Source organism: Pseudorca crassidens, chromosome 11, assembly GCF_039906515.1.
Source record: "Pseudorca crassidens isolate mPseCra1 chromosome 11, mPseCra1.hap1, whole genome shotgun sequence".
NCBI lineage: Eukaryota > Metazoa > Chordata > Mammalia > Artiodactyla > Delphinidae > Pseudorca > Pseudorca crassidens.
In genome coordinates this window covers 96456189-96738842 of record NC_090306.1, presented here as the reverse complement: position 1 = coordinate 96738842, position 282654 = coordinate 96456189, and the positions used below count along the sequence as shown (strand labels likewise).

The 282654-nt window shown below is 45.8% G+C and overlaps 9 protein-coding genes, 1 long non-coding RNA gene and 2 other non-coding genes across 27 annotated transcripts; 5 read left to right on the top strand and 7 right to left on the bottom strand.

The window, feature by feature from the left end:
- Positions 1 to 1881: 1881 nt before the first annotated feature.
- Positions 1882 to 28511, bottom strand: GTPBP1 (GTP binding protein 1). 3 transcript variants are annotated; one of them, XM_067698108.1, is made up of 13 exons: positions 28306 to 28511; positions 25813 to 26160; positions 22468 to 22579; positions 16154 to 16334; positions 15216 to 15564; positions 11529 to 11652; positions 10554 to 10668; positions 7570 to 7714; positions 7272 to 7454; positions 6413 to 6548; positions 5596 to 5774; positions 4126 to 4326; positions 1882 to 3219 (listed from the first exon to the last, which is right to left on the bottom strand). In XM_067698108.1, exons 3-13 carry the CDS (start codon positions 22526 to 22528, stop codon positions 3127 to 3129), a joined length of 1767 nt encoding a protein of 588 aa, XP_067554209.1. In that variant the 5' UTR covers positions 22529 to 22579; positions 25813 to 26160; positions 28306 to 28511; the 3' UTR covers positions 1882 to 3126. The 3 variants fall into 3 exon arrangements, with proteins under 3 accessions (XP_067554209.1, XP_067554207.1, XP_067554208.1); XM_067698106.1 differs by lacking the exons at positions 25813 to 26160; positions 28306 to 28511 and adding an exon at positions 25230 to 25772; XM_067698107.1 differs by lacking the exons at positions 4126 to 4326; positions 25813 to 26160; positions 28306 to 28511 and adding an exon at positions 25230 to 25774.
- A 136-nt stretch (positions 28512 to 28647) lies between these two features.
- On the top strand, positions 28648 to 41045 carry JOSD1 (Josephin domain containing 1). 3 transcript variants are annotated; one of them, XM_067698110.1, is made up of 5 exons: positions 28648 to 28920; positions 29324 to 30143; positions 37854 to 37982; positions 38111 to 38305; positions 38955 to 41045. In XM_067698110.1, exons 2-5 carry the CDS (start codon positions 29959 to 29961, stop codon positions 39052 to 39054), a joined length of 609 nt encoding a protein of 202 aa, XP_067554211.1. In that variant the 5' UTR covers positions 28648 to 28920; positions 29324 to 29958; the 3' UTR covers positions 39055 to 41045. The 3 variants fall into 3 exon arrangements, with proteins under 3 accessions (XP_067554211.1, XP_067554210.1, XP_067554212.1); XM_067698109.1 differs by having other exon boundaries at positions 28648 to 28993; XM_067698111.1 differs by lacking the exon at positions 28648 to 28920 and adding an exon at positions 36956 to 37139 and having other exon boundaries at positions 30020 to 30143.
- Positions 41046 to 42399: 1354 nt separating this feature from the next.
- Positions 42400 to 44481, bottom strand: TOMM22 (translocase of outer mitochondrial membrane 22). The gene is made up of 4 exons (XM_067698117.1): positions 44319 to 44481; positions 43948 to 44066; positions 43362 to 43479; positions 42400 to 43125 (listed from the first exon to the last, which is right to left on the bottom strand). Exons 1-4 carry the CDS (start codon positions 44442 to 44444, stop codon positions 43051 to 43053), a joined length of 438 nt encoding a protein of 145 aa, XP_067554218.1. The 5' UTR covers positions 44445 to 44481; the 3' UTR covers positions 42400 to 43050.
- Positions 44482 to 50695: 6214 nt separating this feature from the next.
- On the bottom strand, positions 50696 to 65764 carry CBY1 (chibby 1, beta catenin antagonist). Of its 4 annotated transcripts, XM_067698113.1 has the most exons (6): positions 65625 to 65731; positions 62245 to 62363; positions 53871 to 53986; positions 52834 to 52939; positions 52630 to 52748; positions 50696 to 51358 (listed from the first exon to the last, which is right to left on the bottom strand). In XM_067698113.1, the coding sequence occupies exons 2-6, from the start codon at positions 62276 to 62278 to the stop codon at positions 51278 to 51280; spliced, it is 456 nt and encodes a 151-aa protein (XP_067554214.1). In that variant the 5' UTR covers positions 62279 to 62363; positions 65625 to 65731; the 3' UTR covers positions 50696 to 51277. The 4 variants fall into 4 exon arrangements, with proteins under 4 accessions (XP_067554214.1, XP_067554215.1, XP_067554216.1 ...); XM_067698114.1 differs by lacking the exon at positions 62245 to 62363 and having other exon boundaries at positions 65625 to 65764; XM_067698115.1 differs by lacking the exon at positions 65625 to 65731 and having other exon boundaries at positions 62206 to 62310.
- Positions 65765 to 88570: 22806 nt separating this feature from the next.
- FAM227A (family with sequence similarity 227 member A) lies at positions 88571 to 149519 on the top strand. The gene is given in 14 exon segments (XM_067698718.1): positions 88571 to 88643; positions 90084 to 90230; positions 94256 to 94357; positions 94854 to 94958; positions 96996 to 97119; positions 101774 to 101893; positions 106629 to 106708; positions 114754 to 114871; positions 120909 to 121003; positions 131162 to 131319; positions 133054 to 133206; positions 139279 to 139408; positions 139411 to 139481; positions 149370 to 149519. Coding segments are annotated over 13 exon segments (1524 nt in total). The 5' UTR covers positions 88571 to 88643; positions 90084 to 90101; the 3' UTR covers positions 149509 to 149519.
- A 1410-nt stretch (positions 149520 to 150929) lies between these two features.
- Positions 150930 to 159699, bottom strand: LOC137202476 (uncharacterized). 2 transcript variants are annotated; one of them, XR_010932633.1, is made up of 4 exons: positions 159644 to 159699; positions 156730 to 156764; positions 154998 to 155079; positions 150930 to 152473 (listed from the first exon to the last, which is right to left on the bottom strand). It is a non-coding gene; the product is annotated as an uncharacterized lncRNA (long non-coding RNA). The 2 variants fall into 2 exon arrangements; XR_010932632.1 differs by having other exon boundaries at positions 159632 to 159681.
- Positions 159700 to 159786: 87 nt separating this feature from the next.
- Positions 159787 to 199447, top strand: DMC1 (DNA meiotic recombinase 1). 4 transcript variants are annotated; one of them, XM_067698097.1, is made up of 14 exons: positions 159787 to 159951; positions 161384 to 161467; positions 162151 to 162195; positions 163109 to 163255; positions 166345 to 166427; positions 172066 to 172118; positions 173671 to 173712; positions 174811 to 174883; positions 178499 to 178590; positions 179007 to 179080; positions 179215 to 179329; positions 180140 to 180200; positions 191952 to 192068; positions 199225 to 199447. In XM_067698097.1, exons 2-14 carry the CDS (start codon positions 161417 to 161419, stop codon positions 199292 to 199294), a joined length of 1023 nt encoding a protein of 340 aa, XP_067554198.1. In that variant the 5' UTR covers positions 159787 to 159951; positions 161384 to 161416; the 3' UTR covers positions 199295 to 199447. The 4 variants fall into 4 exon arrangements, with proteins under 4 accessions (XP_067554198.1, XP_067554201.1, XP_067554200.1 ...); XM_067698100.1 differs by lacking the exon at positions 180140 to 180200; XM_067698098.1 differs by lacking the exons at positions 159787 to 159951; positions 161384 to 161467 and adding an exon at positions 161608 to 161930.
- LOC137203043 (small nucleolar RNA SNORD58) lies at positions 165971 to 166036 on the bottom strand. Its single transcript, XR_010932874.1, has one exon. It is a non-coding gene; the product is annotated as a small nucleolar RNA SNORD58 (small nucleolar RNA).
- On the bottom strand, positions 190392 to 190543 carry LOC137203071 (small nucleolar RNA SNORA79). The gene has a single exon (XR_010932898.1). It is a non-coding gene; the product is annotated as a small nucleolar RNA SNORA79 (small nucleolar RNA).
- Positions 199448 to 213854: 14407 nt separating the features above from the next.
- DDX17 (DEAD-box helicase 17) lies at positions 213855 to 233328 on the top strand. Of its 3 annotated transcripts, none has more exons than XM_067698091.1 (13): positions 213855 to 214248; positions 218401 to 218551; positions 219272 to 219371; positions 220200 to 220333; positions 220639 to 220704; positions 222112 to 222253; positions 222627 to 222787; positions 222879 to 223051; positions 223395 to 223505; positions 223638 to 223699; positions 225134 to 225193; positions 229186 to 229428; positions 230265 to 233328. In XM_067698091.1, exons 1-13 carry the CDS (start codon positions 214199 to 214201, stop codon positions 230768 to 230770), a joined length of 1959 nt encoding a protein of 652 aa, XP_067554192.1. In that variant the 5' UTR covers positions 213855 to 214198; the 3' UTR covers positions 230771 to 233328. The 3 variants fall into 3 exon arrangements, with proteins under 3 accessions (XP_067554192.1, XP_067554193.1, XP_067554194.1); XM_067698092.1 differs by having other exon boundaries at positions 213856 to 214248; positions 229186 to 229422; XM_067698093.1 differs by lacking the exon at positions 213855 to 214248 and adding an exon at positions 214564 to 214814.
- Positions 233329 to 233372: 44 nt separating this feature from the next.
- Positions 233373 to 245205, bottom strand: KDELR3 (KDEL endoplasmic reticulum protein retention receptor 3). Of its 2 annotated transcripts, none has more exons than XM_067698095.1 (5): positions 245049 to 245205; positions 239963 to 240063; positions 236067 to 236225; positions 234963 to 235215; positions 233373 to 234101 (listed from the first exon to the last, which is right to left on the bottom strand). In XM_067698095.1, the coding sequence occupies exons 1-5, from the start codon at positions 245188 to 245190 to the stop codon at positions 234061 to 234063; spliced, it is 696 nt and encodes a 231-aa protein (XP_067554196.1). In that variant the 5' UTR covers positions 245191 to 245205; the 3' UTR covers positions 233373 to 234060. The 2 variants fall into 2 exon arrangements, with proteins under 2 accessions (XP_067554196.1, XP_067554197.1); XM_067698096.1 differs by lacking the exon at positions 245049 to 245205 and adding an exon at positions 244254 to 244489.
- A 9830-nt stretch (positions 245206 to 255035) lies between these two features.
- On the top strand, positions 255036 to 279892 carry KCNJ4 (potassium inwardly rectifying channel subfamily J member 4). Of its 2 annotated transcripts, XM_067698090.1 has the most exons (3): positions 255036 to 255912; positions 272507 to 272701; positions 277755 to 279892. In XM_067698090.1, exon 3 carries the CDS (start codon positions 277794 to 277796, stop codon positions 279129 to 279131), a length of 1338 nt encoding a protein of 445 aa, XP_067554191.1. In that variant the 5' UTR covers positions 255036 to 255912; positions 272507 to 272701; positions 277755 to 277793; the 3' UTR covers positions 279132 to 279892. The 2 variants fall into 2 exon arrangements, with proteins under 2 accessions (XP_067554191.1, XP_067554190.1); XM_067698089.1 differs by lacking the exon at positions 272507 to 272701 and having other exon boundaries at positions 255037 to 255912.
- The last annotated feature ends 2762 nt before the right edge of the window (positions 279893 to 282654 follow it).

Below are 282654 nucleotides of genomic sequence, written 5' to 3'. Positions count from 1 at the left end.
GGGATAAACTGCTGCAGGAGGTGGTGCTGGGTGGAAGGCAAAGCCAGGCCCAAGGCTTCGGGCCAGTTGCTCAAGCCCTCAGCGCGCTCTGCATGAGGAAAAACCTAGTACTATGGCTCGCCCCTCAGCAACTGCTCGCTTCATCACCTCCCATTTCATTCACACTCGCACTGCATTTAGCACCATTTTTCAACAAAGGTCGTGACATCCCTGAGCCGCATTAGTAAACGCATCCCTGGAACCTACCGCACACCGTCAGGGCTCAGGGCCTCTGTTCGTGCCCTCTGGGGCCTGTCTGCACACGTCCAAATCTTAAGAGGCCCTCATGGCACAACCCTCACGCCGTCTTTTCTATGGTCCGTCCCGTGACCCCAATCAAACCTGCGCTTCCCCTGCACCATGGCACACTTCCTGTGGCTTATTCTGTGCTGGGGAGGCCGATAAGCCAGAACAGTGGGCCTGGCTGAATTAAAGATGCCACACGTGTTAGCTGCGTTACAAAAGGGTCAGGATTTGCCATTTGAGGTGACTGGATTAACAACTTTATTCTTCATCAACAACAAAAGGGCTGGTGTTTTGTTCCAAATAGATAGTTGGTAGGGCTGAGACCCATATGGGACCTTTGTAGTCCCAGCTAACGACAATAAAACGCTGCAGTCAGCTCCCTGGCTGGCAGGTGTGGGCCTGGCGACCACAGAGATCAGCAGGACCTGAGTGTTGGAAGGCAGAGGCCAGGGTGGAGGCCACAGCTGCAGAATGTAAAGGAAGTGGTTATGCTCACAGCGGCAGGAGAGTTCCAACAAAACGTGGTTCTGCCTGTTCCAAGGTCCCCCATGGCCAAGTCCTGTGGAAACACAAATTCCACAGCACCCACCGTGGGGACAGAGAGCACAGGGTGCTGCTCAAGGCTGGAACTCCTATTACAAAGGCACCTCTGGGCAACGGCCCCTGTAAGCAGAACCAGAGTCAAAATTCAAGAGGGGAACAGCCAGCAGACAATGGAACTAGGACAGGCTGAAGGACACCGCTGGAGTGGGTGACTGGAATGACTGGGGGCTGGGGGCACTGTTCCCCTGAGCTCCAGTGTCCTCAACCAGAAAAACGTAACTACCGCCACCTCCCTCATAGCCGCGAACATCAAAGAACATGAAGCGAGGGGCGTGCCTGGCACAGCCCCAGCTGAACAGCAGAGACGCGTCCACGCCACATTTCTCCTTTCGAGCCTGCTGCCCAGCTTGCGGCCTCTGCCATGGACGTGGGAGCCGGCGTGGGTGGTAAGCAGTGTGATGACCATTATTCACCGGGTACCGCCCACGTGCTGGGCACATCAGGGCCTCACACACATTCTCTCGCTGAATCCTCGCAACAACCTGACGCAGGCATTTACCTCTTGCTGTGGATGAGGAAACTGAGGTTCAGAGGGTGGCAACTTGTCCTGTGTCACAGCTGGCGGAGGAGTCTGGGTTTTGGAGCCATGCCTGCCTGACAGGAGAAGCTGGGCCCCTCCCGGCCCGGCCCGCAGCCGGGGGCTCTAGGGCAGGCAGAGCAACGGAGTTCCCCGTGGCCGCACCTCCACCTGGAGGGGCTGGGCAGGGAACAGGACACCGTCAACTTGGAACAAACTTTTATTTTGTGTGCTGGTTTGGTCGGTCCGTGGCCACAGGTCAGTGGTAACTAGAAACAGTCAGGAGGAGAGGAGAGGGGAGCAGCAGTCCGGAAGCAGGAGTGGCGGCGAAGGGTTGGGGATGGAAGGGAGGCGAGGCTGAGGAAGGACCCAGCCAGTTGGGTGTCCCAGGCTAGAGAAAGAACGTATCTCTGCCCATCAGTCCACCCTAAAGAGAGGGCTTCAGTCCACAGCTCCGAGCAGGCTGGTTTGGGGCCCATGCTACCATCTCTGGCCTGGGCAACACCACCCCCACCCCTGGCAACGATTCTTCCAAAGGGCTTAATGCTCTGAGCTGGGTCTGGAAGAATCTTTTTTACTGCCTCCTACCTGCTCTCCCTGTACCCCAGTTGGAGCTTCCAAATCTGGGGCTCAGGCCCTTCACTGCTGGGCTCCTGTAGCAGCCATGCTGGGGCAATGTGGCAGGGAAGGAGGGGTTCCAGTCCTGGCCTGGCTCAGAGGAACACCTGGCACCCCCGCCAACAGGAGGTGCTGTTGACTGTGACCCTGAGCAGGCAGATCCCAGGCCCAATCATCAGTGCCCTGAGGCCCAACAAGAATCAGAGTCAAAGTCCAAGCAGGAGGCGGCCCCAGGGCGAGGTGAGAGCCCCAGCTCGGCAGACTCAGCAGAAGAGGAGTCACCCCAGCCAGCCAGGCAAACAAAGGATTGTCTCCAAGGGGAAAGAAGAGCCACAGCTGTCTTCAGGTCAGTGGCAAGGTCAGAGGGGCAAGGAGGGTCCTACAACTCAGTCACTAACACCCTCCACACGTCTACAGTTACAGCCTAAGAGCTTTTGGCATTACCTGTTTGGGGCTTTAAGGGAAACGAGGGAGAAAGAGAAAAGGGGGACCACCGCTCTCCACGCTGCTGAGATCCCCAAGTCGCAGAAGGACGGCCCCCTGCTCTGGCAGCAGCCTGGAGGCGGCTCCGTGGCGGGGCTCCAGGCGCACTGGAGAGTGAGCACAGGGAAGGAGGGCGCGCTTCGGCTCCTGACAGCCCTGAAAGGTTCTCACAGAGACACACGAACGTACGGACAGACAGGCAGCCAGCTAGCTCCTGGAGGCTGGTGGCCAGCCACGGAGGAGAAAGGGGAAAGACTGCCAGGCCCTGACCGGCCGTACTCCTGCACCTCACACGCCCACACACACGCACACGCACACTAGATAGATAGATAGATAGATAATAAAAAGAATAAAAACTAAGGGCCCAGATGTACAAAAAAGGTGTGAGTGAGGAAGAAGGTGGGGAAAAGAGTTGGAGATGGTCAGTCCTCCAGAAGTCTGGCCACCTTCCTCAGCTTATAAATTACAACCCCCTGGAAAACGGGGGTGGGGGGAATGACGAGGCTCCGGGTGCGGCCTGGGGGAGGGCGAGCGGTGGTCAGAGTTGCTCTGGCCCATCTGGTGGAGTGGTGGCCAGAGAACGAGGATCCCTTGGGTGGTGGAGGTGGGCTGGGGGAGATTCAGCAGCCGCTGGCGGGAGTCAGGCAGGCCCCCTGGGACTTCACCTTGTGACGCTGGCCCCCCCGTCGCCGGCCCCCGCTGCCGGGCTTGGGCTGAAAGAGAGAAGAAGGAGCTTGAGAAGCAGTGGCCCATCGGGAGCAGGGCAGGACAGGACAGCAGAGGGGCAGCGGGGAGCGGGGGCAGGAGGTGAGCGAGCAGCCATCTGCTACGCCCTCCACCAGATGGAGCCGGCGCCCACCCTGCCTTCCTCGCAGCTGGTGGGTCACAGGTGATCACGGTGAGAGGAGCCGTTCAGAGAAGCACAGAGTGAGCAGGAACTAACGTGTGCCACTGCTGACAGGTGGGAAGAAAAAAGAAATGAAGGAGTCAGAGGAAAGACTCGACGGGGAGGGAGAGTAGAAAGGACAGGTCCAGGCAGAAGCTTCCTTCTTCAAAGAGGAGTCGGACGAAGAGACGCTGGAAAGGGGCGATGTGAGGGCCACCAGGAGAGGACTCCAGGGGACAACGCTGGCAGGAGGTGCCGAGTGAGAGCCACACTGACAGGGCCCAAGACCACCTACCCCTAAGGAAGTGTCACGTCAGGGAAGGGGCCAGGAGGACCCTCTAAGGCAGCGTCTTTCAGACGTTTGGGCTGCAGTACGCACATACATCACTTGCACTCTCACACACACAATGCTCACTCTTACTATGACAGGGAAACGCTGACATTTTTCTATTCTCTTTCATTAAAACTAAATGCTGGTCAGGACCCGTTAAGTTCATTTCATGTACGCCACATCTCAGTTTGAAAAACACTGCCTTGAGAGACAAAAAGCTCACACTTAGATAGCACTTAGGGACCTGGAGTTGTGGCAAACACCCATCTAGGAACTCAAAGACGTGGCAGACTGGTGAAGGCTGCCGGCGCTCTCCTATGGGTCACCTCCACGGCCATGCCCCCGCCCCCACCCTGCCCGAGGCCGTCAGGGGCCCAGGACCAGCCTGGGAAGCACACTCACCTGTGGCTGGAGACTGCCGGATGCAGCTGGCTGCGCAGCCGCTACAGAGCAAGCTTCATCTCCAGTTGGGGGTGCCCCTACTGCTGGCCCTCCAGAGGGACCTCCCTCTTCTCGTTTGGGCAGGGGACCCTTTTTCGTCGATTGCATTTTAATCTGCTGGGGCTTGGAGTTCATTGGGGAATTGTTGGTGGTCTGGAGGAGCTGCAGGAGCCAAGGGGGTGGGGGATGAGACAGAGCTGCAGGCAGTGACCTGGGCTCAGCTGCCCCCGCCCCGCCCCTCAGGTCTCAGGGACCTCTCACTCCGTGGCCTGGCTGGGCCTGGGCGAGGTGGGTGGCAGGAGGGCGATGACAGGGCAGTGGGGTGGAGAGATGTCCTCTCCACTCAGCGTGCCAGGGCCGATGTCTCACCTGCCTCAGCCCAGCCCAGAAGGGTTCCAGCCTGTTCCCTGCCCCAGCTGCTCTTCCCACAGACAATCTGTGAACCTCAGCCATCTCCTACTCAGCCCAGCTCCCAGGCTGGGGTCCAGCCTGCCCAGAGCATCAACTCTATCTCTTGCTGCCCCTGTAACAAGAGCCTGGGGTAAGTTTTAATTTTGGGCCTGCCAGAGAGATCAAGTGAGTGTCTCAGGAGCTGGAAATATTTGGAGTGTGGCCATCAAAAATCTTAAGAGCTACCACCCAGGAAGGACTGACTCAGAGCCTTCCCTTATGGCTCAAGTTCAACCTCACACAAAGCAGCGAATAGGCCCAGCCGCATCCCCAAGGGCATCACAGCACGTGCGGGCAGCTTCTGCCAAACCCTCAGCCAGCCCGAAGCAAGGGGGCCTCCGAGGATGACCCTCCCCACTCAACACACTCTGCAGTCTTAGTGACGTGGATGGGCCTAAGGAAGGCCATTCTGGAGGAAAAGCAAGGCTGAGGTTGATTCCAAGATCTCAGACAGGATATATGGAGCAGGGGTCAAACCACTCTATCAAGTGCCACTACTCAAGGCCATGGATGAAGTCTGCAGAGGGCATAAGGTGCGCTCCAGGACACAAAGAGCTCAAGCCCATGCCCCACTGCTATCCAGCACTCACTCCAACTGGACCCACTGCTCTAAGGGCACGGCCCCAGCCAGACCATCGGAGCATGTGCCCAGCATCTCAGAGGCCAACACTGGCTAGGCCCAGACATTCTCCCACCACGGACTGCCATACCTCAACTCCACCTTCTCTCCTCCATGGTCACTACCAAAGCTCAGAAAGACAGGAGGTCTAGGGAAACCTCTGAGGAGAGCAGAGAAGATGGCACTGAGGCTATACCTCGGCGCTGTTCCAGTTCTCCCAAGGTAGGGACTGGTGCCTCTGCCCCCGGCAGTCAGTAAGATTTCACAGGCTTCTTGAGCAGAGCGTTCTGTGCTCACAGTCTAGAACTGGAGCAGCCCCTGGCACTTCTTGTAGGCAGGCAAGGTGGTCTGCCCGGCCGTACCTTAGTGATGGTGCCTACAGCCTTGGTGCGGCCTTCCCGGAACACCAGCCGCTGGTCTATGTGCAGGTACTCGGGGGTCTTGATGAAGCGGAAATGCACAGTGGCCTTGTCCCCGGTGCGCAGACAGTCCTTGTCCATGCTCAGGATGGTGGCTGTCTGCCTGATGCTCCCACAGTGCACTGCCAAGGGAGCCAGGAAGTCAGGAGAGGCCTGAGCCACTCAGGGGCCTCAGGGCAGGGGAGGCAGTGGGTGAAAGCATGAAACAAGCTCGAGCTGTGGCAGGCTGAAGACCTCAGAGGGCAGAGTGAGGCTAAGCGACTGGAGGCCCGTTCTTGGACTGATCCTGCCTCACATCCTCCCACTTCTCCCTCCAGTTAGACCTCGCCTGTCCCCGGACCCACTTGTCCCTAGCTCCTGAACACAGGGCACTCTGTCTGCATGCGGGCCTTCTCCGGACTGGGGGCTTCTCGATGGCAGGGCCCTTGCCCATCTTGTCTTTGTCCCCAGCACCTTGGCAACCCCGCCTGGCACACTGCAGCACTTGGTAGATGTCTGCTGAAGGACTGAGTGTGAGGTCCTTGAGGGTAGGTCTGGGTTTCCAGAGCCCAGCACCGAGCTGGTGCTTGGTTAGTGTTTGCAAGAATGAATAAACCACAAGCCACAGCTCGTGGGTGGAACAGACGGGATGGTATCACTGAACAGGGCCGCGACCTGACTTTTGGCTGCAGCTGAAACTTTGGGGTTTGGGTTGCTGGAGCACACTGTAGGGGGAGCTAGAGCAGGGGACTTCAGGCTGGCAGTGCCTTTAGACACCTACCCATGGCCTGGTACCGCGGGCTGATTGTGGTGGGGTGGTGAAGGACAAGGATCTCGGCCTCGAACTCCCAGGATGCTTGGGGATTCAAGCGTGGAGAAACCATCACCATGCCCTTCCGGATGGACGAGCGCTTGATCTGAATGAGAGAGAATCCCAGACCTCAGGGACAATAATGTCTTCTGGCTTCACCCCCTGGTCACAGAGGACCAGGACTCCTTCTGGGAACTGCTACCACCCCAACTTGGCCGTGACCTCTCACTGCACTGGGCCACAGGCCTGCTTCAGTGCTACATGGGAAGCCTCAACACTGCTATTGGGGGGTCAGGAAAGACTTCACACAGAAAGTGGCATTTTAGCCAGGACTTGCGAGACGGGTCAGAATTAAGTGGGTGGCGAGAGGGCAAAGGCAGGCAAGCACTCAGGTAGGAGAAACAGGGCGAGCGTGATCTGGCTGTTGGGAAGCCCACAGAAAACCCGGCTTTGCTGGTTAACTGGGCTGGTGCAAATGACCCAGGAGCTAGCACTGACCCCAATCCCCAGGAGACTGAAAGCTGAATGGCAAGAGGATCTGGCATGGACTCAACAGCCCCGCGTAGAAGGACCCCAGCAAGAAGGAAGCACAGGAAGGCTCCCAGCTGCCCTCACCGAGCTCAGGAGGCCGGCAGGCCTAGGTTTAAGTCCCGGTGTTCTCCCCGGATGCTGGGCAAGTCACTCAGGCTCTCCTGAGCCTCAGTTTCCTCATCTGTAAAAGTGAGGTCAGTAATCCCTGCCTTGCAGAGCGGCTGTGAGGACTGGAGATGACCCGGAGCCTAGCATAACACGGAGCCCGAGGGGAGTTCTTGGTTTTATCAACACTCACCTTCTTCAGCGCGAAGGAGGCCGTCTGGCCCCCCCGCACCTCCTTGACAGGCATGCGCTTGCGATGGATCGATTTGACAGCAATGGACAGGAAGTTACCCAAAGGATCTGGGCCCAGCAGCAGCGTGTCATTCAGCTTGATCAGGCCCCTCAGTGTTGTCCCTGACACCACTGTTCCCACACCCTGCAGACAAGACCCCGGTCCAGTAAGTCCACTGGCACTACAGACTCGCCCCGGCACCCCTGCAGGAAGCGCCACTCAGCCTCCCGCCCTATTCAGTCCACCAGAACCCACTCACCGGGACAGAGTAGGTGTCGTCAATCTGAAACTCAGCAGGCTCTTCCTCCCGGTAACTGGTGCGAGGGGAGAGCAGGTTGAGGAACATCTTCAGCAGATCTAGGTTCTCGCCTGTAACGTTGGAGATTTGGAATATCGGGCACATCCTAAGGTGGGGAGTGTGTGGAGAGAGAGGAAGAAGGCGCTCAGGTGGCGAACTCCTGCCTGACAGGGGATGAGCAGCACGAGGGCTCCTGGAACGGCTGCTGCTGCGAAGGGTCCCACCACCCCTTCACTGGCCTCCCAGGCCCTCTGCCCAGCCCACCTACTTCTGTCCAGACCTGCTCTGAGGCCTCCTCCTCCTATGTAGTTTTGTCTCTGAAACCTGTCCCCTCCTCTCTGTCTCGGTACCACTACCCTATTTCGAGCGATCATGACTGCCTCTTCTTCCTAAAGCACATACATCCTTAAAACCTTAACCAACTCTCCACTGCAGAAAAGACAGCCGGAATCCCTCCTCCCAACATCTCTGCCAGTTTATTTCTCTCAAATTCCTATATTCCAGCCAGACCAGAGAACACTCCCTCCCTTCTCCTAAGACCTTGGTACTTTTCTGTTCCCATGTACTTGTTCACTCTGAATTGTTCACCCCCTGCCTGAATTCCTTCCCTCTTATCCAACTACCAAATCCTCTCATCCTTCAGAGCCCATTTCCAGCACCGCCTCTTCTAGGGAATCCTTCCCAGATGGGCACTCTTCATTCCCTCTGAGTTTTCAAAGAACTTTTTTTTTTTTTGTAAATTTTATTGAAGTATAGTTGATTTACAACATTGTGTTAACTTCTGCTATACAGCAAAGTGACTCAGTTATACACATATATATATTTTTTCATATTCTTTTCCATTATGGTTTGTCACAGGATATATATATTTTTTAATTTATTTATTTTTGGCTGCATTGGGTCTTCGTTGCTGTGCGTGGCCTTTCTCTAGTTGCGGAGAGCAGGGGCTACTCTTCGTTGCGGTGCGTGGGCTTCTCATTGCGGTGGCTTCTCGTTGCGGAGCATGCTCTAGAGCAAGGCTCAGGAGTTGTGGCACATGGGCTCAGGAGTTGTGGCTCACGAGCTCTAGAGTGCAGGCTCAGTAGTTGTGGCACACGGGCTTAGTTGCTCCGCGGCAATGTGGGATCTTCCTGGAGCAGGGCTCGAACCCGTGTTCCCTGCATTGGCAGGTGGATTCTTTTTTTTTTTTAATAAATTTATTTATTTATTTTTGGCTGTGTTGGGTCTTCGTTTCTGTGCGAGGGCTTTCTCCAGTTGTGGCGAGCGGGGGCCACTCTTCATCGCGGTGCACGGGCCTCTCACTGTTGTGGCCTCTCCCGTTGCGGAGCACAGGCTCCGGATGCGCAGGCCCAGCGGCCACAGCTCACGGGCCCAGCCGCTCCGCGGCATGTGGGATCCTCCTGGACCGGGGCACGAACCCATGCCCCCGGCATCGGCAGGCAGACTCTCAACCACTGCACCACCAGGGAAGCCCCCTACTTTTAGTTTTTTGAGGAACTGTTTTCCATAGTGGCTGCACCAATTTACATTCCCACAAACAGTGTAAGAGGGTTCCTTTTTCTCCACACCCTCTTTAGCATTTATTCGTAGACTTTTTAATGATGGCCATTCTGACTGGTGTGAGGTGGTACCTCATTGTACTTTTGATTTGCATTTCTCTAATAACTAACGATGTTGAGCAACACTGCATGTGCCTATTGGCTATCTGTATGTCTTGGGAGAACTTTTTGTGTCTCTGTTACACGTGACTACATCTGATTTTCTGTCTGTTATCTGAATGGCCTCTATATCTCCTATTCACGATTAGTCAAACTCCTCAAGATCAGGAATTATATATTTCCCACAGCTCCTGGAGTAGGGACAGCACAGAATAGGCACTCAACAAAATGAATGAATTGAAATGGGGTCGACTGAAACGTACCCCCTCTGCTGGCCAACTGCTGGTACTGAAGACAGCGTCAGGGCAGAGACACAGGCCAAAATGTCAGGCTGCTCCAGGTCCTGTACTTAAGCAGCCCCAAGACTCTGGGAGAAGGAGCAGTGTTCACAAAATTTACTATTATCAAGAGATTATCTCTGACCAAGGAGCCGACCACCTTGAGGACAAGGACTATGCCCAAGTCAGCTCTGACTCCTCAATGCCTAGATGAAAAGCCCAGCACAGAACAAACACCCAATAAATATTTATGGAATCAGGGAATTTCCTGGCAGTCCAGTGGTTAGGACTCGGCGCTTTCACTGCTGAGGGCCCAGGTTCGATCCCCGGTCAGGGAACTAGCATCCTACAAGCCGCGCGACGTGGCCAAAAAAAAAAAATTTTACAGAATCAAAGGACATGCTAATGAGTAAATGCCAAAACTGATCTGTGATTAGAGAGCTTTTGAGAAACAACCGTGTAAAAAAATTAATAATAACCATCCTAAAAATGGCTGTGTATCTATCACACAGCAGCCAGGCACGGTGCCAAGTGCTTTACATACACCATTTCCAACACTTACAAGAGCCCCATGAAGAAGGTAGTATTATTCCCATTTCACAGATAAGGACACCGAAATATCAGCTGGGATTCCAACCTCAGTGAGACCAGCACCTCAGAATCTGGGTCACCTGATACAGCCCCCGAGCAACACTGCTGAGAGCACAATCTTCTATTTCAACCAATCTCTGTGCCTGTGCAGAAGTGAATGCTCCCAGGACTTCCCTGGTGGTCCAGTGGCTAAGACTTCATGCACCCAATGCAGGGGGCCCGGGTTCGATCCCTGGTCAGGGAACTAGATCCCACATGCTGCAACTGAGAGTTCGCATGCCACCACTAAAAGATCCCGCATGCCACAATGAAGATCCCACGTGCCGCAACTAAGACCCGGCGCAGCCAAACAAATAAATAAATATTTAAAAATACATAAATAAATAAAAGGAAGAAGTGAATGCTCCCTACCCATTACCTCTCAGAGCTGAAGTTGGAGGCTGTAACAATCACATCATCCTTGCTCTGCACCAACACAGGGATCTTGCGGCAGCCGGGCGACTTCAGCAGGCGCTGTAACAGCTTCAAGGTTTCTTAAAGGGTAAAATGGAACGAAATTAGGGGAACATAGCCTTCTCTTTGGCCAGGCTTCTAGGGCAAGACAGGTCCACTCATTACTGATGCAAGCAGGAGACAAACAGATGGACAGTGTTAAATGCCATAATGCCTGGAGAAGCAAAAGGAGGATCAAAACTTTGGGTGGGTAAGTGCTTGCTAGAGTAGAAGGAGAGTACAGATGGGGACTGTCTGCTAAGGTTATAAGTCTGAAACCTGTCAGGTTTCTCCAGAGTCTCTAGAAGACCTGCATCCTATAAGCAAGTGATTTGGGGTCCACCAGAAGGACAATGTTGTTCCTAGAATGCCCTGCTTCCTGGAAAAAAAGTTCATCTGACAAAAGGATCTCTAGGACATTGAGACACCTGTAGAAGTCCTCATGAGGCCCTCCAAAAGGGTATGTCTTCACTTCTCTTCCACCATCTTTAGCAATGGGGGAGAAATGCATGAAAGCCTAGTCTTGCAACACTGTTTTGAAACCTTTGGTGGTAAAAGGTAATCAGACTCTCTGCCCAAATGCCTCCATGTATGTCCAGCTTAGACGGTAAAACCCAACCCCTTCTGCCTGGAACCATCTGAAAAGAGATGCCAGATTAGGGATTTCAAGGACCTTGAATTTGTAACCAGAAGGAACAATGAGCAGGAGATAACTCTAAGCTCTGCTCAGACCAAGAGGCAAACAGGGAGAAAGCAAAAGATTCTGGGTTGATGGACGTTCAGGCCAAGGTCTAAGCACAATACAAGGAAACAGAAAATTCCGGGTAGCAGATCACCAAGGAGCCACAGTGTGTGACTGCCCCAAACAGAGAGACTGCTACTGGCTGTTGGCTTCACTTACCTTGCAGGATGTTGGCAGGACACATGTCAATCTTGGTGACCACCACAAAGACAGGCACATTGAGTGCCAATGCCAAGCCCAGGTGCTCCTTTGTCATCCCCACAATGCCAGCATTGCTGCCCACCTGCACCAACACAGAAAGAACTGTCAGGACAAGGGAGACAGAGATTGCTGCTGGGTGGGCACAGGGGCTCAAAGAAGGCTGAGGTAAGAGAGAACTCCCATCTCTGAGGCCACCATCAGAACAGGACACAGGGGGCACAAGTCTTAGGCCAGAAATAAAATGGCTGTAGATGAAAGCTGGGCTGGGCACATATTGCTTTAACCTCCAATTTAACAGTGTGGGCTATCAAAATCTGAGGAGACTTCGAAACAACAAAAAAGACAAACTCAGTCTGGGAAAACAAAGTCATCAAAGTGGATTCAGTTTAACATCCCTGGCCCCCAGTTACCCCATCTATAAAATGGGGGATAATAATATTCACTTTAGAGGGTCACTTAGGTTTAAATGACCAAACATATGTCAAAGGTCCAGCACACAACTAGCACGAATTAGGTATTCAAGCAATGGCAGGGACTTCCCTGGTGGCGCAGTGGTTGGGAATCTGTCTGACAATGCAAGGGACAAGGGTTCGAGCCCTGGTCCAGAAAGATCCCACATGCCGCAGAGCGGCTAGGCCCCGGTGCCACAACTACTGAGCCTGTGCTCTGGAGCCCGCGAGCCACAACTACTGAGGCCTGTGCACCTAGAGCTCGTGCTCCGCAACCAGAGGCCACCGCAATGAGAAGCCCATGCACCGTGACAAAGAGTACTGCCCATGTGCAGCAGTAAAGACACAGTGCAGCCAAATAAATAAATATAAATAAATTTATTTTTTATAAAAAGCAATGGCAGCTGTTACTACTGTTACCATTCCTTCCTGTAACAATAAATGTTTTAAAATATCATCATAAAGGCTGGTTAAATAAATTAGAGACATGCACAAGTGTGCGATACAAAAGAAAGAGGAAACTCTTAACTGATGTGGGATAATCTCTAAGATATGTTTTAATGGGAAAAAGCAAGGTGGTATACAGCATGCTATCACAAAGAGTGGTGATTGGATCACCGTTTGAAAAAAGCAGCTAGAAGACATTTGGGGGAACATCTGAGATAACATAAATACTTTTAGACTAGATATTGTATGATATTAGGGAACTCTTGTTCGTCTTCTTGGTTGCAATAACAGTAGGAAGCTGTGTGCTAAAGTATTTTAGGAGCTGTGTGCTGAAGTATTTGGGGTGAAGAGTCACAATGTCTATAATATAATCTACTTTCAAATGATTCAGCCAAAAAACCAACCAACCACAAAAACAAACAAAAAGAAAACAAAAACCATACATACACACAGAAAAACTCCACATATGCATCTATCACATGTACAGATAAATATGGCAAAATATTAATGATTGTTGACTCCCAGTGGTGGGTTTATGGTATTCGTTGTACTATTCTTTCAACTTTTCTGAATGTCTGATATTGGAGGGAGAGAATATACACATATATGCTGGGTGATTACAAAATATCTCTAGAGGATACATAAGAAACTGGAAGTACTGGTTGCCTGTGGAGGAAACAACACAGGCGGAAGAGAGGCTTTAAGTCCTTTGGTACCTTTTAATTTTTGTACCATATGAATGTATTACTTACTAAAACAAAATAAAATTAAAATTAAAATCACCAAGACATATTTATACAGGGCTTTATACATTCCAGAGGGACTTCCCTGGTGGTCCAGTGCTGAAGTCCCCTTCCAAGGCAGGGAACGCAGGTTCGATCCCTCGTTGAGAAACTAAGATCCCACATGCCGCGAGGCAACTAAGCCCGCGTGCCACAACTACTGAGCCCGTGCGCCTCAACTAGAGAGCCCACGTGCTGCAAACTACAGAGCCCATGCACTCTGGAACCCACGCACCACAACTAGAGAGAGAAAACACGCACACTACAACTAGAGAGAAGCCTGCATGCTGCAACGAAGCACAAGCGCGCAGCAGCAAAAGATCCCGCGTGCTGCAACTAAGACCCACCACAGCCAAAAATAATAAATAAATAAAATAAATATACATTCCAGCGTCTTCAAGCGATGCTCTCATTTGATCATTACGATTCCCAGGTGAGCTACCACCTCACCAGCACAGATGTCCCACGCATGTTCCCTTTTCCTACACCGGGGCACCTCCACCATTTCCCTCCTAATTCTTCCCATTCCCTCCAACCACCTTTCCTAACCAACGCAGACCTGCTTTTGTTCTTCCCAAGCAGGATAACAGAATGCTCTCTCTCTCTGTTGTCTCTATATTTTCAAGGTTTTTTTGTTTTTGTTTTTCTGGAAATTGATTGCCATGGAACAATAATGAAATATTTCATTGTTTTCCACAGAAATTTTTAGTATTTAGCTCATGGCCTAAAAGTCAAATACGCAACATTTCATCTGGGGTGAGGATATGCCCGTTAATGGGCCTTGATCACTGGGGCTCAGTTAGAAGAACGCTCATGTTAAACTGATTTCTACACGCTTCTTAATCCCAACCCAACAACTGCCCCAAATACACCCTATGGCTCTTCCTTCGAAACCCTCTTGTAGAGCGGCTTTCCTCAGCCAGTCAAGGTCGGTAAGGGCCCCTTGCAACGTTCAAAGATATGGGAGATAAAACCACAATGAGATTGCAAGAACCTCGGGCAGAGAGCTGACAAGAGTGTTCACACATGTGCTCTGCCTCTCTTTAATCTCCGGTCTGGGGAGAATTTGCCTGGAAACCTCTGTTTGTGGGGCAACTTGATCAAGTTTGCTCTGCACAGATGTTGGCATTTACTACACTTATTAATACAGACAGCTGGAGGAACTGGGAAATGGGGAAGGGTTTTGAGAAGGATTTTTGCCAAAGGAAAACTCGCTCGCTCGCACTCTCTGTGAAAGCTGGGAAGTTGTGACCAAGGCCGTGGGCCTCACAGACTCCTACTCTCTGGCCAGGAAGATCAAAGGGGCCCAAATGCGAGCTTCGAAACATGATCCAGCCCAGAAGCCTCTGCTCCCTTCCCCTTTCAGTTCACCTACATGATGAGCTGCTTAAAAATCTATTTCCCACGAGCCTGTAAGCTCTATGGGAGCTCGGGACACCCTGTTCACTGCTCTGTCTTCAGGCCTGGCACAGTGATAGGCATGCAGAAGCTTCTCAGCAAATAGCTGTGGGACTGGTTGACACTGGTTCCAGGCTTCAGAAGAGGCCACCTCTCAGGCCCCTCAATGGCTATCTGCACTCTCGTCCATTTCCCTCCCAGGCCGCCCCCTCTCTGAGGGTGCTGCCTGGTGTCATCTCAAAGTAGCCCAAGCCCAGGAGGAAACACTTCTGAAGGTAATAAGAAATGCCCCAGGAGAAACCCTCCCTTACCCCTCTCCGAAAAATAAGAGAGGTCTGCAAATGGCACCTTGGTTTCTGCTTAGAGGACCTCCTCCTGGCCCAAGCTAGGAGAAAGATCACGGTATGCTCCTTGAGAAGGCTGGGCACCCCTGTAAAACTTGTCGTTCTTACCCAATTTCAAAGCCCTGAACCAAAAGGCCCTGTCTCAGAACAATGTCAAACACCTGCATATCACCACAGCCCCGGAGCCCAGCTGCAGCCCCCGCTCCTCGGCAGCACCCCACTTACCATGAGCATGCAGAAGTCAGGTAAATGGCCGGTCATGCCGAAGACCGTGGTCTTCAGGTACTTCTCATGGCCGGCCAAGTCGATGAACGTAATCACCTTAGTGGATTTCTCACAGATCCGTGTCCACTCCAGGCTGCCACCATGGCTGTCTGGCTTGTTTACCACATTGCCTTCACTGTCAAAGCCCAGAATGTCGTTGCCCACACTGCTGGTGCGACCAGATTCAATCTCGTGTTTGTGGCGGAAGAGTTTCTGGCGGGCGAAGCCTCGGCCATTGTCCAGCTCCCCGTGGGTCAGGACCCCCAGAAGCGTGCTTTTGCCGGCATCCACGTTGCCCACCACCGCTACCCTGTGTGAACACAAGCCCATACGTTTGTGTGAGAGTTGGTGAGTGAGTGAGGTGGACCTCCGCAACCGGATCCATAAGGACGGGCTCGCCCCTGAGCCTCTCCAGCTCTCTGCCCCTTCTATTCATGGATGAGCACGTTAGGAATGCTCTTGGAGCTGTACCCAGGGAGTAGAAAGTTACTCAGGAGGAACTGAGCTCCCACCACAATGGCTTTCTCCGCTAACTCCCACCAGCTTTCCCAAAGCTGCCGGACAGAAGCCCTAAAGCCGAGAGAGGCACAAAATGCTCCCCCGCTACCCTGGTTTCAAGCCTCCCGGCCTGACGGGAGGGCAGACGCAGCCCACAGGGTGGCCACAGAGCGTATGGCTGGCCTCTCCCCCACTCTCTCCAAATGGAAATATTTAGGGATGAGGAAGTGCAGAGACAGAGAGTGCAGCTATCCGTGTCTCTGGACACTCCTTCCATGCCTCAGGAAGCAAAAGGGTGTAGCCGACACACCAGGTGTCAAAGGCTCAATCACGTCTGTGTGAAGCCCTAGACCCCAGGGTCATGCTTCAGGGGACCTGGAACTGTTCTGAAGCCTCCTCACCTGACTTCCAGGAAGTCATTGTCTCCTACTCGTTTCCGGACCAGGTAATCGCGCACACGGCCCCCAGCTTCTTGACGTTCCCGGAGGAGGATGACATCAGCCTCTATTTGTTCTGCCATGCTCTTCACTGTGGCATAGGAGGCCTCCATGTCAGCTTCACTCAGCCCGTACTCAGTCCCATCTGGTGACAAGGGCCCAGACGTCAGCCTGCCATCAAGTCTGCCAGTCAGCCACCCCTCACAAGGTCCCACCCTGGGCACTGACGAACATGGCTCTCTCTACCAGATACTTCAAAAATTTGCGCACAAGTTAATAAATAATAGCCTTCTCCATTAAGCAGGGCATTCATTAATTCATTCAACAGTAATCACAGAGACTCTCCTAGGTTTTATGCCAAGTCTCAGGCCGGGTACTGGGAATACAGGTGCCCTTAGCGAGCTCACAGCCCAGCGGGAGAGACAGGAAATTAATTAATTGCAATACAGCTTGAGTGCTTTACTACAGAGCTGTACAAAGAGAATGTAAAGCACGAGCAACTAGCATTGCCTGGGGAAGCTGAGGACAGCTTTGCAGGGCGCTGACTCCAAGCTGCGTCTCCAAACATGAAAAATGGGCCTGCGGAGAAAGGAGGAAAGACATCCTAGGCAGCAGAGCAAAGCATGGAGCACGGCAGATCATGGCACGTTCAGGGACCAGTAAGCAGCTCGGCGCGTCGGGGAGCAGGGTGTCAAGTGGCGGGAGACCACATGAGAGGCAGAAACAGTTAGGCAGACGAACATCACACAGCAGCAAAACACATATGTACCAGGGTGGGAAGCCTTGGGGTTACACAGGGGAGTAACAAGATCAGATCGCTATGGGACAGAAAGATCTCTTGAGCAGCAGTGTAAAGTGAGCGCTGGCAAGCGAGAGACCAGAAATGGGGAGCCCAGTTAGGAAGTAATTCTAATAATCCAGGCAAGAGATAATGACAGGAGACAAAGGAAAATGGAGAGAGAATTTAAGAATGAGTTTAGGGACAGATTTTTAACAGAGGTGGCTCAGGTAAAATGTCCAGCAAGTAGCTGGAAAAAATGAGTCTGAGCTTAGGATGAGGAAGGACGGACCAATCAACCGCTAATGTATTGAATGCCTACTGTATGACAGTCCCGGTCAGGTACTGTCCACATGGTACCATATCTCATTGCCACAGTAGAATGGCAGCTCCTCCAGCTGTGTCCTGGGAGCACTCCTCTCCTTCCCTGGGAGCACTCCTCTCCTTCCCTGGGCTCATGTGCCCACAACCTCTTTTCTTTTCTGCCTCCAAAGACCTTGCAGCACCTTCTCTGACCCCTTTCCACTTCTCCCCCTACAAACAAGCTCAAGGCTTTCCTAAACTAAAGGAGACCCAACCCCTCTTCCCTTGCCCCAGCTTATCTACTGAGCTACCATCTCCTCCAAGCATCTCCAGAGTAATGGACACTTGTTGACTTTATTTCCTCACCACCTTCTCACTGATCTGATGACTATGGAAAAAACTGGTTTTCAAGACATCAGTGGCGTTCTGCCCGCTCATCCAATGCCCTTTCCTTGACCCCTTCACAGTCAACACTGCTGGCAACTGTCCCTTTGTTTACTGAGGCACTTCATTCCCACCCTGCTTGCCTATAACCCAAACTCTTCTGATTCACCTCCTGGCTCTCTGTGTCTTACTTCTGTCTCCTCTGCTGGCTATTCCTGCTGCTGTCCCCAAATGCCAGTCTTTTTCAGTAGTCAGTCAGTGGCCTTCTTCTCTATCCTTGAAACATTCCCCTTGGCCTTCTCATTCTATGGGTCCAACTGTCATTTTGAAAACTATGAAAACATTCATATCTAGTCATTCTTCCCAGAGCTCCATCCACACCCTTTTTAAACAACAGCACAAAAACTAACACCATTAATAAAGCATTTTAGTCCTCCCTGCAACCCCATTAGTTAGGCATTACTGTTCCCATTTAATAGTGGGGAAACAGAACCTAGAGGTCTCTGTGCTGGGAGGGAGCAGAGGGGCCGTGTGAGCCTGGGTCTTCTGATTCCAAACCTAGAGGCTTTTCCTCTGGCAAGGGCTCCTCTTAGTGCCAGACCAGTTCCTCCTCTTGCCTTACCTATTTCTAATGACACCACTATCGTTCCAGTCACCCCAGCTTAACACTCATCACTCCAGTCCTGCCCCTTTCCTTGTCCCCGCTCTCCTCTTTTTGCCAATCCAATGCCACCAGCCTGATTTAGGCCATTATTCTACCTGAATCGCCACAAGAGATCCTTAACTGGTCTTAGCAAATCCAGTCTCTGTTTCCACCAACCCATCCTGCATAGACATACAAGCTCAAGGTCCTAAAGAATGCACAGCTCTGACGTTGTCACTTCCGAGTCAAAGCCTTGGAAGGGCTCCCCAGGCCCAGCAGCGCTCAGTTCCAATTCCTTAGAGGCTTCCATCCCCCTCCCCCGCCCTCCCCTTCTAAGCTTTGTTCCAGTGCAGGTGGCCGAGTCACCACCCCTCCATGTCTCTGCACTTTTCTAGCTCTATACCTTTGCTCATGTATTTCCTGCCCTAGAAAGCCAATCAGCGTATCTCCACTTGTCAAAATCCTACCCATTCTGCTCCCTTATGAAGTTTACCATATGGAACAGAGTTTTGGATGCGTGTCTTCCCCTGCTATACACAAGCATCTCGAGGACAAGGGCCATATCTCAAACATTCCTGGACGCTCCATGGGGGTGCCTTTCCTATACCAACTCGTCAAACGTCTGTAAAATGCAAAACAAATGAACAAAGAGGATGCAGTTGAGCCAAGGAGTTTTTCTTTTTCTTTCTTTGGCTGCGCCGCATGGCACGCAGGATCTTAGTTCCCCAACCAGGGATCGAATGCATGCCCCCTGCAGCGGAAGCGCGGAGTCTTAACCACTGGGCCGCCAGGGAAGTCCTGCAAGGAGTCTCTAAATGCATGGCCAGCTGCGCTCGGAAATACTCTTGGGTTAGGGAAGGTCTCGGAAGCATCCCTAAGAGAAGGCCAGCTAGCCCTGCCACTCTTGCCAGACCCCCAAATTCTACCCAACCTTTCCTGCTTCTGGTACAATGAGAAGCTTTCAGATCCTACCCCACACCAGCAGGCAATCACCAGTGTCACCTCATCCATCCAGGGCTCCCAGAAATGCACCCAGTCACATTACCCTTCTCCAGCACGCTCTATACTCCTCACTCTGTAGGAGTGGAAACAAAGGCCGAGGAGAAAAGCCGCAGAGGTGCAATTACTAAAGGCCACATATTCAGCCATGCAGGAACCTAATCAGATCTCAGTCCTGCCACTGACTTACCTTTCTTATATGTACTCTCCTGCTCAACATAATGCAAAGGCTCCCCCAAATTTTAGGATAAAAGTCTAAACGCTTTGGTATGGCATTCAAAAACCCTCAGATCTGGGCCCTGACTACTGGGAGACTGGGTCCAGTCTCCCCTCCTGACACTCCCAACCTCACATTCTACATTTCCTACTCTACTGAATCACTCCTGGTCCACCAAATACTCCACACTCATCAATGCCTCCATGCCTCTGTGCTTGTGGCTTTCTCTGCTCACTCACTACTGCCTCCACTCACCTAGAAAACTCCTACTCATGCTTTAGAATTCACTGAAGGGGCACCTCCTCCTTTGGAAAGACTTTTAAGTCTTTTCTAATCCTCCCACAAAGATGTAACACTCCTCCCATGCTCCCTGAACTTTTAATGCAGTACCTGGGTCTTAGAAAGTCACGATTTAATACGTGAAGAATGAACAAGGCTCTTTTTGAAAGAAATCTCATGGTAAATCATCTATAACCTGGAACCCTTAAAAAATTACTACTGCAACTATTAATACTAGCTAACATTTATATAGTGATTACTACATGCCAAGTGTTAATCTTCACCATGCCACCATGGACTAGATTCTACTATTATCCCCATTTTAAGACAAGGAAAAGAATCAGTAGGCAAACTTAGACCCACCAGGTTCCAGACCCTGAACTAACTGCTAGGTCACATTGCCTCCTTTTAAAATATCAACCGTAACTTAAGAATGTATACTTAGGGACTTCCCTGGTGGTCCAGTGGTTAAGACTCTGTGCTTCCAACGCAAGGGGTGTGGGTTCAATCTCTGGCCGGGGAACTAAGATCCCACATGCTGCACGGCGTGGCCAAAAAAAATAATAATAATAAGAGAAAAAAAGGATGTATACTTAAAGAGCACATTCCTCCACCCTGCTTCGAATTTTTTTAAAGTCTAATTTATCCCTACAAAACTTGCCTCAGGTTGTGGGGGCAGTGGTGGTACCATCTGCCCGATTTTATAGATGAAGGAAGCGTCAAACAGAGGGCAAGCACCAAGCACACACAGAAAGTCAGGGATGAAGCTGACCCAGGGGGCCTCGCATCTCTTTTAGTCTTCTGCTTGATCTTCAACTTGTTTAATTACAATCTCTTTCTGCCCCTAAAGAATTCCAGCAGGAAGGAGTCACTATGAATCTAATAGCATCCAATTGGTAGATGCAAAGATAATGCTTGGGTATGTAAAATACGTGTTAATGAATGTTTGCCATCTTGTTATGCTGTGCCACGGGAGGGTTAATTAACTGTGAGCCACCGAGGTATGGTAAAGTTCAGTAAGAGTCCACATTAAAGAATAAGCAAAGAGTGGGGGCTTTAAGAATCTGGGTCTTCAAAGAACAGTCCCAACACTTGTCAGAACTGATCTAGATGTGGTTTCTTCAATTCTATAAGCTGGAAGTGACCTTTGAGTGGTTCATCCTATTACAGGAGGCCAGGTGTGCACCTGACCCCAAAGCTTTCAAAAGCCTACCAATGATCCCCCTAGTCACCAAATGGAATGGCTTTTTCTGAACCTGACTCTCCCTGCTGTCTCTGTAACACTTGACAATGCTGGCCAACTCCCTCTCTTTCTTTCTTTTCTTTCTTTCTTTTTTTGCGGTAAGCGGGCCTCTCACTGTTGTGGCCTCTCCCGTTGCGGAGCACAGGCTCCGGACACGCAGACTCAGCGGCCATGGCTCACGGGCCGTGTGGGATCTTCCCGGACCGGGGCACGAACCGGGTAGGCAGGCAGACTCTCAACCACTGCGCCACCAGGGAAGCCCCTCCCTCTCTTTCTTGACAGAACCTCTTGGTTTGCCTATCTCTCTGACCATGCCTTCTTTAAGGTGGTAACACCTAAAACTGGGGAGGTGGCAGTAAGTACAGAAAGGAAAGGATAGATATGAGAAACATTTCAAAGGAAGGCAGAGCAATATTTGGAGATCAAACCCTTCTTCCTTGTGTCATTATTGCAGCATTTCCAAATACTGTTTTCTACTGAGGTTAACTATGTATATGCCATCTCTCCTTCTTGGGACAGAGACCAGATTTTAAGTATCTAAAAGTGCTTTGCAACAGTATCAAGACCTTCTAAGATACTTAATAGATATCTGTCAAATAGTTCAAGACAGATTTTGAGATTTCCTCCATCTTAGACTCAAACTACAAAAGAACTATTACCTGCCTTTACAAAAGCTACATTCAGCAAAGAGAACTAGTCCCTTAATGATGCATCGAGGCCTACTTAGGCTTCTTGTAAAGATGACAGAGATAAGATCTGGTACAGGCTAAATTCATAATTATTAAACAAGTCCAGCTGCCATTTCAGCAAAGATAATGTCTTAATGAAGATGAGAGTAAGCAGGCTTTGTATTGAGGATATAAACTAGGAATGACCAGGGGGAAAAAAGCCCAGGATATAATCTGGGATTCTGTCATGGGGGCTGCCTTCCTCTAAAGCAATGGGTCCCATTACAATGGAATAAGGGGCTGGGAGGACAATAACAAGTCCCTTCCAGAATAGCAACAAGCCTACATGTCTGATGGGATCTCATAGGGAGAAAAGAGGACCTCTGTTATCACAGCTATCCCCACCGAATGGTCAGTATGGTCCAGGGCAAGGCAGCCTTGCTGAAGAGAGGAATTCTGGATGTCCTTTCCTTGCTGACATCAAGAAGTATCACAGGGGTTCTCTGCTAAGCAGGCAATAAGTAGCAATGGGATCTGCAAATCGGGCTTGGAGGGGAAGACTTAGAGCTGCCTAGGGAAGGCTTAATTCTAGACCTAACTGTGACTTACTCTTACTCTATCACCGCGGACAAGAAGTTTCCTTGCTTTGTGCTTCATCTCCTCTTATGCAAATGTAGAGTACTGGAGGTAGAAAAGCAGCATCTGTAAAACCGCTTGGAAAGTGAATTTTTAAAAAAGTAAAGTGAAAGGAAAACTAGGCTCACCTGATCCCTGCCCAATGACATATATGGTCTCTCCGCATCCCTCGTCCATCCTCTCCCACATTTGCCGAAGGAGGCTGTCATACTGCTCTGATGTAGGGCTCACTAGAACCAGCTAGAAGAGAAACCAACAGCCTTAGGACCACACTTACTAGAAGAACACCACAGCCAAAGCAGATCAAGAGCCTGACCAAAGACCCTGACTGAACCCCACAGCACCCTGATCTAAAAGAGCTGGGCAGCCCTCTCATGCCCTCTCTGCCTCTCCTTAAATAGCCTTTGAGCCCAAGGGCTTATGAGAGTTGAGTTATATGAAGTACTGAAATGAGTATGTCTGAACCACAACCCACAGAAAAGAGGGTGTGAGCAGCCTGCCTCCTGCTGCTTAATGGGAGGGGCAGGATCCACAATGACTGAGAATCTGGCATTGTAGGTAGAAATTAAGCGAGTAGCGCTTTACACCTACATGCCAAAGTCTTCTACCTGCAGCTTGCAACTCACAGAGATCTCCATCCAAGGCCAATGGTTCCCATAATAACATAAGAAGTCTGTTCCAACTTGCCTTGGCTATCTCGATTATTTAGGAATCGGCAGTAAAAACTGCTGCAAGACTCATCTTTATCAACAAAACACATTACCCCTAAGATGGGTATTAGCACCGTCATTTTGCGAATTTCTGCGAATAACATTAAAATATCAACCACTTATCTGAGGAGGCCATTTACCAACAGGCATGTCAGATCCCATTCTCTAACCACTCACGTGTGACCTTGGACAAAGAACTTAACCTCTGAGTCTCAGTTTTTTAATCTACAAACTGGAGATACTACTACCTACATCCTAAGGCCACTGTAAAGACCAAATAAGATAACATGTAAAGCATCCAGTCCACAGCTCAGTAAGTGGTAATTACAATTTTCTTCACCCAATCATCCTAGAAAAAAAATCTTCCTGGATGAAACTAGCCACCACAGTTCACTAACTGCTTCTCCTTTTGGAAGCTCTCAGAGCCTTATGTCCATCCCCACATTTAATTGTAGCAAGTATATAAACTTATAGCTTCTAATCTTTTCCTCAGGAATCAATCTGTTCAACCCCTCTATTCTCTCCCTTCACATCAGTTTTTCTTTTCAATATCATCAGTATTAATCTACATATAGCTTCTCAACTTTAAAATACTGAGAAGGACTTCCCCAGCTACATGATGAAGCAACACTTCCCTATCCTGGAACACTAAATAAGTTGGTCAGGAAATAGAGGTACTACTCTCTGCAACTCTGCCCTGCAACTTCCCACTGTTTTCAGGCTTCTTCAGCACCTTGGCCATGAATTGACATCTAGCTCATCTGCTTGAGTCAAATGTATCTCTTACAATTTCCTGAGTTGACTCATCAGAGCTTATACTTTGAACCTGGGTGCTCGGACTTGTGCATCGTGTCCCATTACCTCACACATTTCCCTTGACCATCCTCTCTGAACTTGGCCAGCCTCGTTATGGCATTAGAGGCACCAGACAGGACCACTGTGACAAGGTGCAGTACCGGCTTCTAAGTGCTCAGCAGAGACTAGAGGGAGAGATCAATCAGCTGCAAGGTAAAGTTCTCTCCTGTTTGGACCAAGTTTCATGCAATTTTGCCACCACAGACTAGAAAGTCACAAATGTTTTCAAAAGTCGTTAAACTTCTCTACTGTAGGTATTCAACAACAGGTAGGAGGTGGTATCGGTGTTCTATCTTGCATCAGCTGCTATTTAATCTGCACAGGGAATTATCAGTTTATTCAGTTCACTTCAAACATTTACTGAGTAGTATGTAACCGGCAGTATAGTAGGTTTCTTACATACAGTTCTCGTTTTTACAATGCATCTGTACTAAAAAGGTGATGGAGCTGGAGAACTGAGAGGTTAAGAAACTTTCCCAAGGTCACAGAGCCTTTTTAACTGGCAGGGCAGGAAAGGGAACCCAGCCCTGTCTGACCCCAAAGTTGGCATTCTTTCCTTTAGCAATGTTAGGCACCTTCGAAACACCAGTCCCAAATTATACTTAATTTTTTATTCCTCCCACCCCCAACGCCAAGCAGAAGATGAGCCCTTAAATCCTGCCCACCTTCTCAAGAGCTCAGAAGACACGATTTAAATCGTCCTTCATTATTCCAGTCAAACAACATAAGGTCCCACCCCCAGAATGGCGAAATGATGGGTCACTGCCCATCTTTCACTTTTGTTTTGGGTGGGTTTGTAAAGTAGACATTCTTCAGACGTCCTTCTCCCGGACTGAGCGACTACTTAATGTTTCCTCTCCCAACACCAGGAAGAGCCGCAGCTGACTCCCTGCTCCCCTCTCGGACTACATGATCCTCCCGCGCGCCCTGCCCAAGCCACCTCCGACCCTGGGCTGCCGTGGACAGTCCAGGGGGAGAGCCACCCTCGATCTCAGGGGAGGCGGCACCGCGTGGGGACGACCACTACGCGAGTAGCTGCCGGCGTCCGGCGCCCGCGTTCCACGTGGCGGAGGCGAGGGGTTGTGATCCCGGCGGGAGCCGGACGGCGGGAGGCCGGGTGGGCGCCGCCGGGGAAGGACAGCGGTGCGGCGGGCCGCCGGAGCCGCCCCTCACCGGGGAGCCCGCCGCGCGTCCCGCACTTACAGGTGGGTGGGCTCGGCCCCTCCTGCCCCCGCCGTCGCCCCGGAGACTGCGCGGCCCCACAGCCCGGTACCCCTCGGCGCCCGGACGGTCCCCTCAACGCCGGCGCCGGCGCCCGGGCCTACCTTGCTGGTGAGGTCCAGCTCCGGTTCGCCGTTGAGCGCCTCGCCGTCCTCGCTGCAGTCCGAGTCGAAGCCGCCGTGGAGCCGGGCGGCAGCCGCCGCGGCCCTGGCCGCCCCCGGAGAGCTGGGCTCGGGGGCGAACATAGAGGCAGGGACCGGCGAGTCCATCGGGAAGCGACTCCGCTCCGCCGCCATCTTTAATAACTTAGGCTAATTCGTAGCCGGCCTCTCCTCCCTCCCCAGCTCATTTGCCTAATCTATGCGCAGCCCCGCCCCAAACCTTATCAGAATAATTTATGCGAAATTTCTCCAGCCGCGTAGAGGATGACACGTATCTCTAGCTAAGAAACTAACGACCAGGCCTCTCAGCCACCAATCGCTGCAGCTCTTTCAAATACATAATGAATAATTAATGAGAGCCAAAGCCCAACAACAAATGTCTGAGACGTCACGCGCCTTGATCGTAACTTGGGAGGGACAGCACCATGTCCACGCTACCTGCCAGGAGCCTTCCCGCCAATGGGAGCAGAGCAGAGCACGACTGACACAGCAGCCATACAATGAGAGAAATACACACAACGCTTACCTTCACCGCCCATCACTCTCCTTGTTTTCAGAGGCAGTGCTCAGCTTCCAAATCCTGCTGCTAGGCAGTCGGGGGCGGAGAGCCTTCCGATGATAGACAGGTGAAAGGCCCAATCCAGTCTTCGGACAAGTCCCGCGCCTCGGGCCACCGCCCACGGAGATAGTAAACTGCGCAAGGCGCCTCCCACTCAACTCAGTGACTCCGGGCAGTCACTGAAGACTGATCTTCGACCTGGTGGCAGTCTCCAGGCAATTTTAACACTAGGATCGATGTCTGGAATACTACGGCAGCCAGAGCGCGGCAATTAACTGAACGCTGACCTTAGGGAGAATTCTCCATTCATTGCCTCTGCGGGGAGAGCAGTTACACGACCAAAATGAGGCAACTAGCTCAATAGAAGCCAAAAGTACCTCAACACATTTGTGAACTGTAAGGCCGAGATCTAGAGTCTGTTAAGGTAGTTTCCTATGGATGATTCTTCCTGTGTCATCAGCTGTGTAAAACCCAACCCAAAACACTATCAGCTGAAGTTTTACTGTCTTGAATTCCTCTTCCAAAAGACTGAAGAGCTTGATGAAATTAGGGATTAGTCAAACTCTAATAATGCTGGCCATGGCCACTCGTCCCAGGCAGCAAGCAAGAAAGAGCAGCCATTTCAGAAGATAACATACCCAGATTTAGGGGTTTGGAACACAAGATTTTGTGAGCAAGAGGCAGGGTTCCAAAGAGCCTTCAGTTTCAGGGATCTACTTGAGAGTTAAGAGGCAACTTCTTGTTCCTGTTTGCAACTACGATCAAATCTTTTTTTTTTTTTTTTAATATTTGGCTGCACAAGGTCTTAGTTGCATGGCACACGGGATCTTAGTTGCTGCATGCGGGATCTAGTTCCCCGACCAGGGATTGAACCCAGGCCCCCTGCATTGGGAGCCTGGAGTCTTAACCACGGGGCCACCAGGGAAGTCCCCAATCAAATTTTATCTGTACAAACACAGGTGAGAATCTGGGATGAGAAGCCACCCAACTCCAAAGGTCTTGATAATAGTTCTTCAATTTTTTTTTTTCTGGTGAAATGGCTCACCGCTATCCTACATATGCCTCTATGAGGTAGATAAAAATATTAAAATCTCAATTTGGCAGAAGAGCCAAATATTGTGGCATTATACTCCAGAATAATAGTGATATTTAGAATCTTACCAACTGGCTCTTCTAGAAAAAGTTCAAGTTCAGAATGTGCTGACACCTGATGGTAAGCTAAAAAACATGCCCTTCTCATTACAGGGCTTTATCCAGAAAAAAAAATATTCTCAGGGAAGGTGCTTTTTGAATTGACTAGAGAAATCTGAAATCACATTTTAGAGAGGGAATTCCTTACCATCTTTACATCCTCTTTCGGAAGACAGGTTAGAACCTAGGTTCAAATCCTAGGTCCACTATTTACTAGCTATGTGACCTCAAGCAAGTTAATTAACCTCTCTGTGCTTCAGCTGTCATCTAAAAAAAAAAAAGTACCTACCTAACAGGTTAGCAGTAAATGAGTTAATATAAGTAAAGCACTTAGAAGAACAATGTTTGCAAGCCTCAATTACGAATCATGCACAAATATAACTGTAATTCTTAGATGGCTTACAGATAATAAAAATTTAAGATGATTCAAAAGTTGTCTGGACGAGGGCAGAGGACTCCCAACCACATGGTAGGCACACAAGCAAGTATGTTAAGTGATAATTCTGTGTTTAGTGTAATGGTGTTGTTAAAAAGAAACAAGCCCCAAATGGAGTCACTTGTGTTGAGCCCCACCAAGATTTAACACCTAACCTAACTGCAGTTTCAACCTCTATCAGGAGTAGAATCTTAAACCAATCACTCTGGAATTTCCTGAACAACACTAGTGAGGTAATCTGCCTGATAAGACCCCTTGCTTCCTATAAGGGAATGTGACCTTCCCTAATACAATCCACTCTTTCTTCTGCCTATTGAAAACTTTCCATTTTGCACAACTCCTAGGAGTGCCTTTCTATTTACTAGGCGGGATGCTGCCCGATTCATGAGTTGTTTAGTAGGCCAAGTAGATTTTCAGATTTACTCAGTTGATGTTTGTGTTTTAAGTGTTGAGCTGTGTTGAAGCAGGATTAAAGAAATGACTGAATTAAGTGTGATCTTTTCTTTTATTGTTTTTCCAACTTTCTGAACAAAAATCCAAAAGGATAGCAACACTAAAGTGGATGATGAATATTTGCTGAAGCCTTCCACATGTCTTTGGGTAAAAAAAAAGGGAAAACAATCCACGTGGGACTGAGTTCATCTTCCTGACACACACAATGCACTTACGCCTTAAGAAAACTCAGAGGAAAGCTCTACGGCCGCCACTGTGAGACCAGACGGGAACCCGAAGGCAAAAGGGCAGTGGTCTGTGAGTAGCAAGCCGAAATACGACACCAAGGAACTGAAATAGGATTATTCCACTTGAAACGTGACTCCCGGCGAGGCACTTACCCTCAGAGTTCCCGGAAAGTGAGGGCGGTCGGGCCCACTAAACAAGAGAATTTGCGCCCGACCGCGTCAGTAAGGTGCTTTGAAATCACCTGGAGAACGGCATGCTAGACAAAGATAAAACGGCCAGCGCAAGTGAAACTAGTCCCGGTTCGCGAAAGCACTCGGCCCAAAAAGCCTGATCAGAAAGACAGGAGGGCTGGGGAGAGTCGCGAAGTGTAGCCCCAGGCTGGGTCGCCGCCCCGGAACTGAGCCGACGCCCGTGGGACGAGAGGGGCGGGACAGGCATCGGGGCGGGACTCCCACCGGCCGCCCGGCCTGCCCAGCCCCGGAGGGAGAGAACAGAGGATCCGGGCACCAGCCGAGGAGCCGGGCACTATCTCTACCTGCGGCGAGTCGCCGCTACAGCCGCCGCCGGGGTACGCACCCCACACCGCCAGGAGACCCAACGCAGCGTGCACCCGCGCAACAGACGCACGGCGGCCGCGACCCCACAGCCGGCGCCGCTGACGTCAGGCCGACGTCAGAGCGGACGCCGTGGCGGGGCGGGAGCTGGGACGGCGAAGGAGGGCGTTTTCGGAGCACGCGCTGGGCTGGGGCCGCTGACGTCGGGCTCAGGTGCGCGCGCTCGCTCGCCCGCCCGAGCGCGGCCCAGGTGGCGGCTCGCAGCTCCAGGTGGCGGCCTGCAGCGGTGAGGGGGCGACCGGCGGCGCGTCCGCACGCTGTCCAGGCGGCGCGGGAGACCGGGCGGGGTCGGGGTTAGGGGAGCGGCGGGAGGGCGCCTCGGCTTGCACTCACGTGACGGGCGGGGAGGTTGGGGTGGGGGCGGCGAGCTGGGTGGGCCTGGGCCCCCGAGGGCGAGACGAATTGTCCGGCCCCACCCCTCGCGGGCCTGCCCGTCGCAGTGCAGGACCTTCCTTGGGGCTGGGGCCGGACCCGCCGCGCAGCTTCCCTGGGCAGCCTGGTCCTCTGCCGCGGCCCACCCGACCGCCGGAGCTGACAGGAGTTGTCTTCCCCGTAGGGCCGCGGCGAGAGGGTGAGAGTCCGCGCTTTCCGAGGGAGCTGCGCCGGCCTCGGCCCCGCGGGGTCCCACCGCACCCGAGAGGATGGAGAGCCTCCCCCGACGCCCCAGCAGGGCCCGCGATCCCACGCTGGCCGGCCCTCGCTAGCTGCTCGAAATTTGCGTTTTATCCACCACCTAGGCCTTGTCTCCTGAGTCAGTGGCGTTGTGGTTTCAAAGAAATGGAAGAAAAGGAGCGATGTGACCGACTCCGTTCGGTCCTCCTGCCTTGAGGCCTGGTTGGCATTTGCAGAAAGGAAAATACAGCAAGAAAATCGTGTGTTTTTGGAAGGGTTAGAAGAGGAGAGTGGAAGAAGGAAAACAAGGTCTTAGATTTTATATGATTTTTTAAAACTTCTGCACTTCGACAGTGGTGGCAAAATACACTAAATCCAAAAGTTATCTTTGTTTTGAGAAGAGGGGGATTATTGTTCCTTTTGATTACAACCTCTTCTCCCCGCGACAAAGCATAAATCATGGACACCAGAAAATAAGGTAGACCTCAGGAATCCTGCAAAGACTGAGAAGCTTACATTCCTCCTCAGGAGGAAAGAGTGGGGTGTTTTTAGCCCTCTCTGGAACCTAAAACGAAAAACATGAGTTGCGTGCCATGGAAAGGAGACAAGGCCAAATCCGAATCATTGGAGCTGCCCCAGGCTGCACCCCTACAAATCTACCATGAGAAGCAGCGCAGGGAGCTTTGTGCTCTGCACGCCCTCAATAACGTCTTCCAGGACAGCAATGCCTTCACCCGGGACACGCTGCAAGAGATTTTCCAGAGGTAGGGGACTCCTTCTTGGTGCCTCTATCCTTCTGTGCTCTTTTTGAATTTCTGCGCGTGGGGCAGCGTCTCTGCTGCATAAACCTTCAAACCAACAGGGATTGTTAGCTAAATGCTGTTAGCAGGTATAAGGGACACAGGAATGGGAAAGTGAATAATCAGGACCATTTACTGAGCACTTAACAGTGGGCTGGGCACAGTGCTAAGAGCCTCAGTGGTGTTACCTCAAGTGATCCCTTCTACAATCCATTGGAATCTGTGTTGTCATTTCCATTTTATGGATAAAGACAGGGCTCAGAGAAGTTCAGTAATTTGCCCAAGGTAACATAACAAGAGATGAAGCCAGGCTTGAATCCAGGTTTGTTGTTGCTGTGCTGTTGACCACTATGCTGTTAATGCCTCTCAAGTCCTGCCCCCAAGGAGTTTAGAGTCTAGAAGGGGGACAAGATACGTACACACTCAGTCACCTGTCATCAGGGTTGGAATGTAGTGGGTTCCATAAGAAGGGTATATACACAGCGCTCAGCTTTTCTACGAGGCCGTGTGCTGGGGTTGGTGCTTTTCGTATGGTGTTTTGTGTAGCTCTCCTAACAGTAGGTTTACTGTCTCTATTTTACTGATAAACAGAAAGAAAGGTCAGGTAGTTTGTCCAAATAGCTTCTAAGTAGCAAAGCTGTGATTTGAAGCTGACCCTAGGCCCCCTCCCCTTTCTACTTCACTCTAGAGGGCCTTTCTTATCCACTTTCCAAACACTACCGGACAGGTTGATAGAAGTTCAGCTTTCTTCTGTCAGCTTTGATGTTCTAAAATTCTTCTCTCAAAGGGTATGAGAAATGGTTCTGCAGTGGCTGGTTCAGCACGTGTGCTGTCCATAGCAACTCTGACGGTGCGCCTGTCTCACTACGCCAGCTTATAAAGAGTTATCCCGCTCAATTCTCAGTGCAGAGAAAGCCCAAGAATTCTTCAAGCAATGTGTATTGGCAGTTCCAGAAGACCCTTCTCTGACTCCATTCAGAAATGAAATGATTGCCCCAGAGGGCCTGAATTACAGCTGGGAACAACCTATTTGGGGTGATTTATGAAGCATAGGTATGGACCACTTACCCTGAAAGAACCGTAGGCCCTCTCTTAAAAGAATGTTAATCCCAGTGTGCTGACAAAATTGTAATGAGAGTAATTATTTTCCAGTGTCAGTAATAACCATAGTAATGCCTTAGCAGGGCAGATGTGTCCTTTGCATCATGGCCATCATCTGGCAAGTAGAATTAACTCTTTTCAGGAAACAGGGCCCTGGGAGGTGAGATAACTTGTCTCAGATTGCTAGGTCGTGTAGCTGAAAGCAGAAAGGAGGCCAGTCCCTTAGACTGCTTCCTTTTGGCAGCCATTAATATATCTTCTTCTCCTAATTGGATATTTTCAGATTATTTCCTAATCGAAGTCTAGGGAGAAGAAAAAGACTGACAGTGAGTCCTTGAACTTGCTTGGTACTTGGTACTCTGTGACAGCCCTGCAACAACCTTATCAGTAGTGATCCTCGGAAACTAGGTTTCCATTTAAGCAATTTGCCCAGTTTCACTCACTAGTCAATGTCAATTCCAAGATTCAGTGTGTCCATTCAGAAGTTTTCCACTTCTCTAAATTTGGCCTGGATCTGACATCATGATGATCACTAACACAGATGAACACTCACTCTGTGCAAAGCACTGTTCTGAGTGCTTTCCTTGTGTTAACTCACTCCTGACACCAATCTTAAGGGTAGATCCTGGGACTTCCTTGGCGGTCCAGTGGTTAAGACTCCGCACTTCCACTGCAGGGGGCACTGGTTGGATCCCTGGTCAGGGAGATAACATCCCACATGCTGTGCGGCCAAAAAAAAGGTAGATCCTGTTATTTTTCATCTTTCCAGATGAGGGAACAGAGTTCACAGAGCTATTAGTTGTAGGATTTGGTCCCAAGCTTTGTGAATGGAGGGCCTGCTTTCCTATCTGCTCTGCTACTTCCTGAGTATTGGGAAGGTGTCTCAGAGCAATTACATCATCAGTAGCTGTTCACCCTGCTAGGAAGTTGGGCCTGGGTTTGAAGATGTGGACTATAAGCTGTTTGTGGATAATAGCAGGACTTTTTCAGCTATGTTTTCCCTGAATGAAAGAACGCTAAATATTTGCTAAACACTCACATGGAACCAAAGTTCTATTCCTGGCTTTTGAAGCTTTAGCAAGTTGTACTACATTCCCCCAGGTACCTATCAGCACAAGATCCACCTCAGAGTAACAGCAGACCAGTACATATGAGAATATCTGTACCCTACCACTCCAGAGGTGGAATTCTGTATGGAGTATTTAATATGGGAAGATTCGGTGTGGATAAATAGAAACAAAGAAGTGTGAAAGGGATGAGAGGAAAAAACAAAGGGAGGAGAGGTGAGGGAGAGGAGATAGAATTTTTTAAACAAGAAACATTTACTAGCTGCCTTCAGTATGCCAGGCACCACTACACACTGTAAAGAAAACAAGCTGAACAAGACTCAGCTGCAGAGAAGTACGTCTTAGAACTATCCATTGACCCGGCCTTGAGAAAAGACTTAAGTGAATTTAGAACCATGGAATTCAGAGCAGTCTAAAGGGAAAAAGATAATCCATTTGGATTTTAACAGAAAAGAAGAGTAATGTTGGCAGTAATGTTAACTAGGTAATTTTAAATTCCCAGATCTTAAGTTCTATGCTTTTTTGAAGATGTGGCTGATGAATGGTAGAAATGGGACACAATTTTTGATTAATGCCATTTGTTGAGAGGAAGTTCATTCTAGCAGTTGAATTTTAGCCAGACAGAATACAAAAGCAGGGTGGAGTTTCAATGCAGTTGTGGGTATGAGATGACTCATGGCTGGAATAGAAATGAATAGGAATTTAGACAGGACTAAGCTAATGACTCGGCAGCAACACAGGAACAGGGAAGAGAGGAGTCAGGTGTGAGAGGCTCAATCCAGGATTTGAAGATAGTGGTCACAAAGAGATCATTGGTTTGAAAAGGATGAACAACTGCAATTGGAGAAAAGGTCAGACTATAAGAGATTATAGATACTGGTGAACATCCTCTACCACAGAGAAGCCCTCCTGCCTCCCCATTAAAAAGTCCCTGAGCACACATTTAAAGGAAGGCGTCACATTTAAAGGTATGGCGGTTGTAAATGGAGAAAAGGTGTTGTTGAGTGTTAATCTCTAGAGATTTAAATTTTCTCATCCAAGGGCTGGACAGACTCCTCCTTGTCATCATCATCGCCAGCACCTACAGAGTACTTTTGTGTACCTGGCGCTGTGATCTGTGCTTTATGTATTTAAGCTGTGCTTTATGTATTTAATAATTTAAAAACACATTAGGAAGTTCTGAGCCATATTTTCTAAGGTCACACCTCAGAACTTATAAAAAGGAAAAAATTAAGGGAAAAAAGGAATCTTGATGACATGTTTCCACATTTCCTTTTCATTCAAACCTGAAGCATCACCTTAGCCAGACACAGTGGTAACTATAAGAGAGGACCAGAGACTTAACTGAGGGCACAGACATCAGTGGAGAGACCTGGACTAGAATCCATCTTCTCAGTTGTAGATCACTTCAAATCTTATGGCTCTAACCTCTGCTTATGGTGACAAAAATGAGAGGCTAGCGTATAGTCCAGAATTTCCGTGGAAATAATTAAGACAGTCCTGAATAGGCGTTTGCCGAGGAGTCTCAAGAAAACATTCCATTGGGACAGAGTAGAATTCCCATGGAATTCAGTGGGATGAGTGTGTTGAAATATCCAGGAGACCGTTCATTGTAGCTTTAGGTTTAGAGGTGGAATCCTAGCTCTGCCACTCACTAGCTGTATATGACTGTACAAGTCACCATAACCTCTTTGTACCTCAGCTTCCTTACTTACACTATGGGGTTAATTTCTATCTCAAGATTGTTGGGGGCTTCCCTGGTGGCGCAGTGGTTGAGAGTCCGCCTGCCGATGTAGGGGACGCGGGTTCGTGCCCCGGTCCGGGAAGATCCCACATGCCGCGGAGCGGCTGGGCCCGTGAGCCGTGGCCGCTGAGCCTGCGCGTCCGGAGCCTGGGCTCCACAACGGGAGAGGCCACAACAGTGAGAGGCCCGCGTACCGCAAAAAAAAAAAAAAAAAAAAGATTGTTGGAAGGATTAAGGGATAAATCTCATAAAAATAGCTAACACAGTGGGCACTTGATTATTGTCAAAGTAAAAACAAGCACTGGTATAATGGGCACACTGGATGGATCCCACTTATTCAAATGGCCACTCTTCTAGGAGTGAGTTGGAAACCATTCTTAGCATTTCCTATATTGATTGGTTTGACAGACACATGGTTATGCAGTTGCCAATGCCCATCTATGAGAGATACAGAGGAGATGAGTCATCCCCTTTGCTTTGGGAATTTACTATTTTGTTGGACATGTATAAAATAAGTGAATTCTTCAGTGATCCTATAAGATAGGAATCATTCCCATTTTTACAGAGAAGCTAACAGGCATGGAGACTAAATCTCAGAATTGATATTGATTCTGCTTGGATATGAACTCAGATGTGTGTGGTCCTCCTGATCTCCCTCCTTTTTCTGCTGCACTGGAGCCAGGAAGGATTCCGTGGAAGAGGTAGGATGTTAGGTTGAGCTTGAAGAAGCTTTAGGATTTAGCTTGAAACAGGAACTAGGATAAAAGAAGAGAGGCCACATGGTCATGGTGCCTGAAGTACACTAAGCCCAATGAAGGGGAAACAGCAGGTCAAGTGGGGCTGGGAGGGTTGGAGTTGGCCAACCAGGCAACTGGCTCCTCTGACAGTTCTTATGTAAGTGAGTGAAATGATACCTTGGTGAAGGTGGCAGGAACATAAAGGCTGAATAGGTGGAAGGAGCACTTGGAAGCAAGGAGGTCAATTTAGGAACCTGTGTCAAAAAATCCAGGTGTGGGACTTCTCTGGTGGTCCAGTGGTTAAGATGCTTCCAATACAGGGGACGAGGGCTCGATGCCTGGTCGGGGAACTAAGATCCCACATGTTGCATGGTGCAGCCAAAAGATTAAAAAAATTTTTTTTAAATCCAGGTATGAGGTGAGGAGCCTCCAGTTAGGGGAGAGATAGTAGGAATAGACAGGCAAGGATTTGAATCTGAGATTGATGTAGGACAAGGAGAAGAGACACTTGGAACACTAGTCCTAGAAGGTGCACCTCAAAAAAAATGTGTGGTCAAACCTGTTTGGGAGCTGAAACCTTTTGTACACCCTCTCCCCGAGACTCAAGGTAAATATTAGCATATTAGGGGCTTCAAGAAAACCTGTAGGAAACCTGTTTACTTGATTCATTCAGCTATTGTATTAAATGCCTCTGTGATCCTCAGAGGAGCGCATTGCGGGGAAACGCAGCACTAAGGTTTGAGCTTGGTAGGGAGTTAGATGGTGAAAGAGGTGGAAGACTCAGCAGTTTCTTTGCTGGAACCTTCATGCGTCTCCTGGCTGGAGACTTCTCTGAAGGTATTGAGAAGCTACTGAAAAGTTGGTGAAGGGAGAGTAACTTGATATATCTTGAGATAGACTTTCATAGGCTTTCTCATTTAATCCAAGTGCCCAAGAACCCACTGAGAGCCTTTGTCCTGTTAAGCTACATTTTAGGCCCAGGCCAAGGGACTCAGCTGGCCTTTCCTCTTATCAGCCCACCGCCACCAGCCACTCTGATTCATGAGTCCTTGCCGTAAGACAGCAAGCAGAACTTTGGATTCAAACAAACCCGAGTTTGAATCCTAGTTCTGTCATCTATAAGGGAAGTGATCACAGGCTAGTCATTTTAAATCACCAAACTTCAGTTTCTAAACCCATAAAATGGTAATAATTCATAGCTTCTTACGGGTTTATTGTGAGGATTAAATGAGATACATATATGAAAGCATCTATCATCAGGCATGGCAGAGAAGTTTTCACTAAACGGTATTTATTGTCACAGGTAAAACAAAGTTTGGTTGCAGAGTGGAGTTTAGTGTCCTCAGATCCCCTTCTTTGCTAACTCTGGAGGCTAGCATATAAGCCCTTATTATTTTAAGGGTCCGCTAATATTTACAGGGCAAGAGAGAGGGAAAACAAAATAAACATGGAAAACATTTCAACAAACGTCCCTCGAGCACCTGTCACGTGCCAGGTATTCTTTGAGGTCTGGTGATGGGTAGAGAAGGCCCCTGCTGTCTTTCTAGTGTGGAAAAACACGCAAGTCAGAAAACACGTCCAGTAGTAACACGAGCTATAATTAAATTAAAGCAGGTGGATGTAAGAGGAAATGACTGGGAGAAATGTAGGGTTGGGTGGTCAGAAAAGGCCTCTAGGGCAATAACACTTGAGACCCAAAAAATGAGGAGCAGAGCAAGTGGAGATCTAGGGGAAGAGGATTCCAGACAGCGGGAACAGTGAGTGCAAAGGCCCTCCAGTGAGAAAGAGCTTTGTGTGTTCAGATTGCAGAGAGAAGGTGTTTGTGCTAAGAGGTAGGGATGAGGTCGGCAGAATCCCAAGGGCCTTGCAGGCCAGAGGAAGTAGCTTAGATCGTATTTAAGTGCTTTGGGAGCTATGGAGGGTTTAAGTAGTGGCAGGAGTATGTTTTATGTTGGAGAAATATCAGCATGGTTGCTGTATATAGAGTATAAGACTTCTTAAGTTTTTAGAGTTGGCCTAAAGATCTGATTCTCTCCTGGAGATGGCATTTAGCGACCTCCTAGACATCCGCTCTCCACTTTTATTCCTGAGGGACTCACGCCATTTCCCTTCCTCCCCTTCACACAGAGGTGCAAGGCATGCTGCCCCTTCCTTCAAGATGGCCTTTCCTCAGGTCCTGGCCTGCGCCGCCTATGAAAGCAAATTAATGGGATTGGGAATGCCTTCAGAACTGACCTTGTCATGAGATGGAGGAGTGGCTAAAGAGGCCTGGGCAAAGGTGGCTTAAAGCCAGTGAGCAAACCACACTGCAGTCGAGTTTTGTTTATCTGGTACAAAATTTCTTTCCAATTTGTGTTTGTTTTTTTTTTAATTCAGGTATTTTACACACGTGTATATGCAGAATACCTTTAGGTGGTTCATGAATTTCAGTTTAATATGGGCCTTACTACTTTATATTGCCTTATGTGGTCCCAGTTCATACATTTATGTTACCTGTCTGAGCCCCTGTAGGCCTTTGAGTATTTAATGATTGATGATTACCAAGTATGCAAGCCTTAAACAGAAAGCATTTAAAGTGTAAGAAATAAGAGTAAGAAATACTACCCATGCAATCAAACTATCAAATACTATTTTTAATGTTAAAAAAAAGGCTGTATCAAGGCAGGAAGATCAGCAAGGAAGAAGACTGCAGAAATGGGAAGACTGGGGATTTCATAGATGAGACTGCTTCGTGGAACATTCTCTGTATCCATTGAATTCACTGGAGACATACTTTCTAAATGGTAGGCAGATAGGCCCCACTGCTACTGAATTATTGTTTTTCATAAAAGGAAAGGTAATCCCTAGGGAAGCAGGAGCCCAGACTTCAAAATACTTTGGTAAGAACTCGTTACATTTACTTGAATGGGAGGAAACAAGCTTCCAGGGGCAGTGGTGTAAAGTGCTCTTTTGTCCCTGCCAGTGCAGGGCCAGGAGGGGTTAGGTTGACCAGCAAGTCTCAGCTTTCCTCCTTTCACATTTGCAGGTTGTCTCCAAACACCATGGTGACCCCCCACAAGAAGAGCATGCTGGGAAATGGGAACTACGATGTGAACGTCATTATGGCAGCACTTCAAACCAAAGGCTATGAAGCTGTTTGGTGGGACAAGCGCAGGTAATTGAACCAGGCTTGACTTGATGAGAACTGGCATTCAGCCGGGGAGGTGGCCAGTGGTGGTGTTACAACTGGGGAATCCGGGGGAGTTGGCTGCTGCAGAGCCCAACACCGTTTCTGTTCTGCAGGGATGTCGGCGCCATTGCTCTCACTAATGTTATGGGCTTCATCATGAATCTGCCCTCCAGCCTGTGTTGGGGTCCACTGAAGTTGCCACTCAAAAGGCAGCATTGGATCTGTGTTCGAGAGGTGGGAGGTGCCTACTACAACCTCGACTCCAAACTGAAGATGCCCGAATGGATTGGAGGCGAGGGCGAGCTCAGGTACCTGTGTGGCTGATGTAGTGGCAAGTTGAGCTTATCTTTGGACAAAGGAAATGAAATTCCTAGTTCCTTGGGTCCTCTCCTTATTGTCACTTAGAATCATAGGGTTTCAGACTTTAAAAAGACCTGAATCTTTGATGGCCCATGAAGACATTAAATCCCATTGGTAGAGAAGTCCCATTACCTGGGATGCTGGCTTTCTAGTCTGGCAGAACTGGCATTGTAACATTCTCCAACTTGACGGTATAGCTGCCAGTTCAATGAAAGGAAGGCAAACATTTGGGCCAGAGGGGGCTAAATTTCCTGGAACCAAAGAAGAAACTCCTTCTTCTTCTTTTTTTTTTTTTTTTTTTTTTTTACAATTATAAGTCCTTTAGAGTACTTTGGGCTCTGTTCCTCACAGAACTGGCTACTGTTGGCAGTAACATATGAGGATGAGCAAAAATTCAGATTGGAAATTTAACTGGACAGATTGAGGGGTAACCAAATGTGGACTCCTCCAAGAACAGATCACTACTAGAGCGTGTTTAGGGCAGCCAAGGGTATAAATAACAAGGGTCCTGTCTGGCGAACATGTGGCCCCAAGACTGGAGTTTGCAATTTTACTAGCATTTTCATTTTCTCTTTCATCTACCCTTTTTTCCTGTAGGAAATTTTTAAAACATCATTTGCGAGGAAAGAACTGTGAACTCCTGCTGGTGGTACCAGAAGAGGTGGAGGCCCATCAGAGTTGGAGGGCTGATGTGTAACACAGTTCTACCCAGCCTTCCCTCACCTCAACCCCCGAAATCCTCTGTGATGTGCTGTGGCCTCTACAGTGGGTCTGCCCTTGCCACGTCCCCAAACATCTCATCGGGTTTTTCCCCTCAGATTTGACAGTGCAATAGGACAGACATGTAGACTGTTACAGAACCAACCAGCGTTACTTGTTCTGGGAAAGGAAAGTAGGAGCTCTGTGTGCTTAAGGCAAGCTATGGAAGACTTTTGTTTTATTTAAGAGAGGAGAAAGAAAGGTGGGTCTTAGCTTATTTCCCCGTTTCTCTGAGGACTTGCCAGAGGCTCTGCTGGAGTTCACTGCTGCTCTGACTCACCTGGAGATGCTGCCTTCACTTCCCCTTTCCTGGCAACCAGTGGGTCTGAAGACACAGTACAGGCAAAGCCCATGCTGACGGGTTTGAAGGACTTAGAGCAAAAAGGCCTCTCAGGAAACCATCTCCAAAACTGCAGCAGCAGTACAGCATGCTGTCTCCAACCCTTAATGCCGCCCTTACCCCGTTTTTAAGAGTGGTTTATGGCCATCCGTGGAGTTTTATAATGAAAAGTTCTCTAATATTCCATGCCGGGCGGTTGAATCCTGCGATATTCTAGTGTGACAGGGTGAGCTAGATACCTAAGAGGATGTGGCCAGAACCAGGCTGGGGCAGGCATGGGCAGCCTGTCCGCCTCACTCCAGCACCATCCCTCCCACTTCACTGCATTGCACTGGTTTAGGAGGCTTTGAGGCACAAGATAGGCAAAAGGGCAGTTTTCCCAGCTGACCCACTCTGGCAAAAATCAGGAAAAAAATAAGACTGCCTTTGACATCAAATTCTACTAGTTTGAGACAGAGTTGGGCAAGGAAAGTATTGGGAAGATAAGCCTTCAGAGACCTGGAGCAGCTAGAATGGGTAGAAGTCCTAGGCTTGGAGTCACTGTAGTGACAAGAAGCAGAGCCCTCACATTGGGTGGATATGTGCATTACGCTTTGTCATCTCTCTGTAGCTTCCTTTACAGATCAACTGAGAATGGACCCGCCCCCTACCTCTTTAAATAGTTGTAGGCCACTTTTCTCCCCGTAACTTGGGAAAACAAAAGGAGAAGTAAGGGTCATACTACACCGCCTGTCACCACAGTGGCTGTGGTTGTCTCAGGGCAGGCGGGCAGGCAAGGATGGCCTGTCCAGCCCTCACAGGTCAGTGGTTTCGGCAGGTCTGAGAGCTGCCCCACTGGCCAGACCTCTCCAATAGCAGAGCCAGCCTGGGGCTTGCATGTCCAGCCTGAGCAAGCTTAACGGGATGAAGCTGAGGCTTTCTCCCCACTGTGACTGGAGTGCATGTTTACACCAGCACTTTTTCTGCACATGTATCTTCAATCCAACAAGGCCATTTTTTATGCTGAGTAACAAGTGGCCGCACTCAGCAAGTGGCCGCATTCTCTTCTGCACCATTTTCTACACCAGACCTGCTTGGCACCACAGGGAGCTCTTCGCCCCTGCACAGACATTCCAACCACCACCAGCCAGAAGTTACAGCCAACCTTGCTCATTGTCACAAGCAGGACCTTGGGTCCATTGGCACTGTCAGTGATGTAAGCCATTTCCTGGGAGGAGAAGGAAACTCCTCGCCACCAATCTGCTGGGGCCTGTGCAAACGGCACTTCAAAGGAGTCCCCATGCACTTGGAGTCCATGAGCCAGTGGGATATATGCAAAGACGCTTAAACATTTCAGGGCTGGTTTCTCTGTTCATATCCAATTCTGGTGCTTAGGAACAGGGACCTATGCTGATGCCCAAGGGCAAAAGGCCCCACTTCCTATAAGAAAGGGGGCAGGCCTGACCCTGATGCCCAGTAAGGGGCAACCCTAGGCTTTTTGTTTTTCTTGCTTTTATTCCTTTTTGTTGGCCTTGTGCTGGGTTTGTTTACAAAAGATGTATTTTGTTTAACCAAATATTAAAAATGGAAAACTCCATACATAAATTTCATCTGTCTGAATTCTGTAATTATGTACATTAAAAAAAGTGAAGTTTAGTATGATGCTGCTTTGGAAGGAATTCACTACCACCATAAGTCATCTTTTAGAGACATACTGTGCTTTGGCCAGACCTCTCTCACTTCAAAAATCCAGACAAAATACTCACCAAGTAGGACTTGATTCAGAAAAAGCCCGAGACACTTTTCGACTTAATTTGTAAAAACTAGGCTCCACAACATGAAGAACCCTAACCCTAATCTTAAGTACAAGTTTTCTTTACTGACAAGTGACTGTTCTTCCCTGGTTAACAGGTGGAAGATTATGTATTTCACAGAGGACCTGGGAGGCCCCAGCACCAAGTACATAGCAGGATTCCGAGCCAGACTGACTAGATTTGAATTCAGATCAGGCATTTTCTATTCAGCCTGGAACAGATCACTTAACCTTTCTGGGACTGTTTTCCTCTTCTGTAAAATGAGAATACTATACCACCTCCTAAATTGTATAGTATAGTTCCAGCAACCCACATAAAGGACTTAGTATTGTTACTAGCACAATGCCAATAAAAATGTGTGTGAAATGGGAAAATTACAAAGTTCAAAGATAGGGCTACAGTTGGATTCACTGTCAATAGCTCATCAGCAATTACAATTGATCCTCAAACAGCACAGGTTTGAACTCTGGGGGTCCACTTACACGTGAACTTTTTTCAAGAAATACTACAGTGCCACATGAACTGTGATTGGTTGGACAGAAGACACATAGAGGGCCAATGATTTTTAAAAGAAATGCACAGGCTTTTGACTGCAAGGAGCGTCAGTTCCCCTAACCCCGTGTTGTTCAAGGGTCAACTGTATTTTCAAAAAGAACAAACCTAAGATGTTCTATTTGCAACCTTCCTATCCCCAGACTAGATAGCAATACTATGTCATTCTTTGCAAGTTCTTTATAATTATTGTTTTTGCTTTTTTTTTCCTTTGGCTGAGCTTCACAGCATGTGGGATCTTAGTTCCCCAAACAGGGATCGAACCCGTGTTGCCTGCAGTGGAAGCACAGAGTCCTAACTACTGGACCACCAGGGAATTCCCCCTTTATAAGTGTATAATGTCATTGTAGACTGTGCAAGTACATGGACCCAATCCTTTGCTGGTGGATCTGAAACTGATTGCTTGAACTCAGAGAGGTTCTTGGTCAAAGACGAATTTTTCTTTACCTCTGGGAATTTAACTAACGTGGGCCTAAGGGATCAGTCGGTATTAAACGGTGGTGCTGGCTCAGGTGAGAGAAAATGTGAGGGGCAGTTTTCTTTGTCCTAAAATGGTCTAAATAATTTCAAGGTATGTATGACGAGCACTTGGAAGACATTTTTGGTTGGAATCATTTTTTAATATTTAAATAGAAAAAGTGAGCACTGACTTTTTTTTCTCTTTTAGACACACACACGTCTAACAGCTGAAATATGCAGAGGAAATGAGCTCCTGCTCTGTCCTCCACAGTCCCCACGTTGTGGCTGAAGCTGTTGCCAGCCCTCTCTCCATCCTTTCCAACATACACAGAAATTCACAGCACAGCTGTAATGCATTCTATCTCGTGTGCACGTCCCTCCCCAACATCCCCATTCTTAAAAACCGAACAGTCGTTAATGGTCAGGGGCACATCCTTCCCGATGGCATCAGTTCCTACCCCACAATGGGATAGTGAGGAGATCTTCCGTCAGAAGTAATTTAGTGAAAGGGGTGGGATGGCCGGAGCTGGAGTAACCATCTGCATTGCTGCACTCGTATCAGAGTGAGGACAGAAGACATAAGTCAGGAGAGCATGGAGGGCACAGTTGCAAGTGAGGAGTCTCTCCATGAGACAATGTGGGGAGAATTCTCCCCACCAGGCTTAGATAAATCAATGTGCCAAAGTTCAAAAAAAAAAAAAATTAAAAAAAATCCAATAATCAGCAGTTCAAACACTATTGAATTTTCAAACTTCTCCCACCAAGACAGGCCAAACATAGCAGTAACAATCTAGATCTTTCCAGGAAGTGAAGGTAGAGCCCCGGGCATTCCTCCTGACAGCCCTGTATTAGGCCCTAGAAGTATCTGGAAAAGAAAAGGAGGGGTGTAAGGCATTGTACAGACCTAGGGCTCTCATTTTCATCATACCTGTCCAGGCAGACAAGGTCTATGAAAACAATGCTGAGGGCACAGTCAGGCACCTAAAGGAGGGTGGGCCGGATCCCAATCCCTTCCGGCACACTAACCGCCCTACCTAGGTGCCAGAGGAATAAACAACTTATGTCTCCACTACTGGCAACAAGCCCAGGGTCTGGGCTCACCTGCCGCTGCTGCAGCTGCTGCTGCTGCTCCATCTGCAACTTCTCAGTCTCAAAGACGACCGGAAGAACGAGGATCATGAAGGAAGTGGTTCCAATCCACAAGGCTGCCCTGGAAAACCTGCGGAGGGAGCATGAGCACGACGGCAAGACAAAAATACACAGCTTCACCAAGACCTCACCAGTAACCGAATCTCTCACCCTGCACATTCCGATGTTCTTGGTAGGCGCGTTCTACCCAACTCTTGCACTGTACTCCTACCGGAAACAGGAGGAGCAGTTCTAGAGACTGTACATCTAGTGAGAGTAGTCTGAACATCCTCCTGAGTTCTCACAGTGCTCCTTATACATTAATTATATCACATAATCTGAGCTGATCCTCACAACGACCCTGCCCAATAAGAACCCTCACTTTACAGACGAGGAAATAGAGACCAAGAAAGGTTAAAGTAGCACCAGTCCAAGGTCACTCAGTGATCTAGCTGGCGAGCTGGCTTCCAACCTAGGTCTGCGGCTCCCAAAGCCCGTGTTCATTCAGGGCACCTAGTCACCCCAGGCACACCCCAATGTCTTTGCCCTCGTCCCTTACCTGTACATTTTTTGAGCCACGAAGAGGGAGAGATCAAAAGTGGCTCCAGCCGCGGACCGGACTCTCTCGGGGAACATCTCCGTCAGACCCCACAGTCTCTCCGACAGAGTCTCATCTAACTGTGGTGGAGGAGGCGCGGATATGGGCCGAAGCAGCGGTAACCACCCCCCGACGCCGGGACATGCCGGTCTCCTGGAGCTAGGGCACCCCGGCCCCAGCGGAGCCTCACCCCGCCTCCCGGAGACGCCTCTGCTCGGACCTCTCTAGGCTCCGCGACGCGCCTTCGTCCCGCTCCTGCAGCACGCGGAGCCCTCACCCCCGCTCCCCGCCCGCACCCTCCCAGCCCCGCTCCGCCCAGCAGTGCCCAGTACCTCCTCGTCGTCTTCCTCCTCCAGCTCCTCCTCAGGCTTCTCGGCATCGCCTTTCGGAAGCAATTCGTCCGGGGACAGCGGCGCCCCAGGGCCCGCGGCGGCGGCGGCGGCGGCGGCAGCAGCCATGGCTGTGGGGAACACCGGAAGCGGAAGAGAAGAGGCGAGTGCGGCGCCGACGGCGGACAGAGCCGCCCTTCCGGGAGCCGGAGGCTGGAGAGCTGGGGAAGAGCGCTGCCCTCTGGTAGGCGGGCTTCACCGGCCTTCAGCAAAGGGCGGCCGGGAGGTCGGAGAACGTGAGACACGTGGGAAACTTATTAAAGCCCTGAATCGGGGTGCGTCAGCGGTTAATTCTGTTCTGTGGGCTTAGGGTGAGCCCGAAAATCTGCATTTTAACAAGCCTCCCAGAGATCGCACGTAGACAAACACGAATCCAGTTTCATTTCCCTGAGGGCTGTTTTTGGTAGGAGCAAAGTAGAGATTTGGAGATGTATTGGTCTTCTGCGAAAACGTCAAGTAAACAGTCCCAATGTACTAAAACAAAGGCGAGAGTGTACCAGGCACTGTTTGTACGTGCGAAGGGCGGGGGTGGGAGGGGCGCTCATTTAATCTTTGCATCAACCCACTGAGGTGCTACTATCCCCATTTTTTTTGGCCGGGCCATGCCGCATGCAGGAACTTAGTTCCCCAACCAGGGATGGAACCAGTGCCCACTGCATTGGGAGCCACAAGTCTTAACCACTGGACTACCAGGGAAGTCCCTATTGTCCCCATTTTAGAAATGAGGAGATTGACGCACAGTACAGGGTTGCTGCAAGTATTTCTGGAGGATGGATTTCAAGATGTGGGTTTGCCGGCCAAAACGTATGAACATTTAAAATTTTGGTAGGTATTAGCTAATTGCCCTCGGAATGATTATATCACATACTTTCACAATAGCAAATGGAAGTGTCCTTTTCTCCACACCCTCCCCAGCATTAGGTATTATCCATATTTGAAAATGCTCCTTTTTATAATGTGTCCCACAAGTTATTAATACAAGGGTAGTTTGATATACCTCTTTAGACAACTGACCATGGAACCGAAGAATCTCAGGATTGGACGGTCCTGATCCTTATCTGATACTTGAGAGACTTGTCCTGTGTTTACATATTCCGGGGAGGGGGGGGCGGGGTTTGCACTTTCTCCAGATAGAGTCCTCAGTCCTCTTTATCTCTGGACAGGGCAGCTCTAACTACAAAAAGTCTTCATGTCACAAAAAGGTGCGTACTGTCTGATTCCACTAGGTAAAGTTAAAAGACAGGCAAAACCAATCTGTGGTGAGAAAGGTAGTGATCCCCTTTGAGGAGGAAGAGGAGGTGTATCTGGGAAGGCAGGAGAGTGTCTGGGGCGCTGGTAAAGTTCTGTCTCTTGGTGTGTGTGGTGTTCCCACGGGTGTGCCCATTTTGGATAATTCGTCAGCCTGTACATTTATGAATTACACTTTTTGCATGTATTTAGATTTTTTTTTAAAGTAGGCTTGAAACCAAGCAGGATCCTGTGGGTCCCTCCCGGGTACAAATCCTTTCCCTGTCCCTGTTTCTTGTTTGTAGGAAATAGGCTTCTTTCAGCTTCCCTGACCTTCCCTGAGTTCCAAAGGGCAGGTGCAAACAGTTGCTAATCAGGGAAGGGAGGGAAAGCAGAAACAAAGGAGGAGCAGTCAAGAAACAGTGCAGCGATCCTGGTTCCTCCTCAAGGGATATACAGAACCTTTGGGTTCTTCTGCAGGAACTAAGGTCCCCACGCAGGTGGAGGATGGTAAACTCAGGCTGAGAGCAAGATTCCTGCAGCACCGCCCTGTTACCTCACCACCAACCAATCAGAAGAAAGTCTGCACACAGTGGAAGATAAGGAAGACTCTGACCCTCTCCCCAAATGATTCTCCCAGAATCTTTGGAGTCCGCCTTCTCCCCAGGTTGCTGACCTCCTGAATAAAGAAAGCTTTTTTTCCAACCAGCACTTGTCTGAGTATTGGCTTTTGAGCAGTGAGCAGCTGAACCAGAGTTGGTAACAGGCTAGCTCTACATAAATGCAAGGGCAATCAGATGCCAATGGCTTTTGATTCTCTTATGGGCTCTTTTAAGAAATGCTGGAAGACCAACACTCTTCCTTTTAAAAAAATTATTTATTTATTTTAGCTGTGTTGGGTCTTCGTTTCTGTGCGAGGGCTTTCTCTAGTTGTGGCAAGCGGGGGCCTCTCACTATCGCGGCCTCTCCTATTGTGGAGCACAGGCTCCGGACATGCAGGCTCAGTCGTTGTGGCTCATGGGCCTAGTTGCTCCGCAGCATGTGGGATCCTCCCAGACCAGGGCTCGAACCCGTGTCCCCTGCATTAGCAGGCAGATTCTCAACCACTGCACCACCAGGGAAGCCCCTAGACCAACACTCTTGAAGGGTAGAGAAGGCAGTCTTATGTGGAAACTACAGACATCATTGACTCTGATGAAATAAAATTCATATTTTATGGCAAGACAAGAAAAATTTAAACATAAAATCTTTCTTTGCCTGTTTGGGCCTCCTCCCTCCCCTTTAGTGTGTATTGTGCATCTGCATTAACCAGATCTCCTTAGGAGATAAACTTCCTTCTTGTAGAAGGCCATGATGACCCATGACCCACTACTCCCTGTGTACACATAGATGTGGATTGTGTAAACTGTCAATAATACGTCATTTAACATATAGCACTCTGTCTCAAAAACTTATATAACTGTGCTTTGACCTCTAACAGATGGAAAAATTCTCAGAGCTTTCTGAGAGGCTTTCTCCAGGTTATAATCCTCAATTTGGCTCAAATAAAAGCCTCCATTTCTTTCTTAGATTGACTGATTAATCTTTTTTTTTTTTCCATCGACAACGCCAAGTGGAAAGTCACAAATGCTAATATGAAGAAGTTTTTGGAAAACTTTGACCAATTAATTTTGTTTATATTCACAAACAGTACATGATTTTTCTAAAAATCCATGTTTAAGGCTGAAAGAGCTCTTTCAATGTTTATAAAATTGTCCAAGGATAAGAAAAAATATTGGGAATCATGCCATGCAGAGTATTCAAACCTTAGGAATAGACGTGATGATCCAGAAATGGCCAAGTGAGAAAGACAGAGCCCTGTGGAATCAGACAGGTCAGGGGGTACTTAGTCAAAATCATAGAAAGTAGAATGGTGGTTGCCAGGGGCTGGCAGGGAGGAGGAGATGGGGAGTTCGTTTCCGATGGGTATACAACAGCTTCAGTTTTACAAGATGAGCAGTTATGGAGATGGATGGTGGTGATGGCTGTACAACAGAATGAATGTACTAACATTACTTAACTGTATGCTTTAAAATAGTTAAGATGGTAGATTTTATGTTATGCGTTTTGCCACATAAAACAATTTAATTAAAAGCAAAAAAAAAAAATAAGAGAACAAGAAAAACAGAACAACTATCCCCCAAAAAACCCCCAAAGGGGCGGGGAGGGGCACCTTCTTTCCCCAAATCCAAGAGATTCGAGGAGGAGCTGCTGGAGATGAAGAAGGGAAACCTTCACTGAAGGTTTCAAGGGGAAATGCTCAGTAGCAGCAAAGAAGACGTGGTAAGACTGATGCCAGCCCAGGGGCCTCAATCGAGGCACAAGTAAGTGCTAATGTCTCACGCTGGGCACAAAGCTGACTCTGCCATCTGGATGAGGACGAGGTGTTCTAGAAACACCCCCGCCCAGCTCCTCTCATTCCCTATCCCTCAAGTCCATGGTTTCCACCTTTCCTGTTCCTGTCTTGTCAGAATGGGAAACTGGTAATATAGTAGTTCCTAATTCAGTTTGGTTCGGTGTGGGGCGTAGATCCCTTTGAGAATTTTACAAAAGCTGTAAGTACTCCTCCCCAATAGAACATACACATTAGCCCGTATCTGTACAACTGTGCATACGGATCCCCTTGTTAAGCCTCAAACTCTTAAGATTTCCTCTGATTTTTTTTGCACTCACACCCGCAGAACTTTCAATCTCAGCTCTTCAGTAACAGTTCTTCCCTTATCTGACACTCAGCTCAGAAATTTACAAAACCATTGTAGTGATTACAAATGATGATGTCAAGTAGACAGCACTATTTACTTGGGTGCCCCCAGAAGTAGTAGATTTGGTCAATAAAGGCTTTGAGGAGGAAGTATTTTAGGCAGAACCTAATAGATGTATCGGACAAAAAGGTAAATCTTTAAAGTATGTAGCATTTTTTTTTCTTTTTTTTGGCCACACCGCCCAGCTTTCAGGATCTTAGCTCCCTGACCAGGGATTGAACCTGGGTCCTCAGCAGTGAAAGCGCAGAGTCCTAACCACTGGACCGCCAAGGAATTCCTGAAAGCACGTAGCATTTCAGTGGCGGGGGGGGGGGGAATAAACCAACAAAGGTTAGGGTGGTGACATATAGCTGATTCTTTTTCCTATTTCTTACACATTTTCATTAATAGGATTATCCTTGACTCAGATCACACACCACATCCATCAGCAAACTTACAATTTGATGGTGGGCTCCACCTTCAATTCCTGCCTAGAATTTGACCACTTCACCTCCTCTGCTGCCACTTCCCTGGTCCCAGCCTTGAGCTCTTCAGTCTGTTCTGACCACACAGAAGCCAGAGGGATCTTTTTTGTTAAGTCAATCATAGCATTCCTCTGCTGAAACTCACCAACGGCTTGCTTCCCTCATCACCCCAAATACAAGTCCTCCTTCACTGCAGAGCTGTCCCACATGGCTGCAGCCCCCTCAGGTGCCAGTGGTGGTACAGATGGGACCAGGACCCATGTCACTATGACAACCAAACGTGCCCCTCCTGACTCCAAAGGTTTCAGTCCTAGCCCCTTCCCTCCCAGCTGTATCACATTGCTGGGCTTGTTTCTTCATCTAAAAGCAGGGGATGACGATAACAAACTTGAAAAATTCTCATGAGAATTAGAAATATAGCCCTTCTTTGGTTTATGTTCCAATAAACCCATCATAAGTTGAAAATATAAGTCGAAAATGCATGTAATACCCCTAAGCTACCAGACATCGTAGCTTAGCCAACTTACATGTGCTCAGAACACTTACATTAGCCTACAGGCGGGCAAAATCATCTAACACAAAGCCTATTTTACAAAAAGTGTCGAATATCTCATGTAATTTTTTGGATACTGTACTGAAATGAAAATGAAAAACAGAGTGGTTGTCTGGGTCCAGACTGGTTTTAAGTGTGTTGACTGTTCATCCTCGTGACTGCGTGCTGATGGGGAGCTGCAGCTCACTGCCGCTGCCTCGCATCACGAGCATCGTATTGCATTTTGCTGGCCCGGAAAACTATCGAAATTCGAAGTACAGTTTATACGAAATGCGTATCACTTTTGTGCCACCATGAAGTTGAAAAATTTTAAGTTGAACTGTCATAAGTCGGGGGACTGTCTACAGATGTCTGGTATCCAGGGTGCAGGGTAAATGGTTGCTAATGATACTGGTCTAGGAATGAGCAAACTCAATTGCGCCTATTATCTGCACCTGAAGATTTACACCCTCATATAACATCCTTTTCCAATGTCTTCTGAATTAGTCTCTCCTATTATCGGGAAGGAAGGTTATGGGCTGGGGCTACAGATCATGCTTCTCTATCCCTCCCCCATGGAGCTGGCCCTGAGGGTGGCCTACACACAGCAGCCTCCATTGGAGGCAGCCCCCCACACAGCTCCCCTCTTTCAATGTGGGCCGGGAATCAGCAGGCTCCCACACTTCCGCTGTCTGATCCTAGACCAGTTTCTGAACCTCCTGGGCTTTGCTTCCTTATCTGCCAATAGGCACGCTGACTGAGAGGCCTTGCTCCACAGGGCTGAGCTGAGGAGGAAATGAGAGTGTGAGCAACATCCTGAGCCCCGTCCAGGTGGGAAACAGGTGTCCTGACCTTAGCAGCCATCCCTGGGCTAAAGCCTGGGGCTCTGTGTCCCCACCCTCAGCGGCTTCCCCCTTGACTTTGGAAGCTCGACTCCCTCTTACTGCGTTTGGCTGGCTCCCTCGCCCAGCCAGAGAAGCCCAGCTCACTCGAAGACACAGATTCCCACTCCAGGAAACCAGGCCCCCATCCCAACCACTCGGTCCCTGCCTGGTCCAGGCTAGTTCCAACACCCCGAAAGAGGAAGGCAGGGGAATCTGAGCAGAGAGACTGCTCTGTTCCAGACCAGCCTCTGCCAACGCCCAGGAGGCTGGAACGCTTCTTCTGCAACGGTGACCTTCCCCCACAACCTAAAAGTCCTGTCTTTGGATGGAGCATCGGAAGCTTAGAACCCAGCCTCCATTACTTACTTCTGCAAGAACTGATGTTTCTCTTCTCAGTCACTTTGGCCAGAGAGAGATTATAGAACATCATTTAATTTAAAAAAGTAGGGTAGACAGGAAAGTAGCACAAAAATATAGCGTTGCCGTGGGAGGGCGGTGCTTGCTGCTGAGGAGCTGACGCCAGAGGAGGCTGTGGGTTTGGGGAACAAGTATTCTCTAAAGGAGGGAGAGAGTGGCCTGAAGGGCAGAGAACCAGGAGACCTTATCTGAGACCCCTAACAACAAGGCTCTGTACACCTGATGCCACACCACACACAACAGTGTGAGGGGATGATACGACGAACTCCGTCCGCTAAGCGTGAGCCTGGGCCACGGGCATTGGTGTGTTAAGTAACTGGAGGACACCAAAGGCCTCCGTCACCCCAGACCTCCCTGAGGAGGCCTCGCTGTGCTGTGAAGCACAGGACTGGCCTGGAATCCACTACGCTGTCACCTTCCTACTGCCAACCTAAGGGGGCCAGTGCCTTTTGGCCCCATTATATGATACTCTCTCCCAGGACCTAATCCACTATTTGGCTAAAAATTCCCTCAGCCACATCCTCCTCTTCTGACGAAGGGTTTCCCCGTGTGCGCCTGACGGGTGGCTTTGGGGTCTTCATTTTCTCCGCCGGCTGACACTCTTCAGTTCATCCAGCTCCTTCTCCATTAAGTGGGATTCAGCAGTGGTCTCAGAGAGCTGGAAGCAGAGCAGCAAACCGTTATAAAGAAGGACGTTTCTGGGCTACGTTTCAGGTTGGCAAGGCCAGCCCTGCGCGTTGGGAGAAGCCCCACGGCATTTCCCTTAACGCTGCCGGCAGCCTCCACGACGGGAAGCCCTTGGTAACTGGGCAGAAAGTAACCTCCTGATGACCCAGGGCCTCAAGCACTTGAAGAACATTTACCATCCATTCTATCAACATTTTTGATCACCTAGGGTTGCGTGGCACTCACTGCGCAAAGCACACCAGGTTTCAGGGGATGAAAAAGGCAAATATTGGCGATTTTAAGGTTAAAGGACTAAGGTCTAAGTTGCTTCTGAGTCGTGGCTCACATAAAAACGTTTAAAAAAGCATGCCACTTCCCGCATCAGAATCCTTCAGTGGTCTTTAGAGGAGAGGGTGGAAGACACTCCAGGCAGGGACGGAGAGACACAAACTCCAGAGGTCAGCTTACTGTGAAACAGAGGAGCCGCACTTCCTGAGCAAGACGCTATTCCAAGAGCTTTGCTTATATTATTAACTCACTAATGAGGTAGATCCTACTAGCGTGCCCATTTTATTGCTGAAGAGACTACGTTTCTTACAGATACAGAGCAGTTAAGTAACTTGCCTGAAGTCACACAGCCAGTGGTGGAGCTGGGCCAGGGACCTGGGAATTTTAGCTCTAGACACCTGCTCTTAACCACTGCAGTGTGTGCTCTGCTGCCTCTCAACCAACCGTCACACACAGCCCTAGGCTCAAAAGGTTGTTGGGTTTTTAAAAGCCACAGGAAGCCGATGCCAACGCAGAGAGTGCCCGTCGGCAGGTCTGCGCGGGGCACTGACTAATGGCTGCGTGGTGCAGGACCTCGCCCAGCCCGGAGCAGGCTGTCCTTCTTCCTGAATGCCTTCATCCCAGCCTCCATTCCCACCTTTATCTTTCCACATTCAGCTCAAATATCCCTTCCCCTGCAACATCCTCCCGACTGGACAGAATGAATCTCTCTCTCCCACGTGCGGACACCAGGCCGTGGAAAGACTTTAATCACTGCCCTTACCATGAGGCACTGTCACTATGTTTACTGTCTATCTCCCCACTTGACTGGGAGCCCTGGAGGGTGGGGACTGTGTCTGATTTGGTTTTGTATCTTTGGATTCACAGCAACGTACCTGAGCAAACTGGCACTCGAGAGGTGTGGGCTGGCTGAAAGGACTCGCAGTGGACCTGCCTAAAGAAAGCCAAGGCTTCCCTCCCCACCACCCTCCTCACCATGTCCAGCAGGATGTCCACCTTCAGCCGCAAGAGATTGTTCTCTTCCTCCAGCTGCTGGTTCCGCCTCCGGAGGCGCTGGGCCTCCCTCCGGTCCACACCTCCACTAACCCCTGTCTCTGGTGGAAGGACACAGGCAGCAGTCACAAGGCGGGGGTTCCTTCCACCATCTTGCTGGGCAAAATGGTAGGAAATGCAGCCCACCTGCTATCCACTGGCCGTTTTCAAACTTCAGGCTCTGCCCGGCCAGGTTCATGGTGGGCGTTCCATAGTCAAGGCCCAGCTCCACCTCCCGGGTCGACCGATCCAACTGTGGGGGAGACGCGCATGTTGGCTTCAGGAGGCCAGAGCATAGGGGCTCGAGGCCCAGCACCTCTTCTGCTAACGGTGTGATCCCAACAAAGCATTTCTTCTCTATACTCATCACCCAGCATATTTAGTGATTGTTTTTAAGTCAGAAAATTAAATAAGGTACCCCCAAAACTTTCAAACTGTAAGAGAGAAGAAACGTACAGCTTTATACCATAGATATTTTCTGGAAAAGCTATATATGCTGAAATTTGTAAACTGAATTATTTCGTATGTACAGGGCACTTAGCAGTTTAAGAAATCCTACTGTAAATTTTGAATAAAGTGAAAAATTCTTTTTAAATGTAATAAGCCCGAGCTATCATTTGTTTCTTATGGAGCTACATATGTCCTGGGAAAGGCATAAAATGCTAAGGCCCAAGGAGTAGTAGGAGCTGTTCTTTAATGTGTTTTTCAGTGTTTCTACAGCTCACTGAGCGCCCACCCTGCACCAGGACTGGTACTGGATATACAGAAATGAATGCAACCCCTCTGCCCTCAAGGAGCTCAGAAACTGTCTTTGGAGCTGTGATATATCCTTCTGAACGCTCTTAATGATAGCAAAACATCATCCTTTGAGAATAAATTTGATTCTTAGACATGAGTAAAACTGATTCCTGGACAAGTCTTGGGAGTCAAGTGAAGTCAAATTGGATAACATCATTTGGTCCCCAAAATGATAATGAGGACGACTACCTTTTAAGGTTCTTCAACAAGCTCTGACAATAATTCCCAAAAAGGAGTTTAAAAATGTTTTCAGCAATAACAATAATATGAATTAAAAGGATGCCCTCCCACGAGGATACCTCTGGAGGACCACACTTTCCATAAGAAACCAGGCTCGATGCTCCAGTCACGCTGCACACCAGGTCGAGCCCCATGCTGACACTCACATTATGCAGGTTGGAGAGAGACGCAGACTTCCGAGGGGGCGTCTTCTTCGGACTGAATGTACTCCCAAAGAGAGGCATCTTTGGCCTGATGAAGGGAAGGTCAATGCTCTCTTCTCCTAGGGGCAGAAAAAGTCAGGGATACAAAGAGTTGGGTCAGTGACCTTGCGCCCCGTCCCGGAATCATGAAAACACACATCTCATCACGTGGCCATTAACAATCCTGGGTAACAATCCTCAGCTCCCATGTGCTGAGTGCTCACTATGTGCTAGGCATAGTGCCAAAACCTTGGCAATATCTCAGGCCTCACAACCACTCTTTGTTTAGTTCCTCTTCCTATACCTATTTGACAGATGAGGTTTAGGAAGACTAAGGTCCTAAGTGTGAGTGAGTATTAGAATGCAGGTCTGTGTGGCTCCACAGTTCATGTTAACCACAGGCAAGTGCCTAACTGGCCTGTCTTAAGTTTTGTCACAAATTGGCATTACCAGATTTACACTCTAGGGCAAGGCATGTGATCCTACTTATTCCTGAACACTGGTAAGACTCACAGCTAGGGCAACAGCTTCTATATATACTCCATTTTCAAGAAATGAAGCCTTTCCTGGGACTTGCCTTTTTCCTTTTTTTTTTTTTTTTTGCGGTACGCGGGCCTCTCACTGTCGTGGCCTCTCCCCTTGCAGGGCACAGGCTCTGGACGCGCAGGCTCAGCAGCCATGGCTCACGGGCCCAGCCGCTCCGCGGCATGTGGGATCTTTCCGGACCGGGGCACGAACCCATGTCCCCTGCATCGGCAGGCGGACTCCCAACCACTGCGCCACCAGGGAAGCCCCTTTTTGCTTTTTTATTGGTTTCTTTTTAAGTTTTTTAAATTTTTCTTAAAATTTTATTTATTTATTTTTGGCTGCATTGGGTCTTCGTTGCTGATCGCGGGCTTTCTCTAGTTGCAGCGAGAGGGGACTACTCTTTGTTGTGGTGCACGGGCTTCTCATTGTAGTGGCTTCTCTTGTTGTGAAGGACAGGCTCTAGGTGCATGGGCTTCAGTAGCTGTGGCACAAGGGCTCAGCAGCTGTGGCTCACGGGCTCTAGAAAGCAGGCTCAGTAGTTGCGGTGCACGGGCTTAGTTGCTCTGCGGCATGTTAGGATCTTCCAGGACCAGGGCTTGAACCTGTGTCCCGTGCATTAGCAGGCAGATTCTTAACCACTGCGCCACCAGGGAAGTCCTATTGGTTCTTTTTTGATTAAAGAAGTTCTTAATTTTAATGGGATCTAACTTATCAAAATATTTTTTTAATGATTAGTGTTTTTGTGTCCTATTTAAGAAATTTTTGCCTAAGGTCACGATATTTTCATATATTAACTTTTGGAAATTTTCTTCTTGCAGCTTTCACATTTAGGACTATGACTCATCTGCAATTAACTTTTGTATGTGGTGTAGAGCAGGGTCATGGTTCATTTCTTCCCATGTATTACCCAATTTTAATGTGTAGCTTAAAAAGATTCCCTCGGGCTTCCCTGATGGCGCAGTGGTTGAGTGTCTGCCTGCCGATGCAGGGGACACGGGTTCATGCCCTGGTCCAGGAAGATCCCACGTGCCGTGGAGCGGCTGGGCCCGTGAGCCATGGACGCTAAGCCTGTGCGTCCGGAGCCTGTGCTCCACAGAGGGAGAGGCCACAACAGTGAGAGGCCCGTGTACTAAAAAAAAAAAAAAAAAAGATTCCCTCTAAAAAACTGTAGACTGATGATAACAATAATGAAAGCACAGGTGAGCAAAAAGAAAGAACCACAGCTCTCACTTTTCCTACTCTTAGGTATAAAAATCTTCCTTCACCACATTATGAGATAGAAATAGTAATGAGTTTATCATATCTGACAGGAAGTTGGCCAAAAAAAGAGGGAATTTCTCAAGACTATCTGAAAAAAGGTTTTATGTCAACTATCATTAAACGATAACTCAAAGTAGGAATTCATCACAATTAGCAAGACATATATTCAATGAGAAAATGAAGAAGAAATTCTGTGCTGTTTTCAGTGATGCCGAAATTAACATCACTAAAATTAATGATAAAAGTTTAGAAGCTTCTTCGGAAGCTTTACAATACATATATACACTGTACAGAAATATATGCATAAACGACTTATAAATAAATAAATAAGACATTTAGAGGTGTGTGCTCATGAGAGTTTTACTAGTGTGTGTTTCTGATTAAAAACAGTGGTAGAGGGCTTCCCTGGTGGTGCAGTGGTTGAGAGTCCGCCTGCCGATGCAGGGGACACAGGTTTGTGCCCCGTTCTGGGAAGACATCACATGCTGCGGAGCGGCTGGGCCCATGAGACATGGCCGCTGAGCCTGCGAGTCCGCAAAAAACAAACAAACAAACAAAGAAAACAGTGGTAGAGAGCCCTGAACCAAGATGGCGGAGTAGAAAGACGTGCTCTCACTCCCTCTTGCAAGAACACCAGAATCACAACTAGCTGCTGGACAATCACTGACAGGAAGACACTAGAACTCACCAAAAAAGATATCCCACATCCAAAGATAAAGGAGAAGCCACAATGAGACGGTAGGAGGGGTGCAATCACAGTAAAATCAAATCCCATAACTGCTGCGTGGGTGACTCACAGACTGGAGAACACTTATACCACAGAAGTCCACCCGCTGGAGTGAAGGTTCTGAGCCCCACGTCAGGCTTCCCAACCTGGGGGTCTGGCAACGGGAGGAGGAATTCCTAGAGAATCAGACTTTGAAGGTTACTGGGATTTGAATGCAGGACTTCAACAGGACTGGGGAAAACAGAGACTCCACCCTTGGAGGGCACACACAAAGTAGTGTGTGCATCAGGACCCAGGGGAAGGAGCAGTGACCCCAGGGGACACTGAAACAGACCTACCTGCTAGTGTTGGAGGGTCTCCTGCAGAGGCAGGGGTGGCTGTGGCTCACCGTGGGGACAAGGACAGTGGCAGCGGAAGTTCTGGGTAGTAATCCTTGGCGTGAGCACTCCCAGAGTCCACCATTAGTCCCACCAAAGAACCCAGGTAGGCTCCAGTGTTGGGTTGCCTCCGGCCAAACAATCAACAGGGAGGGAACCCAGCCCCACCCATCAGCAGTCAATTGGATTAAAGTTTTGCTGAGCTCTGCCCACCAGAGCAACAGTCAGCTCTACCCACCACCAGTCTCTCCCATCAGGAAACTTGCACAAGCCTCTTAGATAGCCTCATCCACCAGAGGGCAGACAGCAGAGGCAAGAACTACAGGCCTGCAGCCTGTGGAACAAAAAACATATTCACAGATAGACAGACAAGATGAAAAGACAGAGGACTATGTACCAGATGAAGGAACAAGATAAAACCCCAGAAAAACAACTAAATGAAGTGGAGATAGGCAACCTTCCAGAAAAAGAATTCAGAATAACGATAGTGAAGATGATCCAGGACCTCGGAAAAAGAATGGAGGCAAAGATGGAGAAGATGCAAGAAATGTTTAACAATGACCTAGAAGAATTAAAGAACAAACAAACAGAGATGAACAATACAATAACTGAAAGGAAAACTACACTAGAAGGAATCAATAGCAGAATAACTGAAGCAGAAGAACAGATAACATTCTGGAAGACAGAATGGTGGAATCCACTGCTGCGGAAGAGAATAAAAAGAAAAGAATGAAAAGAAATGAAGACAGCCTAAGAGACCTCTGGGACAACACTAAACGCAACAACACTCGTGTTATAGGGGTCCCAGAAGGAGAAGAGAGAGAGAAAGGACCAGAGAAAATATTTGAAGAGATTATAGTCGAAAACTTCCCTAACATGGGAAAGGAAAGAGCCACCCAAGTCCAGGAAGCGCAGAGAGTCCCATACAGGATAAACCCAAGGAGAAACACGCCAAGACACATAGTAATCAAACTGGCAAAAATTAAAGACAAAGAAAAACTTACTGAAAGCAGCAAGAGAAAAATGACAAATAACATACAAGGGAACTCCCATAAGGTTAACAGTTGACTTCCCAGCAGAAACTCTACAAGCCAGAAGGGAGTGGCATGATATACTTAAAGTGATGAAAGGGAAGAACCTACAGCAAAGATTACTCTACCCGGCAAGGATCTCAATCAGATTCCATGGAGAAATCAAAAGCTTTACAGACAAGCAGAAGCTAAGAGAATTCAGCACCACCAAACCAGCTCTACAACAAATGCTAAAGGAACTTCTCTAAGTGGGAAACACAAGAGAGGAAAAAGGACCTACAAAAACAAACCCAAAACAATTAAGAAAATGGTCATAGGAAGATACATATCGATAATTACCTTAAACGTGAATGGATTAAATGCTCCAACCAAAAGACACAGGCTTGCTGAATGGGTACAAAAACAAGACCCATCTATATGCTGTCTACAAGAGACCCACTTCAGACCTAGGGACACATACAGACTGAAAGTGAGGGGATGGAAAAAGATATCCCATGCAAATGGAAATCAAAAGAAAGCTGGAGTAGCAATACTCGTATCAGATAAAATAGACTTTAAAATAAAGAATGTTACAAGAGACAAGGAAGGACACTACATAATGATCAAGGGATCAATCCAAGAAGAAGATAAAACAATTATAAATACATATGCACCCAACATAGGAGCACCTCAATACATAAGGCAACTGCTAACAGCTATAAAAGAGGAAATTGACAGTAACACAATAATAGTGGGGGACTTTAACACCTCACTTACCCCAATGGACAGATCATCTAAAATGAAAATAAATAAGGAAACAGAAGCTTTAAATGACACAATAGACCAGTTAGATGTAATTGGTATTTATATGATATTCCATATAAAAATAGCAGATTACACTTTCTTCTCAAGTGCACATGGAACATTCTCCAGGATAGATCACATCTTGGGTCACAAATCAAGCCTCAGTAAATTTAAGAAAATTGAAATCATATCAAGCATCTTTTCTGACCACAACGCTATGAGATTAGAAATGAATTACAGGGAAAAAACGTAAAAACACAAATACATGGAGGCTAAACAATACGTTACTAAATAACCAAGAGATCACTGAAGAAATCAAAGAGGAAATCAAAAAATACCTAGAGACAAATGACAATGAAATCACGATGATCCAAAACCTATGGGATGCAGCAAAAGCAGTTCTAAGAGGGAAGTTTATAGCTATACAAGCCTACCTCAAGAAACAAGAAAAATCTCAAATAAACAGTCTAACCTTACACCTAAAGGAACTAGAGAAAGAAGAACAAACAAAACCCAAAGTTAGCAGAAGGAAAGAAACCATAAAGATCAGAGCAGAAATAAATGAAATAGAAACAAAGAAAACAATAGCAAAGATCAATAAAACTAAAAGCTGGTTCTTTGAGAAGATAAGCAAAGTTGATAAACCATTAGCCAGACTCATCAAGAAAAACAGGGAGAGGACTCAAATCAATAGAATTAGAAATGAAAAAGGAGAAGTTACAACAGACATCACAGAAATACAAAGCACCCTAAGAGACTACTATAAGCAACTCTATGCCAATAAAATGGACCATCTGGAAGAAATGGACAAATTCTTAGAAAGGTATAACCTTCCAAGACTGAACCAGGAAGAAATAGAAAATATGAACAGACCAATCACAAGTAATGAAATTGAAACCGTGTTTAAAAATCTTTCAACGAACAAAAGTCCAGGACCAGATGGCTTCACAGGTGAATTCTAGCAAACATTTAGAGAAGAGCTAACACCCATCCTTCTCAAACTCTTTCAGAAAACTGCAGAGGAAGGAACACTCCCAAACTCATTCTATGAGGCCACCATCACCCTGATACCAAAACCAGACAAAGATGTCACAAAAAAAGAAAACTACACGCCAATATCACTGATGAACACAGATGCAAAAATCCTCAACAAAATACTAGCAAACAGAATCCAACAACACATTAAAACGATCATACACCATGATCAAGTGGGATTTATCCCAGGAATGCAAGCGTTCTTCAATATACGCAAATCAATCAATGTGATACACCATGTTAACAAACTGAAGAATAAAACCCATATGATCATCTCAACAGATGCAGAAAAAGCTTTTGACAAAATTCAACAACCACTTATGAAAAAAACTCTCCAGAAAGTGGGCATAGAGGGAACCTACCTCAACATAATAAAGGCCATATATGACAAACCCACAGCAAACATCATTCTCAATGGTGAAAAACTGAAAGCATTTCCTCTAAGATCAGGAAGGAGACAAGGATGTCCACTGTCACCACTATTATTCAACATAGTTTTGGAAGTCTTAGCCACGGCAATCAGAGAAGAAAAAGAAATAAAAGGAATACAAACTGGAAAAGAAGAAGTAAAACTGGCACTGTTTGTAGAGAACATGATACTATGCATAGAGAATCCTAAAGATGCCACCAGAAAACTACTAGAGCTAATCAATGAATTTGGTAAAGTTGCAGTTTACAAAATTAATGCACAGAAATCTCTTGCATTCCTATATACACTAATGATGAAAAATCTGAAAGAGAAATTAAGGAAACACTCCCATTACCACTGCAACAACAAGAATAAAATACCTAGGAATAAACCTACCTAGGGAGACAAAAGAGCTGTATGCAGAAAACTACGAGACACTGATGAAAGAAATTAAAGATGATACCAACAGATGGAGAGATATACCACGTTCTTGAATTGGAAGAATCAATATTGTGAAAATGACTCTACCACCCAAAGCAATCTACAGATTCAGTGCAATCCCTATCAAATTACCAATGGCATTTTTTATGGAACTCGAACAAAAAAATCTTAAAATTTGTATGGAGACACAAAAGACCCCGAATAGCCAAAGCACTCTTGAGGAAAAAAAACGGAGCTGGAGGAATCAGACTCCCTGACTTCAGACTATACTACAAAGCTACACTAATCAAGACAATATGGTACTGGCACAAAAACAGAAACATAGCTCAATAGAACAAGATAGAAAGCCCAGAGATAACCCCACACACGTATGGTCAACTAATCTATGACAAAGGAGGCAAGGATATACAGTGGAGAAAAGACAGTGTCTTCAATAAGTGGTGCTGGGAAAACTAGACAGCTATATGTAAAAGAATGAAATTAGAACACTCCCTAACATCATACACAAAAATAAACTCAAAATGGATTAGAGACCTAAATGTTAAGACCGGACACTATAACACTCTTAGAGGAAAACGTAGGAAGAATACTCTTTGACATAAATCACAGCAAGATCTTATTTGATCCACATCCTAGAGTAATGGAAATAAAAACAAAAATAAACAAATGGGACCTAATGAAACTTCAAAGCTTTTGCACAGCAAAGGAGACCATAAACAAGACAAAAAGACAACCCTCAGAATGGGAGGAAATATTTGCAAACAAATCAACACAGGATTAATCTCCAAAATATATAACAGCTCATGCAGCTCAATATTAAAGAAACAAACAACCCAATCCAAAAATGGGCAGAAGACCTAAATAGACAATTCTCCAAAGAAGACATACAGATGGCCAAGAAGCACATGAAAATCTGCTCAACATCACTAATTATTAGAGAAATGCAAATCAAAACTACAATGAGGGTATCACCTCACAGCAGTTAGAATGGGCATCATCAGAAAATCTACAAACAACAAATGCTGGAGAGGGTGTGGAGAAAAGGGAACCCTCTTGCACTGTTGGTGGGAATGTAAATTGATACAGCCACTATGGAGAACAGTATGGAGGTTCCGTAAAAAACTAAAAATAGAATTACGATATGATCCAGCGATCCCACTACTGGGCATATACCCAGAGAAAACCATAATTCAAAAAGACACACGCAGTCCAATGTTCATTGCAGCACTATTTACAATAGCCAGGTCATGAAAGCAACCTAAATGCCCATCAAGAGACAAATGGATAAAGAAGATGTGGTACATATATACAATGGAATATTACTCAGCCATAAAAAGGAACAAAATTAGGTCATTTTTTGAGACATGGATTGATCTAGAGGCTGTCATACAGAGTGAAGTAAGTCAGAGAGAGAAAAACAAATATCGTATATTAACGCATATATCTGGAACCTAGAAAAATGGTACAGATGAACTGGTTTGCAGGGCAGAAATTGAGACACAGATGTAGAGAATAAATGTATGGACACCAAGGGGGGAAAGTGGCGGGGGTGGTGGTGGTGGTGTGATGAATTGGCCGATTGGGATTGACATGTATACACTGATGTGTATAAAACTGATGACTAATAAGAACCTGCTGTATAAAAAAAATAAATTAAATAAAATTCAAAAAAAAAAAAACCAACAACAAATAGCGGTAGGCCCACAACCTGGAAGATGGCATTTGACACTTTAGGACTTGGACAAACCAGAATCATTCCAGCTTGGTGGTGGACAGGACATCACTGAGGACTAAGATGATGAGGGAATTTGAAGCTATGCTATCATATCATCCAAAACACAGTGGAAGCCCCTGGCATTGCTTCTGCTGGAGAAAAGAAAAAGGGTGGAAGAAGGAAGACAATTAACCTTATGTCTACAGAGAGCAGAACAGGAATGAAATGGGAATATCCAGGAAGAAAGATTTTTAACTCAAAAAAGAAAAGGTCACAACAAAAACTAACTAATATCACTTCCTGCTTATCCACTAGGGTTTGGACACAATGCTAGGCACACTTCATATATTTCTTTTATTCCCTGTAGTAACCCCATAAGGTAATTTTCCTGTCCATATCAGAGATGAGAAAACTAGGGCTCGGAGAAGTTATCCAATTTTCCCAAGGTCCACAGCCATGGTCAGCTGGCTAAAGATGTATACCAAATTATCCTTGTATTAATAACTTGTGGGGGAGACTTCCCTGGTGGCACACTGGTTAAGAATCCTCCTGCCAGTGCAGGGCACATGGGTTCGATCCCTGGTCCAGGAAGATCCCACATGCCGCGCAGCAACGAAGCCCATGCACCACAACTACTGAGCCTGCACTCTACAGCCCACGAGCCACAACTACTGAGCCCGCGTGCTGCAACTACTGAAGCCCGTGTGCCTACAGCCCATGCTCCGCAACAAGAGAGGCCACCACAATGAGAAGCCCACGCACCACAACAAAGAGTAGCCTCCACTTGCCGCAACAAGAGAAAGCACACGCGCAGCAATGAAGACCCAATGCAGCGATAAATAAATAAATAAATGTATTAAATAAATAAATAAAATTTAAAAATAAAAAAAAATTTTAAAAATTCAAAAAATTTTTTTAAATTAAAAATTTTTTAATTAAAAAAATCAAAAGAAAAATTTAAAAAACCTTGTGGGGTACATCATAAAAGGAAGCATTTTCATCCATCACATTGGCAAAATTTAAGAGCTCAAGAATATCCAATGCTGGTGAGGGTATGGAGAAAAAGATACTTTCATTTACTCTTCGTGGAAACATAAGATGCTATCATTTTTTCAATTAGGCAAAAGCTAGCAAAGTTTTTCATGTGCCCACGCTTCTAAAAACTCTCCTCCAGAAAGAATTGGACATGTTCACGCAAATGTTCTCTATTGTTGATAACAGCGAAAAATAAGAAACAATTCAAAATGCCTACTAATGGTTGGTGTAGCCAAATATATCGTGGCACATTCTTATAAGGGAGTCCGAGACGTCAAGTAAAGACAGAGAGACAGCTGTACATGGACCCCTCTAACATTAAGAAAGCAAGCGAGGGACTTCCCTGGTGGTGCAGTGGTTAATAATCTGCTTGCCAATGCAGGGGACACAGGTTCGAGCCCTGTTCCGGGAAGATCCCACATGCCGCAGAGCAACTAAGCCCGTGCACCACAACTGCTGAGGCTGCGCTCCAGAGCCCAAGAGCCACAACTACTGAGCCCACATGCCTAGAGCCTATGCTCCGCAACAAGAGAAGCCACGAGAAGTGGCTTGAGAAGTCCAAAGAGAAGTCCGCGCACCGCAGCAAAGAGTAGCCTCTGCTCTCTGCAACCAGAGAAAGCCTGCCCACAGCAACGAAGACCAAACGCAGCCAAAAGTTAATTAATTAATTAATTTTTTTAAAAAAAGCAAGCGACAGAACAATGTGTATACTATAATCTCACATAAGACAAAAAGAAAATAAAAAGTGAGCATATAGGTCGCTAAATAAAAAAGATTTGGAGGGATAAACTGCACACAGTGGTTAAATCTGGGAAAGGAAGTAGGATGGCTGACTCAACTGAATTTGCCATTTTTAAAAACTTTTAATTTTAATTCTAATTTTTTTTGGCCGAGTCGCTCAGCTTGCAGGATCTTAACTCCCCAGCTAGGGATGGAACCTGGGCCCCTGGCAGTGAGAGCACCGAGTCCTAACCACTGGACCACCAGGGAATTCCCTGAATTTGCCATTTTAAAGGTAAAAAAAAAGCCAAATAGTGGCAATTTCATGTTACAATATAAAGTTATATTAAAGAAATATATTTCTGGATTTACTGAATTATTACAATGATAATAATATATCCATATATTACTTATGAAAAAACAAATGAACAAAAAAACCAAATAAAAAGCAGTCCCTGCCCCTCCAAGATCTGGAGACCAATTGAAGAAGGAAAAATAAGCCAAGTTGTTCTTGCAAAGCCCACAGTGGTGCTAAGAGCACTAAGCCTGAGCATATCACCTGGACACAACAGACCAAGTTCTAGGCCTGGCTCTGCCCCTCAGTTGCCGGCTAAACCCCGGCCAAGTTACTTTATTCCTCCAGGTTTTAACAGGGCACTTCACGCATGACCTCACTAATTCTCACAACACTTAAGCCAAGCACCGTCACCAATATATTACAGATGAGGAAAAGGAAGGGTCTGGACTAGCTTTTAAGTCAGATCCACTCATCCACAAACAGCTCTGGCTGAGATCCTGGGATCCTAGAACATTAGTATGGACCAAGAGGTCCCAGCTGTACCCTTGGCCCAAGGAAGCCTTCTTTCCAGTGGAACTCCCTGGAGAGAAAGGGCTCAGCACAAAGGAGAGCTTCTAGGTTCCAACCATTGCTCTGCTTCTCAACCCCAGTGGGACCCTGCAACTTACCTTCCCTGGGCCCCAGGCATAACAATAGTACCCACTCACAGACTGTTTTTTGTGCTTTAGTGTTTTAAAAAAACTGTCGCACTTGATGCTCACAAACAACCCTGGCAGAAGTAGATCAAGTAGTTTGTTCCTGTCTACAGATCAGAAAACTGAGGCTTAGAGAAGTTAAGTAACTTGTTCCCAGTCACGCCGTGGGAAGGTGGTGGAATTGGGCTTCAAATAAGGTCTACTCGTCTGCGCTGATGATAATAATCACTTCAACACTGTGCAACGCTTTACAGTTTGCAATGGGCGATAAAATACATTATCTTATTTTAATCTAACAAGAAGGTGAGGAAGCAGTCTCTGGCTTTCATCGGATTCTCGAAGAGTTCAGAGCCAACCAAGTATAAGCCATGCAGGTACACGCCCACCCAGGGCTGTAAACTAACGGTAGCGAACAAACGTTCGTTCGCAAGCTCTCGTTAATCACCTTCACAGCTGACTTATGAGAGGAACTACCACCCCAATTTACAAAGGAGGAAACACACTTGGATAAAGGAGGTGACGGGCCTGCGGTAAACCCGGCCCCCGCCCCCTGCTCCGCGCCCTCCGGCTGCCCCAGCTGCGGAGAGGCCCTGGGTCCCCTGGGGAACGCCCGGGGATCCCAACCCTCCTCAGGCCCTCGGGCGACGCCGGGCTCGGAGACGTACCTGACGTGCCCCAGAAGCTGAGGTTCCAAGAGAACCCCCCGACCTCCCGCTGGGTACCCAGCAGAGGCCACGTCCCCCGCCGCGACCTCGACCGCCAGCGCCTCCAGTCCGCGGGCCGCGCGCACGCGCACACGCAGCCCCGCCGGGCTCTACCACCGAGGGAGGTGGGGGTACCCGACACGGCACGATCCCCAGCGCGAGCCTACGCAAAGCACCAGAAACTCTTGAGGACTACCCCCGATATATTTAATAGAATCCACAAAGGCAGTGTCTTCTGGAGTCACTTCCATGCCCCGTGCTACAGGCTAGAACGAGGAACCACTCACCCTCCCCACAAACCCCTGGGTCTGGTCTCCCCCGCCTACAGGGGCCGTCGCCGTGGTAACGGCGTCTCGGGATGAGGTGGAGGCTCGCCACGCCTCCGTTGTCGTGGGAAAGGTGCGAGTGGTGGCTGCGGCCCGCGTTGCCTGGAGAACGTCAGGACTTACAAACGCAAAATGGGCCTCTCCCCGACGTCCCTCCTCCTCTTCCTCCTCCCAGACCACAAAACAAAGCGCACCCCTTCCTGGTGGATGTGGGGACAACGGGTGTCGGGTGTCCCATCCAGAACTTTACAGGGTCCCCAGAGGGAGCCGTGGCGGAATAGGCCCCGAGTTCGTCGGATTCCGCCTATGTCTTCAGGTAAGATGAACAGACAGACAGTGACCCTGCCTGCCAGCCTCCCCACGCCGGGCCTCTCATCGGCTTTGACGGGCTGGGGAACCTGAGGTCAGGGGCCGCTTCAGGGTCGCACAGTGAGCAAGAGCAGAGAGCTACTCGAGTATCAACTCCAGATCTCCTAAAATCCTAACTGTGTGTATTACTGGTTCCATTTGACAAATGAAGAGACTCCGGGTCATTCAAGGGATATTTACTGGCTGCTTAGTGAGTGCACCAGGTCATCCATCCAGGGAGGGGCAGGACCCATAGGTCTCTGGCTCCAAGTGCAGTTTTCTTCCAACTACACGTTACTTCATTGAAAAGGGGAGAGTTCCGTGTCCTAGAACCAAACCACATGGTCTAACCCAGCACAGTCCAATGGAAACATAATGTGGGCCACATATATAATTTAGAATTTTCTAGTAGCCATATTTTTTAAAAAGTAAAAAAAAATCAGATGATGTTAATATGACTAATGTTTTAACTCATATGTCCCAAATATGATCATTTCAACATACAATCAATATTTTAAAGTTTATTCTGCTTCAGTTTTTAAATTTTAATTAACTAAAATTAAGATTTTAGTGTTTCGGTCACACTAACCAAATTCCAAGGGCTCCATTGTCACATGTGGCTAGTGGCTACTGTGATGCACCGCTCTAGTCTTTTCCTGTCTTTCTACTGTGTGTCCCTCTGCTTGGGTGGTATTTCCCCTCCCCACTTACCTAATTAACTCCTGCTCTTCCTTCAAGTCTTGACTCCCTTGACTAGGTCATTATCCACTATTATGCTGTCTCTCAGAGCGCTGTGTCCCTCCCTTTGAAGCAGTGATCAGTTATAATTCATGGTTATGTATATAATTAATTATCACTTGTCACCCCTAGTAGACATAAGCTCCATTAAGGCAGGGATAAAGTCTGGTTTAACTCACCAACCTGTCCCCCAGTAGGGACACATCGCTCGCTGTGTTGGGCAGTCAGTAAGTAGTCATTTAATGACTGAAGTTTAAACTGAACAAAAGTCTGTCTGACTCCAAAGTCAGCATTGTTTTAACTTGTTTAACATGTTTAAGTTAAAATGTGTTAACTTTAAACAAAAATCTCAGCTGCCAGAATATGTGCTCCATGAGGGCAGAACGTGTTTTTATTCTTCCACTCACCTGCCCCTAATATACAGCACAGTGCTGGGCACAGGGTGGATATTCAATAAAGTTAGTTTGCTCCCCCACCCATTTTTTCTCCCCAAATAGTGACAGTAAAAACTTATCATGCTTCAGAGAATACTTACCCTAAAATGATATGATGAAAATTTCAGAAGGGAACAGAGTATTTTAAATGTGTCTTTTAACAAGCATAATATTCAATTCTCCCATTAGGCATGGGTAATAATGTTAAGCTAAAGCAAGAGGCTTCTTAACAGGGTCCCGCTAAGCCTGGCTTTTCAGAGAACATGGAGTTTTCCAGTCATGCTGGCGGGGGTGGGTGGGTGGGTGGATAAAAGTGAGAAGCCCTAAAATGCACCTGCCTCCTCTTTACCCTCACCCCCTTGCCTGTATGGCTAAAGACTAGGGGCAGGAGGCAGGAAATAATAATTTTGACCTGAGCCTGGGCCAACCTTTCCTACAATCCAACTGACTTAGGACAGCCCAAAGTGGATAGCCTCTTTGGACCAGAAAGAAGTATGGTGAGTGAGTTAAAAATGGAATCAAATATTGAGTGAACCTAATTCCTAGAGAGTAATTTGCCTAATGGAGAAAGACGTAGAAGCAAATAAATTCTGGTTCTGTATTGTAAGTGCTGTAATAGTTGAAAGCAGAATCCTGGACTTCACAGAAAAGGGGTGGTATTAATGGCCTGGAGTAATTCAAGAAGGTTTTCCAAAAAGACATATCACCTGGACTGATTGAGTGGAGGGAATTGCATGTACAAAGGCATAGAGGCGCAAAGCGCACACCATGGCAGGGATCAGGAAAAAGTTCGGTGGGGCAGGCATGTAGGATGGATGGCTGGGGAGAAGACAGCAGAGCAGAAGGCGTGAACCAAAGGGGAAGAAAGGAGACTGGTGAAAGGACACCTCGGTTAAGTTTTCCATCAAAATATACCTTTTCTCTGTCTTTCCATTATGTATGAGCTTCTTGAGGGCAGGTCTGAGTGTTTTACTTCATTATAACCAGGTCTATACCACCAGGCTCTGGACAGGGAGGACCCACAGATGGTAGTGATGAACTCCTCCTGGCCAATAAGCAAGGACCCAGGAGAGCACTCTGGCCAGAATATTACAAATCCAGGAGGAAAAGTAGTGTGCGGCCAGTTTCCTGAAAAGGAGCAGAAAGCCTCAGCTAGATTAGGAGCCTCATGCTGAGGAGGTGGACCCAGTATCATAGAAGCCCAGCATCTGAGGGCTGAAAAGGGGCTTAGGGACCTAATCCGAATCTCTGACTTTACAGGTGAGGCTCAGAGAGCCAAAGAGATTTGACTGCGTTTCTAACTTGGAAACTGGCTTGCTGGAGGGTCTGGAGCCCCGTCTTTTCAGCAGTCTAGTCTTCTTATTTTTATTTATTTATTTATTTGGCCGCACCGTGTGGCTTATGGGATCTTCGTTCCCCAACCAGGGTTGGAACCCGGGCCCCTGGCAGTGAGAGTGCCGAGTCCTAACCACTGGACCACCAGGAATTCCCTAGTCGCCTTAGTTTTAAAACCAGAATAATTCTCATCAGGGGGTGGTGGGGATCAGCAGGTAGAAAGCAAAAGTATATATGCCTTGAAGTTCTCTGTTAAGAATGTGGTACCTATATACAATGTACACATGTGGGCTTCTCATGTGGTACATATATACAATGGAACATTACCCAGCCATAAAAAAGAATGAAATAACGCCATCTGCAGCAACATGGGAGGACCTAGAGATTGTCATACTGAGTGAAGTAAGTCAGACAAGAGAAAAACAAATACCATATGATATCACTTATATGTGGAATCTAAAAATATGGTACAAATGAACTTATTTACAAAACAGAAATAGAGTCACAGATGTAGAAAACAAACTTATGATTACCAAGGGGGAAAGGGGCAGGGGAGGGATAAATTGGGAGATTGGGAATGACATATACACACTACTATATATAAAATAGATAACTAATAAGGGCCTACTGTATCGCACAGGGAACTCTACTCAATACGCTGTAATGACCTATATGGGAAAAGAATCTAAAAAGAATGGATATATGTATATGTATAACGGATTCACTTTGCTGTACAGCAGAAACTAACACAACATTGTAAATCAGCTATACTCCAATAAAAATTAAAAAAAATGGGCTTCTCAGACAAAAGCCTTTATTCCCCATTAACATGCAGCATGTGCCTCGCTATCAGCCCTGCTTACAAGATGAGCGTGGTTGTGCTTTCTAAGATGGTTGTATGCTATTTGTGATTCCCAGGAGGCTGGTGGAACAAAACAAGATTGTAGTGAGGAATGAGAGGCTCTTAAAAGTGGAAACTTACTGTTTGTCAGTTTACAAGAAACTGGACAATGGCTGATTTCAGGAACATGGATGTCATCAATTTCACTGCCTTGCCAATGGTGCCAGTAGATGAGCACCTGGCTGTCTCACTCACTGCACGGAAAGCAATGAAGGATGATGCCATGAGGAAGAATCTGGAGGACAGTCCACCCTGTATCCTTCTGTGGTGCCGTCTGCAATAGAGACCAAACACACCCGTGCAGAGGTGTAACCTGGGCTCGAGTCTATAACATACACCACTTACTAGCTCGTTTCTTATATGTTTGTTAATTTTTTTCAATTACTTAAGCCCTACCTGTCCTTTAAAAGAATATGGAGCTGTGAAGGATTGTTTGTCTTGAGTTTGTTTTACTAAGATAATCAGAAAGAGCCCTAAAGGGAGACATACTGGAAATATTCATTGAAAGAATGGGGAAGAGAAAAAAATGTTCTTTTTACCCCATTGTCTCTTTCTTTCCCTTCTGCCTTCCAAAGAATTAAACTTATAGATAGAAACTAAGTTGTAGTCCAGCCCTCTGCCCTCAGACTAGTTAGCTGAGTGCCCAACTTTTAAAAAAAATTTTTTTCTTTTTTTTTTTGTGGCCACGCCGCACCGCAGCTTGCAGGATCTTAGTTCCCTGATCAGGGATTGAACCCAGGCCCTCGGCAGTGCAAGTGCAGAGTTCTAACCACTGGACCACCAAGGAATTCCCTTTGTTTCTTTCTTTTCATTTTCTTTCTTTCTTTTTTTTTTTTTTTTTTACTCCCTTTGACCTTTCCTCTTCTCACCTGCCACTGCCAGCACCTCTACCTGGGCCCAGACTTTGCCCCTTCTGACATCATCCAGGCTCTACCAGCATCTTTCTTCTCTGACTCTGCCTTTATTGATCCTGATCTCACTTCTGACCCTGAACCTTGTCTCTCAGGGACCCACAGAATCCCGCCTCTGGGGGACCATAGAACTCATCCAGCAAATAAAGACCCTCTCAGGTTATAAATAACCCTGTCTTTCCATCTTATATAGAGCTCATTTACCTTCAAGTCATCCTCCTGCCAACCAAACTGCATGTATCCCTCTGCATCACCTCACTTTCCATGCCTCTCAGAAACCCTTCTCAAGATGAGCACAAACGATACCATCAGGATCTATTTCAGGGTCTCCCTTTCCTGGGCCTTTTTCTAATGTACGCTCTTTCTTCTTAATCCTACACTTATCTCAACCTAAGTAATCCATTTCACTTCCTATGATTTGTCATGTCCCTCCTTGGCATCTCCATTTGTCAAGTATCCTCCGATTTGTAAGAACACTTGAGGGTAATGGCAGTAGCAGTGAACCTTGCTATATGTGAAGGCAATGAGGAGTGGTAGGATTATGGGGCTTTTACAAAGGATATATCCTAGACCACTTGAGGCTAAGACAGAAAGAAATGCAAACGTAGAGAGGGTAGTAAGAGGGTGCATTGAACTGAGCAGCGATTTCAACAGTGATAAACAAGGTTGAGATGCCCTTGGACCCAGGCATCCTTCACCTGACAGAAACAGCTCTCTGTGTGACTGTGTGCACCACAGCATTATCTGTACTTGTAAAACAATTGTAAACAACTTAAATATTCAATAGCCAAGGTACAGTTAAGTCTATTAAGATGCATTCTCTAAATGGATTTGTATTCTGCCATTTAAAATATTATGAAGATTATTTAGCTTTATGGAAAATAATCATAATAATGAGTAGGAGAGAAGTCAGAGTAGTAAAATAGGCATCCACTGATATTATAATTATGTAAAAATGTGTGTATATCATAATGCTAGGAGGAAGTCTCCCGAAAACCTAACAGGTTGGTAGGGTGGTAGCGTAATAGATGATTCTTCTTATATTTTCCAAGGTGTCTAGAATATGGTTAATTTTTGTTTATAATTTATAAAGCAACTCATTTAACACAAGATAAAAGAAGTGTGAATGTTCGCAGAGAAAATAATTAAGTGAAAAGACAGCACAGAGGGCCCTGAACCAAGATGGCGGAGTAGAAAGACGTGCTCTCACTCCCTCTTGTGAGAACACCAGAATCACAACGAGCTGCTGGACAGTAATCGACAGGAGGACACTGGAATTCACCAAAAAAGATACCCCACATCCAAAGACAAAGGAGAAGCCACAATGAGATGGTAGGAGGGGTGCAATCACAGTAAAATCAAATCCCATAACTGCTGCGTGGGTGACTCACAGACTGGAGAACACTTATACCACAGAAGTCCACCCGCTGGAGTGAAGGTTCTGAGCCCCACGTCAGGCTTCCCAACCTGGGGGTCCAGCAACGGGAGGAGGAATTCCTAGAGAATCAGACTTTGAAGGTTACTGGGATTTGAATGCAGGACTTCAACAGGACTGGGGGAAACAGAGACTCCACCCTTGGAGGGCACACACAAAGTAGTGTGTGCATCAGGACCCAGGGGAAGGAGCAGTGACCCCAGGGGACACTGAAACAGACCTACCTGCTAGTGTTGGAGGGTCTCCTGCAGAGGGTGGGGGTGGCTGTGGCTCACCGTGGGGACAAGGACACTGGCAGCGGAAGTTCTGGGAAGTACTCCTTGGCGTGAGCCCTCCCAGAGTCCACCATTAGCCCCACCAAAGAACCCAGGTAGGCTCCAGTGTTGGGTTGCCTTGGGCCAAACAATCAACAGGGAGGGAACCCAGCCCCACCCATCAGCAGTCAATCACATTAAAGTTTTGCTGAGCTCTGCCCACCAGAGCAGCAGTCAGCTCTACCCACCACCAGTCCCTCCCATCAGGAAACTTGCACAAGCCTCTTAGATAGCCTCATCCACCAGAGGGCAGACAGCAGAAGCAAAAAGAACTACAGTCCTGCAGCCTGTGGAACAAAAACCACATTCACAGAAAGATAGACAAGATGAAAAGGCAGAGGGCTATGTACCAGATGAAGGAACAAGATAAAACCCCAGAAAAACAACTAAATGAAGTGGAGATAGGCAACCTTTCAGAAAAAGAATTCAGAATAATGATAGTGAAGATGATCCAGGACCTCGGAAAAAGAATGGAGGCAATGATCGAGAAGATGCAGGAAATGTTTAACAAAGACCTAGAAGAATTAAAGAACAAACAAACAGAGATGAACAATACAATAACTGAAATGAAAACTACACTAGAAGGAATCAACAGCAGAATAACTGAAGCAGAAGAACAGATAAGTGACCTGGAAGACAGAATGGTGGAATTCACTGCTGTGGAAGAGAATAAAGAAAAAAGAATGAAAAGAAATGAAGACAGCCTAAGAGACCTCTAGGACAACATTAAACGCAACAACACTCACAATATAGGGGTCCCAGAAGAAGAAGAGAGAGAGGAAGGACCAGAGAAAATATTTGAAGAGATTATAGTTGAAAACTTCCCTAACATGGGAAAGGAAAGAGCCACCCAAGTCCAGGAAGCGCAGAGTCCCATACAGGATAAACCCAAGGAGAAACACGCCAAGACACATAGTAATCAAATTGGCAAAAATTAAACACAAAGAAAAACTTATTGAAAGCAGCAAGGGTAAAACGACAAATAACATACAAGGGAACTCCCATAAGGTTAACAGCTGATTTCTCAGCAGAAACTCTACAAGCCAGAAGGGAGTGGCATGATATACTTAAAGTGATGAAATGGAAGAACCTACAACGAAGATTACTCTACCCAGCAAGGATCTCATTCGGATTCCATGGAGAAATCAAAAGCTTTACAGACAAGCAGAAGCTAAGAGAATTCAGCACCACCAAATCAGCTCTACAACAATGCTAAAGGAACTTCTCTAAGTGGGAAACACAAGAGAAGAAAAGGACCTACAAAAACAAACCCAAAACAATTAAGAAAATGGTCATAGGAAGATACATATCGATAATTACCTTAAACGTGAATGGATTAAATGCTCCAACCAAAAGACACAGGCTTGCTGAATGGGTACAAAAACAAGACCCATCTATATGCTGTCTACAAGAGACCCACTTCAGACCTAGGGACACATACAGACTGAAAGTGAGGGGATGGAAAAAGATATTCCATGGAAATGGAAATCAGAAGAAAGCTGGAGTAGCAATACTCATATCAGATAAAATAGACTTTAAAATAAAGAATGTTACAAGTGACAAGGAAGGGCACTACATAATGATCAAGGGATCAATCCAAGAAGAAGATATAACAATTATAAATATATATGCAGCCAACATAGGAGCACCTCAATCCATAAGGCAACTGCTAGCAGCTATAAAAGAGGAAATTGACAGTAACACAATAATAGTGGGGGACTTTAACACCTCACTTACCCCAATGGACAGATCATCCAAAATGAAAATAAATAAGGAAACAGAAGCTTTAAATGACACAACAGACCAGATAGATTTAATTAATATTTATAGGACATTCCATACAAAAACAGCAGATTACACTTTCTTCTCAAGTGCACACGGAACATTCTCCAGGATAGATCACATCTTGGGTCACAAATCAAGCCTCAGTAAATTTAAGAAAATTGAAATCATATCAAGCATCTTTTCTGACCACAACGCTATGAGATTAGAAATGAATTACAGGGAAAAAACTGTAAGAAACACAAACACATGGAGGCTAAACAATACATTACTAAATAACCAAGAGATCACTGAAGAAATCAAAGAGGAAATCAAAAAATACCTAGAGACAAATGACAATGAAATCACGATGATCCAAAACCTATGGGATGCAGCAAAAGCAGTTCTAAGAGGGAAGTTTATAGCTATACAAGCCTACCTCAAGAAACAAGAAAAATCTCAAATAAACAATCTAACCTTACACCTAAAGGAACTAAAGAAGAACAAACAAAACCCAAAGTTAGCAGAAGGAAAGAAACCATAAAGATCAGAGCAGAAATAAATGAAATAGAAACAAAGAAAACAATAGCAAAGATCAATAAAACTAAAAGCTGGTTCTTTGAGAAGATAAGCAAAGTTGATAAACCATTAGCCAGACTCATCAAGAAAAACAGGGAGAGGACTCAAATCAATAAACTTAGAAATGAAAAAGGAGAAGTTACAACAGACACCACAGAAATACAAAGCATCCTAAGAGACTACTACAAGCAACTCTATGCCAATAAAATGGACCATCTGGAAGAAATGGACAAATTCTTAGAAAGGTATAACCTTCCAAGACTGAACCAGGAAGAAATAGAAAATATGAACAGACCAATCACAAGTAATGAAATTGAAACCGTGTTTAAAAATCTTTCAACGAACAAAAGTCCAGGACCAGATGGCTTCACAGGTGAATTCTAGCAAACATTTAGAGAAGAGCTAACACCCATCCTTCTCAAACTCTTTCAAAAAAAGGCAGAGGAAGGAACACTCCCAAACTCATTCTATGAGGCCACCACCACCCTGATACCAAAACCAGACAAAGATGTCACAAAAAAAGAAAACTACACGCCAATATCACTGATGAACACAGATGCAAAAATCCTCAACAAAATACTAGCAAACAGAATCCAACAACACATTAAAACGATCATACACCATGATCAAGTGGGATTTATTCCAAGGATGCAAGGATTCTTCAATATACGCAAATCAATGTGATACACCATATTAACAAATTGAAGAATAAGTACCATATGATCATCTCAATCGATGCAGAAAAAGCTTTTGACAAAATTCAACACCGACTTATGAAAAAAACTCTCCAGAAAGTGGGCATAGAGGGAACCTACCTCAACATAATAAAGGCCATATACGACAAACCCACAGCAAACATCATTCTCAATGGTGAAAAACTGAAAGCATTTCCTCTAAGATCAGGAAGGAGACAAGGATGTCCACTGTCACCACTATTATTCAACTTAGTTTTGGAAGTCCTAGCCACGGCAATCAGAGAAGAAAAAGAAATAAAAGAAATACAAATTGGAAAAGGAGAAGTAAAACTGTCACTGTTCGCTGATGATATGACACTATACATAGAGAATCCTAAAGATGCCACCAGAAAACTACTAGAGCTAGTCAATGAATTTGGTAAAGTTGCAGTTTACAAAATTAATGCACAGAAATCTCTTGCATTCCTATATACACTAATGATGAAAAATCTGAAAGAGGAATTAAGGAAACACTCCCATTTACCATTGCAACAAAAAGAATAAAATACCTAGGAATAAACCTACCTAGGGAGACAAAAGAGCTGTATGCAGAAAACTACGAGACACTGATGAAAGAAATTAAAGATGTTACCAACAGATGGAGAGATATACCATGTTCTTGAATTGGAAGAATCAATATTGTGAAAATGACTCTACCACCCAAAGCAATCTACAGATTCAGTGCAATCCCTATCAAATTACCAATGGCATTTTTTATGGAACTCGAACAAAAAATCTTAAAATTTGTATGGAGACACAAAAGACCCTGAATAGCCAAAGCAGTCTTGTGGGAAAAAAACAGAGCTGGAGGAATCAGACTCCCTGACTTCAGACTATACTACAAAGCTACACTAATCAAGACAATATGGTACTGGCACAGAAACAGAAACATAGGTCAATGGAACAAGATAGAAAGCCCAGAGATAACCCCACACACGTATGGTCAACTAATCTATGACAAAGGAGGCAAGGATATACAGTGGAGAAAAGACAGTGTCTTCAATAAGTGGTGCTGGGAAAACTAGACAGCTACATGTAAAAGAAGGAAATTAGAACACTCCCTAAAACCATACACAAAAATAAACTCAAAATGAATTAGAGACCTAAATGTAAGACTGGACACTATAAAACTCTTAGAGGAAAACGTAGGAAGAACACTCTTTGACATAAATCACAGCAAGATCTTTTTTGATCCACCTCCTAGAGTAATGGAAATAAAAACAAAAATAAACAAATGGGCCCTAATGAAATTCAAAGCTTTTGCACAGCAAAGAAGACCATAAACAAGATGAAAAGAGAACCCTCAGAATGGGAGAAAATATTTGCAAACGAATCAACAGACACAGGATTAATCTCCAAAATATATAAACAGCTCATGCAGCTCAATATTAAAAAAAACAAACAACCCAATCCGAAAATGAGCAGATGACCTAAATAGACAATTCTCCAAAGAAGACATACAGATGGCCAGGAAGCACATGAAAAACTGCTCAACGTCACTAATTATTAGAGAAATGCAAATCAAAACTGCAATGAGGTACCACCTCACACCAGTTAGAATGGGCGTCATCAGAAAATCTACAAATAACAAATGCTGGAGAGGGTGTGGAGAAAAGGGAACCCTCTTGCACTTTGGTGGGAATGTAAATTGAGACAGTCACTATGGAGAACATTATGGAGGTTCCTTAAAAAACTAAAAATAAAATTACCATATCATCCAGCAATCCCACTACTGGGGATATACCCAGAGAAAACCATAATTCAAAAAAGCACATGTACCCCAATGTTCATTGCAGCGCTATTTACAATAGCCAGGTCATGGAAGCAACCTAAATGCCCATCGAGAGACGAATGGATAAAGAAGATGTGGTACATATATACAATGGAATATTACTCAACCATAAAAAGGAACGAAATTGGGTCATTTGTTGAGACGTGGATGGATCTAGAGACTGTCATACAGAGTGAAGTAAGTCAGAGAGAGAAAAACAAATATCGTATATTAACGCATATATGGGGAACCTAGAAAAATGGTACAGATGAACCAGTTTGCAGGGCAGAAATTGAGACACATGTAGAGAACAAACGTATGGACACCAAGGGGGTAAAGCGGCGGGGAGGTTGCGGGTGGTGGTGTAATGAATTGCACCAACTGGGATTGACATGTATACACTGATGTGTATAAAATTGATGACTAATAAGAACCTGTGGGCTTCTCTGGTGGCGCAGTGGTTGAGAGTCCGCCTGCCGATGCAGGGGACGCGGGTTCGTGCCCCGGTCCGGGAAGATCCCACATGCCGTGGAGCGGCTGGGCCTGTGAGCCATGGCCGCTGAGCCTTCACGTCCGGAGCCTGTGCTCCGCAGCGGGAGAGGCCACAACAGTGAGAGGCCTGCGTACCGCAAAAAAAAAAAAAAAAAAGAACCTGCTGTATAAAAAAATAAATTAAATTTTAAAAAATAAATGAACTGTGGGGGAAAAAAAAAAGCACAGAAAGGCAGTGAGCTGCTTTTCTTTACAGGCTCGCCCCATCCTGTTCTATTTGTGTGTAGTCATCACCCATAAAGTTTCCTTAACAGACTCACCTCCCAGCCTGCTGCATTGGCTCCATACAGCAGGTGAACCAAGGGATTGCTGAGACAGATCTGAGTCCCAACCCGCTGGTACACAGCCTGGTAAGTTATGTGTGCTGAGGCGAGGCTTCCAGCAAGGAAGTGCCCTAGGGGCCCCTCTACTTATTTGAAAGCACATTTGCACAATAGAAGTCTCAAAGATATATTTTTAAAATTAATAAGCTTTATTCTTAGAGAAGTTCTGGGTTCATAGCAAAATTGAGCTGAAAGTACGGAGTTCCCACATACCCCTCCCTGTCCCCACACATGCACAGCCTCCCCATCACCAGAGTGGAACATTTATTATAATTGATGTACCTAAATTGACACATCACATTCACCCAAAGCCCATGTTTACATTAGGTTTCTCTCCTTGTGCTGTACATTCTATGAGTTTGGACAAATGTATAATGATACGTGTCCACCCTTATAGTATTATACGGAATAGTTTCACTGCCCTAAAAATCCTCTGTGCTGCTATTCATCCCTCTCTCCCCCCAGTCCTTGGCAACCACTGATCTTTTGCTATCTCCTTAGTTTTACCTTTTCCAGAAGGTCATGGAATTGGAACCATAAAGTATGTAACCTTTTCAGATTGGTTTCTTTTACTTAGTAATATGTCTTTAAGGTTTCTCCATGTCTTTTCATGGCTTGATAGCTCATTACTTTTTTGCGCTGAATAGTATTCTGTTGTCTGGATGTCCACAGTTTATTTATCCGTTAACCTACTGAGGGGCATGTTGGTTGCTTCTGAGTTTTGGCAACTTTGAATAAAGCTTCTATAAACATTCATATGCAGGGTTTTGTGTGGACATATATTTTCAGTTCATTTGGGTAAATACCAAGGAGCATGAATCCTGGACCATATGGTAAGAGTATGTTTAGTATAGTAAGAAACTGCCCAATTGTCTCCCAAAGTGGCTGTGCCCTTTTGCGTTCCCACCAGCAGTGAATGAGAGTTCCTGTTGCTCCACATCCTCGTCAGCATTTGGTGTTGTCAGTGTTTGGGATTTTGGCCATCCTAACCAGTATACTGTGATATCTCGTCGTTTTAATTTGCAGTTCTCTAATACCGTGATATTAAACATCTTTTTATATGCTTACTTTCCATCTGTATATCTTGTTTGGTGGTGAGGTGTCTGTTGAGGTGTTTGCCCCATTTTTTAATTGAGTTGTTTGTTTTCTTATTGTTGGGTTTTAAGATTTCTTTGTATATTTTGGATAACAGTCCTTTATCAAATGTATCTTTTGCAAATATTCTGTCCAGTCTGTGGCTGGTCTTCTTTTTCTCTTGACATTGTCCTTTGTAGAGCAGAAGTTTTAAGTTTTAATGAAGTCCAGCTTATCAGTTATTTCTTTCATGGATCATGCCTCTGCTGTTGTATCTAAAAAGTCATTGCGAAACCCAGGGTCAACTAGGTTTTCTCATCTAGGTTATCTTCTAGGAGTTTTATATTTAGGTCTGTTATCCATTTTGACTTAATTTTTGTGAAAGATGTAAGGTCTGTGTCTAGGTTCATTATTTTGCGTTTGGATGTTCGGTTGTTTGACCACCATTTGTTGAAAAGTCTATCTTTGCTCCATTGTATTGCCTTTGCCTCTTTGTCAAAGATCAATTGACTTTGTTTATGTGGGTCTATTTCTGGACTCTCTATTCTGTTCCATTGATCTATTTGTCTGTTTTTTTGGCCAATGCCACGCTGTCTTGATTACTGTAGTTTTATAGTAAGTAAGTCTTGAAGTCAAGTAGTGTCAGTTCTCCGTCAATGCTGGGTTTGCTATTCTGGGTCTTTTACTTCTCCATGTAAAGTTTAGAATTAGTTTGTCAATATCGACAAATAAGTTGCTGGAATTTTGATTGGGACTGCATTGATCAAGTTGGGAAGAACTGACGTCTTGACAATATTGAGCCTTTCCATCTGTAAACATGGAATATCTCCATTTATTTAGTTGTTTAATTTATTTCATCAGTTTTGTAGTTTTTCTTATTTTGATCTTGTACATATTTTATTAGATTTATACCTATGTATTTCATTTTTTTGTTAATATAAATGGTATTGGGTTTAATTTCAAATTCCACTTGTTCATTGTTGGTTATAGGAAAGGGCACATATCCAGTTGATTGATGATGCTGTTGAGTTCAGCTATTTTCTTACTAATTTTCTATCTGCAGGATCTCTCCCTTTCTAACAGAGGAGTATTAAAGTCTCTAACTATTATAGTAGATTCATCAATGGATTCATTGTCCATGCAATTCTTTTTCTGCCTCATGTATTTTGATGCTCTGTTTTTAGGCACATACACATTAAGATTGTTAAGTCTTCTTGGTGTATTGACCCCTTTATCATTACATAATGCCCCTCTTTATCCCTGATAACTTTCCTGGACCTGAAGTCTGCTCTGAGTGAAATATACTTTTTTTTAAAATTAGTGTTAGTATGGTATATCTTTCTTCATCCCTTTACTTCTAATCTATATATTTATTTATATTTAAAATGGGTTTCTTACAGACAAAGTATTTTGGATCTTGTTTTTGGATTTACTCTGACAATCTCTGTCTTTTAATTGGCATATTTAGACCTTTCATTTTAAAGTGATTATTGATATAGTTGGATTAATATCTACCATATTTGTTCTGTTTTCTATTTCTTGGCCTGTTCTTAGTTCCTGTGTTTTAAAATATTTATTTATTTTTAATTTATTTTTATTTTTTGGCTGTGTCAGGTCTTAGTTGCAGCACCCGGGCTCTTTGTTGTGGCACATGGGCTTCTCTTTAGTTATGGTACATGAGCTCAGTGGTTGCGGCACGTGGGCTTAGTTTCCCTGCGACGTGTGGGATCCTAGTTCCCTGACCAGGGATCGAACCCACGTCCCCTGCACCAGAAGGCGGATTCTTAACCACTGGACCACCAGGGAAGTCTCCTTTTTTCCTACTTTTGTCTTCCAAACTTTTTCTGCCTTTTGTGGTTTTAGTTGAGCATTTTATGTGATTTTATTCTCTCTCCTTTCTTAGCATATCAATCATACTTCTTTTTGTACTTTTTGTACTTTTTTTAGTGGTTGCCCTAGAGTTTAAAATATACATTTACAACTAATCTAAGTCTACTTTCAAATATTACTGTACCACTTCACGGGTAATGCAAATACTTGATAATAATAAAATATTCCTAATTCCATCCTCCTCTCTTTTGTATCATTGCCATCATTCATTTCATTTCACTTGTATATGTGTGTATACGTATATACACACACATTGCTACTACTATTATTTTGAACAAACTGCTATCTGTTAGATCAATTAAGAATAAAAAACCAAATTTTTTAATTTTACTTTCACTGATTCGTTCTTTGATGCGCTTCCTTTCTTTATGTAGATCCAAGTTTCTGACCTGTATCATTTTCCTTCCCTCTAAAGAACTGCTTTCAGCATTTCTTCACGGCAGATGTACTGGCAACAAATTCCCTCCGTTTTCGTTTGCCTGAGAAAGCCTTCATTTCTCCTTCACTTTTGAGGGATAATTTTGCAGAGTACAGGATTCCAGGTTGGCAGGGGTTTTTTCCTTAACACTTTAAATATTTCACTTCATTTTCCTCTTGCTTGCATGGTTTCTGAGAAGTCGGATGTAATTCTTATCTTTGCTCTTTTATAGGTAAGGTATTTTTCCCCCCTCTGGCTTCTTTCAAGATTTTTGTTTCTTTTTTTTTTTTTGTCTCTGTTTAAATATTTATTTATTTATTTAGGCTGCGCCAGCTCTTTTTTTTTTTTTTTTTGCGGTACGCGGCCCTCTCACTGTTGTGGCCTCTCCCGTTGCGGAGCACAGGCTCCGGACGCGCAGGCTCAGCAGCCATGGCTCACGGGCCCAGCCGCTCCGCGGCATGTGGGATCCTCCCGGACCGGGGAACGAACCCGCGACCCCCACATCGGCAGGCGGACTCTCAACCACTGCGCCACCAGGGAAGCCCTGTGCCAGCTCTTAGTTGCAGCACGTGGGATCTTCGTTGCCGCGTGTGAGATCTTTAATTGTGGTATGCGGGATCTTTTAGTTTCAGTATGCGGACTTCTTAGCTGCAGCATGTGTGTGGGATCTAGTTCCCCGACCAGGGATTGAACCCGGGCCCCCTTCATTGGGAGCACAGGGTCTTACCCACTGGACCACCAGGAAGTCCCTAAAGATTTTTATCTTTGATTTTCTAAAGTTTGAATATGAAATGCCTAGGTGTAGTTTTTTGGGTTTTGTTTTTGTTTTTTGCATATATCCTACTTGGTGTTATCTGAGTTTCCTGGATCTGTGTTTTGGTGTCTGACATTAATTTGGGAAATTTTCCAGTCGTTTTTTCCTTCAAATATTCCTTCTGTTCTTTTCTCTCTTTCTTCTACTTCTGGTATTCCTATTATGCACATGTTACACTTTTTAATAGTTGTCCCATAGTTCTTGGATATTCTGTTCTGTTTGGGGGGTATTTTTCAGTTTTTTTTTTTCTCTTTGCTTTTCGGTTTTGGAAGTTTCGATTGTCATTTCCTCAAACTCAGATTCTTTCCTCAGCCATGTCTAGTCAACTAATGAGCCCATCAAAGGCATCCTTCTATTTTGTTACGGTGTTTTTGATCTCTAGCATTTTTTTTTCAAAGATTCTTTTGATGTGGACCATTTTTAAAGTCTTTATTGAATTTGCTACAATATTGCTTCTGTTTTATGTTTTTGTTTTTTTGGCCACGAGGCATGTGGGATCTTAACTCCCCAACCAGGGATCGAACCGCACCCCCTGCAGTGAAAGGCGAAGTCTTAACCACTGGACCGCCAGGGAAGTCCCCTCTAGCATTTGTTTTGGACCCTTTCTTAGAATGTTCATTCTCTGTTTACATTATCCTTCTGTTCTTGTATGTTTCCTGCTTTTTCTGTAAAAGCCCTTAGAATATTAATCATAATTTTTAAAAATTCCTGGTCTGATAAGTCCAACATTTCTGCCATGTCTGACTCTGGTTCTGATGCTTGTTTATGCTCTTCAAACTGTGCCTTTTGCCTTTTAGTATGCCTTGTAATTTTTTGTTGAAAGGTAGATATGACGTACTGGGTAAAAGGAACTGTGGTAAATAGGCCTTCAGTGATGTGGTGGTAGGTGTGAGGGTTGTGGGGGGAGTGTTCTGTAGTCCTATGGTTGGGTCTCAGTCTTCTGATGAACCTTCGGTACCTCTGGACTGGACTTCACCATTGCTTCTCAGTTTTTTTCCTCCGCTTGGGTGGGACAAGATAGCTAAATGGTGCTAGAATTGGGTATTTCCCCTCCCCCAGGTGGGTTAGGCTTGGTAAATTATTGTCTCCTGAGGGAAGACAAAATGCTATATGGGATATTTAAGAATGGTTATGTTTCCTCCGCACTTCCAGATGGGGTCACCAGCTGGAGCAGAACAGCAGTGGCTCTCTTTATCAGAGCGTGAGGTCTCCAGGTTGCTACAGTTCCCACCACTCCCTGACGCTCCTGATATGGAGGCAAAGTGTTGGTTGCCACATGGTCTTACGCTCGGCCGGCTTCACTCATTTATGTTACTGACTACGTCTCCAAACACAATGAAAGAGACTCAGACTAGATGAGAACCCAAGTCATTTGTTGGCAGTGCAGTTCTGTAGATTGGGAGGACCTTCTCTGTGGGTTCTCACTTGGCCTGATCTTCAGTCCACCATGCTCCCTGGCCCTCCTTCTCTCCCATCCCTTCTCTCTGCTTCTTCAGTCTGTCTTAACCCTGCTCCTTTTACTTCCTGCCAGTTCACTCCACCTAAGCCTCCTCACCCCTTCCTACCTGGCGTCTTGCTCTCCACCAAGTTCCTCTGGCCCAGGGTCCTGAACCTGGTGATCTGCCTCCACAGTTTTTAGCTTTACCCTCACCTCGGCTTTTCCAGCTGACCTTTGGGCCAGTTTAGCTCTTGAGTCAACAATTTTTTTCTTTTATTAAAAAAAATTTAAATAGCAAGGTAATGCATGCTTATTCTAAAGTATTCAGGTATCTACAAGTATGTAAGTAAACAGTGAAAGTCACTTTCCCTCTCAGCCCTAGATCCCTCCCTAGATGCTAGTTATGTGGTGTGTATCCTTCCAGAACTTTAAAAAAATACATTAGAAATATACAATATAGACATTTAGGGTTATTGTTTTCTTTTAGGGTTATTGTATCCTTCCAGAACTTTTAAAAAATACATTAGAAATATACAATATAGACATTTAGGGTTATTGTTTTCTTTTTTAATGTAATCAGGATCATACCATAAATATTGTTTTGGAAGCTGCTTTTATTTTTTTCTTATTTATTTATTTTTAGCATAAATACCTCTTGGAGATTTTTCAAAGTCAGTGCTGTTGACTGATCCCATTCTTTTCGTAGCTGCATAATATTCGAAAAGTTGGATATGGCATAATTAATTTAACTCTTCCCTATCAATAAGTATTTCAGTGCTATTTTCATCATAGTGAACATGTGAATATTTTTGTACATGTATCTTGGGACTCATTTGCAAATATTTTTGCAAGCTAGAGCCCTAGAAGTGAAATTTAAAATTTTGGTAAATATAGTCAAGTTGCTTTTCACAGAAGTGAAGGCATTCTTCACTGAAGTGGAAAGGACACCATGAGCTTCTGTTTCCCCTGCCCCACTGTCGAACACATTCTAGAATTGAGTTGTAAATGAAAGCAAAATAGACACACACACTATTTGGAATGATTCCATGTAAAAAGCCTTATACCTCTGTATGTGTGCATGAGGGTAGAGCACCAGAGGCACAAAATAAGACTGTCAGAGTTTAAATTCCTGCTGCTTTACTGTTTTCTCACACTGTGACATTAGGTAAATTATTTAACCTTTATGAGTCTCAGTTTCCTGTAAAATAGTGATAACATTAATAACATACCTGCCTCATAGATGTATCATCTCTGAGAGAACTGGACAAGTTGAGACTCCTGAAAACCCTTAGATCAGTGCCTGGCCCACAAGAAGCACATTGTATATGTATAAATGTGTGGGGGAGGGGTCTGGAAGGATGCGCATCAGATGGAGTCGGTTCTGGCAAGGGAGTGGGGTGGAAGCGGGTAAACTGTTTTTACCCTGACTACTTCTGTAATGTTTGGGTATTTTACAACAAGAATGTATTTATATGTCAGTTCTGTGGTTTTTTTAATGATAACTTGAGAACCAGGGAAATGAATGAGATGATTCTCTCAGTAGCAGGATCTGGTGGCTTTTCAAGGCTGCCCAGCATGGGCACAGCTCCTCGGTGTTCTTCATTGCCACTCAGAACAGGGCCAGGGCTGGCAGGAGCAATCGTGGATCCTCACGTGACCTGGAGGAAGCATCCTTCCTGCTCCTCTGCGCAGGCAGCTGGTCAGACCTGGCAGATGCTGGCTGCCTGTTGCCACCAGAGCCCACCCCTGGGCTACCCTGCCCAACCTCTGCTGGCTGCGGTGTGCCCTGCCCTTTATATATCAGGCCTTGACTGTATGGCTGCTTCTCCCACGTCAGCACCTATAGCCAGGCTCCACGCTGCCCTACCACGTGGCACCTAGCACGTACCTGGTGCGTAAGAAGTGTTTAATAGCTGTACTAGCAAATGAGTGAGCCGCCTCCTTCTGAGACCCAGACACCCCCCGCCGACTTCCCCCACGGCCATGTCCTATTTCTATTCCTTCTCCCATGCCCTAAATGTGGGTTCCCCCCAAGACTTTGGCCGTGAACTTGCCTAGCTCTTCTTTCCAGTCTCCTTCCTTTGGGAGCTTGTTCACCCACCGTCACAGCTTCACCATTCACTCCAGCAGTAGGTGTGTTCCTTCCTCTCCCGATAGGCCACTGCCTCTGCAAAGGCCTTCCCTGCACTCTCAGCCCAAGATCAGTGTAGGTGCCCCATCGGGGCGCCCTTCTGGCATCCTGTCCCTCCCCACAGCAGCATCAGTCACCTCATAATCACCGGCTTCTCCCTGCTAGTCTCTGAGCCCTTGGTGGGCAGAGACGGGCTTCACTGCTCACGGCTGCATCTTCTCTTGGACACCAGCCCAGCACCTGGCTTTTAGTAGGTGCTCAGGGAAGATTCGTGGAATGAATGATATGTTTGCAAATTCTATCTTCTCACCTGTTTTTCAGTCTCATATTCCCAGCTACCTAGAGCAGTGATACCTAAACCTAGCTGATCATCAGACTCCCCTGGGAGCTTTTTAAAAACTAAAAGTGAAGAGAGCCAGGCACAGGCCTGTGAGCTGTGTGTGCTCTCATCTGAATAGGTACAGAATATCTCTAGAAAGCTGTGCAAGAAACTAAGGGTCTTGGGTGAGCAGTAGGAAGGAGACTTTTTACCGTATTTGATTTTGTATCACGTAAAATATTTATTGTTTTTTAAATTTAGAGAACAACTCAGGGGCCACAATAAACAATTCAGAACCCGATAAGGAATGACATTTATTCCTTGGATTGGATGTTTATTCCAGATTCTAATGAACCTGTATATCTGAATACTTCCGCAGCAAGGCTGGTCATCAGCCAGGTTTGGGAGCTGCCTTCCCAGGGAACAGCCCCAGCTGTAGGTCCTTCCGTCGTCTCAAATGCAAACTCAGGTCTCATCATTCTTGCCCTAAAACTTGCTTTTCCTCCAGCGTTCAACTATCTTTTCTGTTCTTTCTCTGTGCAAATCTTGTCCATCCTTCCGGGCCCTGACAATATCAGCTACAGTGACATCCTGGCAGGTATCAAAGACGTGGCTATATTGACACACACCCGTCCGATTCATTCATCCATCATGCCTTCTCTAGTGTACTTAATTGGAGTGACAGTGTTGATGCATAGGCTTAGCAGTGTGACCCCTTCCCTGACACACACACACACCTGCACACACTCCAGTACCTTTAGCTCATCGTGCAGGCCGGGGCTGCCGGTTCAGGAGAAAGGTGGGGGAAAGCTGGAGGGGCACTTCACGGTTTATCAAGCTAAGGAGAGATGCCTCCTCCCTCATATTCCCAACACTCGTGCCCCGCCACTTCTGGCCAGTCCTCTGTGACTGCTCCAGCCCATACCGATCTTACTCCTTTGAATCCTAAACATAGCAGTTTAGGACTTAATTGTTCCACGTGTGTTGATTGGTTCTCTGAATAGACTGTAAATTCCTTGAGGGTGGTGAAGACATAATCATACTTTAACTTCGTTACCCAAGCTCAACGCTGGGCTGGTTGACAATCAGTACAACTTGCTGGGTCACTGACATTCATTTTCCTTTCCTCCCTTTTTGGCAGGACTGGGGGTAAGAGGAGTCAGAGATCAAGGGAAATCACTTGAGAGGTCAGGGGTATGATGATTAATAATAATAATAGTTACCCTTTATGGAGCAGCTCCGATCTGAAAGCCTCTGTGCTAGTGTTTCACAGCGTATTACATTCTTTATATCTTATCCTTATGAGAGCACTGGGAGGCAGGTATTATTATCCCCCTTTACAGAGGTCAAACAGTAGCTTGTAACCCGTGGAGCCATGATCGGAACCCTGTTCCCAATCCTGTACTCCTCAGGAGCGTAGCCAGGAGGAGGGGCAGGTGAGAGAGCGTGGGGGTGGGGGACACATCGGTGGTGACACTCAGGGGGATGAGGTCAGTGACACAGATGGCCACCAAGGCCCTACCACCTAGTGGGAGACAGCAAGGCCCTGCCACGCACTTTGTTCCAGGTCTTTTGCACACCAGCAGGAGAAATGGCCTACTCCCTGACCCCTGCCCTCCTCTAAGATTTGCACTAACCCCTAAAACCCCATTTCTTTTTTGGTTTTCGAAGGCAATTGAGAAGTACGAGATGGAGAAGAAGGCTTTAAAAGGAGAGAGAAGTCACGGCAGCTTGGGAGACAAAGGCAAAACTCCTTTCTCATAGCCTTGATGGTGTTTTTGTGGGGTTTGGTTTTTTAGTATCTAAAATGTAATCGAGTAGGAGTCTGGAGTCTCAGATGAGGGTATTTTTAGCCTCTTCTGAAAGAGCCTTTAATCTGACTTCTTGGCATAGGGCAAGAAAGGGGGGAGGGACAACACCATTTCCAGACGACCTGTATGGGACACACTGCACCAGGTGCTTTCATACGTATCCCCCTGTTAAAGGTTCCTAATGCCCCCTACCTGTGAGGCGGGTGCCGTAGAAAGTGTTTTATAGATGAGAGAATAGGCTTGGGGGTAAGGGAACAACTTGCCGAAAGCCACACAGCTTGTCTGCGGCAGGTCCTGGGTTCTCCCCAGCCTGACTTCAAAGCCCACGTTTTATCTTCTCCTCCTGGCTGCTTCTCTGGCTCAAGCAGTCTAATCAAATGAGGGGAATCTTAGTAAGTCAGCAACCCAGGTGGGATCTAGGGAGACTAATAGTGTGCGTGTCATCTGCTCAGGTTGAATGAAAAATCACAGGTATGATCACCACACAGCAGTGGACAGACCCCGTGGTTACTCACATCCTATTTCTCTTCTTCCATACTTCTGCAGAAAAGAGCGAAAGAAAATCTCAGTATATTTGCAAAGGCTCAGAATCCAGGAATGTCAAATCTTTCATTATCAAAAGGGTAAGAGATCTATTGCTAGGTCTGTTTCTGCTGGGCATGGACTAGATTTTATTCCCAGGGAGGGGATACTTGGCACCTGGATGGTGACTACGCAGGAAAATGGCAGAATTCCCTTTTTAGAGAATCTTAAAATATTTTAATAATGCTGGAATTTCTCGTAACGACTCAAAAAGATAGAATGAGGAGTGTTCTAGAGGTCATTTGTCTGTTTATTTTTAGAACTCAGAAGATGTTTGCCCTAAAAACAGTGAGTTCAGATTCAGTTCACACAGCCACTGTGCTGCGCAGCTCCGCGGGGCCCATTCCCACAGCAGGGCTGGTTTTGTCGGTCACTGCAGATAGCCCGGGACGCTGGCAGTCGGGAACAGTCAGAGGATGTGTCCAGCATCAGGCAGCTTTTCAGTACCAGAGACCTGCTTCCCTCTCAGATCCCCGGACCTGCGGCCAGGCTCTCTCTGCTGCCTCTGCAACCACAGCCTGGCCCCGCCATACAGCCGCCCCAGTTAAGATCCTCCTAAGCTGGCTCTTTAACTACCCAGCTCGTGTGTATTCAAACCTGGAAATGCTGGGGAACACGTTATCCTTTTTTCACTTTTTAGCCACACAGCATAAAGCCCGATGGTTGACGGTCTGCACTGAAACTGTCATACTACCCATGATGGTGGCTGAGCACATTTAAATGTCCTGTCCAAGGCAGGACAGCTAGTAAATGGGAGAGCTGACATCTGACTCAGAGTCAAAGCAGTTAATCACTGAGTTCTTCCATTGTCAAGGCCATAGCCCAGTTAGAGAGGAACTCAGTCCCTCAGCATGTTTCCAGTAGGTGCCTTTGGGTGGCGGTAATAGGTTTCCTCTTTCTACTTTTCTGTATTTTTACATTTTTTATAGTCATATTTTATTTTTATTCTAAAAATCCATTTAATATATATGTTAAGCACCATAGGGATAGTTGTATCCTTTGATCTAATAGTGCCATTTTGAGAAATTCATACTAAATAAATAACCCCAAAGAGGTGAACCGTATGCTCCAAGTTACTAATAAATAATATTAATTTGAAGTGATCGGTGAGTAGTTAAATTAAAGCAATCTTGTTAACAAGATATATTATTTTAAATGATAAATTTGAAAACAGTGTAACAATGTGAAAAATCTAAAGTTAAGTGGATAAAGCAGGACATAAAAGTGTGTGTGTACATATACGTATTCTAAAATGATTGAAGTAACATACATATCTGTATACATGTGCTCAAAGCCAGAAAGGGAAAGTGGAAATAATGTATATAGGTGTTTGGTAAGGGGTGCTGCGATCATGAACGCACTCTATAAAACACTCTGTCTATAAGGTTGTTATATTGTCTCCGTGATAAAAAGCAGATACTGTATTGTTTTAAACTGTCAAAATGATGGACCCCATTTTCGTATTCTGCTCTTTTCTTCAGAAAATAGCAGACAAAAATATGCTGGCAGAGCTGTACCAGTATGCACAGTTTGACGACTCTAAGCCAAACAACCTTCCAAATGGAGTGGACTTCTATGACATGGTGGGCAATGTGATCCAGGCCGAGAGAAACCCCCTTAGTGGCAAGGTAAGGAAAGAGAGCGGCAGCCCCTCTGTGATATCCAGCCAGCCTCACACCAACCTGCGCGGCAGACACAGCGGTCCCAGTTTTACACACCAGGAAACCAAGAGTGGTGGCAATTAAGTTGCTGAGGGCCACACAGTTTGCAAGTGACTGAGCTGAGATTAGACACAAGGCCCACGTTTCCTCCAAAACCTACATCCTTTCTCCCAGACCTCTGGTCTCCCAACTAACTGTTCTGATCACATATCCTATTAGCACAACATTTTGAGTTCACACCCTCATGATATATGTTTCTTTATAAATGATATATGTGTTCTTTTGTCAGTCACGATGTTGTATATTGGTAAATTTAATTTCTTTTTTTTCTTAATTAGACATTAGTTAGAATATTTACTTCCCACACCCTGTGGTACCCCTTGGGGTGAGTCACCCACTTGGAGAGCAGTTCACACTGGGTTCCTTAGGAAGGAAGGAAGGGAGAATTCGAAGGCCCTGAAGAACCTGTGTGCGTGTGAGACAACGCTGGCCACTCAGGAGCTGGGGGATAGTTGTGAGGAGGGGTGGAGAGGGGAGGAGGCCCAGAAAATGGTCTCAGCAGCCTTACAGCTGTGCCTCATCGCCCTTCACGATGGCACAACTCCAGGGTTCCCAAAGCAGCTATGACATTGTATCCTCAGCTCCTAACGAGTCACCCTCACCCCCATTCTTGGGACCCAGCTTTGCAGTCTCTTCTGTCTGTACTTCTCACTGCTGCTTCAAACCACACCCCCCTCTCTCCCTCTTTCTCCCTCTCCCTGCCCACCCCCATCTCCTCCTCCCTGTCTCCCTCTCCCTCCTCTGCCTTCTTCTCCCCATCTTCATGATTTTTCCCTGCTGCCCTCTCTCTGGCTGTGTCTCTACCTCTGTTCCATCTTGCATTCAGACTTCCTAAGAGCAATGATCTGTTTAGGCCAGTCACTGCCCAGTATGACGATGGTGTCTGCTGGACTTCCAGTGCCGGGCTCTGGCGTGGACTGCAGTCAGTAAGCTGCCTTTCACCAGGTGCTGGTCCCCAGGGCAGGTAGTGGTCACCCTGGGATCAGGTACCTGATCCCCTGCTTTCTTTATCAGAGAGGTAGAGGAGCAGCAGGCACTCAGAGCATCACATTCTCTCCAGGACAATGTAAAAAGATGCTCACCACGTGGATTCTGTGATAGCAAGGGACTGGAGGGCAGTACATCTTTGGTGGTTAAGTAGCTCTCTGGGCTCCAGTTTCTTCTCCTATAAAATAGGGATAACAGGGCTTCCCTGGTAGCGCAGTGGTTGAGAGTCCGCCTGCCGATGCAGGGGACGCGGGTTCGAGCCTCTGTCCGGGAAGATCCCACATACCGTGGAGCGGCTGGGCCCGTGAGCCATGGCCTCTGGGCCTGCGCGTCCGGAGCCTGTGCTCCGCAACGGGAGAGGCCACAGCAGTGAGAGGGCCGCGTACCGCAAAAAAAAAAAACAGGGATAACAATAGTCTCTACCTTGAAGTATTATTGTAAATTAAATAAGATAATATACATAAGCACACTTAGCACAGTGCTTAGTAAGTCATAATTGCTCAAAAAATGATAGTTTTTATTATCAATGTTATTAGAAAAGTTTAATGATCAATAATAGAAGAACAGTACAGTCATTTTTGGTTTATACATGATGGACTACTTAGCCACTACAATGAATATTTATGAAGAGTGTATTTTAACATGCTATGCTATGTTGTTAAATGAAAAACATCGGTATATAAAATTGCAGTACAATGTTACGTAAGCACACACAGGAAAATCTGGGGTGAAACCATACATAGCTATCACTAGCATTCTCTGAGTAATAAGATTGTAGTTTTTTAAAAAAATTTTATTGAAACATAGTTTATTTACAATGTTGTATTAGTTGCAGGTGTACAAGATTATAGGTTTTTTTCTTCTTCCTTTTTCTATAATTTAAAAACGGAAGAAAGACCTTTGGAAATGGATGGGGTGTTTCACAGACCCGCCGTTCCTGTGAGACCTTCCAGCACCTCTGCTGCCCCTGACAGGCCCGCTGGCCCAGCCACATGTGCTCTTGCTCCATTTGCTGTGTGGGTGGCCCCCAGGACAGTGACTACGATGCTAATTAATGTCCCCTGGGGAATGTTTTCCTGAGACCTGAATCCCAAGAAAAACTGTGCATCTACGGGAATGCTTTTAGTCTTATAACTGATGCTGGTTCCTGCTTTTCTTTGGCTCCCAGGAAACCCAAGGCAGATATGTGCCCTGGCTTTAAAAGGACCCTCTTCCATCCTGCTCGGGGGGCCATCCCAAATTTTACTTGCCTCCTCCTGGGATTCCTTCTCTCAAATGTCTGTTTACCTGTGAACACCTTCAGGGCAGGGACTCTCATCAACATCCCGAGCACCTAGGTGCTCGAAAAATATCTGTTGAAGAGCTGAAATGAAATCTTTTCGAAAGGAAGCAGGAGCGTGAATAAATAAACGATAAAGAACTAGCACACTCTTAACAAGTGTTGCCTAAGTGCCTGGCACTGTTCTAAGTGAGTATGTATGCTTTGCGTGTGTGTCACTCATTCATTTAACCCTCATAGCAGTCCTGGAGGTAGGGACTGTCGTCATCATCATCTCCATTTCCCAGATGAGGAAACTGAGCACAGACAGTTTCAGTAACATTGCTCAGGGTCACGCAGCTAATAAGCTTAAGAGCTGGATTAGAATCCAGGCAGTGCGGTAGCAGTCTGTGCTCTCCACCTCTCTGACGATACTGCCTCTCTAAGGAGACATGAGGAATGGCGGAAAAGACAAAGCCAAGAGCAGGGCTCAGAGAGCTCCCTGCTAACTAGGGTGGCTTGTGTATCAATGCACCATGCCCTCAGCTTCTGTAGGCTTGAAGGGAGTGCCAAGGAGTCTTTCCCTTTGCATCCAGGATGGGGGCAAGAGAGAGATCTCTGCTCCTCTTAATGGTAAGAGGAGAGGCAGCCTTACCATGTCTCTGGGGCCAGGCTGCCTGCTTTTGAGCCTCCTAGGCTATGTAAGCTTAGGCAAGAATCCTGACCTTTCGACCCTCATTTTTCTCTTCTATAAATTGGGGATAACAGTTCCATCAACCAGCACCAACCGCAGAGATAGATGATGAAAAATAAAGTGAGATAAACAATGAACGGCATAGCTCAGTGCCTGATACATGGCAAGCATTCACCAAATGTTACATATTATTGTGGTAGCAGCTTTGGAGTCAGGGAAGGTTCAAGACCCAGTTTAGGACAATGAAGCCTGAATTTTCTGCCTCTCTGAGTTCACTGATAATTCTGTTCTAATTTTAGAACTCCATATGCTTACTGCTAACTCAGCAGGATTTCATGGTCCAGTGATTTGCATCTGTATAATATCTATGTTTGTTGATACTGATTATTATTGAATGAACACAGATGACAGCATGGAGCAACTGCCTAGAGTTATGGGTTCCGATCCTGGCTCTGCCACTTGCTGGCTGTGTTACTTTGGGCAAGAGACTTCAGCAATATATTTATTTTGGCTGTGCCACGTGGCTTGCAGGATCTTAGTTCCCCCACCAGGGATCAAACCCGTGCCCTCAACAGTGAAAACGCAGAGTCCTAACCTCTGGACCTCCAGGGATTCCTGTGACTTCATCAGTTTAGTCCTCAGTTTCCTCATCTGTGAAATGGAGATAATAACACATGCTTTGTATGATTATTGTAAGGGTTAAATGAGAACATGTAAAAACACCTGGCAAGGTAAATAGTTGGCACTCACTGAAAGGTTAGGTGGGTTTTTTTTTTAAGTTGACCCCAAAGTGTGTTGACTCCAAAGACGTCTGGCGGGGAGGTGGTGTGATTAATGACAGTAACAAGCCATGGAACATAGGTGGAAAAGCAGGTTTTGAGTGGAGATGATTATGAATCTGGCTGTGGCTCCAGGTAAATTTCAAAGAATAAATAAGTAAATAAATAAACAATAACAATAGCAATAATCATGTGAATTTTGTTTCTTTTCAAGTCTTTCTGTTCAGATAGAGAATTAGAGCAGTTTCTCCGTTCTCCTTCTGTAAGAGCCATGTGGCTGGATAGCTTCTGGTGGATCTTTCATGAAAGGTACCAGGTAAATGCAAATCCGACGGCTTCTCTCCCTCACTTAAGTTATTTTTCTGTGGCACAAACCCCAGCCTCTTTAACGTGGGCTGTAAGCCCTTCTGATTCCACGGACCGCCCCGGCAGCCTCATCTGTCACACCCTGTCCCTTCCCCACCCATGCCTCGTCCATGCACTCTGGGCTGTAAACATTGCACCACGTCCTGCAGCTCCCCAGAGCATTAAGAACTGGTCCGTGTCACATGGCTGGTCAATGGCAGGGCAGAGAGTAAAGTCAGGACCTCCTGGCCCAGAGTTTGGGTGCTTTCCTCGACATTCTACCTCTCTGTATGTGTTTTATAGATCCTATAAAACAAATCAGTGTAGTATTTCATAAATAATATGAGATTAATTACCTTGAGAATAAGATTCCTAAAAATGAGAGAAATACTTAGTTAAGATTCCCAGTCCTTGGCCGCTTCAACAAGGGGCTCTAGTAATTCCTTCTCCGTTTTTATTCCCGGTAGCCAAAGAAGGAAGTCCAGAACAAGCTGTTCGACCGGATAGCCCAGCACTACGCCTTTCTTTTGTCTTGTGAATCCAGGTCCCACTACGAAGAGGCTCTCTTAAAAGTGAGCATCAATCGCTGTTCAGGAAAAAAAATCACATTGGATAGCTGTTCACTGCTAGTGCCAAGTTAATGCCCGTAACGTGCTTTCCATAAGGGAGTAATTAGTAAGTTGTGATGTATTCATATACTGACTTGTAATGCAGCAGTTACCCAAAATAAGGTAGATCTATATATACTGATAGGGAAGATGTAATGATGTATTTCAAGTGAAAAACAGAACTCCATGTTAGAAAAATTATATGTATATGTATGTGTGCCTATGAGTAGAAAAAAAAGTCTGGAAAAATATTTACCAAACTCATAGCAATGCTTATTATCTCCAGGGAATAAGGTTATAAGAAGCTTCCTTTTATATTTTATTTATTTCTATAGTATTTAAATAAGCATGAGATTTGAAAATTATGAATATACATATGTACTTTTTATATATGTGTGTATGTACATGTATACTAAAAGGGTTGCTAGAAGAAAATATAAGTGAATATTGACATGATTTGGGGGTAGGGAAGGACTTTCTAAATATGACCCCAAGGGATTAACCATAAGAAGACTGATTTAACTATATAAATTATTTAAATTGCTACAGTCAAAGTTAAAAGGCAAATGAGAAACTATGCAAAAAATACTGGTAACATATATGCCACACAACATAAAGAAGTCTTACAAATCAATAAGAAAAATGGACCAATGGACAAAGTACATAAACCAGAAATTCACCAGGGAAGAAATAAAAATGGGAGAAAAAGTTCACCTTTGACAATAATCGAGGGAATTCCCTGGTGGTCCAGTGGTTAGGACTCTGCTCTTCCACTGCAGGGGGCGCAGGTTCTATCCCTGGTCGGGGAGCTAAGATCCCGCATGCTGCGTGGTGCAGCCCTCCCCAAAATAATAATAATTGAAAATACAAATTAAAACAATCCTTTGGTACATCTTTTTACCTGCTAGATTGCATAGATTAAAAAATGTAATTCCCAGTGTTATGAAGGACATAGGGAAATGGCACTCAGACAGCCTGAGTGGGAAGTGAATTGGGACAGATGGGCTGAAAGGCACTTACACTAGTTAAGTGTCTGCTTAACAAGTTGCTTAGGCTTTCAGTGTCTCAGTTTCATCACCCATAAAATGAGGATAATAATGCCTCTCTCGTTGAGTTGTCCTGAGTATTAAATGAGATGATGTTTGTAAGGCATCTGACATATCACCCAGCACACGCTAAGCCCCCAATATATAATAGCTGCTATTATTACTCTTATTATACCATCTTCTGGAAGTCATATTTGAATATATAGTAAAAGCTGCTTTCATTTATGCATTCAACAAACTTTTTTATGCATTCAACAAACTTTTGATTGCTTAATATGTGCCAGACACTGAGCTAGCTTAATAAATAAATATAATTATTCTGCATAATTTGTAATGCAAAGTCCTAGAAACAAGACAATATCCACAGATGCTGAATGTTTAAGTAAATTTTGATATGGTCACTCAGCACAATACTATGAAGGTCACTACTGGAAAAAAAAAATCCCAAAGAGTTTATAGTAAGCCGGGGAAGTATTTATGTTATGATGTTAAATTAATAAGCCAGATATAAATGTATAATTTGACCTTAACCATAGTTAAAAAGGAACAACAGTACTACTTATGCACAGGAAAGGAAAAAAAAAAAAACAGGAAGTAGGACTTAATATTATCTCTGGGGGACAGCAAGATGGGTATGTCAAATGTACTTTGTTATCTTCTGCGCTGATCTTTGGCCAGGTTGTAGAAGGGGCTGAGGCACAGACCGCATGCAGAGGAGCTGGGGGAGGGGGGTTTGCTGGCCAACGTAGCATGGTGTTTGAGGAGTGGTTCCCAGGTAGGGTAAGGGGTCCACCGAGATGTGGGGCAGCTGCAGATAGAAATTGCTTCCCTCGTGAACAGGAAGGCAGCATGGTGTCAGGTAGAGTGTTTTATCACAGGTCCTTTCTGAAGTCAGGGGCTCTTTTCTGGGTGTGGAAATGTCCAGAATATTGCCTGAGCTCTGCTTGCCCCCCAGAGGTTGCCATCACTTCTGAGTAAAGCCCTGTACACCAGCTTCTGCTGCTGCTTCCCTCAGTCCTGGTTCAACACTCACGAATTCAAGTCTGACATCTGTAACACGATGAGCCTGTGGATTTCAGGTGAGAGGTGGCTACTTTCTCCTGGGGAAAGCAATTCCAGAAACACGTCTTCCACCCGAGCCCAGGTAGGTTCCTGTTTGCCATCACACCTCTTCATCGAGGCAGTTGTTCTTTTCTCTCCTTGACAATAAAGAAAGTAAAGTGTGTGGTTAGAGCCCGAGGAGTACTCATGATTCTGCTCCCTCAAACAGTTCTGAGACATTCCTAGTCCCCTTTCGTCCCCAGCTGCATCGGCAGGGAGCAGGTTTCGGCACAGCCCTGTTAGTTAACAATGTGCTGCAGGCCGATGGACCCAGGAACCCAAAAGCAGTGTGCTGGCTAGACAATCCCGCCTTCCACCCCCACTGTGACCCCACTCGACCCAACTGTCGTCCCCCTCTCCCTGCAGCACACACAGTGCCAGCTTGAGTTTGCTTGTCAATTACTTTTCAGTCTCCTTCCTCACGTCCCCCATCTCAACCCAGACATCCTCTAAGGTCGTTGAAAGCTGAGAGGTTCCCTGTGTACTAGGTACTGTGCTAAGTAAGCACCTTTCACATTCCTACTGTGTTGAGGGTCTCCGAGATCAATTCCACATTAGGAGATTCGGTGGAGCTCACAGGTCTCGGCATACAGTTGTGTTTATGGCTAAGACTTATTATTACGATGTAGTAAGGGTACACAGCCAGATCATAAGGGGAAAGACAGGCATTGTTTGGAGGAATTCACATGCAGCCCTCCGCCTCCCGTGAGGAGTTATACAGAGCCCCTCATCCCACTGCAGTGAACACGTGGCAACATGTGTGTGATGTTTCTGCCCAGAAGCCCGGTAGAGAAACAGCGCCCAAGGGTTTTACTGCGGGCTGGTCATGGAGGCACCTCTGTCTATCGTGTACCAAAGTTCTAGGGAAGCAGGTGTTTAGCATCAGCTACATTGTTATATAAACAGTCTAGGCGCAGTGAGTCACTCGTCAGCTAGGGAATAAAATTTCCCCCAGCTTTATTGAGATATAATTGACATAGGACACTATGGAAGTTTAAGGTGTACAGTATGATAATTTGATACACGTATATATTGTGAAGTTTTTACCACAAGCAGGTGAGTTAACACATCCTTCACCTCACATAATCCCCATCATGTTGTTGTTTTATGGTGAACATTTAAGATTTACTCTCAGGACTTCCCTGGTGGCACAGTGGTTAAGTATCCACCTGCCAATGCAGGGCACAAGGGTTCGAGCCCTGGTCCGGGAAGATCCCATATGCTGCAGAGCAGCTAAGCCCGTACGCCACAACTACTGAGCCCTCATGCCACAACTACTGAAGACCATGCACCTAGAGCCCATGCTCCACAACAAGAGAAGCCCCCGCTCGCCACAACTAGAGAAAGCCTGCGTGCAGCAACAAAGACTCAACACAGGCAAAAATAAATAACTAAAATAGATACACTAAAAAATAAATAAATAAATAAAAAGATTTACTCAGAGCAACTTTCAAGTGTACAATACAGTGTTATTAACTGTAGTCACCGTGCTGTCCATTACATCCCTGGAACTTGTTCCTTCTGTAACTGCAAGTTTGTACCCTTTGCCCCACATCTCCTGATTTTCCCCACCCACAGCCCCTGGCAACCACTGTTCTACTCTCTGCTTGTATGAGTTTGGCTGTTTTAGATTACACACACATAAGTGAGATCATACAGTATTTGTCTTTCTCTCTGAGCCTTATTTCACTTAGCAAAATGTCCTCAGGGCCCATCCATATTGTCACAAATGGCAGGATTTCCTTCCTTTTTATTGCTGAATAATGTTCTATTGTGTATACGTGCCATAGTTTCTTTACCCATTCATTTGTGAGTGGACAGTTAGGTTGTTTCCAGGTCTTGGCTATTGTGAATAACGCTGCAGTGAACATGAGCGTGCAGATATCCCTTTGAGATAGTGATTTCATTTCCTTTGGCTGTATATCCAGAAGTGAGATTCCTGGATCATATGGTACTTCTATTTTTAATTTTTTGAGGGACTTCTATACTGCTTCCATAGTGGCGGTTCCAACTTACATTCCTATCAACAGTACACAAGAGTTTCCTTTTTTCTCACAACCTCGCCAGCATTTGTCGTCTCTTGTCTTTTTGACAATAGCTGTTTTAATAGGTGAGAGGTGATAATCTTATACTGGTTTTGATTTGCATTTCCCTGATGATTAGTGATGTTGAGCACCTTTTCATGTACTTGTTGGTCATTTGTATGTCTTCTTTGGAAAAATGTCCGTTCAGATCCTTTCTCTTTCTCTAATTGGACTGTTTGGGTTTTTTTGCTACTGAGTTGTATAAGTTCCTTACAGACTTTGAATATTATCCCCTTATTAGACATATGGTTTGCAAATATTTTCTCCCATTCTGTAGGTTGCCTTTTCATTTTGTTGTTTCTTTTGCTGTGCAGAAGCTTTTTAGTTAAATGTAGTCCCACTTGTTTATTTTTGCTTTTGTTTCTTATGCTTTTGGTATCATACCCTCCAAAATCACTGCCGAGACCAATGTCAGGGAGCTTTTTGCCTGGGTTTTATTCTAGGAGTTTTATGATTTCAGGTCCATTTAAGTCCTTAATCCATTTTGAGTTGTGAATGGTGTAAGGGGTGTCCAGTTTCATTCTTTTGCTTATGAGTATCCAGTTTTCCCAAAACCATTTATTGAAGAGACTATCCGTTGCCCATGGAGTATTCTTGGCTCCTTTGTTAAATATTCGTTGATCATATATGCACGGGTTTATTTCTGGGCTCTCAATTCTGTTTCATTGATCTGTTTTTCTGCTAGTACTATATTGTTTTGATTTTCATAGCTTTGAAATATGTTTATTTATTTATTTTTGTAAACTTATTTATGTTTTTTTGGCTGCATTGGGTCCTCGTTGCTGCATGCAGGCTTTCTCTAGGAACAGCGAGCGGGGGCTACTCTTCATTGCGGTCCACGGGCTTCTCATTGCCGTGGTTTCTCTGGTTGCAGAGCATGGGCTCTAGGTGCACGGGCTTCAGTAGTTGTGGCATGTGGGCTTAGTAGTTGTGGCTCACGGGCTTAGCTGCTCCGCAGCATGTGGGATCTTCCCGGACCAGAGCTCGAGCCCATGTCCCCTGCATTGGCAGGCGGCTTCTTAACCACTGCGCCACCAGGGAAGCCCCTGTGATATAGTTTAAAAGCAGGGAGTGTGGTGCCTCCAGCTTTGTTCTTTTTCAAGATTGCTTTGGCTATTTGGAGTCTTTTGTGGATCCATACAAACTTTAGAATTTTTTTCTATTTCTGTGAAAAATATCATTGGAATTTTGATAGAGATTACATTGAATCTGTAGATGATTTGGGTAGAATGGGCATTTTAACAATATTAGTACTTTTTGATCCATGAACATGAGATATTTTTCCATTTATTTGTGTCTTCAGTTTCTTTCGTCAGTGTCTTAGAATTTTCAGTGTATAGATCTTTTAATTCCTTGGCTCTAAGTTTACTCCTAAGTATTTTATTGTTTTTGATGTTATTGTAAATGGGGCTGTTTTCTTTATTTCTTTTTCAGATAATTCACCGTTAGTGTATAAAAACACAACTGATTTTGGTATGTTGATTTTATATTCAGTAAAAATGAATTTTACTGAATTCATTTATTAGTTCTAACAGTTTTTGGTGGAATCTTTAGGGTTTTCTATATATAATATCATGTCATCAGCAAACAGATACAGTTTTACTTCTTCCTTTACAATCTGGATACCTTTTATTTCTTTTTCTTGCCTAATTACTCCAGCAAGGACTTATAGTACTATGTTGAGTATGAGTGGTGAGAGTGGGCACCCTTGTCTTGTTCTTTTTATATATATATAAATTTATTTATTTTATTTATTTATTTTTGGCTGTGTTGGGTGTTTGTTGCTGTGCGCAGGCTTTCTCTAGTTGGGGAGAGCGGGGGCGGCTCTTTGTTGTGGTGTGCAGGCTTCTCATTGCAGTGGCTTCTCTTGTTGCAGAGCACGGGCTCTAGGTGCGTGGGCTCAGTAGTTGTGGCACATGGGCTCAGTAGTTGTGGCTCGCGGGCTCTAGAGCACAGGCTCAGTAGTTGTGGCACACGGACTTAGTTGCTCTGCGGCACGTGGGATCTTCCCGGGCCAGGGCTTGAACCCGTGTCCCCTGCATTGGCAGGCAGATTCTTAACCACTGAGCCACCAGGGAAGCCCAGCAAAGTGTAATAGTGTGTTGAACAAACATTTGCTAAGTGCCTATTTATTGTGTGCCAGGTCCAATACTAAGCCCTGGAGGTACAAAGATGAATCAGACCCAGCCCCTGCCTTCCAGGCAGAGGAGATAGACAGGAAAACAAATAATTACTATGCCTTCACATCTGTGTAGTGTGTCACAGGTTCACACGTCTGTGGTGTGATCTCATCCTCACACTCACGCTGTCAGGAGGGCAGGGTGGGCATCACATCTCCGTTTTCCAGATAAAGAAACCAAAGTCTCATAGAGAGGAAGTGGCTCACTCAAGGCTACAAGGCCAGTACTGGGGGGAGGGAGGAGGGATAATGCTGGAAGCTCAGCCTCCCCGGGACCAGCAGGGGCATCTCAGAGGCCTCTGTCTTCCATTTTCTGCCTCCCTTTCTCTTTTGCAGAAGTTTTCATGATCACTCTTGACTCCCTCTTAGGTATATATCCTTGCCCACACAGCTATAATAGCTGGGACTACTCGAAACTGGATCCGGAGAGATTCCAGAGAGAAGAATTAATGTTGCAGAAAAAAAGTCTGCTGAAGGGTAAGGTGCCAGGTAGGGACTTCCGTCCCCTCTGTCCCCTGCCACACCCAGCTACCATCTAGTCCGGGCTGGGAGGGGCCCTAATACTGAAATCCTCAGGCCTGGTTCTCTCTCACGTACCTCAAACTAGCCTCCAAAATGACTGAAATGTTAATGCTTAGCAACTATAGAGTCAGCACACCAAAAGTGCTGGGATGTGTGGGAATTTTAAAATAGTAGATGTCAGTTATTCAGTGTCTACCATGTGCCAGGCACCAGGTATCCTTTTTTTATATATATATATAAATTTATTTTTTAAATTTTTTTATTTTTGGCTGCATTGGGTCTTTGTTGCTGTGTGTGGGCTTTCTCTAGTTGCAGCGAACAGGGCCACTCTTCGTTGCAGTGCGCGGGCTTCTCATTGCGGTGGCTTCTCTTGTTGCAGAGCACAGGCACTAGGCGCGCGGGCTTCAGTAGTTGTGGCTGGTGGGCTCTAGAACGCAGGCTCAGTAGTTGTGGCGCACGGGCTTAGTTGCTCCACGGCATGTGGGATCTTCCCGGACCAGGGCTCAAACCCATGTCCCCTGCATTGGCAGGTGGATTCTCAACCACTGCGCCACCAGGGAAGCCCCAGGTATCCTTTTTTTTTTTTTTTCCTGCAGTACGCGGGCCTCTCACTGTTGTGGCCTCTCCCATTGCGGAGCACAGGCTCCGGACGCGCAGGCTCAGCGGCCATGGCTCACGGGCCCAGCCGCTCCGCGGCATGTGGGATCCTCCCGGACCGGGGCACAAACCCATGTCCCCTGCATCGGCAGGCAGACTCTCAACCACTGCACCACCAGGGAAGCCCCCCAGGTATCCTTTCGATTTAATCCTCACAACGGCCAGCTGAAGTACACATTAAATCCACTTCACAGGTGAGGAAACCAGAGTTCAGCGAAGCAACTTGCCCAAAGCCAACTTTCTTTTCGCACTTAACAGACACGTAAAGAGCGCCACGTGCCAGGCACTGTGCTAAATAAACACTGGGAACACGGCGTGGAGGCAAGCACAGCCTCCGCTGTGTGGTCTAGTGGGAAGTCGAGGTCAGGCAGTTATCCTACAGTGGACTGGGCACTGGTGACAGGTATACAGGGTGCTGCGGCAGCAGCAGGAGGGGGACCCAGGCCAGCCCTGAGAAGGTCAGTAAGTGACAGGTGAAGCGAAGGACCACTGTGTTCCAGGCAGAGGGGACAGCAAGTGAGAAGACCCAGAGGCGCTGAGGGAACAGAGGCAGTCCTCGTGGCAACAATGAAAGGACTGTGATGGGCAGCCAGCCCGTGGGTGGCTAAACCAGGATTCAACTCAGGACTGTGAAGCCAGGGAGACGCCACCTTGGGTTAGGATAAATTTACATCCTCCAGCTGGGGGCTGTCTGCCCCTTTTTATGGGGCACCCCAGGGATGCAGCAAAGCCTTGTCTGTAATGGTCAGTAGGCCCCAGGGGGCAGACAACATCTGGCTAATCAAACCCCCGTAGCAACATCTAGGACCCTTTGGAGGGGATAGGAGTGAGGAGAGTTTTTTTTTTTCTTAAATATGGTGAAAACAGTTCATACTGTCAAAGAGCATGTATCTGAGCACATAGCAGTAATCTGAATAAAAATAATGCTAATGCACACGTCGTTCTCTGCACCAGCCACTGTTTGACTTGTGTCATTCCACACCGCAGCTTCTTGAGAAATCCTGTCACCTCCATCTTACAGCAAGAATTGAGGTGCAGAGAGGCTCGTGTGCCCAGGGTTTTCCAGCACAGTTGGGGAGCCAGGATTTTGTCCAGATAGGCTAATCAGTCTCCTGCTTCGGTCAGTCTGGCCTCTCTGACCAGTTAAACCATTCCCCTCCCTCAGTCTAACGCCCTCGGGGAAAGCAAGGGTGCTCGGCAGGAAGGAGGGACCTCCTAAGAGGCAGTGCTGTCTCACCGTGGTGAGCTTCCTATCCCTGGAGGGCCCTGGTAGAGCTGCCGCATGCTGCCTAAAAGGTTCCGTGTTGGGTGGGAAGTTGGGCGAGGTGTCCCCTAAAGACCCTCTTTCTGAAGGCTGGAAAACTGCAGTTAGGATTGTGGCTAGGATAAACGAGGGTGGGGGAACTGTCCCCACGGCCATGTTAACTTTCGGTAATTCCTTAGGACACACGCAGGGCTCAGTGTGTAGTCGTACTCACCGCTGTGATCTATTGCAGCGAAAGGGCACAAAGCAAAATCTGCAAAGGGAAAAGACAGGGCTTTCCTGGTGGCGCAGTGGTTGAGAGTCCGCCTGCCGATGCAGGGGACGCGGGTTCGTGCCCCGGTCCGGGAAGATCCCACATGCCGCGGAGCAGCTGGGCCCATGAGCCATGGCCACTGAGCCTGCGCGTCCGGAGTCTGTGCTCCACAACGGGAGAGGCCACAACAGTGAGAGGCCTGCGTACCGCAAAAAATAAATTAATTAATTAAATAAAGGGAAAAGACACGTGGAGCAAAGTCCAGTAAAACCAGGAACAAGCTTGCAAGAGTCCTTTCCTGCAGAGTCACACAGGACCCACTTTAATTCCCCCAGCGAGTTGTGACAACACGTGTGAAATGTTGCCTGTCAGAGGAGCTCGTTAGGGACCCAGTGCCCAGGGTTTTCCTGGGTGCTGATCACATAGGCGCTCCCCTGTGTGGTCACATACCCAGATTCCAAACTCCCAGAAGGAAAGTGGGTATTCAGCGTAAACCACATTGTTTGCACCGACAGTTTAGGCACAGTGAACCACTCTTATCAGTGGTGGGAGCCCTCCCGAAAGCTACATTCCCAGATGCCAGTCAAGGGCCAAGCTTGCAGTCAGGACTTTTCAAGGACAGTAGCCAGGACTGCTGTGTTAACACTTTTCTGCACAGTTGTGAAGATGGACGTGAAGCCATAAGCAAGATGGAAACTCATGGAAATTCAAGAGCTTTCAAGCACAGTGGGACAGGCCAGGAGGAGACTGGAGCTGGGGTGGCTTCCAGATTCTAAGCAGCTCTAAGCATCTAGCAGCCAGCGTTTGTAGGTGTTCCATTTAGAAGTAAGAAATCGAGAGGAGGATCAGGTCTGTGGAGAAAGGCTATACGTTCAATTTCAGATGATGAATTTGAGGGAAGGATGGGACATCAGGTGGCGATGTCTAAGACATTGTTGGTGATACGGCTAGGGGAGAGATCGGGGCTGGGACTCCCACCTGAGGATTTATTCAGATACATGTGTTTGTAGAAATTACCTCTAAATGGGAATATCAAAGAAGGGAGGAGACAAGGCGGCTGAGGTCAGAGCCTTGGGGACCTCCTACACGCAGGAGGCGACAGCAAGAGAAATCAGAGGCAGGAGGAGCCCAGAAAGAATAGGGCTGTGGCAGCCAAGGTGGGCTCTCCTGAGGGGTTGGTCAGTGGTGCCAACTACTGCAGAGCGTACCCCGGAACAAGGCCTAGGAGGAAGCCATGGAATCATACAGTTAGGTTGTTGGTGATCTTTATATATCGGCTTTATTGAAACCTGATTTACATAACATAAAATTAACCCCTTTGAAATGTATAATTCAGTGATTTTTAGTATATTCCCGTCACCACTTATTCCAAAACATTCTCATCATCCGCCTCCAAAAAAACCCCTGTTAGTGAACTTTGAAACAGCTATTAACATCAGGTGGTAAAAGGCGGGACCCAGATTTCAGGGAAAGTGATACAGAAGTGAAAACAGAGTAGAGAAAGGTGTGCTGGAGGCATTAACAGGGTTGGGGGTAGGAGAGCCACCCTCGTGTAAGCAAACACCATCGCTCTTAGATGCCAGCTGAGAAGAGCGGAAATAGAATGGGTAGAGGAGGAGGGCAGGGTGCTTCAGCATCGCCCTCTCCCGTGAGGCCTCCTCCCTGGGGTAGGTTTCCTGGCTCAGGAGGCAGGCTGCTGGGCCTTCACCTCTCTGCCCCACGTGGCTCCCGTGGTGTGGCAAAGACCCGCTGCTCTAAGTGTGGTCCGAGGACCAGCAGCATCGGCGTCTCTCTAGATCGACTAAAGCAGAGCCTGCAGTTTGCCAGGGTCTCCCAGGGATCTGTAAGCACATTCCAGTGTGAGAAGTCCTGGTCCAGGGCACAAGGGAAGAGCATACCTGGCAGCCCTTAGGGAAGAGTATGGCTGCAGTTATCAGCTGGAAATTATAAGAGCCACCACGTATTTGTCTAAGCATTTGCAGCTACTGACTCAAAAGGTTTGCTTTCCCAGCAGTCGTCATGGACACACAGGAATTTCAAAGTGAAAAAAACAATCTAACCTGGAAATTGTCTTCAAATTTAATGACATTTCAATGAATATTAAATTTAACACCTTAAGAGGTTGATAGATTGTTACTCTTTTAAGTGTTTAGTCCAACATTTATTCATTTCAATTGTGCAAAGTTCTGAGTTTTTGTTTTTCTTTTGAAGCCAATGCTTTTTTTGTTTTTTCTTATGGGTTGACTGCTTGCCCTGTGTACTCCCTGCATACATCATTTGCTTTAATCGGCTCATCAGCCCTTCAAGGTAGTTAGCATTCACACCCTTTAACAGGATCAGAGATGTTAGGTAATTTGCCCGAGGTCACTCAGCAGGTGGAATGACCGAGAGGCTCTGCTTTGTCAGAGGCCAGTCCTCTCGCTGTTGCTGTTGCCTCCAGGGAGGGGGGTTGTCTCAAAGCTCCTCCTCTGCAGTGTCACCCCCAAGACAAGAAGGAACTGAAGAACTACTTTTTTTCTCTTCCGTAGGAAGAGAGTTTTCTTTCCGCACTTCTAGGAGATACTTCAGCCAGAAGTCCCCCCAGAGCAAGAAGGTCTGCTGCCCTCAGGTGAGTGTGAGGCACAGACCCAGACCCCTTGGAGCCCCCTAAGCTTCAGTGACTTCCAGTTGGTTCCGCGCCTCTGCACTCCCCGCCCCATCATCTCGGGGAGGGGTCCTGCTAGTCCTCCAGATATACATGGATGAGTGGGGCGCTAAAGGGTAGCCAGAAATGCAAGGACTGGGGGGAGAGAGGAGAGGAAGCAATCTTCAAGTGTAGGCCGCAGCACAGGTGCTTCTGTATCTTCTCCTCCCCAGTGACCCTCATCTCCAGCCTGAACCTGGCCCTCCTCCCCACACCTCCTTGTTCCTCTCTGCCCAGTTCCTCTTCCCTGCTGCGTAGCGCCCAGCACCACCACTCCTCTCCCAACACTCCAGGTTGAGCTCCCTTCACTAGTGCAGTAGGCTCCTGTCTCCCTCAGGCTCTCATCCCCTCCCGCCCCCCCCCCCACCCCGCAGTGTTTTCAAAACACAAATCTAATTACATCATCCTGTCACCACCTGGCCCTGCCCTACTCCCCCAGCCCTAAACACGGTCCTCTCAGCCCAAATGAAAAACGCCTTCCAAGCCTCAGAAAGCTTCCTCCTGCCTTGGGGCAGATGGCCCTGCGGGGCCCTGCCATGTCTGGCCAGCCCTGCTGCCACCCTCCCGGACTCTGGGGCTCCTGCTGCAGGGACCTATTTCCTTGTAGACACCACACCCCCTACCTATACCTGGCCTCTGGACCTGCCGTTCCTTTTGTCCCAGGAAGGATCCCTCCACCACTGCCCTCATCATTGTCAGCATCTCCTCCCAGTGGTAGCCCGAAATCATCCAACGCTACCAACCAAGGCCCATTTTTTCCTGATAAATGTCCAGGCAAACTAAGAATGAGGCCTTCCACTGCCTGTTGTCGTAAATGACACCTTACTGGCACACAGTCACAGCTGCTGCTTGATTATTGCCTTTGACTCTGCAGCAGAGTTGAGTGGTTGCTATAGAGAATCAATGGCTTGCAAAGCCGGAAACGTTTACTCTCTGGCTCTTGGCAGAACTTTGTCGCCCCTGTCTCAGGGGACACATACTTATCCTTCCATCTCAGCCGAGGCCCTGGTCCTCAGGGTCGGCTGTCTTGACCCTGGTCTGGATTTGGGTCCTTGTCATCTGTGCTCACATCCCTCTCCTTCAGAGCACTTATGTAGTTATTCGGTCCTGACTCTGATCACGGCGCCCTCCAGAGCTACTCTTTGAGCTCTGGACTGACATCCCCGTTTCTCATGCTTCATTCTTAACAAGTAGCTTATGAGACTTGATCTGCTGTTAGAACAGCCTTCCCCCTTTGTTTGATGCAAAGTTGGGAGTGTTTCCACCCTGGAACCTTCACCAAAAGGATGTTTGGGATGGGTGGAGGTGTGCCTTTCTTCTGTAAAGTGGGATTAAGGGACACTGCCAACACCTGCACATTCTCAGGACGCTCACTCATAGCAAACAGTAACTAAGGAAACTTGAGGATCTGGAAATGGGTGTTCTTAGAACCGGCAGTCCCACTATTCCTTGGAAAGTCTTCATGTCCCCACAGGGGTTGACGATCTCTGCCTAGGAGCCTGGTCTCACGGGTTCAGATTCGAGCTGTGCAGACGTAGACAAGTTACTTAACTCTCCTAAGACTTGGCTTCTGCAGGTGTGAAATGAGCACAGTCACAACAGTGCTTTCTTCCTGGCACCACGAAGGTTGCAGCACGCCGACTGTGGCTGGGCTCCCTGTAGGTGCGCGGCCACACGTCTCAGCTGGGCACTCAGCCCTGCCCGCCTGCGCTACCGCGCTTCCCCAGCCCGTCCAGGTTCCCACTCCTCCAAAGCCTTGTTCTGTTCCCTTTGCAGAATTCTCCAGCTGCAGTCAGCCTTTCCCACGCGCCCTCCACCCCAGCCTCTCCCAGGTAATGTCTTCATTGAGAAATTAGAAGCGGTCAGCAGTAAGGCCCTCGCCTGCCGACCACGAAACAGCCTGCCCCCATCTGTACCTTCGCCGCCTGCCAACCCGGCGCCCCTGGAGGAAGGGCCCTGCCCCCCACCTGTGCTTGGACCTCGCCCCCTCGGCTTCCACTCCTGCACTTGGCACCCTCTTTCCTGCATCATCGTTTTCCCCGCTCTGTTGGATCACTCCCATCGTTGAACTGTCCTGCTCTAGCATCTCTTGCCTTTGCAAAGAAAATCCCCGTTGTCTCTGCACCCCCATTTCTTGCTGCCTTTCCCACAGAATTCCCTTGAAAGACTCGTCTGCACCGGCATCTCCTTTCCTCAGCCACTCCCGTGGGTTCCTGCCCTCCACGTGCCTCTGCACCTTCTCTGGCCAACCTCGCCTGGCCCCTAACCTGTTCACTCTTCTGGTCTGTTTCATGTGGTGGGCTGCTCCCATCTCCTTCTCTTTTTTTTTGGCTGCACTGGGTCTTTGTTGCTGCGCACAGGCTTTCCCTAGTTGCGGCGAGCGGGGGCTACTCTTCGTTGCGGCGCGGGCTTCTCATTGCGGTGGCTTCTCTTGTTGCAGAGCACAGGCTTTAGGTGCACGGGCTTGAGTAGCTGTGGTTCGCAGGCTCTAGAGCACAGGCTCAGTAGTTGTGGCGCACGGGCTTAGTTGCTCCGCGGCAGGTGGGATCTTCCCAGACCAGGGCTCGAACCCGTGTCCCCTGCATTGGCAGGCGGATTCCTAACCACTGCACCACCAGGGAAGTCCCTCACATCTTCTTGAAATGCTTTTTTCTCTTAGCTTCTACATTACCAGACTTTTTCAAGGGTCTTCCTTCCCGGCTGGCTCCCTGTCTCATCAGTCAGGTCTAGCCTGGCTCCTTCCCCTTCTAGCTATATATTCTTCCCAGGTGGTCTCATCTGGTCTGGTGGCTTTAAATACCACGCATATGCCAGTAACACCCAAATCTCCCTCCACGCCCTGGCCTCGCTCGGGACTTAGGCAGGTCTGTCCAGCTGCCCTGTTGGCTTCCCTGGGAGGCTCTCAACTTAGCAAGGGGAGGGGAGAGCACTGATTCCCAGCCCCGGCGTCACTCCTCTCCTGGCTCGTGGCAGTAGCCTCTTCCTGGGCTCCTTTCCTTCACTCTTAGCCCCAGCTCAGTCGCCACACAGCGACCAGAGTGACCTTTGACAGACAGACACCAGACGAGGTTGTTCCCTGCTCAAACCTCAGCAGCTTCTCCCGTGCCCTTCAAATGAACTCCAGACCCCTTAGCCTGACCTGAACTGCCCTGCAGAATCCAGCCACCATCTCTCTCTCTCCAGCCGCTTCACTTCCATTCCCTCACTGCACTTCCTTCTGCCTCTGGGACGCTCCAGGCCTGTGCCCAGTTGCGTCACTCGCTGTCACCTTTGCCTGGAACGTGCTTTCCTCAGGGTCCCTGAGGGAAGGGCTGGCTCCATCTTGTCCTTCAGATTCCAATTTTCTGTCATTGCCTTAGTGGTGTCCCTGGCTCCCCGACCACTCTCTGTCATCACATTGCCTGTTATGATTCCCCATACAGTGCTTATCACTCTCTGCTATTCTTCCTGCAGGATTTATATGTTGTTTAGTATCTGTCTCCCCCTATTTGAATGTAAACTCCATGAGAACAAGACCTCTTTTCCTTTATCCCTGTTCTATCTCAAGCTCCTAGAATAGACCATGTACAAAGAAGACACTCAACAAATATCTCTTGACTTCACAAAAGAGGTCATCTATGTAAACTCCTCACCCTGTGCTTAGTGTATAATGGTGCTCTATACATGTCAGCCTCCAAAAGTATAGACAAAACAGGCACTGTGGAGGGACAGCTGTCACTCCCAGACCGAGATCAAAATATTATTCAGTGTTTTTGCACTGCCTGTCACAACCGTGTCAAACACATGTATTTTCTTGTCCTGGAATACGTAAAATCTTCTGACAGTTATTTCAGAAACCCAGCTAAGAGAGTCAGTTTTCTTCCCCAGAAATAGAAATAATCAAAAGCTTTCCAGCCTTAAAAGCAGCTGAAGTTTTACTGGGCAAACCAGGATGGAGGGAGTCATCAGATTCCTCGTGCGGGCAGATCCTCTCTCTTCTTTTTAGCAAACATGCTTTCCCATCTGCTCAAGGAAATAGTTGGCTGTGTTCAAAATGTGCTTTTCAATGACAGCAATCCGTCTGGGAGTCCACAGTTCGGGGGAATGAATGGCAGTCATTAAAATGTCTCTGACCTGTGGTTTGCCCTTCTCCCACTTCGTGTTGGAAATTTGCACCGTGGGAATGAAAAAGCATCTAACTGTATATCTGACTTCTGCCATGAGGCTCAGCTATAAATAAGGGCTCTTACCTATTAGAGACCGGGTCATTCGTTCATCTAATAAAATGAGAGAATTGTCAAATAAGACCTTTGTAAGGAGGAATCATCATCAGAGTTCTTATTTGCAAACAAGGGAATCTACTCCAGCTACTTTAAAGAGGAAGAATGTATTAAAGGGTATCAGTGGTGCACGGCTCCCCAGGATGGGCCAGTGCTTTGGTTTCAAATGCCACGCCACCAAGAACGATGCCCAAACCATACACCCCTGCAAAGGTACACTGATGTGCGCCGACCAATGGTAGTGGGGACTGATGCTCAAAACTGCACTCTGCTTTCCTTGAAAAGCCAGTTGCCCCTGTCAACAGTCTCTCCAAAAGCTAGAGTCTCGTTGGTTCCCCACTTCCTCACATTGCTCATTTCCATCTTGAAGTCTCAGGCAGGTGCGTTGCCTCTGAGGGTTAGAGCCTAGGTAAAACTTCTGCACCCAGCCACAGAGGAAGCTGGGAGAGCAGCTTAAGTCTTTCACTTTGGGGCCTGGGTCTCATGAACATGGAGAACATGTGACAAATAACACCCCCAGAAAGTGCCATCTGAGCTGAGAACCAAAGGATGAGAGGAAGTCAGCCATTAGAAGAATGAATGAAAGAACCTTCCAGGAAACGGGAACAGCATGTGCAAAGGCCCTGAGGCAAAAAAAAAGGGGAGTTGAGACATTCAGGGAACAGAGAGAAGGCCAGTGACGCTGTAGCCCAGTGTGTGTGTGTGTGTGTGTGTGTGTGTGTGTGTGTGTGTGTGTGTGTGTGTGTGTGTGTGTGTGTGTAAGAGGGGCAGGAGTCGAGGCTGGAGAAGTAGCAGGGGCTGGCTCCTGCAGAGTTGGGTGGGTCATAGTAAGAAGTATGGATGTAATTTCAGTGCTGTGGGAATCCATTGAAATAAGGGGATGACATGATCTGATTTCTATTTTTTAAAAGAACAGTGTCTTCTGAATATGGAGAATATAATTGAGAGGGGGACAGAAGACCAGTTAGGAGGCTTTGCAGTTGTCTAAGGAAGAGGCAGTGACAGCAGGAGGCGAGAAGCAGAGAGATCTGGAAGGTGTTTTGGAGATGGATATTTCAGAGCTTGCTAATGGATTGGCTTTGGGAGTGGGGAGGAGGGGGAAAATGGGAGGAGTCAAGGATGCATCCCAGTGTGTGGCTTAAGCAGCCGAAGGTGTGTGGGGTTTGTGAGACGGAAAGTGAAGGGTCAGGGGTGGGGGAAAGCTATCAAGTTCAGTTTTGAACTTGTTAACTTTAAGATGCCTGTGAGAAGTGCAAATGGAGATGTCAAGTAGGTAGTTTAAACATGCGAGGCTAGACCAGAGGAGAGGCCAGGGTTAGAGAAAAAACAATTTCTACCCAAGTTTCATGTATTGGTGACAAAATACGGGGACTGCGAGTGAGTGACCACCATGGAGCCATAGGCAAAGGCAGAAAGACATACTAGGCTTGGTTCCAGAAGAGCTAAATTTTCCCACCTACCAGTTATATAAGCTTTGAGCAAATCTGAGTCTCTCTGTTCTTATTTGCAAAATGGGCATCATGACTGGTATTAATTCTTATAGATTCAGTCTAGGTTTAGGAGATGTCCCATAAATTGTTGTCTAGCCATGTCCTGTCAGAATGTTTGCTCATTTTAACCAGAATTTTCCCAAGTTCCAGAGCATGGGTACATAAGGGTCATTTAACAATCATGATCCGAATTCCTGCAGCTCATTCCCATACCTGCTGATACCAGATCTGCAAAGCCCACTTCCCTCGCGGCCATTCCAGGGCATCCCCAGATTGAATCTCACGTTGGCTCAAAAGCAGGTTTCCCTGCTACTCTGTCCCATCACAGCTAAGCCCTCAGTGTGCAGAATCTGAGCGGCAGGCTGACACAGGGTGGAATGGTTCCATCTCCTCTGTGCCATGGTAGGAAGGGGGTCCCAGAGGAGTCTTAGTTAACCCCCCAGCCCAGCAATAGTCACCTTGCCTCATATACTCAGAGGGCGGTTGCTGGTCACAACACAAGAGAGTGGGTGGGAAAGGACTTTGGAGAAAGTCCACCATGTACAGATTTTCTTTGCATATATCCTCCTAGTCTATACGACATCCCTGCACTGCACGGTAGGTAATTATTATCTTTACTTGACTCAAACTGGTGAAAACTTGCCCCAGGCCACACGGCTGACTTCAGATGCTGTCAGGTTGCTGTCATTCTGAGCTCTTTCTGCATCATCATGCTGCCTCTCCAACAAATACAAGGGTCTAATAACTTCATCCAAGCCCGTCTCCTTGCATCTATTCTCTGCTCCACGACAGATCGCTCCGAGGCCTGTTGAGAATGAGCATGATGCTTCACTGTGCCCCGGGAGTGTCTTTTCTCTAACAAGTCCGAGTAACCACTTCAACACTATACAAATCAGTAGCTGTTGGACAACCAGCTGCATGGTGGATGGGGAGTCCTTTCAGCTTTCTTCTTCCCATTCAAATATCATATTTATATAAAAGCAAAGTGAGGATTGTTGAGGCTGGTGGACTGCTTGTCTGCCACTTGGTGGGCCATCTGTTTAACATTGCCAAACTCCTACTCATCCTTAAAGACAGAACAAAAGTGTCTTCTCTCCTTGGAAGCCCTCCAGCTCTGCCCCAAACAGAATCAAGCATTCGTCACTCTGGCTTCCTAGAATACTCTGCTGGTACTGCTGACTATTAACTGTTCCCCAATATTTGTTGTTTCCTCCCTCTATAAAAAAAAAGAGAACCTATAAAATACAGATTACATTTCCTTACCTCCCTTACATCTATGTGTAGCCATGTGACTAAGATCCAGTTAATGAGATTTAAGCAGATGTGCCTTGTAGCCGTTTCTGGGAGCCCTCCTTCAAAAAACAGCTCATGTGACTCCTTCATCTCTTTGTCCTTTTCTCCATTCTGCTGCCTGGAATGTGAACGTGATGACTGGAGCTCTAGTTGCCACCTTGGACCCTAAGAACAAGGGTCCTATCTTAGGAAAGTTGGAACTGAGCTAGAAGAAGTCAGAGTCCCTAAGGACTTATCAGAAATAACATATAGACCCTGAATTGCCTACCTTCAGACTATTATGTGGGAGAGAAATTTCTACCTAGTTTGAGCCACTATTAATTTTGAGTCTTTGTCACTCACATACAAACCTAATGCTAAGTTACGCTACCTCTCTAATACGTGGTACTTTCCACACCTTAGCATAATTGTCTGTTTACTATTATCTCCCCTACTAGACTGGGAGCTCCTCTAAGCAGAGATTAGGTTTCAGATTCTGCCCAGTGCCAGACGCATTAGAAGTTGCTCAATGAAATGTTTTCTGAAGGAAGTGCGGTGAGTGATTGCATAAACAACTGTGCAGTGTCAGCGGAGCACTTGCCACGAGCAGCAATGCATGCACTTTGCATGCATTAGCTGACTTAATCCCCATAAGAACCCCACGAGGAAACCACGGCAATCGAGAGGTTCAGTGACTTGCCCGAGATCACCAGCTGTTGAGTGACAGGGCTGGGACTAGACCCCAGTCTGCCTCAGTCCCCAGCTCACGTATTTTCTACATCAGCCACTGCTGTCCCCCGGGCTCCCAGGATGGAGGGCTGAGTTATTGAGCTGTGCCTGAAAGGTCTCCCTCTACGTGTTCCTCTGTTGAGAACAATGACAAATATCTAGGAAATTGCACATATACTTTTTGTATTCCTCTCACTACCAGTTTTACTAAATTTGTTCTTCTGTGTTTTTGTTTTTTCCTCTCTTGGCATCTTCTGATATGAATTCAACCAATGTGAGAACCTCTTTTGCCCAGAAGAATTCAATGGATGGCTCACAAATACAGAATATCTCAAAAGGTACATTAACCACCTAAAGGAGAAATGTAGGCTTTTGATTTAATTATCATCTCCAAAACTGTAGTTTCTTGGGTTTTTTGGAACCTAATCTGCCACCCTCATTTGCACCTGTGGTTCTAGCCTTGGGCCTTGACATCAAGCAATATCTTAGGAGAAGACACAATTGTCTTTTCATTTCAGTTACCACTAGTTAAGTTCCACTTTTGTGATAATGAGTTCAGCACAGTGCTAATATCTGTGGGGAAGAGAGATTGTTGGCAATGGAAGAAAATAAATCTAAGATATGATCACTGCTTCTCTCCCCCACCAGAAACCAGCATTTATTGAGTTAGACGCTGATTTGTACCTGGGTGTTAATTTACAAAGGTGACTGAGCGACTACACAGGTCAATGCCATTGAAAGAAAACTTTGTTGCTCTCAGTTCTAGAAACGGGAGGCACAGCTCTCCATGCAGGACCCTGGGAGGGAGCTCCAGTGTTGGTTAGGAGGCAGAAAATGCTACTGAAAGCTCAGCCTCTCTGGACACTGGTGCCAAATCCAATCCCGGGGACAGAGTTTTGGGGGAAGTGGAAGAGGATAGCTGTTGTAGTTTGTCTTAGGACAGGGCCGAAAGCAAGCGCATCACACGAGATGAATTGTGCCGAAGCACAGCAGTAGAGGGCTGCCGCTCGCTCAGGCAAAACAGCGCCGTCTGTCCTGCTGTGGCAGCTTTTATTAAAGCATTATCTAGGTTTACATTTTAAGACTTGTTTTCTTAACATTCCAGAAATGCCAAAGCAGCAACCTTTGTTTTTATTAATTATACAAGCAATAATTGGCTTTCTTGAGAACCTGCTGTGCTTCGTCCTTGAGCGCAAGAACAGCACAAAGTTCCCACCATTATTTTGATTATACTGAACTAGCACAAGGACATTTCCTTGCGTTCCCACCACTCTGTTTATACTGAGGACATCTCATGGATGAGTGCCCAAAGCACTCCATGTTTTTTTGTAGGCCCCCGGTTTGTTGGGGGGGCGCTCAAAGCATTTAGAACTGTTTACAGTTCTGGCTTATTCGCTAGCCCCCAGTTTGTTGGGGGGCGCGGCTCATGGGTTACGTCTCCTTTCCATGTCCTCAGTTGTTCCACTACAGATAGCTTTATTGCTTTGCCAGGCAAAGGGGGACACACTGGGCTTGTGCCTCATAAAAGCTATGTGACCCCACCCCAGAGGATTTGATGAGGGGTTTTATAACAGTGGTTCAAAGGTGGGGTCCTGACAAGATTAGTGTGTGTGCAGGGCTCGCCCCCCCCCCCCCCCCCCTTATTCTTGTCTCAGGTGGTTTCTTGTCTGCTCCTCCCTTGATTAGCAACTGTTTGAATCCACCCTTTGGAACTCAGGGAAGGTCATGGAGGCTGGCGTCTTGCCTACAAGAAATGGTGGACAAAAGGAGGCCTCTGTGCCCAGCCTCCACTTGGTTTCAGGGCCTGGGAGCCCCACAGGGCCCCGCTCGGTTTCAAAAGGAGCAAGGGGAAAGCACAGGCCACAGCCCTTACTGGGATTTCCTTGGGAAAGGCAAGACACGACAGGGTAAACCACTTAGGATTGGCTATATTGAATCATTCCCGTGGGCTTTGGAGTATAAGGGCTGTCCCTAGTTGTCTGGCACCTGGGCCTGGGCTGATTTAAGTCAGGGGAAATATTGCCTTGGTGTGAGAGTTAGATAAAGGAGGTAGTTCAGAGTATGGGCTCTGGATCATGGAGGAGTTGTAAACGACTTTGGCCATTAGTTTGGCCCTGTAATTAATGGATGCCAAAGAGGCGAGTATAGAACCTGAGAAACCTGAGTTAGAACATAAACACGTAAGTATCATTCTAGACCATTTCACACATGCCATCAGTATTTGAAAAAAGTTAAGCAATCCTCTTTCTTGATGGAGAAATGGAGAAGTACGTGAATTACATCTCAATAAAGCTGTTAAAAATACCCAAAACTTGGGGGCCGCTTATTGAGAGGTATAGAGGGGATTCCAAATAGAGGGAAATATTTGTGGGAGACTTTGCAAGTCCCCAAAATATACATATATAGACCTATGAATCAAAGAGGAAGTATCAAGGGAAATTAGAAAATATTTTGAACTGAGTGAAAAGGAGACCTTTTCCCCTAATATGACCATTTAATGCTATAGAGTTCCCTCTGCGTGCTAGGCGTCCCACAAATGTTTTAGATAGAGTGTTTTTATCTTTATTCAGTTTTGTGTTGTTTCTACTTTGTAACTATCATAAATAATGCTGCTGTGAACATTCATGTACAAGTTTTTGTGTAGACACGTTTTCATTTCTCTTGGGTGTATGTATACCTAGGGTGGAATCGCTGGGTCATATGTTTAACATTTTGAGGAAATGCCAAACAGCATTCCGAAGTGATTATCGTACATAGTTTAAAGAATGTAAGAGGAGGAAAATACAGTATTATATTTACTCTATATAACCAGATAGATTTATAATATATATTATATATTTACTATGTATATTGTACTTACTATATATAACCAGATATTTACAGTTCCTGTTGCTTTTCCTTCATTCCTGAAGTTCCAAGTTTCCCTCTGGTATTATTTTCCTTCTTACACGCCCCCTCCCAAAAGAAAACCCTTCACTTAAAATAAGCCTGCTGGCAATGAATTCGCTTAGTTTTCTTTCTTCTGAGAATGTCTTTATTTCACCTTCATTCTTTTTTCTTTTTTTAATGGCCTACTCACAAGACTGCCTTTATTTTTTTTAACATCTTTATTGGAGTGTAATTGCTTTACAATAGTGTGTTAGTTTCTGCTTTATAACAAAGTGGAGCAGCTATACATATACATATGTCCCCACATCCCCTCCCTCTTGCGTCTCCCTCCCACCCTCCCTATCGCACCCCTCTAGGTGGTCACAAAGCACCGAGCTGATCTCCCTGTGCTATGTGACCGCTTCCCACTAGCTATCTATTTTACATTTTCACCTTCATTCTTGAAGGATATTTTTTTCTGGTTATAGAATTCTGGGTCGAAAGTTCTTTCCTTTCCACACTTTCAAATGTTGTTCCACAGCTTCTGGCCTCAAGGGTCTGATGAGAAATCCACAGTCATTTAAATTCTTGTCCCCGCTTTTTGTCAAGCATTTCTCTTAGACTGCCCTCAAGTTGTCTTGCCTCTCAGCTGGTTGTTAGGATGTATAGGGCATGGGTTTCTTTGACTTTGACTTGACTGGGGTTTGCAGAGCTTCTTGAAACTGTGAGTTTATGTCCTTTGCCAAATTTGGGAGGTTTTTCAAATTTGTTTTGGTACCACACTCTCCTTTCGTTTTAGGACTTTGATGAGACAATGTTAGACCTGTTGATATTGTCCCATAGGTCCCTGGGGCTCTGTTCATTTTTTCTCGTCTTTTGTGTCTACGCTGTTCAGATTGTGTATGTAATAAAAATGCAGATTTGATCTTTGTCCCCAGGTCCTGGCACAGAGCTCCTAAAACCCTTGGGATTTCCTGAGTGATGGGAATGTCTTTTGTTATTCATTATTAGCATCTTCCAGCCACACCTGAATATATCCTAATATAGTGACCCAGGTTGGGGCCTTAGGTAGCTTCAGGATAGGACCCAGAAAGACCAAAACATGAGGGACTTCCCTGGTGGTCCAGTGGTTAAAAATCCACCTTCCAATGCAGGGGCCACGGGTTTGATCCCTGGTCAGGGAACTAAGATCCCACATGCCGCGGGGCAACTAAGCCCGCGCACCACAACAGCTGAGCATGTGGGCCACAACTATAGAGCCTGCGTGCTCTGCCCACACACCACAACTAGAGAGGAGCCCATGCCCTGCAAGGAAGAGCCCGCGCACCACAGCGGAGGATCCCGCGTGCCGCAACGAAGACCCAAGGCAGCCAAAAATAAAAATAAATATTAAAAAAAACACAAGACCAAACATGATTAGAGGGTGGGAACTTTCAGCCTCACCCCTCCCAGCCTCCAGGGAGGAGAGAGAGACTGGAGACTGAGTTATAGAAACTCCTGAACAATGTGATTTGGTGAACTGCCAGGTCGCTGAACACACTGATGTGCTGGGAAGGTGATGTGCCTGAAGAGGGCATGGAAGGTCCGTGCTCCAGCCCACATACCGTGCCCTATGTCTCTCTTCCATTTAGTTGTTCCTGAGTCGTGTCTTTTATACTAAACCTGTAATAGTAAGCATAGCACTTTCCTGAGTTCCATGAGCCATTCTACTGAATTATTGAACCCAAGGGGGTCATGGGAACCCCCAAATTTATAGTTAGCTAGATAGAAGTATGGGTGGCATTTGACACTGGTGCTTGAAGTGGGGACAGTCTTGTTGGATTGAGTCTTTTAACTAGTGGGATCTGACACTAATTCCAGGTAGATTTGAAATTGAATTAAATTGTTAGACACCCAGTTTATTTCAGAGAATTGGAGAACTGGTGTGGAAAACCACACATATGATATTAGAAAACACACAAATTGGATAATTTTTATTGATCTGTCTTCAAGTTCATTGTCTCCTTCCTCCATCACCTCCGCTCTGGTATTGATCCAATCCAGTGAATTTTTTATTTCAATTATCGTGTTTTTCAGTTGTAAAATTTCTATTCAGTTCTCTGTCATAGCTTCTATTTCTCTGCTGAGACTTTCTATTTTTTCATTTATTTCAGAAGTATTCACCCTTACTTCTTAAAGCACTGTTATAATGGCTGCCTTAAAGCCTTTGTCTGATGATTTCAACATCTGAGTCATTTCAGGATTGGTGATGACGATTGTCTTTCTTCCTTGAGAATTTATCAGATTATTCTGCTTCTTTGTAGGTTGAGTAATTCTGGATTCTATTCTGGATATTTTGAGTATTTTGAGTCTTGTTTAAATGTATGAAGCATGTTGGAGTGTTTTGTTTCCTTTGTTTTAGCAGGCAATTCACCCAGTTAGGCTCAGGTCATAAGTTTTGTAGATTGTGGTTTCAATGTTAGTTCAGTTTTCAAAACTTTTGCAGTGCTATTTTGATCTGTCCTAGATGTGTGCTACCCGGGGACCACATCTGAGACTTGAGAAGTGACCTACCCTGTAGTTCAGTTCTCAAAGCCATCTGTTTAGGGTCAGATACACGTTTATATGTGCAGCTCAGGGGTGAGCACATGCATCCGTACCCAATTATTTAGGATTCCTTTCTTGAGCTCTCTCCTCTCTGTAATTTCCCCCATATATATATATACAGAGAGAGAGAGAATTTTTAGCAGTTCCTTACTGCAGTTCTCTTGGTAAGTGCCCTTGTTTTTCTATGAATGTCTTTATTTCATCTTTCTTCTTAAAGGATAGTTTTGCTGGGTATACACATTTACCTTAATGCTGTGGTGATTTCATTCCACTGTCATCTTCTAGCTTCCATTGTTACTGTTGAGAACTCTGCAGTCATTCTAATTGTTGTCTGTTTATAGATAATCTGTTGTTTCTCTCTGCCTGTCTTTAAGATATGCTCTATTAACCTTCTACAGAAGAACCATAACTTTATGCAAGAGTTGGATATTTTTTTCTGTTTTAATCACACCTTTCCTGATTCTGCTTAGCACTTTTAAAGCCTTTAGGCTCCTTCTTCCTTATTCTGGGACCATACTGTATTGTACAGAGAATTCTGTCATGGCACATTAGTTAGTGTTACACTTATCATTTACCTGTCTTTTTTTCTTACTAAGCTGTGAGTTCCTTGAAGATAGTCTACTTCCAGCACCTAGCACGGGCCCAGCACATAGTTAGCCTCAGCAAAATGTTGGATGGATGGATAGAAGGATGGGCAGATAGATTAGTAAATGGACAAATGTGTGGCCACAAGTGTACATCTGGCTAAAATGCAAGTGAAATTCTATGAATTTACCTGAGTGACTTCCTCTAGCATCTCCCAATGATCTGAATATACCCAGGCATTTTCACATTAATAGAAAGCTAAGGTCTACGATATGCTCTTTCTCATCATAGCTGAGAAGCCCTATTGATCATTTTTTGTGCATATTGCATTGACAGAGCATAATTATCAGACTCTGGTCTTGAGGAAAGCAACACAACAAGTCAAAAGGATATCTGCGGCAAGAAAACTTGAGAATATGCTTCCTAAGCCGGTGAGCACGTGATTGCAAACTTAATAGCAGAGATGATTTAAAGGGGGCTAGGAGATCTGGCTACAAGAGCTAGCTCTGTGAAGATGTCAGGGTAAGAACTGGGGTATTTCTGATTGTAGACTTGGGTGAAACAGTAAGGAAATGTCGTAAGGGTAATTACTGACTGAGGTAGGCACAAGTTGAGTGAGAATCTTGCCTGGATTTCTCCAGGATTTAAATTACTTGCTTGAAACTCAAGAGCCTGGGTGTAATGGAAAGGGAAGAGTCTCAGTTTTCTACTCTATGAAATGGGGACAATAATTCCTAGGTCCTGGTGTTCTTATGAGGTTTACCTGAGGTAGTGATGATAATTAACATGTAATGAACACTTACTCACTACATGTCAGGTGCTATACTAAACCTGTGCATACAGTGTATTTTATTTTACTGTTACAGTCGTTTGAGATCATTACTCCTGCTTTTCTTCAGTTTATTAGTGAGGAAAGTGATGCTCAGAGCAGGTAACTAATTTGTCCAAATTCACAAAGCAAATAAGTGGTAAAGCCAAGACTTGCACGCAGATCTGCCTGACTCTGAGCCTGAGCTCTTACCCTCTGAGCTTTGCCACCAGCACAGCCCCCAGAACACAAGAGGCGAAGGATTACGGTGTGTTCTCTCCTCTTCTCCTCCCCTCCTGCAAATCTTCCCTACAAACCTCGGTGCATGGTAGTTTATATCAATGGCAAGTTCAGTCTTATGTAGTGGGAAGAGGCCCTTAGGACCCTGAACAGGGCAAGAGGCTTTGGGGCTTCCCCAAGCCACCAACTAGCAAGGGAGTCAGGCCATAGAATTTGGATCAAGTATAGCAAGTATTGTAGACAATTTCTTTCTTTCCTTCTTTCTTTCTTTCTTTTTTTTCTTTTTTTTGGCTGCGCCGGGAAGCTTGCAGAATCTTAGTTCCCCGACCAGAGATTGAACCCAAGTCCTAGCCATTGGACCACCAGGGAATTCCCTGTAGAAGATTTCTTCAATGTTCTTCGTTTCTCCATAATTATTCCACTGCCTATTTCCCCTCAGCATTTAGCAGTGAAACTTTTGAGAAGTAGCAGGGCCTGGTGGAAAAGACAGACAGACGTGAGTTCAAATCTTGGTGCTGCATCTATCTCCTCAGCTGTGTTACTTGAGTGAGTTGTTTAACTCTACTGACCTTCTTCTGTAAAATGGGGGAAATAAAGCCCAGCAGTGTTACGGTGCTTACCGCTGACGAGGATCGTGGGGCTGCTCTAGAGATAGAGACAAGGAGAGGAGTAGTCACGTCCTACTCTGGGATCTGTCCTGGTGGGGTGGTGAAGCCCAGCAGTTAGAGTGGATAGTGGCAGAGTTTAACAGGAGTGGAAAGCAGCTGAATGGCCTGTGAATGGCCTGGCGGACACATGGAAGGGAGATGCGTCAGTGAGCTATTCACCGGGGGTGGGGGTGGGGGGCCTTCTAGATGTTCCTGACAGAAGAGCCAACACGTGACTCTACCACTTTAAGAAGCACAGCACTGATACAATCTGCTGCCCATTCTTTTTTTTTTCTTTTTTTTGCGGTACGCGAGCCTCTCACTGTTGTGGCCTCTCCTGCTGCGGAGCACAGGCTCCGGACAGACAGGCCCAGCGCCCATGGCTCACGGGCCCAGCCGCTCCGCGGCATGTGGGATCTTCCCGGACCGGGGCACGAACCCGTGTTCCCTGCATCGGCAGGCGGATCCTCAACCACCGCACCACCAGGGAAGCCCTATTTATTTATTTATTATTATTATTTTTTAATACCATAGTTTTTATTGAAAAAATTTTTGCCTGTGGTAAAACCAAACAGTATTAAAGGATATGTAACAAAAAGTTAATCTCTCGGGCTTCCCTGGTGGCGCAGTGGTTGAGAGTCCGCCTGCTGAGGCAGGGGATGCAGGGTTCGTGCCCCGGGCCTGGAGGATCCCACGTGCCGCGGAGCGGCTGGGCCCGTGAGCCATGAGCGCTGGGCCTGCGTGTCCGGAGCCTGTGCTCCGCAGCGGGAGAGGCCACAACAGTGAGAGGCCCACGTACCACACACACACACACACAAAAAGTTAATCTCTCTTCCACGCCAGACCCTATGCCCCCTCCCCAGAGGCGAATCAAGTTTTTCCTTATATCCTTCTAGAAATTTCTGACGCATGTCAAGGAATATAAACCAGTTTTTTAAAACAAAAATTGGTATAATATATACACCATTTTGCACTTTGCTTTTTCAACCTAGCATATAATAGCTAACAATTATTGAATGCTTATATAGCAAACATTGTTCTAAACACATCATACGTGTTAATTCATTTAATCCTCACACAACCCTAAGAGAAGTAGGTTTTATCTATTATCTCCATTTTATGGATCAGAAAACTAAGGCTCAGAAATATTCAGTATCTTGCCCAAAGTCAAATAGCTAGTAAGTGGTAGAGCTAAGATTTTTTTTAAAGCTATAATTCACATACCATAAAAATCAGCATTTTAATGTAAAATTCAGTGGTTTTTAGTATAGTCACAAGGTTCTATAATTATCACCACTGTCTACTTCCAGAACATTTTTATCACCCAAAAAAGAAACCCCATACTCATTAGCAGTCACTTCCCAGCCCCCTCTCCCCGCTGCCTCTGGAAACCACTAATATAGTTTTAGTTTGTATGAATTTGATTATTCTGGACATTTCGTATAAATGGGAATCATATAATATGTGGCCTTTTGTGACTGATTTCCTTCACTTAGCATAGTGTTTTCAAGATTTATCCATGTTGTAGCACGTGTCAGTATTTCACCTTTTTTATGGCTGAATAATATTCCATTATATGACTATACCAAACTTTGTTTATCCATTTACTAGTTAATGGACATTTAGACTGTTTCCGCCTTTTGGCTATTATGAATGACATGGCTTCTATGAACATTTATGTACAAATTTTTGTGTGTACATATGTGTTCTATTCTCTTGGATATGTACTACCTAGGAGTGGCATTGTTGGGTCATATGGTAAGCCTACGTCTAACTTTTTGAGGAACTGACAAACGTTTCCACAGAGCCTGTACCATTTTACATTCCCTCCAGCAACATACAAGGGTTGCAATTTCTCCACATCCTTGCCAACACTTATTTTCCATTCTTTTTGGTATAGTTATCCTAGTTGGTATGAAGTAGTATCTCATTGTGGTTTTCACTTCCGTTTTCCTAATGACTAATGATACTGAGCATCTTTTCATGTGCTTATTGGCCAGTTGTATATCTTCTTTAGAGAAATGTCTGTTCAAATCCTTTGCCCATTTTTAGATTGTTTTTGTCTTTTTGTTGTTGAGTTGTAAGAGTAGAGCCAGGATTTTAACCCAAGCAGTGTGACTCCAGACCCCATGTTCTAAATCAGACTCTGTACTGATTTCAACATATCTTAGAGAGTATTCCGAATGAAAGCACATACGGATCTATCACAATCTTATTTCATGGTTGCACCTGTATTCTATAATTCATTAACCATTTTCCTATTCGTGGACATGTATGTGCTCCCAGTCTTTGCTATTATAAACACTGCTGTCTTGAACATCTCGGTATTTGTGTGTTTCTTGTCTCATATGTACAAGTATACATGTAGGAAGAATTCCTAGAAGTAGAATTCCTAAATCAATTGTATATCTTGAATTGCTCTCCAAAGAAGTTGTACCAATTTATATTCTCACCAGCAGCATGTGAGAGACTATCCGTGTACCTTTGCCAATGTTGTACATTATCAAATTATTTGTTGCCATTGTGATGAGGGGAAAATGCTATGTTATAATTGTTTCAATATTAATTATTTAATTATAAGTGAAGTTAAATCTATTTCCCTATAGTTATAATCCTTTGGAATTTCTATTTCCGTGAAATGCCTCTTCATGTCCTTTGGTTTTGGTTTTGTTTTTTTCTATTCTTAGTAGAACTATTTCTGTTTCTAAGGTTCTTAGTCTTCTGCTCATTTTTGATTTGCAGAAGCTCAATTCTTAGTCATATATTTGGCAAAAAATGTTTCCTATTTAACCTTTTTACTTTAATTACGGTATTTTATTCTAGAAAATTGAAAATTTTATACAGACATGTTTATTGGTCATCTCTTTTACGGCTTCTGGATTTCATTTCCTACTAAGAAAGATCTTTACCACTCCAAGATCTTATGAAACATTCTCTCCCATTTTTTTCCCCAATGTTTTTATATTATCACCTTTTTTTTTTTTTTTTTTTTTTTTGGCGGTACGCGGGCCTCTCCCTTTGCGGAGCACGGGTTCCGGACGCGCAGGCCCAGCAGCCATGGCTCACGGGCCCAGCCACCCCGCGGCATGTGGGATCTTCCCGGACCAGGGCACGAAGCCGCATCCCCTGCATCAGCAGGCAGACTCCCAACCACTGCGCCACCAGGGAAGCCCTATTATCACCTATTTTTAATAAAAAACTTTACTCGCATAACCCAGACGTCACCAGCGGTTACTCTGCTCCTTTGAATTGAATTAAAGTTGGTTCAAGCATTTGTTATATGATTTGTTTGGAGCCTCATACCCTCCCCCAAATATCTGAACTCTGGGGACTTATGTCTTCTATGGCACCGAGCTTCTCTTCTGTCCTGCATGTGCTGTGCACGTACCACCTCTTCCCTTGATTTTCACAAAAACTGCTCACACGAGGCCTGTGTGGGTGTGTTGTGTATATAGAAAACTTTACTAAGTTTAGAGAGATGGGAAGAAGGGGGACCATATCACAGTAATGCAAAGACCTTCCATGTGAGTTGCCCTTCTTAAAATCCTTTAGTCATCCCACAGTTTGCAAGACCATCCTCTATAGTCGTGTGCACTTTCCTCCCTCTTCTTTCCCCAAACTCCTGCTCACCTCTAATGTAGAGCAATGTAGCTCTCACTCTGCCTTTGGCTCTAATCTTTGTTTTCCTGAGAAAGGACAGTCCCCTCCCTCTGGTGTATTCTGGTACTAGCGAAGTCAGTTTTTTGCCATCCCTCTACACTAGGAATAGAAGGAGACCTCGGTAACTTGATAAAGTCATTAGCATCAAAGAACCTACAGAACAGTGGGACAGTGGAGGTGTCTGGCTTAACACCAGGATCAAGCAAAGGACACCCATCATTCCACCTCCCTTTGAAGTTGTTTCGAATCAGGGCATCCAACTTCAGGGCTCCCTTACCTCCCTAGGCCTCGAAGGATTTTCCTTACTTTCTTACAAGCTCCTTCATTCATTTAAAAGGATTTTTAAATATTTTTCTAGCATTTTTTAGGTGTTTTGTCATGAGTGTAGGATATTCTATTAAATTTTAATGGCATACACTGAAGACCTGGCAATTTCACTTCTAAGAATCTATCCTGTAGAAATGTTCATACAAGGCCATCCCTTACAGCATTAATCTGTACCAGCAAAAACTGAGGAAAATTAACATTTCAGTAGATAAATAGGTAAACTGTGAAATGTTCATAATGCAGATACTCTGTTGCTGTTAAGACAGATTTATACCTTATCATATGAAAGAATGAAAGTCAACAATGTCTAAAATTAATAAATCAAGAGAATACTATAGGCAATATATTTAGATACTGATGAGTGAGAAATTAAAGTAATAAAACATGGTGTATAGTATGATTCTGTTTTTATTTTTGAAATACATTTTTGGTATAAAGTCATTATGTGCTTATAAAAAGGTTTGGAAGGATACACGGAAAAACATTAATAGTATTTATTCCTAGAAAATGCAAGTGAGGTTGGAGACTCATCTTCTACTATATACATTTATACGTTGTATGAATTTTTCACAAAGAACATAAATTTATTTTGTAAAAAAATAAACAAATAAATGTTTTCCCTCTCAGAGATAGCAGAAAAGGATATGTAAATGTCAAAACAAAGAACTTTTTAAAAAGATATACAACTGGCCCAGAATAAGGAAGAGGATGGTCCCACTTCAGATCGTCCCATCTAACATGTGTTCAGGGAGAGGGACCAGGCCGGAGAGAAAGAGGGTCCAGGAGTCACTGAAGGCACTGAAGATGTTTAGGTTGGAGAAGCAAGACTTAGAGAAAATGTGAGGGCTCTCCTCAATTTTTTTTTTTTTTTTTTTTTTTGACCACGCTCTGCGGCTTGCAGGATCTTAGTTCCCCGACCAGCGATTGAACCTGGGCCCAGCAGTGAAAGCTCAGAGTCCTAACCACTGGACCGCCAGGGAATTCCCTCCTCAAATATTTTAAGGACTGTTATGTAACACACAGTCTGGAGGGAGATGGGTTGGAATTACAGAGAGTCAGATTTTTATCTAGAGGAAGAAAGAACTTCATAGGAGTCCAAGCTGCTGTCATTTTAAACCAGCTCTACCCTCCGGCTTGGCTGCAGACTCTCTTCTGGTTCCTGTTCCACTCTGGCTCTCAAACCATGTCATTCCTCTTGCCAGGTCTCTGATGCCAACCCCTTTACTCTAGCTTCTGCTCTGCTTTCTACCTGCCTCTTGGAGCTGAGGTTCCAGAATGACTCTCCTCTTGCCTAGTGGCTTGTCTTTGCCCAGTGCTATGGCCCTGAGCCAGCCCTTTCCCTGGGAGGAGAAACCGGATGCTTACTGACAGTGGAACTGGATGTTTCAGAAGGGAGTGTATTCCTTGTTTCCAGAGTTAGGGAAGCAAAACTGGGCAAGTACCTACTGAGAATATTATTGAAATGATGTGTATCAGTTGGGATTCTTTGCTTACAAGTAACAAAATATGCCAACTTGAGCAAACACTGCAAGAACATTGAGTAGCTAGCTGAACAGTGTGAAAATCGGTCCAGGGACCAGGAGGAGAATCAAGGCAGTTGCAACCCTTGAACCAGCTTTTCAAGGTGACATCTCTGGCATGGTTGAACCCCCATGTGTTTTCAGTCTATATTTCACCCCACTCAGGACTCAAAATCCCAGAAACCGGAGTTTTGATTGACCAAGCTTATCCCATGTGCTCTGGCTCTAACTGGGTGGATGAGAGAAAGGCTCTGGCTGGCAGAGCCTACAAAGGCTTCTAAGGCTCGCTCCTGTGGCTCATATGGGGAGCAAGACATTTGATTTAAAGTCCTTCAAGCAGTAGAGGGCAAGTAAACTCCCCCAAACACACAAGAATTGGGGGTTGTTGGCAGAAGGAGAATGGGTACTGGGCAACTGAAAGAACAGCACTTGAATAAATGTGGAACTAGATTAGTGGTTCTAGATCTTCAGACTTTTCTAGACTTGGAAAAACTTTTTTTTTTTTTCACTAAATAAGTTCATTTAAACAAAATGACTGCTATCTGGTATCATCATCATTTCATAAAAGAAAGGTCATTAATGTAAAAAAGTAGAAAGACAATCTCAGAATAAAAGAGAGTCCATAAGTGAATAAATTTCCTTTAGGTCATGGAATTCCCTGTTGGTGCAGTGGTTAGGACTCCATGCTTCCACTGTAGGGGCACAAGTTCGATCCCTGGTCAGGGAACTAAGATCCTACAAGCTGCGTGGCGGTAGCCAAAAAAAAAAATTACTTTAGGTCAGATTTATTACAATGTTTTGTTTTTGTTTTCTTTTTGCGGTATGCGGGCCTCTCACTGTTGTGGCCTCTACTGTTGCGGAGCACAGGCTCCGGACGCGCAGGCCCAGCGGCCATGGCTCACGGGCCCAGCCACTCCGCAGCATGTGGGATCTTTCCGGACCGGAGCACGAACCTGTGTCCCCTGCATCGGCAGGCGGACTCTCAACCACTGCGCCACCAGGGAAGCCCTACTACTACCATGTATTTTTCCTTGTTTCCCTCATTTTGCTGGAGACCATTGAACACAGACTGGCCCCCATTTGGAGATGGGCTTTTAGGAATCATTGGACTAAATGATCTATAGGTGCTCTACTAACCCCAAGTTTCTGTGATTCCAGTGGGATCTTGCTATAGAATAGTGGTTCTCAACTGGGGACAGTTTTGCACCCTAGGAGACATTTGGCCATGCCTGGAGACATTTCTGGTTGTCACAACTGGGGGTGAGGGGTAGAGTACTACTAGCATCTCTTGGGTAGAGACCACGGAGGCCACTCGATGTCCTGCAATGCACAGGACAGTCTCCCACAACAAATCTGGCCCCAAATGTCAAAGTGCCAAGGTTGAGAGACCCTGCTATCCATAAAGGAAATCTCATTAAGCAATTAAAATGAATAGGACAGGACTTCCCTGGTGGCGCAGTGGTTGAGGGTCCGCCTGCAGATGCAGGGGACATGGGTTTGTGCCCCAGTCCAGGAAGATCCCACATGCCATGGAGTGGCTGGGCCCATGAGCCATGGCCGCTGAGCCTGCGCATCCGGAGCCTATGCTCCGCAACGGGAGAGGCCACAACAGTGAGAGGCCCGCATACCGCAAAAATAAATAAATAAATAAAATAAAATAAAATAAAATAAAATAAAATGAATAGGACAGAGAAGAGTGTGGTTAGGTGCCGCTGCAGCCTTCACTCGTGAGACAGAATTTTTGTCTCGTTAGATTATAACCGCTTCGTCCAAATAAAACGTATTTTTAAAAAAATACAAAAGAAGCACAGAATCACCACTGACATTTTGGAAAAAGGCAGAGGAATATAAGGAAGGGAAACAGATTACTCTCAGCCCCTGCCTGTTCTCTTTCCTGATCTCTGTTTCCTCTTGGTTGTCTATTAGCATCTCAAATACAGCACATCCAAAACAGACCTCTTGATTTTCCTGCCCTGTTAGCGTCTTCCCACATCTTCCCAGCTGGGAAACTGGCACCTAACCCTTTAGAGTCACCCTTGACTCCTGTCTTTCTCACACCTACATCGACTCCATCAGCAAATCCTGCCAATTCTGCTCTCATAGTATGTTGCAGATTCCATCACTTCTCACCCCTCCCCATTCCCAGCCCCAGCACTGCCTCAACCACTGCAGAGGCTCCCAAGTGCTCTTCTAGTGTCCACGTTTACCCACTGCAGTCATTTCTCCACACATCAGTTAAACTGATCTTTTTTTGTTTTTCATTTGTATTTTTTGGCCGTGCCACGTGGCATGTAGGATCTTAGTTCCCCAGCAGGGATTGAACCCACACTCCGTGCATCGAAATCACAGAGTCTTAACCACTGGACCGCCAGGGAAGTCCCAGTTAAAGGGATCTTTAGAAAAAATTAATCAGATGTACCCCAGCTCAAAACCTTCCAGTGGCTTCCATCACACTTAGAAAATCCTAACTTCTTCCTGTGGCCCAAAGACCCTGCTCCTTCTTCAGCCTCATCATTTGTTCTCATTTGAGCCGTGCAGGCCTGGTTTCTGTCCCTCAGCCACACCAAGCTCCTGTCTGCCTTGGGGTCTCCTGCACTTGCTGTCCCCTTTGCCTGGAACATCGCCCAGATCTTCCTTCCATCATTCAGGGTCTGCCGGGATCACTCCTCCTCAGGGCAGTCCTCCCTGACCTCCCCATGGAAAAGATCCCTCTCCTCCCCAGTCTCCCATCCCACCACCCACACCCCCTGCCCTACTCGATTCTTACCTAAAGCCCTTATTATTCCATAGTATCATGTTGATTTGTTTATTGTTTTTCTCTCAACTATGATACAAGCTCCGTGAGGGCTGGAATTCGTCTTATTCTCGGCTGAAAGGCCAGTGTCTAGATCAGTGTGTATACACAGTGGTCACCCAGTAAATATTTGCTGAACGAATTGTTAACATTTTGGTAACTACACTTCTAGTCTCTTATCTACCTTTTTTTTTTTGGTTGATTGATTTCATATAATTATATTCATTTTATATAAAATATATAATATTATCTACCTAATTTTGTATCTTGATTTTTAAAATTACTGTTATATCTGAAACAATATCTTAGTACCAACTCTTCATAAACAATTTAATAGTGGCGTACTGTTCCTTTGGGTAGAGATGTCAACAGGTCCTTGAACATTTAGGTGGTTGTAACCTTTTGCTGTAGTAATTGTCACTGCAGTAAACATTATAGTGCCTGAATCTTTTTTTCTTGTGGGTAATTTCCTTAGGATAGCATCCTAAAACTGGAGTTACTAGATAAAGGATATGAGTACCTTTACATTTCTTAATATGTGCCATAAAAATGATAATATCCTTTATTTTTTTTCCTATCTCTTTCCTACTCAGTCTTACCCTGCCTGCAAAAGCCCTGAGATGACTTCAAACCTCTTCAACATTTATGGGAAGAGCCCTCTGATTGTGTACTTCCTCCTGAACTACGCCTCTCTGCAGCAGCCTGGCAGAGACGTGTTGATGGTCAGGAGGGAAAAAACCAAGACCATCCCATATCCTTTCCACCGTGGGCTGGGCACACATTACTCCAGGCCCCTGCTTCCTCTTCCCAGAAGCAGGGGTGAAGAGACAGGCATCCAGCCCTTAGCACAGCACCTGCCACATAGTAGGGGCCCATCAAGGGTGACCATTGTTGCGAGCCTACGGGTCGGAATCTTGCTCATTTTAATTCCAAATCTGCCTCATGCACTGGCTGAGTGGGACCCTGGGCAAGTCGAATTTCCCTGTGTGCAATAATCTCTTCCTTTCTACCAGAAAGAATGGACTACTTAGGGACTCTAACATATTTTGCAACTCAGTAATGCCTCCTAGATGCTCACTGACCCCACAGTATATATTGATCAGGAATTTTGGTGTCTAGGGGTATGTTTCTTCCAGCACCCTCCTCACACACACCCCTCCCCAGACCCATCAGCAAATTCTTGGCCCTCATGACATTTATCCTAAAAATATGGTAAAAAGCTCAGATCTTAAGAAAACAGGTGTGATATGCGTTGGTGTCCTGAGTCTTAACAGTTTACCGTAGAGGGTCAGAACATGGAATCAAATGGACCTGGATTTAGGAACCAACTCACCTGCTCACCAGCTGAGTGATCTTAGACAAGTTCCAACTTCTCTCTGAGCCTCATTTTTTTCATCTATAAGATGGAGATAAGAGTACCCGCCTCATAGAGTTGTGATGCAGAGAACAGGCACAACACCAGTAAAGGCTTAGTTAGCACAGTGCCCGGCAGGTAACAAATGATTGAACGTTACCTATCAGCATACAGCGCCCCATAAGGAGGAGCTTTCATAATGAAGTAGGTAGGACTTAACTCGTGCCCTACAGCACTTCATACCCACAAGCGTATTTATATATCTGTAGGCAGAGATTAACAACACACAATTCATAGTACTTTATTGTTTATAAAACGCTTTCCCTTATATCACCTCTCTGTGCTGTAAAGACAGCGTAGTGTAGTAGAAGGAGCCTGGGTTGGGGATACACAGCCCCGGATTTGCGTCCCAGCTCAGCAACCCACTGGCTTTAAGATCTCACGTGCGCAGCGTAACCTCTAAGCTCAATGTCTTTATCAACTCATTCCTAAAGTGAGGATGGTTATACCAAATCAGTAGCGTTGTGACCAGGATTAAATGGCATACAGCTGGCACTAAAAAAAAATAGTGACTATCATTATCATCATTAACATCATCTAAGGTAGGTGCTATCTATTTTATAGGTAAGGAAATGGAGACGTAGAGGATGACATAGATTGTCTGATGTCCCACAGCTCGTGATGAGTGTGGCTGAGATTCTGACCAGTTCAGAAGGGGTGGAGGGGTGGCGAAGGTAGAGAGAACTTTTCAACATACAAACCTGAGACGGGGAAAGAGGACTGGGCCTGAGAGGAAAGGAAAGTTGGAATCCCTTCCTGTTCACCACTGTGATAAGAGAGTAAGAATTTTAGATGGTAGTCTAAAACAAGCACTTCCTAGCCCTTCCATCAGCAGGAGGGGAGAAAGACTTTATTAAAAGATGGGGAATGGCCTAGCCATGGAGAGGAGAGCTTCTCTCTTTCCCAAGCAGGCCATGGAGTGGTTTCCTGCTCAGATTTCCAGAACCAGGTCGGTTTCCCCATCCTGCTATCACACCCACCTCCTCCCCGTGTACTGGACACATCCCACTAATAATAATGCTGAGTCAATACCAACTGACAGTGTGGGGTTTTCCTCGACATGAAAGCCACTGAGTCCACCCTGACATACGCTGAGGTCATCAGGCTGACCCTGAGCAACATGAAGAAGCGGAGGGACGACCTCCACCAGCTGAACCAGTTTCACTGGAGTGAGTGGAATCATTTCAATGCGTACCTGGAGGAGCTGCACAACAACTTCCTCAGGTATTTAAGGGGCCTTCAGGGGAAGAGGCGTGGTTTCAGCATTTGTCTATGGCAACACATCACACTAATTTGTAACTGGGGTCCAGCCCTGTAATGACCTGTGAAGCGCATTCCGCTTTCTTGTGGTCAGAATGTAAACCCCACGATAACAGAGGCCGGATATTTTCATAAAGTTATTTTTTTCCTAACTACAAAAACATTTATGCTCAATGAAAACAAACGAAGAACCTGGAAAAGCACCTACAGGTACACATTGCCAACATTTTTCTATAAATTCTTCCAGTCTTTTTTCCTGGACACATACATCTGGATCTCTAAACAAAAGTAGTAATCGTACTGCCAGACGGTTTTTAGACTTCCCCCCCATTAGCAGCATATTATGAACATTTTCCTCTGCCTTCTCCCTCTTCAATATTTTTATTATATTTAGAAATTTTTCAGACCTTTCAGAAAAGTTTAAAGGACAGTGCCATGGACACCATTATGCCCCCACTGCGTTTACCAATTATTCACACTTTGCCACATTTTTCCTTCTCTCTCTAATAATTAGGTCAAATAAAAATTTCCCCAATTGTGCCCAAAGTACCATTTTTGGTTTTACTTGCTGCTCCAGGATCCATTCAAGGATCCAATACCTGGAGGTGTTGTATTTCGACGTTCTCTCTTTGGTGTCTTTTAGTCTATGATAGTGCCCTGGCCCCCAGCTTTGTTATTATTATTATAATTATTTTTTATGACATGGACTTTCTTGAAAAGCTCAAGCCACGTTCTGGATTTTTCTGATTATTTCTTCGGGGTATCATTTAACTTGTTCCAATTGATCTCATATTTCCTATAAGATGGACATTGGATCTGTACTAGAGGACTGATTAGATTCAGGTTAAGTCTTTTTGCCAAGAATACTTCACAGAGACCTTGTAAATTCCTGTTACACCTCATTAGGAGAAACTTAATGTCGGGTTGCCCCGCTGCTTATTTAAGGTGGCCTCTGCCAGAGCTCTCCATTGTAAGCCTACATTTTTGCCTTTCTAATTAGTCAGCAGTGAATGGTGTGATTCTTTGAGACTGTGAATATGCTATCCCAACAACATTCATCCAGTGGTTTTAACATCCATCCACGGTCTTTGCCTGAATCCGTTGTTACCTTTGGGGCCGCAAAATGGTGATTTTCTACGTCTACTATTCCTCCTGCTTTTATTAGCTGGCTTTTTTTTTTTTCTTTTTTTGGTAAAAAGGAGCTCACCTTCTTTTTTCACTCTTTGTCTCACATGTCTTCTCTGCCTGCCCCCATAACTCTTTCATGTGGCCACCGTGAAAGAGAAGCTTGAGAAATATCTGAGAAAGGAGAAGGAGATTTGCATGACTGGATTAGACCAGAACTGGTCACTTTGTTATCCAAAACAAAACTGGATTCAGTTTGCAGGGGAGAAAGGGGGAAATTGCTATTGGCTAGACAGCCATCTATATCTGCCATAATATGAGAGAAAGAAAAATACGAACTCATAGATAAATACTTTGTTATGCAAAGTGATACAATGAAGTTATTTCTAAAATGTGCTGGGACACAGACAAACAACACATACACACACACTTGTTAAGCACCAGCACAGAAATGCAGTTCGGCCTAAACTTTCATCAAAAGATGATTGATTAAATAAACTATCAAACGTCCGTACTCTGCAGCCAAAAAAATGGTGATGTTGATCTATTTCTATTTTACAAGGAAAGATGGTCACAACATATTAATGGCCCCCAAATCACGTTATAAAATGGTGTGTATAGATAGGCACAGTTGTTTATCCTTATTTTACAGATGTGGAAGCTGAGGTCAAAGGACAGAACCTTAGAGGGCAACTGCATATGTGGGAGAGGATAGAGTATGGGGCAGAGGGAGAAGGAATGACCAGAAGGAAGGAGGAGAGCTTATATATAAAGGCAGACCAACAGAGAATGAAGCTGAGAGAAGAAGGGGAAGTAGTAATTAGCAGTGTGAGTGCCAGACACAGAAACTTGGGGCTGAGACAGGTTTGGTGCTTTGGTAGAGAGAGCAGTCAGACACTAGAACATGGGACATTAAGGGGAAGGTATGAGTCCCCATGTGGGGGTGGGAGGGGGGAGTAACTAGGAGGCAGAGGAACAAAATTCTGAATCAAAAGGCAAGATTGGATGGTAACAGGGCTATTTAAAAATAAGGTGGAAGACTCAAGCCTATATGAAGAGGGAGAGATTGGAGGTGCAGGTGAGGGAGGAGAAGGTCACGGTGGGTTAAGGGAGAGCACACAGGAATTGCTGTTTAGGGTTCTTTGCTTCTGCCTCTGTTACTGTAGTTCATTATGCTGTTTGTTCTGTAGTTCATTGTCCCAGCAAATATTTTCAGCACCTTCTATGCACCAGGCATTTTATTTTGTTTACAAGACATTGTTTTGTAATGTCTGTCTCTTCCAATAGTTGTAACAGTTCTTGAGGGTGGGACCCATGAATGGCAGAGCTACAGCCAGAATATAGGCTTTTTCACTTACTAGCTCTATGATATTTGATCTGTCACATAGGTCATTTAGCTTCAGTTTCTTTGTTGATTTAATGAAGATAGTATTTCCTACTTTGTAGGGTTGTATTGATCAAATAAAATAAGGCATGTAAAGCCTTTTCATAACCAAGCCCACAGTAAATGATTGTATAAATTAGAATTAGATTTGGCTTCTAGTGACAGAAGAGCACAAAATAGTGGCTAAAACAAGATACAAATCTATTTCTCTCATTTAAAAGGAGTCCAGTAGATATGGCAGTTCACAGTGTCAGGGGTCCAAGCTCCTTTTATCTTATTGCTCCATAATCCTCAGCCTCATGTTCCAATATGGCTGCTCAAGCTCCAGCCATCAGGTCCACATTCCAGGCAGTAGGAAGGAAAATGGACTTCCTCCTGGAAGTCACAAATATACCTTCCATTTTCATTCCATTTGCCAGAACTTAGCCCCATAGCCACACCCAGCTGTGGCATTAACAAGGCAAAAATAGTTTAGGGTTAACATTAAATTCATATAGAATATTCAAGATTAAGCCTACAGAGGGAATTCCCTGGTGATCCAGTGGTTAGGACTCCGCTTTCACTGCCAAGGGCCCAGGTTCAATTCCTGGTTGGGGAACTAAGATCCCTCAAGCCACATGGCGTGGCCGGAAAAAAAAAACCAACACAAAACAAATTAAGCCTACAGAATATTTATTTGAGAAATATATAAGGAAATCCTTTTTTAATAATGACACCCTTATCAGGTGAATTATAGTAAAGATTTTTTAAGTCAGGAGAAACTTTGTAATTATGTGTTAGCAATTACATTGCCAAATACATCCACTTTTTGTTAGATAAGAAACTCAGCATGGCTTCTATTAATAAAGTGCTCCTCCAAGTTTTGTCTCCAGAAAAAACTGGTGGCCTTAAAATACATCCATGTTGTTAGACATCAGGGCAGGGCTACCCTTGGGAAAGTAGGGTATGACTGAGCAGGCGTATGAGGGGGCTTCTAGGGGGCTGGCAACGTTCTGTTTCTTGATCTGGGAGCTGGTTACATGGATGTGCTCAGCACGTGAAATCTCCTTGAGGTGCACATTTAGAGTTTGTGCACGCTTTGGTATGTATGTTATACTTCAAGAAACTTTTAAAAAATGGTGACCATCTGCATCCACCAATTTAAAGGACACACAGAGCTCAGAGGACCTTGTCAAGCACTCCAGGGGTGCAATTGACAAATCCAGAATGGGAAATTCTGTAGGACAAATAACCTGGTTTCTTCAGTACATAAAAAGCAAGGAAAATAAAAGAGGGAGGAGGTGCTGTTATTGTTTAGAAGATACTGGAGAGATATATTAATCAAAACATTGTTTGGATCCTGACTTAAATCAACCGCTTGAGATAATTATCTCAATTATGAAATAACTGGGGAAATTTGAACACTGACTTGGTTTTAGATGATACTAAGAAATTCCTTTTATTGGTATATTCCCTTTTTTAAAGACATGATAATAGTTTTGTAGTTATGTTTTGAGAATCATGTCTTAAAGAGGTACATAATGAAGTGTATATGGATGAAATGACATGGTGTCTGGGATGTGCCTTAAAATAACCCTTGGGATGGGAGGCAAAGGAAGTAACAGATGAATCAAGACTGACTTCAGATTGATAACTAATAAAGCAAGGTAATGGGTAAATGATGTTAATTATACAATTTTCTTTACTTTTATAAATGTTTAAATTTTTGAACACTATCTTTTTTTTTTTTTAATGGTGGCCGTAACAAGATCAAAAGGTGACAAATGCCCCTGTGGAATAGTATTGATACTTGTAGGGGGGCTAGGACTCTTTTGGGACATCAATTACCACTTGTTCCCCTAATGTAGCGTATCAGCTGGGAGCACTGCCATTGACCTTGGACAGACCAAAGCTGTAGGAACAGCTCTGTTTCACCCTCAGTATGATTTAGGTCCATCATTTAGCCCATGTGAGGCTTGGATACCTCATCTACAAAACAGGGACACTACTCACAGAGTAGTTGTGTAGGTTAAAGGAGATGTCGAGCTTAGTGCCTGGCTCACAGGAAGTGCTCAGAAAATGACGGCTATTAGAGGTAATATGTGTGACCCCCACACCATGAAGAGTGCAGGGGCCAAAACAGCACTGGGCCTTGGAGTTGGAAAGTTTGCCACTGGGGAGGCCTAGCGAGCGGTCTCCCTTAGAAAAGGCGATCCAGCAGCTGTTTTGCTGGGGTCTCTGCTCTAGGTGGAGGAAGAGCCTAGCTGGCACATGCAGATGGAGCTGTACAATGAAGGAGCGGGGTCAGTTGCTGCTGCAGAACTTAGTTTCCTTGTGAGTCCAGAGCCCTGATCCTTAAACTTGTATGGGGGCAAAGCACCCGCAATTCAAAATGCCCTTTGCAGAGTTTTATGAAACGTTTCAACATATGATTCTCTCATACAAGCTAAAGATGCTTCCACTAGTGGAAAATAGGAGCCTAAGACATGTATAGACTTCAACAAATCAAGAGATGACAATATAGAAAATATTATCAAGGAATTACGACCAAGTTTTCCTGTTAGAAAATGTCATCACAGCAAGGACAAATGCAGGTCGCTGCTTGTTCTTTGTCTCTCCACTGCAAGCAGACGCAGGCTTCAAAAGGTTAAGAAAAAGTTGTGGCAGAAGATGCCAAAAATGAGAATTTTGTGTCAACACAATTTTTTCCTTTGACTTGGGGAAAGACCCTCACTGTTGGAATAACCACTGGTTTAGGCCAAGTTCAACACTGGTTTCTTAACACCAGTCTTTCTACATCTATTCTGCAGCAGCAGAGAAGTATATGACAGCATCTTAATTCACTTGAATGTATATTTATTGTTTTTTGGCTGCCTTGAATGTCCATAACCTGCTTCTTCATCGAGTGGAGATCCACTCATATTTCACACATCAGCTGGTATATTTTCCAGCTCAGCATTTCCGTTGAGTACCCCAAACGTATCTGAACGTGCTCCACTGAAAACCTTCTCCTATAATAACAGCAGCAGCAGCAGCAACATTAATTGAGCACTTCCTATGTACCAGGCACTGTGCTAATCGCTTGACCTATGGTAACTGAATTAATCCTCACCACTACCGTAGGTTCTATTACATTACCATGTTGAGATGAGTACACTGGCAAGGAGAGGTTAAGTAACTTGCCCAAGAACACACAGCAAATGGCAGAGCCCCAAATTGAATTCAGCCTGCCCTCAAGCTCATGCTTCAGCTTTCTCTCAGGTCGTTGGTTTTCCTCACCTGTCTTCCTAATTTGAGTATGATCCATTGAGTCAGGGACCACATCTTATTCCCCTGTGTCCCCCAGGGCTATATGACTCCCAGCACATAGCAGGGGCTCAGTGACTGAGTTGCTGCGGCGCAGTCAGCTTTCTGCTTCAGTCAGTTGCTCCTGACAGATGTAATGAATGAATTGGTAAATATTTGCCTCTCTTTTCATGTGAAAATAGAGTGAAACGATAACGCTGACTTTAGTCTTTTTCCATGTGTCTTTGTGATTTTCCCCACAGGGAGATGAAGAATATTGATCAAAGAGCAAAAGACAAAAAACAGGCGAACCACATGTTCATCCAGCCTTCAACCTTCATTGAGGACTCTCCTGAAAAGAAATCTAGAAGAAGCCATCAGAGGGAGATTGCGTTTCTTTTGAGGTTTGTTTGAACGAAGACCATGGGAAAAGTAGAAATGTGAACACTTTAGGAATTCTTAATACGTGGAAAAGTATACATAAAGGTCCACTCGCTTTTATGTGTTAGTCACTCAACTCTCACTTTATTTTTATTATTATTAATGGCAGTAGTAAGAGCTACCAATGACTTTGTACTTCCTCTATGCCAAGCATTTTTACTTTACAAAGTGTATTATGAGTCAGAGCTCATAGGTTGCAAGTGCCAGGAACCCAGCTCAAACCAGCTTGAGTGGAAGGAACATCTCGTGGCTTCAGTAACTGGGAAGAGGCCACATTCAGGCTGGCTGCAGCCACGATGGACTTAAGGGCTCAATGATATTTTCAGATTCTCTCCCTTTCTTTCTTGACCCTCTTTGCCTCTGTGTGCTGGCTTGCTTTTCAAGCTGCCCCTGCCCTCAAAGAAAGAAAGAGGGCCAAGAACAGCCCCAACCCTATATCCTTATAAGTGCATGACCTAAAAGGAAGAGAGACACCCTCTCCCAGCCTCCATAAACCAAGCCTCAATAAAAGTCTCTGATGGTGTTGCCAAAAGCTCAGCCTCTGTACACTGGTGCCAAACTGAATCTCTGAGACAGTGTTGGGTAAAGTAGAAAATAAGAGATTTACTGCTTTGTCAGGCAAAGGAGGACACAGAGGGCTCCTGCCCTCGAAACTGTGTGTCCCAACCCGGGAGGATTTGATGAGGAGTTTTAAAGCAGTAGTTCAAGGGCAGGGTTGCTGACAAGATTAGGGTGTGTGCAGGGCCTGCACTCCCTTAGTCTCATCTCAGGTCTCCTAATCTTGATGAGCTTCGCTGGTCCCTTTAATCTTGCCTCAGGTGGTTTCTTGTCTGCTCTTCTGACCTTTGGAACTCAGGGAAAGTCATGGAGGCTGGAGTCTTGCCTACAAGAAAGAAGGGACAAAAAGGCTTTTGTGTCCAGGAGCCCCACAGGGCCCTTCTCGGTTTCAATGGCTCTGCTTGGTTCATGGTTCCACACATCCCTTCTGAACCAACACTGTGTTCAGGAAGAAGCAGTGCTATTACTAGCCAGACCTGACCGTCCCTGCAGCCTGAGAGAACAAGGCAAAGTCAGTGACATGGGGTAGAATTGGTGAGATGCCATCAGACAAAAACAACATGTGCAGTTTATTTGTATCTCAACAAAACCCCATTAGATAGCATAACACCCATTTTACTGAATAGAAAACTGAGGTACAGAGAAGCCAAGTGAACATTGACTGAAGACCTACTATGCCAGGCACTAAGGATACAAAGAAATAAATAAGTTAAAGTTCTTGCCCTCAAGGGCTCATAGTATAGAAGAAGGAAAAAGACATGGAAATAGATAACATGCAACAAATTGCATAGCTCCTGAGAGAGGACTTCAAAAGAGAACAGAGTAGGGAGCAGTCAGTTCTTTATATTTGCTAGGCAAGGGGGGAGGGGAAGAATGGGCTGGAACTCTAGGCAGAGAGATGTTCAAGCCAATTTGCAGAGCTAAAAGTTACCAGACTGCAGTTGGGTCTGGCTGATTAGAGAGTGAGGGAGAGTTGAGGCAATGAAGGGCATCAGAGGGTCTCACATGCCACCTTCTAGATTCTACCAGCCTGTAGTGCATAGGCATCCAAGAGTCTACAGAAATTATAATTTTCAATTCTGGAATTTACATCCATTATTCTAAATAACATGCTTACATATGCATTTCTTGATTTCCTTTTAGACGTTATCTGTTGATAAGGTTTTCCAGATTGTTAAAAGCTATCAAAAACCAAGCAGCATCATTTTCCATATTCTCAAATGTACCATATATATTCTATGTATATCATATTAATATATTCTGTTAGGTAACGTGATCATAACCAGGACAGATGCAGTTAGCTGCTTGTCCTTTTTCTCTCCATTGCAAGCAGATGTAGACTCCTAAGGTTAAGAAAAAGTTGTGGCAGAAGATCCTGAAAATGAGAATATATTCTGATAATTTCTTCTTCATTTTTTTAATCTTGGAGTTCTCCTTCTCAGGCCCTCATCCTCCTCCAGTCTGGACTGGTGTGCTCAAGGTCTGCTCTCAGTTATCCTTTTGGGGCTTCTTTTCACCATTATCCTAGGGCTTCCCTTAGTCAACTTCACTTTGTTGGAGTCTCCCAGGTCACATGTCTTTCTCTTTCTTGTTTACTCATTTTGCTGGAGCACATCTTCTAGTAACTCTCAAGGGAAAGGTACGTAGAAAGTTTTTTTAGTCTTTACATGTCCAAAATGACTTTGCTCTTGATTAATATTTGACAAATGTTTTGCTGGGAATAAAATTCAAAGTCAATATTCCACAGGAATTTGAAAACATTTTTTTTCCTACTTTCTAGTTTGGCTGTTGAAAAATTTGATGCCGTTCTGATTCCTATGGTCTTGTATGTCACCTCCACCCTCCCCACCCCCAACCCCCGTGGGAGTTTTTAAGATATTGTCTTTCTCCCTATTATTCTGATGTTTCACAATCATGTGCCTTGGTATGACTCTTTTTCTTAATATGTTTCATTGGGATTGGGAAGCCTTCTCAAACTGGAGAGTAGTGTCCTTCAATTCTGAGAATTTTTCTTTTATTATTTCTTTGGTAATTTTCTTCCCATTATTTTCTTAGCTCTGTTTTTCTGGAGCTGTTATACTCAGTTGTTATACCTCCTGGACTGATTCTCTAATTTTCTTATTTTTATTCTCCTCTTGGCATCTGTGTGAATTTCTGTCCTACTTTCGAGAGGAGTCTCTATATTTTATCCTCCAATGACTCCTTTTAATTTTTAGAATTCTACTGTAGTATTAATTTCCTAGAGTGAGGTCTTATATTTTGGTTGTTTCTTTCTCATAGCATTCTATACTTTTTCATGGGTGCAATATTTTCATCTATTACTGAGAACATTAATCTTTATTTTTAAAGTTTCTGACCCCCATATTATTTCTGTGGGTTCCTTTTCTTGGGTACCTTTTTACATTTTTTGACTGTTTTCTTGTTTTGAACTCTCACCTTTGAACTCTCATCATTTATTTGGCTGCGCTGGGTCTTAGTTGCGGCACGTGGGAATCTTTTTTTTTTTTTTTAGTTGCGGCATGCGGGATCTTTAATTGTGGCATGAGAACTCTTAGTTTTAGGTTCACTCTTAGTTGCAGCATGTGGGATCTAGTTCCCTGACCAGGGATGGAACCTCGGCCCCCTGCACTGGGAGCACAGTCTTAGCCATTGGACTACCAGGGAAGTCCCCTGGGCTGTCTTTAGATTTAGGGGTGAAGCTCTAAAAAGCTGACAGTGGAAGTTGGTATCAGTGGTCATGACTTCTCAGTTGGTTGGCTCTCTTTTTTTTCATGATCAGGAAGCAAGCCAGCTTTCTCATTTGAGAGACTCTCCAATATCAGCCATTCAGTTTCTTAGGAGAAGAATCCTCCAATCATTTGCCTGTGGGACATATGCCCGGCTAATGGCATTCTGGAAACAGAGGAAAGGAAAGGGGGGTAAAGATCCTGCATTTGGTAGGGCCAACTTCCGCTTAACTATTTTTATTTTCTACTAATCTACTATGCCCAAGACTGTAGCCTCTTTAATTTCCCCAGAAAGAAAAACAAAAGCACAAGAAAAACTTCCAATTTTCATTTGACTCTCAGAACAATTCTTTGATGTAATATATAAATTAGGATTTTATTTAGTCATATATAACAGAAAAATTAGAAATAACAATGGCCCAAAGGTTGATTCTCACATATAAAAGAAGTCTGAAGGTAGATGATATAGCCTGATACGGTGTTTCACGGGCTTCAGGGAGCCAGGCTCCACCATCCTAGCCCTTGGTATCCTTCCTCTGGGACTTCCGTGTTCCACCAAGACAGAAGTTGCTGGAGTTCCAGGCAACCTGTCTGTTTTCCAGACCAGATACTATAAGAAGGAAGGGAAGAAGGGGGCTAATGTCATTCTCAATCTCTGTCTCTCGGTCCCTCTCTCTCTCTTTCTTTAAATGTATTTTTAGAGGAGTTTTAGGTTCACAGGAAAATTAAGAGTAAGGTACAGATGTTTCCCATGCACTCTTGCCCCACCACATTGCAGAGCCACCCCCATTATGGACTTTCCCCACCAGAGTGGTATATTTGTTACAACTGATGAACCCACAGTGACACATCATAATCACTCAAAGTCCATAATTTATGTTAGAGTTCACCCTTGGTGTTATACATCCTATGAGTTAAGACAAATGTATAATGACATGTATCTATCATTATAGTATCATACAGAGTATTTTCACTGCCCTAAAAATCCTCTGTGCTACTCTTATTCATCCCTCCCTTCATCAAAACCCTGACAACCACTGATCTGTTTATTGTCTCCATAGTTTTGCCTTTTCCAGAATATCATATAGATGGAATCATACAGAATACAGCCTTTTCAGATTGGCTTCTTTCACTTGGTAATATGCATTTTAGGTTCCTCCATGTCCTTTCATAGCTTGGTAGCCCATTTCTTTTTAGGACTAAATAATATTACATTATCTGGAGGTACCATAGTTTATCTGTTCACCTACTGAAGGATGTCTTGGTTGCTTCCAAGTTTTGGCGAGTATGAATAAAGCTGCTATAAATATTCATGTGCAGGGTTTTGTGTGGATGTAAGTTTTCAACTCTTTGGGTAGATACTAACGAGTGTGATTGCTGGATCCTTTGGTAAGAGTGTGTTTAGTTTTGTAAGAAACTATCAAACTGTCTTCTAAAGTGGATGTACCATTTTGCATTCCCACCAGCAATGAATGAGAGTTCCTATTGCTCCACATTTAGTGTTGTCAGTGTTCTGGATTTTGGCCATAGTAGGTGTGTAGTGGTATCTCACTGTTGTTTTAATTTGCATTTCCATGATGACGTGATGTGGAGCATGTTTTCATACGCTTATTTGCAGTCTGTATATCTTCTTTGGTGAGGTATCTGTTAAGATCTTTGGGGGCTTCTCATTGTGGTGGCTTCTCTTGTTGCGGAGCACGGGCTATAGGCGCTCAGGCTTCAGTAGTCACAGCACGCAGGCTTCAGTAGTTCCGGCACGTGGGCTCCGTAGTTGTGGCACGTGGGCTCAGTAGTTGTGACTCTTGGGCTCCAGAGCGCAGCCTCAGCAGTTGTGGCTCACAGGCTTAGTTGCTCCGCAGCATGTGGGATCTTCCCAGACCAGGGATTGAACCCGTATCCCCTGCATTGGCAGGTGGATTCTTAACCACTGCGCTACCAGGGAAGTCCCTTTGGCCCATTTTTAAATCAAGTTTTTTATTTTCTTATCACTGAGTTTTAAGAGTTATTTGTATATTTTGGAAAACAATCTTTTATCAAGTGTGTCTTTTGCAAATATTTCCTTCCAGTTCATGGCTTGTCTTCTCATTCTCTTCACATTATCTTTTGCAGACCAGAAGTTTTTAATTTTAATAAGGTCCAGTTTATCAATTCTTTCTTTCATGCATCAAGCCTTTGATGTTATATCTAAAAGGTAATCACCAACCCCAAGGTCATTTAGATTTTCTCCTATGTTACCTTCTAGGAGTTTTATAGTTTTGCTTTTTTTTTTTTTTTTTTGAGTTTTGCTCAAAATGTGTATGCTCCATTTTTGAGTTAATTTTTATGAAAGATGTAAGGTCTCTGTCTAGATTCTTTTTTTTTTTTTTTTGCACGTGTATGTCCAGTTGTTTTAGCACCTTTTGTTGAGAAGACTGTCTTTGCTCCATTGTATTGCCTTTGCCCCTTTGTCAAAGATCAGTTGATTATGCTTATATGGGTCTCTTTTTGGGCTCCCTATTCTGTTCCATTGATCTCTTTGTCCTTTCACTGATATCACACTGTTTTAATTACTGTAGCTTTATAGTAATTCTTAAAGTCAGATAGTGTCAGTTCACCAGTGTTGTTTTTCCCCTTCAATATTGTGTTGTCTGTGCTAGGTCTTTTACCTATCCATATAAACTTTACAAATCAGTTTGTCGATATCCACAAAATAACTTGATGGGATTTTGATTAGGGCTGCATTGAATCTACAGATCGAGTTGGGAAGAACTGACATCTTAACAATATTGTCTTTCTATCCATGAACTTGGAATATCTCTCCACTTATTTAGTTCTTATTGATTTCTTTCATCAGAGCTTTAGTAATTCTCCTCATACAGATCTTATACATATTTTGTTAGATTTATACCTAAGTGTTTCATTTTTGGGGTATTAATGTAAATGGTATTGTATTTTTAATTTCAAATTCCACTTGCTCATTGCTGATATATATCAATAGGAAAGAGACTGACTTTTTAAATTTTTATTTTATTTTTATTTTTTGGGGTGCCGCACCGCACAGCTTTGGGATCTTAGTTCCCCGACCAGGGATTGAACCTAGGCCTTCGACAGTGAAAGCACGGACTGCCAGGGAATTCCCACGATTGACTTTTTTTTTTTTTTGTGGTACGCGGGCCTCTCACTGTTGTGGCCTCTCCCGTTGCGGAGCACAGGCTCCGGACGCGCAGGCTCAGCGGCCATGGCTCACGGGCCCAGCCGCTCCGCGGCATGTGGGATCTTCCCGGACCGGGGCATGAAACCCGTGTCCCCTGCATCGGCAGGCGGACTCTCAACCACTGCGCCACCAGGGAAGCCCTAGTGTATAAAAAATTATTTTTATACATTGTTGGATTGACTGGCTTATATTTTGTTGAGGATGTTTGCATCTATGTTCATGAGAGATATTGGTCTATAGTTTTCTTTTCCTGTAACATCTTTGTCTGGTTTTGGTATTAGGGTAATTCTTGACTGGTAGAATGAGTTAAGAAGTATTCCCTCTGCTTCTATCCTCTGAAAGAGATTGTAGATAGGTATAATTTCTTCCTTAAATGTTTGATAGAATTCACCAGGGAATCCATCTGAGCCTGCTACTTTCTGTTTCTGAAGGTTATTAATTTTTTATTCAATTTATTTAATATATATATAGTTCTATTCATATGGTCTATATCTTCTTGTGTGACTATTGGCATATTGTGTCTTTCAAGGAATTAGTCCAGGAATTCCCTGGCAGTCCAGTGATTAGGACTCAGTGCTTTCAGTGCCAGGGCCCGTGTTCAATCCCTGGACGGGGAACTAAGATCCTGCAAACCACACAGTGAGGCTGGAAAAAAAAAGGAACTGGTCCATTTCATGGACCAGTTGTTTATAGTACTGCTTTATTATCTTTTTAATGTTCATGATTCTGATATTAGTAATTTGTGTCCTCTCTCTTGTTTTCTTAATTAGCCAGGCTAGAGGCTTATCAGTTTTATTGATATTTTCAAAGAACCAGATTTTGGTTTTGTTGATTTTCTCTACTGATTTCCTGTTTTCAAGTTCATTGACTTCTGCTCTAATTTTTATTATTTCTTTTCTTTTGCTTACTTTGAATTTAATTTGTTCTTTTTCTGGTTTCCTAAGGTGGGAACTTTAGATGATTGATTTCAGATCTTTCTTCTTTTCTAATATATGCATATAATGCTATAATTTTCCCTCTAAGCACTGCTTTCAGCACACTCAGCAACCACATTCTCTTTCAAGGAGCATTTCCAGAATCCCACAAGTTTTGATAAGTTGTATTCTCATTTTCATTTAGTTCAAAATATTTTTAAATTTCTCTTGAAATTTCTTCTTTGACCTATGTGTTATTTAGTAGTATGCTGTTTAATCTCCAAGTATTTGGGGATTTTCCAGCTCTATCTCTGTTACTGATTTTCTAGTTTGATTCCATTTTGGTCTGAGAGCAGGCATAATGTGATTTCTCTTATTTTAAATCTGTTAAGGTATATTTTTTGGCCCAGAATTTGGTCTGTCTTGGGGAATGTTACATGTGAGCTTGTGGAGAATGTGTATTCTGCTGTTTTGGGGTGATGTAGTCTACAGATGTCAATTACATCCATTTGATTGTTGGTATTGTTGAGTTCAACTATGTCATTGCTGACTTTCTGCCTGCTGGATCTGTCCATTTCTGATTAGAGGGGTGTTGAGGTCTCTAACGATGATAGTGGAGTCATCTATTTGTCCTTGTTATTCAATTACTTTTTGCCTTATGTAGTTTGATGCTCTTTTGTTAGGATCATACACGTTAAGAATTGTTATGTCTTTTTGGAGAACTGACCCCTTTATCGTTATATAATGCCCTTCCTTATCCCTGATAACTTTTCTTGCTTTCGAGGCTGCTCTGTCTGAAATTAGCATAGCTACTCTTGCTTTCTTTTGATCAGTGTTAGCACAGTATATTTTTCTGCATTCATTTACTTTTAATCTATAACCACATTCTCTTTTAAGGAGCACTTACAGAAGTCCCAAACAACATTTCCACTTATGTCTCATTGCTAGAATGTGACTACATGGCTACAGCAATTTCTTTCTTTTTAATAAAATATTGTTTTAAAAACATTTAAAATGTTCTTTTATTAAAATAATAATTATTAATATTTATAATTATGATATAATTGTAAATATTATAATTAATATTTATAATATTAATGAGGTACAATTTCCCGTAAGATTTGCCCACTTTAAGGGTACAAAATTCAATGACTTTTAGTAAATTTACAGAGATTTGCAACAATTACTACAATCTAGCTTTAGAATTTTTTATCACCCCAGAAAGTTCCCTCATGCCCATGTGTAGTCAATTCCTATTACCCTCTCCCTTTTTAATAACCTGCCTGGAAATACCATATAACAGTACCAGTTTATTTCAAGGGCCAGATATTAGTCACATGGTGATGTTAGTTTCAAAGGAGGCTGGGAAATGTGTGACGGGTTTTTTTTTTAAATCTGGCTCCATTGCTAAAGTAAAAGGGGAGAGTGGATGATGGGTTGTTAACTAACCATCTGTATCACAAATAGATGGTGTTATACTCTCCATTTCAGAGATGAAGAAACCAAAGCTTAATGAGTTAAGAAATTTAGCCAAGGAAAACTTTCAGTCTTAAACCTTCTAGTCGAAATTTTCCTTCAAACCAGAAAAAGACCACATTTTTTTTATACTAGGAGTTTAGCTTGAGGCCCACCTGTTTGAGCCATGGAATACTATAAGTTCAATGGTCACTCATTAGCAGTCTTTCTGATATCCATATTAGATTCTCAGAAATACAAAAAGCCAACTATTTTAATTCACCAATATTATTGTCATTCCCTCAGACTTGACTATCCTTCAACTACTTCTTTTTTTTAATTGAAGTATAGTTGATTTACAATGTTGTGTTAATTTTTGTTGTACAGCAAAGTGATTCAGTTATACATAAATATACATTCTTTTTTATATTCTTTTCCATTATGGTTTATCTTGGGATATTGAATGTAATTCCCTGTCCTATACAGTAGGACCTTGTTGTTTACCCATTTTATATAATAGTTTGCATTTGCTAACCCCAAACTCCCAGTCTGTCCCTCCCCTACCCTTTCGACTACTTCTTAATCTAGCTAACCCCTCACTAACCCTTAAAACCCAGTTCAGGCATCACCTCCAGGAAGTCTTCCCTGACTTGCCTTCTCAGGGTATTGTCTTGTGCTTTCCTGATCACATGCCACAGAACATAGCCTACTCTAGTTATAAATTTGCTTGTCCATCTCCCTAGATTGAGGTTTGTCCTTAAGGTCAGGAATACTGCCCTAGATGACCTTTTTTTCCCAGGGCCTAGTGCAGGGCCTGGCACCCAACAGGTCCTCAGTCAATACGTAGAAGATGAATGAGGGAGTCGTTGCAGTGTGTTCAGCACTCTGAACACACTGAACACACTCTGAACTGAATAACTCTTCAGTTATTTGCTATTGCCAATGTTACTGACTGTTTTGTAAACTTTTTCTTTCAATACCTATCAAGATTCTACTGAAACCTTTGAAGAAATCGCACTGAATTTTTGAGCCAATTTTTGTTGATGTCTTTTTTGTTTCCCCCACAGGAAGGAAAAAGAGGAGAGGGAAAGCGAATGGAAACAGAAGTTGAACTACTCTTCCTTCTCACCATCAAGCCCTGATGAATTCCATTGCCTGGAACTAGGAAGTCCCTACAAAATCTCTGATATTTCTGCTACCAGGTAGAACAACAACAGGAGAAAAAGAAAATTGTGGCCAAACGCTGAGAAATAGAAATAACTATTCCCAGGATAGGGGAAGGATTCCACTATAGTTTTTCCTAGGCTGAGTGAAAAGCAGGAGTGGGGAGATTTTTGCTTAGGTCACTACTTTTAGTCGTGCTAACAATATTAAATTATAATATAATAATCATGGCTACCATTAACTAACTGTTCACTCTGTACCAAGCACTAAGGTAAACACTATACAAACATGACCTCATTTTAACCTTCATAACAGTCCTATGAGGTAGAGATTATCCAGTGCATTTTATACAGCAACAAGCCCAGATTTGGAGAGGTTTCAAAAGTTCCCTGCAGCAGACCCTGGGTAAATAGCAGTAGACACAGTCCCTATTCTCAAGGGGCTCACAGTCTGATAGAGAGAAGGCAGATATATCAACAAATAAATACCATAAGTTCCAGAAGTGCTGTTAGACAAAGGAGACAAAGAATGCAATGGCCTGGGAGCCATGCAGACACATTTTATAGAAGTGGTGTCCCTTGACCTGAGTCTGGAAAAGATAAGGTGTTTGTAAGGCAGGAGGAGGTGGATGAGGCAAGGGGTTGGCATTCTCAGTAGATGGAGCAGCAGAGGCAAAGGCTCAGAGGCAGGAAGTAATGTGGCAGGAGGTCAAGAAAGTATGTGAGGGGCTCCAGGAGAGGTGAGCCTGGAGAAGATTCCTGGACAAATCATGAAGGGATTTTATTTTCTAAGTCGTGGGGAGCCACGAAGGATATTAAACAGGGAACCACGTGGCCATATTTGGATTTTTAAAGTCCTGATGGCTGATGGTGGTCTCCATGAAGGGAGTATGTATGTACTTTGAGGGATTTGCAAAGTCTCCGGCAAACATTTACCTCTATGTGAAACCCTGACTATACCACTTGATCAGTAGTCCACAAGCTTTCTTGATCTTGTATCTTTCTTAGTAAAACATTTATGAGAACTCAGCCCCTCATAATATATTAATTATTCAGTAGTAATATATATAGTTCTAGGCTAATATAATATGTATACTATAATATAATACATACAGAAAATAGAAATTAAAAAGAATGAGATAAAAATATATAAATAGAAGTTCCAGTATCTTCTCCTATAATGGATCCATTGTGGATCCATCTATGGGTGGGGATGACTACCCTGGATGAACCCCAGGTAACAATTAACCGGGTAAGGGAGTTACCTTTTAGTTTCCCCCACAGGAGAAGATGAAGCAGTAGAAGGAGCTTTGACTCTAAAAAGATCTGGGGTTTGCCCTGCCCCCTCTGTGACTTTCAGTTAAGTTACCTAAATTCTTCAGGCCTGTTTCCTTGGCCATAATAAATGTGGAAGTTTGTTAATGTGTAAACAAGCTAACCCATATAAAGAGTCTGGCATAGAACTTGTCAATAATTAATAGGCAATATATTATTTTCATAAGCTTCTTACATTCCTTAATCCAGGAAGCCTTCGAGCATGCTTGAGAGCACTGGTCTGGCCCAGCCCAGAAAGACTCCCTGGTCTTCTAAGCCCTGGACCAGCTGGGTTCTCATCTCTTAGGGCAGTCCTTACCCTGTGCTTACCCATCATGGGGGACTGAAATGTCGAAGCTCCAGAAAATATACAAGTTCTTATTCATAGGGAAGAGCCTCCAAAGTCTAAAAGTTTCACATTCAGATGGGGCACAGCCTGTGTCCAAAAATGTCCCCCTAGACACCTCTTTCAGAGATCATTAAGGACTGGTGACCCCAGACTTTTAGGAGCCTGAGGAGGAGCAGACCTGCTCTTCCTGTTACAAACACTGGAAGGGAAACTGAAGGGAAGATTTCCCTGGCCCTGTGATAGGCATATCCCATCGGTTATCTTATTGAAGTCTCAGAACAGTCCTGTGAGGTAAATTTTATTTTTCTTGTTTTTTTTTTTTAATATTTATTTATATTTGGCTGCATGGGGCCTTAGTTGCGGCACACGGGATCTTTCATTGTGGCGCATGGGCTCTCTAGTTGTGCAGGTGGGCTCCAGAGCACATGGGCTCTGTAGTTGTGGTGCAGGGGGTCAGTAGTTGTGGCACGTGGGCTTAGTTGCCCCGTGGTATGTGGGATCCTAGTTCCCCGACCAGGGGTCGAACCCGCGTTCCCTGCATTGGAAGGCAGATTCTTAACCAAAAATAGGAAAGTCCCCCTATTTTTCTTGTTTTTCAAAGGAGGCAACTAAGACTCACTTGAGTTAAGGCCCCATGGGTCTCTTTCAAAAATCCATATCTCATCAGGCTACTCCTTTGCTTAAAACCTGCAGTTTCTTCTCAACCCCTAAGGATCCTAGGGAGAAAATCCAAACTCTTAGACTCGAGGCCTTCATGAGGTGGCCCTGCCCACCTCCCCTCTCTCCTCTGTCTTCACCCACCACTCCCAACCACCTTTCAAGCCACATTGAGCCCCTGCAGCTGCATTAAGAGGCCAAGTTACCTTCCAGCCTCCAGGCCATGCTTGGCACAAGCTTCTTCCTCTGCAGGAAAATTTCCCCTCCTACCCCTGGCCTCCTTCCCCAGCCAGCTCCTCCTGCTTCTTCAAAGTCAGTGCAAATAATGACTCCTCCAGGAAGCTTTCTCTGACACACACACAGAAGATCAGGGTTCAGCACTTCTCCTCAAAGCTCTCAGACCTTCCATACCATGAAAACTTGCTGAGCCCAAAGCAGTGCAAGGAACTACATTGGAACATTCTGGACTGGGAGGTTTGGGGCAGACCCATTTTTGAGAAAGCATCCAGCAGTTGTTTCACATCGTTTCTGCGCTAGAATAGAGGACGAAGCCAGCTTCAAGTGCACATGCACCGAAGGGTAAAGGATCAGATGCTGACATACTCGGCATTTTCCTGAGTTCAGAGCCTTGATTTTCCCATCTGTCGGGGACAGGACAACTAGAAGTCATGGTGCTCTTTGCAGAAACCTATAAAAATATTACCAAATTATTTTGGTAATAAAGGACTATTGACTAAGATAAAATATGAATCTTTAGATAGCTGCCAAGTTATCTTAAAATAACATAACACATAATATGTTAAGAAATCACAACTAACTTTTCTCTTAATTATAACTTTTACTTACTCATTTGTTTTTATCACCTTGAGTACGCAACGTAGTTGTGTTTGCCAGGTCCTTATTCTCTCCTAAGCATGATACGTGTACTATTTAATTCTCACAGCACTTCTGTGAGATACGGGATGTTGTATCCTCATTTTACAACTGAGGAAACTGAGGCTTAGGGAGGTTAGTGACTGGCTCAGGTGCTCACATTTGGTAAGCAGTGGAGCCAGGATTTGAAACCAGTAGTCAGACTCCAGGGCCTGGGCTACAGCCTAACAAGGCTTAAGAGGTGAACTTGGGACTTCCCTGGTGGTCCAGTGCGTAAGACTCCGCGCCCCCAGTGCAGGGGGCTGGGGTTTGATCCCTGGTCGGGGCACTAGATCCCACATGCATGCCACAACTAGGGTTTGCATGCTGCAACTAATAAGTTTGCATGCCGCAAGTATTAAGTTCGCATGCCACAACTAAGACCCGGCGCAGCCAAAATAAATAAATAATAAATAAATAAAGATTAAAAAAGAGGTAAACTTAATATAAAGAAAGTTTTATCAATTCATTTTTTCCTTTGATTAGAGAAACAGTCACTGATATTGGAGTATAGCAGCATGGTTTGCACCCCATTGGTTTAGGCTATGGAATCTCCAGGTTAAGAGGGGCTTTTAATACTATTGTTTTTGACATCCATTTTAGAATTTAGAATGGAAGAGGAAACAACCAGTTCAGTTCATTTTAACAAGTATTCACTGCTCTTTCCTCTTCCTTGAACATACTTTGGCCACTTTTTCATCTGGCTAGATCCTATCTGACCCTTAAAGCCCACTCAGATGTTGTCACTTCCAGGAAATCTCCCCAGACTGCCCTAGTGACTGCCTATTTTGTACTCCACCAAATATGTCCTACTGTAGTCATGGAGTTGTCTGTCTCCCTCTCTGTACTGTAAGTCTCCCAAGGGCCTTTTATCATTAAGCATTGAGTCTCCTGCACCTATTCCTGTGGCTGGCACATAGTAGGGATTCAGCAAATTCTTTTTTTTTGGCCATGTCATGCAGCTTGCGGGATCTTAGTTCCCCGACCAGGCATCGAACCTGGGCCCCTGGCAGTGAGAGTGCAGAGTCCTAAGCACCGGACCACCGGGGAATTCCCGGGATTCAGCAAATTCTTGATGAGGGGATTAATGATTAGCTAATGTGTGTTTAGCATTCTGCTCCAGTTAATTGCTTATAGAAAAAAATAACATTACATTTTAGAACTTTGTCTGTCTATACTCAAAGTTAGGAATAAAGCCTCTTAAAAATCACACTTTTTAAATTTTTGTTTTTATTTTAATTAAAGTAATACATAGTCATCCTTTAAGAATCAAATAGAGAGGCAACTGGGGCCAGACCACCTGGGGCCAGACCACCTGGCTAATTCTAGCTCCACGACCTACTAGCTGTGTAAGCTTGATCAATCATTTAACTTCTCTGCATCTCAGTTTTTTTATCTGTAGAATGGGGATGATAATATTATGTACAGCATAAGGTTGTTATGAGGATTAAATTGGTTAACATTTGTAAAGAAAGCACTTAGAACAGTGCGTGATGCAAAGTAATATATAAGGCACCTTAAATTAACTGATTGAATTAACTAATGCAAAGCATAATATAAGGCTTATTAAATTAACTAATTAATAGTTCTACAAAGCTTGTTACAAAAAATTGCACTCCTCCGGACCCCCTTTCCCATTCCCCAGCAACACTTTCCACTTTCCTAACTGATTGTTTTGGTATGTTTTCCTCCATATGTCTAAATACCATGGTGCTCTGGCTCCTTGATTTTTTAGTGTTAGGCATTATCTATTGGATTCACACTAGGAAAAGTGAGGACTGGGCTCTCTCTCACTTGCACACACTTCCGCTCTCCCATCCTCCCAATGTGTCTCTGTTGTGATTCTGGTTGGATCATTAATCAGCATTATTATACTATCAACACCACTGCCATGAGCTACAGAGTATACTTTGGTTATTTTTATTTCTTGCAAAACTTTTTGCTATCCCTGGAACTAAGTCTCTTTTTCAATCTACCTGTTTTCTTTCTTTCTTTTTTTTTTTTATGTACTCATCTCAGTTTATCTCCAAATTTTCCCTTGGTTGTATAAGTCTCCCAGTACATTCAGACACTTTACATTATCTATCAATTCCACCTTCATTTCCCAGCCTTCTGATCTGCTTCACTCTAAGTGGTTGATTTCCAGGCTGTTTATATAATCCTGGGGATTCCTTTCTTCATTCTCTTGATCACACTGGTTTTTTAATCTGTTTCTGTTTGTATCTTTATGGTTCATCCACAGAAAGGTCATCAAGAAGTCAAAACCAATGCAGAAAAAGTAGTCTTCCTTATCCTCTCACCTTCCAGCTCACCTGCATGAATCCTTATCCAAGAATCAGAAGGACTTTCTGGATGAAGCCTGCACATGTTGTTGGATTTAATCTAAAATAGAAACAACAAAGCAAACAAATAAAAAATAATACTGCAATACATTTAGTCATTCGTAGTCATCCATGGGACAAAGAATATTAAAGTCCTCTCCTACCCTGGGCCAAAGTCAGGATTTAAACTGACATAAAGTCACCTCATTCATTCATGCATTTGCTTACTAATTCTTTCATTCACTTGTTTATTAATAACAACACTATGGAGTATATATTAGTATGTATTATATAACAGTAATCATAGGAGACATCATTTATTGAGTACTTACTATGTGCTGAGTACTCTAAATCCTTTTCAAACCTTATCTCAGATTAACCCTCCTGCCCCCTTCTCTCTCAAGGTGGGTGTTGTTACCTCCATTTCTCCTAGGAGGACACTGGGGCTTGGAGAGGTTGAGGAAGCATTCACTAGGTATCTATCCTATACCATGCTTGCACATACCAGGTCCTGTTGATACAGAGATGAATAAAGACATAGTCCCTGGCCTTCCCTGGTGGCACAGTGGTTTAGAGTCCGCCTGCCGATGCAGGGGACATGGGTTCGTGCCCCGGTCCGGGAAGATCCCACATGCCGCGGAGCGGCTCGGCCTGTGAGCCATGGCCGCTGAGCCTGCGCGTCTGGAGCCTGTGCTCCGCAACGGGAGAGGCCACAACAGTGAGAGGCCCACGTACCTCAAAAAAAAAAAAAAATAAATAAATAAATAAATTGCAACATGCAGACATTTTTTGGATCCCAGTTGATCCAAGCTTTAAAAAATATATGGCATTTATGAGACAATTGGGTTTTTGAATAATGCCTGGATATTTGATATTAAAAATTATTATTTTTGGGGTGTGATAATGGTGTTAACGGTTATGTTTTTAAAAAGAGTCCTTATCTTTTAGAGATACATACTGAAATGTTTACAGAAGAAATTATATGACATGTAGAATTTGCTTCAAAATAATATAAAAGGGAGGAAGTGGATGGAGGTATAAGTGAAACAAGACTGGCCATGTGTTGAAAATTGCTGAAGTTGGGTGATGGGGATATTATAACATTTTACTTAAAAACATTAAAGGCATTACTGGGGACTAGGTACTTTAAAGCGTATTTTTACAGATTATTTTGTCTTCTCTTATAGCCCTGTAAATGATGTACAATTTTCTCTATTTTCAAACTGAGGCCTTTCTTGATTGAAGCTACCATTGCCCCTGTCTTGGACTTTTACAGTGTTCTCCTAGGTATTCTCCTTGCCCTCTCTCTTGCCTCCTCCAATCCATTTTCCACACGGCAGCCCAAATACTTCAAGTATCTTAACCCATTAATTCTCACAACTCAGTACCAATACTGTTCTTGGTTTTCACATGGGGAAACTGAAGCACAAAGAGGTTTAAATAAATTTTCCCAAGACCACATAGCTTGTAAATGGCTGAACTGTACTGTAAGTCTGGCATAGTTGCCATGCCTATGTGTACTTATATCATACTTCTATAAATGGAAAATAAAATCACATATGAACATACAAGATCTGTCATATACTGGATTAGCATATTAATAGGCTGAGAGCCTGAACACTGGAGCCAGACTGTGAACCTTAGGCAAGTTACTTAACCTTGTGGTGCCCCAGTTCCATCATCTGTAAACAGAGATAATAATAGTTCCTACCTCATGGTATCTTTGTGTGAAGGAGATGTGTTCATCTGTGGAAAGAAGTTAAGTGATGTGTTAGCTATCAACAAACGTTACCTTTGGCATCTGAGAGTTCCTTTCTCCCTAGTACCTTTTACTCCAGCAGAACCACTTGCAGCTCCCTAAATAAGCCTCTGTGTTCCCTCTGCCTTTCCCACCCTGCCCAGCTGGTAAATCCTCACTTATCCTTTCAGCCCCAAATTAAGGGTCACCACCTCTGTGAGGATCCCCCAGGGAGAGGTCTACTTGGTTCCCAACTGTGTGTGTAATCCCTCTTATCTCACCTTGTGTGTTATTATCTGTTTCTGTATCTATCTTCCCTAGTAGACTCATCCCTTCTTGAGAGTAGAGACCTGTCTTTATCTCCATATCCAGCAGAGAGCTGGGTCCAACAGTGTTTAATAAATGTTGGTTAAATAAACGGTCGTGAACATGCCTCTCTGAGTAGCTGCGTGCCAAAGTTAGAAGTTTTTCAAATTTGGAAATAAATCTAAATAAATGAGAAAAGCCTCAAATGACTGATATGTATTATGTATATGTATATGTATATACGCTACTGCAATTGCCTATAAACTTATCTATAGCCCACACTAGGGTTTGTGTCTTGCTTGTTGTTGAATCCCTGGCAACAAACACCTAGTACAGTGTCTGACAAGCAGTAGGGTCAATAAACATTTTAAAAAATAAATGTGCTTAAGGGGAGGTATACCCAATGAAATTTTTTTGTAATGACCCTTCATTCTTTAGTTCTGTACTAAAGCATTTCTCACATTTGAGCTCTTGAAACCAATAATATGCATCCATAGGCACCAGTTTGAAGCTACCCAACTGTACACGGTGGAGTTATATGCCTCTATTTGATTATAAGGTGGTTGTCCACAGAGGGGCAGTAAAGTGTAATGGTTTAAAATTCAGGTCACCTGTAATTCCACTGCCTGTTTTTTATTTCTTAGAATATCATAAAATGACACACATTTTAAAAAATTTGTAGAGACCTTGTAGACTCGCTGAAGGATTTGAGAAATTGGGAAAGCTAATTGACACAATTACTAATTGGTTACTAATTGACACAAAAGCTTTGGTTTGCCATGCTCTACATCTAGGATAGGAAAGTAGCATTTTGCCATGCAGGATTTTTCTCTAATACAGTCATTCTTATAAGTCTTTTACGGCTTCTCAGTTTTGTGTCATACTTGAAAAGACTTGTCTTACTCTGAGATAGTAAAAAATTTTCCCATGTTTTCTTCTAGTACTTTTATTATTTTATTGTTCAGATTTAATTTCTTGATCCATCTGGAATTTATTTTGGTATAAGCTATGAAGTATGGTTACAATTTTATTTTTCTTCCAGATGACTACCTAGTTTGTTCCAACACCATTCACTGATTTCATTTCCCCACTGATTTGAAATGCCACCTTCATCATATTCAGAATTTTTGTAAGGTATTAAAGACTAGTGGTTTTTTGGTCCTGATTTAAGTGGAAAGATCTTCAAGTGTACTTTTGAACTACCCCAGGGTTTTGGATTTTTTTTTTTTAATTTTAAAGTTGTATATAACCATCAATATCCTATCCAAACGAAATTTTTATGCTTACTTCACGAATTTGTCATTACCAAGCTCGCTTCAGTTTCTTTAAGTGTACTGCACACAACCTTTAAGTATTATGAACATTTCTCTCTCCCAGCTGTCACTACACCAAACTGCATATGTTATATTTCCCTAAATCATCTCGCTGTGCTCTTTGCAGCTCTTCTGTACGGTTGCTGTCTCCATCTAACAAGTTGCTCAGAAGTTACTATAATTGTTTTAGGTGAGGCCCAAAGAGAAAGCCTATCGTCACTATCCAGTTCATGTCAAAAATGGGCATTAATTTCCATTTAACATGGACAGGCTGTGTTTCTGGAAAGTAACAGAGTTTGAAGAACTATGGAGCTATTTGTAGGTTCTTTAAACAATCCACCTGGGGGGAAGGGGAATGTCCTACAAACGGCCAGCTGCTATTGTGGGAATTTTTTCCTATTTATTCCAGCAAAAGAAGATTCAGACACTGAAGAAAAAGGGTCGCCCTGTACTAGGTCTTGAACCCAAAGAACTGTTTGCACAGATATTCATCCAAGATACATTGCAGCCTCCACCTCAACAGATGCTCTTTCAAATGTTTCATGACTCTCCTCAACAGTCAGTTTCCATTTAAGGGGAGGAGGATGACGCTGCCAGAGATGGCTCTGCTGGCATGAAGGCTGGCCTAAAATTTCTATTTAAAAGCTGGATCAAAATATGTTTGGCTTCTGTTGTCTATTTAAAATTTCAAGTTAAGGCGAAGAAAAATTACGCTCCATCGTGAATGGGCCTTGGGTGCCTCACTCACAGACTAGAGTGGCAAATGGTAAGAGAGTCACAGACAAAGGAGAGAAAGTAGGAACGCGGACTGAGGTATTAGGTAGACTGTGAAGCCAGATATGAAAAACTTGGAGTGAAAAGAAAAGCCTTGAGCAGGGGGAAAGACCCCCATATTCGACCTCCTAACCCGAGGATCCTGATTAAGATAAGCATTCTGCATGTCACCTGTCACCGCGTCAGCCACCTCCGCCCAGCAGCCCTCCCCCGCCTCATGGCCTTCCACCTCCTGACCCCTTTCCAGCGGCCTCTCTTCATATCAGAACACGCCCCACCTAAGGGCCTTCTTTCTCACAGCTGCCTGTCTTCATCTCAGCGCCCACCTCAGTACCCGCTAATCCGATGCGTCGCCTCAGTGCCCCCACCTCAGTCCTCTCCCTGACCTCAGCATCTCTCTCCGCTCCAGAGACGCCCCAGCCTCCCCTCCGACCAAAGCCCCTCTCCTCAGCACACTCCCTCCACCTGAGCGCCCGCCTCACCCCAGCGCGCACCCTCAGAGGCTCCTTTTGCTGCTCCAAGTTGCTCCCGGCCCTCCCGCCACCCCGCCCCCTCGTCCTCTGCCCCGCTCCGGGTTCCGCCCCTCGCTCTTCGCTCCGCCCACGGTGGGCCCGCCCCTCCGTCCGGGTCCCGCCCACTCCAGCCGCTCGCCCGGACTAGTCGTTTGGCGCCAAACCTCTCTGTCAGCGACAGGACGCCCGTCTCCGCGTTCTGGTTCTGAGGCAGAATCCCTGAGGACTGGAAGGCCCGGGCGGGGGGCGGAAGGGATTCAGATACCTTGAAAACCCCCGGGAGACTGTGGGTACGAGTGGAGTTTGTGGCAAAAAGGGAAGGCGGGTGAAGAATCTGAGGGGAAACTCAGGGTTTCCTTTCTTTGGTCATTGTCGTTGCTGGGCCCTGGGCTGGTGGCTTCGTGGGTCCCGTTCCCAACCCAGCCCCCGGAGGGAATCTCAGTGCTCTCGAGGGATTTCCAGCATCCTTATTTTAAACCAAGTCGGACCTAAGTCTTGAGGAGGCCTCCTCGGCCTTCTAATGAGGGAGTCAGGTGTCAGGAAAACGGCTGTGGTGGGGGGAGGCGGTGAGGGTGATCTGGCCCGCGCTCCCCACGATGAGGGACAGCTTCTGGTGCCTTAAGCCGAGGTGTCCGGGAGCCCTACCTTGGATTCAGCTGTTCACCCCGTCCATTGCTATTTGAGATAGATGGAGAGCAATCTTTTTGTTTATCAGGGAGAAAAGAAAGGACAGTCACAGTGGAATTTGGGGTTATCACACATATGATTAGCTATCTGACTGAGGGACCGTACTCCAGAAGATTCCATCTCCACTGTCTCCTCGTTTGCCTCGAATACTTTGCTGTTCAGAGGTACTAGGTGGTAGCGACCATACCTCTACCTTAGCAGTTTGTTCCCCCTCTGGGCCGGGCCCCAACCTGAATTTGGTGTTAAGCAAAGAGATGGAATAGACCAAGAAAGCTGATTACTTGGACCACGTTTTCTAATGAAAACAGTCATACCTTGTAGCCCTGAGATCTTAAAACAACTGCTACAGTGTTAAATCAAAGACTATCTGCTTATTGGCCCTAATATTTTATCATGTTTAAATATTGGGTATCTGCCATAATTTTAAATCTTAAAAAAAATACATCATGAAACTAGGAAATACTATAAACAAAATACATCTAATGTTTTATTAAACAAAAATATATATGTTACAAGAGAGCCATTCATAATTCCCAAGCAGGAAGTCATCCCTCATATATGAGAAAAAATATATATCTTTTTTTTGAGGATAGACTAAGTTCTAGGTGCCAGGGAGAATACAAGGAAGATTGACTTAAGGCCAAGGTTCTTAGAGTGTTGTTAACCAACATGAAAGTTTAATAACAATATGGAATTCTAATATTCTACTTCTAAATAACATTCCAAGGCAACAAAAAGGATATTATTAGTCATGATTAATTGTGCTATAGGGAACTGAAAGATGATACAAAGTGGCCAGTTTTGAGGAACGAGAAAAGAAACTAAGTCCCCATCCCCACATACACACACCAACAAAAGATGTAACGCCACAGGCTTGGAGAAAGAAGATAGGCCAGCCCAGTTGTTCCAAACTAAATATTTTTCTAATTGTCCTTCTCGTCCTTGATATCTGAAATGAAATCAAGAAGGTCTATGGGCAAAGGATTTTGTACTATATGATCTATGACTACTTCTTAATATTTCTTATTTTTCCAGAATTGATTATTTTTCTGCTGTTCACCTTTCAATATGAAGGAGGATCAAGTTGTGCTGGAAGAACCAGGATTCCAAGATGAAGAAGTATGGCTAGAATGTTGAAAGATATGTAGACACTCAGTCATTCTACAAAAATGAAGTTCCTTCTCTGTTAACTACTATTTTTAGAAACTGAGATTAGAAATAAAACATAGTTCTGGAGAGAGGCAATATTACAAATATGTAACAACTTGTTTGGCAAGGAGTGCTAAGATTAGCTACTTAGCAGCTGGCATGAAAGTATTTTAATAATTTAACAAGTGGTATGGCTATACTGGTACCTATGCTTACTGGTACCGAGTAGCAGAGGAAGGAGTGCACGGTCTGGTGGGGAAGAAGATTGAGAAAACATATTTAAAAATAGATTGTGCTGTTCCACTCTTTTGGATTAAGGTCTTAAAAATTTGGAGAGGCCATGGGACTTCTCTGGTGGTCCAGTGGTTAGGACTCCGTGTGTCCACTACAGGGGACTCGGGTTCGATCCCTGGTCGGGGAACTAAGATCACAGGTGCCTGTTGGGCTTCGCGTTGCTTTCAGTGTTGGCACTTCTTTTAAGTATGTAACAATGTGTTTGAAAAAGCATTATTGATCCTACCTCAGTCTGTCTAGAGAAGTGGAACTTGAGGCATTTTGGAGTGACTCATAATACTGAATTAACTCTTTAAAATATGTGAAACAGTTGGATATGAAGAATCAACCCTCCTTTTTTTCTGTTCCATGTCCTTTAGGAATCTTTGTTTCAAGACATTGACCTGTTACAAAAACATGGAATTGTAAGTATTTTTTCAATGCTGTGTGAAATTGTCCATTTTAGAGTTTCTTAGTCTTGACTTTATTGGCATTTGGGACTGGGTAATTCTTTGTTTTGGGAGACTGTCCTGTGCATTCTAGGGTGTTTAGCAGCATCCCTGACTCCTAACCACTCACTATATGCCAGTAGCAACTCTCTAGTTGTGACAACCAAAAATTTCTCCAGATATTGTCAAGTGTCCCCAGGGGGCAAAATTGCCCCCAGCTGAGAACCACTGGTCCAGCTGGAGGCATTCAGAGCTATCTACTGTTTTCATCAACAGAAAATTCACCTTCTGTGTCATGTGATTAAATGACGTTGACAGAAATCAAGACTTTAAGTAACTAGCTAGATGAATTTCAACAGCAATTAGTTGGCAGTAAAACTTCTCTGACATTACCCTTTGAACCCCTCACATTTAATCTTTTTCAGTTGAATTTAGAAAATTGGAGCAAGAGAAAATCCTGGTCTTTTGGTTATGTAGTTATTTGCATTCTCCAAAGGTAAAGAAAAAAATCTTTAAAAAATTTTAAAGAACATTTTGGTAATGAAGTTCTGTAGAAGGAAGGAGCTGAACTGAGGGGGTTGAACGTGTGATAAATTTGTTAGCTTTCCTACCAACAGACTTCTCTTTTGAATTCCTTGTTACATTGCCATGGTCTCACTAACATTCTTGGGAAATCAGGGCACAGCCAGAACATTTGGCATCATGCTGGGTATGTTCTACTCAGATATTTCCAGAACATTTGGCTACATAGTGGGTGGGTTCCACCTGGCCGCTTGTATAAAATTGGCATCATGATGGAAGTAGATGGACACAAAAGCACATGACATAGTATGGGAGCCTTTCAGGCTGGCATTTTCTCAATCTGCTGCTCCCATTCTTTTACTTACAGAATGTGGCTGACATTAAGAAACTGAAGTCAGTAGGCATCTGTACCATCAAAGGGATACAAATGACAACAAGAAGAGCGCTATGCAATGTCAAAGGGCTCTCAGAAGCAAAAGTGGACAAGATTAAAGAGGCAGCCAACAAGCTTATTGTAAGCAAAATCCATTCTTTGTTGTTTTAGCTTAGAAGGGCCCTGTGAGCCTCTGTAGCCTTTCTCATTATGTACACTAGCAGCTATTGTGAGAACTCTTGAGTTCCTGTAGATCACAAGATATACGCCCCATGTTAACTTTTCATCATGTCGGTTTCAAAGCAATTAATTTCTGAAAGAATGAGACAGGGGTTAAGACACCTGGAAAACTATGAAGGTAATTATTTTTTACCAAAACTTTTCTTTTTGTCTCCCTTTATATTACTTTTTTCCCTTTCTGTGTCTCTGCCTTTCCTTCTCCTTTTCTTCTTCTTTTTTTTTTTTTTTTTTTTGGCCATACCACGTGACTTGCAGGATCCTAGTTCCGGGACCAGGGATTGAACCTGGGCCCCCGGGCAGTGAGAGCACCGAGTCCTAGCCACTGGACTGCCAGGGAATTCCCTCCTTTTCATATTTTTTATCTTCCTCCTCCTTATTTTTGTCTTATCTCCTCAAACATTGTATCTACGGCTGTTGTGAAGTGCTCAGCAGCAAAGAAGTTGCTCTCTCCTGCTATAGGCATTTGATAAGAGAGCATTGCATTTGAAAACGACAGCAGTGGCTGGGTCTACATGTGTGCAGTTAAGATAGATATGACCAAGAATGTGCTCACTGAGGCACCTGAGCTTAAAGCTAAGTGAAACCTATACCTTGTAGCTGGGCCCACAGAACACAAGAGACCTATGCAGCTGAGAGGCTCCAAGCAAAAACACACGCCTTTGACCTAAGCTTTTGTGTAGAGCTTTTGGGGGCCACTGGAAGCACCAGCTCTGGAAATAAGAATATGCAGAAAGGCAAAGTCTCCCTCTTTGCAGAAGAGCAGGCTTCTCCGTTTCTACATGTGTATGTGAGGCTCTCATTCCCACCAAGTCCTAGAAAGTCTCTTCACTGACAGCCATCCAGTTTCCTTCCCCAGAGGCAGTTGAGGCATGAGAGTGATGCAATGTGGTCCTGAGCTTGGAGAGGACCCAAGTGAACTGCTCTGAACACAGCTCAGTTGCTTTACCTTCTGAGTACTCTTGGGCAGTATACCTGCAAGTCAGTTCCATAACTGCCAGGGTATCTAATGAAGCCCTAGAGCAGCACCCAGGGTTTGGGAAACTGCTACTTTATAGCTCCTAGGCATTAGTCTTCTTTTCTTTGGAAAATAATTCTATTACCAAAGAAAAGAACCTCTCTCCTTCTCATGTACCTACTAATGCACCAAGAGTCTCATCCTTTCTTAACTAAAGCTATTTATTCTGAAAGAAAGAGAAAACGATTGAGACATAGAGGGAGAGACAGAGACAGACAGAGACAGTTAACGTCACAGTACAGTGGTATGTATCAGAGTCATCTGGAGTGGCTTGTAAAGAACACAGAGGCCCAGGCTCGTTGACTTAGGGTTAGGCATGGGCTTTCCCCCACTTCACGTTCTCTGAAGTTTGAGAACCACTGTCATAGTATAAAACAACAAAGAGGGGAATACATTAGACCACATCAGGACCTATTTTCACTAGTTAGAACACCGCATCAGCTGTAGCTCATTAATTCAACCAATATGTAGTATATCTAACGTGAAAAATATTGTATCATGAATATTGAAAACTGAAATTCCTGTGCTCCTTCCAACTTCTAGAGCTGGGGGAAATGATGCTATTGAATGAAATCAACTGAATCACTTAGTAAAGTACCATTCTACTTTATGCCATAAATATATCTCATTTAATCCTTACAACTCACCTATGAAAGAGACACTATTATCCCCGTTTGACCCAAAAGAGGAAGCTGAAGTACAGCAAGATTAAGTAGTTTACCTGACATCACACAGCTAATAAGTATTAGAGACATATTTTGAACCTTGGTAGGGTGACTCAAGAGCCTGTGTTCTTTTTTTTTTTAATTTTTTCTTTTTTTTATTGTGGTAAAATACACATAACATAAAATTTACCATCTTAATCATTTTTAGGTATACAGTTCAGTGGTATTAAACACATTCACATTGTTGTTGCAGCCATTACCACCATCCCTTCCCCATAACTGCTTTTTTTTTTAAATTTTATTTTATTTAAACTCTTTTTTTTTTTTCTGGAATATCTTTTTCTTCTGTGTAACCTCCGCTTCTGGTTTAGGAACAGTCTGTTCTTTTTCATTAAGGATCATTCAATATGGCAGGGAGAGCTCATGTATGGGTTGATCCAAGCATAAGCTCTGTAAGTCCTGCGCCACATCTTGGGGGCTTTGTTCACCTGGATGTGCTCAATGACCAGAGAATCTACATCTAAGTCCTTAAGTTCAGCATTACTCTCTGCATTTTTCAGCATGTGCAGTAAAAATTCAGCACTCTTTTTGGGCCACCGACCTGAGTCCAGCCCCACTGTTTTGCCTGGGCACACCTACCAGCTCCACCATTGTAAAGTCGGAATGGCACACATTGCTTCTTTACAGTGACATCCTTCAGATACTTGGTGGCTTTTCAGCTATGCATACCCTTAATGGCCTGGGCAGTTTCACGAGTGCTCTTAAAGTGAACACGAAGATTTGAATCTCTTGATTTGCATGATTTCGTGGGGTTTTCTGGGTCAAGTGAATAGCGAACCATTTTTAGAGGTCACCTGGAAGCGAGCAAGAATAATTCTGTCAACATATATTTACAGTAACTCATATAGTTTATATATGTACTAAACGCTGCCGGCAGCTACTCAGAGAGTTGTTGTTTTCACGATTAATCCAAAGGTGTCCTAAGAAATGCCATCATTGCAGTCTTTTTTAAAAATTTAATTTAATTAATCTATTTTTTTCTATTCTTTTTCAAATTCTTTTCCCATTTAGGTTATTACAGAATATTGAGCAGAGTTCCCTGTGTTATACAGTAGGTCTTTGTTGGTTATCTATTTGAAGATAAGAGCCTATGTTCTTAAGCATGATCTTGTGCTGCCTTCAAAGACAAATGAACTGTAGCTTATATCAAATGATGACCCTGGTAATCAAGTATATAGCTTTTGGTGGGATTTGAAATTAAAACCATCATCTTATACCCTTTTTGAACTTTTTCTTTTGTCTTTCTGTAGGAACCAGGATTCCTGACTGCATTTGAGTATAGTGAGAAGAGGAAGATGGTTTTCCATATCACCACTGGGAGCCAGGAATTTGAGTATGTATCTCATATTTTTTATAACCACTAAACATAATCTTTGGAATACTATATTTCTTTACCTCTATCCAGGTTGTTATTTTGACTATAAGTAGTAGAAATAGCTTCTTATTTTGCAGAAGTTTTTTTTTTTTTTCTCAAAAGGCAACTGAAGCAAATAAATTCCAGACTGCTTGTAAAAGCAGGATTAAATTTCTTACAAGAAATTCAGACCCAAAATATAAGTAGTTTCTAAATCAGCCTATATTAATCTATAAACCATTTAAAAAATTAGTTTAACTTTTCATTTCCCTTTTCTTCTCCACTGATGAAGGAAATTCCATTTCACTTTTGGTTTTACTTAAAAATAAGTTGTTAGAGTGAATATTTTAGAAGAAATAATACAGTGTTGGTTTTGCTCTTCAGCCTCAGCAGTTTTAACTTCCCTTTTTATTTATTATCTTATGATTCCTGAGACATAGTCATCATCTTCCCAATGCAAGTTGATAGAATGTGGTTTTTTTTCTCTAACTTAGTAGGCAGAGTTACTGTTTCATAAGTCAGAGCAGTGGCCAAGATCAATTTGAACAAAAGCAGTATTTCTTCAAAGTATTCCTCAAAACCCTGACCTCACAAAAAACTGCAAGAAAAAAAGAGTTCATAGTCAAATATGCCTCCACTTGAATGTCTGCTAGGCAGCTCAGACTTCACAGGTCTGAAACCAAACTTCTGATCTTTGCCCCAGATCTGCTCCTCCTAAAATCTCCCTCATCCGGAGCTCTTTTTGATCCTCAGATCTGAAACCTTAGTGTCATCCTTAGCACCTCTTTTCCCCTCTCACACCCTAACTCTAATCTATTAACAAATCCTGTCTGCTCTACCTTCAAATATATTTAGTCAGAACAAACCAACCGGGCTTCCCTGATGGCACAGTGGTTAAGAATCCACCTGCCAATGCAGGGGACACAGGTTTGTGCCCTGGTCCGGGAAGATCCCACATGCCGCGGAGCAACTAAGCCCGTGTGCCACAACTATTGAGCCCGTGCTCTAGAGCCCGCGAGCCACAACTACTGAGCCCACGTGCCACAGCTACTGAAGCCCGCGCACCTAGGACCCGTGCTCCGCAACAAGAGAAGCCACCGCAATGAGAAGACCTCTCACTGCAGCGAAGAGTAACCCCCACTCGCAGCAGCTAGAGAAAGACCGCGCAGCTATGAAGACCCAGCTCAGCCAAAAATAAATAAATAAATTTATTTTTTTAAAAAAACAATCCTTATATTTTAAAAAAAGCCAACCAGTTTCTTCAACAAATAAACTTTAAGGAATAAAAAAAAAAAAGAGAGATGGAATCAGGGAGAAGACCTAGAGATTAAAAGAGATTTAAAAGACATGTCACTTGGACTTCCCTGGTGGCGCAGTGGTTGAGAATCTGCCTGCTGATGCAGGGGACGTGGGTTCGAGCCCTGGTCTGGGAGGGTCCCACATGCCGCAGAGCGGCTGGGCCTGTGAGCCACAACTAGTGAGCCTGCGCGTCTGGAGCCTGTGCTCCGCAACAAGAAAGGCCGCGATAGTGAGAGGCCCGTGCACTGCGATGAAGAGTGGCCCCCGCTTGCCACAACTAGGGAAAGCCCTCGCACAGAAACGAAGACCCTACACAGCAAAAATAAATAAATTAATTAATAAACTGAAGGTGTCTTGTAGGCACAGACTATTAAAAAAAAAAAAAGACATGTCACTTAATCCCAATACGTGGATCTTATTTTGGATCCTGATTCAAACACACACGGATAATAAGACATATGAGACTGAAAATTGAACACTTACTAGATAGTTGATATTAAGGAATTACTAATTTTTTAGGTGTGATAATGGTAATGCAGTTATGTTAAAAATAAGAGTTTTCATCTTGTAGAGATACCTACTGAAATATTTAGGATGAAATGATATGTTGCCTAGGATGTGCTTAAAGTAATATGAAAAGGGAGGGAAGTGGTTGGAGGTTTATATGAAAAAAGTTGACCATGAGTTCATAGCTGATAATTTTTGAAGCTGAGTTTTAGGTACATGAAGGTTCATTATTATACTGTTTTTGTCTACTTTTGTGTGTTTGAAATTGTCCATAATAGAAAGTTTATATATATATGTGTGTGTGTGTATATATACATTTTTTTTTTCTATTTGTGTCTATATGTGTACAGAGAAAGAGAAGAAATACGAATTCAATTACTTCTCACCACCTTCTCCTTTGTTAGCTCACTGGTCTAAAACACCTATTAGTATCTCTTCTGGATTATTAATAATAACTTCTAACTAACTTCCCTCCTTTAGACCTTGCCCCTACCATTTATTCTTCACATAGGAGCCAGAATAATCCTTTTAAAACATAGGTCAGATCATAACACTCCTCTGCCCAAAACATCCTAATGACTCCCCATCTCACTCAGAGCAAAAGCCAAAATCCTCTCTAATCTCAAATCTAAGCTCATCTTTAATTCATCTTGTGGTTTACTATGTACCAACCACACTAACTTCTTTGCTATTCCTAGAACATGCCAGATACACTCCCACCTCAGGGCCTTTGCACTTAGCATTCCCTCTGCCCAGAACACTCTTTCGTCATTATGTTCATGACTTGCTGTCAGGTTTTTCAGGTCTTTGCTAAAATGTCTACTTCTCACTAAGGCCTTCTCTGATCACTTTATTTGAAAATTTATTCGAAAACTCCCCATCTTCATCCTCTGCACATCTTATCCCCTCTCTGGATCTAATTTTTATCCATACCATTTAATAACAACTGACATACCACAGATTTTACTTATGTTTATTGTCTGTTCTCTCATTAGAATGGAAGCTCCATGAAGTGATGGATTTCTGTCTCTTTTGTTCGCTGCTTTACTCCAAGGGCATAGAGCAATCTCTAACACAAACTAGGTGTTCAATAAATATTTGTAGAATGACTAATTGAATGAATAAACAGTGAATAAAATAAGTTAGGGAAGTGCAATATACTATATTCTCCTCTTGGAGATTCACACATTTTATTAAAGGATCTGAATTCCTGCAGTGAAATAAAACACCTCTTTAACCTAGCATTGCCTCAAATTTTTAAAATCACAGAACTTTTTTTCAAGTAACAGCTAAGGAAAAGTCTTTGGTCCAAGACAAATTGGTCAAGGTAACTTGATTCCGGGACTTCCCTGGTGGTACAGTGGGTGGAACTCCATGCTCCTAATGCAGGGGGCCAGGTTCTATTCCTGGCCAGGGAACTAGATCCCACACGCATGCCGCAACTAGGAAGTCCACATGCCACAGCTAAAAGATCCCGCGTGCCGCAACTAAGACCCAGTGCAGCCTAAATAAATAAATAAATAAAACTTGATTCAAACGACAACTTGATATTCTCCAGTTGCTCTACCACATCATGGTTTAAGAACCATTCGGCTTAGAGAAATTATTACTCTCATAGTGAGCTTTCTGGTGTCCTCGATGTTGGGTTTTGGGGCACGTAAAAGATTACTCAGGAGCTAGGCTTTTTTAAATTAATATTTTATTTGTTTAAATGTTATATAATTTTTTCTTAAGCTGCAAGTCTATTTATAAATTTGGCAAATTTTAAGGGAGCCTTTCTAATATGGTTAACTAAATTCCCTTAAACAGTTTAAATTATATTTATAAATTTATTATATTATATTTCCTCTAAGAACTTTACCTGTGTAATTATTAAAATCTTTCCAATTATCTGAATGTCTTATAAATTTAATAAATTAAAGTTATAAGTATAGTGAGTCTTAGACACTCTTAAATGTTCAAATACTGTGTATAAACTTAGTTATCAACTTAGAAACTGCAGGTCTATATCATTTAATCAATTAGAGGCTAATGTGTTATTATAAAAATGTCAAATTCTCTTAAATTTTGAAAATTCTCAGGTACCAAATATGCACAGATTATTCCCAAATTTAATATGAAAATAGTAATCTGTGGGTTGGATTTGTGTCTCCATTTTTAAATCTTCCTAGATTTAAAAGTACTATTTCTGTACCTAATTGTAAATTTTCCTGAGTTTCATAAGGGAACAATTATGCTATCCCAAGTAATTTGGGGTACCCTTTCAGTTAAATTTTGGGGTCACTTTTTCAGCATATCAACCAGAAATTTTGTCTGAGATTTTCCAGAGCTATAGCCTTTCAGGATGATTTTTCTCAAGATGAGGAGGGCCAAGTATCAATAAAACTCTCTTTAATAGTTGGTAGGTTTATAGAATCCCTAAGTATTGGGTTGGCCAAAAAGTTTGTTAGGGTTTTTCCAGAACATCTTGCAGAAAACCCGAACGAACTTTTTGGCCAACCCACCAAATGGAGTGGTCGCTCCACCATGTCCTTTATGCGGGTCAGTATCTAGATTTTTCTTTTTCTCATTAAAGTCCATAGCCCTCACTAAATCTGCGAATAACTTCCAACATTACTTCAATTTACATTTAAGCTGCTCTCTTAAACTACGTAAGTGTAAATCTGTTAGATTATCCATCTCTTAAAGCTTTGTCTAATCTGTGACCATGTCCCAAAAGTCATGCTAATAAAAACTACAAAGAATTTTGGGCTTCCCTGGTGGCGCAGTGGTTAAGAATCAGCCTGCCAGTGCAGGGGACACGGGTTCGAGCCCTGGTCTGGGAAGATCCCATATGCCGCGGAGCAACTAAGCCCATGCGCCACAACTACTGAGCCTGCGCTCTAGGGCCTGTGAGCCACAACTACTGAGCCCGCGTGCTGCAACTACTGAAGCCCATGCACCTAGAGCCCGTGCTCTGCAACAAGAGAAGCCACTGCAATGAGAAGCCCACGCACCACAATGAAGAGTAGCCCCCACTCACCGCAACTAGAGAAAGGCGGTGCACAGCAACAAAGACCCAACGCAGCCAAAAATAAATAAATAACTACAAAGATTTTAAAAGTGCTCTTACCAGGTCTTAGCACAATTGCCATAATTAATATTTGTTGCATTAAATGAATGAATGAGATTAATTAACTTTAGATCTTTCCATATCAAGAGTATGTATTAAATGCGCTGAGTCACTGCATTGCCAGTTAAGTGCATGCTGTCAAAATCTCACAGTTATTCTTCTACCTGCTGGCGTTACCTGTCACATCTTTGAATATTTTCTATTCTGACATGTTCTTCATAGCATTTGGTTTGTGTGAGATAAGACAATCATGGTGACAATCACTGGATTCTCCTAATATCTATTTTTCATGTTTTTCAGTACATTAAAAAAATTGGATATTCAGTTGACTTTTAGAAACATAGTCCCAGCACAATATGAAAAACCCAATTAATAACTAAAAATCATTTATTCGCACTCCAGTTCAGTTCTTTAGAATTACTGAAATATAAGCCCTGCATAGCCCATTTCCTATTGGTACACAGGAGTTAAGAACAACAGGGCTTATAAATTGTTTTGTTGATCCCCCTGCCCATACACAGTATAACCTGTGATCTAAACAGGTGGGAAGCCATTTATTCAGCCAAGAATTCCTGTTCATGTTGGACAGATAGAAAGGTATATAGATAGATAGAAATGATACTAATGATATTAGCACTTTCTCCTTTCTTGATATCTCTATTTCTGTTCCCGTTACTAAAGCTTACTTTCTATTTCTAGTAAGTTGCTAGGAGGTGGAATTGAAAGCATGGCAATCACAGAAGCTTTTGGAGGTAGGTAGAACCTTAATATTTTGTTATATGAAAAATATGTGTATATATACACACCCATATATATAATTAAGTAGTCAATTGTAAATTGTATCTATTTGGGAACTTATGATGAAATATCAGTTATCATAATGCAAGATCATTCTGGGCTGCAATTAAAATATATTCCAACATTAACAGATGAGTTTTATTGGCATTTTTCATCTTTTTATCTCTGATTCCTATAGAAGAGATTAGAATTTTTTTCTCTTATACCTTCAGAGGGTAGTTGTATAATGAGACAGATATTATTTCTAAGAAATACATGTTTCAGGAACATAGAGAATAGATTTCCCTTCCCTTATTGTATCCTCTATTAAAAAAAAAAGTCAGGAATTCCCTGGCGGTCCAGTGGTTAGGACTCTGCGCTCTCACTGCCAAGGACCCAGGTTTGGTCCCTGGTTGGGGAACTAGAATCCCACAGGCCACACAGTGTGGTCAAAAAAAAAAAAAGGTTCATGCATAGCTATGTTACGTACTATTCCTGACAGTTCCAGTATTTTCAGTCCTCAGAGAACTAAATCTGTTTTTTGGTTGTTGTTGTGTTTTTTTTAATATTTATTTTATTTATTTATTTATTTGGCTGCATCAGGTCGTAGTTGCAGCACACGGGATATTTTTTTTTTTTTTTTTTTTTTGCGGTACGCGGGCCTCTCACTGCCGTGGCCTCTCCCGTTGCGGAGCACAGGCTCCGGATGCGCAGGCTCAGCGGCCATGGCTCACGGGCCCAGCCATTCCACAGCATGTGGGATCCTCCCAGACCGGGGCACGAACCCGCGTCCCCTGCATCGGCAGGCAGACTCCCAACCACTGCACCACCAGGGAAGCCCCCACGGGATTTTTTAGTTGCAGCATGTGGGCTCTTAGTTGCAGCATGCAGGATCTAGTTCCCTGACCTGGGATGGAACCCGGGCCTCCTGCATTGGGAGCGTGGAGTCTTAACCACTGGACCACCAGTGAAGTCCCTGTTTTTTGTTTTGTTTTTTTGGTGTTGATGTTTCTGTTGACTTGGAGAAATAAATCTGTGTTTATTTCAGTTGACTCTCAGTCTTAATGGCTTACCTGCTGTTGTATTCATTGATATTTGTGAGCTTATTTCTTGATTTTAATCTGTTGGAGTTCAATAGGCCTAAATTGGTGAGTGGGGACATTTTTCTCCGGAGAGAATTTGCTTTTGTTGGTAGCTAGGGAATACCACCAATCTGAGGATCCCAGGTCAGTGGGAGAACCCCAGACTCTCATTCCTGTGGTGGAGTCTTAAACTTTCATTTATATAACTATTCCTAAGGAAAATTTGGTTTAAGTTAATTATTATCTAAAGGACAGTTCTGAAAAAGAAAACCTTTTAAAAGTTGTTTTTACTACTGGTACTCATATATGCAGAATCCATTCATGACACAGAGGTACTTTATGTGTGAGATTTGACAGTTGGAAAAGAAAACCATACTCTGAGGCCATATTTATTCTTTATGAAAATATCTAAAAATTATGTATGTTTTTTTTCTATATTTCACAGAATTTCGAACTGGAAAAACCCAACTCTCTCATACCCTCTGTGGTAAGGATATGTAACAACAACAATAATAGCAATAACAATAATAATCATAGCGATCACTTACTATTCTACTTTGTGCCTGGTACTTACATAATCTCATGTAATCTGAACAAACTTGCAAGGAAACTAAAACTCAGAGACATTACATAAACTGCCCATGGTTACACAAATACCAGAGCTGGTCTTTGAATATGTGATGCTTGAGGTGATGTTGTATATACTGCACTCTGAACACCTGAATGGAAATACGGAGGAGGTAAATGGGTATATGAATGTGTTGGTGGAGAGAGGTATTCATTCACGGTCTCGATTTTTCCCATTCTATCTTTTCCATATTGTATTTATGAGAATGTCACAGAATCTTTTGAGGCCTAGAATTCCTTACTTTCCATAGAGTAAGGTTGGAACTAAAAAAGACTTAAATGTTTCTAAAGCAAAATAAGCAAAAATACCTCCTTTTGCATAAAGACATTACATTTCTTTGACCTAAGTAGAAGGAGCATGGAAAAGTGTTTAATAAGGGGATTCTGGCATCAAAATAGCTCTGCCAATAATAGCTGGGCAAGTTGCTTCACCTTTCAGATTTTCCCTATCAGTAAAACAGGAGTAATGATAGTGCCAAACTTAGGGTTGTTTTGAAAAATAAATGAAATAATGTATGTACTTTATGTAAAGTAATTCTTTAGTGTTAACTACTACATATAAAGAAAATGCATTTAAAATTTTGATATACATTAATTGAAAAGTTACTTAAATGAGTTATGTAGCATAAATTATATTTATGATTATTTCTTATAGAAAAAAGTCAGTGATACTTAAATTCTACTTCTTTAGGAGAACAAAATTTCATGAATATCTCCCATTGTGAAAGATATTGACATTCTTTGTTGAATTACTACTATGCTGGCAGAATACTTATAATCTTACCACTGGTTAGTAATATAAAAATATAGCATGCTGTTTAGAAACTAAAAGATCATTATTCTTTGCTACATGAATAGAGAGTTGCAACCAGCCTAAATACCATATTAATTTATATACACATTTGTACAAAGTTTATTCACTCTTACTAATATTAACTAAATTTTAATTGCTTTCTAGTGACAGCTCAACTTCCAGGAGCAGGTGGCTACTCAGGAGGAAAGATTATCTTCATTGATACAGAAAATACTTTGTAACCCTTTTATTTAAACAAGTTGCTAACATAATAGTGAGATAGAGTACTGTTACTATAAAAGAGAATTTGTTTGAAATATGTCATTTTGTGATCACCCTGTAAACCAGCAATAATGAGAAAAGCCAAGGGAAAATAGTTGCTAGTCGAGTTTGCAAATCACTTTTTCCCCCTGAAATTTTTATTTTATTTATTTTTTTATTGAAGTATAGTTGACTTACAATGTTGTGTTAGTTTCAGGTGTACAGCAAAGTGATCCAGTTTAATATACATATATATATATACTTTTTCAGATTCTTTTTCCCTTATAGGTTATTAGGTTATTACAAAATATTGAGTATAGTTCCCTGTGCTATACAGTAGGCAGTAGGTCCTTGTTGGTTATCTATTTTATATATATTAGTGTGTATATGTTAATCCCAAACTCCTAATTTATCCCTCCCCACCACTCTTTCCCCTTTGGTAACCATAAGTTTGTTTTCTATGTTCAAATCACCTTTTTTCATAGTTTTTTTTTAAAATTTATTTTATTTATTTATTTATTTTTGGCTGTGTTGGGTCTTCGTTGCTACGTGTGGGCTTTTCTCTAGTTGCGGCGAACAGAGGCTACTCTTTGTTGCAGTACACGGGCTTCTCATTGCAGTGGCTTCTCTTGTTGCAGAGCACAGGCTCTAGGTCATGGGCTTCAGTAGTTGTGGCATGCGGGCTCAGTAGTTGTGGCTCACGGGCTGTAGAGCTCAGGCTCAGTAGTTGTGGCGCACGGGCTTAGTTGCTTCGCGGCATGTGGGATCTTCCCGGACCAGGGCTCGAACCCGTGTCCCCTGCACTGGCAGGCTGATTCTTAACCACTGCGCCACCAGGGAAATCCCTCAAATCACCTTTTTTAAAAAAAGGTTTCACTTCTCCAAATGGGTTTGGTATAAAATTGATGAAACAAATACATGAGAGGAAATTACATCCTATTTGTTTTTAATTCTCTTACTTCTCCAAAGATTTAACTTAATAGCTAGAAGGTTATTGACTCACTCAAAGTCATGGCCTCAAATAAAGGAAAAGGTCTGCATTAAACAAAAATACAGAAGGAAAAAGAGAAGAACCTGTTTGGGTAACAAAAAGAATTGCAGTTTTATTGAAGTGTAAGTTATTTCAGAAAGCAAGACTGGAAAGGTGGATCTTAGACATGAAGGGTCTTGAAGCTGGATGATGGGTGTAAATTGGATTCTTTTGTAATATTCTAGGCAAGTAATGAGATTTGATGACTGTATTTGGTAGACAAAGGAAAGAGAGGCTTGGGAAACCACTCTTAAGTTTGTCTAGATACTAGGAGAATAATGATGACAGAATTGGGAAGATCATATTTCAGAGAAAAGGTGATGTTTCATTTTAATATGTCAAATATGAGGTACAGAGGGACATCCATATGGCAGTTGGAAATGTTGGGCTCAGCTTGAGAAAAGGGTAGGGCCAAGGATATGGATGGAATAGCCAGGGGGAGGCAAGAGAACTTACATAGAGAGAAGAGAAGAGAACTGAGAACATAACTTTGGGGTGTGCCTATGTCTAGGAAGAGGGACTAAAAAGACGAATCAATAAAGACAGACAAAGTAAGAGGATATCTGGTTGTGGATGCTAAGCATAAGGAAAGTTTCAAGAAGAAAATGGTAGTCAGTGATGTTCCACAGAGAGAGAGAGAGAGAGAGAAGGTGCAAACTGAAAAAGATCACTGAAGTTTGCAATTAGGAGTCCAAGAGGCCATTTGCAGTAAAGTAAGATGATGGAAGCTTGTTGCAAATAAACAGTAAGGAATTGAGGCAGTGTGTAATTAACCAATAAATAGAAGAAATACTGTAGTTTGAGGAGATATCAGGTTCAGAGGACATTCTTTTTAGCAATAGGACTGTAGGAAGAGGCGCTCAGCTGGAGTTCAGCTAGTTTCAGAAACAGTTGATTAAGGATGGTTCTTGAGAGGGAGGAATTGTTCTTGCAGAATAGCTGCCACTGTTTGGGCAATTTGGATTTTATCAAGAATGGGTGAAAGAAACAGTTAGGAGCCAGGTCATATGCAAGAGGGAATAGGGAGGAACAGCTGGGAGGAACAAGGACATGCAGGGACCCGAGTGGAATGTTCTCACTCTTTCAGAGTCTCTTACATGTATACTGCTCTCTCGTGGTACTTGTCTTTTTATGTGTTTATATTTTGCCTACATAATTATGTTTTACACTTACCTATGGCATAGATTATCTTATGACCCTTAAATCCTCCACAGTGCCTTGCACTGGTAATTGGTTAATATGGTAACCGATTCCATATGGGAATCAGTTAATAAACATTTGTAAATTGATTTGAACTTCCCTTCAGCATAAGTCCAACTTTTACATTCCTGGTTACATAGTCACCCGGCTTTGTAAAAACTGACATAGTGAAAAACATTTTTTATTGCTTCTGCCAATTCCTTGTCTTCTTTGATTTGTCCACCAGAAACATCTACTGGGTATACTCAGCAGCAATAGAAGATTTAAGTGGCTGTCACTAAAGCTCTGAAGAAAACATATATAGTGCTGTAGGACAGAGATGGCTGGGAAGTCCTAAAGAATTCAATTCAATGTTTACTGAACTAGTTCCAAGTGTCACAAATAAGGTTAAAAATGGTCCTTACTTTACAGTTACTTATAGTATGATCAGTATTATACAAATACTGTAAACAAAGTGAAATGAGACCACAGATGTGCATTTTATTTTATCTTACTTCACTTTAGAGAATATTATAGACATATTGTTAGGATCACCAAAGACCTATAAAGAATGTTTATTACTCCTTTACAGTCTAGATAGGTATAAGTGATTATTAACATCTTCCAGAATACCTTTTCAGGTACACTGAATTTGCCCCCCTATGAATTTACTAATTTCAGAATGCTAACACAACTCCTTTAGAAGAAAGTGGATTTTAAACCCTAAATAAACAAAAAACTATATGATAGTAATTCCCTTCTGGACTCTTGAAGTTACTTTTTTGACTCTTTGGTTTATGTAGTCAAATTTATCATTTGTTGGCAACACGTGGTTAGTGATATATTAAACTATTTCATGTTGAACAAGTGAGGAATATGAAGAGAGTGAATTAATTCACTTTGAAGTGACTTGAATTATAATTCCGTGATATTATCTTCCTTGACTAGGTCTATATTTATTGAACTGAGAACAACAGAGAGTCACAAATCTTAGTTTCTAGTTTTTCTCTTGGAACTGATTTGCTGCATAATCCTGAGTCATTTGCCTAATCTCTGTTTGTCAGTGTCCTCCTTTGTAAAATGTAATAGAGGCCATAACAACTAACTTCCAAGGTTATTGTTTAGATAATTTAATATTTAAATTCATTAGTCTCATTATTTCTATCACTGTTATCACTACCTAAGGTATTCATTAATTGAGGCACTTATGAAAAACAAAGTCTAATATAGATTTTAAGTGATTATTGGTATCCTCCAGAATACCTTTGCAGGTACAGTGTTTTGCCTCTCTTTGATACACTTGCTTACAGTATTATTTTTTGTAGTTGTTGTCTAAACTTTTTGGAATTGATTTATTGAATCCTTAATCCTGGCATACTCCAGCCGTCCAGATCGCCTTCGGGACATTGCTGATCGCTTCAGCGTAGACCATGATGCAGTCCTGGACAATGTACTTTATGCACGTGCATATACTAGTAAGAGCCCCATGCAATTGGATGCTTAGGCTGTTTTAAGGTTGGCAGCACTGATTTATTATTTGAGTGATGCTTACAACATTTTGACACTATCCTTTTCTCTTCATATTTTACCTTTCTCCAAATTTATTTAGTCAGTCCACAAATTTTATCATCTGGTTAAGTCCTTAGACATTGAAATGCTCTCAAATTATTTCTTATTCTTTGTCTTTGAAATGGAGAGTAACATTCTTTTTGGATAAGGTAGCATTTGGTATGTATGCTAAGGCAGAATATGAAATCATATTTAATAAAGTCATAAATAATTAAGAAAATCCTTCAAGAACTCTCTTTTGCCTGACTCCCAAGAACATACATGATCTTAGCCTCTGCTGCTTCTAGTTTTTATAACATTTTCCCACTGCATTTCCCATCAGGTGAACATCAGATGGAGCTGCTTGATTATGTAGCAGCAAAGTTCCATGAAGAAGCTGGCATCTTCAAACTGTTGGTATGAGCTTCTAAATATTGCTCAGTCTAGAGATATTTAGCATATTATCTTTCTTCTGAATTGATTCCAATTCAAATTAACTTCTTCCTTCCATTTCCAAATGCATTATTTATTTTTACATTAATCCTACACAGATCATTGATTCAATAATGGCACTTTTCCGAGTGGATTTCAGTGGTCGTGGGGAGTTGGCTGAACGGCAGCAAAAACTGGCCCAGATGTTGTCACGACTCCAAAAAATCTCAGAAGGTAGATTTTTTTCCTTAATTTTTTAAAAATAAATTTATTTATTTATTTATTTTTGGCTCCATTGCTGTGCACAGGCTTTCTCTAGTTGCAGCGAACAGGGGTTACTCTTTTTTTTTTTTTTTTGGCTGCATTGGGTGTTCACTGCTGTGCACGGGCTTTCTCTAGGTGCGGTGAGCAGGGGCTACTCTTTGTTGCGCTATGCAGGCTTCTCACTGCAGCGGCTTCTCTGGTTGCAGAGCACGGGCTCTAGGCATGCGGGCTTCAGTAGTTGTGGCACATGGGCTCAGTAGTTGTGGCTCGCGGGCTCTAGAGCGCAGACTTAGTAGTTGTGGCACACGGGCTTAGTTGCTCTGCAGCATGTGGGGTCTTTCTGGACGAGGGCTTGAACCCGTGTCCCCTGCCTTGGCAGGCGGATTCTTAACCACTGTGCCACCAGGAAAGTCCCTCAGAAGGTAGATTTTTAAAATAAATGGTGATATCAAAATAGCACCTGTGACTGTTTGCTAAGTAGGTTTTTCAGAGAAGCTCAGAATAATGTCAGGAGGCAATCCATTTATTAAAAATAAAATTTCCTTCATGGGAATACAACTCTTTTTTTAAACCAAAAATACTGATTCTAATACAATAAGGTACCTAAATAAGATAACAATAATAACTTTAATTTATGATATCAATGAAAAAACAGGAATGTAATCTTGTTCATCAAATAAATTCATGGCACAATATTTCTAAACTCTGAAATCTAAGCAATGAACTTTTAATATTCACATTGTCATTCTCTTAGTTTCTTAATTTTATTTCTTGATGCAGAATATAATGTGGCTGTGTTTGTGACCAATCAAATGACTGCTGACCCAGGAGCGACTATGACGTAAGCCCTAATATTCTGCTTTTGTATTTCACAAAAGTTAATATCAAAAGGGTTAGAGTGTAGAATAGGAAATAATTCAAAAATCATCAGCCTTGACGTGGACACAGATATGTCACAAATCACTTTTTGCACAGTGCATATTACTTCATAATTGCAAATATCATTTATTTGTTATCCAGATCTATTCTTCTCTAGTTTTTTGATAAAACAAAGCAATAGTTTAACTATTTTCAGAGATACTTTGGGTTCCTTTTTGTCTAGGACTAAAAGGATATTGGAGGACAATAAGAAAAAGATCTTAGGGAAATAAAAATGTATATTCCAGATACATGAATGGTTTCTAATGCACTGATAAGCTGTTAGCCTACAAACAAAAAAAGCAGGCTCTCTACAGGATACACATGAGATATATATTTAATTTATATATTTATTATTATATAAATATAATATATTTATATTTACAGGATATACATGAGATATATTTATGGGTCTCTTATATATTTATAAGAGACTTGCTATGAGAGAAGTCTCCTGTTTGAAGAAACAGAATTTCACTCCACACTAGGCATATTCAGAATTTGTTGAAATAGTTGTGCACATAACATACATATTGATGGCTCTGCTTGAAAGATGGCAGTGAATAGAAAGACAAGGAGATGGTGGTGTGATGAATTGGGAGATTGGGATTGAAATATGTATAAAATGAATAACTAATAAGAACCTGCTGTATAAAAAAATAAATAAAATTAAATTTAATAAAAAAAAGAAAGAAAGACAAGGAGAGTTAAAGTAGTATAGTGAAACAGAAAGTTCGAATAAGGACTTCCCTCGTGGTCCAGTGGTAGAGGCTCTGTCGCCTAATGCAGTGGGCCCAGGTTCGATCCCTGGTCAGGGAACTAGATCCTGTATGCCACAACTAAAAGATCCTGCAAGCCGCAACTAAAGAAAAGAAAGATCCTGCATGCCACAACTAAGACCTGGCGCAGCCAAATAAATAAATAAATATTTTTTAAAAAAAAAAACAGAAAATTCAAAGAAAGTTCAGTTGCCACCATCGAGTTTTGAGCATTATGTATCTGAGTAAGCAGTCAAAATAGCCCTGAATCTATGTACTGCTTTTTTTTTTTTTTTTTTTTTTACAGTATGTGGGCCTCTCACTGTTGTGGCCTCTCCCGTTGCAGAGCACAGGCTCCGGACGCAGAGGCTCAGTGGCCATGGCTCACGGGCCCAGCCGCTCCGCGGCATGTGGGATCTTCCCGGACCGGGGCACGAACCCGTGTCCCCTGCATTGGCAGGCGGACTCTCAACCACTGTGCCACCAGGGAAGGCCCTGTACTGCTTTTTTAAAGGTCTTTTCAGCAACTTCTTATTTATAATAATTTTTAGCCAGAGAAAAGTTCCAAGACTAGCATAATGAATCCACAAATATCATTTGCCTATTTTCATCAGTTGTTAACATTTTGCCACATTTTTTCCCTCTATGTGTTTGTGCGTGTGTATGTAAAATCTCTCTATATGCTACATACACACACGTGCTCATATATGTAAAAGTGTATATGTTTTGTGAACCTTTTGAGAGTTGTTTTCTCCGAACCAGTGAGAATTATTTGCAGACATCATGACACATCACTTCTTAGTACTTCAGCATATCTCTTCTAAGAACAAGAACATTCTTCTACATAACTACAACATAATTAGCACAGTCAGGGAATTTAACATTGGTGTACTATTTATCCAATACACAGTTATATTCAAGTGTCTCCAATTGTTCCAATAATATCCTTTGTAGTTTGGGGGGTTTCTTGTTTTGTTTTTGATTCAGGATCAGTTAAGGATCATGCATCCCATGTACTTGTCATGTCTCTTTAGTTTCCTTTAACCAAAACAGTTCCTCAACCTTCGTTAGATTTTTGTGACACTGACTTTCTTTTTTGGTGGCGCTGTGCAGCATGCGGGATCTTAGTTCGCCAACCAGGGATTGAACCCATGCCCCCTGTATTGGGAGTGAGTGACATTTTTGAAGCGCACAGGCCAACTGTTTTTCAGAATGTCTCTCAATTTGGAGTTGATTTTTTTCTCATTATTTAAAATGTTAAACACTTTTGGCAGGAAAACTACTAATATATAAGTAATGTTATGACCTTTTCCATATATCACATCAGGAGGCAGTTTGTCCCTTTATTAGTGATAAGTCTGATCATGTGATTAAGATGGTGTTCACAAGATTTCTCCATTGTAAAAGACCTTCTCCTGTTTGTAATTAATAAGTAATTTGTGAGGTGATACTTTGAGACTTGTGTAAATATCATGTTTTGCACCCAGTGGATTTAATAATATCCATTGCAGATTTTTGCTTAAATCATCACTCTGATGGTTGCAGTACAAAGTTCTGTTACTTTAAAACTGAGTCAGTACATCATTTGGTAGCAGATAAATCAGTCATTGACATATATATTAGAAGATATTTGATATGATATTCTAAATTATGTAAATTGTGCTGAAATGAATGTATCTCTCTTTAGGCATTTTCTAAACTAAACGCTAAGAGTATTGCTGCATCTTCTGCAGTTTGCTATAGCTCTCACTTTTCAATACGCTTTTATGATATTTTCTACTTAATTACAGGAGATTCCAATGTGAAAAGTATTAATTAGATGAAAGGTTTTAAGCAAGATCTTTTTGTTTGTTTGTTTTTTGAGTTTTATTGGCCGCACCATGCGGCATGCAGGATCTTATCTCCCCTACCAGGGATCGAACCCATGCCCCCTCAGTGGAAGTACAGAGTCTTAACCACTGGATCACCAGGGAAGTCCAAGCAAGTTAAAAAGATTGAGGAGGGGGAAATCAATCATTTATTCATTCAGTATATATTTATTGAAAATCTACTATATATCAAGGTTCTAGGAATTCACTAGTGAACAACAGAGACTATGTGCCTTGCCTCCATTAGGAAAAAAATAAATGATGTCCATTTAACTCAAAATTTTAAAGTCTTGGTTGGTCATGCATTGTCTGTAGTCCTTGAGGGGTTAAGGCAATATTCTCTGTTTTATAGGGTATCTTTCATATACAGGACATAAAGTACTTCACAAAGAGAATAATTTTAAACTGAAGAGAAATGGGAGATTTTTAAGGCTCGCTTTAAAAAGAGAAAATGACTCATTGGCTCAGAGGGAGGAAGTGGGTTGCATTCAAATAAAACAGTACAAGTTAAAGAGCAATGTTCTTTCTTCAGGTGTAGGGAGGGAACATTGAAGAGGCCAAAACTATCGACCTAGAGTTAGAAGACAAAGGAAGTCTGTGGAAATTAGGTCAGATAGGGTTCTTTTTCTTATATTTGTAGAAAGTTTCAAAAAGCTTAAAACCATTTTGAATTGACTCCAATAGGAGAAAAATAGAGAAATGACAGAAAGGAAATAATTGCAGAAGTTCAAAGAGGGGAGGAGATTTATAATGAAATAAGCTAAGAAAAGAGCCGAAGAAGGTAACAAAGACTAGTATTTTTGCTGGGTGAATCTGCTTTGAAACAGCATCTCCTCCACCTAGCCAAGTTATATGGAAACAAATTTCACTATAATTAGTATATTCTAAAGTACATCATAACAATACAAATTAAATGCATGTGCTGTAAAGCACATATATTGCCACAGCTAAATTAAAAAAGAAAACAGGACAGTTTTAAACTAAAGGATTTCAAATGCTATTAGAATACTTCCCATAAAGGAAATATCTTTGTTTCTCAGTGTTAAGGAACTCCAAGCTGCAACTCCCCTGGAGCCTGGCAGAGAAATATCACTGTAATTGGTATGAGTACCCAAGTACACTGACAATAATTGAGGCTACCATCCCTGCATTATACTTGATGGCACATCGTATTAAAAAGGAACAAAATTATAGAGGCGAGGAGCTTCCATATGATACACCAGAGCAGTAACTCCTAGATGAGGCTTACAGATACAGATTTTAGAACTAGAATGAGCCAGTTGATGAAGGCCTGGAAATAAAGTCAAAGTATCAGCCTGTAAAGCTCCATACCACAGCAAAAATAAGATAAGCAACAAATAAGACCATGATGTTGCCCCCGACTTCACTTGTGTATTTGTTTCCCTAAAAGTCATCTTAGAACATTTGCAGTCTTGTAAATGTGCAGTTTATTCTTTAAGGATGCCACTTACTGATTCTACATCATTAGTATAAATTAAGAGGCAATATCGGGACTTCCCTGGTGGCGCAGTGGTTAAGAATCTGCCTGCCAATGCAGGGGACACGGGTTCGAGCCCTGGTCCGGGAAGATCCCACATGCCACGGAGCAACTAAGCCCGTGTGCCACAACTACTGAGCCTGCGCTCTAGAGCCCGTGAGCCACAACTACTGAAGCCCGCGTGCCTAGAGGCCGTGCTCCACAAGAGAAGCCACCGCAATGAGAAGTCTCTGCACCGTAACGAAGAGTAGCCCCCGCTCACTGCAACTAGAGAAAGCCCCTGCACAGCAACGAAGACCCAATGCAGCCAAAAATAAATAAATAAATAAATTAATTAATTAAAAAAAAAAGAGGCAATACGGTTAGAGAAAAAGCATTAAACCAAAGTCATTAGCATTGTGACCTTGTGCAACATTTAAATTATTTGAATTTTACTTTCCTCTCCCTCAAAATTAAGAGCACTTATATTTATTGGTTGCTTAGCATGTGCCAAGTGCTTTCATGTATCATCTTATATAATTCTCATATCACCCCAACATAACTCAGCCTCCTAGACCTCCCTGTTCTATGAAGCCAGTCTCAGTATATTGCTATATCTCTCCCCAACCCCCCAACAACCCCCTGCCGAATTCTATCTTCAAAAATTTGAAAAATGTAGATTTTTCTGCATATTTTGGGAGGAAATGGGGGGTGGGGTTATTTAACAAAACTTTTTAAACATACTCCTTTTTTTTTTTTAACCATCTCTTCTTTTTCACCAAAATTTTCTATCTTCCTCTAATCTCAAAACATCCTCCTCTCTCTTGGACATGGTTCACCCAGTCTTTCTCTCAATGGACCCCTTCTCAAAAATTCCATCTTTAAGCTTAACCCTTAGCAAGTCAAAAGTACCAGGAGTACCAATTGTCCCTCAAGTTTGCCCTTACCAGACCCCTCAAGGCCTCCACTCCAACCAGTATTTGAGGTAGACACTATTATTATTCCTAATATATAAAGGAGGAAACAGAGGCTCAGAGTGCCTAGCTGCTCAATCATACAGTTAAAAAACAGGAGTCAGATTTTGAACCCAGGTTTCTTTGACTTCAAAGCTGATGCTCTTTTAGTCTCACTGTGCTATTCTTCCTATCTCACTCCCAGAAAAATATCACCTGCCCTACCATCACCATAATCCTATACTCCCTGCACCCTAATTTGCAGTTGGAAGGTCAGGAGGTTCTGGGTCTTACTGTAAACAACATAACAGGCTGTATCCTGTTCAACCAGAGGGGGATAAATGAAACAATCTTTCTTGGCCCCTCTTTATTCCTAATATCCACTCCCATCTCTTCCTCCTTCTCATCATACTCCCCCATCCCCTGAGAAAAGGAGGAAAGAAGAGAAGATAATATAAAAAAAGGGGAAATAAGAGAGTAGGCTAAAGGAGGCATGTGGGTGGTTTTCTGAAGCCGTTTTTACTTGGTCAGAAATAGAAGTAAATTAAAGCCCTCTAAAAGAATGTGGAATGCTATTACACCTTCTTGTACTTTACCTCAAGACTTGTTTATAACTGCTAGAATACTCAAGAAGTTCAAAGAAACTTGAAGAAATGTTTCTTTCTTTCTTTCTTTCTTTTTTTTTTTTGCGGTACGCGGGCCTCTCACTGTTGTGGCCTCTCCCGTTGCGGAGCACAGGCTCCGGACACGCAGGCTCAGCGGCCATGGCTCACAGGCCGAGCCGCTCTGCGGCATGTGGGATCTTCCCGGACCGGGGCACGAACCCGTGTCCCCTGCATCGGCAGGTGGACTTTCAACCACTGCGCCACCAAGGAAGCCCAAGAAATGTTTCTTGATTAACAAGTCACTGAAAGAGGATTTTAACTGAATCATTTAGTTAAATAATAATAGTTACCATTTATTGAGTATCTCTTATGTGCCATGATTACTGAAAGGGTAAATCTAATGCTTTATAGATGACCTGGCACAGTTCCTGGCATGTAGTAGGCTCCCAATGAGTTAGATTAAATATATCTTGAATCTTCACAACAGCCCTAAAAAGTAAGGGGTTTTTTTGGTTCCCATTTTACAGTTAAAGAAACTGAGATTCATAAAGGTAAATAATCAGCCCAAGGTAACATAGATAATAAGGGAATCAGGATTAGGAAGGCAGATAATAATAATTGCAGTCACTGGGTTAATGCCTTACCTAAATTATTTCATTTTATTGTTACAACTACCATACCAGTTAGGTGCAATTATTATCCTCCATTTAAAATGAAGAAACAGACTCTTAGAATGATTAACAATTTTCCTGAGGTCATATGGCTGGCTGATAAGCCAAAATTTGAACCCAGGTCTAACTCTAAAGCTCTTACACCACTTAGCACATTGAGGCTGTATGTGCCTGGAGAAAGGTTAGCATGCTGTCATATGAGACGCTTTGCAGGGATGTATCCATTACCCTGGTGAGTTGACCAGTGTTCAGGGCCCTCAGCCTTATGGACAGAGATTTGATGTGGTCATCCTACTGAGCATAAATCCATTTCTCAGGGACAGACTCACATTAATCAAACTCATGAGACTCAATGAAAGATCAGAGGGCCAGTTTACTGATAAAGAAAAATGTAACTACATTTGAAGTTCTTGTGACCAGGGCATTCTCTCCTTGTAGGCAGACCTCTATAGGAATCCAAATTTTAATCCAAAGCTATTTACTAAATATGGAATCCAAGCAAAGGGAAATAATTAGATGAGTTAGAAGTGTCTGTCACATAGTAAGGACTCAGTAAATCTTGGTTGTGAATGTTATTGTTAATAGCCAACCACACTGGGGCAGGGGGCGGGGTGGACCATGAATCTCCTAAATTTATGAAAATTTTTGTATGTGTACATATGTGCATTTTTCTGGGGGAGAGTCTATATCTTTTATTAAATTATCAAAGTGTTAGTGACCTACAGGAAAAGTCAAGAGCCATAAATTCTACATGAAATTCTACACAGAATCCTGAACATTTTGATGGAGCAAGTAAAATTTGAATTGGCTTGATATTCTCCCAGAGCTAAGGCTGTTATGCTATGTTGCAATTTATTTTAATTAAGTATAACCTCTTACATTATGAGTCACTTTTTAGGACTTTTTTCTCCCCATATTATCTTTCCTATATGATTTCTTAGCACTTTTGCCGATCTTATCATTTATTTCTCATTGAGTTCATTCAAAATCGTCTCCCTTTGGAAACGACATTCTTTTTTTTTTTAATTTATTTTATTTATTTTTATTTTTGGCTGTGTTGGGTCTTCGTTGCTGCGTGAGGGCTTTCTCTAGTTGCGGCGAGCGGGGGCTACTCGTTGTGGTGCGTGGGCTTCTCACTGCAGTGGCTTCTCTTGTTGCAGAGCATGGGCTCTAGGTGCACGGGCTTCAGTAGCTGTGGCACGTGGGCTCAGTAGTTGTGGCACGTGGGCTCAGTAGTTGTGGCTCGTGGGTTCTAGAGTGCAGGCTCAGTAGCTGTGGCACACGGTCTTAGTTGCTCTGCGGCATGTGGGATCTTCCCGGACCAGGGCTCAAACCTGTGTCCCCTGCATTGGCAGGCGGATTCTTAACCACTGCCCCACCAGGGAAGTCCGGAAACGACATTCTTAACACTCAGGCTCTTCACCTGGAGTAATCAATGACAGGCAGTAGTACCTATTCTGTGCATAGGGTACCACATTGGTAATAACAAACAATACTTTGTTAAGAAAAAAACATAGCCATACAGCTAAAACCTAGATTCCTGCTCTTCCTTAGATTATCCGTAAGGGGGTGGAGGTGGGGAGGATTACTTCAATTAGGGGGAAATCCTGTCTCCTTTTACATTTCCCTTTCTGTCAGAACACGCTTTAAAAGTTCCTTGAATTACAGCTTCTTTGAAGATATATCACAAATCTGTGTCTAAAAGGATCTAATTCGGAGGAAACCCAAATTTTCTTCTCTTCCCGTATCCATTCAACAAGAGTTATTGAGTGTCTTTTATATTATAGGTACTTTTCTAGGCACTGGAGTTACTAAAATGAATAAGGATTTAGAGTATAGTTAGGGAATGAGACCCATGAATTAAAAATTATAATGTAGTGTGCTTTAATAGAGTTATATAATAGTGATATGAGAGGACAGGGGAGGTAGGCTCTACTCTGTTTCAGGGTATCAGGCATGGTTTTCAAGAAGGGATGACACTTGATGGGTGAGTAGGAGCTAAATGAGCAAACACAATAGGAAAGGGGCTTTTCCTTCAGAGATAACTGAGTTTATAAAGGCATTGAGGTATAAGAGGACTTGCTGAAATAAGAAAAAATAAAAGTTTGAGGAGGAAGAATGAGTACAGCTGTAGATAAGTACAGTGAGCCCTTCGTATCCATAGGTTCCACATCCATGAATTCAACCAACCTAGGATCAAAAATAATCAGAATAAAAAAATCCAGAAAGTTCTAAAAAGCAAAATTTGAATTTGCTGTGCTCTAGCAGCTATTTACATAGAACTTAAATTGTATTTACAACTATTTGTGTAGCATTTACATTGTATTAGGTATTATAAGTAATCTAGAGATGATTTAAATTATATGGGAGGACACAATATTGTAAATCAACTATACTCGAATAAAAAATTTTTTTTTTTTCGGTACGCGGGCCCCTTACTGCCGTGGCCTCTCCCGCTGCGGAGCACAGGCTCCGGACGCGCAGGCCCAGCCGCTCCGCAGCACGCGGGACCCTCCCGGACCGGGGCACGAACCCGCGCCCCCTGCATCGGCAGGCGGACCCCCAACCACTGCGCCACCAGGGAAGCCCTAAAAAAATTTTTTTAATTAAAAAAATAAAGTATATGGGAGGATGTGTGTAGGTTACATGCAAATACCTCACCATTTTATATAAGGGACTTGAGTATTCGTGAATTTTGGTATCCATGGTTGGGAGGTGGGTTTTGGAACGGATCCCCCTGTGGATACCGAGGGAGGACTGTATGTAGGTAGCAGACAAAAAGAAGCAGAAGTTGAGGGACTGTCTTCCTGAGAGCCCTCCTTTTCTTTGTGAAGAAGCAGGCAATGTCATCCGAAGTTAGGGAAAAGAACAGAAAAGAGCACTTAAGGAGACTACTGAAAGTTTGGTAAAGGGGAGGTGAGGTTAACCATGCTCATATAGAAGAATTACTAGGCAGTATGGAGAGACCATCTGTGAGAAGCATTAACATAGCTGTTAAAACTTCTCTCTGACCATTTAGCGAACCCCGACTCTCCTTTCTTGTCTCCTCTTCATAGCAGTTTCTAACTGGTCTACCTGCTGTAGGGGCACCTATCTTTCTATTGCCCAATATTCTCCTTGGTATTTTTGTAACTTCTATGTCTTAAGCACAAAAAATATTTTTGAGCACCCACTGTGTGGCTGGTTGCTACAGAGCTGAATACAATGTCATCTGCCCTTAAGGAGCTTAGTGATAGGTAATAGGCGAGGAATTGAGGGGGAATAAATATGTAAATAATAATAGTACTAAAGGCAGGACATGAAAAATGCACTAAAGAAGCATAAATACAGTGTTTGCAAGTTCAGAGTTCACAGCCCAGCTGAGAATATCATCAGACCCTCAAGCAGCCCATCTATGTAGAACAGGATTCTTTTAAGACCTTGAAGAACCACCTGTAATGGAGGGTAACCTGGAAGGTTTAGAGTTATTCCATTAAAAAGAGTGGCATTGATCTGTAAGCGTTATAGAGACAATTCATCTCTAGCTATTCCATCCAAGTGAAAGGGCTTCATTGCTTTACTACCCTTTCAGCTGTCTGAGTAAAGCAACCTATCTTCTGACTTCTTAACTCCTGTCAGTCTCACCTGCCTGGATGCTACTCTCTTGATAGTGGTTCACTCCAAAACTAACTCTGTTCTTGTTCTCACGTTGGACCTGCTGAATCAATCCTATCCAACCCCAGCCAGCTGGTCCTAACCTGTGAGCCATTTAATCAAGCAGCAGTTTATTTTTTATTTTTTTCAATTGTTTGACTCCACAAAACTCAGAAGGCACTAACGGACAGCCAACAAACCCATCCCCGTGGTGCCCTGAGTGAAGACAAGTCAGCTTGGATATATGATGGACTAAAATCCCACCACCTAAGACTCTAAGCAGTGAAATGAACAGCCATCAAAAGGCAGCAGTTTGGGACTTCCCTGGAGGTCCAGTGGTTAAGACTCCGCACTCCCACACAGGAGGTGCGGTTTCGATCCCCAGTCAGGGAACTAAGATCCCATGTGCTGTGAGGAGTTGCCCAAATAAATAAAAAATAAAATAAAATAAAAGCAGCAGTTTATATTAGCAGACTCCTTTCCCAGAGAGCTTCATATCCCCATTAACCTACAATCTTTTTAGCCTCGTGTCAATCAGCCACATCGTCACTACACCAAGCCTCATGCTTACAGTAAACAGAATCCTGAACTTCATGGAGCAAGCAGAATTTGAATTGACTTGCAACTGAATTCTCCCAAAGCTGAGGCTATTATGCTATACCAAAATTTATTTTGATCAAGTGTAACCTGTTAGTTTAAGTTCAGTTCCATTTGTTGATGATTTTGAAGCCTAGATTTTCTTCTTCATCAAAGGAGATGATCTTGTGGTTTTCTCCTTCATTCTATTGATACGGTATATCACAATGATGATTTTCCTATGTTGAACCACTCTTGCATTCCTAGAATAAATACTACTTGGTCATGGTGTATAATCCTTTTGATATGTTGCTGGATTCGGTTTGCTAGTATTTTGCGGAGGCTTTTTGCACCTAGGCTTTTTTGAAGGGTGGGCTTACTATATTAGGTTTATTAAGAACCTTTCACTTCTTGCCAAGTGAGTGTTAGTCCCCTAGTGAGTATATCTCTCAAGAGTGTCAATATTTGTAACTACCTTGCAATCATAATATATTTTTGAATTGATAAAATCATAGTAAGAGCTTATCTTTTTTGTATCCTATTTTAGAAGAACAAACTTTAGACATCAGCAATAAAGATATTTCTGAGATTCTTCTCACCTTAAATTCATAACCAGTACAACACTGAAGGTTTCCAATGTACAGTTAATGAATAAGAAGGAGGTTCTCAATCTGCTGTCATTTATGTCATAGCATCATGAGGGAGGGTTGGATATTACTTATTCATTAGACTAGAATAGTGGTTGGCACACAGTAAGCCATTAATAAATACTTCTGATACATGAAAGAATGAATAAATTCAATCTTTGTATTTTGTAAAGAAAAATTGCTTAACCCCAAGATTTATCCTAAAACAGTGAGTAGTGTTTTATTTGTTTTTTTATTTTTAAAAAATCAAACAAAACATGAACCATTTATCATAGGAATCTCAGAAGCCTGAACTGGATGGCAATGGGGTACATAGCAGCTCCAAACTCTAGCCCATTCCCTGGTTTATGAACAAGCCTCTGCTTGTTTAGAACGCAAACCTACTCTGTCCCCTGCCATACTCCACAGAAAAGTTGCCTTGTAATTGCAGGTAGTACTGTATATAGTCCATATGATGAAACCTGAAAAGGTGTTTTATTAATTCAGTTTTCAGGCAGACCCCAAAAAACCCATCGGGGGACACATTCTGGCTCATGCTTCAACAACAAGAATAAGCTTGCGAAAGGGAAGAGGAGAGCTGAGAATTGCCAAGATTTATGACAGGTAAATATTTCTTATCTTAATCAGATTCTTGCGCATATGATATTATATAGAATTGCCTCTCCTGAGAGGCTATAATTATTCCACTGGCAGACACTACATGTTTGAATTTCCTTCTCAAAAAGTATGCAATTCATTGAGAAGTCCCTACTGTGTACTGGGTTCTAGGGATTTGGAGATCTTGTTGACAAATTGACTTGGTCTCTGACCTTTCCAATCTTACAGTGAAGCTAGAAAATGAAATGATTCCAATTGAAGTGAGGTAAATAGAGGAAAAGTACAGCATGTGATAGGGATGTTCTTCTTTCTTTCTGCCAGTTTTTTTTTCAGGTTTCAGTTTAAACACTGCTTCCTCAAGGAACCTTTCCCTGACCCTTACATTCTAAGCTAATACTCTATATTACACCTTTTATTCTTTCACAGTACTTTACTTATTTAATTAACAGTTATAAGCTTAGATTTTACCAGCAACAAACCTAAAGCGATTTGAATTGGGGAGGCATTACCCACCCCTTCCTGAGCGTTGCTGCTGACCCTTCTCTGTGGACCTCCCCCATTTTTGCCCATCTGAGGGGTTGGCAGGGGAGGGTACCCCCACCTTCCCTGCAGCTGTTCCTCAGGATTCATGACTTTGACTGGGTCTAGAAAGGTTGAGCTGGAAGGGGTGGCCCCTGGTCACTTTCTGAGCACATGTCTCAGAGACCTAGGGCTGGTGGGAGTGCTGCTGGAGCTGGATTTCAACACATAGGGTGCTGCTGGGCCAGCTGGTAGGGTTGCTGGGCTCCAGGCCTCTAGCTCCAGCTCTTGCAGACCTAGGCCCCTCTCTGACCCGAGAAAGCTCCTCAGGCCCTTGAAGCTGATAAACCAAGAGAGTAAGGAAACATTCTTTAGAGTGAGAAAGCTAATGTTTCAGCCACTTAGAGATAAACTGCAAAACTAGAGCCTGGCATGGGGCTGGGGCTAAAGATTTTTCTCGAACTTTTCAAGATTTGCAAGTATGCAGCTTGGAAGGAGGCTGGTGGTTTTACTGTTAAAAAAGCAATAACGTGGCTTTTCCTGTAAGGCTTGCATAGTACTTCTTACCCCTCTCCTGTCTCCCCCTGCAAAGATGGTGCTGGAATGTTCTGGAAGGTCATGTCAACTTCAGCTTTCCTGTGGAAACTGAAGCCATTGGGGTTTTCTGTCCAAATTCAAAAGGAGTCATATATGTGTGTGTGTGTGTGTGTGTGTGTGTATGCATATATGTAGATGTACATATATACACATACACTCATTTTATATACATGTATGTACATGCAAGTATTATAATATACATATATACATATGCAAATATATGAATAAACTTTGACAACATAATTGATGTACATGGTAAAAAATAAATAAATAAAATCAAACAGTACAAAAAAAAGAGTTATAAGCTTAATAAGTTTTTACAGAGAAACCTATTACATATCAGCTGTTCTAGATTCTGGGGATAGAGCAGTGAACAAAACAAAAAGACAAGGCCCTGCCCTCATGGAGCTTACATTCCATTAGTAATGATTTATGTAACATATGTCATCCCCACTAGACAGTAAATACGCTGAGGACAGAAATACTATTCTCTTGCTTACCACTGTATTCTTAGTTCCTCGGACATAATAGATGTATTTGTGACTGACTGATTAGCCAATCCTGGCAACAAGGTAAAGATTTGTAATAACTCTTTACCCTGGGGAAGGAAAAATCAGCCAAAAAGGAATCAGATGAGCTCTGTATCTGGTTTTGACTATGAATCACAGTACTTACTATGTATTGTCATTGAAAAATATTAAATAATCAGTTCCCCCCTCTATCTGGTTTTTATTCAGACCATTTTGCTTTTCATCATCAGTCCCTGTAGAAGACTGTGATACACATATGCAAGTGCTATGCTTTGTAGAGCTTCAGCAATCTCTAGAAATTTGTTACAAATGTTCTTTGTTGAATTAAGTAGATAGTAGGATTGTTCCATAATTTTACTAAAATTTCTTGGTCTATATCTTGGACAGATTGCTGTGCTTAGAACTTTCTGAAACATTTTTCACTCTGAATTGTAATCATCTGATTACATGTACATCTCCCTCACTACAGGGACTGAGTCTGGTTCACTAATGTCCCCAGCACCTAGCATGGTCCTTGGCACATAGTAAGAGCTCAATAACTATTTGTTGAATTAATAAATGAATGAATTCCATCTACATGTTCAATCATTTGTATATTTAATCAAGTCCTCCAAACTTTTAGGAACAAATAACCTCTGCAGTTTTTACAGTCCTAAGAGAACACTAGGGTTCTGCAGTCTCAACAAAGGATAATTAAAATTATCGTAGAAGTTAGTCATGTCAACTTTTCATAAATCTGAATAAAAATAGCAAAACTAGATCAGAACTTAAAATGTGAAAACTTAATTTGCTGTGCATCTTGTACTGCCTTCTTTCTGGTCTCTAAAGATTTCTCACAAAGAATTCTCCTTGACTTTAGAAAAAATTTTTGGTAGAGAAGATCATGATGCTATAAATGATAGCTAACACTTACTGAGTGGCTACTATGTGCTAGGCCTGTGCCAAGTGCTTTATTTATTTACTTTTTCATTGTTTTTAAGGACAACCTTAAGAGATAGAGATTATTATCCCCATTTACACATGAGGAAACCAAGGCCCCAAGTAGTTAGGTAACCACTGCCCCTCTACAGTCTATTTTAAACACAGAAGCCAGAATGATCCTTTGTAACACCAAGTCAGAGCATATCTATCCTCTCTTTAAAACACTCCTATGGGGCTTCCCTGGTGGCGCAGTGGTTGAGAGTCCGCGTGCAGATGCAGGGGACACGGGTTCGTGCCCCGGTCCGGGAAGATCCCACATGCCGCAGAGCGGCTAGGCCCGTGAGCCATGGCCGCTGAGCCTGCGTGTCCGGAGCCTGTGCTCCGCAACGGGAGAGGCCATAACAGTGAGAGGCCCGCGTACCGCAAAACAAAACAAAACAAAACAAAACACTCCTATGACTCCCCATCTTAACTCAGAATAAAAGCCCATGTCTCTACACTGGTTTACAGAGCACTACATGAATGGCCCTATTCTTATTCCTCCTGTTTTCCCCCTTGCTCACCATGCTTCAACTTCAGTGGGCACCTTGATATTCCAGAAACATGCCAGTCACACTCCTCCCTTAGGGCCTCGCCTCTGTGATTATTGCTCTCCCTGCCTGGAATAAGCTTCCCCTACATAGCCCTCTCTCTGGCTCTCTCCCTCAGCTCCTTCAAGTCTTTGATCAAATGTTACCTTCTCAACAAAATGCCTATCTTGATCTCCCTATTTAAAATTGCAGCTAGCCTTGTCCCAGTTTCCATACTTCCAATCTCCCTTATCCAGCTCTATTTTTTCTTTCCCTGTAACACTTATTTTCTAACATATCACATATTTATTTATTTATTATGTCCATTATTTATTGTCTGTCTGTCCTTCCCCAAAATATAAGTTCCACAAGGCCAGAGATCTTTGTCTATTTTTTTCACATACGGATCTCAAGTGCCTACAACAGGGATATAGGAAGTGCTCAGTAAATTTTTTTTCTTTTTTCTTTTTTTTCAATTTTTGGCTGCATTGGGTCTTTGTTGCTGCACGCGGGCTTTCTCTAGTTGCAGCAAGCAGGGGCTACTCTTCGTCGCGATGTGCATTGCAACGGCTTCATTGCGCTGGCTTCTCTTGTTGCAGAGCATGGGTTCTAGGCACACAAGCTTCAGTAGTTGCAGCACGTGGGCTCAGTATTTGTGGCACGCAGGTCCTAGAGTGCACGGGCTTCAGTAGTTGTGGCGTGCGGGCTCTAGAGCACAGGCTCAGTAGTTGGGGCGCACAGGCTTAGTTGCTCCTCGGCATGTGGGATCTTCCTGGACCAGGGTTCAAACACTCCCCTGCATTGGCAGGCAGAGTCTTAACCACTGCGCCACCAGGGAAGTCCCAGTAAATATTTTCTTAATGAGTAGGTGAATGGACTTGCCCCACATCACAAAACCAATAAGTAATGGAACCAGGATTAGAATCTATACTGTCTGAATCTAGGGTCTACACTTTTAACCACTACACTATTTCTTAGTTTATTAAGGATTATCTATTCAGGGTAGTAATAGCTAGTCTGCTATCGCTACTCCCATGGCTTCAACTACTACCTTATACAGATGTAAGAGAAAGACATTTCTTGTTAAAACAGAATTCCCCAAGAATTGAGCAGAAAAGGGTTCTCATAATTCCCAGGAATACAGGAGTGACTACAAAAGGGAACCTAGCCTTTTTCCTTGAATAGCCTATAGTTACTGCTTCTGTAAGTAACTATAACTGGCCCTCAAGTGTATATTTTCTCTCTTTAAAACTTTGAGTGAATAAAAACCCCATTTATTTTATTCTACTTAGCATATCTGAGATCAGTGAACATTAAAACTCTACTGAATTCAAAGGAAAATCAAATTTTAAACAATTACAAAAAATGAAAAGGCATACAAATGGTCAAGTTTCTAAAGTCATTGTTTTTTATTCTGTTTCAAAACCAAAACAAACAAACAAGCAAAAATCCCTGGTTCAACTTAGCAGATACTTTGCTTGGCTTCCCTCTTTCTCAACTCCTTGTCTTCCTGCCATTTTTAAGTGACTGACTATTTTCCATCAAAGTCAAAAAGTTATTTTCTAATTCCACTCACGCCTTCTTATTCTTCAACTCCAACTTCAGTCTAGCAAGACCTACTTTATCTATAGCTCATGTTCTATCCTCCAGGGAGATTCCTCTGCTCTTTCTTAAGGGAAGTAACCTTACCCATGGTGTGCTCAAAGTATACTAGCTAATCTGCACCCTCCAAACAAAACAAAACAACCAAACAAACAAAATGAAAAAACAAAAACCAATTTTGCTTGACAATATAGCCTACTGATTAAGACCATGAGCTTTGGAATCAAATACCTTAGTCTCTAATCCTGGCATCTTCAATTCCCAGCACTGTGACCTTGATCAAATTACTTCTCTGAACCTCAGTCTTCTCATCTATAAAATGTGGATAATAATACATACCCAACAGAGTAATCGTAAAGTTTAAATGAAATAATAAAAGGGAGACTGACACATAATAGTAAATACTTAATAAATGGAAGCTATTAATATTACCGTACAGTCACCATAACCTGAATATAATAACAGCACAAAGTAGCAGTAGGCTCTTTCTCTCATGGTCAGTAATTTTCAAATTCCTATTTTTAGTCTAACATTTTATTCAAGTGTTAGATATTCATTTCCAACTACTTGCAGACCTCCTCTACATCAATGCCCCACAAGTATCTCAAGCTCAACATATCTAAACCTAACTTCTTATTCTTCCTCTCTTTCTTATACACAAAACAAGCTTCTCTATTCCTACCCTTTTGTTTGTGCTAGAAATGGAATACCCCCATTTCTGTCTCAAAGGCTTCTGTGAAGTCCTCTATTATCTATGAAATCTTTCCTGATCAACCTAGCCTGCATAACTTCTTTCCTTAGAGTTCTATAACATATACTGACTTTATGGAACTTAGCTTACTTTGCATATTTGTTATGTCATAGCTCACCTTTTAGGCTTCTTGAGAGTAAAGACTCTGTCTCATTTTTGTAAATTCTATGGGGTCTAGTACATGCTAAAGTATGATTTTCAAAGAGTTAAAAACATCACTTTCTGCAAATAAGCATAAAATGGACGTGTCAAAGATTTTATTCAACTCCTTAATTAATGAGGAAACCACTGATTCAAAGGATAATTTGAGGAACAGAGATTTATGTAGTTGGTCAAAGCAATGCTGAAATAAATTTGCTAATAGATACAAAACTGGTTAATATCCTACCAGGCAATAAATTGTAAAATTTGAAGCTGTCTTTTCTACTGGAGAGAAATCAATTGTTTCTCTACACAATGAAATTCATTTCCATTGCTGTAGACTGGCATCATAAGAATAATCTGCATTGTTATCAGTTTTCTACAAATTAATCTCTACTCCTATAGAGCTGTAGAATAAATTAAAAGGTAAAATTTAAAAGAGCATGAAATCATGACTCGTACAAGTATAAAATGTCAAAGATTTTATTTAACTCATTACCTCATGCAGGAACCAATAAGATTTTATAACCAGATCAAAGGAAAAATCAAATTACCACACATATGTAGTCAAACAAGTAATGCTGAAATGAATCACAAATTGATAAAAAATGGGTCAATATCCATAAGACAATAATCAATTGCATTCCTCCTCACACAATTTACATTTCTATGAACCAGGATAATTTGTATGACTCATAGTTTTCTACAGCTCATGGAGTTGTAAAACAGCTCAAAGACAATGAAAGCCACGGAGTCCTCATAGATTTGGATAACCTCGAAGGATGTGTTAGGCAACCTATTTTTTCGCTGAAGGTACTCAGTTATCTTTTAGTTCATTTCAAAGTCTTTTATGGTTTTTGCCTACATTAGTCTAGTCAATGGAAATGTGCACACCCATTTAAAAATTTTTATTGAGGTATTTGATTTACAATACCTGTGTCCCTTGCATTGGCAGGCAGATTCTTAACCACTGCGCCACTAGGGAAGTCCTATTTGTAGACTTTTTAATGATGGCCATTCTGACCAGTGTGAGTTAATACCTCATTATAGTTTTGATTTGCATTTCTCTAATAATTAGCAATGATGAGCATCTTTTCATGTGCATATTGGCCATCTGTATGTCTTCTTTGAAGAAATGTCTATTTAGGTCTTCTGCCCATTTTTCGATTGGGTTGTTTTTTTGTTATTGAGTTGTATGAGGTACATACCCATTTAGAATCAGATAAGCCTCCAAGGGTCTGCTACATAATACCTGACAGTGCACTGTAAGAACACACAGTTATCCCTTTTTGCCTATTTCCAAGTGTGGGGTAGTTTTTCTTGATGTTTAGAACCTTACATATAGAAGTTGTTCAATAAATGTTTGTGATGGTTGATAATACTTGTAGGAAAATTCTGTAGTCCACATTTAGCTGTACCAACTCACATGTCTCTGGAGACTCAGACTAATAGGAATGTGATGCTGTGACATGAATATAGTATTTATAGAAATAGAGCTTTTTATAAACTTCTGTTCCTTTGTATTCTGTTAGCCCTGAGATGCCTGAAAATGAAGCCACCTTCGCAATAACTGCTGGAGGAATTGGGGATGCCAAGGAGTAGGTGGCGAATTGATGCAAATTGCTTCTTAGTGCTTATTAGGAGCTGAAGAAATGGAAAAGCAGTCTCAAATTTCAGATCTTGAAGAGTCTGTTTTTTTTCATGTGTTATTAAAGGAAAGTCAGCAAAAGAGAATTAAATCATATTTATCTTAAAGGTCTCTGATTTACAATAACTACACACTGTATGTCGGTTCAGGAATATAAATATGTACATGAATGAATAAACCTTTTGAAAAATAGTTGGGGAAGGGGTACCTCACTTTAGCTTCCCAAAGTGAGCCACTAAGCAGATGGCAAGTCTAAGAGCTCAGAAATGTCTCCTCCTCCTAACAGCTGCCCCCCAAACACTTACAGAAGTGAATACACTTCCAAATGAGGGAGACATTTAAGGGAAGAATGTTTACAGGACACACAAAAGAGCTTTTTTATTTATGATATCAAACTATATATTCATATTTATAGCAACAGAAAAGAAACATTAAATTAAGCTAAATTTTAAATCATTTGACATTTCGACAAGTTGAAATTACCTTTTAAAAATGTATTTCTGGGGCTTCCCTGGTGGCGCAGTGGTTGGGAGTCCGCCTGCCGATGCAGGGGACGCAGGTTCGTGCCCGGGTCTGGGAGAATCCCGCATGCCGCAGAGCGGCTGGGTCCGTGAGCCATGGTCGCTGAGCCTGCGCGTCCGGAGCCTGTGCTCCGCGACAGGAGAGGCCACGGCAGTGAGAGGCCCGCGTACCGCAAAAAAAAAAATTTTTTAAATTAAAAAATAAAAATGTACTTCTGATACATACATATTTTACTGGGAAGGTAAAAAGGAAGGTAATTAGGAACTTTATAATTTTGGGTGGTCAAGATAGCATGACTTTTTGGGCCTCTCACTGCCGTGGCCTCTCCCTTTGCGGAGCATAGGCTCCGGACGCGCAGGCTCAGCGGCCATGGCTCACGGGCCCAGCCGCTCTGCGGCATGTGGGATCCTCCCGGACCAGGGCACAAACCCGCGTCCCCTGCGTCGGCAGGCGGACTCTCAACCACTGTGCCACCAGGGAAGCCCAGCATGATTTTTATATTTTAAGTTTTGGGTAGAGAATTCAGAATCTTCTTTAAAATATTAAAATTAATTTAAATGTAAAATTTCTGGATACTAATTTTATAAATGTATAAAAATATTGGTTTCTCTAATTAAAGGAAAATAAAATGTAGTTTTCAAAATGTATGTATGATAAAAATATTTATTAATTAAAACACTAATAATATAGTGACAATCTTTATAGATCTCAGAAAGATTTAATATCTTATGTTGCATCCACTTGTATGAGAATTCAAGTATTGAAAGTACCACTTGTTACAAAAGGTATTTGACTATCCTTAAGTCATTTACTCACCAATTGCATACTGAATGCTAAGTGCTAAAGAATCTACAAAAGAAGTATGGTTCCTGCCCTCAAAGAATGTGTATACTAGTTAAGAGAAAAGACTAATATTTACGAAAGGATGAGAGGACAAATAATTATAATTAATTTGGATTGTGTGATTCCAAAAATCAGAGAGGAGAGGTTAAGCTGTAGGACAGCATGTGCAAGTATAGAAGCTGGAATTTGGAAACAAAGAGACCAACCTGGCAAGCAGAAATTGTTCACAGTGTGGAGTTCTGGGAAATAAGAGCTTTTTAATTTTATTATTTTTAAAGCTCAGAAGCTGCTCCTCTGAATAAGCAGACGTTAAAGTCACTATGGAGCAGATTTTCTGTATTCTGCAAAGTCAGTTAAATGCCTTTTCTTAGTATGCAAATATAAATGCACACTTTTTCCTGGGGAAGGGAAGGTTTTGCTACTTGATAAAAACAGCATCTACTAGAGATTCCCTGGTATGCCAAGTCCTGGAGAAGGAATGGACTAATTTGTATAGAGCCCAGAGCTGTTTGATAGGAAAGGAAATAAAACTCCCAAGATTTGAATTTCAGAAAATTTTTCTAGGTTAAGCTGAGTACCCCCCTGACAAGGAGAATTTACCCATTGGTGTAGAGTTGGAAACCAGGGCTCAACACAGGGCCTACAGTTCTGTGGGGGAGGCTGGTTTCAATATGGCACATGGCTAGGACTGGAAACCTCTCTGGATCCAGCCACTCTGATATGTCCTGCTTTGGAGAACAGTAGCTGAGCATGTGAATGTGAACTAAAAAGCTGTAAACTTGGGGCTCAACTTTGGGACAGCATAGTAGATTGTGCAGTGCCCACTGAACTTTTCTAGGTCAAGGTTCAATTTGCCACCAATGATCAAAGCATCAGGTCTTTCCAGTCCTCCCTCTCCATCTGACTGTACAAATAGCTTTGGCTTATTCCAAGCGGGAGAGAGAGACTCAAAAAAGAGATGTTATTTGTCAGGACTCTTTTAGTCACAAGCCACAGAAACTCAAACTAGCAAATGCAAGACATGAATTCATTGGCTCAAGAGAGTTTGAAAAGTCCAGAAGTAAAGCTGACTTTAGCCACAGCTGGAGCCAAGATCTCAAAGAGAATCATCAGGACTTTTCTCTCTGTCTCCATCTCCTGCTCGGCTCATTTCCATGCTGCTATTGTTCTTTGACACGCTTTCCCCACATAGTAAATAGCCAAGGTGCTGCTTGTATCCCAGCAAGTTAGAAAACACACTAGAAAAAGCATGCCTTTTTCTTCCACAGATTATTCATTCTGTGGAAATAAGCAAAAACCACCAAATGAGAACAGAGGCTATTTACTCAGCGTTTGCTACAGCAAGAGTCAGTGACCTTCATTTGCTTTTGGCAGAGACTCAAAGGCAGGCAAAGGAATGGGAAAGCTTTATAGAGAAAAATAGGAAAGGCCTCAGGTATGCTCTGATTGGAGGTTGTTGGCATGGGAAGTTGGAGGATTAATTTGATAGAGATGCAGAAAATTGATAAAGGAAATCATACTGGCACCAGGGAGATAATTTAGGAACGGTTATGATAAATCAGTTGTGAAGTGATAAAGAATGTGACTAGGGGGACTTCTCTCGTGGCGCAGTGGTTAAGAATCCACCTGACAAGGCAGGGGACACGGGTTCGAGCCCTGGTCCGGGAAGATCCCACATGCTGCGGAGCAACTAAGCCCACGCGCCACAACTACTGAGCCTGCGCTCTAGAGCCTGCAAGCCACAACTACTAAAGCCCGCGTGCCTAGAGTCCATGCTCCGCAACAAGAGAAGTCACCGCAATGAGAAGCCCGCATTCCTTAACGAAGAGCAGCCCCCGCTGGCCGCAACTAGAGCCCGCGCACAGCAAAAACACCCAATGCAGCCAAAAATAAAATAAATAACTAAATAAACTTAAAAAAAAAAAAGAATGGGACTGGGGTGATAGCAATGAAATGGACAGTTCAAAAAGGTATTTAAGATTTGGTGTGAGATTGAATATAAAAAGAGGAAGAGAAGGCAGAGTCACAGGTGACTTGACAAAGCTCTTTAACCTATGAGAGGAGATTATGTTTGTATCGTGAACACGAATGAAGAAGTGTAGAATAAAGATTAGGTATTTTACCTGGGAAGGTTAGCTTGTATTAGTTTGCTAGGGCTGCCATAATAAAGCACCACAAACTAGATGGCTTAAACAACAGAAATTATTGTCTCACAGTTCTGGAGGCCAGAAGTCCAAGATCAAGGTTGGTTCCTTCTGAGGGCTATGAGGAAGAATCTGTTCCATGCCCCTCCCCTAGCTTCTGGTGGTTTCCTGGTAATCTTCAGCATTCTCTGGCTTGTAGAAGAATCACCCTGATCTCTGCCTTCATATTCACATGGTTTTCTCCCTGTGCGCATGTCTTTGTGTCCAAATTTCCCCTTTTTATAAGGATACCAGTCATATTGGATTATAGGCCCACCCTACTCCAGTAAGACCTCAGCCTAACTAACTACATCTACAATGACCCTATTTCTAAGTAAGGTCACATTCTGATTAATTGGGAGTTAGAACTTCAACATATAAATTTTAAGGGGGACACAATTAAATAACAGTAAGAATCAGGTACAGTTAAGAGTCAGACACCAGAATGCACAAGATACCACTTGAACTCAATACCTGCTACAATCAGAAACATGGAAGTCAAGATCTGGGGAAACCTAGTATCTATTCAGAAAATGAAGAGATTGAAATAGATGATCTCTTCCATCCTTTCTAACTTTCCTGTTCAATCATTCCTTAAAGAACAAAGAACAGGGACTTCCCTGGTGGCACAGTGGATAAGACTCCACACTCCCAATGCAGGGGGCCCGGGTTCAATCCTTGCTCAGGGAACTAGATCCCACATGCATGCCACAACTAAGAGTCCGAATGCCACAACTAAGGAGCCCTGGAGCCATAACTAAGGAGCCCACCTGCCGCAACTAAGGAGCCTGCCTACCACAACTAAGACCCAACTAAGACCCAGTGCAGCCAAATAAATAAATAAATAAATAACTTTTTTCTTTAAAAAAAGAAAAGAACAGAGAACAAACAAGGACAGAAAGCCAGGAGATCAGAATAGGGTGGTCAAGCCAAAAATAGGGAATACAGTAGACTAGACTCAGAGAAGGGATATCTTTCATGGAGAGGAGAGGGATTGGGACCTTAGACACCAAGTTACAGCCAGTCAAGTCTCCTTCACCTGACTCAGGGTTGTTGGATGTTTATCATTTTTTTTGGTTGCACAATTTCCATTTATCCATCATAATAACACCCTGGTTTTCTTTTAAAGAGTCACCTCTCCCCAGTTCATGTAGTCTATCCTGAGACACTGGATACTGAGCGACAGTCACAAGGATGAGAGCATGGGTTAGAGGCCACTAATACATGCAAGGACAGCAAGGGCTGTAGGGCCAGCAGCAATGGCATTGACCTGAACAAGCTCTTCCTGCTGTTAGACTGCAGGTTTCTGACTCCTAAACTGCAGAGTTGCTTAGACTCCTGTCCATTCCTATGGTGGTTCTCCAGCCTCCTGCCAATTCAATGACTCCTAATGTCCTTCTGATAAATTTCTCTTTGCTTCAGTAGCCAGAGTTGGATTCTATTACTTGCACTCTAGAACTCCACCCAAGGTGACACCCAAATGCTGCTTCAGGGGACCAGAAAAAAGGAAGCCAGGAAGGGCTTACTTAACAGTCAGGTGGATGATTCCTTATTATTCGTATACTTTTCTATACCAGTCTTCAATATTTTATTTATTTTTTTATGTTTGTTTGTTTATTTATTTTTGGCCGCACTGGGTCTCTGCTGCTGCATGTGTACTTTCTCTACTTGCGGCGAGTGGGGGCTACTCTTCATTGCGGTGTGCAGCCTTCTCATTGTGGTGTCTTCTCGTTGCAGAGCATGGGCTACAGGGGCGCGGGCTTTAGTAGTTGTGGTGTGTGGGCTCAGTAGTTGTGGCTCACGGGCTCTAGAGCGCAGGCTCAGTAGTAGTTGTGGCGCATGGGCTTAGTTGCTCCTCTGCATGTGGGATTTTCCCAGACCAGGGCTCAAACCCATGTCCTCTGCATTGGCAGGAGGATTCTTAAGCACTGCGCCACCAGGAAAGTCCCTACCAGTCTTCAATATTTTAAAAGGAAAGTTGTTTAAGAGACTATTAGAATTTTTCTTGGCCGAACCCAAAATAATAGTGTCTTAAAATCGAGGTTTGTTTTTTCCTCATAGACAAGAAATCTGAAGCCAGGCAGTCCAGAGCTATTATAGTGGCTCTACTTTGTCATCAGGACTCCAGGCTTCTGTCTTTCTGCTTCCATCCTGCTCTTGGCTTCCATTCTCAAGGTCAGCTCATGGCCTAAGATGTTACTGGAACTATGGTCAGAGAAATCCAGTTGGGCGAATGAAGGTGAAAGGCAGAAGGGCAGAACAAAGTTCTTTCCAGCTGAGTCAGCTCCTATGAAGGCCCCCCCACCCAACACACACACACACACAAACACTTCTGCTTACAACTTATTGGCCTGAACTCAGTCATATGGCCATATCTATATATAGAAAAGTAGTGAAATACTGTCTTTTGTTCTAGGCAGTGATATGCCCAGCTGAAATTCGTAGTTCTGTAATTAATGAGGAAAGGGAGATTGGCTGTTGGGTAAGCAACTAGCAGTTTCTACCACAAAATCTTCTTTTACTTTCTCAGCAATGACAAATTTCTTGAATGTCTACCACAGTAAGTCCCCTACATACGAACCTTGATGTTGTGAACCTTCAAAGATGCGAACGTGCATTCATATATCTAATCACGTTAGTTAGTTCATGTGTCTGGTGTACGTTGTCACATACGTGCATCCTCTACAAGTGGCTGTGCTTTTGTGTACTTTGTATAGAGTACAATAGTACAGTATCTTTATTCAAGCCCAGGATGTCTGGAAGCAAGTGTAAAAGCAGCGGTGACGTAGCTGGTACTGCTAAGAAGCGCCAGGAACTGGAGGCCCAGAGAAAGGATGAAGGGAGACAAGAGGAAGAAGAAGTAACTGCAGAACCAAAGAGATTCATGATGCAGGAAACAGCAAGGGGATTTTATTTGAGGAGGTTCTGTTAGTTTTTGAGGCACAGGATCTGAACGTAGAATGGTACATGAAGGTTGCAGCAGTTGTTCAGAATACGATCCAGTGCTACCATGTCATCTATGATGAGAAAAAAAGAGCTACTACCCAGACGTCACTGGATCGTTTTTTCAAGAGGGTAGAAAGAACTGAATTCAGCAAAGAGCCAGAACCTGCGCCATCAACGTCAGGTGTGAGTGAAATGGCAGCTTGCCCTCCATCTCCTATTGCTGACGATCCCTCAGCTCTACCATCTTTCACCTCCTCTCCCTCCTCCAGTCAGTAACTCTTCTTGCCTGTTCACTTGACGCCAGCCCCTGTATGCCAGCTGTTGTACTGTACTACTGTACTTTTCAAAGTACTGTACTATAAGATTAAAACTTTTATTTTTTGTGTTTGTTTGTTTTTAATGTATTATTTGTGTGAAAAGTATTATAAACCTATTACAGTGCAGTACTATATAGCTGATTGTGTTAGCTGGGTACCTAAGCTAACTTTGTTGGACTTATGAACAAGTTGGACCTATGAACACCTGCTCAGAACTGAACTCATTCGTATGTAGGGGACTTACTGTATATACTATGCAGAGCATTTCAGGAGTTTTGTACTTGTACCAGCAAAGTTGGTTGAGGAGTATATCAGTTAGAATGCCCTCAGCTGCAAGTAACAGAAAACCCAACTCAAAGCAACCTAAACAATGAGGAAATATGCCATCTCATATAATAAAAAGTCCAGGGACTTCCCTTGTGGTCCAGTGGTTAAGAATCAACCTTCCAATGCAGGGGATGTGAGTTCTATCCCTGGTAGGGGAACTAAGATCCCATATGCCACAGGGCAACTAAGCCTGTGCACTCTAGAGCCGGCACGCTACAACTAGAGAGAAGCCCGCGTGCCGTAACAGAGAGCCCACGCACCACAGTGAACGATTCCACACACCGCAACTAAGACCCAATGTGGCCAAAGTAAATAAATAAACAAATTTTTTTAATTAAAAAAATAAAGTCCATAAGTCACCCAACTCCTTAGTTAATTCAGCAACTCTATAATATTATCAAGGGCCTGGGTTCTTTCTTTTCTCTCCACTTTCCCATCGTCCTTGTGCTGGTTTGGGTCGCTAAAAGCTCCCCTTATGGTCAAAAGATGACTATAGCAGTTCTACTTTCACATCCTAACTTGATCACATCTAAAAGAAAGACAAGGCATTCTTTTAGGAGCAAGGAAACGGCTCACTCATACAGCTGCATTCAGTTCATTGGTTGACTGGAGGGTCTAAGTTGGCCTCGCCCATATACCTAGGGTCTTGGTGGGGATAGTTGAAAAGGTGAGACTTCTCTCTGTCATCATTCAGTAGTCTAGCCTGAGCTTCTTTACATGGAAGCTGGGTTCCAATAGGGCAAGTGCTTATCAAGCCTCTACTTGTATTATGCTTGTTAGTGTCTCACTGGCCAAAGCAAGTCACACAAGAAAGCCCGGAGTCTTTGTGGGATGGGACTACACCGGAGCTTGAATACCAGATGTGTTTTCTTGGAGGTCATCAGTATAACAGTTTTCTCCAAGGTACTGTGTTGCGCCCTTTGGGGTGGGGAGAGTTTGTCTTCAAGAGCTTACAATATGGTAAGGGACATGAGACACAAACTCTTGTAAAGTTAAATAGAAACACATGACTTAAATATTTAAATAACATTTTAAAGGCTATGTAAGTCTGAAGGCAGGCACAGTGAGGGGTTCAGCCTGCAAAAGCTAGTTGGATTTTTTTCCCAGGAGATTTCATATGGTGGTGAATGTTCCATGCCTCAGGGTCAGGCCTTCAACCTTCATCTTCGATATGTTAGTGCCCCAGTACTGGTTAATTTCTAGAGAGATGCCTCAGTCTGACTAAGCACGCAATCTGCCAGGGAGAGTATACCAGGATGCCAGTGACACTGAAGAATAGAATATAATGTCAAGCAGACCAGATGTGAAGATTGACCTGAACAACCAGCCCACTGCCTCAGTGAGCAAGTTCATGTGAAGCTGAACTTGCTCACTGATGAACACAGAATCAGAATAAGGCTGCTTGGATATAAAACTTGAATTATTCATGGATTCTGGTGGCCCATTACATTCATCTTCATTCATTCATATGTGTATTTTAAATGTATTATGAAGTATTTAAGATAAAAAGGCATAAAAAGTAATACAATTAATATTCATAAAATAAAACATTATCAATATAATCAAAGACCCCTAAATATCCTATAGGATTGACTCTCTTTCCTCCCCCACAGAATTATTTACTTTTCTGAATTTGTTGTCAAATACCTTTATGCATTTTTTTATTCTTACCATATATATGGTAAGGGATATATAGATATAGATATAGATATATATCCCTAAGTAATAAAACATATTGCCTTGCATTCAACCAATATTGAGACACCAGTTAGGTGCCAAGTACAACAGATATAGAAATGATTAATCAAGACAGTCCCTGAAACGTGGAGTTATGGGGAAAATCACCCAAATAACCACAAACATGGTTAAGTGCTGCAAAGCAAAAGTTCAGGAAGCTGTGAAAGTACCCACTGAGGGAGCCGCCTTTTCTGGGGTTAACCTGACCTGGTATGGGGCAGGTACAAAGGCCTGTTCGGCACCTTGGACATTCACATTGTCTTGATAGGCACCCTCTACCTTGGGTAGCTCTTGAATGGCTGCATTGCCAACCTCCTCTCTACTCCCTTTCCCAAGTAGTTTCACCCCTTCTTGGCAGAGAGCAAAAAGCCTGTGCTGAACATTACAGTCCCAATTCAATTCACAAGTACTACCAAGGGAGTCAGTTCCCTCATTTCCCAATCTGAGAACTGGTCTTTGCAGAGATTCCAATAGGTAGAGGAGGTAAAGCCATGTGAATCTGCTTACACTGACTTATTTACTCTGAGCAGGAGCCATTTTGAGGGGAAACAACAGGTCTGCATCAACCCCACAAATTCTCAAACATACATGTCTAGAATTACATATGTATACAAAAGCAAAAGTCCCTTCTTTTGACTCCACCCGATTTCCATCCAGTACCAATAGAAACACCTCCAGATCAGGTAGGTGTGTGTGTGTGTGTGTGTGTGTGTGTGTGTGTGTGTGTGTGTGTGTGTGTGTGTGTGTGTGTGTGTTAGGGCTTGGTGTCCTTGTTTGGCACAGTCCTTCATCAGAGATAACCCTAATGCTAGTTGGTTTTCCTCCAAGTGTGTGCAAACAATATTTTGCCTTTGTGATCAAAATTATGTGAATACCAGAGCTTCCCTTCTCATTATATAATATCTTAGAGAAGCTAGTTGGTGTTTAACTAACCTATTGATGTTTTCACTGTCTTTGTCCTTATGTTCTAATTTTTGGTGCCAGTTTGCTTTTCTTCACACTATTAAGTCTACGTATTTCTAGAATACAATTGACTGTAACATAATTACATCCTTTGGGGTCACCTCTCCTCCTTTCCATTTTATTTCTTAGCAGGATGTTGCCAACTTTCCTCTCTGACTCTCAACTCAGCTCCATATCGGATCAACACGTCTATATCTGTCTGGGGAACACAGAGGAACCTATTAAAAAACATGAACACAGCTCTCTAACTCTTGCTCAGCTACTAAGGAGTGGTCTCTATTTTAGCATATACCTACTCCCTCCCCTCCAGCCTATGAGAACTGACTTTTGGGGCTGCCCAGTGTCCATTCTTCCATAACAAGGCACAAGATTTCCACTGAGGAACACCCTCGCTTCAGGGTGGTCTTGGTGGGATGTGAACCAGGTGTCAGTCTCCCCAGAGAAGCTGACACCATGTCCTATACAGTGGGGGCAGGCACTGGACCCTCTTCCAGGCTGAGTCCCCGGAGTCTCCAGCTAACCTGTATAGCTTCTACCAGAGGCCCCATGCCCTAGGGTTTGTATCCATGGCTTGTGCCCTTTCCAAACCAAGGAAATAAGTTCAGAGAGGCCCAGAGACCTACAGATGATGCACAGCCCCTGGGGAGCTCTGGGCACACAATAAACCCTTTCCCTGGTCGCCCAGTAGGGAGGGAGAGACAGCAGGACCTTTACTGCACACCCTCTGGGTCCTAAAACACAACCAGAGCAAATATCAGCCCTGCTCCTCCAGCGCTGTCTCCTGGGCCCTAAGGCTGTGGGTGAGTTTTAGTTAATGAGCTGGGCCAATTCCCTAATTCATACTAGGTAGTAGCTGACCCCTTCCTCCTGATGAGGACCACACCCCTCCTCCTTCCCCTGTATCTCTCTGCCTCCTTCTCAAGAAACGGCACTGTCAGGACTTCCCTGGTGGTCCAGTGGTTAAGACTCCGCACTCCCACTTCAGGGGCATGGGTTCGATCTCTGGTTGAGGAACTGGGATCCCGCATGCCATGTGGCAAAAAGAACAAAACAAAAACAAAAACAAAAAACATGAATAAGCTCTTCAAGAGTTAAACATTTTACATGGTTCCTTTCTCTCTTTGAACTCTTATTTTCTTTCCAGAATTTTAACTTATATTTTTACATCAAATGTCTTATTCATCACTTAATTTTATTTCTCTGTGTATTAAAATTTCTTCTGGATTAAGTTATTGTAATTATTCGAACAAAATTAAGCAAAGCAATTTAAACATATTACAACTCTTAATAACTATTAAACAGAAAGTAAAATTTTTAATGGAAATGCATCTTTTAGTAAGATAGAAAGAGACTAACGGGGGCATCCCTGGTGGCGCAGTGGTTAAGAATCCGCCTGCCAATGCAAGGGACGCGGGTTCGAGCCCTGGTTCTGGAAGATCCCATATGCCGTGGAGCAACTAAGCCCGTGCACCACAACTACTGAGCCTGCACTCTAGAGCCCACGAGCCACAACTACTGAGCCTGTGTGCCACAACTACTGAAGCCCACGAGCCTAGAGCCCGTGCTCTCACTGCAATGAGAAGCCTGTGCATCACAACAAGGAGTAGCCCCCACTTGCCCCCACTCTCTGCAACCAGAGAAGAGCCGGTGTGCCACAACAAAGACCCAACGCAGCCAAAAAATAAATATAATAATTTTTTTAAAAAATAGAGACTAAGAAAAAGTAAATCCTGTATCCATAGAAAAATATTACTTTTGGCAATTTTTTTCTCCCTTTCTATAGCCATTAAGTGCTTAGAAACTTTGATCACATAATTTAGTAGGTGGGAATGGAAAGAGTTTTGTTATGGTAATATCCCTCAATTCTTTGATCTTCTTCCAAGTTATATGGCAAGAATCCAGTAATCTATCTTAAGAAGTTATTTTTAAGGATCTATCAGCTGAAAATTCCACGTGGTCCTCCTTCCATTTTGTTGAAAACCAAAACCAGAATTCTCCTGATTTGCAAAAGGATATGTTACCAAGTCATTAGAATCATTTACTTTTTTTACATCAATATTAGCATTTCTAATTGTCCTTCTATTTGTCGCCTCTGAGATTTTTACATCCATGACAAAGTCCATAGTAAGATTTTGAGTAGAAGAGAAATATTCTTTTCATTTGTAATGTGGGAGGGTGCAATTACGGACATATTTCTCAGTCATATCAATTTTAGAAAGGAATATATATGAAAGTTCAATCTGGAAATAGACTTCCTGTAAACTCTGTTCCATTGTGTCCCTTTTATATCATAGTTTGAAGGCAACTGCTTTAGGTGACCTTGTTGACTTAATGACCTCAAATATTCTCAACCTCTTGTATCTAAAGTACAATTGACCCTTGAACAACACAGGGGTTAGGGGTGTCCACGCAGTTGAAAAGAGGCCTATAATTTTACAGTTGCCCTTAAATCTGACGTTCCACATCCATGTATTCAACCAACCTCAGATCTTATAGTACTTATTTAGTGAAAGACATCGTGGTATAAGTGGACCCGGGCATTTCAAACCCCTGTTCTTCAAGAGTCAACTGTACAATAAGCCAAACTATCAAAGAACCAAGGTGGGTCATACCAAGATAGAAAGCAGAGGCATTATATTTCACATGTGGGTAAGTTTAATGACTATGCAATCATAGAGTTGTGAACCACTCACAATAACTCCTTCAGGGCTTATACAGCCTAAATCATAGTAGGAATTTAATTGTTGGCCAATTCCTACAAAATTCATCCTTGACTCGTTTCTTTCATATCCCACTCATCAAGAAATCGTTGGCTAGATTTTCAATCAGACGATTTCTCCTTTACCCACTGCTATTAACCTCACCAAGCGCCATAATTTCTTGCCTGGATTACTGCACTAGCCTCTTAATTAATCTGCCTGCTTCTGTCCTAGCTCACTCTCAATTTATTCTCTAGACTGCAGTGATAGGGGTCCTTTTATTATGTCTCTGCTTAGAACCTTTTAGAGATTTCCATTTTACTGGAAAGAAAAGATATAGTCCTTAAAGTGGCCTACAACTCCTTCAAACTCCTTCATAATCTGGCCCTCTCCAGTCTTTTCTCCTTGCTACTCCAGTTACATTCTGCCTCAGGGCCTTTGTACTTACTCTTTCCTCTGTGTTAGCAAGCCTAGCTCCCTCACTTTAGGTCTCTGCTCAAATGTCACTTGATCAGGAAGGTCTTCCTAGGACATCCTATGTAAAATACTATGTCACAAGTATACTCCCCTCCCCCACAGGCGCTACACTATCCCTTTTCTATGCTTTTAATTTTTATTTAAGTTAGCAACTGCCTGACATTTATTGTCTATCTCCCCACTAGAGTGTAAAATCCACAGGCGCAGGGACTCATTTGTTCATTGCTCTGCCGCAGTGCCTAGCACAGTGCTTGGATCATTAGGTCTTCAACACTTGTCCAATGAATCCATGATTGTCCATCTCGTCTACGGTCTAAGACATCTGCACGACCCGTCACGAAACTCCTTTCCTCATGCTACTTTTCTAATAACTTGGGAAGCACTCAGCCCCCACAATGAGGGACCTCAAATCTCCTGCCCCTTCACCCATCTGTAGAAATAAGAAAGACGTTCAGCGAGCTGCTCTGCAAGGGCCCTAGCAGCTGACAATTCTGCTATCTGGCCAAGCTTATGAGACTTTAAAGTGCAGCTAGAGAGAGAAGGAAGCAGCTAGGGAGAAGGAAGTCATCTTAGAAGGAATTGAGAGAGGAAGGCAGCCTAGCCTGGTTAAAAACATGTACTTATGCCTGCACCTTTTCAGGGTCTCAAGACCACCGCTTTTAAACGTTTTCGTCTCGGGAGGGTACTAGGGGCCTGTCACGGGCCTCCTGAGGCAGCGCCACTTAATGGCGGCCAAGGGGCCTCAGCGTCTACCTTAAGAAGGTCTCCACCCACATTTCGGTTCTTTGTTAGCTAAATGTGCTCAGCCGGGGACAGTGTAAATATTCTGTTCAGAAAATGCACTCCAGTGTGAACCAAGCGTAGCAGAGAGTGATCTAACTCAGCTGGGACGTCGGCGCCTGACCAACTCCCGTTAAGAACCGACAAGGGACATCCATCATGGCCGCCGTCGACAGCACAGCGAGAGGCAACCGATAGGAAATGGCGCCGGGGCGCGCGGCCAGACCCGCAAGGCCCAGGGCGCCGGGGCCAGATGGCTGATAGGACCATCTTGGGGAGCCAGCCAGGGACCCTGAAGACGCTCGTGGGCGTTTGGCACCTGGAGACCCTGAAACTTGACGCCTTCAATATGGAGGACAGTTATTGTCTCTGCAAGGCAACTTACACAAGCAGGCCAGTGTTCCGTCCCGTGTCGGAACCCGGCAAAATCCTCTATTCTCTAAACAGAATGCGTTACGCACACAGCGCATCTTCGCAATAGTGGGCCGGCTAACGACGCAAAGAATGTTACGTCGCTGTCCCCCTCCCCTCCCTACCCCTAGTTCTGGTTCAGGTGGTGCGAGAACTCTACGCCTGATCCGTACTTTGTTTTTTGGCTCCCGACCGCAAAGTGCGCCCGCCTCCGCAACTGACGTAAAATGCTTCCAAGAATACTCGTAGTACTCTGTGAAGCCCGCGAGCTATTCCGCGACGCTGTTTACGTATCGTCTCCGGCGTACGTAGCGTTAAGCTGGAGCCGTCTCAGCGTCGGCCGCCATTTTGTGCAGTCGCTGGGAAGGAAGGAGACGCCTAAACCGCGGCACTGCCGGGTTTGAGCGTAGCCAAACCTACCCAGTGCTTCTGTAACCCCGATTCTCTGTGTTTTGCTCCCGTCTCCGACGAGAGAGGCGGCGACGGTGGCGTCTGCGACGGGAGACAGCGCGTCGGAGCGAGAAAGCGCCGCGCCTGCCGCCGCCCCAACAGCGGAGGCGCCGCCGCCATCGGTCGTCACTAGACCGGAGCCGCAGGCCCTCCCGAGCCCGGCCATCCGTGCCCCGCTCCCAGATCTCTATCCATTTGGGACCATGCGCGGAGGCGGCTTTGGGGACCGGGACCGGGATCGTGACCGTGGAGGGTAAGGGGGGAGGAGGAGAGGAAAGGCCTTGTGAGCCCGCGGGGCGGGGAGGAGGTTGCTTCCTGAGGAGACCGCAGTCTGCGGTCGAGCGGAAGACTTTAGAGCTGACTGCGAGCGTGGGAGCGACGCTCCCAACTGTGGGAGGCGAGGCGACCCGGGACGTAATACCGGTTTAGAGCGCGGGCCTCTGGGTGGGCCTGGGCCCCCGGGTCACTGGTGACCCGGCAGGGGGGGCGGCGGCTTGGCGACGCCCCAGCCCCTGCTTGCGGACGGTCGTCGTGGCGCGGCGCGGCCCGGCCTCAGCCCCGCGGGGAGCAGGAGGGGAGGCCTGGCCGCCGCCAACTCGGCCCGGGCCTCCTTCGTTTCCCGGCTTTCGAGCCCGGCCGATTTGAGCAAGTCATTTGATCTCTCCAGGCCTAGTGTTCATCCGTGAAACTCGGATGTTCTTGCTGAGAGAAGAGGATGAGGTCTCCGAGTTCAGCCTGGGAAAATCTTTTACGCGAAATGGCTTCCCTGTTCATGGAACTGGAAACCTGGCTTGAAACTAGAGACTAAGAGGCTGACTGGTAGTCTTTAAAATATTTAAAAATTACCTTTAGTCGTATTTTAAAATAATTCGATGGAAGCACATTGAAATGCAAAGCGATGGGATTACTTGCCCTCTAAATGGTCGTTTGGGGGGAGGGAGTTTTTGGTTTGGTCGTTATTACAGGGTTTTGGTTTTTTTTTTAATGTTTCAGTCTTTTTTTTTTTTTCCTTCTCTAATTGGACTGAAGCATTAACTTCTCGGCCTAGCTTGAAAATTTTTGATGTTGTAATGCCACGGTTATTGGGTTGGAAGTTAACAGGGTTAAACCTGGAGTCCTCCCAGATACTGAGATACAAGTCTTAATGTGTCCCCCCCTACACCGTTAAAGGAAAAAGTTGCTTTAGAGATCCGTGTTGACTTATGCTGTTTACTTTTTTGTAATAAAAGTTTTATCTATGCATAAAAAGTTTATGTGACGCCACTTCTTAATATATATATGAGTGTGGGTGACATTGGGCAAGATCCTGAACCTTTGTGAGCCGATTTTCTCATCTGAAGATGGGGATAGTAATTGCCTTTGCATTGTTCTCCAGAATTGAGATACTGTGTGTAATTGTCTCTCTGTAGTAGGCATTCTGTTAATGCTGTTTTCTCAAACATTTTTGTCTTGTGGTTCAGATACACAAGTACCAGACCTTCTAGTCACAAGCTCTTCAATTATCTCTTAATTTACTAACTAAAAAGGATTGCTTTTACTTATACCTTGTTATGAAGGAAAATATTTGATTTTAGCGTTAAAGTCGGAGGGCTGTAAGTGGAAATGTTTGCTTAGTGTTTCACAGTATAGCTAAATTTAGAAGTGAATTTCAGTACAACCACTTAGGAAAAAGAACTTAATGTTACGTAGTAAAATGAAGATGACCCAGAATTCCTCTCTTAAGCTTTATACCCTAGACTCTTAGGCCTAGAGAAACCCTGTACACCTACCCCGGTATCCATGTTTATAACAGTGTTGTTCATGACAGTATTAGGAACAGCTCAAATGTCTGGATAAATTCATTAGCATAAACTAAAGTGCAATAAGACTGCAGTACAGCAGTGAAAAAGAAAAACTTGTATCAACATGGATGATTGGATGATTCACAAATATAATGTTAAGTAAAACAAGTTGTGCTAGAAGAATAACATATAAGGACACTAACAAATAGGACAAGACCAAAAAACAACGCAATGGTTAAAATTCGAGGTACTAGTTATGATGGGGATTGTAAACTTGAAATAGGCACATGGAGGCTACCAAGGTACTGATAATGGTGGGTTTTTTTTACCGTGGGTGTTTGGTTTAATATCTTACTGTATATATGCTTTAATAATAAAAGTTCATTATTTGAAAAGAGGAAAAAGTGAATTACTGATCCATTCTTAGTTTACCCCACCCATATTGACTCTTAAGTGTCAGATGACATTAAAAAAGACTTTAGAAATAATTCATTTCAAACAAAATGGCACTCTTTAATGTGGTCTGTGCCCTGATTCTACCTTTACTATGAAATTTCCTGTGTTATTTGAATTGCTGCTGTTTGTCCTGAACTGAACAGAGCTGAAATGGATTATTGTTTTGAAAGGGGAATGAGTGAGGTAGTGTACGTACACGGACAGTACAAATGTGCATTGTACATTTAAACTACCTTGATTTTGCATGTTAATGTACAAATCTTCAAAACTGGTATTTATTGCAAGCCAAATTAAACTTAATACTCGGTAAAAACATTAAATGAGCAGCATGGTATGCAGGGGGTTAGGATATGTGCATCTTTAAATGGTGGCACAAATATACTCAAATTCTACAAGAGAAAAGGCTCTAAGTTCTGTTCTAGGTCGTTATTTTAAGGTCTGGGTAGCGCTGGAATGCAACAGCAGCAGCATTGAAATGGCATCTTCTAGGAATCACATAAATTTATATAATTAGGCAGCCAATCTCTGAAAATTGGTCTTGGGTCATTTTTATTCTTTGCAAGACTGACAATCTAATGACTTGGCTTTTTTATTTGTAGAGCACCTTATTTAAAATTGTGTTAGTTGCTTCACTTGCAAGTGAGGGGGGAGGGGTCAACCCATGTAGTTTTAGGTCTGTTCAGTCTTAAGCCTGAGGGCATATTGAAGGTGTCATAGGTATTGATCAGCAGTAGTATAAATGGAATCAGCCAAGTTATGCCTTTTTTTTTTCTTTTTTTTTTGCGGTACGCGGGCCTCTCACTGCCGTGGCCTCTCCCGTTGCGGAGCACAGGCTCCGGACACGCAGGCTCAGCGGCCGGCCGTGGCTCACGGGCCCAGCCGCTCCGCGGCAGTGGGATCTTCCCGGACCGGGGCACGAACCCGTGTCCCCTGCATCGGCAGGCGGACTCTCAACCACTGCGCCACCAGGGAAGCCCTGCCTGTTGATTATTAAGTGGAACCACTTGGAAGAGGATATGATTGACTTAGAGTGGAAAAAAATTAAATTCAGTGTATTTTCAGGAGTAAGGAAATGGGGTAGAAAACATACTGTATATTATTTGTCCATCAGACAACGCCCTGCACCTTAATAGGTTGAAATACAGAAATGAAGACCATCTTAGTGTTGGGATTCTTCTAGGAAAAGTAGAATATCAAGTTCGGCTAATGGCCACATTTGTATTCCAGTTGAACTTGTATGTTGTGAAAGGTAAAGCAAAAAGATTGATTTTTAAATAGAGATTTAAAGACCTTAAATAAGCCTTATTAATGGTTCTTTTAGCAAATTTATAGTTAATAGTACTATTTGCCTGTGAACAGAAAGGAGAAAGAAGATAAAGGTGGAGATAAAGTGGTAGGAAAGATTATAAATTTTTGCCCTGGCCATTCATTAGCATAAACTAAAGGTGAAGCCTAGCCTACCAGTCTTTTAGGGGTCCTAGTAGTTTTCCTTAGCAGATGAGCAGGCAAAAGGAGTGCTCATCACAGTATAAAGGGGTAAGGGGTTCAAGAAGCCGTTCCAAGTATGGAGCCACTTGAACTGTTTTTCTTCCTGTCCACAATTTTGCCCTAATTTAAACTTTTATGTCCTCACTTACCTACATTTCAGAATATTACATAAGAGTAGAGACTTCTATTCACTTTAATATCTCTAGCACCACTTAAAACAGTACCTGGTACATAGTTGGTACCCAGTAACTATTTGTTAAATGAATACAATTAGGCCAGCTTGTACTGAGTGTTTACTATGCCAGATACTGTTTTAAGCACTTTACAAGTAAATATTTTTTTGGAGGGGGCTGGTAGTATCTTAAGAGTCCCATCTTTTTTTTTTTTTTTTTTTTTTTTTGTGGTACGCGGGCCTCTCACTGTTGTGGCCTCTCCCGTTGCGGAGCACAGGCTCCGGACCCGCAGGCTCAGCGGCCATGGCTCACGGGCCCAGCTGCTCCGCGACATGCGGGATCTTCCCGGACCGGGGCACGAACCCATGTCCCCTGCATCGGCAGGCGGACTCTCAACCACTGCGCCACCAGGGAAGCCCAAGAGTCCCATCTTTTTACATGTTTTTGTGGCACCTAAGATATTTTGCTTTAAAAACACTAAAAAGCTAAAAATGTTGGTGTTTCTAGGTTTGGAGCAAGAGGTGGTGGTGGCCTTCCCCCGAAGAAGTTTGGTAATCCTGGGGAGCGTTTACGTAAAAAGAAGTGGGATTTGAGTGAGCTCCCCAAGTTTGAGAAGAATTTTTACGTTGAACATCCAGAAGTGGCAAGGCTGACTCCGGTAAGTTTGGGGGGTTTTATCTATTTACTTTTTTTTCTTATACAGTAATGAACCAAGTAGGTACGTTAGCCAGAGTATACTTATCTACAGCCATTGCTGTTACATGTTTTTGTGTTGTGTTTTGTTTTTTGTTATATGTTTTAGTCTAGTGTGGTGGTACTTTCCTTGGTTCTTGTTAGGATTGCTGATACAAGAGAAACCAGTAATACCTAATGTATTACTTGGTTCTCATTTGTTGGTTATATTTTCCAACCAATTTGTTATGTGATTTTAGCTGTATATGAGGTATCATGTCTTTTCATCTATGAAGTAAATTAAAAATTTAAAACATTGGCTTTTACTCGGGTTTGTATTTTTAACCTCATGATTATTTTGGACTTTACGCATGACATGGTAACTTGTTCAGAAGAAAGTGTAAGGAAAGAGCACTTGGTCCTAAGTTCCACATTTTCTCCCTCTTCCTACTTCTGGCCTTGGGCAGTTTACTAATCTTTCTGAGTAACTGTTTTCTCGTGGAAAATGGAACGGTTGCTAACCTGCCTCATTGACTCAGAGTTGGATGAAGCTGAACACATATGAAAGCACTATAAGAAGTGTTATACATATTTTCCAATGTAATTGTGGATTTGATGATAATTGTTCTGCTGTTTTGGAACATAAAGTTTTGCATGTTTAGAATAACTTGTTTACTGATTTGTCTTACTTTGTTGTCTTACATAGTATGAGGTTGATGAACTACGCCGAAAGAAAGAGATTACAGTGAGAGGAGGCGATGTTTGTCCTAAACCTGTGTTTGCCTTCCATCATGCTAACTTCCCACGTAAGTGTTTTTCAATCCAGTATCTTAATTGTTAATTTAGCTTGAACAGTCAGTGTGGTCATAGGTTATTTAAAGGTTTTGACCCAGGCTCAGGATTTTGTTGAAAAGATAAGTAGAAACCTTTCACAAAGGTTTTTGGGGGTTTTTGTTTGTGTGTGTGTGTTTGTGGTTTTGGGTTTTTGTTTTGTTTTTATTATTTTTTTTGCGGTACGCGGCCTCTTACTGCAGTGGCCTCTCCCATTGCGGAGCACAGGCTCCGGACGCGCAGGCTCAGCGGCCATGGCTCAGGGGCCCAGCCGCTCCGCGGCATGGGGGATGTTCCCGGAGCGGGGCACAAACCTGCGTCCCCTGCATCGGCAGGCGGACTCTCAACCACTGCGCCACCAGGGAAGCCTTGTTTTATTTTTAATGCTCATGTGTTCCCTGCTTAGAACTTTTTGGGTTTTTTGCTTTTTTCCCCCATCTTTCCCTGGGATTTTGCCTCTACTTTTTAGAAAACAGCAAAATGAAATTGCTTTCTAGCTGGTTAAAATTTGAATTAGATAAACAATAAGTGACTACCATGTACCATGGTAGTCATTACCATGTTAAATACTTCAGAGCAGTGGTTTTCAAGTTTTCGAGGGTAAGGGTAGATGGCTGTGGCAGTAGCCTTCTTGAGAAGTAGTAAGTAACAGGTCAAAGATTCAGTACTGAAGAAAAAAACAATACTTGGAGAGATGTAAAGCTGGGTAAATCCTCCCTTCAATGAGCTTAACAGTTTTTTAAATTTCTTTTGGCTGTGGGTCCTTAGTTTTACTTAAAGTAGTAATATCGATTTTCGTACAGAATACGTAATGGATGTGTTGATGGATCAGCACTTCACAGAACCAACTCCAATTCAGTGCCAGGGATTTCCCTTGGCTCTTAGTGGCCGGGATATGGTGGGCATTGCTCAGACTGGCTCTGGGAAGACATTGGCGGTATGTACCAGCAAGGGAAGATTTTTAATATTGTGGTAACTTATTTTGCTATTGTAAATACTCCATATGTTCTCAATTCTTGAAATTCTAATTCAGATAGGGATAATATTTCAGCTTTTTTAGGTATCTGAAATATGTGGAAGCATTTTGTGTTCAAATATACATTGCACATGTGTGTAACAGTTGTGAGTTCTGTTTTCCCTTTCCTAGTTACTTAGGCATTATCAATTACTGTGATAATTTAGAACAATTAATATAATGGCTTAGTTTTGGTATAATACTGTCCTTCTTTCCCCCCACCCCAGTATTTGCTGCCTGCTATTGTTCATATTAACCACCAGCCTTACTTGGAAAGAGGAGATGGCCCAATTGTAAGTGTGTTTCAGTTTGTTTACACTTCTAAGAATGACTACAACTTAATGATTATTGTGTTTCAGGCACTGTGCTTTACATATGTTCTCAGATTTCATTCTCAACCCTACCTTCTGTATCCGGAAGAGAGATTATGTCTATCTTACTGATAAATTTTAGACACAATGCAATTAAATGACTTGCCCAGGGTCATATAGGAATTAAATGGCTGAGCTTGAATTTGAACTACTCGTACTTTTACCAGTTATGCCCATTACCTTCATATAGAGGCATTTACTCTGCATTAAATTCAAGTGCAATTCTTAATTGCTCATTGATGCTATGAGGGATAAAAAAGTATGAAATGAGATCCTTGCCCTGTGGCTGAGTCGGGTTTCGGATGTGTATTCTCTATGGTTAAGTGATGCGTCTGTAAATGTTTACAGAGCAGCATGATTTTCTTGTTTGATCATTTTCATTTATGCTATTTACTGTAAGATTTCAGTAGTGGTCTTCAAACATTTTGAATGTACATTCTTAACTTTTTTTTTAATAGAGCTTGCACTCACTATATGTTTATGAATACATTATTAGAGTGTGTCTCAGTGTATTCACAACAAGAAATAATGCATTACCTTTCATTAACATAATATGTATTCCATATGGCTAATAGAGTTAGCTTTATTGTCATTAGTTAATGTCTAATGGATCAGTACACCGAGTGAGAGCCATTGTTAACAGTATATATGATAACTGTTTCAAAGTGTCTTAATTTTGTATTTTTTGGCCAACTTCTTGTCACGTTGTGTATAAGTCATCCTTGTTTTTGTCTAATGTGCCTGGCTAAGAGCTTAAACTTGATGTCAGAAAAGTGTCAGCTTTGCTCATTTCCTGTTCATCTGTTTCTTTTTTTTTTTTCTTTAATTGGGATACAGTTGATTTACAATGCTGTGTTAGTTTCTACTGTACAGCGAAGTGGAGTTCCCTGTGCTATACAGCAGGTTGTCATTAGTTATCTATTTCATACATATTAGTGTATATATGTCAATCCCAATCTCCCAGTTTGTTTCTAATATTTAATCCATGGTTTTGCAGGAATATTTTATAGCTACTTACTCATTTTGTGAATTGTTTAGTTAAAACTAGGTAATACAGTCTGTAAATCTACTTACATAGCACACATAACGGTAATGAATCATGTGTCAAAAGTCAACCATCATACCACATGCCAAGTATTAGTTCTCATAATTTTTGCCACACTCCAGTGCACTGTCTTAGACCCCCTGCCTTCCCAACTCCTCACCCCATCACAAACTTGAAAGTACCAAATTAAACAATAGAGAATTAAATAACCTTTTTGTACTTTTCTTTTCCTCCTTAAACTTGAGATAGGTGTCTCAAGTGATTTGTTTGTTTGTTTGTTTTAGTGTCTAGTTCTGGCTCCTACCAGAGAGCTTGCCCAGCAGGTACAGCAGGTGGCTGATGACTATGGCAAATGTTCTAGATTGAAGAGCACTTGCATTTATGGAGGTGCTCCTAAAGGTCCCCAGATTCGAGACTTGGAGAGAGGTAATTTAAAAAATTAGTGTTTAAGAATTATTAGTTTCTCTCATTTTACCAATTTCTGTACGTGAAATTGAAGAAAACAGTGGATTCTGGTTGGTGGGGGGAGATGAGTATTTCAGCAGCTTAGCAATTCTCAAATATGGTTAAAATGCTATTTTAGGGAAGTTCAGTGTGACTAGACTTAAACTTTGTCGAGGTTCGGATGATTATACATAAATTTTTGTTACATCATGCTTTTCCAGGCACTGTGTTAAAATTTAGTTAGTGCTCTGCGGCACTGGGTACAACCACCAGAGTTGGTGCTTCTTAGTTTGCTGAGGCTTGAACAGTGTGTAAAGAATTCTTCGTTGGATAGATCTTTGGATTTGTTTTACAGGTGTTGAGATCTGTATAGCTACTCCTGGCCGCCTGATAGATTTCCTGGAGTCAGGAAAGACAAATCTTCGCCGATGTACTTACCTTGTACTGGATGAGGCTGACAGAATGCTTGACATGGGCTTTGAACCCCAGATTCGTAAAATTGTTGACCAAATCAGGGTGTGTAAAGCTGATAATTCGTTGTCTTATACCCTTTGCCTGTAGTAGTTACTTAATCTAAAAGAAAGCCTTTCCATTCCTTTCCGGATAGCCTGATAGGCAGACATTAATGTGGAGTGCAACCTGGCCAAAAGAAGTAAGACAGCTTGCAGAGGATTTCCTTCGTGATTACACCCAGATCAACGTAGGCAATCTGGAGTTGAGTGCCAACCACAACATCCTCCAGATTGTGGATGTCTGCATGGAAAGTGAAAAAGACCACAAGTATGAAAGATTTCACTGTTTTGATGATGCTGATAAACCTTTCCTAATAATCCTCCAAAACTAAAGTGTTATAGACGCCAGTATTTTTTAGGCTTGAAAACATTAAAAGCATTGCTAGCTTTCCAACAATCCATTCTTTATATTATTCATCAGAGCTTGTGGTTAAAGGCAAGGATTCTGGATCCTTGGATTTGAATCCCAGTTCTGATAATTACCAGCTATAGAGAAAGTAATTTGAAAAGAAAGTACTAAAGCTTTGGAGGGTTGATAATGCAAAGATAGCTTCTGCGTGATGTGTAGGGGGTCTTCTCTGGATGACTGAATTGTTTGGTCTTGTTTTCAGGTTGATCCAACTCATGGAGGAAATAATGGCTGAAAAGGAAAATAAGACAATAATATTTGTAGAGACGAAAAGACGCTGTGATGACCTCACTCGAAGGATGCGCAGAGATGGGTGAGTGCAGCACTGAGGTAATTAATTTGCCTCAGATTTTATAGTTCAGTAGGAATTTCTAAATTGGTGTTGTGAATGTTGTATAATATTTCAGCAATGCCAAACATGTACTTTGCTCTTTTCTTCTGACAGTTGGCCAGCTATGTGTATCCATGGAGACAAGAGTCAACCAGAAAGAGATTGGGTACTTAATGGTGAGTTCAAAACTAAGCATTGTTCTTACACTCTGTTTCAGGGATTGGCACACTTTCTGTAAAGAGCCAGGTAGTAAATATTTTCGGCTTTGCAGACTGTATAGTGTTTTGTGTCACAACTGTTAAACTCTGCTGTTGTAGCACAAAAATGGCCATAGGCATTATGTAAAGAGATAGCCTGGCTGTGTTCCAGCAAAACTTTATTTGCAAAAATAGGCATTGTGCCAGATTTGACCCAAAGACCAGGGTTTGCCTAGCTCTGCTCTAGTTAATTGAATATTGGGGGCATTTTTGTCATCACCATACTTCAAGGTCATTAGTGCTGGCTCTTTACACCACTTTTTCACCACTTAGACCACCCTTTATCTAATGAGGTCTTGTCTTTATAGATATGTACACCAGCCTGAAAGCTCCCCACATCCCATACTTGTGGGCTTTTAATAGAGGCTTCATCACGTTAACTCAGTCTCCCTCTCCTCTCCTCTCCTCTTCAGAGTGGGGCTCAAAGTTCCAAGCTTCTCTGATCATGGCTTGGTCTTTCTGGTGAACAGCATCCATCCAGGAGCTATTCTGGAGCCCATCAAGTGTCTTTTCACTAGAACAAAGATTCCTGTCTTGTTCTTGTTTAGGAACTCTTGTTCAGGGACCAGGGTCAAAGACTTAAGTATTAGAATAAAAGATTCTCCTAGCATCCCTGTTTTACAAGGGTTTTAGGAGCTCTGTGCCAGGAACTGAGGGCAGAGACCAGTATATATATTCTGTTATTTCACAGGGCAAAGTTAATGGTTTCTCCTTTCATTCCACGTCTTTTTTTTTTTTTTTGGTGGTACGCTGGCCTCTTACTGCTGTGGCCTCTCCCGTTGCGGAGCACAGGCTCCGGACGCGCAGGCTCAGCGGCCATGGCTTACGGGCCCAGCGGCTCCGCGGCACGTGGGATCCTCCCAGACCGGGGCACGAACCCATGTCCCCTGCATCGGCAGGCAGACTCTCAACCACTGTGCCACCAGGGAAGCCCCATTCCACATCTTTTAAACTTCCTCCCTTTTCATACCCCCTCCCCCACCCCCACTTTTGGTGTTGTTTTATTTGGGAGACAACTTTGCTGTCATAATTTAAGGGAAGAAAATTTCCACCTCATGTTAATTCTGTTACACATTGCCACACCGTTTTAATGGTATTTCATTATTAGAGGTAAATTTTTTGATCTATTGCTCCTGTGCTAAAGGTGAGTATAATAAATATTTTCAAAAGAATTACTATTATCTTTAAATTTAGAAGAGCTTGGTGTGTTCTTACACCATTACTTGAAGTTTTAATATGATAGGGTAAGAAGGCCAGATAGCTGGGAATGTTTATTTGGTCATTTTTTAAGATATATCACGGTGTAGCCTTAATTTTATAACTTGCTTTCATGGTACTATCCTTGTTTTGCAGAGTTCCGTTCTGGAAAGGCTCCCATTCTCATTGCCACAGATGTAGCCTCCCGTGGGCTAGGTTTGTATAGATAGGTGTCTCTGTCAATGGTATATGTATCTTTTGGTTAAAAGATTTGCTTGTCTTTTCACATTAGAGTTGCATATACGTGTGTTTAGATAAATATTTAAAAGAGAAGAATTACATACAAAGTACGTGATTCCCCTTCCCCCCATGATTTTTTTTAACCTTGGTGGGTTTTTAGTTTGTTTTGGGGGGTTTTTTTCCTTTTATTTTCAAAGTCTCTTCCTGCTCCTAACAAACAGGCTTTGGTCTGCAGCAAGGCCTAGGCATGACTGTTTAAACTGGTAGAGGGAGAGGAGACGTTCATTTGCACAGCTCAACTTCTTCCTGGTTTTATTCTATATTCTGGGTGAATAAAATGAGCCCAATTGAACCTAGCTATTAGAAGCTAGTTTCTTCAGTTATTTTTTTCCCCTTTACCAATCTATCTGCAGATGTCCAATTCCATAAGTGCTAATGTATTCTTGGGATTTAGTAAATCTATAGATATGATATCTTTCAGCAATTAAATCTGCATTGCCCAATTTAATTTACTGAAGTAAAACTATCATGAGCACTCAGTTATCCCCTCCTCCCACCCATACTCATATCATCGATGCGCTGTCTTCCGATTGAAGAACTTAATTTGAAGTTGATGTTCTGGAGTTTTCAACCCATTACGATTTAAGGTATTCAGAGATATTTTGTGGTACTTTAGCCCATTATTCTGAGAAAAACAGGTGTAACTCAAAACTTATTATATTTTTAAAAATGATAGAGTATTTCTGTCACAAAGATATTTTTAAATTATTGACAGATACTAATTTCTTGCCCAGGAAGGCGAGAAGCACCATATTCCCTTATGATATTCAACATAAAGAGAGCAAGTATTCAAACTGGAATACAAAAGTAATGAAGGCTTTTTAAACATTGCACTCATCATTCCCTCCTTCAGAGGTGGTGACTTGCAGCCATGACTGAAAAATTGTCTCTGCCCTCTGAGGTCATGTCTGGATCTGTGCGGTTAGAACTTGGACCTGTTGGGAGAAGAGGCTGAGGCCTGAAAGCAGTTTACATAAAAGCTTTCAGTGATGGTGGTTTTTAAACAGGCTTGCTATGTGCTGGTAGCTTCTTTGTGCATCTTGCCTAGACAATTTAAAATATTTGTTCCATGTCCCCCTGCATTTCTAAACCAAATCAATTGGCTGCCATTAGAATAACTTATAGACTCTTCGTCCCACCCCCACTCATCCAAGAGAGGGGAGAGGGAAGGTATCTGAGTCTGTTTCTTGTTACTCAGCATCAGTGCTTGTTTTGGGCCCCTTTGTTTGCTGCCTTGTAAAAAATCAAAAGGAAGGGGAAAACCCACCAAAATGGCAGAATGCTGACCAAGGTCCTACAAGATCCTGGAAAGTGAAGGCTTCTACCTCATTAGACAGGGGTGCAATTTTCAGCTGAGTCACCAGGCCTTTTTTCACTTCCTGTCGAGCGATGGCCTCTTAAATGTTCCCTTCAGGTAAGTTCTTCGATTCCCTTAATTTTATAATAGTCATCCTCCGGAAACCACTGTTTATTCCCTTTCCAGTGGGATATTTTTTATTTTTCCTTTTTTTGTTTAAACTACACACTGTTAAACTAAAAGTATTGAATTGATTTTGTTTTGTTTTTTAACAGAAGCTTTGATAGCAGCTGCAGATCACTCAGTACATGGCCGAGGCAAATCTACATTGGCCCGAAGCAGCTCTAGATGAGCCTATTGACTAGTCTCAGCCCCTCCCAATTAGTGATTGGAGATTCAGGCCATGTCATAGGGCTTGTCAGACAAAAAGTTCTTACCCTGGGCAGCTGGCCAAAACATTAACTTTTTGATTTCTTACCCTGCAACAGCATCTTCCTCTAAAGACACCAAGGTAATATTGTGACAGTGCACAAATAACATCAGGGCAGGCTAGACTAGACTGGAGAGAAACAAATTCTGCGCTTGCTCTTATGTGCCCTCAGCCAGCTTTATCTGTGCACACGCAAGACACCTTTCTAGTATGAAGAACTTGCACTATGTCTGCCCACTATTGAACCCTTCCAGAAGTATTCCCAAGTGTTGATAGCTGAACTGTTGACTCCAGTCCCCAGTGCTTTCTGCTAGGAAAGCACACATCTGTGCATCCAGTGCAATAATTCAACCTGCTCTGCTGCCTGTGGTCATACACAGTGGGAGTGAGTAAGGAGCATTATCCTAGCCCTGAAGATGTGGTCATGGAGCATAATTCCCCATTCCCCCCGTCTCACATCCATCCTGGCCCTGTAAATTTTTGTTTTCCCTTTGTTACCTCAACGACCCTAGCCGGAGACTCACGCTGCCCCCTGTGATAAGTGCCTTCTCGTCTTTCTGGTGTGATTTCAGGACTTTAGGGGTCAGTAAAGACTGAGGAGCCTTTATTGTAATAAGAAACAGACATAATGCCCCTTTCTTCACAGGCCCTTTAACAACAGCTGAATTTTTTTTTTTTTAAATCATCTCCCCTTTCCCCCTGAAATTAATCCAGTCTGGGCAATAGATGCAGTCTGACCCTTTGGATGTAACTTACATTTTTTTTATTAATTATTTTTTTCTACAATCACCCCAATTATCCTTGGGGGAGGCGTTGGAGGACCTGAAATTTTTACCCGAACCCAGGTTCTCCGGCGCTTGGCAACCAAATGGGGCTACAGAGAAGCATCTAAGCCAGTTCACAGAGCGAGCGTGTGTGGGGACTTCTCACTGCCACGGACCCTTGATGCATGCTCCCCGCGCTCCAGTGGTCCCGTGTCAGAAGGCGGAGTTTTCGAAAGGAGGCCGCCAAAAATAAAAGGCAAAGAGACGGGATCGGCTGCAGCGGTTTCCCAAAGGAGGAGGGAGTGTGCATCGGTCTGGTAACAAACAGAGAATGTTTTTTAATTATTTATATCACAAAAATCTGTGTTTTATCTAGGATATTTTCTGAATATTCTTTGTAAAATGCAGATTTTTTCCACAAAACATTAGGATTCTTTGTTATATTCTTAAATTTGTTTGTTTAAGTAGGTAAAAATATACATTTAGCTGAAAGCATTACACTAACATTTACATACTTTAAGCTTTAGGAGGTTATTCAATCCAGTTCCCAGCAGTGGACAGAACATTAAACTTGTGTCTCAAGGTTTCATGGTTTTTCCCACACTCTTTGGCTGTTTAATTTTCCAGGTTACATAGACAATCTTTGATCATTGAAGCAAGGACTGAGTTGAAGTAACCTTGAGTTGAGAAAAAAACCTCATTTGGCAGAGCTGGGTTTGGTAGTACAGTGAAATTTTAGTGTAATGTGCTCTTGTGGTAATTGAAAGAGGAAAGGTAATTTGGATATTTCTGCAAAGGAAAATAAGTGTGTATTTAACTTTGGCTCTGATCAGTTTTGTTTTTTTTTTAATATAAGCAAAAAATTTTTAATCTAAAATATCTTAAATTTCCATGGAAATGTAGTAATAAAGTATATGAAGTTTTTGTTTTTGTTTTTGTTTTGTTTTCTTTTCATTTTGCTCTGTGACTGGTTTAAAGGTAAGTTTGTTATATTACTGGTAGATTTTGCCAGGCTTCTCCCAACAGAGTAGAAGTGATTTGGCCTTGTAGCTTAATGATGGTACCACTTTCTACATTCCAGTTTTGAAAAGGATGGAACTGGAATTTGGTACAACTCCTGTCAGTATATTGCTTAAGATACAGAAGAGGCAGGAGTTTGGATGGTTGAATGGGATTTCCTTAGGATTTTACAGCTGTTAAAGATGCTGCTTCCTCTGCATGTCTCAAGCATCATTAATCCTCTTTTACTCTGTTGGGATGAGTCTTTTTTTGTTCCTGTTCAGAGTGGTTACTAACTTAATCTTCTCTCCTCTTGCTGTCATCTGCATTCGTGCTTCCCACCTGTTGTTGGCATGTCCTTTACCTTCTCTTTCCCTGCCACATCAACCTACACACTGACTCATCATTGGCTTTGAAGATGTGGAAGATGTCAAGTTTGTGATCAACTATGACTATCCAAACAGTTCAGAGGATTATGTGCACCGTATTGGCCGAACAGCCCGTAGCACCAACAAGGGCACCGCCTATACCTTCTTCACCCCAGGGAACCTAAAGCAGGCCAGAGAGTTGATCAAAGTGCTGGAAGAGGCTAATCAGGCTATCAATCCAAAACTGATGCAGCTGGTGGACCACAGAGGAGGCGGCGGAGGAGGGGGTAAGGGTAAGTCCTGGAGTTTTCCAGGTACTGCCAAGGTATCATTTTTGTGTGTTCATTGTGCCTTGTTTCTTTAAGCCAGTGAAGGTTAATGTATGTTGCTTAATAATTTTTCATAATCTCTTCTAAGTAAGACAATACGAAGTTTGGGAGCCTGTCATAGCCTTAGTAGTGTGTTAGGTTTTTGGTTTTCCATATGGAGAAATCAGTAATTTTATACCATTTCGTGGTAGTAGAGACAGGCATAGTTACTGGATCTGAATTGGACAGTTGCAAAATATAGTAGTATCTGGGTTTCCTGCCTACAAGTTTGATAGGTTTGATAGGATGTTTCCCCCCCACTTGCTGTATGTTGAAGCTTTACATCAGAATTCCCTTCGAGGTTTTTAAAATGCAGTTGTTTTTTTTAAGTGGGTTTGGAATTGAACTAGAAACCTGAACTTTTCCCCTAAAACTTGTGAGATGATTCTGATGCAGTTAGGTGTGCGAAGCAACATTTGAGAACCAGTGTGCACTAGTAGAGGATCCCTTCGTGGTCGTATGAACTTAGCTGCATGCCTTTTTTTGTTTTTTAAACCGTCCTTACCATTTTTCTTACATTTTGAAGAGTCTGTTTCTTGGTAATCCTCAAATAAAGAAAGGGCCTAAAAGGTGAGAAGTTGAATATCCTTTAATAATGTTTACCATTCTTTTGAGTATAAAGTGCTGATTTGGAAGCTGGCCTAGCGCTTAATTAAAGATCAAGAAAGAATATTGAATACTTTTGTACTGAGTAGCATTTTTACATGGGGTTATGTTTGGATCATATATGTAGTATTGAAAATTCCTTGTGTCCTCATCAGGAGGTCGTTCTCGATACCGGACCACTTCTTCAGCCAACAATCCCAATCTGATGTATCAGGATGAGTGTGACCGGAGGCTTCGAGGGGTCAAAGATGGTGGCCGGAGAGACTCTGCAAGCTATCGGGATCGTGGTGAAACCGATAGAGCCGGTTATGCTAACGGTAGTGGCTATGGAAGTCCAAATTCTGCCTTTGGAGCACAAGCAGGCCAATACACCTATGGTCAAGGCACCTATGGGGCAGCTGCTTATGGCACAAGTGGTTACACAGCCCAAGAATATGGTGCTGGCACTTATGGGGCCAGTAGCACCACCTCAACTGGGAGAAGTTCACAGAGCTCTAGCCAGCAGTTTAGTGGGATGGGCCGGTCTGGGCAGCAGCCACAGCCACTGATGTCACAACAGTTTGCACAGCCTCCGGGAGCTACCAATATGATAGGTTACATGGGGCAGACTGCCTACCAGTACCCACCCCCTCCTCCTCCCCCTCCTCCTTCACGTAAATGAAGCCACTCAGGTGGTAGTGACTTGTGCAGACTTGACTACATTTAAAGGAACGCTATCTTTTCCTTTTTTTCTTCTTCCCTTTTTCTTTCTTTTTCTTTTTTAATTTTTTTTCCCAACCATTGTGATTTGTCTTTCATGCAGATTAGTTAGAATTCACTGCCAGGTTTTTTCTGCCTGCCAAAATGATCCAGTCTGTAATAACAGATTTTGTAAAAGTATATATATATGTATAGCCGACTGGAAGAGATTTTTCCCCCCAGCTTCTTGCATGTTGAGGATGTTTGAGCTATTTTTCATCTTTAAAAGAAGAAGTAAGGTGTTAGGCCCTTTTGTGGGAGCCCATTTTTTGTTGTCCTGAGTTACGGTCGGGGGGGGAGGGTAGAGGGTTGAATTCTGCAGAAGAAGACGGCATCTGTGCTTTAAATTGCTCTCGTTACTGGAATAGAAAACCAAGAGGGAGTTCCCTGCACATTTTCTGTAATGCTTTTTAATGTTTTTTCAAGCTGGAACAGGGTTCCTCAGGCCTGATGAGTTTTTAAGACAGTGCTTTGCCATTGTCATTTTGGCTGATTGCTTGTTAAATGCATTTGACAGTTTTTTTAAAAATTCCTAATTGGCTTTGTCTCCCTTACACTCTGCCTTCCCCCTTCCCAATTACTGAAAAATAACCATTTTAATTGTCAGGTTAGAAATTAAATTGCTGAGTCTTGAGTTTTTTTAAGTGTATCCTTTAAATTAAAAATCCCAAATGTTTATTGTCATGGTTAAATGTAGCATCTCCGCATCTGGGTGGAAGCTGCCTATTTTTCTTCCCCATGTTACCAGGGACCATCTGTGAAATTCATTTTCCAACCAGACAGCTGCTGTGAGCAGAATGAACATAAATGCTCATTGGAAATTTATGAACCAGTTAAATATGCATTCACCTGCAGAGTGAGAACCACGTTTAATTATAAACAGTATAGTCCGTGGGCAGGTTTTCTTTTTAAACTCAGTATTTGTAGAGCTAGAGTAAAAGCAACCCTTTGCCAGCTACTCAGCCCTTTTGGCCAAGTTATCTTGAAGGGTCTTAGGGTTTATTAAGAACTCTTACTCTCTGCATACTCCCGTTCTCTGCAGTGCTTGTAACAGCTTTTGGGTGCAGATTTTCCTCAGCATCCTTTTGCACTCAGCTTTTTACAGGTAGGTAGTGGACTAAAGTCCAAGTCCTTTTACTTTTCCTCCACCTGAAAGGTAGGTGAGATTGTCCCCTTCATAGTAATACCAACCGTTTTACTGAGACTTCATATAGCAGATGGGCCTGGAAAGAATTTTCTGCTCTTGTGTTCACTGTAACAGGACAGGGAGATCAGACAGCCTCAGAAATCTCTTCGTATCTAGTGTGGGACTTAATTTTTTAATACTGTTATTGATATTGTTCATTCACAGTGTAGTTAAAGGGGGGAGCCTCCACTGCATTCTTTGGCTTAGGCCTGAGATTGCTTGCTGGTTTGTAAGATCAAAATATCTAAATACTTGAGGTTTTTGTTTTCCTCTTAAAATTCTTCAGGGAGAGAGAAGGGATTGTTTCTGAGGGGTACTGAAAGTGTGGTTGAATGTGCGACATACAGGTAGGTTGTCAGCATAAGCTGAAATGTATGCATGTGAGAACTTTGATATCTCCCCCCACCCCCCCACTTTCTTCTTTCTTAACTTCTTTTTCTCTTCCTTATAGAAGTTGAGGCTGAGGGAGGACGGTAGGCACAGGAAAAACATGGCAACACTGCTCTGTGCTTTCAAACCAAAGTGTCCCCCCCCCCCCAAAAAAAAAAAAGTTCGTCTAAGCACTGATTAGTCCATTATAGGCATTTTTTTCTACACCAAAATTCTGATTTTTATTTTATTTTATTTTTTTTTAACACAAAGGTGCCACCACAGGGCGTGTCCTACTCTCTTGCAAGTCTTGAAAGCATCCCTTTGCGGGCAAGGTCTCTGGGCAAGCAAGCGGTATTTGGCCTGCTACTTGCTTTCCTTTTTCCACCGGGGATATTGTAATCATAAAGTCAAAATAACAGCATATCCCAAAATTCAAAAGCTATTGTGGCCTGAGCACAGCTGAAATCTAGTAGTTTTTCCTGTATAGCTCCAGAGTTAAGTCTTCTGCCTCTATGTCTGCCACTCATAATTCAGGTTCTGCCTTTGCTTCAGAATGTGAGCAGAAGAATCCTCATTTGATGCTAATTATTGTACTCACGATTGAAACTCATTTAGGGAAAGGATTTCTATATTAAGCTGTGGGGCTGCTTCTCCCCAGTCCCTCCCTAACAATTCATTGTGTGGACTTCTCTCATCTAAAAGGTTGGTGGCTTTTGCTTGGGATCAGTGCTCTCTATTTATGTCCTTGCTGGTTTCTGAACACATTCCTGTTGCGTTAAGACTTGAAAGATTTGTAGATGTATGATGTTCAGGCACAGGATGCTAAGAGCTTAAGAGCTTATGTTACTATTCTTAGTTTGTAAATTGTCCTTTTGATACCATCTTGTTTCTTTTGTAGGTATAAATAAAACACTTGACAATAAGGTGTGAGATTTTTATTGCTTAAAAAATTCTGACTACAGGCCAGTGACAGTCTCTTAAGAGTTTTTATTTGCTTCAAGACCATGTTGATTGACTAACACCTTAGCACCTAAAAATGTGAAAGGGGGGGTGGGATTAATTGTTCTTAGTGCGAAAATTTGGGAGCAACAAGACAGTACCTAGTAGGTAAAGCCTGGGGTATTCGTTTCCTCATAACATTTCCCACCTGTCATATCACCTCTGTATCTTGACTCCCTAAACTTGATGGTCTCCTACCTGGAAAGTGAAAATTAATCACAACAGTACACTCCTGATACTTAGGGCTGTCTGTGATCTTCATTTGGGGCTTTTGCCTTATACACAGCAGGGTATATTTCCGGATTGGGATTGGCTGTTCCTTAGCATGAGTCTCACACTAGGGCCTTAGAGAGCAACAGTTGACTTGATCCATTCATGGGTTAAACACCTAAGGTTTTTATGATGGTCCAGTTGACATTGTGAGGGTACCATACTTATGTAATTGGCCCAAGTTTTAATTACCTCTATAATTTAAGGGAGATACTGATGAGAAGGTCTTCTAGATAGAATGATCAGCGCTTTGCTGAATTCCACACTAAGCATTTTTCTGACTTCAGTTTTAACATTTGGTCTCAGTCATGTAAAAGTCACCAGGAGAACACTTCAAATAGCTTGCTTCGTGTCCATGTTAAGGTGTAGAACATCTCTGAGGACCTTCAAATTGGCATTGGAAGACTTAACTTCTTTCCTTTAAGGACTAGAAGAAAATGACAAATTAGTATCTATCGTGAAAGGACGCCTTTATAACTTTGTGCATAATCTTAGTATCTAATGCCTATTTCACAGTATGTATTCAGATGTTAAAGCCAAGGGGAAACATCTCTGCAGGTTTAACTACAGGTTCACTGACCCCATCTTGGACACTGATGGCACCACTCCCTCTTGGCAGGCCATGAATCCAGCAGTTGTCCTCAATTTCTTTATTTCACATCTCACACCCAGTGCACTGACAGTTCCTATCAGCTCCACTCGAGAAATGTCCCTGTCTCTTTCCACTGATGACCACCTCCTGGCCAATTCCAGCTGCTCCAGAACATCTCCCTGCTTTGGCTGCTTTTTACCCTACACAGCAGCTGGTGGATTGGTTTTCACATGACCCCAGTTGCTGCCGTTTGTGGTTAGAATGCAATGTGAATGCCTTACCCTGACTTAACTGAGGCCCTAGGTGATTAATCTTGGTTGACCTGCCGTATCTAGGTTTACAGTTGACTGTACTAGCCTTTTTGTCCTTTATCATACCAAGCTGGTTCCTGCCTTGGGGCTTACACGTAAGCTGTTCTCTCTGGAATGTATTTGTCCTATATTTTCCTAACCCAAGTATTTTGTCAAATGTTACCTCATGGCCGTCTTCCCTGTACACTGCATAGTACCTAAAATATCCTACTGGTCTGTATTTTTTCACGGCACAGAGTTTCTGAAAACATTTGTCTTCCCATGTTAGAATGTAAGCACCGTGAGGGGCACACAGACTTGCCTCTGTTCACTTCCATATCCCCTCGAACATTGAATGGATTGGTAGCTGAGACAGTGCCAGCAACACTGTTCTCGCAGCACCTACCTTTGGTCACATACAAGTAGAAGAAGTCACAGTAGAAGATGGTTTGTACTACCCCAGACACCACTGCAATTTGGTCATAGAAATTCTCAGTCTGGTACCGCCTGATCCAGTTAGCCAAGTAGAGGGCCCGGTATAGCCCAAGAAAGAACAGGTAATGAGTAGTAATGGTCTCAGCCTCTCCAGTCTTGCTGATCATGAAGAGCTGCGGCAGGATGGCCACTGATTCCAGGTAGATAGAGAAAGTCCAGAGGATCTGAGCCAAAGAGAGAAGTAGGCAGAGGAGGCTGGTCAAGAAGGGGCCATCTTTAGAATTTAGTTACTAAAATAATGTTTATTGGAGAGAATACAGTGAAGCAAAAGAGAATTTTTTTTAAGATGAACTAGTTCACCATTTATTCAGGTCTTATTTATTTGCCGCTCCGTGTGGCTTGCAGAACCTCAGTTCCCCAACGGGGGGCTGAACCCAGGCCACGGCAGTGAAAGCCAGAATCCTAACCATTAGTCCACCAGGGAACTCCCAGAATCATGTTCTTGAAATTTTTAATTATTTTCATCAGTGTATCATTCCACCCCTTCCTTTGTACATAAAAAATATTTTTAAGAGATTCAAGCGTACTGCCTTTTTCACAAGCATGAACGTTGCTATAGAACATAATTTTTAATTGTTGCAGAATTCTGTCATACAAACTTGATTTAATTGAGGCTGTGGTTTCTCAAAATGGAATCGATGAACACCAGCATCAGAACCTCCTCAGATGCTTGTTGCCCCAAAGATTCTTGAGTCAGAGGCCAGACCGGAGCTGAAATCTGGGTCTGGACTGTGCTCTAATACCCACTAATCACCAGTTGGCCAGAGGGTCTTAGTCTTAAGTAGTGCTGTGATGCCTGCTTTGTTTATGAACACGACTATTTAGATGTGCCCATTTTCAAGAGGAGCACTGTCGATAGCTTATTGGCAATTTCTAAACTTACAACAATACAAGAGTAATGGCTATGGTTGTGGCAGAAAGGTAGCCCAGATGTTACCAAGGGTCCAGAGGTAAGGACTTTAGGGAGTGTGTTTACCTTTGGGAATTAGTACTCTGTCTGGGTCCCTTCCCTTACCTCCAGAGGAGTGAAACTGTAGTTTTCAAGGAAGGAGAGGCCAATGACTGGGACCAGAAGAAACTCCAGGCGGAATGTGTCATTCTCACTGTCAAATGTTTTCCGGAATTTCCCATAGATCATGTACACCGTGACATAGGCACAGAGGAGAAAAACCACCTAAAAAGGGAGAGAGAGACATGGGAATCGATAAAGTCATTTCCCAACCTATTTGCTGGGCTTCAAAGCCACGCTGAGTTGGGACCTACCAAACCCAAGGGCTAGTGTTCTGCCTTAAGGTGGAAAAGGTAAAGTGTGCTTGCACATTTCTCTTGGGCCAATGAACCTAGAATCTGAAGCTAATGACCTTTTTGTTAAGTAACTCCATGCTTCTAACTGGGACTGATAGTGCTACCATGAAGACAAAGGTGCCCAGGCGTCCTCTCACTGTGGAATGTTAGGCCAAAAAAACCAGAATTGGTCTTTGTCGGGGGACTTGGTGGCATTCCATGGCTATTTATTTATTTATTTTAAATTTATTTATTTTTGGCTGCATTGGGTCTTTGTTGCTGCGCGTGGGCTTTCTCTAATTGTGGCGAGTGGGGGCTTACTCCTCGTTGCGGTGCGCGGGCCTCTAATTGCAGTGGCTTCTCTTGTTGCGGAGCACAGGCTCTAGGTGTGCGGGCTTCAGGAGTTGTGGCTTGAGGGCTCTAGAGCGCAGGGTAAGTAGTTGTGGTGCACGGGCTTAGTTGCTCCGCGGCATGTGGGATCTTCCCGGACCAGGGCTCGAACCCGTGTCCCCTGCATTGGCAGGCGGATTCTTAACCACTGCACCACCAGGGAAGCCCCCAGGGCTCTTCTAAAGCCTCAACTTCCTGGATCTGCATCAGTGACTTGAGAGCATTCTTCCACAAAGACTTGAATCAGTTGACCATCAATCCTTCAGAAAAGTGCTCTTTTTCTAACTACAGTAGCTGTCCTCCAGCATATAATGGTTTTATGATCTGGCCTCTAACGTAGGCCAGAGGCTCTCAAACTTGAATGTGCATCAAAATCATATAGATGGCTGCCCCTTCCCCTGCCCCCAGAGTTTCTGATTTAGTAGGTTTGAGCGAGCCTGAGAATTTTGCGTTTCTAGCAAGTTCGTATGTGATACTGCTCTGCTGGTCCAGGACACTAGCCTAGAAAACTAATGTTTGCACTTCAAAACTCAGGTTATTTCCTCAAAGTCTTTTCTCACCAGAACGAGGCACACATGCTCTGTGTCACCATACCCCCATATAAAAATACTCATTGCTGGGCTTCCCTGGTGGCGCAGTGGTTGAGAGTCCGCCTGCCGACGCAGGGGACACGGGTTCATGCCCCGTTCTGGGAAGATCCCACATGCCGCGGGGCGGCTGGGCCCGTAAGCCATGGCCGCTGAGCCTGCGTATCCGGAGCCTGTGCTCTGCAACGGGAGAGGCCACAGCAGTGAGAGGCCCGTGTACCGCAAAAAAAAAAAAAAAAAAAAACTCATTGCTGCTTGTGAGCACATGTTCTGTAAATGTCTGTGTACCAGTCTGTCTCCCCTAGGAGAGGAGATTCCATAAGCGGGTCCATGCCCTGTCCACCTCTGAATCTAACTCAGTGCCCAGCACAAAACAAATGCTGGAATGAGTGAATGAATCAATGAAATGGAGATCACTTCTTCATTTCACAAATTCGGAAACTGGCCTCTTTGAGGATCCGAGACCTCATTCAGCCATGGCAAGGGCTGGGTTTAGTCCTGCCAGGACTGCCCAAGTCAGACCCTTGGGCAGAGAAATAAACTAAGCAGGTGGTGTTTGCTACTTCTGTGTTGGATTTAAGGAGACAGCGATTTCAGGACCTCAGACTGTAGTTCACACTGAGTTCAGCAGTGCACAAGTAACAGCATCCTCCATTCCACCAATCCCAGGAACAATATGCCCAGAATCCCAAAGGGACATCCCTGATATAGAGAAAGAGAATTCACTTTTAGTTAAATATCTTCTGGGTGCTAGGTACATTACACAGATTATCTCATGTCATCTTCACAATAGCCCTGCAAGATAGGTAGGATTCCTCCCATGTAGCCTTTTTTCCTTAAAAACAGGACTCCTATTAGACAGTGTGCCCAACTAAAAACTAATTTCCCAGCCTCCTTTGCACATAAGGATGGTCAGTGACATGTAGATGGAAGTCCCTGGAAAGCTCTTTAAAAAGGGCTTACCCGGCTGATAGGCACCCTATTGCTCTTTCTCCCCTTCCTCCTCCTTCCCGTCCTGAATGTGATGTGATGGTAGGAGCTCTAGCACCTATTTTGTGACTCTGAGGCAAACCTGAGGATAGATATCACATTCAGGACTAGCTATATCATTTGCAGGGCTTCTTGTTAAAAAATAAGTATTTCAAAATGGCAACAGCAAAGCATTAAACCAAGCATAGGGCCCTTCTGAGCAACTGCACAGGTAACAAGCTCAAGTGCTGGTTGCACGAAAGCTGGCAGAGCAGAAAGTTAAAAGGAGATGCCATCCCGGCCCTAGACTACACACTTCCAGATTTTGTGTTATGAATGAGATAAAAATAAATCCTTACCTTATTAAAATAACTCAAGTCTCTGTTACCAGCATCCAAACCGTTACATCCCACTTTACTGACTCTGAAACCTGGGCTCCTTCCACTAAACTGTGTTGGATGGTTGGTTAAAATCTCAGAAAATGTCTCATCCCAACCAAACCTCACAGCTATGGCCCAGGGCTGAGAGATGCTGTTTCTCCGTCTATAAAACAGGACCAAGCTTCAAAGCAACAGCTTCCCATGGCAAAACCAAATCCAAACTGTTCACCTGGATCATCTGCCCTCACCCAGCCCTCTATCGGCACCCCTACCACCAGCAGGTAGCCCTCACCTGCTGAGCTCCCAGCGTGCCTGCCTTCTGTCTGTCCTTTGAATACACCAAGCTTGTTCCTGTCTTGGGGGTCTTTGCATCAGCTATTCCATCTGCTTAGAATGCTCCTCCTCTGAGCTTAATCCTTGTGTCACTCAGATCTCAGCTTACACGTCACCTCTTTGGAGAGGCCCTTCCTGATGACACTCCCTAAATAGCTCCCTAGTCGTTCTCTATCATGTAACCCTGTTTTTAAAACTTCTTTCGTTATAATTGAAGGAAACATCGTCCTATTTTACTTATTTGCATAGCCTCATCCGTAACCAGTTTTTCTTACTTGTTTTATTATCTGTCTCCCCGGTTAGAATGTAGGTTCTGTGAGTATAGGCGCCGAATATATCTCCTTCAGGTACCTAGCTCACAGTAGGTGCTCAATAAATAATTGTCAGATAAATGGACGAATAAGTTCTCTGAAAGCTCAGGGTACCATGTTTGACTTCTTGCGGTATGCGGGCCTCTCACTGTTATGGCTTCTCCCGTTGCGGAGCACAGGCTCCGGACACGCAGGCCCAGTGGCCATGGCCCACAGGCCCAGCCGCTCCGCGACATGTGGGATCTTCCCGGCCCGGGGCACGAACCCGTGTCCCCTGCATCGGCAGGCGGACTCTCAACCACTGCGCCACCAGGGAAGCCCCGAATTTTTGCTTATTTTTTAACCATTATAATAGCTAACCTTGATTGCGTTTTTAATATATGACAGCTATTGTGTATTTACATTTATTACCTCGTTTAACTTTCACAACAAAATCCTCTGAGGTAAGTACACCTATTCTTCATTTTGTAGAGGAGGAAACCAAGGTGCACAGAGGCCAGAAGACTTGCCCAAGCCCAGGTCCCACAGCTGCTAACAGCAAAGCCAGGATTCAAATGCAGGTCTGCCTGGCTCCACAGCCTGAGTCCCCAAGTATACTGTCTCACCGTCTGGGGGTTGCTTGGCAGCCCCCCCACCATGGCTGCCCATCCCCCTTACCTTCATTACTGTGTTGTAGATAGAGATAAAGTTGGTGAACAGGTCCAGGTACCTGGTGGTGAAGACGAGAGCGAAAAGGATCTGGCTCTTCCCGGAGATGCCTGTAGCCGGATGGGGACAGGAGACAATAAGAACACAGACGGCCAGGCTCACACACACTCGAGAAGCCCAAAGCCTGAGTTGGAAAGGCCTCCAGAGTGTCCACTTCATAATGACACCCTGTCCAGGACACTGTCACCCTCAGAGGGCCAGGAAACACCCCTTCCCATTGGGTCACTTGAGTCTTTTACTCTCATTAGGCTGTAATCTGTCACCCAGTCTCCAAATCAAGACATGAACACCAAGTTCCCAGTGCCCCTGTGCGTGCCTGCCTTGGTTCCTGCTCTGGGGAGGGCGTGGGGATGGGGGGAGTCAGGCTTGCAGGGGGTAAGTGTCAAGGCTCCTCTTTGCTCTACCCCCAGGGTTCCACTGACAATCCCCAGGGCTCCATCTTTTGGAGAACAACTCACCGACTCTACAAGGTGCTGATTCACCAGGGAGACCACAGCAGGTGGAGGAAGGCACAGGGCCAAGGGAGCATTCTATTTTATTTTTCCAAATTTTAAAGATTAAAAAAGCTTTTTTTCTAGTTATAAAAGTTATGACTATTTTTACTCATTGTAAAACAAAACCCAGATAATACATAGAGATGTAATTTAAAAAGCAACAATCACCTGAATCCCGAAGTCTGAGTGTGCGATCTTCCAGATCTTTGTTGGCGCACACATACACACAACACATATGTGCACACATATGACGCATTTGGACGCATCAAGTTGACAAAACTGGGTTTGTACTTTCCATGCTATTTCCTCATCTGCTTTGGTCTCTTTAAACTTTTTATTTTGAAACAATTTTAGATTTACAGAAGAGTTGTAAAGACAGTACAGAGAGTCCTACCCTTCACCCAGCTTCCCCTAATGGTAACACCGTGCACAATCACGGAACATTTGCCAAAACTAAGAAACTGACATTGGTATAGCACTATTGACTGAACTCCAGACTTTTCACGTTTTCCCACTGATGCCCTGTTTCTGTTCCAGGATCTAATCCAGGAATCGAGGCTACATTTAGCCATCATGCTCCTTAGTCAACTTTTGCCCACTTTTGATACATCGTGGAGGTGGTTCCTGGGTAAAAGCAAGCAGCTGCCCTGCCTCCCATTTCTCTTGCCCCATTAAGCCCACAGCAGTCTGGATACTTCACCAAACCGCTCCCATGGTCCCCGATGCCCACGTTACTGCATCCAAACGTCAACTCTATCTCACCCACCCAACTCCTCAAGAGCACTCCGTCTATCCCAACCACACCTTTCTCCAGGTTTCTGTGGCTGTCCACACTACCGGCTTCTCACCGCCTCTGGCCACTCCTGTCCTCCTCAACACCTAATCCTCAGAGGGCTACCTCTCTTCTCCCTCTGTCCCTTTGCCATCCCATCCGACACACAAGGGACCCTCTGGCTCCAGATTCTCCTTGGATCTCTGACCTATATATTCCTGCCTGACTAAATCCACCATCTCCCCTTGAACCCCCTCCTTCTCCTGTCTTCTGTCCTTCTTCTGCCACCATCATCCCCTTTGTGCTCAAGGTAGAAAACCAAGAGCCGTCCTTGAGCCTCTCTCACCTCTGTCCCCTCACCCCTGGATTTTATTCTAACTATGATGGATCTACTGGGGAGTTTGACACCAAGAAGTGACATTACCGGATTCAGGGTTTGATTCCTTTGTACGCCTGATCTGTGCCTTTTCTAATTATTCCTCTGGTGAGAGACATTTTGGGGAGAGGGGACAATCCTAACGACTGAGGATGAACACCACTGAAGCCCCTAATATCCTGGAGAGGGCTGGGTCCACCTGCCAGCTTTCCTACCCGCATGGCAACCCTGAGCCTCAACTGTAAAATGGGGCAGGACTGACGTGAGGACTAGATAGGATTCAGTGAGGACCCAAGTGCCTCCCTGGGGGTCTGGCAGTGGGGCTGGCTGTGGGTGAAGGAGCCCCCTGGGGGAGGGGGTCGGAGTCCAGGAGGCAATACTGATCCAGCTCGGAGCTATGCCTTTCGTGATGCCATATCCCTGAGCCCTCACTGAGGTCTGGCCAGGGGGGTCCTCAGCCCCATTCAGGAGGGTCCAGGCGGCTCTAGTGGGGGATGCTTGGCTACCCCCTCACTCGGCCTTTCCCCCCTCCTCCCCTCTTTCCATCCCCAGCCTGCCAGGCCCCTGGGCTTCACTCACATTTTCTTAGCTCTTTGGGAGCCCTGGAGGTCTTGAGCACAATGTTTTTTTCACACTGTTTTGAAAGCAGTGAATAATTTCCACCAAAGCAAGCTGCACATGGAGACCCCAGGACACAGAGGAGAACAGGAGCCAGTACCTGGCCAGAGTCCCTCAGGGAACCCACTGGCCAGGTACAGACCTCCTGCCATTTGACAGATGGGAAAACTGAGGCCCAAGGTTACACAGTGAGTCCGTGGCAGAGCAAGGATGAAGCTCCAGTCTCCTGCCTTCGGGGCTGGGTCACAGGGGTGTCACACCAGGCCCTGCTCCTCGGGGCTGACGGGCTGCCATCCAGGAACCTCACCCCCTCTGTTCTCAACCAGGCCTGTGCTGATTCCTCTCCGCACACACACAGGCCCCACTGCTCACCCGCCCTTTCCTTTTCCAATAGCACTTCGCTTCCCTGACAAACCGTATCGTTTACTCGGTTGCTACCACTGTAGCTGGTTGGCAGTCTCCCACTGATAGATTCAGCTCCACCAGGCCAGGATCTCTGCCTGTTGCCTGGTTATATCCCAGGTGCCCGGTACAATGCCTGGCAGAGTGGGATGGGGAACAGAGCCCCCTCCTGGTCACGGCTGCCCACCCCGTCCAGGGCCCTCCAGTGGCAGGGACAGGTCCAACCCAGATTCCTCCTCTCACTGGAGCCCCTCTCAGGGCTCCTGGCCCACTTCCCCTGAGTGGGAACCTGAGGGCCCATGAGTGCCTATTTCCCTGGAGACCCCAAGCCCGAATGGCCTCCAGGTCTGGAATCACTCCCTCTGCAATGACCCTCACACCGGCACCCACCTCTCCCCCCCACCAAGCCCCCTGGGCCAGCAGCCTCCACGACGCTCTCTGCTTCCTCTCTCAGCCTCCCCACACAGCTTCCGGGGTCCCCTCCGAGCCCCTCCCCTGCTCCGCAACTTTCCTTGGCTCCCAGTCCCAACTCCCTACTTGACAGACAAGGCCCTTTCACATATGACCACCCACCCCCCTGGACTCATCTCCCTCCCAGACCACCCCGAAATTGGGCTGCTCACCATTCCTGGGACATGCCCTGCCCTCTGTGACACAACACACCCTTCCTGGGTGACACCCTGCCTGTCTTCCAGGACCCAGCACAGAGCTGCTCCCTCCATGAAGCCTTCAGGGGTCCACTCTGCCTCCTTGGCTCCCACAAGGAGCCTGGGCACGTCTCTGTATCCCCTCACCCCAGTGCCAAGCACAGGGCAGGCGCCTCCAGGACACCAGTGGACAGAGACGGCTGCAGGCAGCTCAGCAGCCTCTTAATACACGGGGTCTGTTTGGCCACCACCAGTCAGTCCAGCCCTGAAACTTCTCCAACCCCCTAGCAGGGCGGTCAGACTGCTGGGCAAAAGGGGGACCCCCTCCCTCCCTCCCTGGGCTTCTGCTCATGGGCGGCTCCATGCCCACCTGGGCCTGGCTGGTGCCCCTCCTGCCACATCATAGCCGCCTGAGGCACAGGCTGGGGAGGAAAGAGGGCCCAACTTGGGGGGAGGGGGAGGGGAGAGTGGTGGGGGCAGGAAAAGAGAAGACCTTGAGGGTCTGGAGCCGCTTCCTGTGTGTGCACCTCCTTCTCCCCCGCGCCCCGGTCCCCACCCTGGGTGGGGGCAGAAAGAACAATGGGCCCCAAGGGATGCTGCTCCTGGGCAGCAAAGGGAGTGTCACCTCCTCCTTATTCCCCTCCTCTTCCAACTAGCAGCGGCAATGCCAAGCAGGGGAGAGAGGGGGTCGGTCAATGGAGGCGCAAGCCCGTCTTCCCTCCGTAACTTCCGCAGGTCTCTTTTCTGTGATATGGTACAATTTTAAGTTTTCTTTGGAAGCTGAGCTACGCAAAAACAGTTTCAAGCACCCCCAAGCCGAAGTGCCCACCCTCAACAGACATTCAGGAGGCTCCCCGTAAGCCCTGCAGCAGGGGCGTGCGGCTGGCCCTCCGCCCCCGGGGCCCCACCTCCCACCCGGAGCGCCCCTCACCCGTGCAGCACTTGGAGCGCCAGATCTTCCCCAGTAGCAAGATCATGGCCAGGAGGTGGCTCAGGTCGCCCAGGATCCGAAACACGTTCATGGTCCGGCCCGCTCTCAGCCAACTCCTGGGAAACTTTCTGGCGGGCGAGGCGGCTGCCACGTCCCCGGCCCCGGCCTCTGGGTCCCGCGCCCCTGCCCGCGCCCCCGAGCTCCGCGCTCCCGCCCGGGCGCAGCCGCTCCGCCAGCGCGCTCTTGGCGAGGCGGTGACGTGGCCGAGTCTGCCGCCGTGCCAGGGAGCCAGGAAGCGCCGCCGCCCGAGATCCCGAGATCCCGCCTCCCGGCCCAGCCCAGCGCCGCGGCTCCCGGGGCGGGGCGGCTCCGCGGGCTGGGGGGCTTCCGGCCTGGGCCAGCCTCCCGCGGCCTGGGCCCGCCACCCGCCGCCGGGGCCGGTGTGCGTCTGCGAGGTGCCTGCCACGTCCCGCCCGCCCCACCCCCCATACCCGGAGAAGGGTCCGCCGGGAGTCCGGGACTCTGCCTCCTCTGCTCGGAACCCGGGGTCCTACCGCACGTGACCGTGGGCAAGCCACTGAGTCCCTCTCTCTGCCGCGGTTCCCTCATCTGTACACAGGGCTAAGAAGACCCGTGCTGGGGTGAAGTGGTGTCCCGCGTGCCACTGCTTGGCATGAGCTCAGCAGGTTGGAAGCCCCCCATAAACGGTGACCCACTGCTACTGTCATCATCAGCCTGGGGTTGGAACTCCTCCGGTGGGAAGAAGAGCTGGAGCTGGGTTCCCCACCCTCTCACCTGTTAATTTGAAGAGCCGCCTTGCCCTGACCTGACCTGTTGGACAATGGTAACCAAAGACTCTCTGGTTGGAAGTCAGGCTGACCTTGGTTCCAGCCTGGGTGCTGGGAGACTTCCTCTCTCTTGGCCTCAGTTTTTTCATCTGTAAAACGGGATCACTGTGAGCATGGAAGAGGTCAGGTCTCTCAGGGAGAACCAGGGTCCTCCCTAGTGTCTCCCTCTTCTTGGTGTGACAAAATGTTAAACAGGAGCACAGGCCAGAAGAGACTCCAGAGGGCTGGGGAATGTTGGCCAGCAAGTTGGGAGGGGTGAAGGGTGAAGGACCAACTGTGGGCAGGAGTCCTGTCAGGGCTGCCTGACCTGAGCAGGTCAGACACCCTCTCTGGGCCTTGGTCTCTGCATCTGTAGTAGTGGATCACATGTGTTAAGGGCCCTTATCACCACCGCCCTTTTGACCCCTGCAGCCCCTTCTCCCACTCAGGACCTTCATCTCTCCCTAAATTACTGGCTTCCTTTCTGTGGCCCCCCTCCCCATCACAGACAGCCAGAGAGGCTTTGCCATGATGAAGTCTGTCACTCCTCTACTTGTGACCCTTCCACGGTCCCCTCACCATGACTCCCAGGGCAAGGCAGTCTTTTGAGACTCAAAATGTGGTCCAAGGACCAGCAGCGTCTGTATTGCCTGCTGGGAATGCAGCATCTCGGGCCCCACCCCAGACCAACTGAATCAGAATCTGCAATTAAACAAGATCCCTGAGTGATCTGTGTGCACATGAAAGTGTGAGAAGCACTGATCTAAGCAAAACTAAGAGGGAGGTACTGTTATTATCCCCATTCTACCCTGGGGAAACTGAGGCACAGAGAGCTTAAGTAATTTGCTTAAGGTCACACAGAAACTAAATAGTGGAGCCTGGATTCCACCACACAGTCTGACTTCAGGGTTCATGCAATTAAATCATGACATTACACTGTGGGTTGTCATGGGAGGTGATGAGCTCCCTGTCATATGAGGCAGGTGAGCAGGGGGGTGGGTGCCATTTGTCACGGATGCTGCAGCGGGGACTCCTGCCCTGGCCGGGATAGCCATCAAGTATTGGGCATCTACCGGGTGCCAAGCGTGAGTCAGGCACGTTAGACAGGTCCTCGCCATTCAGCCTCAACAGTCACCCTCAGAAGCAGGCTTTAAATCTCACTTTGCAGGAGAAGCCTATCGAGGCCCAGGGAAGTGAGATGCGTGGTCACAGTTCTTCTGGGAGGAAGAGCCAGGCACTCATCCCAGGGCTGTGACAGGTTCTGAATGGGCCGCTATGTTCCCTGCTCACCCCCCACCCCAGCCCTGCCCAGATACCTCCCCTCCAGTCAGTGCCCAGAGAAGGCGGTGGCTATTTAAATCCCTCAGGTGTGGCTACAGTTCTCTCTGCCCAACCAGCTGGCATCTCTTTCTCAGCGCCCACCTCCTCCCCAAGCCAGGGAAAAGCACGTGCATTTGCCATTTGGTAAAACATCTGTCCTCTTGAGAAGCAGCCCTAACTGCCAGCAGGGGATGGAACAAGGCTAGAATCCTCTTCCCTCTATTTCTCCAGGGGGACCACAGGGGAACTGGCCCAGGCCAGGGGAGGTCTGAGGAGTGACCCCCACGGTGGTGGAGGGGGAAGAACTCAAGATCTTGTCCTGGGCCTGCCACGGTGGCCTTGAGCCTGCCTTGTCTCCTCCTTGGGCCTCAGCTTTCCCATCTGTTGATGGGGATAATGAAGAGAGAAGTATTGCTGACTTGTTATTCGGTCCTCCTTACATCTAGTCTTCGCAGTCTCCCTATGAAACCGATACTCCCTATGTCTCAGGACAGAAAACTCATCACCCCAATTTTGCAGATAAGGAATCTGAGGCTCAAACTTGTCTCTTGCTCCCACAGGTCACATAGACCTCCTCTCCCCAAGGTTCTACCACTCTGTCCTTAGTAATGAGCCCCGCCTTTTTCACACCTACTCCATCTTCAAGGTGGAGCGTTTTTCAAAGCTCCCAACGAAGAGCGGGGGGGGGGGGGGGGGGGGGGGGAAATCCCCACTCATTTCATTCCCCTGGCTCTAGCGCAGGCCGGCACGCTGGCCACCTGCACTGTCGGACCTATCTTTCCCGGACGCTGGGTGGTTCCCGGCAAGTTCCTCACTACTCAGCCTCACTTTCCTGACACTCGAAATTTGTCTGCTGTAGGAATGCAATTGAGGGGAGGCCAAGGGGGAAGTTTCCTTCCGTTCAAAGGGCAAGGATTCTTTTTCCCTCATTAAGAAAGCAAACTGTATGTTCAAAGTCAGATTTATGGGAGAGTGAACGGGACAGTTGCTCAATTATAGGAAGAAAAAATCTATGTGTAGTCTGTTTTTCCTACCTGGTCCTAGCCCTTTGTTATATTTCACCGCTCTTTTGAATATCCTGCTAACTGCCTCAAGTTCTGTGGGGAAGGAAAGTGTGGATATAAAGGGAAAATCACGATCCTGAGGACACCCCACCACTTAATCAGCTGCTTCTGGCCGGGCAGGGCCCTGGAAGGAGGTGGGAGCTATTGGCCCGGGCTCCCGGGACTCCCTTCGGGTTCCTGGGGGCCGCTATGGCTTTCTCTGGTCTCGGCAGCAAGTGGACGCTCCCCCCGTGGGAGGAATGAACTCTTCCCAGGAAGCCCCGAGCCCGAGGTCCAGCGCCCGCCCCACCCCGCCCCCGCAAGAGGCGTGGACGAGTCTATTCCCTAATAGAATGGGGGTGGGCTGAGGGCAACCTTCCTGTGGTTCCGCCTCAGGTGTTCTGGAAGCTTCCCCCTCCCCACTCCTGCTCAATACGTTTTGGGTGACACACGGCAGGGCCTAGTGTGCGCCCCATTTTTACCCGGCGGGAAACCAAGGTTCCAAAACCTCTCTTCCACTTTCAGTCCCAAGCACATTTATTGAAGAGCAGCTGTGTGCCAGGCGCCTTGCAGGTTGATTGTAGGTGCAGACTTAAGGAGCCCTTGGGGCACCGTGGGAGGCGGGTGCCTGTGCATGCATTGGATATGGCGCAGAGGAGAGAGTAATTACCCTGGGCTAGGGGGAGTCATGAGGGAGAACTGCAGTTAGGAAGGCTTCAGAGGATGCCAGAGCTGGGCATTGAAGGATGAGTAGGAGCCTGTCTCAAGGACAGAGCCTGGGGGAAGAGAACAGAGTCCCAAGTAGAAGGAACTACATGCGCAAAGGCGCAGAGATATGTATGATACCACTCCCTGGTCGGAGTCTCCCAGTGCTGCGCAGCCAAAACAAGAAAGGAAAAAAAAAAAAAAATAGGAGAGGGGAGAAGGATGAACGTCAAGGTTAGAGAGACCTTTGTTCGAGGCTCAAGCTCCACCACGTACGAGCTGTCCGAATTCGCGCAATTTATTTAACCTCTCCAAGTCATAGTGTTCTCATCGGTAACTTGAGGGTAAACCAAGTACTGACTTCAGGGGTAGCTATCAGGGTCAAAGTTAGGTTTCTAAAGCGCTTTGCAAGGAGTGAACCACGCAACAAATGCCAGTCCCTTGCTCCCCTTTACAGGACACTGAGGCCCAACGAGGCAAAGCAGAGCCGGGCAAAAACACGGAAATTCCGTGTCCTCAGAAGACAATCACTCCCTCGCCGGTTTATTCCAGGAGAAGCGCAAAAGAGACAATTTTTTGTAACCTCTCGGTCCGAGGAAGCCTTCTTGGGCGCTGCAAGTGTTCTGTATCTGGATCCGAGTGGTGATTACATGAGTTTTATACCTACGTAAAAACTCACTGAGCTGTACTCTTAAGGTGTATTACTGTTTGTTAGTTACACCTCAATTAAAAGAAAAAGAAAAAGAAACCAACCCTGTCCGCGATGCCCTGGCGACACGTCGCCAGTGGCGACAGCTGTCTTTCAGAGACTCCAAAGGCCAATCTCCCAGCGTCCGGCGCAGGCTCAGCGCCCTGCGCGGAGAATCGCGCACCTCGCGCAAGGGCCGGGGCGAGGTTCCCAAGGCAACCGCGAGCCGCTAGCCGAGTCTCCGGAATGACGAGGCGCCACCGAAGACCCGGAGCCCGGATTGCTGAACCGGAGCCACGGAGCGAGGCTGGAGCGAGAGGGCGGCTGGCCAAGTGCGGAGGGGAGCGACTCCGCGCCCTTTGTCCTTGCGCTGGCATCCCGAGGGCATCTGGGAAACTCCACTCCCAGCCCTGACTGTGGCCATAAACTGCTGTTTGAATACACCCCTAGGGATTCACTCTCGGCTTTCCAGGTGGGGAGATGGAGGGCTTGGCTACTCCCCAGTACCACAGGGCAAATCAGGGGCAAAGCCGAGCTCTGCACCCTGGTGGCCTGCTTTCCAGCTTGTGTCTCGTCGTCAAGTGGGAGGCACATAGGGCTGTGTGCTGGCATCTCCTTGGGGTCTGGTTCCAGCTCTGCTAGTGCTCTGTGGTCTTCAAGTCCCCTCTCCTGTCTGGGTCTCAGGGATGGGGACAATACCACCAATATCTCAGAGTAGTTGTTACCGAGTATGTGAAACAACGAGTGTAAAAGTGGCTTATAAACTGTAAAGGGCTTTGCCCGTGTCAGGGACCACCACCATCGCTAACCTAATGCCTTCTGGTCCTCATCATAACCCCAGCCCCAAATGCATCCTTGGTGACAACCAGCTGCACAGGGAACCTGGGGCTCCGAACTCTCCATGCCGGGAGGTTTCCAGTCGGTAGGTGAGAGTTCCCTGCCCCCATTTTCTGCTTCCTAAGGAATGGGCTCAGGGCAGATCTCCCACAGGCACCAGGGACCCTTTGGTCCCCAGACCACCCAGTTAGAGGCGTTCACAGAGACCACCCTCCACCCATCCTCCTAATTTTCCACCCCCTGGCTGGATCATAGAAGGTCCCAGAACACATTCCCTGGACAGAGCCCAGGACACACTACTCAGTGCCCTTTGAATGCCACATGCTGGGCATGTTTGGACAGTTGTGTATTCATGTGCTGTGAGGCTATATATACATTGGTGTCTGTGTGTGTGTGTGTGTGTACACATGTGCCCGGCATGCATATGTTGGGGGGGGGTGTGTACTTGGGATGTGTATCTGAGTGTGTGTAAATGTGTGTATTTACGGCTGTGTGGTATGTGCTTGCAGGTGTATGTTGTGTATTTGTGGCGTATGTGTTTGCCCATGCATCTATTTGTGTCTTTGATGCTGTATATGCATATTTAGGTGGACATTTGTGAGTTTGTACTTGTGGTGTGCACAAGTGGGTGTGTAAAACTGTGAGGTCTGTGATTGTGCATGAGTGGGAGTGTGCTGGGGGTCCTGGGCGCAGGAACTCTTTTCTCTCCCGTCTCCCCTCATCTGGCTGACCTTCCCCTAGCTAAGGACTGTGGCCTCGGCCACAGACATGCTTCAGCTCACTCTTGCCCCCTCTGCAGACCTGTGGCTGCCCAGGTCTTTAGCCTGCCTGGGTCTTTGGCCAGTGTGGGCACCAGGGGCAAGGATGGGTGGGTGAAACTGAGGCCAGGGCTCGTGTGCCACCCCCTCTCCGCCTGGCCTCTTCCCCTCCCCACAGCAGGAGCAGCAGCGGGAAAGGTTGGCGGAGGGGGGCTATTTTGGGAGCGTCTCCTTAGCAACAGCTGCCACGGCCGTCTGTGGCGGTTTTTCTATAGGTGCTAAAATATTCCACCCTGGTGACTACTGAGTGCTGGGGGGTGGGCGAGGGTGGGAGCGGAGGGCGGGAGAGACCCCTAGAGTCCTCTGTCCCCAGGGCCCAGCTTGCTAGGATGGGTCCTCTGGACCCCCAGTTCCCCCTTCCCCACCTCCGGTCCTCACCCCTCAGGGCTGCTGGGACTTTAAAGCTCTGAGGCAGGCCAGCTGTGTCCTGGTGTGATTTCTAATCTAAGCAGCTGAGCTGTCTCAGTTTGCCCCATCTGTAGAATGGGCTTGTCTGACTTTAAGGAGCTCTCTGGGCCACTAACCTCTGGACCCTGTGGCTCTGGCATTTTGTTTTGTTTTTTAATTTTAATTTTAATTTTTTTAACATCTTTATTGGAGTATGATTGCTTTACAATGGTGTGTTAGTTTCTGCCGTATAACAAAGTGAATCAGCTATATGTACACATATAACCCCGTATCCCCTCCCTCTTGCATCTCCCTCCCACCCTCCCTCCCTATCCCACCCCCCTAGGTGGTCACAAAGCACCGAGCTGATCTCCCTGTGCTATGTGGCTGCTTCCCACTAGCTGTTTTACATTTGGTAGTGTATATATGTCCATATCACTCTCTCACTTCATCCCAGCTTACCCTTCCCCCTCTCTGTGTCCACAAGTCCGTTCTCTACTTTATTCCCGTCTTGCCCCTAGGTTCTTCAGAACCTTTTTTTTTTCAGATTCCATATATATGTGTTACATACGGTATTTGTTTTTCTCTTTCGGCTCTGGCATTTTGAGGTGGACTTTTCCCTCCCCTCCCCACCTGTCCCACCTGCCTGGCCCAAGTCCCCTTCCCCTCCAGCCCTCCCAGCCCTCTGCACAAGCTCTCCGGGCCCCTGTGGGACCAGGGAGGCCTGGCTGGGCTGCCAGAGTGAGCCAGTCAGTGGGTGCTCTGCTGGCCTGGGATGACCCTTCCCCAGAAACTAGGAGCAGGTTCAAATCACGGCTCAGATACTTGCTTACTCCCTCAGTGACCCCAGGAGAGGGTCTTCCTCTCTCCAGGTTTCTTTGTTTTTGTTTTTGTTTTTTCCTCCAGGTTTCTTACCTGTGAACCTCAGCGAGTTGTTATGAGGGTCAAATGGGAGAATGGAGAACGGGCAGGAAGCTTTGGCAAAATGTACAGATGGATGAAGGTTTCTACTGTCATTTCCATCAAACTTCAGAGCAAGTCTCCCCTTGCAGAGAGTTTTTCCTCGCCACCCGGGCCATGCCACATGCCTCAGTTTCCCCATTGGTAACAAGCGCGGTGTCATAGAGTTCTTGTGAGGATTAAATGAGACAGTGCTCGTGAAGGTCTAGAGCAGTGCTGCCTGATGACAGTCACTCAAGAGATGCTTGTTCTCTGCCCTCCATCCCGGGGGGCTTCTGCCTTAGATGATGACAAAGTCTATTTGCCCTTTGGGGCCCTGGTCCAGACTATCCCATTACAGATGAGGCCTCTGAGGCCCAGTGAGGACAAGCAACTTGCCCAGGGTCACCCAGGTTCCAACACCCAAGTCTGCCGCCCACACCCGTGCAGCCTCTGCACACCTGTCTCCCTGCCTCCCCACCCCCCTCCCCACCCCTGCCCCGCACACGGCTAGAAGCTACTTAAACAAAATTCTTCCTTTAGTCTTCCCTTAGTCTTTAATCACCCTCAGAGTGGCTCAGTGGTTAAGAATCCGCCTGCCATTGCAGGGGACACGGGTTCGAGCCCTGGCCCGGGAAGATCCCACATGCCGCGGAGCAACTAAGCCTGTGCGCCACAACTACTGAGCCTGCGCTCTAGAGCCCACGAGCCACAACTACTGAGCCCATGTGCCACAACTACTGAGCCTGTGCTCTAGAGCCCGTGCTCCGCAACAAGAGAAGCCACCGCAATGAGAAGCCAGCGCACTGCAACGATGAGTAGCCCCCGCTCGCCGCAACTAGAGAAAGCCTGCGCACAGCAACGAAGACCCAACACAGCCAAAAATAAATAAATTAAAAAAAAAATCATCCTCAGAACATCCCCTTAAAGTGGATACTGTCCTCCCCACTTTACATATGAGGAAACTGAGGCCCAAAGAGGACAGATGAGCTGCCCAGAGTCACACAGGGGTGGATGGTAGAGAAGAGACTCTTTTTTCTGGGGTCCATGAAGCTCTCCCTGCCTGGAGCTGTCCTTTCTGCCTCTCCCCGCTTCCTTCCAGTCCACCCTCAGCCTCCACAGGACTCTCCTTACAGGAGATGAGCAATTGGGGCTGCAGTCTGCAGCCCCAGGCCTAGCAAGGGGACCATCACCAGTTGCTTCCTCTCAACCCCTGTGTCGTCACAGCCACCAGGCCTCCTCCTCCTCTTTCCCTGAACTCACTGCTCCTGAGCCCCCATTCTTTCCTTAAACTGGTGCCCAGGGACCTAACATTGGGTTTGATCCCATGGGAAAAGATGCTCTAGGTCTAAAGACACCCTTGTCTCCATCTCCCCCTTCTTCCTGCCCCTCCTCCTTCCCCTGTACCCCACACTCCCAGGGCAGCCACCAGGCCAGGCCTCTGGCCAGGTGAAGAGACCACAGGCCATTTGCCTCACCTGCATCCTCCCACTTTCAATTCATGGAAAGGTATGATAGGTACCAGGCACACATGGCCGCTGACCCAGCGTTCAGATTGCTTGAGTTCCCCCACCCATTCACACACCAAAGACTCATTCCATGGAACATCAGTCCTGGTTGCCACCCTGTGAGAACACAGCAGGGTAATGAGGAAGAGGGCATGGAATGGGATACGTGCTGTGTGGCTCTGCACAGCGTTGAAGGGAGGACCGAGAAGGGATGGTCACGTTTATTGAGCACCGACTATCAGCTGTGCATTCCTTGTGCATCCACCTCACTTGACCTGCACCTGTGAGGCGAGGGACAGTGAGGGTCCTCATTTTATAGACAGGTTAAATAGAAACTTTGCTCAAGGTCATGAAGCTCCATGTGCCGTTAAGCCCAGGTTGGCCTGACTCCCAAGCCTACTTAACAAGAACCAAACTTGTGCCCGGTGCTGGATGAGTGAATGAGTAGGTGAGGGCAGCAGGAGGGCTTCCTAGGGGAGGTGGCGTGGAGGCTGGACTGGGGAACAGCAGGAATTCTCAGAGCAGAGAAGGAGGAAGGGCATTTCAGGCAGGAAGAACAGCATGTGCAAAGGCAGAGGTGTGGAAGCATCTGGTGTGTTCTGGAATCTATAGGAATCAGGATGTATGTGTGGGTACATGGGGTGTGGGATAAGGTGGGGCCTGACTGTACCTCACGCTGAGGGGTTGGGACTGGATCCTTTCAGGTGAGGGGGCTCTGCGGGGGATTGGACACCGTCATGGTGGTTCACGTGCTGTGGTTCCTGTGCCTGATGCAACTTCAGAGGATCAGCTTGAAGGCAGAGCAGGAGGTTTTATATTCAATAAATTCTCAATCCAGCTTTGGGATGCCTCAGTCTCCCTCTCTTAACTAGGGCCAGTCAGAGATGGCCAGGCTCCCAGGTGAGTCCTTCTGGCTGTCTAACTGCAGGCATTCTCTCATCCTCCTACCCTGCATCCTCCAACCTCCTGTGTCCTCGGAGCGTTGGAGTGAGGTGCCAGGATGGCCACGGAAATGGCTGGCTCACCAGGGGCTGAGGCACGGGGTCCTCTCCCTGCAGTCCAGAGTGTGGGCCCAGACCTGAGCGCACTCAGGGCGAGAAGGAAAAGGGCACGATCCTCCCTTATAAAGACACTTTGGGGTAATGGGGACGCAGAGAGAGACTGGGGTTTGACCTGCCTCTGCCACCTCTGGGTGACCTTGGGCAAGCCTGTGACCCTCTCTGGTACTCAGTCTCCCAGTCTGTAAAACGGGGCGGTGCTGCCTAGCCGATTGTGAGGGTCATTCCAGCAGGGCCACACCTCCGTCTCCCGGAGCGGGGTGTGCAGGGTCCTTAACTGCCCGTTCTTCAGGAGGGAAAGGGGACCATAGAGGGGAGTGGCCCGGCGCTACCGAAGCCGGTAGCGACCCTCTCCCACCCACTCCCTTCCCAGCACGGAGGAACCCTCTCCACCTGCCCCTGGGGGGCGAGAAAACCCGGGAGCGCACCCTCGGAATGGGTTCTGGGAGGAGTGCTCCTGGGGGGAGGAGGAAAACCCGGGCAGGATCTCGGGCAGGAGCGGAGCACGCGGCCCCCAGCCCGTGCTCAGCCCGCGCGGCCGGCGGGTGGGAGGGGGTGTCATGCCCGGCTAGGCTGAGGAGAAGGGGCAGGGCCGGGCCCGGCGGGCCGCCCGGGGCTCGGGGCTGGGGGTGGGGGCGCGCGGCCTCCGCAGTGGGGCGCGGGTCACGTGTGAGGAGGGGCGAAAGTCTCGCAAAGCCGGGCGGCGTGCCGCGAGTTGGGAGTTCTCGGCGCGCCGCGGGCGGCGGGAGCTCGGGCTCCCGGGCAAGCCGGGGACGCGGCAGAGGCGGGGGCCTGGGTCCGAGACCGCGGGGGCCGCACCGAGAGTGGGAGGGAGGGAGAGAGACAGAGGCAGGGACCGGAGCGAGACAGAGACGCGCAGGGGAGAGACAGGGCAGGGGTAGAGGAAGGCAGGGGACAGACTGGGAAGGCGACGGAGACGAAGACAGGGACCCGCAGGGAGAGACCGAGAGACCGACTGGGGCAGGGGAGACCGGGAGAAACAGAGAGCCGAGGGCGCGGCGGGGGAGGTGGCGGCAGAGCCGGGGCTGGCCGGCCGCGGGCGTCTCGGGGCCAGAGGCGAGCGCAGCGGGGCAGGGAGCGGAGCGCAGGGCGGGGGACAGCGCGGAGTGACAGCGAGAGAACAGTGGGGGCGGCGGAGGGAAGGAGCCTGCGGCGGGGGCGGGGGGCGCCAGCGCCATGGGTCCCCGGACCCTCGCGCTCTGAGCCCCGGCCCGGGGCCCGACGATGCTGAAGCCGAGGCGGCGCCGAGGGCGCGGCGCGGGGCAGCGCTGAAAGTTGGGCGGCCCGCGGGGAGCGGCGCGGGACGGCCCGGAGACCGCGAGACCCGGGGACCGACGGACAGACCCACAGGCAGCCGGGGAGGGGGGGCGGGGCCGGCCCACCGAGTTCGCGGGGAGTGGGCGCCGGGACACCCTTCTCCCCGCCCGGGACGCCGCCCGCCCGACTGCGCCTGGGATGTAGCGCCCGTTCGCCGCCTCCCGGAGACTCGTCGGACCCTGCGCCCCGCGGTAAGCCGGGCCCGCGCTCGCCGCTGGCGCTGTCCGTCGTCTGTCCGGCCGCGTGCGTGTCTGTGTGTCCCAGGGCCTGGCGGCTCGGTCCCCGCCCGCTCAGCACCTTATCCCTGACCCGGATTCCCGCGGCCAGGCGTGCGTTCAGCGCGGTCAGGCGACTCCCCGGGACCTGGTGAGCTCTGTCCTCTGTCCGTCGTCGTCGTCGTCGGGAGCGTTGAGATCTGGGTTTCTGCCAGGAAGGGGGGTAGAGGTGAGTGAAAGGGGCCTTGACCTTCTGCCCCGGCCATGACCTTTCCCTGCCTCTACCCACCCCCAGCTGTCACACTGGGTTGGAGGAGTTTCAAGGCAGGTGACTTGTGTCTCCTTTCCACCTCCCCAACTGCGGCCTGTTTGCAAATGGCCCTGACAACAAAATCCCACTTCTCATGTTTTGAGCACCTGCTTTGGACCCCAATACCCTAGGGTTGGTGGACAGGTATCCAGAGAAGAAGGCAGTTCACATTTCACAGTGGTGGAAACAGGCTGTGCAGAGAGGCAAGACTGCTTTTCCCTTCCCAGACAGAGAACCCCAGGGAAAGAGAGGTCTGAACGAGCCCTGGAGTAGGGAAACTTCCCTGCAACCGTGCCGGTGCGCAGTGTCCCCCGACCAGCACCTACATGACACTTTTGCCCCTAGAGCCTAGGCTCTGGGATGGGGAGAGGGTGGGGGAGGGGGAGAAACAGGTGGAGGGTGGCCTGGCTGAGTTGGCAGGTGAGGGCCTCAAGAGAAGTAGGATGTCAAGAAGCAGGTTGAGGGAACGGGGAGCTGAGGGAGGGAGGCCTAAGAGCCACGCATGCAAGGCCCAGAGAGGAGCCAGACCTGTGTGTGTGTGTGTGTGTGTGTGTGTGTGTGTGTGTGTGTGTGTGTATGTGTGTGTGTGTGTGTGAGAAATGTCTGTTCTGCTTCTCCCCCACATCCAGTCTTGTGACCTCCAGGGCTTTGGGGCTTTTTGGAGCTGTTGGCAGGATTTGGGGGGCCTGAGAGCCAAACGGTGGTCCTGGCTCGGCCTGGGATGAGGGGAATAAAACGTCGAAGATGGTGGTAGGATACGGGCTGAGGTGCAACATGGCAGGAGCAAAGGCTGTTGGCCGTTGAGCTGACCCACAGCCGAATGGGAGTCTGGAGGGCTGAACCTAGAATATTCTACTCTGTTCTCCACTGGGAGGATGGGCTCTTTCTGGGGTTTTCCACGCTGGGCAGTGGGCCTTGTATATCCTCCATTTAGGCTTCTAGAAATCAGCTCAGCTAGCTGAGGAACCAGCACGGTGGACAAGTCACTCTCCTCCCTGACCCTCAACTTCCATATCTGTGGAATGAGGACACTCTTCCCTGTCCCACTGACCTCCAAGGGGAGGAGGGGGCGCCTGCGCTCAGATGAGCTGAGGGCTGTTCAGGCTGGGGAAGCGCTGAACACATGGGAGTAAGGACTCATCTTACCTTTGGAAAGATGCACAGCTAATGGGGAGAGGGGAATATGGCCTGAAATACGGCTGACCAAGAAGGGGGTACCCAGAATTAGAGGGAGGAGCTGGGGCTTGGGAGCTATTCCTCAGGAACCTTTGGGTTACCCTTGAAAGAGAAGCTCCTCTGCCATAAAAAGTGTTGGGGTGACGGGGAGCAGACAAAGCTGGCCTTGAATTTCTGCTGGGTGACCTTGGGCAGCTGGCCTGACCTCTCTGAGCCTCAGTTTCTTCAGCTGGAGAGTGGGGATGCTGGTACTGACTTCATTGGGTTGCCAGGTGATTTACAGACCACGTGAGGTCTCTGGAAGTAGCTGACACAAGCCTGGAGCACAGTAGGTTCTTAACAGACATTTGCGGAGCAGAGAATAAAGTAGCTTTAGGAGATGCCGTGAAAAAATTTCTTAGCTTAGGATCTAGGAGGGAAGGGGAGGAGGAACAGTGTAGGCTTACAGGGCGGGCTGGTTCTTAATGTGGATCTGGGGGAGGCGGGGGCGTGTGCTGAGGGGGGTGTGAGGAGGAGGGGGCCCCTCTGCGGGGACCACTGAGTCACGAGGACATGTAAGCGACATGACAACCAGCAACATGGTAACCAGGAGACTAGCGGCGGTGGGAAATGGAGCTGGAGCGGTGTGTCGGGGGGGCAGGACTGGCAGCACCAGGCCTGGAGGGTCCCAGCAGCAGCCAGGCCGGCCTCGCAGAGTGAGGAGGGGAGGCCCCGAGGCCAGGTGGGCTGGGGAGGAGGTGGGGGCCGGCATCGAAGGAGGGAGGCATTCCGGGGTCTGCTGGGCAGGGGGCCTTCTCCTGCGCCTCCCCAGGCTCCTCGCTCCTCTCCTCCACATCTCCACTTTTCATGCCTCTCCCCCTAGGATGCCAAATTTGGCTCACGCAATCTGTCGTCTCTCTTCTGAGATTGGCATCGGGACCAAAGCCGAGTGCATTACATCACCACCGCTCCCCTTGCACGAGGAGAGAAGGAGAGGGAGGGACAGAGGGCTGGGGGGCAAGCGGCCAACCCTCAACTTTCTTTCCTGTCTTCCTGCTCACTCTTCCCCCTCAGTCCCAGGTGTTGGGGGCTTCCGGGAGCAGCCAGGCAGGGCCTCGAGGCAGAACAAGGGCTCTAATCTCGGAGATCCCAGGGCAGGGCAGGTCAGGCCGTGTTGCTGTCCCCCGGGCTAGGCGAGGCCTGGGAGGCAGGGAGCCTGGGTTCAGGACCCCGATCTGTCATTGCTCTGCTGTGTGACCTCGGGCAGCCCCCTCACCCTCACCCCGTGCAGAGCCTACATCTGTATCGAGAACTGTTGGCCATTCAAGATCTTGATGACTCTCCTGAAAAAAGATGCCCTTGAGTCCCGCCGCTGTCCTGGGCACAGGGGAGGAGGCCTGAATTTTGAGTGGCTCTCTGTGACCTTGAGCAAGTGACTTTACCTCCTTATGCCTCCATCTCCTCACCTGTAAAATGGGGTGATAGAACCCTCAAAAGCCCTAGATGTGAAAGAGGTACTAGACATTAAAGAGGGGGACGGGGGAAGAGACAGGGTCTCTGGCATGAAACCGGACACTGAGGGGCCCCACGGCTCCCGGCACGCTGGGCTGGAGGTGGGGGGCAGGCTGACACAGCCATTGGCAGGAGAGCGTTTCAGTTCAGACAGAAGGCTTGGCACTTAAATCACTGGTCTGATGCCCTTATTTTACGAAAGTGGAAACCGAAGCCCAGGGAGGGAAGTGGACCCCCCACCCCTGCCCCGCCAAGGTCACGCTGATGGTTTGGGGGTGGAAGAAGAAGAGCTGGGGCCTGAACCCAGGGCTCCTGGCTCCCAGCCCTGCCTGGAAGTAGACAGAGAGATAGGCAGATACACACACTCCTGTGGAAGACTGTGGCCAGCCCGGACAGGACCCGGGAGTTTTGAGGGCCCAGTTCTCTCTTTGGCCCCCTCCCTGTTCCCTTCCTGCTCCCTGGCTGCCCCATCCTCACCGTCCCTGGCCATTATTCCCATCCCTCACTTGGTCTATTTGAAGAGCTCTCTTTCAGGCTCATTTTCAAGCCAGTTTCAGGCAGTCCCAGTCAGGGACAGGCTGGATTTGGGGTTCAGATGGAAGATTATGGCCCCTTCCAGAAGGTTCCCAGAGCTGGAGGTGCATCTGTGGCTGTTTTGTGAAGTAGTGAGCTCCTTATGCCCAGAGCTATTCAAGCAGAGCCGACTGAGTGCTGCCAGCGATCTGCCCTGGTGACTCCTGCTTTATGGGGGAGGTTGAATAGCATCCCCACCTTCAAAATCGCGAGAGTCTTCGATACCCCCAGGAGGAGCCGGGAAGCAGCGCCCATCACTTACCGGCTTCCCAGTAAGGAAGCTCACGTCGTCGTGCCAGGCGTTGGGCTCGGAGCTTTTGTAAATTCCTTCTCATTTAACCCTCCCAGCAACCCCACAATGTCGAACTGAGGTCCCCGTGTTATAGATGGGGGAGCCACGGCTCAGAGAGTCTCTGTGATTTGCCCAAGGTCGCACAGCAGGGAAGTGGAGGAACCTGGGTCTGAGTCCGGGCCTGAGTCTGATTCTCCGGGGCTGTCCCTGGGACTTCCTTGAGGAAAGAGTGGAAAACGTCGTCCCTCCCCTGGGATGGGGCTTGGCAGGAGGTGGTGCGTCGCCCCAGAGCATGACACCCCCTCAGAGATCCCATGGGGGCTCTGTTCTGAAGACATAGAAATAGACATGCGCCCAAGGGGAGAACTCGTTTTACAAAGGGGAAGACTGAGGCTCAGAGACAAAGAGTGGCCTGCCCAAAGCTGACTGGAGAGTTAGATATGAGCCAGGGCTCTGTCCCCTGCGCCAGTGGGCAGGGAGGGGCCTTTGGGCTGATGGTGGAGGGAGGTCTGGGACTGGGAGTGCAGACTGCTGGCTGCTTTGGCAGAGGGCTGAGAGTGCTGGCTCTAGGCTAGGGCCGTGGGTAAGGGAGCCAGCCTTGGGAGCAGGGAGAAGGAAGCAGGAAGAGAAACCAGCAGGGATAGCAGGTCCACCTCTGTCCTCCCTGGTCCTGCCCCAGGGCCATCCACAGATGTCAGTGTCATACAGCCTGTGAGGTCAAGAGGAACTGTAGATGGGACCTGTCTGGCAAGAGAGGGTCTTGGAGCCAGCAGCCTTGGGTGTGGCTCCCTGTGTGACCTTAGGTCAGTTCCTCACCCTCTCTGAGCTTAGTACGCCCATCTGCGTGGTCAAGAATCTGGACTAAATGATCTATTTCTACAAAGTGGCTGCCGTTGGGCTGTCTCTCAAAGCGCTCCTCCCATTCCCGTGAGGACCCTGGGCCCTGGGAGAAGGGCGGGCAGGAATCCTGGGGGTTGGCATAACCTTTAAGCCTCCTCAGCGACTCAGTCCTCCTTGGGGTGCGGGGGGATCTCCGAGCCCTTCTTCTCCTTTTCATCTTTATTTTTCTCCTGCTCCCTCTTCTCCTCGCTACGTGGGCTGATCGCTGCTCAAACTTTTAATTCAGATGGTAATTGAAATAATAATATGGGCTGAGGCCCCTCTGCTTGTGACGCTGCAGCTGGTGGAGCTCAGCTATGAATAGACCTTGAGTCACACACGCGCGCTCCTGCAGGCGCGCACACGGGCCTGACGGGGTGGTGGGTGGGGTGCAGCCGGGGGACAGGGGAGCTCACGCTCCAGCTTGCTCCGGGTCTCAGCCCCCCATTCCCAAAGGCCGGGGCCAGTTCTGCCCCTGCGGCCCGTCATCTGGTCCCTGTGTTGAACCTGACTTGGGGCATTGGTGGGTCCCTCTGTTCACAGAAGGGGAAACTGAGGTTCAGCGAGGGGGAGGGACCAACTGGACACAAATGGAAAGTGACTGGACTCAATTTGAACTGATGGGTTTCACCTGGTTCTAAGACCCCTGTTCCTTTTCAGGACACACGGGCCAGGCAAATGGGTGGGAGGAATGCTGGGGTGCGGCCCCCGTGGCCCCCGGCACATGCACCCCCCTGCCTCACCTCCTCCCAATACACACACCCCCTCCAGCTCGCACACTCTCTGGCCCACTATCACACACGCTTTCTCTCACACACTTGCATACTCTCACATCCGCTCACTCACATCTCATACACGCGAACTGCTCGGACAGATGGTGCTATTGCTTGGCCGCTGGGGTGACAAAGGTTTTCCTAGAGGTCCAGCTGCAGGAAGGGGACAAGGTCCAATGTACCAGGCTTTACGCTGGACTTTATATTCATGACCTCACTTAAACCTCCCCGCCACCCTCTGAAGGCCGTCACTCCCACTTTTCAGGTGAGAAAACTGAGGCTCAATGAGAAGCAAGAGTTTGCCCCAGGTCCAACGGGTAGAAAGAGCCACATGTTGTTTGTCCCGCTGGGAATGCACCCAGTCCCAGTTCCAGCCATTCTGCGACCCTCCATTTGGCCTCTGAGGGAGGGAGGGGGCATCCCGTCCAGCCTGGGGCTCCCCTTCCTCACCCTGCGCCAGTTCCCCCAGTCCTGCCTGTGGCTACCTGGTCAGTCGTTGACCAGCCCTACTGCCAGATGCCGGAACATCTGGCCTGTAAGCAGGGGGAGGTGCCCATGAGGAGCATTGGCAGGTCAAGGAGAGGGGCTACCAAGGAAGGTGGTCCTTGGTGGTCCAGACCCCAGCTGGTGCTGTGTAGGGAGTTGGCGTTGCCATGGTGACCTATCAGCCGGCAGCCTGGGTCTAGACCTGCTTGGGTGGGCCTTGGGGGGGGGGCTTCAGAAGGGCAGGGGGGAGATGCGGTGGGGCGTGGGTACAGCTGCGCAGAAACAGCCCCTGGTCTCGGATGAAGGAGGCCACTCTCCCCACCTTTACTCTGCAGTGCTGGTCTGCTCCTGTGTCTGCTTTTTCTCTAGCACTCTGCTGGGAGATGGAGCAATGGAGCCCAGAGACCACAGTGATTTGCCCAAGGTCACACAGTGATGGTGACAGAGCTGGGGCTGGACCAGAGCTCGGGGCTCCTTCTTATTCCTTTGCCTCCCCTCTTCCAGGGCTGCCGACACCTCTGTCTCCCTCAGACACTCCTTGTATCTATGCAGGGGATGAGCTCATCTCCTGGGGAAACCCCTAGGTTGGAGAGAGGGGCAGGGGCAGCAGTCCCTTGTTACCATGGGTGCAGCTGAGCGAGGAAGACAGGCCTGGGATTGGATCACTCACTTATCCCGAGTGACATTAACCAGGTCACCATCCCCCTGGGAACCTCGCTTTGCTCCTCTGTGAAACAGGGGCTACCTGTGGTGATGGTGGGGGGAAGTGTCTGGCTTCTTCCTTTTGCTGCCCCACCTGTTCTCGGAGCCCATCCCAGCTCCACGTGGACAGAGAGGATGGGAGGGGACCTTAGCTAGGCCGGGGAGGAGGGGGTACCTTCACAGTGAGGGGCTGATCCCATTTTACTGATGGGGAGATTGAGGCCTGGGGAGGGGATTTGCCCAACCTCGCCTTGGTGGCAGAACCGGCACCAAGCTTTACTGACCCCTGGGACACCCCACCACCACGCTGCAGCTCCTCTCCGACCCCGACCCCAAACTCCCTGAAGGAGCCTCCCCTCTCCCATTGTAGGCCTGAGAAGTCTAGCCCGCCACCTCCCCCCCGCCGCCCGAAGAGTTAAGGCACCACTCAGCCTGGGGACAGATGGAATAGGGGTCAGCAATGGGAGAACTCCACGAGGCCATACAGGGGAGGTGGCAGGCACAGAGCTAGAGGGGCCCTGGCTGTGGGTGACGTGAACCGGGGGCAGACGAGGCTGCAGTCACTCTGACACATGGGCATCAGAGCCCCTCACACCCTTTTGAGGGGGAGCTCACCATCTCCCGGGGCAGCCCGCTTGTGTCTAGAGGGTTCTGCTAATTGAGACCTGCCCCCAACTTGGGCCTTGGCTCTGCACTCTGGGGTCTGAGGAATCTAGCCTGTTCCCCCAAGGCTTCTTTCTTCTGGCCTCAGTAGTCCCCACTGAGGCCTGTGGATGAGAAACAGAAAGTCTGGGTTCAAGTCCAACTCCACCCCTGAGTTGGCTGTGTGACCTTAGGCAGCCTTTTCACCTCTCTGAGCCTCCATCCCCTGACCCATAGGGTGGGCTTGTGCCTCTGCGTCTGCGGGTTGCTGGGAAGATCTCTTGAGCCTGGCAGTATAACATGGCCTGTTGTAGACATGAGCTTCTTTGTGTCCTGACCCCTCAGTGGCCACTCTTGGCAGACTTCCAGGTCCCCGGTCATCACCTTCAGACACAGCTCCTCTGGCTGTGTTGAGTGTCAGCACCTGACCTCTGTGCTGAGCCCTCCAGACCTGCTTGGGTGGGGGCAGGCCTGGCTGAGCACCAGCGCCAGGCTGTGCAGCTGCAGATCCTGAGGCCACCTGACCTTGGAAAGAGCCTCTCTCTGGCTGGGCTCCAGGGCCACCCCCTAGCCATGGGGCAGGAGCCGGGCCACAGGGAGGAGAGGGAACCAAGTGGGGCAGAGAGCAGGCCATGGCCTCGTGCTGGAGCTGGCCCGGGTCCCTGAGATGACAGGCCAGGGGTCAGAGAGAACAGACAAGGCAGCCATGGGAAGGACTTACAGTCACCAGCTGCATGAATAGCACGGCAGAGCCTCACTCCCCACACTCTAGGGAGCTGCCTGAGGAGGGGGTGAGCTCCCTGTCATGGGAGGTGGGCAAGCAACTGCTGAATGGCATCTGCTAGGGGGATAGCAGCGGGTTCTAATACAGGGCCAGGGAAGGGATTGGACCCAGAACCCAGAGTCCCTGTTGTTTGGACCGCAGTGCAGAGGTCCTGTGACCCTAAGGGTCTAACAGACTGTTCCACATACTCCCCCTTGACTTCCAACAACTCTCCCCACAGTGTGTGCCCCCAAAGCCCATGATCCAAGAATGGTCAGTTGCAGCTTCAAGATAAGCCCTAGATCCCATCTCAACCCATTCACAGCTCCTAAGCACCCCGAAGGTCAGTGCTTTTCAAACTGCATGCAGGTCCTGACCCATTAGTGGTTGTGAAATTGAGTTAGTTGAGTCCACTACTTACGCTTTTTTTTTTTTAATGAAATAAAAAAGAAAATTTTGGGCTTCCGTGGTGGCACAGTGGTGCCTGCCAATGCAGGAGACACAGGTTCGATCCCTGGTCTGGGAAGATCCCACATGCCGCGGAGCAACTAAGCCCGTGTGCCACAACTACTGAGCCCGTGCTCTAGAGCCCGCGAGCCACAGCTACTGAGCCCGCGTGCCACAGCTACTGAAACCAGTGCGCCTAGAGTCCGTGCTCCGCAACAAGAGAAGCCACAGCAATAAGCCCGCGCACCGCAATGAAGAGTAGCCCCCACTCGCTGCAACTAGAGAAAAGCCTGCGTGCAGCAACGAAGACCCAATGCAGCCAAAAATAAATAAAATAAAATAAATTAATTTTTAAAAAAGAAAATTTCAAGCACTTGTATGTAATGAGGGTATTATTTAGTGATGCTCTTGTTTCATCTCTTAAAATATATGGACTGTATTGTATGATGAGTAGCAAAGTAAAATATGTTTTTTTTAATATATAGATTTATTTATTTATTTATTTATTCGTGGCTGTGTTGGGTCTTCACTGATGTGCGCGGGCTTTCCCTGGTTGCAGTGAGCGGGGGTTACTCTTCGTTGCAGTGCGCTGGCTTCTCATTGCGGTGGCTTCTCTTGTTGCGGAGCATGGGCTCTAGGTGCGTGGGCTTCAATAGTTGTGGCTTGCGGGCTCAGTAGTTGTGGCACACGGGCTCTAGAGCACAGGCTCAGTAGTTGTGGCTCACGGGTTTAGTTGCTCTGCGGCATGTGGGATCTTCCCAGACCAGGGCTCAAACCCATGTCCCCTGCACTGGTGGGCGGATTCTCAACCACTGCACCACCAGGGAAGTCCTACAATATGTTTTTACTCTGGGTCTTGGTCAGAAAGTCTGAAATTTACTGCCTTGTATAGAAATCCTGGAGGCAACACTGAGAAGGCTTGAGTGTCCAGATTCCTTTTCTCCAGGGTGCTTGGTTCCTAAGAACATAAGTGCTGAGAATTGCAGGATACTGCTCTTCTGTCCTCAGACCTTCCTTCCTTTGCCCAGCAGCCCACTTAGCTCCAGGCCCCCGAGCCTCCTGGTCAACCACCCCACCCTGGGGCCTAGGTCCCGCTCTCTGCCCCCGCCAGCCCTGCTTTGTCTTTGGGTCTGTTTGCCTCGTGTCTTTCTGGCCACCTCCTCTCCAAGCCCTCTGGCCGTGAGGATCCTTTCCACCCTCCTCACATACTTACCTGCGGAGCTCAGCAAAGCAGGGTGGTGTCTGACTCATTTCTCTTCTCCCAGCACACAGCAGGTGCTCAGTTAGTGTTCATTCATTCCACAGTGACTTATGGAGTGCCCTCCGAGGGACGACACTGGGCTGTGTTGGACACACACTAGGCAGGAGGGCAGCTGCCCGTCCAGCTCAGCGTGTTTTTAGGGTGATGAATGAATGAATGAGTGAATGGAGTCTGCGAGTCTCTGGCCTCAGGAGCCGGCTGGCAGATGGTCAGAGGTGACGGGTGAGCACGTAGCTCTTTCCCTGCGCGTAGTAGGCGTTCTGATAGCACCAGTCCCTCACGGCTGCGGATGAGCACGAGTGTTCCTGCCGCGGTCTGGCCCTTCCGAGGCCTGTCTGCTGCGCCCTCTCCTGCTGACCCCGCCCCGGCACTGCCTCCTCCTGTCCTTGGAGCTGCTTTTCTGGGCCTAGGACCCTGGGCGCCCCGCTGGGAGGACACCTGGGGACACCTGCCGAGAAGCCAGTGCTCCGTAGGAGTGCGAGGCTGAGGCCCGAGGCCCTGGACGTCCTGCCCCGCTCCAGCACCACAGAAGATCTCCTTCTGGTCTCCACTCAGACGCCACCTCCACTGAGAGGTTCTCCCTAACTCCGGTGACAAAAATAGCTCCTCCCTGGTCACGTTCTGTCACATCACCCTTGCTTAGGTCCTTCACGGGAATTATGACAGGCTGAAATTACCTCGTCTCTTTGACAGTCGTCGGATGTTTATTAAGTGTCTGCGTTGTGCCAGGCACTGGGGTTCAGGGGTGAAGCAGAGAGTTGAGGTCCCGGCACTTGCGGAGATTGTGGGTGAAATCAGTTTGGATTGGATAAATGCTGTGAGGAAGACCAGGACGCAGACGGAGAATACCTGGGGGGCCTCTTGGAGGAGGCAGCCTTTGAGTCAAGACCTGAATGGTAGGAAGGTGTGAGCAGTGGAGTCTTGGAGGATTTCATCCAGGAGGGGCAAGAAGAAAGGCCCGAGTGGTCGGGGGTCGGGGGTCAGGGTGGGAGTGGAGAGGGGAGACTGGAGGGCAGGACAGCACCGTGGGAAGCCGAGAGCTCCATGCTGTGGAGTGACGTGGGTCCTCAGCCTGTGTGGAGACGGACTGCATGGGGAGTGGAGGCAGGGAGGCTCAGGGAGGACCCCGTGCAGTTGTCGGCAATGACGTGGCTTGCGGCAGGGAGGGCGCTGCAGGCTGGATGGACTGGGCGTGGGGCCCGCGTCCAGGTCCCATTCCTGTGGTTCACCTGCTTGGGGAAGCTCCTGAACTCCCGGTGGGGACGAAAATAACAGTGCCCACCTCCAGGGTGTCATGAGGGTCAAAGGAGTGGCCAGGGCTTGGCCCAGAGTAAACACTGAATGTTAGTTATCATACCATTATTATGACTCTTGGGTTCGGGGAGGGTTGAAGGATGATGCCCAGGTGTGATGCCTGAGCAGCGCCCCCAGGAGGTCACAGACAGAGATGGGGAAGGCAGGGGAGGGGCGATCCTTCCATCTTGGCTATGCTGGGTTTGTGATGCCTCTTAGACGCCCAGCAGACACTGGAGCAGGTGCCAAATCTGCTTGTCTCTGGAGGGCGATTGGGGCCGGGTGGTATTTTTAGTCAAGGCTGAGCCTGGACACTGCATGGGTTCTGAATAGAGAGGCTGGGAGAGGGGCAACCCGCAGAGGGGCCCTCAGGCCTGGAGGACTTGAGGAGGGAGGTAAGGGTGAGCCAGCAGCCTCCATCAGAACTGCTGGGAGGACTGTGGGCTCAGAGGAGCCCTGGAGGGGGCAGCGGAGAGGACTGGAGGTGACGGTAAGCCATCCCCTTCACAAAGTGTTTTTGCATTTTGCAGTTTATAACCCCTTACCCTCCACTGTCACTGTTCGTCTTGGCAACATGCCTATGAAGTGGGTGTTGTTCCTCCCCTTTTTATGGATGCAATTCAGAGAGGTTAAGACATTTTTCCATGGCCACTCAGTACCAAAGTGAAGTGTTTGTTCTCAGGCTTTCTGGGATCACAGTCCGTTTTGAGGATCTTATGAATGCTATGACCTTTCTCAGAAAATACACACAGGTACACACTAGTTTTAAAACTTTCTATGTGTCTTTTTTTTTTTGTAGGTAATACATTCATATGGTTCTAAAATTAAAAAGACACAAACGGGAATACAGTGAGAATTCTTCCTCCCACCCCTCCCCCAGGCACCTGCTTCCCTTCCCCGGAGGCAGCCAGTGTCACCAGTTTCCTGGGTCTCCATCCATAGACAAGCACAGAAAAGCAAAGATGTGTATCTATAAGTTTCTTTTCTCTCCTTTTTTATACAAATGATAGATATTATGCTCAGTGTTCATCGTGGTTACCTTCTTTCACTTAAAAACACATCTTGAAGGGCTTCCCTGGTGGCGCAGTGGTTGAGAGTCTGCCTGCCGATGCAGGGGACACGGGTTCGTGCCCCGGTCCGGGAAGATCCCACATGCCGCGGAGCGGCTGGTCCCGTGAGCCATGGCCACTGAGCCTGTGCGTCCGGAGCCTGTGCTCCGCAACGGGAGAGGCCACAACAGTGAGAGGCCCGCGTACCGCAAAAACAAAACAAAACAAAAAAAAACACATCTTGAAGACCTACACCGGTTCCTACCGGGCTCCCCCTCGTTTTTTCACTGGCTTCGCGGTGTGCCATTGTGTTTGGGCTGCTTCCAGTCTGGGCTGGGCAAACCAGGCGCCTGGCTCCTTGAGTGCGTGAGTGTCTGCAGGCCCAGGAGCCCACACAAGTGTCACAGGCAATCGCATGGCTCTCCGAAGCTGCCCGGGGTGGCCTTGGCTGAATTCGCCCTGGCACTTGGCTCTGACCACCCTGACCCACTCCCCCTCCTCCCCACACCTCTTCTTAGGTTCGGCCTGTGAGCCCAGCAGAGAATTCAAGGAATCCTGTGTGAGTGAGGGGGCATCAGCCCCCACCCCCCAAACTCTGGGAGACCCTCTTCCCAGACCAGCAGCTCCAGCTCCTGGAGTCTTGATGGCTGAGAAGCCCAGGATGAGGCAATGGGGGGGAGGGGCTGGCAGTGATCACGCCCACCCCTGGCTGTGGAGCTGGGATTGGAGGGCCGCTGTGGGCTGTGCGGAAGTCACCTCTGTTCCTGCCCACTGCCGCCCCCAACCCCGCGCAGCACTTTGCCTTTTCCTCTGCCCATGAGGAGTCTTCACCCTTTCTGGCCAGGGAGAGGGAGCACCCTAATGGGGAAAAGGAGGTGGCGCCACTGGCCTAGGTGGTCTGGGCTGGTCAGGGCCAACTGGGCGACTCTGCTGAAACTCCCTCTTCTGGCTTCAGGGGCCCCGCTGTCCTGCTGATCCTCTCCCTCTGCCCCTTGGCCTCCATCTGCCGAGGCAGGTTCTCCTCCGCGTGCCGGAGATGCTCGGGGCTGGGTCTGAGGCCCTCTTCTCTTCCCATCCAGCATCCCTGCCTGGGCGATCTCATCCACTCTTACAACTTAACAGCCTCATCCAGGTGTGCACGATCGAATGAGTCTAGCTCTGTCCGCATCTTGGGGGCTGACATGCCGTGGACTTCCCGATGTGGACATTCCAAGGCCACTGCACCCTAGGAACTGGTCCTCTTTCAGCATCTCACCATTACCTATTCCTGACACCCCTCTTCCCAACCCCCCACCCAGCCCATCGCCACACCTGGGGGCTCTCTGTCCGGCATGTGTCCCCAATCTCTTTACTTCTCATGAGCAACGCTGCCACCACCCTGGCAGCTCCAGGCCACCGTCATCAGCCGCCTGGGCAGCAGCGGTAGCCCTGTCGCTGGCCTGCAGCTTCCACGGTGCCCCACAAAGCATCCTGACATCTCATTCCTGTGTGTGCTCCACGATCAGACAGCAGAGACCTCTGGGGCCAGACAAGGGCAGGGGTGCCACGGGGGCCATATTGAGGACGTTTTATTTTTGAAGCCTGGTGGTGAATACACGGGTTTATTATATTACAGCTTATTCCTATTTGTCTTAAAGATGTCACATGAAGGTTTAAAAGATCAAACCAGGCAAAACCTCACCACCTGCCCGTTTCCCATAGCCATGAGGATGAATTCTGAAACCCTGCCCACCCCTCACCTCTGGGGCCTCATCCTGGGTGACCCTCCCTCTTGCTCACTTCAGTCCTGCTCTCTGGCCTTGCTGCAGATTCTCTTTCTGGAATGTTCCACACAGATACACAATTCTCCCGATTGTCTTGGCTCCCACCTACTACTCAGGTCTCGGTTTAAATGTCATTTTCTGAAAGAGGCCTTCGGGGACCCCCATCGAACTACGGCCCCTTTTCTTCTCTCTCACGTCACACCATAATTTTCCTTCAAGCAGCTCACCACAGCTGACGGCTGTCACCTGTGCAAATGCTTGTTACGTTTATAGCATCTCTCCCCAACCGATGCATAAGTTGCGTGAGTCCGCAGCCTGTGCCTGACCCGCAGCAAGTGCAATAGTAACTGAGTGAGCGCCTATGAGGAATGAGCACGCAGCAGAGCAGGTCCCTAGAAGCCACAGCAAGGCAGTGGGGGCTTGAATCCCACCACCAGCGAGGGAGCAGAAGTTGTTCTGGAAGAGAGAAGCCTTCGGGGATCCGCTCTTGCCTTCAAGTTCCTTTAGGGAGAGGGCAAAGGTGTCTGGGGGGCCTCTTTGGTGGGACTGTCTGGCCAGTAGAAGAGGCTCCTTTGGGAGCAGGGAGCCCTCCATCTATCAGGGCAGGGGCCAGGCGTCAGCAATGCAGCACAGGGCATACCTGCAGCTTGGAGCAGTGGCCCTTCTGTCCTCCAGCCACCAGCTCCTGCCATTTGGCCATGACTGGAAGGTCCGTCTAGACATTCTGGGGAATTTGCTTTCTAAACCTGTTCGCTGGCTGGCTGTGTGGTTGGGAGGTGCAGTGGTTGTAGAGCTGGAGGAATGAGCCAGTTCACCCCACACTGCTCAGAGCCCCTCTGGAGCCCAGAGTCACCTGTGTGTCTAGGCTCTGTCTGGACCTCAAATCAGGGACCCAGTTCCTGGCTCCAACTTGCCCTATGACCCAGTTTCTCCTTTCCCAGTAGGACCTGCTGGACAGAACCTGGCACAAAGGAGGGCAGGTGTGATAAATGTTTACTAAGTGGAAGAAACTTTTGATACAACAGTGTTTCTCTGAGGCAGGAGAGCAGAGTGTCTAATGTATGTGCTCTGGCATCAAACTGCTTGGTTCCAAATCCTGACGTTACTACTTACAAGTTGTGTCACCTTCGGCAAGTTGCCGAACCTCTCTGTGCCTTGGTTATCTTACTTCTAAAGTAGGGATGGGGCATTCCCTGGCGGTCCAGTGGTTAGGACGTGTAATGCCACAGCAGGGGGCACAGGTTCAATCCCTGGTCAGGGAACTAAGATCCTGCAAGCCACGTAGTGCAGCCAAAAAAATTTAAAAAATAAAGTAGGGATGAAAACGGAAGCTTCCTCTGAGGTCAGGATGAGGATGGCAGGAATTGATCAGCGTAAAGCACTCAGAACAGTGCCCGCACAGAGCAAATGCACACTAAATGCTCCGTGTGGATTTCGCAGCGTCACACTGCTGGCCAGTGGGGGAGGGGCTACGCATGCAGTGGGATTTCGGGGTACAGAAGAAGGTGAGGGGGAGGAAGAGAGTCTGTTGAGCCCCCACGGTGTGGCCTGCACTTTTATGACGATTGACAATCTGCTTCTGGTCCTCACGACACCACCCCGCAAGGTAGGCATTACTGGGTTCCTTTGTAAATGAAGGCACTGAAGCTTAGAGGTCAAGGATCCTGCTGGAGCCAGACGGGACTGAGCCCACTCCCGGCCCAGCTCTGTGAGAGTCTGAGGCCGCTGCTCTTACTCACCTGCTCCCTAGCGTTGGTGTTGGAAGAAAAGTTGGACGGGGCCGCATGATGGGTGCAGGGTGGGCTCTGGGGCGTGACATCTGAAATCCAGGGGAGGGGATCGAGGGAAGGACTGTTCAGCCTCTGAAGTGATTTGTACCACTTACCAACCACTTACTCTGTGCTGGGCACCTGTGCATGATCCCATTTACCTCTCAGAATAATCTTATGAGGTAAGGAATACTCTTAGAGCCACCTAAGGATGAGGCGTGCAGGGACCAGAGAGGTTAAGTAACTTGCCCAAAGTCACACAGTTGGAAAGTGGTACAGAGACTCCAGAGTCAGAGCCACCGCCCTGGGAGGGGGAAGATTTGGGCTCTGGAGATTCATCGAGAGAAGGTAGTCAGACCTCCCAGGGTCTGAGGAGCAGGACAGGGGCCTGCAGAGGACCGTGGGCAGGATGGGACAACCCCATGGCTAGATCCATCCTTAGCCGCCTCTTACTCTTTGAGGAGCACAGCTGCCTGCACTGAAGTCCTCTCCCTCCTCCAAATCCCCGTGTGTGTGAGATGAAAGGACCCTCCCCGCCAAAGCAGGTAGTCCAGGCCCGAGAGGCCTCAGTCAGAGCTGGGGTTGGGGGCAGGCCCTGTGCTCCTCACAAGGCTGGGAAATGGGGCAGTCTTGTTAATTCCTTCCACTTCCTCCAGGGAAATCTTCTCTTCCCCCCACCCCCTGGCCCTGCACCGCCCCCATTTCCCCATGGGTGCGCCGTCTGCTAGAAGAGGCAGCCTCCCCTCAGGCCCAAGAGGGACTCAGGGATGAGTGGGACTCATCAGACTCAAGAACGCCCACCAGATCACCCGCCTTATTTCAGACGCTGTGCTGGGCTCTTACTTCATTACATCTTCCCAGCTCTCTGGCCAGAGAGCAATTACGGTCCCCCATTTTGCAGATGGAGAGAAGGAGCCCCTGGCTGGAGCAGTTAGTGGTGGAGCCAGGACTTGAAGCCAGGTTTCCGGTCTCCCAGGCCAGTGTTCTTACACCGTCATCTTCATCATCATCATCATCTTCATCTCATCTCATTCGCTGTGTTTTACCTGCAGTGCCCTGTTGAACCCTCAGCTGATGTTTCTATTACGTAGGTGAGGTCGGCACTGTTAGCATCATCTCCATTTTGCAGGTGAGGAAACCGAGGTCCACAGAGGACATGCTAGGAGGTCGACAGAGCCGAGCCTGGGAGCCTAATGTGCTGGTTAAAGCCCCGAAGGTGAGGCTTTAACCAGCACATTATTTTCATCAAGTTGAAAAGAAGCCGAGTGAGGGTCAAGGGGCTGTGAGGAAGCAGGGCTGGCTGCTGGCAGTGCAGCCGCGGAAGGCTTCAGAGAACAGAGGGGGCTTGGGCTGAGGCTGGAGAGCTGGGGAGAGGCGTGAGGGGGTCCGGGTTGAACAGGGCATCGTGGGAGGTGAAGGGAAGGCCAGAGGCTGCGGACCAGGGTGAGCCAGGACCTGGACCCACCCAGGCCTGAGTCGGAATCCCGGTTTTGCCGCACCTGCTGTGTGACCCCATCCCCGTCCCTACTCCCCCACCCCCACCCCCAGCCTGTGATGCTTCAGCTGGGAAGAGAAATAATAACCCTGCTTGTTGCTGCGGTAGGTGCTTAATAAATACTTGTTAAATTAACGAAGAGTTGTAGTGATGTTTCAGCAAGAGGCACCAGACAGCGCCTGGCATAGAGCTGGCGCTTCCAGTGTTCCCTCTCTGAGGGCAGCCACCGAGGGATGACGGGTTCAGCTGGGCCCCACTCTGAGCTGTGTGGCCTCCGGCAGGTCCCTCCGCCTCCTCTGCTGTCCCACCCAACATCAGTAGGGTGCTTGAAGGCCTGCAGGCGGGCTAAGCACCCCCTACGTGTGCGCTTCTGCCCCCTCCCGCCCGCCGTCTAGGGGCCGAGTGCGGCCAGGCCAGCCCGCCTGGGCCTCAGGACACGCTGCTGCTGCTGTCTGGGGCCAGAGGGCCTGCGTGACGCACCTGCAGACGCTACCGTGACTCCCACGAGTGGCGGCGGGTGCTCGTGGGGGGATTCGCCTGCGCAGCCTTCCCAGGCTGCGGGAAACTGCTGAGGCTGCTGCCACTTTATTGGCTGTTTTTCGGCAAAGGGAGCTGTGGGCAAGGAGGGGGCATTTGGTGTCATCATATCATAGGGAAAACCGAAGAGGACACAGGTGCGGGGTGGTCCTCCTGCCTCTCTGGACCCCCTGGCAGGCAGGGTCCAGCCCTCCCTAACTCCTCAGGAAGGAGCAGGATAGAGACGGTGCCAGTGAGCTGACAGCCCTGCTGGTCCCCTTCACTCTCTCCCTGAGGCTCAGGTGTCCATCGCCAGCCGCTGACTCATGTGCCACAGCCCTGCTCTCAGCCTCAGTTTCCCTAGTTGTCCAGGATCCAGATGTTCACAGCACAGCAAAATTAAAAACAAACAAAAAAAAGAGTTGGTAACTTGCACAGCATTGTCGATTCTTCACTTGGCTAAGAAAGGACATTACATTTCAAAACGCAGCCAGCATCGCCCATCCCCATTATTTCCCAAAAAGAAAGAACATTCACCCTGCAAGACGCTGCAGGCTGCACTCTTAGAATAAAGGAGGGAGAGCCTGGCTGGGAAGGGGAGGGACTTGTTCCAGGTCACCCAGCAAGGCAGCCAGAGCGCCCGGCCCCCCGGGGCCCCACCATAGAAACCCTGTTCCCCAGTGTGTGCGCACAGGGCACTTTCGGTGCAAGCGGATTAGACCAGCTCCCTTTTTCCAGAAAAGTACACTTAGTTGTAGCCATGGTACAGGCACCTGAACAGCTAGGGCACCCTTGCTCTCTCTCTCTCTCTTTTAATAAAACATCTATATTCGGAGGAAGATGGTACCCAATCATCAATGCCTGTCGCCTCTCTCCCATGATCTCTGTCCCTTTCTCTTTCACACTTTTCCCTTGGGTCCTTGTGCCTTCGCCAGGAAGCCCTGTGTGAAAAACAAGGGACAGAAAAGCTGGCCGTCTCCTGGCAGCTGTGACCCGCGAGCACTGGCCGAGCTCCGTACCCCTCACTTTGTGTCATCCTCGTGCGGTGCCGGCAGCTGAACCTACCGCTCTTGTGCAGGGGCTATGGTGATGGATGGAGTGGTGGTGTATCTGGGCAGGTGACTGAGGACGAGGGGCTGGGCCCTCACCAGCCCAGGGTCTTCAGGGGGACGCCCCACACATGGGCTGCCCGTGGTGGAGTGTCGGACCTGGTGGCAGCACCTGTGCTCGCGGGCAGCTTTCCCAAAGGCCCAGGAGTGGACGTTTCTGAGCACCGCCTGAGCTAGCGGGCACAACGGTGGTGGCCCCGGGCCTGGCCCAGGGCAGGGGCTCGGGGAACGGTTGCTGTGACTGGGAGAGGAGGCATGGGGCCGGGAGATGAGCTGTGCCCCCCGCCCCCCGGGCTACACGTGGGTGCTGGGGAATTGTGGTGACGGAAGGGCAGGGGCTGGGGCGGTGTTGAAGTGGAGGGTGTGAGTGTAGGGGGTAGGGACGTACAGAGCCTCGTCCTGGGGTTTCGCTGAGACTCCTGGCACTTCCACTAAGGGATGGGAAACAGTGGGCAGTGCTGGTGAGGGAAGCCCCATGAAGAACCCTCTCCTGCAGCACCAGATGAACCCCCAAGGTCAGGACCAGTTCCCTTGGGCAGAGATCGAGGGCCCCGCAGCACCCTGGGCTCCTGTCTGGCCTTGGATAGGGCCCTTACCCTCTCTGGGCCTCACGGTCTTCATCCACCAGAGGCCCAGGTTGCTACACTCTGTCCCCTCTGCCTCTCTATCCTGCAGACCTGAGGCTGGTGGGTCCAGCCTGCCAGGGCTGGGCTGGTGCCCTCTCTTCCCTAGCCCCGAAGTCCTACCCCAACCCCCTGCAGAGAGGAAGCTCCTCTTCCCGGGAGCACCTCCTTGACCTCCCAGGAGCGGAAGTGAGGGGACTGCTCAGGGCTGGCGCACCTGCTCTGGGACCCTTAGTGAGTTCATTTCAGCTCTGAGCTTCCTTGGCCTCAGATGTAAAATGAGGGTCTTGAAATCAGTGATCTTGAAACCCTTCCTACGGGCTCTGGTTCCTTCTGTGGTGCTAATGGATGCATTCAAGATGGTGAGACAAAGCAGAGAGGGATGTATTTAGCGAAGGAAGACCTCTCTGAAAGCCATTTATAGCCTAGAAGGCGCCCCTGGCCCCCAATGCCCTCAGGGCTACCCACCTGGGGCCCTGGCTGTTGGGACCCTAGGGGAGGCAGCAGAGAGGGTCTGGGAAGCCCAGTTAAAATCATGACCTCTTAAGGGCCAGCCCTGCACACCCGCGTTACCTGTTAGGTCTTTAGACTGCTGGGTCTCACTGGTCCCATTTTCCAGATGAGGAAACTGAGGTGCAGAGCAGTCACTAACTTGCCCAAGTTACATGGTGGATCTGGGACTTCAATCCAGGACTGTGGGATCCAGGGAGCTCCTTTTAAGGGGGAAAGGGAGGAGAACCCAGAGTCAGGATAGGGTAACCGCAGGGGAGGGAGGAGATGGGGACAGGGCTCACTCTCCCTGGGCTGAGAGAGGGAGTTTCTCCCAGGAAGAGGCAGGCTCTGAAGCTGTTGATCTCTAAATTACAGCGTTGGCGCGCACCGGTTGCTGCGGCAACCAAGTTGTCCTGAACCGGGGAAGTGTATAAACATTGCCACAGATGCACAATTAGATCAGGAAGAAGAATAGAACAGAAAATAGAAACTTCCAGCCTTATATAATTCTGGGCCAAAACGTTACTAGGAACCCGGGCCCGGGCCCAGCCCCGGCCCTGCCATCCGCTGGGGCCCTGGGCGGCACCATCTCTCTCCTGGGGCCCCAGCGGAGGGGAGGGTGAGGGGAAGGTCTGCCCTCCGTGGGCCCAGCTGGGACACCCGCCACCCGGCAGGGTGAGAGGCCACCTCCACCGAAACAGCTGGGGACGCTGACAGGCAAATCCTGCCTCTCACCAGCTTCCTCCTGCTCTAGGAAGCGGGAAAGAAGGCAGGAGGGCAACTGGCTTTAACTGAGCACCTACTGTCTCCTCGGGTCCCGTGAGGTAGGGTTTTGATCCCCGTTTTACAACTGAGGAAACTGAGGCTCAGAGAGGTGAAATGAGTTGCCTGAGTTTACATAGCTAGGTAGTGGTGTGTCTGCCTCTGCCACCCCAGGTCTTCACACCACGAACTCAGCAATACTGACAGCACCTGCGGGCTGAAGAGTTAGACACACCTGGACTTGGACTCACTTACCAGCTGTGCGGCCTTAGACAGGCCAGTTCCCCTCTCTGAGCCCCCGTTTCCTCACCTGTGATATGGAAATAGGGATGCCTACACGGGAGCCAAAAATCAGGGCTCCCCTTACGTCCGTCCTGACCACCACACTGGAGTCTTCACCCACCACTGCTCCCAGCAAGTTTGGGGACAGGACAGGAACTGACGTTGGGCTGTGGGTCCCGGCACTGCCCAGTAGAACTTTCTGCAATGATGGAACTGTCCTGCATCTGCTCTGTCCAGTATGGTGGCCATTAGCCACATGTGGCTACGGAGCCCTTGAAATGTGGCGAGTGCAGCCGGGGAACTGAAGCTGACGTTTTATTTAATTTTAATTAAATGTAAGAGCCACAGGTGGCCAGTGGCTGCCGAACTGGACCGCACAGGAGAATGTCCGACCCCCGAGAGACCCAGAAGGGCAGAGGCTGAGCCCAGGGAGGTGAGCGGGGCCCAGAGCATTCACCACTTCCTCTGCTCAGGGCACGTGGGACACACAGTGCGAGGGCGGTGCCGAGATGGGCATCAGGAAGCCCCCGGAAGAGCAGGCACAGGAGGTTTCGGTGGGGGAGGAGGGGCAGCGGGAGGGGCTGGGACTAGGGCCTGGATCCCGGTGGTCTCAGCTTCTGGTCTGGCAGACCCCGATCCCGGAGCTGGGCCAGCCACGGAGGCACTCCCTCCCTGTTGTCAGAACCACCTTAACATTCTGCCCACGTGGTGGAGGAAGCCTTGGGTCCCAGTCCAGGCTCCACCCCTTCTGAGCATCATTGGGTGGGTTCCCTGCAGCCCTGGAACCCGGACTCCGGGGGCCCTTGGAGAGCCGCTCCCACGGCAGCCACTCGCTCCCCAGCGTCTCACGTGTCTGCTTCTCCCCCGCAGGCCCTGCGTCTTCCCAGGTGACCACGCCGGCTTCAGGACATGCACGGGCACAGCCGCAACGGGCAGGCCCACGTGCCCCGGCGGAAACGCCGCAACCGCTTCGTCAAGAAGAACGGCCAATGCAACGTCTACTTCGCCAACCTGAGCAACAAGTCGCAGCGCTACATGGCGGACATCTTCACCACCTGTGTGGACACACGCTGGCGCTACATGCTGATGATCTTTTCCGCGGCCTTCCTTGTCTCCTGGCTCTTTTTCGGCCTCCTCTTCTGGTGCATCGCCTTCTTCCACGGTGACCTGGAGGCCGGCCCGGCGGGGGCCGCGGCGGGGGCCCCGGTGGCGGGAGGGGGCGGGGCGGCCCCGGCGGCCGCCAAGCCCTGCATCATGCATGTGAACGGCTTCCTGGGTGCCTTCCTGTTCTCCGTGGAGACGCAGACTACCATCGGCTATGGGTTCCGATGCGTGACGGAGGAGTGCCCGCTGGCGGTCATCGCCGTGGTGGTCCAGTCCATCGTGGGCTGCGTCATCGACTCCTTCATGATCGGCACCATCATGGCCAAGATGGCCCGGCCCAAGAAGCGGGCGCAGACGCTGCTGTTCAGCCACCACGCGGTCATCTCGGTGCGCGACGGCAAGCTCTGCCTGATGTGGCGCGTGGGCAACCTGCGCAAGAGCCACATCGTGGAGGCCCACGTGCGGGCCCAGCTCATCAAGCCCTACATGACCCAGGAGGGCGAGTACCTGCCGCTGGACCAGCGGGACCTCAACGTGGGCTACGACATCGGCCTGGACCGCATCTTCCTGGTGTCGCCCATCATCATCGTCCACGAGATCGACGAGGACAGCCCGCTCTACGGCATGGGCAAGGAGGAGCTGGAGTCGGAGGACTTTGAGATCGTGGTCATCCTGGAGGGCATGGTGGAGGCCACGGCCATGACCACCCAGGCCCGCAGCTCCTACCTGGCCAGCGAGATCCTATGGGGTCACCGCTTCGAGCCCGTGGTCTTTGAGGAGAAGAGCCACTACAAGGTGGACTACTCGCGCTTCCACAAGACCTACGAGGTGGCCGGCACGCCCTGCTGCTCCGCCCGGGAGCTGCAGGAGAGTAAGATCACCGTGCTGCCCGCCCCACCGCCCCCGCCCAGTGCCTTCTGCTATGAGAACGAGCTGGCCCTCATGAGCCAGGAGGAAGAGGAGATGGAGGAGGAGGCCGCGGCCGCTGCCGCCGTGGCCGCGGGCCTGGGCCTGGAGGCAGGCTCCAAGGAGGAGGCGGGCATCATCCGGATGCTGGAGTTTGGCAGCCACCTGGATCTGGAGCGCATGCAAGCCACCCTCCCGCTGGACAACATCTCCTACCGCAGGGAGTCCGCCATCTGACCTCCAGGCCCGCCCTCTCGCTTCCCACCAGAGCCTCTTCCGGGGGTGGGCCGCCAGGACACCTCCACCGCACTCAGGACACAGTGGCTCACCCTGGCTCCATGGACCTTCTGGAGAGAGCTGGGGGCTTCAGAGACTGGGAGGCCCCTTCCTACTGACTCCAGAACCCAGGCCTGGGAAAGAGCCAGGATACCCTCGGTCTGGTCAGCCTGGGTTCTCCAGCACCTACCCACTGGCGGCTCAGGAACCCCAGACCCACCACCCTTTCCCCACCGACCCTTCAAGGACATTCCCCCTTTGCTCTCAGAACCTTGGGGAAGGCGGCTGGACTGTCGGGGGGTGGGCATCTGGGGGTTCCGGGGTGGGCCGGTGGTTAGTTTGAGGGGGTGGGAGGGGTGTGCGTTTCTTTTGCATGACTGTGGTCTGTTGCTCATGACTTTCTTTCGTAAATATCTATAAATGGAGAGATGGAGGCACCACATCCACCTTCTGCCATTTGTACCTGCAGGGCGAGGAGGTGCACCCTCGCACTCCGCACCCCTCAAGCCCAACCTTCCCCTGCCCAGCTGGCTGGTCCCTTGAGACCCTCAGAGCCAGCTCTCTTGGCCCGTGGATAGTACTGGGTTTGGGTGCAGAAGTGGGACCTCAAGGAGCAGGGTAAGGGCCATCCCTCCCTGTGGGCCCTCTGGGCCTGCAGGCCCAGCCCAGGTTGACAATGGAGTTTGTAACTATATATTTTTAATAAAGTATATGGTCCATTAGCGGTAGGCTGATTGAAGATGGAGGGTTGGGAAGGAGAGATAGAGGGAAACGGAGAGAGAGAGAGAGAGACCAACACGATGCGTGTCTGTGTGTGGTACGTATGTGTGTATTGTGTGTATGGGATGTGTTTGTGTGTGTGTGTGTGGTAGGTTTGTGTGTGTTGCGTATGTGTCTGTGCCCCTGAGAGACTGACCCTTGGAGGGAACTTCATCACCTGCTGGTCTCCTTCCTGGGAGCCAGTGGGAAGGATCCTAAGTGGCCCTAAGAGGTTTGAGTGGGTTTGAGTCAGAGCTTTGCTGTTAACAAGCTATGTGGCTGTCAGCAAGTTGCCCATCAGCTCTTGGTCTCAGCTTCACTATCTTTAGAATGGGATGAACCATATCTTCTTCCTAAGTGATGATGGGCAGGGGAAGCCTGTGTGGACGTCAGCCAACCCTTTATGACTCAGGGAGAAGTGGGAAGAGCCTGCTTGGTTTGCACCCCACATAGCCACCCCCACCAGGCTGTGCTGATTAACTGGGCTGCAGGACGCTGTGGTGGGAAGGGCTCTAGGGGGCAGCGGGGAAACCTGGTCATAGTCGGACCTGGTCTCTGCCTCACTGTGGGACCTTGGGTGAGTCCCTTCCCCGCCCCGGGCTTCAGTTAGCCTGTGCTGTGTAACAGGCCACCCTCAGCTTAGACAACAATGGTTTATTCTTTCTGCGGTGCTGTAGCAGGGCTGGTTTCCCTGGGCTCACTCCAGCAGCCCTGCTCAGCGGGGAGATCAGCCAGGCTGTAAGATCCATGAGGGCCTAACTCATGTGTTGGGCAGTAGGTCTCACTGTTGGCCCGGGGGTGGGGGTGGGGGGCACGGGGGGCCCCGGTTCTCCTCCGGTGGCCTCTCTTCCTCCAGTTGGCTATACCAGATCCCTTCCTGGCGCCTAAGAGGGTCAAGGCAGAAGCTGCAAAGTCTCTGGAGCCCAGCCTTGAACTTGTATAACATCACTTCCATTGCATTTTATTGGCTAATCCCGGTCACGATTCAAGGGGCGGGAAATTGACTCCACTCCCTGGGAGCATGGTCACGTCCCATTGCAAAGGGTGTGCACACCCGGTGGAACTGTGGCCATGATCGCTCATCTAGCACAGAACTTTTGAGTTTGAGGGTTCCTTCCAGCTCTAAGTCTATTTTACAGGCCAACTGTGAACCCAGCATTTGGAGTATGAGGAAGCAGAGGGCACCCTCCCTGCTCCCAGGAATCTTCCAGCAAAGGTGCCAGCTCTCTCAGGAAACACAGGGAACCAGGAGGCAGGCTCACCTGCTGTGAAGCGCTGTTGGCTGCTTGTGAACGACCACATTTCATCAGGCAACATTTGGCCATTTGGGTAAATCACGGTGCATTCCACATGCCTTAACAGTTTAATAGGAGAAGCTGAGGCCTCTTTCCTGGAGAAAGGGGTCCAAGTCCCCAACAACTCATTACAATGTCTCTTATTTGCATAACACCTTTCAAGGTAGGTGGTACAAGGGTTTGGTCTCAGAGAGGAAACCGAGGCCCAGAGAACAAAGGGGTTGGCCTGAACCAAGGTGAAGACTGTCAGAAGCCCAGGGGCTGGCTTCCCCTTGGCCTCCCGTCCTCCCTGAGGCAGGGGCTAAGAGAGGGGGGAGGGGCTGCCTCTTTTCCTCCTTTGCCCCCACCCAGATATCCCAGAGTGCACCTGTGACCTTTGGGGGCCTCGAAGGGCCTACAGGGGCCACTCAGCAAGACAAAAGTGCAGCCACTCACCTGCCCATGCTCTCAGAAGAGCGCCAGGTGGGAGCACCCCAGGGTCTCACCCCCCACCCCATCCAGCCCTGCAGACCCCTGGGAGGACCTCGTCTATCTCATCCTCTCCTGCCTGCTTCATGTCAGTGATGCTCTGGTGCCCTGGGCTGCCAGCGGTAGCTAAAGAAGACCTCAGACTCAGGCACCCTTGGACACAGCACCTTCAACCTGGAGCACATCTTAGAGGCTGCCCAGCCCTCCATCCATAAGGACAAGAGAGGAAGGGGTGTGGCCCCCCTTAGAGGGCCTCCCGCCCAGAGTGATGTGGAAGCACTTCAAGGTCCCTCCCGAACACCTTCCTTGTCACCAGTTTGCCACTTTGCTCAGACACTTGTGACAGTGGGCATGGGGGAGCGGGGGCCACAGGGGTGCGAGCCCAGAGCCCAGAGGCGAGCACGCAGCTGCAGGGAGGCTCCAAGGCTGCAAAGCCCTGCTGTTCCGCTCTGCGCTGACTCACCTTCCTTCTCCCACCTGCTCCCCTTCACAGCCCTCCCACCTCCCTTCCCCTCCCCTGCTCCCTGGCAGGCAGCTCCTCTGATCTCTCACTTCACTCCCGGCTCCTGGCGGCACCGAGATAGGGGGGATCGCTGAATCTGGGGGTGTAAGAACCTTAGATATATATCACTAGCTTGGAGTCACGAAAGGGGCCTTGAAGGAGTCGCCGAGCCCTTCCTGGCTCCAACCCATCTCCCCTGAGGGGCCAGGAAGCGGAGGCCCTGCCCTGTCCCCTCTCTACCCTCCTTCAGTCACAGCCCCGGGACATCTGGTGGGAGAAAGGGAGAGAGAGGTGAGGGCTCACCCAGCTGACAGCCTGCCCTCATCCCGTCTAAAACCCCACCACTCGGGTCTAATTCTTCTAGGTTCATCTTTGCTTCCTCCTCCCCAGCTTCTGAAAAAACGCATTTTCCTTAACGGACGCAAATTGCGTAAGGCAAAATAGAAAAGAACCTAGAAGG

Coding starts and splice junctions, on each gene's coding strand:
- JOSD1 (XM_067698110.1), top strand. CDS start 29,959: ATGAGTTGCGTGCCATGGAAAGGAGACAAGGCCAAATCCGAATCATTG. Junction 37,983..38,110: donor GTTTGGTGGGACAAGCGCAG/GTAATTGAACCA, acceptor TCTGTTCTGCAG/GGATGTCGGCGCCATTGCTC. Junction 38,306..38,954: donor GGAGGCGAGGGCGAGCTCAG/GTACCTGTGTGG, acceptor TTTTTCCTGTAG/GAAATTTTTAAAACATCATT.
- TOMM22 (XM_067698117.1), bottom strand. CDS start 44,444: ATGGCTGCTGCCGCCGCCGCCGCCGCCGCCGCGGGCCCTGGGGCGCCG. Junction 44,067..44,318: donor AGGAGGAAGACGACGAGGAG/GTACTGGGCACT, acceptor CCTCCACCACAG/TTAGATGAGACTCTGTCGGA. Junction 43,126..43,361: donor AGCAGCTGCAGCAGCGGCAG/GTGAGCCCAGAC, acceptor TTTCTTTTCCAG/ATACTTCTAGGGCCTAATAC.
- DDX17 (XM_067698091.1), top strand. CDS start 214,199: ATGCGCGGAGGCGGCTTTGGGGACCGGGACCGGGATCGTGACCGTGGA. Junction 218,552..219,271: donor AAGTGGCAAGGCTGACTCCG/GTAAGTTTGGGG, acceptor TGTCTTACATAG/TATGAGGTTGATGAACTACG. Junction 229,429..230,264: donor CGGCGGAGGAGGGGGTAAGG/GTAAGTCCTGGA, acceptor TGTCCTCATCAG/GAGGTCGTTCTCGATACCGG.
- DMC1 (XM_067698097.1), top strand. CDS start 161,417: ATGAAGGAGGATCAAGTTGTGCTGGAAGAACCAGGATTCCAAGATGAA. Junction 163,256..166,344: donor AGGCAGCCAACAAGCTTATT/GTAAGCAAAATC, acceptor GTCTTTCTGTAG/GAACCAGGATTCCTGACTGC. Junction 174,884..178,498: donor ATTGATACAGAAAATACTTT/GTAACCCTTTTA, acceptor GGCATACTCCAG/CCGTCCAGATCGCCTTCGGG.
- KCNJ4 (XM_067698090.1), top strand. CDS start 277,794: ATGCACGGGCACAGCCGCAACGGGCAGGCCCACGTGCCCCGGCGGAAA.
- CBY1 (XM_067698113.1), bottom strand. CDS start 62,278: ATGTCCTGTCCACCACCAAGCTGGAATGATTCTG. Junction 52,749..52,833: donor AAACGGCCAGTGGATAGCAG/GTGGGCTGCATT, acceptor TCCTTCCACCAG/AGACAGGGGTTAGTGGAGGT. Junction 51,359..52,629: donor TGGACATCCTGCTGGACATG/GTGAGGAGGGTG, acceptor CTCTGCTTCCAG/CTCTCTGAGACCACTGCTGA.
- GTPBP1 (XM_067698106.1), bottom strand. CDS start 25,421: ATGGCGGCGGAGCGGAGTCGCTTCCCGATGGACTCGCCGGTCCCTGCC. Junction 6,549..7,271: donor CCTCCTTCGCGCTGAAGAAG/GTGAGTGTTGAT, acceptor TCTCTCATTCAG/ATCAAGCGCTCGTCCATCCG. Junction 5,775..6,412: donor CCCGCGGTACCAGGCCATGG/GTAGGTGTCTAA, acceptor CTCCCTTGGCAG/TGCACTGTGGGAGCATCAGG.
- KDELR3 (XM_067698095.1), bottom strand. CDS start 245,190: ATGAAAAAACTGAGGCCAAGAGAGAGGAAGTCTCCCAGCACCCAGGCT. Junction 240,064..245,048: donor GCGGCTCTTCAAATTAACAG/GTGAGAGGGTGG, acceptor ATCCGGCTACAG/GCATCTCCGGGAAGAGCCAG. Junction 234,102..234,962: donor CTACTTGTATGTGACCAAAG/GTAGGTGCTGCG, acceptor ATTTTCTTCTAG/TCCTTAAAGGAAAGAAGTTA.